The following is a 281,714-nucleotide window of genomic DNA, read 5'->3' as shown; positions in this document are numbered from 1 at the left end:
GTCTTAGGTAACTTAGACACATGGGAGCTTTCATCACAAGCCTCTGCCTATGGATCCAGACTGTGTGCCTTTAAAATAGGGCCGTCATTCCTGACTTTGTCTTAGAGAAGTCATGTTTTGTGTTGTTCTTTGCTAGATTTTCTGCACATTGTATTAGTAGGACAGGAGAAAAAAAAAATCTACTTTGCATATATGAATGAGAGGAAGAACAATGAAGGCCATGATTTTGTCACAGCTATTTCCATGACAAAACCAAAGACTTTTGAGAGGGTATTTTCTTAGTACAATGTCACCATGGTTTGTCATGGAAATCACTTCTTAGGCAAAATCAAAGCCCTGGCTTCACAAATTATCTGCGTTCCCTTCAATCTGTGATGCCTCTGACAACACCACAGCTTCACTCCTTGCACGTAAAATGCAAGTTGAATTTGTCATGTTGTACAGGCATTTAAAATGTTTTACAAATAGGAATGGATGCGTAGTCATAAAAAAATAAAAAATAAAAAAATAAATAAATAAAAGGTGTTTTTTATAAGGTGGTAGTATAATGAGGTAGCTGGGAAGAAAACATCAATAACAAGTCAGAAACAATAGAATTAACTCCTGGAAACCAGCATCTGACCCAGTATTTATCTTTATTGGTAAATAACAGGCCTGATGCTGCTTTCCCTGAGAACAGGCCTGGAAACATGCTTTGGAAGAAGCAAACCTTGAGTTATGCTGTGGTATGGGAGGCCTCACAAGGTTATAGACCTCATCTGCCTATGGCACTGATAGCGTCTCCCAGAATCAGCCCCTTTCACTGGCAGGAAAACCCAAAGCAGTTGGAGCTTGTTCTCTACTGCGTTTGTCAAACAAGCCCTCCAGTTGTCAGACTGACCCGCCAAGCAGTGACGTCCTGAAGAGCAGAGTGATGCCCAATGGAGGGGGGATGGTGGGACACCATTTCCCCAATTATATAACCTTTGGCACATCAAGAACAGAAGCAGAATTATTTCTTCAGCACCTGCAGCTTTATAGTATAACATGTCGACATTAATCATCTCCCCCTGTCCGTGGGTTACTTTTACTCAGCAAATAATTAGTGCATCCTCCCAGCACAGAGCTAAATAATTTAGTAGCAACATTGCCCTGCTTAGCAGAATCTGTCTGAGCTCCTGGTCGGAAGGGCTCTGGGATAAGTGATTAGCAGCCTCATAACTCACGTTAATCCTTCCTGGAGAACTGGGAAAACCTCCACCCACTGCAGACCCTCTGCTATAAGCCCTGCTCAGCCAATCCTGGCTGCCGGTGACAGAACTGGTTTGTGAAGCTGGCCTCACCACCAGGCTTTCTGGTTTCTCCCAGCTAAGTGAGTTAACCTGAAACCACCCCAAAGCCAGCGTGGAGGATCCCTCCGGTGCTGGTTCTTCAGGTTAGGCAGAGGCGACTCCGAAACCCAGATGGAGCCAGGATGAAGAGCAAAGTAAGGAACAAGCCCACTGTCACCTGAGGCCACTTTTGACCTGAATTAAATAAAAAAAAAAAAAATTAAAACCTACCCCAAAATTAAATTATCATTTGAGCTACTTAGCAAGTTAACTAAATTTACTGTGACCTACATACCAGAAAGCATTGGATATTTGGAAATACTTCTTACTGTGGGAGTCAGGTCACGCAGTAAAATCTAGTTTAAAAATTCGCACACACTCCTCTGAAGCCTGCATCAGTCTTGGAGCAGAGAACAACTAATCTGAAGAAACAGTGAGACACTTTTAACCTTGGCATCTATTGGGGCAGGCCTGCAATGATTTTAGTCTCTTGTCAGGGTAGTAGACAACACTGAGAGATGAACTGATTAGCCTTAGTGCATACTGCAGTGCAGACACAGAACTTACAGCCTGGAAACTATTGTTTAAACAGAAAATAATGCAATACATGCAGAAAGTTCATTGCCAGCTGCCTAGAGGCAGGACCTCCACAAGTATTACTGTAGAATACACCAGGCAACACACCGAGTATTTAATCTTACTAAAAGTACGTAGGCTAAAGAGCAACCACTTACAAACAGCTGATACAGTCACTGAAGATAACAGGATCAAATGTATATTTTGAAAACAGGCTCCTAAAGAAAGACAGATAAAGACGTATCTGACTATCTATCTGTTTACCTATAATCTGATTTTTTTGGGTGGTCCTTTCGGGACCCAGGCGTTGGACTCAGTGATCCCTGTGGATCCCTTCCACCTCCGGATATTCTGTGATTCTATGATATCTATCTTTAAAGGAGAAAGTCTGCTATATGCTTTTATACCTATTTTTAGGACTCTCTATTCTATGTATGTATATATACAGGGCTAAAAACCAGAGCCCTTGCATGGTGTCTAACATGGCCTTTCCCAAAACATGACAGAGGAGGTGTTCTTCAGACCAGTACTAAAGCAGACTGGCTGAACTTTTCCACACCTCTCAGCATCTCTTCCTATCCTGTATCAGCATCACTCAACTTTTAACCCCAGACTACTGCAAAGATGGTCTTTGGAAATTAAAGAGCTGAGTCACCACGTAGTGTTTGCTCCCCCTTTCTTAAACAGCCTTTGTGCATAAAAGCTCAACTCAGATTAAGAAGATAAATACAATACAGAGCTTTAAAGATAAGTTAAATGGACAGCAAAAATTGTCCTTTAATCTACTTAGCAGGTCTTTGTGATTAGGGTTGGGTTTTTTTTCTGTGCTAATGAAGAAACAGGCAAGATTGTGACTGAGGAAATGTCTAGGGAATATCGTGTAAGTCATGGCTGGTTTATATTTTGTTGTTGCTTTTCTTTCTAAATCATTCACACTGATAAATTTTGATTCCGTTTCCATATCAGCCCGATCAGATGAAACATACAGGCACTATCAAAAGATATGTACATTGGTTTTCAACCTTCCTCACGGTGAGTTTACTTCTTTTCACGGAGAATCTGAGTGTGCTGCTATGTATGTAAAACTACTTTTGATGCATGCTTTATGCAAATAAATCTTAGCTTTAGGGAGCAGCAGGCCACGAGCTGGCACGTACATCAAACAGCATGCAAATCCTTTCCCACTGAAGGATCAGTTTATAATGTGCCACTGGATTGTAAAAACATAAAACATCTGTCAAATACTGCAGAGCTACGGCACTATGGCTGTTAAAAACAGACACCCATGCCATGAAGAGAGCATATGTTCCTCAAAACCTTCTCTGCAAAACCTATACCCTTAGCAGTATATTCAAAAGCCATCAGAAATAGCAATTAGTCCTCCGGATGCTTCACACTGGATTAGCAATCAGAAAACAAGCACGGATCTCAACTTAAACCAAGGTAACTGGGGTTTAGGTCATTGATTGGATTTGCTGAGGACTGGTTTGTGCAGTAAGATTAAAAATATTATCAGACGAAAAGCTCTGCTGCTTTCTGGGAGACTTTGGGAAGCCCAGAGGCGATCTGTTTGGAGCAGGTGCTCTGGAAGGGCACATCACACTTGGGGCAGGGGTGCTCTCAGCTAACCCAGCATTTTTCAGATGAGGATTGGAAATGAAATCTTATGTTCCCAGATGAAATAAAGGTGGCCTTGTGTGCCCACCTACTCTGAAAATGTGTTTATAAGAGGCAGGCACCTCAAAATGGATTTCTCTCTTCTGCTCAGTCCTGCCACACTTCCCACACCAGTATGTGAAGGCGACCACCCCATGGGTTAATGAGCAGCATGACTAACATCTGTCCCGTAACTCGTGTGCTCACCCTCTCCCTCGGGAAAGGCCTGTGCACAGCAAAGGCTCTTGTTATTATGTATACACACAAAAATACCTAATTACACAAGCACACACACACAGGTACGAGTTTGCTGGAGAGGGCAAGATGAAAGGCAAGGTGCCTCAGAGTTAGAGGAGGGCGTGCTGAGGTCTGAGCTGGCTCGAGGTTCCTGTGGGAACGGGGCAGCGGGGCCAGAGGTGCCCCCAGAAGGGCTCTGTGCTGCACAGGCACCTCACATTTCCTCACATTTCCTCACATTTCCTCACATTTCCTGGGTAAAGGTGCTTGCTGTTGCCTCTGAGCTTCTGCAGCGTGTCTCCTTCAGCAGCACAAGCGACCTGACACTTCTGGCCACAGGTGTGCTGAGGTGGCCATGGAAATGTTGGAGCCTCTCCCATGGGTTTTAGCTGGAGCTGTTACAGGTGGTGCCTGCTGATGTAGTGCTGAAGGGTGAAGCCTGACCAGCAGTGACTTATCAGGATTTCTTCAGAGAGTTTTAAAGAGTTTTCTCAGTGTAACAGCACTGTTTCACTGGGATGTTGTCTTCACATCAGTGAGGGAACCTCCAGACAATGCTGTTCTGTTGGAGCCACCTACAGAAAAAGGAGTTGCTTCCTTGGCATGGGAAGAAGCCATAGCACTAATTAAATTTGGGCAAGTAGAGGCAGGAAAAAGGAATTTCTTTGTCTCTCCATTTCTGGAAGCGAGAGAAAGGAATTTACAAGGAGGTTTGGGGAACTTGGCCTCTTTGAAGAGGAAGACCTTAGCCTCTCAGGAAACACACCAGTGCAGTAACAGAACTGTGCAAGGAAAGGACAACTCACGGTCATTTTGTAATGCTGTCTGGATGACCTCTGGGTGGTTGTATCCTGTGACAGAGGCAGGAGCACTCTTGCCCATTTTCACAAAGGCGTGTGCTCTCTGTGAAGATGCCCTTGCATTGTTTTAACTTGGATGGGGAACTCAGCAGTGGGAAAGCTGCTCATCCCGAGGGCTGGAGTGGCCAGCAGCTAGGAGCAAAAGGGATTGGGCAGCATCACAGCAAGGATAAAGGACAGCTGCCATAAGAAACCACAACTGTTTGTCCCATTTCCAGGCCAAGCCTGGAGATGAGAAGGATGCAAGCCACCAGCACCCGGAAGGACTGCACTTGACGTTATGCCTCTTTTCTCAGTAACTGCTGGAATTATGAAACTGTTTTTCCTGTTCAGACCCTGCATAAGCCCAGACAAGGCTTACAAGGACATTTGCTGCTTGGGAACATACGGTGGTTCACTTCCTCTCCTGTGATGGCTGCTGTTTGGCCAGCTGGGAAACTGAGGGATGTAGAAATTAAATGATATATTTAATGAGGTGTGGCAAGGCTTGGAAAACACCCCCTTCCTGCTCCTGCCAGGGCTGTGTTGACTTTGCTAGGCTGCCTTTACACTTGGAGCAGATCGATAGCAAGGTTTAATAAAAAAAAAAAATACAGATCCTACATGTTTTTCCATGAAATGCAAAGGGGCCATTGGGCTTGAGAAGACTAGCTTGTGGGAGGAAAGCAGGTGTCTTGGTGTTGCAGAGCATTTTAGCTGGTAAGTACCTTAAGAAAAGTTGCTGAGACAGGTTTCATGTGGCCTGAAACGAGAACAGACATGGCTTTATGGCCACGGGTGTGACCTCCAGCCATTGCAAGAGGACAGCTGCCTGGTCAACGAGAAATCACCCAAGCAGAGGATGCAAAGAGAGCAGCTCCTGCTGCAAGGACTGAGGCCGTGGGATTCCCATCAGGATGCTGCACAGTGTGGTTGGCACAAAGGCAGAGCAGAGCAGGATGAGTAGGGCAGTGAGAGCAGGAGTATTCACAATCTGCCTGCATTTGTCCTTCCTGCTTCTTCCAAGAATGACGGCACAAAACAACAGCGTAATAAACACTTTGTTTCAGCCACTTCCAACCTGGGAGTGTGAAACGTGCCTGTTTAGCTGCTACCTTGGAAAACGCCTTTTGGCTCAAGCCAGCATCTTCGAGGATTTCCTGGGAGTTTCAGGTGGCACCCTGTCATATATAGGGATTTTAACACAAATGAAAACCGGTCTGAGTGGCGAATGAGGGGCATGGATCCTTACAGAAATGTGCTACTTGCAGGCATGTCACAGGCTGGCAGTGACACCAGTCTCAGAGGTGGTGCTGGCCTCCTGCCATCTCGCAGCACAGCCAACAGCCAGCAGGGCAAGCAGCAGGGGCATTGTATGGGATTGTTTGTACAGCAAGCGTGGTGCTGCAGGTTGGGAAAACAACATCCTGTACCGCCACCATCCTTGCCTTCTGCTTCCCGCACTGAGGGTGGAGACAGGCCAGGCTTTAAAATAAAAATAAGGAAGAAATGAAAAAAGATTGTCTCTACTGGATGTTGCACTTAGCTCTGTGGATGGCATGAAGTTTTGGTGTTTGCCTGCTTGCCTGAGCCCAGAAGCTGTGCCTACATCCTTCTGTGATGGGAACTAGCAGAGCAAAGCAGCTAGGTCTTATTGGGGTGCCCAGTGAGACCCCAACACCTACAGAGCTGCTTTCTCCTCAGTCCCCTCTTTACTCAGCTCATCTGGGCCTGGAGTTGGAAAGGAGGATTCCTGCGGTGCCCCTTGTCTGCTAAACACTGTGAAACCAGTGTCAGTTGTCTGGGCACTGCATTCCTCTTGGGAAATGTTGGCCAAACTGCTCCTGGGAATGTAGTGCTCTCCTAGGAAATGAGGAAGGTTGGCTGCAGCAATGTCTGAGGGTGACTTTCTCTTTAAAACGATTCCTTCGTGCATTTTTCATAAGATCAGTTTTCAAAATTTCAAGCTTTAATTTTAAAAGACAGAGCTCTCTAAATAATCCTGATATGGTTATGAATGAGCCGCTGTGCCACTGCAATCATATTCCTCATCAGCACCAACACCAGGAGCCTGCATTCTGCCCTGAAGAATGAGGAGGGTGGAAAGGTCACACTCGTAAAGCACTGTGCATTATCATATCTAATTTTGCACAGTTTATTAATAATTGATCTTCCCTATTTCTCTCAAATATCACCCTTGTGTTTCTTCATTACTCTTCATTGAAGTTTTAAAAAAATCGGATTAGGGATAGAAAAAGGCAGACACTGAGTATTACAGATTGCCCCTTCATCTCTTCATGTGATTCAGTAGCTTTAGCCAGTCACACTCTTTGGGCTCTAGAATTACTGCTAATTCAATCCTCTTCACGGAATTAGGTTTCCCTTTCTTCCGTGCTCTTGGACCCTGATTCTCCATTCCACTTGGTCTCCAAACACTCCAGGGATTTAGCCAGGAAGAGAATACAAGATCAAGCCCTTGGAGGCTGCAGGGAATAAAGAAACCCGCTTCCACTGGGCCAGCAGCCAGCATGTGCAGCCCCCCTGGCAGCAGATCAATTACCGTGACAGAGCCATGTGGAAGGATCCATCCCTACTCCAGAAGAGCAGCGGTGCGAGGCCAGGACACAATGCAACACTGCTTGGGCTTGAAGGACAGCACTTCAAGGGAGTACAGTGGTGGAGGATTAACTCTGCCTCTGGAGGATCTGAGGACAGCTGATGAAGCTAAGACCCTAGCTTTATCTTTATCTGCAGACTGTTCTTCCTCTCAGATGCAGTCCTCTTGTCCATCCGTGGGTGCAGGCATCTCACACACTGACAAAAGACTTTCCACAACTTTCATCCTAAGCATTTCCCTATGGCAATAAGGGACATGGCTGTGATGGGACTCAGCAGGTCAGGTTAATGGTTGGACTTGGTGATCCTGAAGATCATCAAGATTGGATCTGTAGGTAGGACCACTTAAGCTGGATCTTCTAAATGAACCCATGGTTCTGCGATTCTATCTCCAGCCCAAGTTTCAGCTGTCACTCTGTTTCTAGGACATCCTGCATCAGCTCCCTAAATCAGGGAATGGGGCACTGCCAGCCACCCCTGCAGGAACTGGATTGCAGACAGAGGGAAGGATTTGTCCAAGGGTCTGTTCCCTTCCACTCGATTTTGAAACAGCCAGAGGAAAAATTCTTCCCCCTGCTTTCATCATGCTTAAAAAGTTAGGTTTTGGTAAGAGGGATTTTAGGACCAGGGACAAACTGCATCTGATTTGTAAGGCTTTTTGTTCCAGGAACTGTCTCCTAGGCTGCTCACTGCCTAGCAGCCTTGCATTATTTCAGCTGTATTATGCTGAATATAACATGATAATACAGTGTGACAACTGCTGTTTTTCTATGGTTGGGCCATTAGCCCAATAAATATATGGTGCCTCGGGAATGGAAGGTATTCTGTCAGGGGTAGAATTTTCCTTTGTTTACAGAAAAAAAAAAAAAAAAAAAAAAAAAAAAAAAAAAAGAATTTTAACTTCCACTGGGGGAAAAAAAAATGGGAGGGGGGGTGATTCAAACTGATCCTTGTAGTCAAGGATAGTCAAGAAAATGCTTTGAAGACCAGCAGATGTTCCAAAGCTCTGAAACAGTGGTAGAGAGCAATCCTGTTTCTGCAATTAACTTTGCCAAGGAAGGGTTTTCATGGGCACCCACTCATACTGATCCTGTTACAGCACTCTGGTTTCAAGGAGGAATAAGGCAGAATTACAGGAGAAAATATCATTAAAAACAACTATGCTTTGATTTTCATTAACTCTTGATAAGAGTCAATACGCTATCAGTTTCCTGCTATATACAGAAAGGATTTCTTAAATAGAAAGATGTCACAGCAGCTCTATGCACCGAGAATATAAAAGCCATAGCATCATATTGAAAATACTACATCTAGCTATCACAGGAGCCACCCGTTGTGAAGAAGAGAGAGGGGAGTGCTTAGCCCCACTGAGGTTAACATCTGGGAAAGCACTCAGCTTACAGAATCCATGGATGACTGGCGGCCCACGTTGAGTTTGTTGTCTTGAATCAATTGAGAGTGGTGTGGGGGATCCCACAAGGGATATTATCCTGTTTGGCCTTAAGCCACTCACTGGAAAATATGTATATTGGAGGTGAAATTGTATTGCATAGATTTGTCTTCTAAATATTCACCATATGCTCTCATAAAAATAAGTGCCAGCACCACTATAAAATAAATTGTTTATCGTGTAGCTGTTTTCTTTAGGCTTTGTTTCAAACCCTTCATATATAACATAAGATCTATAAACATTTGTCATATACTAGATGTTAAAGGAGTTTATTCCAAATTTTTAGAAAGGAAGCCTTGACAGCCTGAGTGTTTGTTTACACGTTGATTGGGCTGATTTATGTAATTGCAGTCAAGCTCTAGTCCTTCAGCAGTTTCACTATATCTCTTTCTACCCTATGCTAATTTGCTGTGTCTCAGCTATTGTGAAAAAGGTAGGTAACATCCCAGAAGGGGACAGATCTCAGTTGGCATCAATAAACTTGTAACACAGAAAAGTAGTACAACCCATTCTCAAGTTAATAACTTCTTGTGTGGTCTACAGAAAGTTGGCAAAGCAAGCTGGGACTGTGAGCTGCGCAGAATATATGTACAATTGCTATCAACTAAAACAATATGAACATTTTAGTAGTTCCAGCTGGACTGAATCGCAACACAGTAAAACCCCCTTGATGACCTTGGCACCTTGGCTACACAAGGTTGAAGGATGTTGCAGGGTCTCTGGGTAACATATATCAAAGAAGGTAGGAAGAACTTCCACTGAGGATAGGCTTGGTTTGTTACTTGTAACCTGGTCTCTGGGTCTTGTTAAATGAAGTTTTTGTTTGTTTGCACAGGACGTCTGGAGTGAGGGGAGAGATGAATAAGAAAGAAACTCAATGGACTTCAAGAGCATCATCTTCCTGAGGAAGTCATATGAGTGCTGCAATATGTAGATTGTATATTCCTCCTCCTTCATCAATGTATATCTACATATATATCAAATCTACAATCTCTGTACAGTGAGAACAGACGAGGCTGGTGCTTTTTATAGCATGTAGTAGTAACTTCTTTAGGCACTCTTTTCAGCAGAAAGGCATCTAGAACTAAAGAAGATGATGCCATATTTCCAGATGAAATGAGTATGCAGTATATAATGTAGAGGATCATATATATAGAATATATTTGTGAGTCCTACTTCTGAAGAAGTCTAACATGCTCCCCCTACCAGGTTCTCTTCAGGCCCAAGGATCCTTAAGAGCAAACCTGCCACTGGCTGATTTTCTTGACATGAAAGAAAATTCTCCTCTTGTCTGCTTCTCTCCCCAAGATTCATCACAAAGATTAAACTGTAATGTTACCTATTATCAAAGGCAGTACGTACAGTAAATATCTACTGATCATCTGAGATCATTTTTATTTTCATTGTATGGCTGTGAGAATGAGTAGAAAAAACAATAAAAATACAAATGTTGCATGAATATCAGTGCCCTATTTTAAAAGAGGGGGAGAGAGAGAACAAATTCTCCAGAGTGAAGGCTCATTTAACAAAGAGAAGTATCAAAGTCCTGGGCAGAAAGCCAAGAAGCAGCAGTCAAGTAAATTCATGAAGCTGCAACATGGACTTCAAGGCATGATTTTTTTCAAACCTTAGCCTGTGTGTTAATCAGATATCTGTCTCCAGAAGGTGCTACGTAGGTGACTTGTTTTCCCAAGACAATCATCACTGCTCAGCCCCAAAATAATATTAAATCAGACAGATATTTGCAGAGCTGTTGAGACATAGTGACAGCCACGAAGGATGAATTGGTCTTTTGGAAATCATCTCAGCTTATCATGTCCACCATTAGCTGCTTATCAAAACTAGGCTGAATAGCCATCAATACTAAAAAACAAATGGGTCCTGTAAGTTGTCTCAAAGACTGTGTGAAAAAATAGTTGCAAAGATAAAATCCATCCTCGGATGGGTAAACCATTCATTTTTAGCACTAGAAACTTGTGAAGCTGCTTCTGTTCTGGATACACGTTAGGAAACTAATACTCTGAAGCTGCAAAGGAAATAAGAAATGGTTAATTCTTCAAAATAGAGTCAAGAGAGCTTATAGGCATCATGTCATATAGTGCTCACCTCCTGAGGAAAGCTTAGGTAACTGGATGATGCAGAAGCCCTGCGACTTTCAAGTCCCTGAGTTGTGAAGCTGCAGGAAAGAAATGAAGGAAGGACAAATCCAACCCTTAGAAGGAGGTATCTTGATGAAGAGCTGAAGAAATGTTTACATGATCTCATTTCCTGCAGAATAAGGACAGGTAGTCTTTATAAACTGACCAGGAACACAAGAATGATTGTGCCAAGAAGGTGTGCCAAATTTCTCTCATGCAAGTGTGAAGTGAAATCTCTTTGAAAACAGGGAGACAGAAAGATGAGGTAAGGATTGTAGGACAGTGCTCAAAGAGATCATCTCAAAAGACTAGCAAGTTTGTGTGCAGCAATGTTTATCTTCAGTTTGGCCTCGTTTTGGGTTCTATCCATTTTACTTCTTTGAGAGAGGAAGGAAAAACCACAGCTCAGTACCAGACTGAGTACCTGCTCCTTTCCGGAAATATCCCAGGAGGTAACATTATGTGGTGAAATGTTCTCGGCAACGGTGCTGCCTGTGCAACAGAAGGCGCACGGGGACTGCTCCAGCAAATTATTTATGGGCAATAAATAATGCATAATATGTCTCAAAGGCAAGGGTAGTGCACCTCTCTGCAATGCACACAAGATGTCTATTCCATAAGACATTTTTATTTTTTGTTTGGGTTATTTTTTTCTCAACACTAGTGATGTGGGTAAGTCTGCCTAGCATAAGCATGCTTTTCTTCACACGTCATGTCACCATTCCCCCACCTACTACATGAGTTAAAAGAAAATACCTTTTCTTCTTGAATCTGATTTTATTAAGATTTATTATCAAGTTCATATATAACCAGGCTAATTTGTTAGCTCTGTATGGAAAAGCATTTTCCTGGGGGTAATATTGTCTCCAAATCATATTCTTCTGTTGGGTTTAGCGGTAGTACTTGTGTTTTCACTGTCAGCTACAGAGCAGATTCTGCGGCAGTAAGTACTGCATCACTCTCATGTAAAATATGCTCTCCGTCCTTGGGAGCTCATAAACTAGGTTATGATAAGTTGCAGCTGGCTGATGAGGTAACAAGTGAGCAAGATATCATGTCCTAATTAAAGGAGTTGGCTTGCTTTCCACTTGGCTACCGTAGTAAAGGGAGTTACTTGGAAAGCTGCTTGTTTTCCTACCTCATGTTTGAATAATGTTTATTAATCATCACCAATTTCTCGGTGCACTTCTCCCCTGTGCGAAACAGGGGAAGGTGTTTCTCATTCCCTTTTACTATGTGCTTGGCCACCTGGATGACTCAGGGTGAGCTGGGCTTTTTCTTCTCCTTTCATTTCAGCTGATGTGTTTACCACACTCCGGACTGGTCTGCAGAACAGCCTAGCCCTACACAGTGACTGTTTAGAAAAAAAGCTAGACTAAACTAAAGGGTACTTTTGCCTACGATTCCCAAGAGCTATTTCACTCTCACAATCTCTACTGCAAAGGCAGTTGGGAAATGCAGAGATATTGTTTGTGTACTCTTTCGGAGGGACAAGAAAACTTACTCTGAAAACATAACGGTCCTGCAAAGATTTATTTCCAAGAGAAAGACTCTAATCCAATTTCCCATTTCTTCTTGGCTCTTCTCCAGTATGTCTTCTTCAATGTAAGGGTTTATTTTGCCTTTCTTTTTATTTAGTACACTAAGGTAAAGAAGTGAGAGGAAAAAAGTTATACAAATTATTTTTTTTAACTTTTTGAATGTTTTCTTTTGTACAATAATCTTGATATATTGTTTTAAATCTTGGCACAAGTACTTGAACAGTGTCTGACTACATCCTGGAATTAAATTGGTAACCATTAACAGAGCAGGTTTATAATTATGAATTCTAAACTATGCTTAATCCAAAATTCATAGATGCCAGTGATTCACCTAGTGAAGACATAGCAGTAATAATATATGAGCAATAGAACGGAACAGAGTACATATTTTCCATGTGAGAGTACATCATTTGAATGATCCCATTTAAGATTTAAGTGGGTAGAATTTACAGATCATCCAAGAATTTTTCAGTGAAGATACATTGAAAAGGAAAGGAAATTTTCTTTTTGAAAAAAAAAAAAAAAAAAAGTGTCTTGATTTGATTAAGCCATGAATTATTTGCTAATAGTGAGTTATCAGACCAGTTATATGCATCCGAGGCATTTTCAAGTTTTCAGATTTGTCTTTTTTGAGTGCTTTAAAAATCTTGTCTCTTGCTGAAGGGCATGCATGCAATTAAGGAGACTATCATCATCTCATGCTATTGTTACAAACTCTGTGTTCCAGACTACTTTCAAATTGACCTATTTTATTCTTCAACCCAAATCCTTAGGAAAGGGCAAAGTAATTGGCATTTCTGGTAATGTAAAGTATCAAACTTATCTGAATATAAGAGCATGAGAAACTCTGAAAGAAAAGTGCTCCTTGTGTTAGAACAATGAAGTACTGCAGGTAATTTCTACTTTGGTGCAACTACACTAGGAGAGAGTATTCCCTGGGACAGCTAGAAGCAAAAAGCAACTAATAGATTGTTAATAGATTGTTATACTTAGAAACTATCAACTGCAAGTCAGGTGCATAACCAGTAAAGACATGTTATGCCATGCTTCTCCTGGATTGAGATGTACTGCTCTCCATAGTTAGAAGTATGTAACCCCTCCTCCGTTAGTTATCTCTGATAAACTAGCAGAGGGCAAAACTACATTCAAAGTCTTCAGAAATAGTTCCATCTAAGGCAGCATTATAGCAATCTACCCTGAAGATGGCCAAAGCAAGAATTTTGGTGAGTATTCAGTATGGTCAACCATAGATATCACCAAGAACAACTTTATTTCCACCTTGTATCTAAGCATTCAATAAGGACAGACCTTGCAGCAAAACTTGTAAAGCACGAACACTGAGCAAGTTTATTTAGCAGAAAGAGATGAGAAAATTTGCTTACTTCCCTGCATCCTACCCTTAGCTTAGTCTCACTCTTATGTTAACCCTTTTCTCAGGTAGCCCCAAGTTCATTCCAGCTCTGCTGACTGGAAGAAAAGAAGGCATATAAGTAAATGCTGCCTCTGTAGCTCTTCAAAATATTGGAACATGGAATAGAAATAGTGAAAAGGCTAAAGGTGAGGACACTCCACACACAAATTTCACACTAGGCAATCCTTGGCCTCATTCTATCTTCCCACTCTCCACGTGGAAATAAAGGGCTTGTCACTGCAGAACAACTGAGAGGCCGTGGGGTCTCCTCATGGAGACCTTCAGAAGCTGCCTGGCCATGGTGCTGGGCACCCTGCTCTGGGTGGCCCTGCTGGGGCAGGGGACTGGGGCAGGGGGTCTCCAGAGGGCCCGGCCAGCCTCAGCCATGCTGGGATTCTGTGCTTTTGTGAAATGAAACCTCCCACCTCATATCCTCCCAATTAGATTTTTGTCTTCTTGGACTAATTGCTGTAGGTTTAATTCTTGCTGTACCTTCAGGCTCTAGCATCACACCTACTCATTAAAAAGAGCAGTCATCTTAAAAAGATATTCTGCAGATGTAAAGACTGTGACTCAGTGAACTCTCAATTAGCTCAGTATTCCTATCTTTCAAATGATTTGGCGGTGCTGTAAGGAACTGCTGCTTTAAGCCCTTGATCAAACACGTTAGAAATATTCAGATACCTCAGTATTGTTTATTTTGTCCTTCCTGGTTTATTCCATGAAGAGCTGTCATAACACCACCCCGTACTGTATTCACCTGAAAGATTTAACATACTGCATGATAAACCAGGAATGGAAAAAAAAAAAAAAAAAAAAAAAAAAAAAAAAAAAAGGAAAAGTCAAACTGGGAAGCCTTTTCTCATAATGGTGAGCAGCTGCAGTAACTGGGATGATTCATGTGAGTCAGCCACTGATCAGTTGTGCCAGTAAAAACCTCACAGTGTTGTTCAGGTCCCATGGAGACAGCTCTTGTAGAAGACTTCTAACCTCTGATGCATGAGGTACGGCATGATTTTAGAAAACTGACGTATGTGTTTCAGAGAGAATATCTGGTCATGAGTAGATGAACCTCCTTACCCAGTGTGACAAAATCCGTGTTCACAAGTACTCTTCAGCACTTGCCAGATGCTGTCAGTTCTCTCTTCAGAAAATGAAAGGGCCAAGAAGACATGTAAATCAGAGATGATAAGAGGATGTGACTATGACCCTTGGGCCTGACAGTTGATATTAGGCTGCTCCTGTGCCTTTGCTATCCTCAGTACATTGCTCTCCACAGGGCCTAATGACACATCCTCTTATTTTTCGCACTCACATACAAATTCAACTTGGCATGTAATTTACAGAGAAGTAACGTACTAGTACAAGAATGAGCTTGTACCTGAAGAAAATCAGGATTTTAAAACTAATATGTGGTGGTTTTTTTTCAGATGCTGCTGTTGAGTACTGAAGCACTTAGGAGTACAGAGCAATCTGCCAAACGTCAGTGTGTTTAAAACAGTAGCAGGACATGGACCCCCATCATATGTTTTATCATATGCTCAGACAGGTTAATGAAATTGAAACAAATCCTTATGACAAAGAAACGAATCTCCCTTACAGGAGAGAGGGAACATGCATGCAAAAACTCTGATTGAGTCTCAATTGACAGACTTTCCTCTGCTCTTACACTATTTGCATGTGTACAACCAACACTGTACATTTATTTTCTGTCCATGTATAGAATCATGCATGGTATACAGCAGCAGATAGACAAGCTGGGAGTTTCCTGGTGTTCTTCCTGTTGCAGTGGCAGTTTTTAAAGTTGAACTGTTAGGTTCATGAATCTAAACTACTTGAATGCTGACAGGCAAGACAGGTAGTTGGGAATATACAAGGATCTGTTTCCTCCTTAAATGTGATGGCTACAGAAAAGCTTCATTTCTCATTCTTAGAACTATGTTTGTCTTCATGTTGCAGTACCTGGGGTAAAATACATTACATCAAATGCACCTGAATTCTTGTTCTGTTTGGCAAGAAAAGATGGGGCCAACAGACTGATGTAAGGATGCTGCACCACCCTTGGGGATTCTCAGTAGAATAAGGGAAAATACCTTGTCTGCTTTCCCTTTGCTAAGCTTTACTTGGTTTTACAAAAGTAATCAACATTTCTGTCATATGGCCTACCTAAAAGTTTAGGACGTGCTACTAACAGCAGCTAATATTCTTATAACTCAAGAAATAATAACTGTTGGTTTATTAGAGATTAATATTCTAAATTCCTACTGAAGTCTCTTTTGTTCACTTCACACATTGGCCATGGCCAACAGTATCATCATGGAATATATAAATATATAGAAACATAGAGACTTATTCTGAGAAATGGAGTCCATTTGTCCTGCAAAGTCTAAGGCAACATTGGAAATCCTGGATTTCATTTTCAGCCCTGCAGCAAAGTGATCTGGAGGTTGTGTTCTTCCTGAACATCTCCTCACTTCTTTCCATCCCATTTAATATGTCCTTGTAATTCCTTAGAAAAAAAAAAAATGACCCTAAACCTAAAAGCACGTTGTTCCATTTTGAAATGCATCAACATAATGATACTACTGTGGTTCCACTGTCCTGTGCTCCTCATTGTCTGAGTGCTAGGAGATCTCATTTGTGGGCCAGTAAACCCACTTAGGCAGATATGATGCATGCAAATCCCTTTAGTATAGTACATTCTTTTTTTCCCTGATTTTTTTTTCTACTTTTTTAATCTGCTTTACAAAGAAAGTCAGTGTATGTTATGTATGACATTTTTTCTATATTCCACTGCTTTTATAGAAAGAGACAAAACTGGAACTTCAACAGAACTTGACTACATTTGCATTTTAAAACAAACTTTGGATTTAACTTCCTGAGTTTCCTTTTTTCCTTTTGTGCACCATACGTGTTAAGCATGCTGGCCTCCCATCATACAGTTACAATGCTGTGTCTCCGAACAAACCAGCTATGGTCTATGAATTTTAAACATATCTTTCCCGATTACTCAGAGGTACAGTTCTGCTTATATGTCTGCCAGCTGAAACAGAAAATTAAGTATTTAGCTCAGTAACTGTTATATCCTCAAATGAAATTTCTCTGCAAAACTAAACAGAGGTGTGAGGATCCACTTCACAGAACACCAGACCTGGAGCATCTCAGGGAAAGAGGAGCTGCTGTGCTTCATTTTCCAAGCACAGAGCTCAGGTGATGAGGACAGTACCAGACCCATCTCCCTAGGGCCAGGGCTGGAGGCTGAACTGTGCCCTTCACTGTGGCTCCTGTAACTTGGAGGCACTTGAGGTGTCTGTGGGCCTGGCTGACTGAGGTCCACCAGTGTGTTGAATGTGCTCGTGTTTGAAGAAGTGAGACTTGGTGGAAATATGCACTATTCAAAACCAATCTGAGGACAAGACTAGTCCCTCTGGGGCCCAAGGTGTCCAGAATGCCAAGGTGCTGTCTCTGAGACAACAGACTAGCCCCTCATCAAGTCTTTCTAATTCACTACATACCTCAATTATTTTTGTTCCGTAAAGCAGAGAGACATTTTGCAAGTGGTAAAAGAGAACAACTTCTCCTTGTGCTGCAAAATCTTTCATCTCTAGGAAAAAGTGAACAGACAATCTATTTTATGACAGGGAAACAGGAACCATCATGGCTCAGATGTGGACAAATCCACCGTGCTTCCCTGAAATATGAACCAAAGACAGGAAAGAAGTCAGTCAAAGGGATAAAAGCAGCACTTCAGGACTCTTTAGTCTGCACTTTGTGTGTTGTGCTGAGGTCAGAGAAGCAGTTTATGCTTACCCCTGAGACGACAAATGAAGATTAAGTGAGGGTGTTCACCTGGTAATTCCTCTGGCGTTCACTGCTCTGAAATATGCACTGAACATTTTGGAAGCTGGATTAGCATTCCTGGCCCAGGGAAAACAAAGTCTGCAACTTGTGGAGAACACACAGACTGCTGCAGCCTGGCTCCTGGCAGCCTTCCCATGGCAGCATCAAGGAGCAAAATAAAACCAAGCCTGAAACATCCTCGCTTGCAAACATGTGCTTCAGGCCCAGCTGTGGCCTTGCCTGGAGCCTGTCCTGTGCTGACTGTTGTGCTGGCCATGGGGAATGACACAGATGACTGCTTCTTATAAGACAAGTTCATGGAAAACCTGTAAGATTCCCTAGTCCATCAATAAGATCTTGACAATATTGAATCTCTTCTGAAAGAATTAATCCTTATAATTACACTCATGTTGATTTTCTCTGACTTCTGTATGACTTGTTCCAGTAACTCCATGTCCCTCTTGTACTGGGGAGTCCAAAACTGGACACAATACTCCAGGTGTGGCCTCACCAGGGCTGAGCAGAGGGGGAGGATCACTTCCCTTGACCTGCTTGCAACACTCTTCAAAATGCTGCCCAGGACACCTCTGGCCTTCTTGGCCACAATGGCACACTGATGACTCAAGGTCAGCCTGATGTCTACCAGGACTCCCAGGTCTCTCCGAGAGCTGAAAGTAGCTACATGATTTGTTTTGTCCTCATTGTTTGCAACAGAACATGCTGTAGTGGTGCATTGGGAAAACGTTTGTGGGGTAAGAGGGAAGTCAATAAGGGATAGGGATTTTTCTTCTGTCCCTCTCCTTCCACAACCTGATGTTATCACACGTCTAAGCCTCCTGGTGGAGGACTTCACACTGACAGTGCTGAACTACTTATCTGAGGCAGAGGCATGTCTGCTTCATCAGGTGAGCAATGTATAGAGTACCTGCTCCCTTCCCTTCCCTTCCCTTCCCTTCCCTTCCCTTCCCTTCCCTTCCCTTCCCTTCCCTTCCCTTCCCTTCCCTTCCCTTCCCTTCCCTTCCCTTCCCTTCCCTTCCCTTCCCTTCCCTTCCCTTCCCTTCCCTTCCCTTCCCTTCCCTTCCCTTCCCTTCCCTTCCCTTCCCTTCCCTTCCCTTCCCTTCCCTTCCCTTCCCTTCCCTTCCCTTCCCTTTTCTTTTTCTTTTCCTTTTTCTTTTTCTTTTTCTTTTTCTTTTTCTTTTTCTTTTTCTTTTTCTTTTTCTTTTTCTTTTTCTTTTTCTTTTTTTTCTTTTTTCTTTTTTCTTTTTTCTTTTTTCTTTTTTCTTTTTCTTTTTCTTTTTCTTTTTCTTTTTCTTTTTCTTTTTCTTTTTTCTCCTTATCTGAGCTGTACCAGTATGGGCTCACACTTCCCTTCCCCTCCAACTAGTCCATACAGCCCCAACCCATCCCTCCCTCCCCGCAATGTACAGGGGCTGGAACTGGGCTCCTTTGCTACCATCAGCCTCTTTAAACAGTTGCTTTTTCATTAATCCAGGCTATGTGTATGTGTGTGTGAGTGGTTGTGTATAAGTCTAGACAGCTGCAACTTGGCAATCTTGCTGTGAGATCTATACAGAGCAAAGTTGGTTAACTATTGGACTTTAGTATCCAACTCGGCTCCATTCGTGCTTACGGAAAGAGAAATTTGACCTCAGTAACTAAGACAAATGTAATGTTAATTCCTGAAGGTAAATACTCCCCGGCTTTTGTCTGGGTACTCTTTTCTAATAATTAGTTTTCCTGTGCCATGCGCACATATATGCCATTTTCGTTATCATTAATAATCTGATTTTGCCAGAAATTGATTTTTGCAAAGGGAATAGGGCCAAATAGGTCACCTTTTTATAGATGATGAGTCTTCTTTCTCTACTCCTATGCTATGCTGTCTGCCTACTTGTGTCCTTAATTCTTCAGAAGTTTCCTAGAATAACTCTCACTTCTCCCTTCTGGACAATAGATTTTGGTCACCGTTACTGTGACATAAATCCAGATCAGCTCTGCATTTAATGCAGTTAAATGTATGTATAGTGAAATTATTGTTTTTGCTATGCACATATATTATTATTTTGTGTAATATTATTATATTAACCAAAAATAAGATACCACAGAAATCATAAATGGCACACTGAGTCGAGCTATTTCTAGGACAAAGAGCGCACATTAATAATGGAAGTGATTTGTGCTGATTTGTGGAGCTGTGTTTTTCATTTTGCAAAGGAGAAGCAGCCAGGAAAATGTGTCACGTTTTCCAGCAATCCACATAAAGCCTCAGCGTACCATCTGAAATTTGGTATCCCTGGTTCTTCTTATCCATGAGCTTCAGCAATCAAAAAAGAGCCCCCATCGGGTGCCAGCAGCCCAAAAGAAAACAAGGACGGGGGAACAACACTTCTTTGCATACGGTAGCTGGCCATGCCTCACCACACACAAAATCCAATTCATCATCTTCCAGACGCTATTTCATACCAACAATTTTGCTGTCTCTTTAATGCATCTGTCTGTTTATCTATTCTCAAGTACCATCTGCTTGTCCTGCTCTCTCGCACCGCACATGTTCACAGCTACTACACCTCCAAGGTGACAAATGAGCAGTCGAGCTAATTTCATTGGGATAAACAAGAAAGCAAGAGGCAGATGGAAAGCCATGGAGAGAGCCAATGTCATTGGGAGGGGGGGGGAGTGTTGGGAGGAAGAATCACCATAACAACAGCAAGTGCAAAGAAGAGGTTTCTATTCTGTCTATACCACTAATTACTATGAATATTTCATTCTTGCCCTGTGGTTTATCCATGTCTAGATCAATGATTTACTGGCAGATGGCATAGTTCAGGGCTTTTCTTTTTATTTTTTTCCTCCCCCCACAAAATTTGATTGCCTTTATTTTCCTGATGGCTGTGGATTTTATTCTGTCTGCAGAATTTGAACTGTTTTTATCAGACGCTCATAAGGAAGCAGCACTGGGGGGAGTTTGATGACATCGTGAATCTTGAAGTTACACATGTTAATTACTCTGAAAACACAGGTTGCTGATCAATAATGTTCATCCAGATCCTGCTTCCAGTTTATAGGTAAGCTTTTGTGACTGTAACTTGTTTTCTCTATAAGCCACTTCGAGCACTGGCACAGCATATTCTCCAAGTAATACTGGCTACACTGGCAGAAGTCCAGTCAACTTCAAAGCACCAGAATTTCACTGCCTGTCAAAACACAAAGGTTGTAGCCTTTTAACTAAATTGGTTTAAAAACACTTCAGTTAAAGCACCGCAAAGCTTAATGCAAGTGTGTGTGTAGTTTTAAAGACACTTTATATTGCCTTAGCTGGCCTCAGCCAGAGACGTATCCTAAAGTGAGAGAAGACAGCTTAAACCGAACTGAATAAGCCTATATAGGCCTTAACATGAAATGGCTTTCTAAAACATCATTCTAGCTAAGTTCAGCGCAGCTTTGCTTGGTGCATGTTTGCGTAGCACAAGGCAGGGCAAGGCAGATATGCCTTAGCTGTTGTGTGGGAAGCTAACTGCGAGCTGGAAGCAAAATGCTTTGCCCAGGCTAATCAGCACCAGCCTTGCTCAAAAGCCTCTCACAGAGATATTTATGCAAGGTAGGCATTCCCACGCAGCAGAAGCCAGTGACCTTACTGCAGAGGAGAATCTGCTTTATAATTCCTGGTGGCAAACACACAGCTAAGCCACCAGACTGGGAAACTTCTCCAGTTCACTGTCATTTCATCCCATAACAGCTCATTAAATTCTGCAAATATTTTCTTTCACTAATATGAACAGACAAGGCACTCTTAAAATACCTCTCCTTTTTGTATGATATCAGTGTCATTCAGGGGGAATTGGTTCCTATTTCCCTACATGTAATATTGAGAGATAAATAAGACGTGAAAGTAACATGACTAACTAAAAAATCCCTCTACCTGGAGGGATTTTTTCTCTAAGTCCAATTTCACTGCTGTGTACAATCAGGGATAGCTTCAAAGACTAATCTATCTGCATCAGAATCTCTTAGTTCAGGCTTTTCAGTGAAATGCTTGTCAGAAAAAAAATTTGCTCCATTTCCCAGTGGAGTATAGAATTTCACTTTGAAGATACATTTTCAAACAATCTCCCCTACTCCAATAAGAAAAGAGTCATTCTTCGTGTAATACAAGTGTTTGTTATAAGCATTCCCTTTAAAAAGCAGTTTGAGACTCTGTGAAATGGGAGGTACTCTGTTTTCATCACACCAGAGATACGGTGCCAAATGGTATAGAATCACACCGTATCCTGGAAGCCTTTACTCTTTGTCTGCCTTCTCTTTCTGAGCACACGGTTGTCCATTAGCTTACTTGACCAGATAGCTTTTGTTATGTTAAACAGTCATGGAAAGACTAAGGCTCTGGTCTGTCCTATATCCCCGTGCCTTCCAACTGCACTCAATGCTATTTGCATGAGAAGCGACATTAAGACACAGTTTGATTAAATTTGGGGTGTGCTATGGTGTGATGCAGTTCCACATTAAAGTGGAGGCCTGGGCTTAATGAACAGAAGGGTCCTCCCTCTTCTCTAGCCTAAGTTCCTAAGAGAAAGGGCCACTCATGAGAAAAAATAAAAAATATAATAAATAAATAAATATGTCCTCAATAAAAAGCCCATAAGTGGGGATACTGCATCCTTAAAGTCTTATCTAAGACTTTATCTAAGGTATGCTGACCTCCATGGAAGGCAATGCCATGGTAAATCTTACTGTGTGTTCTTCTACTAGTAGATAAAACAAATGTGGTATGCCTGGAGAACATAGACAAACTCAGGACCTTAAAAATAACTCTGAAAGATAATTTCAGCCAGCACTTGCTGGATGGGGCCTCCTGTAGTCTACCAGGATGATAGTACAAGAGGAAGATATTTGGTCATGCCAAACACAGAGGACACAAACTATTTTCAGTACCACCCTTTTCATCCCGCTGCCTGCAGCACACATGTCCAGGTGTTTCTGAGGATCAGGTTTGGCCCACACAGCCTTGGGTACTTTCATAACCCTCTGACCTTTTCCTCTTCCTTTTTAATGCTCTGTTACTTCTGTTGCAAACACTGGATGGATGGATGGATGGATGGATGGATGGATGGATGGATGGATGGATGGATGGATCTGCTAGTGGTGACCTTCTGTTCATTGCCAAAATGGACTCAGTTAACAGGAGAAATTTGCCTACCAGCATTGCTTGCGATAATTAGCACATACCATGGATAAAACAGCCACAGCCCACATTTTCTCTCTGAATGCACAAGGCCTTTGAATGGGCAAGCAGCTCATGGGTGAGCAGGGAAGCAGCTGCATAACCTGCACCTTATGCAGCTGCTCTGGAGAGAATTGGCTCTTCCCAGCACTATCACAATTGCCTGATATTAAAAACCCCACTGAAAAAGCATTATGTAGCTTTTTAAAAAAAAGTCTCTCCATCTATCCCTGCATTGACTTTCTTGCCTTAACACTGATTGCACTTTGTTGAACATATCACCCCCACTGAACCTGAAATAGGAGGTGACGTCTTTTGGCAGGATCAAAGACTGACATTTATGGAGTTTTTCACAAGAACCTGTGGAAACTCTTGAAGAAAATCTATTTCCAATGCAAAAATTCAAGTTTTGTTTAATCTTCTCAGAAGGTTTATTTGACTAAAATTTACATGAACACACATTATTTCAAAACTGTACAACTCTCAATCCAAAGTACAGTCTTAATAACCAATAACCAGCTTTTGTTGCATCTCCAGCCACGGATACTAGAAAATCTGCTGTTGTATTTACCATGTGCTGAAAAAGGAACATATGTCAGGTAGGGTGAGGGAAGGAAAAAAATCATTGAAGCTGTGATCCAGAAAGTGGTACCTGCTGCTGCACTCACACCACCTCAAGCCACCTTTGTTAGAGCTCTCTGCACAAACGTTATCATCCTCCAGCCTGCAATGCTGTGTATCTGTGGAAGAAGTTCTGGACTGGGATTGCCAAACTAAAGAAGGTTACTTTGCTGGGGGGTTCAGTGGCAGAGCTAATGGCTTTAACCTCACTACTCCTACACTAAATCCTATGAGAATTTTGGACTTTTCAGCTTTGATGCTACTGCCCTTCCTCACAGCGGCTTTGTAAGGCGAACCAAGTTAACTCAGTCAGAGCATTTTTAGGATGCACATTATGCTCAGCATTAATAATAAAGTGCTGGATATTCACTTTTCCTAAGAAAAGGTACAAGATCTTCTAAATAAAATATGTCAATGTACATTATGGAAATAAAATATTAAAAATAGGACACTAAAGACCTGCTTTGGACTATCTTTTATCTCTGCGTGCTCACAACAGTTAGGCACAGCTTCATTTAATTCTGCGTTAGCCTAATTGCTGGGTACCTACCACATCCATCTGGGTGCATTATAGTGAATACGTGCACCAAGGGCTTAATGAGTCAGACACCTGCTCAGATGAACAAATGGCTTCGAATTATCATTGATAATATCATACATACGTTTAAGCTGCTCTTAATTTAAAAGGAGTGCCGGGACATGTTTATGCGCAATAAATAAATAAATAAATAAATATGATTTTTTTTAAGAAAAGGAGATGTGTACCAGAACTGATTAGATTACTCCAGTCATGTTACATCTGCAAAAAATAATGAAACGTCCCCAGGACCGTCCTCTGGCAACCCAAACTGAATGCCTGCACCCACATTATTAAACTGTGTGTGTGAGAGCCCTCAAAACAGGGTAATCCTGTTGGGAACTTTCCTGCTAAATGTGCCTGAAAAACTGGGGGTGGGGGGGGATGCTAGTTGACTTGGATCACAGCCGTGACAGGGACTGCTTCAAACGTATAATAGCATAAAAGATCAGATCTTACTGCCAAGAAATTTTCCCTGGCACTGTTTAATTTACCAGTCTAATGTGCTAGTGAGCCCAGATCAGCAAATGTGTCTGTCTGAAGAGATGCACAGTGCGGGGGAAGCCATTTCAATTCGGCTCCTGTTACACAGAAATACCATCTTCATGTTTCTATACCATTAATACAATTTTCATGCAATTTTCTGTTCTCAGAAAGATTTGACTATTAAGTAGCCTACTCCGAGTAACTGTAGGCACTCCCCAGTCAAACATCCCAAACAGCCTCCTACGGCCAAAAGAGTTGTTGTGCTTGTGTTTATGGTGACATTTCAGAAAAATAATGCAGCGGAATAATGAACAAAAGCAGTGATACAACAGGATCATAAAAGCCTACTTCAGAGTCAGTACATAAACTGGCATTCCCAGCCTCATTTTCATTTATGCTACTTGAAGCATTTAGTGACATTTCTCTCAAGGTTGTTTTTAAGGCTTGAAGGAACACAACTCCCAGTACAGGCCCTTTTCAAAGCCTAGAGCAGATGTAGTGGCACCTGGTTAATAGTGTCTTTTTTACTGGTGTGGTGCTCCTGTTGCTCTAAGCCAAGGCCGCCCGATGGCGTTATTTAATTCTGGCTCAGCTCTTGTACCACACAGTAAGTACACTGAGCTATCTTCTTCCTACCTAATACCTTCTTCCTTCATCTTTCTTTCTATGTTTGCACAGGTAGGAGGGTCCTGGCTGGAAGTGTCAGCTCACTTCTTGAATATTTCATCCTCTTCCTTCAATTAATTCCAACTTTGGGTGCTGCATCTGGGGGTTCTGCCACATCAGCACCCTCTTGTCCTACATCAAATTCAAGTCTTAATACCAGGGTACGGTAGGTTTTTGATACAAAAATGAGAGGGTGCGGCCAAATTATTGCTGGTACATGCTCACACAGAATGCATATGTGTGTATTTGTGTGCATGTATGTGTGTCCACCAGAACACACACTAACTAATATATGTCTCTTCCTTTTCCATCCTTTACTTATTGCACTCCATTTTTACATATTGCAATACTTCTTTCTTTTATAATCAGAAGCAGCATCTGTCTCAATGCTACTGAAGTCCCAGAGGGGCTCTTAGATGATATGTCATCACATACATTTTGTTTTAAAACAGTCTTTGGTAATGGCATACCATAAGATAACATGGGCAAATGGAACATGTCCAAGCAATGTGGTTGTTCTTTAATTTCTTCCAGTAAGAGCACTGAAAGTTTCTATCACCATTAGATAAGACACCGCTACCATGAAGATGTATTTCAAGAACGTTACTATTAGTAATATCTCATCCAAACATCAAAAGTTTAAAAACACACAAAATTCCCCACTGTATTTATTACAGGGCTTCCAAGACAAAATATTTTGAGACAGAACAAACACTTTGAAAAGCAAGCCAACTCTGAACACTGAAAATTAACAAGTAAAAAGTACTGACAGCTGGTCAAAGATGAGCTGTTTCCTAGGTTTCTATGAAGCAGTCACTGTCTTACTATACCACTATCTTACAGATACCACTGTCTTACTATATTTTAAATAATTTAGTCCTCCACTATAATGAGTGATGTGGTTTACAGAATGTATTTCCAACATTTTTTATATGCCTTTCATTGGCTTTTATACAGCTACAAAACCATGACATAAAGCAGAACACATCATGCAATATAACCTTCTGTAAATACTGTAAGAGACAGACTTTGGTTACCATCCTTCAAATATGAAACTAGTTTACAGGCACTGAAGTTGGAATAGCAATGCCATGCAGCTTTTTTGTTGTGGTTGAGGGAAAAATTGTCCTTTAACCAAAACTGAACGAGATGACTAGTTTGGCATAGTTGTTGCAGATGACTGTGTGCACTGCTGACAAGTCAGAAAAATAAGTAAATAAATAAAATTTAGACTCTTAACCATGAAGGATCATTCCAACAGACCTTTTTGATTCTTGGCAGTTTTCACATGCCTAGAAATCTGACTCTGCTTGACCATTGGAAAAGGTTTGACATTAGACACTGCAGAGGGCACTAGGTGAAGAGAAAGATCCATGTCAGGCCTAGGCCCAGTCCTACCTGAAGGATCACAGTGTCTGGCCACAGTGGTTACTGCAGGAGCTCATGCCATAATCAATCCCCATGCCATAACCACCTCTATATCATATCACAGACATCCAGGACTACTTCCAACCTTTGTAGTGTGTGCAGAACACACTACACAGTACATCATTTTGGTGGTGAGCTGATGCTTTTCAGCGTCCTTCTGGGGTCACCATTTTCTCTTCCTTCAGACGTTAACATTTGTTCAATGCCCCGGTGACTTCCACAGCGGGCAGGGAAATGTTTAGGCCCTGTAGCCTTCCTGTTTGTGTATATGCAGTGATGCAAGTGTGAGAATGACACGTTTAGGGCTGCAGTATGTCAAAGAATAAGGGGACACGATATTACGTCTCATCAATAGACTTCTGTTGTTAGCCTTCAGCAGTGGTCTGGTGCAGAAAGGACTGGCCTAAGAGTACAACCGGGTATAACAGAATTTGGTAAAGAAGACATTTCCTCTGCTCAATTTTCTATTTGCACATTTATTTGGGATTTTATAATGTTATTTACTGTTGCTCCCACTCCTGAAAAGAGTGAGGAAACCAACCATATTTCAAGTGTGAATGAAGGCAGTGACAATCAGCAGTCTTCTTCATCACTAGTGGCTCAGGGATTTCTCTCAGATGTGCATCTCTTCACAAAAGTCCATACTGCTGAGGGGCCCAAGGAACTTAATATGGAGCAGAGCAGAATATAGCTACTCTGTAATGCAGAAGCTCTTCTAAGTGTTACTCTAAGGGATAAGCTAAGTTTTAGCTCTAATATGCATGTTTTCTTTGTTGCATTAGCTTAATGACTAAACTCAGGAGGCAATTTCATCATGATGGTGACAGGCTTTGAAATGCTGCCTAATCTAAAAGGAGGTTAATTGGAATCAAAATCCTTTTTCCTTCTGCCCCAGTTGAAAACAGAAACATTTGGGCTTCAGATTCCAGAATTCAGTTTTCTGCTCTCCTAGAAAAAGAGCATTTTTAACTGGAGATTGCAAAAAGTGTTGCGAATAACAGTTTAGGAATTTTTATGTCTTATCTCAGGGACTGTAAATAAGTGGAGCTTAGCACAAATGTGATGCCAAACAAATCTGGGCTAATTAGAAACCTTAAAAATAGGCACCTTTATATGGAAAGTGAAACTTCTTACAGGACATAGACTTCTTTTTAGTCATTAAACATACACAGCTACACTGTTATAGATGGTATCTAGTAGAATATTTGCTACATGCTCAAGAAACTGCCAAATGTTTTCCATAACCCCTCTTTTTAATAAAATATTCCAATACATCTGTACTGCACTAAATCCTATGCTGCTATTTGGCATGAGTTGTATCTTCAGACCGCTCTGCAGAGCTAAACTGTGCCAAGACTGTAGTATTGATTGCTACTTATTGTACACTGCATACTAATAAATCCTATCCCTGTGTCCTGGCCAGCCACAAATATATAGCCCTGGAGAAATCACTTCTGCATTTTAATAGTCCTGCCCTAATGGGACAAAGCACTTACAAGTACCTTCTGCAATTTCATGAGATGAAGAAATTCATCCAGCTCAGTCAGACACATACACAGAGTAAGCAGAAGAACAGCCTGCCACGTGTTCAGCTCAGCTCACAGAGCTACAACAGGAGTATCTCCACTGGGTGGAGGCTACAACCACTTTACTCCCACAAGGAGAAAGAGAGGAGACTTCTCCATGGTCCTATACGAAGGATAGACTTCACATTGCAGCATTCACACCATGTTTATTACATTTAACTTTTTAACCTATACTTTAGCAGACGTTGTCTCTTTTTTCCATATTTTTTCCCCCTGTTAGTTATCATTCTAATTGAGCAAGCTGTAGGGGACCATTCAGAAGAACAGATATTGCATACTGAACTCTGTAACTACACACATGTGCTTCTGGGAAGACTGACTCGGGAATCTGGTAAGAAAGAGACCTTGCTGTTAGATCACTCCGTCCTTTTAAGCTTAAGACTGAGAGTAGTTATCTCAGTTTAATTTCACTCTGAACATTGCTGTTCCCCATCTAGTTGTCTAGAGACATACGCGCGCTTTGGAGAGACTATTAACATACCTGTGTTTTGCCAGACGTCTGAGGGAGAAAAGTTTTTAGTTTGGGGTGTGAATAAATGTGGAGTGATGGAGGGATCCTTTTCCAGTACATAACTGCAGATTGACTGAATGCTTGTAGCAGCTCACAGTGACTTGCAGAACCCATTACTTTTCTTCTCTAAGTAGTTATCAAGCAATGATACATTTAGGTGCCTCAAATTTTTACTTTCAGTGGCTACTCACTACCATTTTTAGTTCAATTTACTGAGGAAATGAGACCTATTCTGTAGCATTTGGACATCTGTCCCACTAGTAGTTGGCTGACTTCCATCACATCCGAGACCAGTAAGGGATTTTATAGATAATAGCAGACAATTTAATAGCTCAGTCATAAGCATCTAGTGCTATTTTAGATGTCTACATGCATCCTTCATCTGCTGCTCAGGAAATGCACAAGTATCCAAAATATTTATTGTAGCTCTGGTCCTACATGGAAATCCCTAGGGCAGCACACCAACTTCAGGTGATGACATAAATGTTTAGGCACCTGAAGCCTGCCCTGTATTCTTATAATATTTGTGAAAATCCATTGCCTGCTGAGTTAATGGCCACAGCACCAAGCTCAACATACCTCCATCATCCTGAGAGTGCCAGCTGGCAGCACACACGCAGTCCAGAGCAAGCCACAGCCAGGTACTGCCTCCTTCAGACTGGTAGAAGTGGGTGGGGAAGGGCCTGGAGATACCGTGAAGAGGTTGATATTAAACAGAGAAGGAACTGCAGGTATGCTGGGGGTGATAAGATGGGACAGGCTGGGGAGGCTGCAGTTACTGCAGTGGGATCAAAGCTGGAAGCCAGACATGGACTTATAATAAACTGGACTTTCCACTGTTCCCCCTGCTTATTGTGCAATAAACTGCTTGTGCTGCTGCTCACAGATCCATCAGAAATGACCCAAAAGGGGCTGAGGCATTAGCAGTTGTTGCTAATCTCCTTCCCATACCAGAGCTCTGGCTGAGCCAGGGCCAGGAGCAGCCCCTCAGGAGCACTCCTGCCCTTGGCACTGCACCAGGATGGTTCCCTGCTGCTCACAGGGCTGGTTTTGGGGAACGCAGCTCTCTCCCAGGTGTCTACTTGACTGCTCTTCAACCACCACATCTCAGCCGAATTAATACTCAAAGACAAATGTAACCCATTGTTCTAACTTACTTGTTCTAATAATGCCTAAATTAAACTCTAATGAGAAAAACAATGATGTGCATTCTTAAATCCCACCACAATCAATGGACCATATGAGGTACCCCAAGACAAACAGCCCCTACAACATTGTTGAGTATTTCTGGCACTGTGAGTGAGGCCAGATGCAGCCTTGGGTTCAGCCTCTGTTAAGCATCTCATTTACACCTATATGCCAGTCACACACATTGTGCTAATTTTGTCTACAGAATTTACTCTCCCAGAAGCTTTTGCTAAAAAAAAAAAAAAAAAAAAAAAAAAAAAAAAAAAAAAAAAAAAAAAAGAATAATAATTAAAAAAAATCTTTTATTTTAAAATTAGAAGCTTAATTAATTAATTTATTTATTTATTTATTTTGCTGCATGCTCTGGAGTACCTCAGGTCTCAGCGGAGAACCAGTGAGATGGAGCAACTCTGTTAGCAACCCTGGTAAAAGGGGTGAAAATGACGACAGGCAACATCAGAATGAGCACCCTGAGTGAAATGGGACCAAAGCGTCACTTTGTATGGACCTGTGGTCCTCTTCCACCCTGAAGTCTTGTATTGGCTCCCCTTAAATTAAGGACAACTTTCTAACTGAACTCGGAACATAACATAAGGCTGCATGAAACATAGCAAAGGAACATTGCAAGGAACATAACATGTGACTGCAATTTATGACGGGAATAATCACAAACTTAAACTAGATGAGACCTTTGCAGCTTCTGACCCTCTAGCTTCTCCACCACCCCTCAGGGCAGTAGGACCTGAGGTGCATTTACACACCACCGTTTTACCAGATGGGACCTTGGAGCCCCAGGCTGAGCTCCATGGGCAGGTATCACCCAGCAGTTTTTGCTGCCAGATGTCTGCCACCAGTGCAGGAAGCAGGGGCATGGCTGTGGGCCCCCATCTCCTCAGGCACAGCACAAAGGCACCAGGGCTCGTCTGTCACAGCAGAGGATGTTAAGTGCGTTCTGCATGCTCTGGCAGTGGGTGTAGAGGTGACACGTCACCCTCTTTATCTGGCACGTACACCGCTGGCAAGTGAAATCAAAACGCAGCGATATGTTATTGCCCTGTCTGCATTTGGAAAACTCTGAATGCTTTTCCACGTGTCGCTGTTTAAAATTGCAAATTCGCAGAATTGTTTGTCATGGTGTGTTTGACTAATAAGAAATAAATGCCTGGGAAGTTGTGCAACAGGAACACTTCCAATGATCCCTGCTATCTGCAGCCTGCAGTTCTCTCTGGCGTTACTGATGTTTAGCCCGTCTCTTTCAAAGCCCCCAGTGCATTAAATCATTTCGTAAATTAAAAGAAGTGTGCCTCCTCCAGCAGACAAAGAGTGGCTAGGAGATCTTCCAGGCTAACACCGAGCCTGCAAAAAGCTTTTGAAATCTCATTACTCATGTATGTAATGGACAGAGCAGCAGTCGCTGTATGGTCTTTTCTGACTATTGTGCATTGTGTGTGTAACCACTTGCTGTGTTGGTAAACGGGGTGGGTAATCTGCCAGCTTTGATTCCCCTCAATACAATTTTCCATAAATGTAGGAAATTGATGTTTACATATTATAAAAATACTAAACGTGGATTCAGAGGACTGCCCTATACACCACTTAATATCATAGTTTATTTAAAGCGTGTCCAGAAAACCTCATCACAACCACCTCACTTTATCCATTGCTTAACACACCAAATATTTGTAGCATTCATAATTTTTCCCTCATGTCTGTCTCAAAAATCCAAAGCCATTTAAGCATGACCAAGGCTTGGATTCATTAATGTCTAATAAAGAATGAGTGCCGGCTGTAGCCTTGGGCAAGTCAGGGAGCTGATAATCACTTTATCCCTCACTCCTCCTTCCTCCTTCCCATCCTGTCTCTGAAATGAGGAGAATTAGCTCACACTAACCTGTTCCTGACAGCAGACGCCAACAGAATCAAGAACTTGAGGCTGCCTTCTACAAGACTTGAGTGAAACTGCATAGTGGATTCAAATACTACAGCACATACATAATTACGACCTCCTGAATCACGTTTTCTTAGCAAGCTGGGTTAAAAATCACTTCACTTCATGCCCACTCCGGAATTAACACACAAAGATTTTCATTTTAGCAATATATATTTACAAAGATTAAGCTGTGTTTTCCATATGCATCCGGACATGGAGATTCTGGAAAGTGCAATCACAAAAACCATGCCACACAGTTCTCGGGGCTGCCTGCTATCCGTCAGGCCCCGGGAAAGGGAGCCATGCACCCACATGGGGAGGGGTGCTTCAGACCTGGAGAGCCCTTGTGCAGAGCAGATGGGATCAGCGTGGGATGAGGAAACATATTTAAAGCTGCTGCTGTGGGGAACTACCGAGAATTGCACATTTTGGCTCAGCCCCGCAGGCAGAACCAACGGGTCCACTCACTTCCTCTGCTCAGAAGGAAGGGCTCTCTCTGTGCAGACATACGGTGATTAAAACCATAGCTGGCTAGTAACTGTGGGTAAAAAATTCATCCCAAACCTCTGATTCATAAACCTCATCACACTTTGCTATCAGGAAGTTACTCGGTGAGCTGGTGTAGGCGCAGTAGAGCCCAGCTCTCTGCAGTGCACGGTACCCCAGGGCAGGCCTCAACACAAGCATGACCAGATTTTCTGTCCTGGAAGCAGCAGCCTGAGAGACAAAAAGAGCCTCTAGAGCCCCAGCTAAAGCTGAGATTAACTTCTGGGTCCAGGAAAGACTACTTAGGCAGACTGCTTCAAGCCTGGATCACCACAAGCTCTGTATTTCCCTGTTTAATGTCTTTCCGTGTCCACCACTTGAGGCAGCATATTCCCCCTTGTTGGTATTTGCTGTGTAATTTTACTTCTCCTAGAATTCCTCTCTTTTTAGAAATTTTGACAAAATGGATTTAATTTCAGACTGCAACAAAACCAAATGTCAAAATAATAACATTTTTTCTGTGAAGCACGCTTGCCTAAGTTTGGCCAGATCTGATTAAAGAGAACTAAGAACGAATGTCCTCGAACTCTGCCCATGATTTATCGTCCAACTAGGAATCAGCCTGCTTTAAATGTCCTAAAGACACATGCCAAGCAATCAAGTTGCCTGAGCAAAGCAATGAATTCAGAGCTGAACAACTTGTGTACAGGGCAGCAGGCACAGGATCATGACTTGTGAGCTGTATTAGCCCATAGCCCTGAGTGTGACAAGCAGGTCCTGTGGTCACATTTCACTTCACCTAGTGTGGGGAGTAGCCTGGGCATGCTGGTTTGCATCCCCCTTTGGGACTAACCAAAAGAATATGGAGAAGTGCCTTTGAAAGGCAAACACATTGACTTGCTGTGCCATTCAGGTGTCAGATTTCTAGTGCAATGGGGGATTTAATGTACTTTGAAAATCCAAACATTAATTCCCTTTACTTACTCCCTTCTTCACATCCACTTCTTGCGACATTTGCTTCTTCTCACATGTTTTTGAAATTCATATGTGCTCTCACTGGGAACAAGAATGACCTTAAATTCCTGAGTGACTGGGTGGCTCATCAAGATTTCTTTATGAGTAATGAATTCTCACTCCCGCAAAGCTTCATCATTTCAGCTATTGTTTCCCTAAGGATGTGTCCTTCTGTGTTCAAAAAACTGCATGAGATTCTTCCCATGTACGCTGAGGCAGATTCAGCTGAGCTCGAAATGCCCATGGAGGCTCAGCAGCTTTTCGTTCTGGTATCAGCATTTAGTTGGTCAGCTCTTACACAGCACTAAGGGTAACTTCTGTTCATGTAACTACACTGTTATTCCTCCTCCTTTTCTTTCTGTTCTCATTCAACAGAGCTAATAGCAAGGTTATTCATTAAAACAAAACAAAACACCATGGTTTGCTCTGCTCCTGAGAGCCATTAGGTACAGGGGAGATGTACCTGGGAAACTGCAGATGATGACAAAGTGAGATTTCTTCATCTTTTTCTCATTATTCTGATGTTCAGCTGTCTCTGACCTCTCTCTACACCTCAACATCCCCACATATTTTAAAGAAGAACACATTTTGGGAAGGAGTGACCATGTTAATAACACAGGTAAAAGCAATCTTTTCTTCTCATTTCTTCCCAGAAAGTCTGCTTGCTCTCAACACAAAAAGCTTTCTGTTTATAAATTTGCGAGGTTGAGGAGGTCAATAGATGTTCAGGTTTTGCAAGTCCTGAGTGATGACAAGTGAGAATAAATATTTTTCTTTTCTCCTGGACTTACTTGAAGTTCTGTGAAGCGAGAGAGAAGCCCTTTCTTCTGGAATAAATAAAAATTAAAATAAAAAAAGTTTGTTTGAAGTGGCTGTAAGTGACAAAATAAGATCTCTTTCACCTTTTTAATGGCATAAAATTAAGTAATAGTTTTAAAAGATTTTGAAAAGTGCCAGAAGAGGAGCTATTATCCACTTTCCGTGTATTTAGTTGTTATGCCAGCTCCTCACACTGTCTAGCATCTTGCAGCTGTTACTGGTGGTGGGTTTTAACAAGTGCGCTTTATGCCTCCTCTTTTCCCAGCACAGATTTTCCTCTTTCTCCAGACAACAAACCTTCGGGCTCATACAGCTTCACAACTTGACACGGATGGCCTGAAGAAATGCCTTTATTCTGTATGCAGCACACTGAGGGAGTCCCACAAGTGGCCAGGAGGACCTGCTCAGCTTCTTCCACCTCACGGACCTCCTGCCCACCAAGCCCTGCTCCCACCTTGCGGGCACAGCTCAGCCCGCTTGGTTTCTCCATCCTTTGCCCTCCAGATGAAGCGTTTGGCACAAACAGGCCTCAGAGCTGGGCCAAAATTCCCCCAGCACCTTTCATTTCTCAGCACGCGCTCCTGCAAGCACACCCTCTGCCAGCCAAGGACGAGCTGTAGCTGGCCCCAGGACATGACCTGTCTGGGCCCTGTCCAGACTGCTTCTGATCTCAGCCCACAGACTTTGGAGAGTGGGGGATGTTTTAATGTCTTTGCTCTGCTGTTAATTATTAGTGATAAGGGAGCAACGCCGTCCTTTCTTTGGGAATGGAAACACAAAGCCTGTCTTCTCCGAGCAGTTTGCAGAGTAAGATGCTGGCTGACAGCTCAAGGACTTCTTTCAAGACACAAAAGAGAGTGCAAAATGATTGGAGTTTGTGTGGGTTTGGGCACGGACAGGGAAGAAAGAGGCTTTGTCCGCCTTTATTCCTCATACTTTCTTCTTCTTACTGACCAAACTCTCTAAGTACACACAAACAGGCTCAGCATCTCACACACAGCTGCTGTTCATATTTTCAGTGCTAGGTACCAGCCTTCATCTTCACTTCCAGACACAGTAACTCATATCTATAGGCCACAAAGGATTTTGGGGGGAAGTCAAGGGCAAAATTAGCTGAGTCCCTTCAAGTCACTGGAAGGGTAACGAATGCCAGAATCCATCCCCAGCTGTTCACAAACCAGTGTCCTTAGCAGGAGAAAGTGCACACTAATCAACGAGTGTGCTCTGAAGCATCGGTGGGCTGGCTGTTTACCTCTGCTCACAGCACTGTACCCCCTCACAACAATTTACTGTCTTCTCTCCTGTTGAAATCCACTGATATAAACTGCCAGGCAGATAATTCTTCCTTGCAGCCTCATCAATGACTCTTACAAAGGTCTGTTTGGAAATTAATAAATCTTACACAAGGAACAGGTAAGGACAATTGGTTTTGTTTAATTAAGAGGTAACTGTTGTAAGGTAACATCATGATGTTTTCCCCATCAGATTTCCTTTGTGTTACTCTGCAGATCTCCTGCCGAGAGAGGGGCTCCATCTAGCTCAATTCCAAGAAGATGGACTTTGTGCAGCTGCTCTCCTGTAATGGAAAGTGCTCGGAGAAGGAGCATTTCTCAGAGCTTTCCCAGAAACTATTGCCATTTTTCACCTAGTTGCCAAGGAAACTAGCAATGGACCCTTGGCAATGCAGAGAGCAGTGAAGAGAAAGATTTGCACACACCTGAAGAGTGTGAATGCTCTTCCGCAAGAAAATTTCCATGATCATTGCCATGGGTTACTTACACAGAAAAACTCCCATGAAGATTCACAGAGTCCTTTACTGATCTGAGATAGTCTGAGGGACATGTCCGCTCACACTCCATTGCAATGTGGAAATGGAAGTATCATGATAGCATGCAAAAATGTAGTTTGGGGTGTCATACCTTCGCTTGCCCACCATTTATTTAAATGATAAAAACACCATTAAAAATAGTACTTTATTGTATTTTTATTCTCTTAAACTGATACCTATGATTTTGTCACAGAGCTAGGTTTATTCTTTTTTGACAGCATGTTCCCCAGTGAGCTTGGCTTGATCTGGCTTTTGGACAAAATGTGTTTATAGATAGCCCATCACAGGAGCAGATACAGTCTGTAGGACCAAATCACAATTTCTCTCGGGATTCTCCTTTATTGGGATATTAGAGCACTGCCTCGGCCACCTGATGTGGGAGAAGGAACTACAGACCAGATGAGCAGAAGTAAACAGCAGGCTGGTGAAGGCCCATGGCATACCATTGGTGGGACATAAGGCAGGAGAAATGTGTTGAATCTCACTCATCACGACTGAACTTCAAGAACTTTGAATGTGTATCCTTAATGAAAATAACTAATACCTAGCATAGAGAATGATCTTCAGGTCCACACACTAGTCCGGTGCTTAACAGACATGGTTGGCACCAAACAGCTCACTTCATCTCTCTGTTCCTAAGCACCATGTAGAGCAAGGACAGTCGCATTGCTCTCGGAGGGACTTTGTGAGGATAAATGTATGAAGATTTGTGGAGAGCTCAGAAACTATGCTGTTGAGAACAAATTGATTTATTTTTTAATGGGATTTATACAAGCAATACATGTGTCCTGCAGATTCACACTTTTACCTGTTTTATTCAGAGGTTCTCTTTCATCACAGAAGTAATGGCCAACTGAAGGAGCATAGAAAACACATCACAGGGGTATTGTGGCCAGTTTCTCAGCTGACCTAAACTCTTTGCACTGATTTCAAGGTGTTGCAACAAATCAAAGATGACTTGTAGGCACTCTGACATTTCAAATACTTGTAAATATCCCAGATCACAGGGAGTAGTGCAGAGGCTGCAGATAAAACAATTTCCCTTCTTTGGCCCACTGGAACAGTCATGGATGCCCAGAGGACATGATAGAAGTGATCAGTCCAGGGGTGTGAAAGCTCTGAAACCCTCCATTCACTTGAAATGCCTACAGGTGGGTACTGAGCAGCAACAGGCTCTTAACAGTGGCTCAAGGAAATCAGCAATCCAGAAAGCACACCTGGCTATTGGCCTGCTCTCATGCTCTGCTGCAGCAGTAGAGAGGAACTGAGCGCATCCCAGCCAGGCTGTGCTGGAGCCCTGCTCCACAAACCACTTATGAAAGCCCAAGACTTCTGTAAATACTAGGAATAAGAAAAGGGGAGAGAAGGAAAGAAAAAAAAAAAGGCAAGCTATTTGCACCAACAAACCACTATTCTACAGGTGAGGCTTCAGAAGAGCAATGTCTTTAGATACCTGACTTCCCTGCAAGCTCCCACTTTCTAGCTCTCTCTTTTCCATGGAAGCCAGGATGGAAAACTTTGCCTCACTAGGTAAGAGATACAGAGAGAGGGCGCAGTGTGGTGGAAGCTCAGGACATTCATACAGTTTGGCATCACCACCCCACACAGAAGCAGTGCTCAGGTCTGGGGGACTTTATACAGAAGAAGCCAAGCTGCATGCAATTAGCACCAGGGTGTGTTTGCACAAAAAACAGGTTCCACCCTGACTGCCTCCACAAAAGGACATTTGGTATGGCTGTGAGAATGTGGTCATCCTCAGAAACAGCTGGTTTTGTTCACTTTCTTGTCTCTCAATGTCATCTTTAGCAGAAGCAATATAAGAAATAAGGCACGTCACAAAGCTTGTTTACACCTACTGCAGGCTTTGACTATTTACATCTATTTGAGATAAAATCTGAATTGCTGTCATAGGCTTCAGCATCCTGCATTAGGGCATTTCCCTGGGCTATATTGCTTTCTCATCCATGCCTCATTTTTTTTAATTAAAGTTGGTCTTTTGACTATACAAAGCACTTATTATAAAATAAATTAATATATTAATCATTAACCAAATAAATAAATCTTGCCTAAAATATGACATTTGTTTGGGGCTGGTCAAATTATTTGTGGTCTTCAGGTTCTACTGGTCACTGTCTATCCAGACACGGTCCTGGGCAACCTACTCTGGGTGTCCCTGCCTGATCAGAGGGGTTGGAGCAGATGACCTCCAGAGGTGCCTTCCAACCTCAACCCTTCTGTCATTCCCAGGTTCTGTACGACAAAGTGAGGTGGTTGCTGGATGGCACAGTACAGTGTGCACCAAAAATCTGGCATAGCTCTAGCAGCTGTTCCCTATGAGGTTGGAGCAGTGGTTATGTTGCCTCCTGGGATGAAGTATTTGGTGACTTGAGCAACCTGCATGTGGGGGATGGGTAGAGTAAGTCACTGTGTCCTACAGAAACTACAATGAGAAAATGCTCAGTGCTGTCCATCATTTGTTTATTTTATTTCTGTGTGCTCAGATTCAGTATATTTGCTCACTAATATACACTGTTTGTCAACTGCATCCCAAGTGTATTCTCAGTGAATCAAGTAAGGTGCACCAGAGATACATTTAATGGTTTACATATTTACAGTTTAGATGAATTAGTTTCATTTTAGCAAGTTGACACTACTGCCTCATACTTCATCCTACTAACAGATTTATGTCTAGTTTGTTGTTTTGTTTTGTTTTGTTTTGTTTTGTTTTTTCATCCATTATTCCTTGCACTATTCGGTTTGCCTTTCTTGCCCTTATTCTCAGCAGACTGGAGATGCACACAGATCTCTCTCTCGGGCCAAAGACACTTTCAATTCTTCCTCCTGCATTAATAACACAGACAGACAACTTGTCTTCTGAGGGCTTTTTACTGTATTTTGGTGCCTCGTATTCTATGAAAAGATATACTGCTATGAAAAGAGTCATTGTAGTTGCTTTCTCCTACTTTATCCTCAGGGTACTGTCATTGTTATCTATTAGCTACAGAATAGCCTGAGTTTTTCATGTTTCTTAATAGTCTTGTTTATTATTTACTGCTCCTTTCACTAGAATACCAGCTCATCTCTGCCCTTTGCAATGTATCGGGCTTTAACCATTACGATTTTGCATTGTTGTTTCACCATCTTCTATAAAAGCACTCAGAGGGGGGAAGAACACATCGCTTCTATGGCTGTAGAAAATGTAACTGTGGGTTCTACTGAGAGTGACCTTTCAGCATCAGACACAGCATCTGCATCAGGATTTTTCATAAACAGGTTCATAGGGCTGGGTTTTTTAAGTGTTTTGCTTTTGCCTGAGAGTGCCCTCCTTTGACAAGGCATTGAAAGTCTTTCACAATGTCTTGAAAGAAAACACTACAAAGTTGTTCCCTGTTTTTAGCTATGTGTGAAACAGAAGCTCTTGAGAGGGATGAGAAGAGGGCTGCTTGGTGACAAGGCCTTATATGAAATCCTGATGCATCCATGATTTATAGTCTCATTGACCACATGGTTTTGCACCACGTAAGTAGATCCAGCTGCCGTTCACCAGATCATTAAAGATATGAGTCTCTACATATTCCTTTTCCAGCAAAGTAGAGCAGTAATACCTAATAAACAAATTACTGGTAGGCAAGTTCCAACATGTACAAGCAGCCTGTTAATGAAACTAACTTGCATGGCTTAAAAAAAAAAAAAAAAAAAAAAAAAAAAAAAAAAAAAAAAAAAAAACTCTTTGAGGACTCTCTTAAAGGGCTATTAAGTTTCTCCTGGGGTTTTCTCCACAATGGGAGCCTAGCAGTTACAAACAAGCAACCCTTCATCTAAGCCAGGGCAGAGCTTTTTGTTGTGGTGATGCTTTGTTCTGCTTTGTCAGTCCGACCGACATAACCGAGCTCTGGACTTCGCTCCACCCTTGCCAGAAGTCCCAGAGAACATCCCTGCAGCCACTACAGCTCCTCCAGGTTTGGCTTCAACTTGGAGATGTGCACAGCTGAGTGAGAGATTTTTGTAATCGCAGAAGGGCAGGGAGGAGGAGAATGTTATTATAAGAGCCAGGCTTGTCTTGGCCATAGCAATAAATTGCTCGTGGCCACTTTCAGCTAATGCTGGCCTTTCTGCATGAAATTATCACATTTCTTTGAATCTCCAGACTGGAAACGAAGTGTCCCTCTCTGAGCTGGCTGCCAAAGGGCCTTTAGGACAACAGCTTTGACCAGGCTGCTACCAGAGGCATGTACTCCCTTGGTGTCCTCTGTGAGTTTATGAATTCACCTGGTGCCAGGGCGGCTCAGCAGTGACTCAGCAGCAGGAAATCTGATGTAGATCCTCCTCATCGCACGCCCAGGGTGCAGCTGCTCCCTGCTTCCTAGCAGCAACAGGGGCACCACAAACGGCTTCTGTTAAAGATGTATATACATTGCCCTTCCTACTGCAACCCCTGTGCCCACAGTCTATCCCTGTCAATGTGGACCTTTGTACAGCTTCTCTTCGCTCCTTCCTTCTCTCGACAGATGTAATAGCGAGGTTTTGGAGAAGCAGAGACCCGCTTACAACCTGGTTTTGTACCTAAGAAAAGCAACCTCAGTGTAGGGGAGTGTGCAGATGTTTATTTGGGTGCTCCTTCTCTTTTATTTCCCTCGAAAGATGTTGTCAGGCCCCACCTCGCCTGTGCTGGAAGTCGCAAGGAGCTGAGGATCACTTTGGGGCTGGCTGGGGCTCAGTGCAGCTGCTATGAGGTAAAGCTGCTCATAATCCCCACCGCGTCAGCTTCCTCTGCCTGCAAGCCCTCGCTGCATGCTCACAGCACCGCAGTTACAGGCACGCTCTGGCATTATGCACTGATTACATAGCCGGCTGCTTGATTTACTCGCTTTCTTAATTTGCTGCTTCTCCTCTGTGTAAAGACCCTGCCTTCTGAGCATCATATTTTATTTTTTTCCCCTGCATTTAAATCCCACCAGTGTCCCTCTGTACGGGCTGGGTGTGTGTGTGTACGAGCCCCACAGCCGCAGGCCACGGGCCGGAGCAGGGCCGCGGCGCCATCTCGCGTCGCCCCGCGCGGGGCCGGGCCGGGCAGGGGCGGCGGGGGAGGACGCGGGTTCGAGACCCGAGAGGGGCCAAAGGGGTAGTGATGGGGGAGGAGAGCTGCTGCCCCAGCACGGCGTCTGGCTGGGGTCCGGCGCCCTCCGGTGAACTCTTTGCAGGAGCCTGGGTTCCCCGGGGCTCCATTTTGCAGCCAGCTCTCGTCAGGGTTTTTATAAATGAGCTGGACACGGGAGTCAAGTGCGCGCAGGGTTTGCAGATGACACTAAGTTGGGAGGAGCTGTTGACTCCCTCAAGGGCAGCGATAAAATAGAAGCTGGGCAATCACCAACAACATGAAGTTCAACAGGAGCAAGTGCTGGATTCTGCACCTGGGATGGGGCAACCCTGGCTGTGTGTACAGACTCTGGAGAGCAGCCTCTCAGAAAGGGATCTGGGGGCTCTGGTCCATGGCAAGTTCAACACAAGCCAGCAGTGTGCCCTGGCAGCCAGGAGGGCCAACCACATCCTGGGGTGCATCAAGCACAGCATTGCTAGGTGGTCGAGGGAAGGGATTGTCCTGCACTGCTCTGCACTGGTGCAGCCTCACCTCCAGTGCTGTGTGCAGTTTTGGGTGACACAATGTCAGAAGGACATAAAACTGTTAGAGAGTGTCCAAAGGAGGGCTATAACGATGGTGCAGGGTCTGGATGGGGAAAACGCATGAGGAGCAGCTGAGGTCCCTTGGTGTGCTCAGCCCCGAGCAGAGCAGGCTGAGGGGAGGCCTCATGGCGGCCTGCAGCTCCCTCACGAGGGGAGCGGAGGGGCAGGCGCTGAGCTCTGCTCTCTGGGGACAGCGACAGGACCTGAGGGGACGGCATGGAGCTGGGACAGGGGAGGGTCAGGCTGGGGGTTTGGGTGGTCCTGTGTGGAGCCAGGAATTGGACTCAGTGATCCTTGTGGGCTCCTTCCAACTCAGGAGATTCTGTGATTCTATAATTATAAATTGTTCAGGCTCTCTGAACCCCACCAGCTGTGCCTATTGCTCCGTAGCCACTCTTGTACTGAGATGTGCATGTACATAGATACCCTGTAAAAGAAAGCCACAGGCTGCAAAGCTCAGGTTCATTACCAGCAGTGGTCTCTCTGCTATTCTCCACACTCCCAGTGATCTTAAACTGGTGCATGGACACTTCTTCAGGAAGGCTCCGTGCCACTTTTGCGGTATCTCAGGCTACTGTCCAATAAACTTGTAAGTGCAACAATGACAGAAACCAGATACAAGGAAAGACATCTTCAGTGGAGAGTATTTCCACTGTTTGCACCTAGTAGTAGCAGTTCAAGTTTGCTATGAAGGAAACATTTTTTACAGAGCATGAGCAACTGCACAGTTCAAGTCAGTGACAAACTGAACTCATCAATGCCAGTTCAATGAAGAGAAGAATTCAAGAAGTGGCATAGCAGAGAGGAAGCAAAAACTATGCTCAGAAAAAAAAGGCAGCACTGAGAACAACACATACATTGTTAGTTGATACATATAGACTTCTGGTCATTAAAAAGGAAAAAAAATAGGAAAAACCCTCAGTAAATTCAGTAAAGTGGAGAAACATTGACAGCGGAAAAAATGAACTGAAGGAAACTGAAGAACACAGATATATCTGTTAAAAGAAAAAGTTAAAAAGGACAGGGTAAATGACAACTCTACAGAAAAGGTGAAGGGCTATTTTAACATCATGACTATTTTTATTTAGTTTCTTCCCTTCTTAATCAAAGGTCATATGGTTGACAATTGGAAATGCAGTTTTGTCATGATATCATTCTGCTTTAGAGGTTATCTCAAAATACACTTATCTATTTCCACTAACTTTTGCATATATCTGCCTCCTACATTCCTCCAAGAGAGAGCAAAAACAGGCTTGGGAAAAGATGAACCAAGTGTGAAGAAGGTGAAAGAGTGTAACCAAACCAATTCCAGGTGTCTAATTCCCATGTATTTAAATGGTCTTCAGGAGAGTTCATGACATATTGCTTTCTTTTGCTAGTCTGTATTTTTAAACATCTGTAACACTAAACGATTTTGTCATACTATTAAACATTGTCATACGCCAAGTAATAAAAGGTCTCTGAGAGGATTTGGGGAATTTATCACTTTAATAAATAATGCCCTGTGCTTATTTGTACAAAGGATATAACAAAAAATGTAAGCCCTTTTATAATGTCCCTGAATTCTCATTTGCAATCTAGAAAGTCAATACCTTCAGTTGAACTAGCACCTATTAAATATAAAAGCTGTTAGAATAGCTGCATGGTTTTGACCAAATTAGAGGGTTTCTGCTTTCATGGTGTTAATGATTGAGAATATGGAACAGTAATTCCACATTCCTCAGTAAGTGAAAGTGCATTTAACCTTGTACCAGTTTGAAATGACCACATATAATTTCCATTATTACATGATACCAGGTTATGATTATCAGGAGTTTCTGCTTTAAAAGGTATCAAATGCACTTCATTGATTCTCTGCTAGGAAGAAGCATAGAAGGCTGCTGGAACAAGATGAGAAGTCCCACTGGGTCTTTCACCACATGCTCCCTGCACAAGCCAACATCCCATTCCCCATGCCAGAATGGCACCAACCAACCACATCCTGAAAGCCTCAGTCATTCTCCCAAACCAAATATGCTGGCATTTTGATTTGTATGAAAAAATGCAGTGAAGGCAGTTTCATTTCAATAATGGCAAGAGGCTATAAGTGCTCAGCAAACACGGGTGCTGAGTTTATCAGTAAGTGGAAAAAACTTTCTGCAGTCATAAATCTGTACATGCTTGTTGGTGCAATCAGCACAGCCATTGTGAACTCTTACAGTTCACAAGTTACTTATATGGTGGGGTATAGACTTCTGTTTTGTTATAACCATTCAGGAGACTGTATTTTCTTCTTGGGCTCGTTGATGATAAAACTCCGTGGAGATGAACTGCATTGTGCTGCTACATGTAGGGAGGGATAGTAGGTCTGGCTTGGCTCCGCCATCATCTCTGCTTAATTGATTAATATTTTTATTGGCTCTTTTCAGTCCCTAATGTGGCAGTTCAGAGCGAGCAGGTATAGACATGTACTGTCAATGCAGGCATTAGGGAAAGAGGAGGCAGGTCAGTCATAACTCAAGGGAATGTCTGTCACCTATAAAATCAATCTCAGAAAATAGAAAGAATAATAAAAGAAATGGAATATGCGGTAATGGATATCGGCATTGCACAGACAAAACAATGAAGGCACTGCCTTACCGTAAATCTGTTGTGTGAAGCAAGGATCACAAAAGTTAGCCGTGGATTTTGGACAGCACTGTACTGGGCTTATGCAGCCATCACACACTCAAAGATGCATAAAGCAGGTGTAAGTTATCCCTGAAGTCAACAATAACTTAGTTATTCTCTAATTTTTTGAGCAGGTGAAGCGTCAGATGCTCATTTGTGGTGTTTGCCCAACCCTGAAGCCTTTTATAATGTTGTCATCAACTTTTTATTGGGAAATCCCAAGGTTACAGTCCTTACAAGAGTAAGGACTCAGCCTACAACATGCTCAAGGGTGAGCTGGCTTGCTGAACCCCTCCTGCCAGCTCAGTGTGTGAGAGCACAGGTAGACCTCTGTGTGCACATATATGTGTGCATGCATAAGCTGTGCTCAGAAATATGTTGTAACCGTCAGAGAAAACAAAACGATAGCAGCTGGTAGGAGACGGCATTTTTATAACCGCTTGCTAATTTTTCCGTAGCTCATTGCAGAGCATTTTAGAGCAGCGATCTTGCCAGTAAGTGCCAGTTCTTTTCGTTCGGTTCGGTTTAATAGCTTAATAACACGTAATTGGTGTTCTTGGGTACTGGTAGTAAAAGGACACTATGCTCCATTAAGCCCAGGATATTTATTTTGAGAAAATGAGTGAGTGCACAATTTTCTGGGAGCACTAATCGACTTAAATGGATTTCAAAAAACCTTTTACCATTAAAGAATAAGACTCAAATATGGGTCACATGCTCCCCTCCCAGGATGAGTCCAGGACACAGTCTGTCACTCACTCATTCTTCATTAAAGAAATTTTGCAGCTCTTGCCAGCAGCGCTCCCAGTTCATACGTCTGTGAGTGGGATCAGACTCGGGCCTCCTATGTTTAGAGTAGACAGTATTCTTTATACAAAGGGCATATCTTTTTGAAGCAAGTTAACTCAGTGTTGTGATTGCAAGGCTACCCATTAGAAGTACCCCCAGAAAATCTGCTGCTGTCCAAAGATTCATCCGTGCAGAGGGATGTTAGTCTCAGGGTGTTTTTAAAGTTCTGCTATTGACTGGAGGGTTCTGCATTTGGACATCCCACACCCTTTCCTCCAGGGCTCATGGGCAACAAACAGTAATGTAACACCCCTTCTGCTGCTTCCTCTGGACTCTGGCTCAGCACCACACTTAGGTGGCTGCTAAGTTACAGGGATACTTCCACGGACTATCACACTTGGAGGCTGTTCAGCATTTCCCATGTCCGTGGAGCACCACACCCTTCCCACACGTAAGATTTCTTAGTCCCGAGTCTTTAGCACAAAGGCGTATGTAGCAGTTCTTCTCCAGCTTCTCATTTCTGATTAATGGTTATTTTATGTGGCGTATCATCTCAGGCCTTTCAGACTAGCCTAAAATGTTGATGTTGTAAGCAAAGCGAACTTGCTAAGAGAAAAACAAACTTGGAAGAGAAAATCGAATCAAAAAGATGTGACGTACACAGTACAACCCATGTGGCACTGTGCAGGTCTCGCCTATGGTTCCTTCATGTCATGGGGGGGAAGCTGGGATTTTTTCTGTTACTCTAGCATGAGTACTTTGTTCCCTTCTGATCAGTATGGCTCATCACTCTTCTCTTCAACATCTCTCAGTTAATCTAGTTTAGACATCATGAACATCTCTTTTTCTCCTTCCCTCTTCCTTTAAATAACGCACTCTCTGTTGAGGAGATGGGCTCTTTTTCTTCAAAATATCTGGTGTAAATGCATACATCTGTTTCAGAGTATGTGTCTTGCTTCAGTTTAACAAACTTAATCCCCCATTGCTACTACAACTAGTAAAAGTACTTGGGATGATCTACCCATTTTATACGCACGTCACTCATCTCATGTCTAAATAAAACCAGATTAAATTAGTGAGCCAGCATGCTGTGTGTGCCGAGCTGGTGCTTGGCATGTAAACAATAAAACAACAAAACATACAAACAATGGTAGAAAGAAGACTTCACATTTCACTTTTTATCACATTTTATTTTCTCTCGTAGTATGCATTTGGAATCTTGTCCTGCAACAATATTCTCATTTTTGTTTTCATTTTTATAGACTGCTTTTCTTTTGTAAATCCCACTCCCAGAAGTATGGCAATGTGAGTTATCTACGGATGATTCATTTATCCTGCTGACAGCTAGTCTGTCCAATGAATTAGAAACAATCACAGCTCCATGACATCTAATTATACGTTCCCTCTCTTTCTTAGAGAGGAAAGCAAGGCCTTAATATGCAATTATGCATAAAGAAAAATGTTTTAAATATATTTGAGAGCTTTCATTTGAGTTAAAATATTTTTTTCTTTTAATTTACTAGCCAGATATGCTGAATATACAAGATCTTCTGCAGAGAGTTGTAATGTTGAACACTGGAGTTGTGACATAGTATAAATATTAAATACAAATTTTGATCATTTCTGCCTCTAGCTGCAGTTTCTCCATACGTAACGATGCTTGTATTTGAGCACACAGATTTCCTCACCAGTCCATGCCCCTGCATTCTCTTTCCTGAGTGTGGGGTGCATTGTTCCCTGCTCGGGAGGTTTGAGGTCCCTCAGCTCTTGGGACTGTTGACCTGGAGTCAACGTCTGGTGTCATTCAGAGAAGCATGCGATCACCACACCTCATACCCACCACCAAGGATTTTAAAGGTAGTGGTGCTAAAGAGAGTTCCTAAACATGGTTCAGAGGACAGATGGAAAGAGGAAATTGAATCTGTAGCCCATAACCCCTCCAACAGAGGGGAAAGCCCGAAATAGCTTCTTTCATCACCAGCCATACTGGGACCAGCAATGTGACTCCTTGTTCACGGGTATGCTTCTGCTGTGAGAAGCCATCCTACATATCCAAGGGCTACATCTGAGAAACAGGGCTTACAAGTTTGGATCTGCAAAATTGTCTTCATCTATATGAAGACAATCAGTAGAAATAAGGTGTCGCAGAAGTGGAGTGTGAAAGGGAGGATCTGCTTCTCGCAAGCTCCAGAGGGTGACACACAGAGCAACACTTCTCTCCAATCTGATGAGTGCTTGCTAAAGGGGGGGATTCAGACATCCCCATGAACACTTTTACCTTCTAGTACAACTTTTTGCACTGATCAAACTGATCATATTGGCCCTCATCTAGCTGAGAGCAGGGCCGGGTGTCATCTTGCTTTGTTTAGCTCCCCATTCATCCATATGGATCAAGTCCCACAAAAGCTTACATTTGCCAGCTGGCAAAAAGCCACAAAACTTATTGTTTCGCCATGCCTCCCATCTTCGGTGAACACAATCCCTGACACCAAGGTCATCGTGCCCTTGTATGCACCACTGTCATTTCTGCCAGCAGGGCTGAGGAGCTGCGGGGTGCCCGACAGCCAGCTGTAAAAGAGAGATGTGGTGGATCTGGCTCAGAATCATAAAGCAGAGACAAGCAGGAGGCAGGCAAAGGTGCTGAGTCCTGCTCTCTGTAAGTAAAAGGGGTTTGGCTCTGGAAGAGGTGTTGAAATGATCAGTAGGGCACGTAAATTCACCTGCTATTTTCTTGTGTGCACCTATGTTTCCTGATGTCAACTTCAGGCAAACTTCTCTGCACTGGGTTTTACTCAGGTGACGAACACAAAAAATGTCACCCACCAGTGGGCAAAGCAATGCAAACAATAGTCCAACTGCAGGAAATCGGGAAGAAAATCAGAAGGTCGTCTCAAATCTGTATATGCTTTAAACTTAATCAAATACCAGCTGCCAACTAAATGCCTTGGGGTTACTACCTGCTCAGAAACTGAAGGATAAGAGCCATGAAATTACCAAGATTCACAATTATGTTTAACGTAGCTGCTGAACCTCAGTATAATTAGTATTGACTATCTCTGCTAATCAATCTAAAGCAGATGTTGGAAATAAGAGGCTAAAACATGTAATCCTGGGTGCCGAAAGTTCATCCAAAGGTCCTATTTATGGTATGCCATTGCTTTCTTATGTGTTTTTTTTTCTTCAGCAAGAATTGAAAGATGTGGTTTAGAACCATAACTGACAAAGACCCAGTTTAATAACTATTCTGGGCTTATCTCAATGTGCATATGAGCATGCCTATTTGGAAGATTTCTGGCTCTTATGCATGCCTTTTATAACTGTTGCTGAGTTTGGCAAACAGCCACTTAAAGGCAAATATAAAAATTTACTGCAAGTGTCTCATAATTAGTAATATTACAACTTACAGTGTCACATGCTTTCAGAGCATGTTTGTTCGCAGGGTTATGGGATGCAGTCACAGAACTGTCCCTAAAAAGGATTTGATTAAAGAAGAACAGGCTCAGCTCTGGGAAAGCATTTGTTCACTTGCTTCAGCCTGCCTATAGTCACAATGGTCCTTACATATATTCTTGGAAGATCATTTTCAAAATATGGGCAGAATGAATTAAAGAATTTCAGTTGCTGTACTGGCTCTTGAAACTTAATATAGCTTTTAAAAGCAGCTGTAGCCCAAATAGAATTATTATTTCCTTGAGGTCTGAGTAAACTGTCATTGAAATTGAACTTGCAGGTAGTACCTGCACAAACACCATCTGGCAACTCTCATGATACTGAAGTGGTTAAGTTTTCAAGGAACTTGGAAGAAAAAGAAAAACTTTCCTACCCGAAAGCAAAGAACAGAAAATTATCTTTCTCTGCAAAGTTTAATGCAGGAGCAAACAGGCTTCACAGTAACAGTAGGGCAAGGAAGTTATATCAATATTAACTTAATGCATTCCCTCTTAAAAGAGGTCATTAGCAATAGTAAGTAAATCACAGACCCTTCTGTCTGTCTGTCTGTCTCACAAATCTGGAGTGCATTTGTGAGGGAGTGGCTTCAAATGTTGACTCAAATAATTCCGTTTGTGCTGAAACCTCTGAAGCCTGAAATATAGCTCCTGAATCGTCCCCAAAGCTGATCTCCAAGATTTTTTTCTACTGTGGCATAAATGGAAATGCATAAAGAAGGAAAAATCAAGTTGCCTTTGCATGTTTGTTTTCAATGGCCCAGTTAGAAAACTACAGTGAGTTTCCTGAAATTTTATAGAAAAATCACACAGAGAACCCCGTTTTTGCACCTCTCAGGCTTCCTGATGCCACCAGCTGCAGAGCAGACAGGAGTCATGCTGTCCTTTTGCATCACTTCTTCCATTTCCTCGTCCCTGGAGCCCCAGCCCAAGCCCTGTGCCTCCAGCTCTGCCCCAGCTCCACGCCTGCAGGCAGAAGTGGCAGTGTTTGTGCACAGGGAGCTGAGAAACACCAGAGGCAGGGGGAAATGGTGAGGATTTTGAAAGTCTTGAGAGAGTTTTAAGTGATCCCTGCACAGACACAGCAGGTTACACACACTATGGAATTTGGAAATCTTTTTGCAAAGTTGTATGCTCTAGCTATCCAGCTCCTGGATAGCTCTGCTGGCTTAGAAAATACCTTTTACAAAGTATTTTCCTTCATAAACTTTTTTGTTTAAGTTTTGAAAATGAATTGATTGAATGCGAAACCTTAAGGATTTGATTTTCCATCGATCATTTGACTTTGTATGCTAAATCAGCAAGGCAGCTGGAGGAACAGTTATGTAAGCAGTAACAAGACAGCTGCAGGTTATTGTTTCTTCATACTATTGCTATAAGCTCATTTGTTGTTCAGAAATCACTCCGAACCCCGACAGAAACTTTCCAAAATCTGTGTTAAAAACACGTTGAGCCGTATTCCGTCACGCAGTCATCTGCTCAACACCACAAGTAGTTCCAAATACCTCCTGTGAAATCCTTTTTAAAAATAGAGTTTCCCACAAACATATAGCTTGTGGGAGTGTCAGACCAGCTGCCAGAGACTGCATCTGCCTGTTGGGGACCCAAAACTGGAGAAATACGCAAAGGTAGTAGGAGCAGCTGCAGTGAGACGCCCTGCTGGACCAAGTCCTCCTGGCCACGGCTGAGGCTGAGCAGACTGAGTGACTTACTCCTTCCACTCGGAGAAGAAGTTAGGTTAGTAAGAGGCATCTTGCTGGGTTAGGTGGGCCTAGATACCCACATGGCACAGGTCTCGACTCCGAGTCCTTCCTGTGTGCTTGAGCAGTTCTAGGAGCAGCCACAGCTGATCGTGTGGCATTGAGGTTATGGCAGCAGAAGAGTTTAACCAATCCTTCCTCTACCAGGCTGTGTTTCTGCCAGCTGGACTGCTCTGAAAGCTAAAGTTCCTAATAACCAGAGAGTGTTCATGGGCCTTTACCCTTCAGCTGTGGTGGGCAAGTTCTTGGTACCTCGAGTGCCCTTCCCATCAGTGAGAGGTGGGTCCCTCCTGCAGCAGTAATAAAAGTCAGAAATAAAAGTTTCAGGAAGCACCACCTACAAACTTAAGCTGAAATAGATTCTCACCACCACGAGCTGCACATGGACAAGAGCAGCTGGAAGACTGTCCAACAGATCTCCAGGGAAGGAAACACAGCATGCCAGGTTGGGGATGTCCTTCTTGTCACATATGAATAATAATGTCAAGAACGTACCTTCAAAACACTTTCTAAAATACAGAAGAAACATATAAACAGCTCACGTCTCAACACAGTATTACACTGTGAGTTAGTTACATGAAGCTCTTCCTAATCGTTTGTTTCATAACCTGTGTGGGACAATACCAGGAAAAGGCTGCACTTTTTTAACCAAGAGAAATATTTCCTGAATTTCTTTGATTGCAACCAGCTTTGCATGAACCACATGCTCACAGACCTGGCCTCTCTTCCAAACTCTCTCTTCTACGTGCGTGCCTACATTAATCCATATATATGGATTAGACTCCATATATAGGATGTGATTCAGACACCATATTTAGGTGTACACAGTGTAGGTGTTTATGGCGAGGCAGCTCTCTGTGGCACTGCTGTCATAAAGGAGATCACAGAATCAATTCAGTGCCCTAAATCATAGTTTTCCTCTGTCATTTGGGACTCTCAGGGCAGCTATTACACAGAGTTCCTGGGTAATTTGTGACCTGCTGCAGGGCAAAAGCAATGTCAGAGACCAGGCATGGAGTCCCTGGGCTAGGGGCTTGATTTGGTTGCTCACCCATGGGCATCTATCACTGCTTGAGATGCCTTAGGATGTCCAAGGTGTGCACAAGGCTGGAAGACATGGCACAGAGCCTCTGAGAGCTGTGCCCTACTGAAATGGCAGTTAAATGTGTTGTGGCCACCTCAGCTGGCTCTAAGTCCATAACTGGGACTGAAAAATACTGCTTTGTGTCCACTTGCTGTTCCAGAGGGATTTTCCATGAGTGCCATGTCATACAAAGAGTCCTGCGGGGATGGACCATCTCAGGCTGTACCAGGGGTCCATGTCCAGGCAGCCGAATCCCATCGTGTATAATGACACCCTCACCAACAAACTCACACAAAGACGCTCACGTTGTAGACCCCTGGCAGTAGAGGCCTGAACTGAGACCTTCAACTCCATCTCTGGAGACTTCCATGCTGTAACAATTCAGACTATGGGCTGTTCCCTTATGTTGGGCCTACGTCAGGGCCTTGGTCTCAACCCATCCCCACTACTGAGAGAAGATCAAACCTACTGCCTTGGTGCTGAGCAAATCTACCTTCAGGGAAAGTGCCTGTCAGCACATTCACAGAAGGACTTTGCTATTTCAAGTCCCCCCCGGCTCCCAGGATCACAGAGCCATATGGAGAGGACCCAGTGGACGAAAGGTGCTGAACACCTGGTTCATCAGGTGGAGGTTTCAGAGTGCTGCTCTCTGGTGTGCAGAAAGCATCCTCAGATGGAGTCCTCCAAGTGTCATTTCTTCTGCATCTGCTTGATGTGCCCATGGTAGCTGACTTTTTATTTCTGTACGATACCTAACGTATCCCGTTTTTACCTTGGGGACTGTGATTTGCAGTGCAGGTTGTCTTCCAGGCCATGCTGAATTATATCAGAGTTCCAAGGCAAGTTTGGCAACTGCTAATAGTGGCTGGCTATTTTTAGGTGGTTTTTTTTTTTTTTTTTTTTTTTTTTCCTGTTCTTCTATCAGTTCAGATCTGTCCTATTTAAACTCTATTTTAAATATATAGCTTTTAGGCTAGCAGCAATTTTCACTCCATTCTGGGGTTATATTTTAGCTGCTTATAAAAAGAGCTTTTCAGTTACATTGCTTCCACTTTGTGTGTTTTGTTGTTGTTTTGTTTTGTTTTGTTTTTTCCTAAAACTGTGGTATAATTATTTGACCCTACACCTGTATCTCTTTTTCATGGTGTGAAATTCCCTCAGCAGGAGGACTGCATTCCCATTTAAACTCTTTGTTCAAAGGGGATTTTTTTTCCACATATCCAGTAATACCTATTTCTGAAATCTGCATATGAGCAGTTCAGCAGGTATCACTCTTCCTGGTGGCTCTGCCCCTCAGTCTCTGCTGTTTATCTGAGTGCTGCCAGATTTGCAGTGCTCTAATTCACAAAGCCAAATTCAGTGACCCCAATGCCTGAAAGTGGCTGAGCTAAGAGTAGTAGGGGGAGCAGAATTTGGCACTTTCAGCACCAGTAGCAGTAAGCAGAAAAAAAAAAAAAAAAAAAAAAAAAAAAGCATTACTTTCTCAGTGTTATCTCAGCTGAACCCACACAGGCTATTGCCCTATGTGGAGCTAATTTTGACTGAATCCCATTGTTTTAAAAAAACAATTGGGAGAAAAAAAAAAAAAAAGATAATCAAGGAAAAACGTACAGTAGATTTTCCAAAGCAGCTGCCAAAACTGTCACACATATATGCACACAGACGAAAAAATAGTGCAGTAGTGATGCTAGATCCTCTCACAAGCCATTTTTAGCCGCTTGCTAAGTGATGACATTCCCAAAGGAAGGAGGTGTACTCTGTAGTATACATTGTCTATCAGCAAAGTATGAAATATGTGAATATGTCACGCAAAATTGACTTGGCAAAACCAAAAGTGAAGGTCTTGCTTACTTTCCATTTCACAGGTATCTCTGATGTGAGCACAGTCATTCTAGCTTCGTTACAGCTACAGCTTTACAGTAACAAGGGGGCCACGTACACAGACACTTTTCAGTGTTATACTTAAGAAAGAAAACATCTGCAACCTATTGTGCTGTCATACATACTAGAGCAGTGTCTTCATAAAATATTTTCCCTAAAACATTTTAAAACTACTTGATTTTTGACTGCCAGAAATATGAGCTCCCATCTTTTGTTGCTAGAATTCTTTGGAAGGTTGCTGTGCGATGGAGCAGAACAGCTGATGGAAAATCTGGCCTGTTTTACAGTGGGGTTTGGTGGTTGAGCATTAGAAAAGGGAACTAGTTTTTCTTTTTCTTTTTCTTTTTCTTTTTCTTTTTCTTTTTCTTTTTCTTTTTCTTTTTCTTTTTCTTTTTCTTTTTCTTTTTCTTTTTCTTTTTCTTTTTCTTTTTCTTTTTCTTTTTCTTTTTCTTTTTCTTTTTCTTTTTTTTTCTTTTTTTTTTCTTTTTTTTTCTTTTTCTTTTTCTTTTTCTTTTTTCCTTTTCTCTTTCTCTTCTCTTCTCTTCTCTTCTCTTCTCTTCTCTTCTCTTCTCTTCTCTTCTCTTCTCTTCTCTTCTCTTCTCTTCTCTTCTCTTCTCTTCTCTTCTCTTCTCTTCTCTCCTCTTCTCTCCTCTTCTTTTTTCTTTTTTCTTTTCTTTTCATCCTTCCTATAAAGTGCATGAGTACATTAGCTTGAGTATAAGAATCCCAACAGGGCTGAGGCTGTCAGGGCCCTCTGGAGGCCCCCTGCCCCAGCCCCCTGCCCCAGCAGGGCCACCCAGAGCAGGGTGCCCAGCACCACGGCCAGGCGGCTTCTGAAGGTCTCCATGAGGAGACCCCACGGCCTCTCTGGGCAGCCTGTGCCAGTGCTCGGCCACCCGCACAGCACACAAGGGTGGCCTGGGGCTCAGAGCCTGTGCCCACTGCCTCCTGTCCTGGCACTGGGCAGTAGGGTTTCTGAGAAATTTCAGCCATCTAGCAGTGCTCGGAAATTTTGCCTCATGTACCATGAAATAGGATAAGTTTGTGTCCTGATGATGTTTCGCTAGCAAAAGAAAAGAAAAATTGGAAATTTATGTGGCTGACACTTCACAGATGATTGCAACTATTTTTTAGCTTTATGATTGAGTTACTTTTTCCAAAATCAGCACTAATCATAACACAGCCTAGTCAGAATTGCCTCTAGAGTACTGTAAGTATTACTATCTAATGGCCTGCAAGGAAAGAAAGAGCCCAAGAGCTGAAAACTCAACACAAAGTGCCACTCACAGCTATAACAGTCAGCTTCAAAGGGATAACAATTGTTAAAAAGCATATCTGGGCCACTGGAAAAAAGCACATAAGATGTTTGCCACCATTCCAAGGTTAATGCAAGAAGAAGATTTTTTTTTCTATTTATTTTTTTTTAGTCATACTGCACAGAGTATTTGTGGATTGATGCATAACGATGCTCCCCCTTTCGCTATTTCCTTTCTCAATAATCTCCATCATTTGATTTGCTATTCACTTTTCACTGATGTTTTCAAAGAGCTAAATGCAGAGACTGCAGGATCTCTTTCCCAGCGGTAATAGGTAATTAAGAACCTATCTCTGTGCATGTATAGGTAGGATTATTTTTCTCCAATGCATTAGTTTGCATTCCTTAATGTAATCCAATTTGAACTCATTACCGGCCTTCTTTTTCAGCTCATGGCTCCTGCTTCTTGTGTGCACATCTGTCTTTCTCTCCTTCTCCAGACACAACTGAATAATGTTGGCTTTGACACAACTTCCTAGCATGGATGTTTAAAATCTCGGTTTCTTTCCAGCAAAGCTGGGCCTTCAGCTGCTACAAATTCCACTGCCAGGTTTCTGCCCCATGCTACCACCAACAGCTTTAGGGACTGGAGTGGGGTCACCGTGAAGGGTGCCACCATGAATGGGGTCTTGTTCAGCTTCTGCTTGCACCAGGCGATCCTGCTGAGCTGTCTTGGTCATCTTCAGTTACTGAAGGGCTATCAAATTTGGGTATCAAATTGCTGATGAAAGATGGAAGTGCTTCGGAGGGGCATTGGGTTAGCACTGGAACAAGTACCACCAAGCTCCTGGGAGAGCTCAGTTCTTGAATCCTCTGGGTCTCCTCTGAGGAAATGATGCACATTTCTAGCTGCTGTACATTGTTTATTGGTCCAGGCAGCTGTGATCAACTTCTCATTCTCTCCTGAAAACTTTGTATAAAAAGGGAATTCTGGTCTCTTCTCAATATCTCCAGTCATTATCAGAAGTAATGAAAAGTGCTGTTTTCCTCTCTGAATGATCATAAACTGGTCATCTCAGGAGATAATCTAAGGTAGAAATTCATTGTAACGGTCATAGCAATCGAATTCTACATTCTTTCACTTAGCAGTAACTTAAATAATGTACCATCGACGAGAAAGACTGAATTTTCACCCTTTGTTCAGGGTTTGGTTCAACTAGCAAGATTTTCTGAGCTTGCACACAGGAAAAGGTGCAGGGTATTATTCTTATGAGCAAAACGTTTATTATAGCAGGCAATAGGGGGAATAAATTTAAATCTGTGTTTTACATTTGTAGGACCAGGCCTTTGGATTACAGATTTTGAAGTAATTTGCTAAATTCTCCCAACCTTAGACACAATGCTATTGTGAGGTTGTAAAAAGGCTTCTGAAAGCAGTGTGAAAAGACACTTGATAGCAAGCTCTCTCTGTCTGTGAGGGGGGCTTTCTTGGGAGTCTAAATCATGATGCTTGTGGGAATAACTAAATTTTTAATAGTTTAACTCTCAGGCAGAGTTCAGAGTGGGCTGAGGTCAGGATGTATAGAGGCAATGTAACTGCTTACATGGAAGTCAATCGAATTAGAGCTCAATACCTTTAAAATGGCTAAATTATGGGTATTATTGGGATATCTTGTGCTGACTGACAATCAGCAAGAGCTTTAATGGTGGAAAATAAGTATTACTCTACATAATTAATATATTCACCTTGCCACTACAGTGGGAGAGATGGTGTTTGCTACTTGTGAAACTGTATGGAAGGAGAGCAATGCAGGTTTTTTTTCTCCTTTTCTTTTTCTTTTTGACAAGTTTGTGCCATTCTGATTTAAATTCAGAAATAAGTCAGAGCAATTTTTTTCTGTATCCAAGTGAGAGCTTCTCTGCTGCTCCAGTAGCCAAGAAATGCAAGCAATTGTAAATTTCCATACAACGCTGAATCCAAAAGCGACAGCTCAGACTTTCCATAGCACCTGTCAGGAAAGCAGTCACATCCACTGACTTCAACAGACGGAAAGCTGTAAAACCAAGTGCTTTAGCTATTGACTTCAGTAAGAAAAGCAATAAGCCAAGTTTGAGAGTTTTTGACAGTCTCATCTAGAAAGGATGAAATACCAAGGAAAGAAGAGCTGTTTGGAATGACAGAAGTACTTCAAAACACTCTGGGGAACTGGATGTAAAAGCTGAAGAAAGATTAAAGCAGTATAAGAGGAAAAATATCCATTTTAATCACACAAGAATTATAAACCAACAATGTTAACATACTGTTAAAGTGATCAGAGTATGGTGAAAGTCCATTGCCTGGGATGCTCAAGGTGAAATTAGAGCACTTAGGGGTACAGCATAGGGAACCATCTCATGCTAGCAGAGACATGTCATCGTAGGCTTTCCTGTCTAGCCTATTCATCCCTGAGCGTAGACCCAAATACTGCATCTTGATTTTTAGGCATTGTCTCCAGTAAAAATGGGTTTTAATGTGGAAAATTTTCACTACCTTTTTTTTTATTTATTTTATTTTCCTGTTGGCTTAGATTACAGCCATAACCTTCCAGTGAAATAAGAGTAGAAAAAAAAGAAGACATAACAGGTCTCATTTTCTGCCCTCTCTAAACCTGATCTGTTTTTAATTCTCTCTATATTTCTCCCTTTTTCTAAATGATGAGGCTAACAAGCCTCGTGATTGTTTTCTAAAGGCATGATATGTTTTGATAGCCATATGTGTATAGCAAGCACCTGGCTTTATGCCCAGTTGGTCAAGATAATGCATGTTAAAATTGCTTCACTATTGCTTCATTTGACACGTTGGATTTTGACCAGTTTTCAGCTGTAGATCTTTTTAAAGACTGTGGAAATAAGATAGTAAAAATATCTGGAATAAAATCATCGCTGCTTTAGATTTTGTTATCTTCTTTTCTCTCTCATCACCATCTTTTTTTAGACATTTAAATGAGACAATATAGCACAGTTACCAAATAAGAAAAATAAAATGAGTGACCTTCACAGTTTTGAACAGCTCTTTGATTATCTTTCTCCATTTCTCTAACTTTCATTTTCTTGTATAATTCCATCATTTCCTTTTTGCCGTGATGCACCACAAATGGCAGATGATAAATTGCAGTAGAAATGTTGCAAACAACAGATACTATAGTTATATTACGATAATATATCCCAGACGAGATCCTTGTTATTTCAGTAAACAGACAAAGAATCCAAGGGGCATGGAAATGAACTGCTCTCTGATTTCTGAAGGTGGCCCATCCATCTCCAGGGAAAAAAAAGTAATTGACTGAGTGATTTTGGACAGTTTGACTTGCACTTAATTTGTCCCAATAGACAGAGGATTTCAAACTTCAGGAATGTGATCATTAATAAATGTGACTATTAATAGGCACCAAATTCTTTACTCAGAGCTGCTTTTAAAATGTGAAAAGTGACCTGAAGCATTTCTCTGAACATTTTGGTTCTCCCCAGCCCAAATTCTTTGGTGAAGAAAGGAATCAACATGCCAGTTGTTTCGACTGCAGGCTGAGATGTGATGGCAAGCTTGCATGTCATCAATTCTACATGTGGAACAGATGAGGATGAATGTAAAGATGTCTGCTACATTTCTACGACAAGTTGCAAAAGCCCAACAGGGCATCCAGAAGAGGCAAGGTTAATGCCAGGTATCTGAATTTTCATGAATACCTCCTAGAAAACTGAAAGCAGGACAATGCCCAGAGGTCTTTATGTTGAGATCAAACTCAAGTCAAAACAAGAACGGAAAACAAACTTGTTCTCTTGTCTGAATTCCTTGAAGGGCTCTGTGTATAAGGCACCAGAGTATGGTTAACATACCTATGTCATATCATGTCCCTTGAAGGAGGAGGTGTAGACTAGCTTAAAGAAAAACTCAACTTACTGACAGCAGTAGCCTGCCATCAGCACAGCAAGCTGCAGAGTGAACACCCATCCACTGCCCATCTCTCCAGGACTTCATTAACTTCCAATTGCCTTCAGCAAACCATCCTCTCCTTCCTCATGGCAAGATAAGTTATGGCTTAACTTGTACTTACGGTTTTTCAATTAAGCAAGTGATGTCACACAGATGAAACCGAGAGCAAGATTTGATCCCTTTACTTTGTACATGTTTTGACTTTCATGTATCTATAAGCAGGGAGGTTTCTTAATAACAGTGCATTCAAATCAAGCCTAGGATGGTAGATTTTTAATTAGGATTGGAGGGGCTCAGAAAGCGTACTGGTGGTGGTTTTACCCTTCTGGGCAGCTGAACCCCACCATAGCCACTCTCTCACTCCCCCTCCTCAAAGGAAAAGAGGGAGAAAATACAATGGAAAGGGCTCAGAGGCTGAGGTAAGGACAGGGAGATCGCTCAACAATTATTGTCATGGGCAAAACAGACTCAGCATAGGGAGATTAATATTTATTACCTGTTACTAACAGACTAGAGGAGTGAGAGACTAAAAGCAAACTACAGACACCTTCCCCCCTACTTCAACTCCTTCCCCCAAGCAGCACAGGGGAACAGGGAATGGGGGCTGCGGTCAGTCCCTGATGCTTCACCTCCACTGCTCCTTCACGGTCCCTCTCTGCCCCTGCTCCCCATGGGGTCCCTCCCACGGGATGCTGGCCTTCCCCAGCTGAGCCTGCAGGCACTGCCCACAGGCAGCAGCTCTTCAAGCACTGCTCCCACACGGCTCCGTACCACGGGGTCCATCCCCCAGGAGCAAACTGCTCCAGCACAGGTCCCCCATGGGTGGGCGGCAGCTCCCCCCAGATCCCTGCTCCTGCGGGGGCTCCTCTCCACGGGCTGCAGCTCCGGCCCGGGGCCTGCTCCTGCGGGGCCTCTCCATGGGCCGCAGCCTCCTCCAGGCCACCTCCACCTGCTCCACCGGGATCTCCTCCAGGGGCTGCAGCATGGAGATCTGCTCCATGTGGGACCCATGGGCTGCAGGGGGACAGCCTGCCCCCCCAGGGGCCTCTCCACAGGCTGCAGGGGAACTGCTGCTGCCTGCCTGCAGCACCTCCTGCCCTTCTGCTGCACTGCCCTTGATGCCTCAGGGCTGGTTCTCTCACATTTTCTCACTCCTCTCTTCCAGCTGCTGTTGCACTTCAGTTTTCTCCCTTTCCTAAATCTGCTCTCCCAGAGGCCCACCCAGCATCACTCCCTGGCTAGGCTCTGGCCAGCAGTGTGTCCCTTTGGAGCCGGTTGGAGCTGGCTCTGATCTCACATGGGGCAGCTGCTGGGCTCTGCTCACAGAGGCCACCCTTGCAGTTCCCCTGCTAGCAAAACCGTGCCATGTGAAGCCATACATCTTGATATCTCTAAGTCCTGGATTTCTGCTCAGAAAACTGGCATACTAATTTCGGAATAGAGCAGTAACAGAATTAAGAAAAGTCAGAGAGGATCTGGGGGCAGCACTGAGTTCTGAGGCACTCCTGTGAGATTTGTGCACCACGGGTCAAAAACAATTATTTTGAAATGCATTAAGAAAATCACTTGTGAGAACCAAGGAAGCAAATCATTCATTTAGCTCCTTGATCACAACTTTAACCATGTACCTATTTCCAAGGTGAGCCACAACACCTCCTTTCCATATTACAGGCTTACATCCTAATTTCTCCTCTCATATGTATGCACTTTACACCTGTATAAAATTTGGCAGAGCCTTTTACAATTACAGCAGAAGAAATAAGTGGCTAATCAGACCTCATATCTGAGATTACCATACCATGACCAAGGGATTAGCTGGGCATCTGCCCTGTGGGTTTATAATTCAAGGTGATGGAAGTAGTTCAGCTCCTAGCCTCACTTTAGGATGGCACTTCAGCTTTTGCCCTGCACATAAGTCTTAATTGTTCAGGCAGAAGGAAGAATCAATTCTTATGTTCCCTGCACACTGGCAGCCTGAATTGTAACCTGCAGCCCAAGGATAAAATCTCGTCTATGTCAATTTTATTCAAGATGAAAACCTGAGGACTTTTGCTTTAAAAAAAATGTAGGGGAATTAAGCTAATACGTAACAGGATGGAATGCTTAACAATTTTTGGCTAATTTCTCAGCACTAACAACTTCATCAGAAACATGTTCCACATGTAAAACCCTTGAAGGAGAAAGGCAGTGAAGGGGGCTGGGGGAGAATTAGAAACCCAAGGACAACACCCTGCCTTCTTCCTCCTCTGCCAGCTCTCTCATTCCCCATCCCGTCTCATGTTGCGATGATGGTTATTGAGGCTGCAGGCCCATAAACTCTGCACTGATGCAGCATGCTACAGTTAATCTGCTAGTCGCTTAGGGACCAGTTTTGTCCTTGTTTCAGGCTGTGCAGGAGGCAGACTTCCCACTTTATGGGTTGCAGGTGATAAATGAGTACGGCCACCTCTTCTCCAGAGAACTCAGTGTATTTCTCTTTGTCTTTGCACATGTTCTCACTCTGTGAGACGAATAAAACAACTATGGAGTGATCAGCTCCTGAATCCACTTTGAAAACACACTGATGACTCTCTGAACAACAAAAAAAAATGCAGACTTAACAGTTGTTATAATCAACAGTGTAAGGGTTTCACAATGTCAGTGACAGCCTAAGAAGTTACTAATAACAACAGATTGATGTTCCACATCAGATACCCCTAAATAATTTTGGTGACACATATGCTCTGCTTTACAAAGCAAAATAAGATTACTGTCCCTCCAGCGAGGAAGGACCAGGACCTTATGGTATTTAGGCATCCTATTCAGACTCACTACAGTATGCTGATACTTCATCAGGTTATGGTTGCACCCAAACACATGATGCCTGTTTCCGGGAGCAAGCTTTGCAATGTGAATGTGGACTTTTCTCTCTTTCTCTCTCCCCTGTACATGTGTACATCCCAACCATTAAGAAATTTAGTCTACCTCCCTAGACCAGACTGAGGAGAATGAAGGAGCACTGGTTCTGAGATACGACTTGGAAGAAGGCAGTAGGATGGACAAAATATCTAAGAATCAGGAGCAGCAGATGAGATTGGAAAAAATAAAAATAATATTATTTTTTTTTAATAATAAGAATAAGATGCAGATTCACTTTTAGTGAGGTATAGTAAGACAGGAAAGGGGTTGGAGATAAGGAGATAACAAATAAGGTCAAGAATAAATGTCTAAGATGAGAAAGAGGAAAACATGACTCTGTTGCAAGGGAAGAAAGCCAGGCAACCAAAAAGTAGGGGGAAAAGTAAGAAAGTCTGAGTACAGATAGAAAACAGGTATTTCATGGAACTATCTGTTTTTTACATATATATAAGAAAAATACCCTGTGATGAGATCATTCTAGTCCTAATGTACATACTACACATGATAAATGAATCCTACTCTAAGCCTTCTTTCACTTGCCAGAGCCAATTTGGTCATTAAGTCCATAACAAATCCATGGAGTTCCCTCAATTTTACCCCCAAAACAAGGGAAGTGCTCACTGTTTTTAAATGGTATATTTTCCCTTAAGAGGAAGCCAATACCTGCTGCTAACTCAGATGCCAGATGGTGCGTTCAGATTTATTTAGACATGACCCACTTCACAGGAGGGAGTGTTGCCCATATAAGATGATACCTGCTAAAGGATCAAACTTCATCAGACTGATAAGGCTGAATGCAAAGCGATGCGAGGCCCAGCATCATGTACTGCAGGTGATTCATCAAATTAGCAGCTCAACTGGATGCATCAGGAATCAAAATGACTTCAAATCAGCATTTTTTTTTCCAGATTAGGTATTAATAATTTTTCTAAGTGAATAAACTGCAAATGCATTTTTCTAGACTAGATTAGGGAAAAAAGGATTGCAGAACCAGAGTGGAAGAAAAAAGCCTCAGTTTGTTGTGTTTTTTTTTTTTTTTTTAATACATTTCTAGCCTTGGCCTTGCAGAGTGACATTTTACTCTCCAGAAGCATAAAAAACATTTGCTATGAATCTCTAAAAGGGGACTGTTGCTACTCCGCCTAAAAAAGACACTGTACAGACTGCCTTTGAAACTTCTTGGTCCCATTTCTTGGCCAAAAAAGTGGTAAATGAGCCAGCCTTCCCTTGGCAAAAAGTTTAGGCTGGCATGTAGTATTTCATGCACACAATGAATAACCCAGGAATCCACACCATGTCTCTCACATAGCTGTGTGAAAAGATGTCCGTGTGAAATTTTGCTCAGCAAGAGAGATATATTTGTTTATTCACAGAAATAAAACATAAATAACAACTTATCACCATTTTATGCCAGAAGGTTGTGTACAGAGACTTGGGTTTGCTCTTCCTGCATGCCGAGTTCCCTTGGGACCCTCTGAGCTTGGTTTTCCTTTGTTTTGTTAGGTGGCTCCAGATGTACAAAGTGCCATAGATGCTCAGGCTCATCTAGCCAAGGTTCCTGTTTGCCACTCCAGCCTGCAAAAATGATAGCTTATGTAGAGGGATCTTTCTTCTAGTGTATCCCCTTCACTTTGCAACTTGTGGGATTTAGGATGTAATGATTTAGTGTCTCCAGTACATGTTTCTAAATCCTTTTAGACATTTAAACTTTGGACTGCATGACATTCTAGAAAAAATTGAGTTAATGATTTAGTTATGCCCTCCATGAAAAGAGAACTTGCTTTTTTTTTTTTTTCTCTTAAACCCAATTCCCAGTAATTTCACTGAGCATTCTGTTGTTTTCATACTGTGGGAAATAATTAATTGCCACTCCTTAATCATCTTCTCTGCACCACTTATGATATTATACAATTCATCACATCTCCCTGTTCCCTCCCACAGTTTGTTTTCCAAGTTGAAGAGCTACTTGCTCTTCACTGGGAAGTCATTTCACTTTTCAGGTCAATCTTGCCTTTCTTCTCAGCATCCTTCCTAGCTCAAGTGCAACCTTTGTGAGGTGAATGACAAGAATTCCATGAAATGTGCATTTGTGAAAACAGAATGTTAATTCTTAACATTTGTTCCCTGCTTTTCAATATTAATCCCTGAGACATCTTCTGACTTAGATCATGACAGCTTTACATGCCTTTCATAAGGAATCTTTTTAAAAGATTTTTGAAAATCCGTATGTAAGTACAACTGTAATCATCTGCTCATTGACACTTTCAAAAGACTGTAATAAAATTGTGAATAAGAACAAATCAGTGCTGAGTTTTCCCCTATAGCTCATATTTACACTTCACTCACTGATTTTAGTCTCCATTATAGTTTCTACAAATTTGTTTGGCACCCAAGTCAGATTTACTGGCCTCAGAACAAACTCCGTAGTTCTTTTAAAGACTAGTGTAGCATCTGCTTTTATTTTTAATATATAGAAAGGCCTTCAGTATTCTGGATGCAAGTGGCTTTGTACTTGTTTAAATGTGTCCAGATTTGAGGATATAGATAATGAATTAACCAGTAAGATACTGTACTCTTCATGACTGGAAAAAAGTTTCAGATAGACCCTTACCAAGCAATGATTTTCCGTCAACCATCCATTCTTCTTCCACTCCTCCTCAGTTCCCTTTCTCTTGGGTCTCAGACTTCGTCCTCAATGGAAGAATAGTATCTGTAGGGTGACACCAGTGTGCATGGGGATTTATTTTCCCTTTAGCTGAGTAATTCTCGTCTTGGAGGGAGACTGCAAGCAGTTCTTTCCACCAGAACCTGAATGCAAGTGCCATTCTTCTCCAATGGAAACTGATGGGAATAATGTGGGGTACAGTCTTAATGTGAACACACTAAGATGCCATGTCATCATTGCTGCATTCACAAAAACCTCTCAGAACAAAAATCATTATACAAAAGAAAAAATATAAATGTATATTACAAAAGTCTGATTCTAAAAGCAAAGGACTGTGTGACCTATTGATTAATTAAGAGATGCCTCCAGGCTACTAGCAAGTAGGTACAAATTATGTATTCCTACTCCACAGTCCTTATTCAGAGAAAAACATACACAAGTGTCTAAGCTTGAGACATCTCACAGAATTTCCTACACATAATTTTGAAAGTCTCTTCATCCACATTGTGCAATGCTTTGCCTTCTGACCAAGCTCTCGTATCTCAGGCAAATCTAACAAAAATGATAAGTTTTCATACAGAAGCCTTCTGACTTTGTACAGAAGCTCTTCTGCCCCTCTATTTTATGTAGCTTAGACGTTTTTCATGCTCTCCTACTGATACTAGGTTTTACAGTGTGAAACATGAATCAGCACACGTTGCTGGAAGGATGTAGTCCCAGAGGTGTAGCATGAGGTCTCTCCTGGTCCAAGCTACCCCTGTAGGAAGAGGGAAGCTGCAGTGTGAAACCTGTGGATGGAGCATAGCCACTTGGGGTGGGCAGAGCCTAGAGCTCCCAGTGCTAACTCATTCAGCCCAGCAAGCAAAGCAATTCAACTGGCTACAGATGGCTGGCTGAAGTTACACTGAATTTGGCATGACAAGAAACTGATGTAGGCCTGCTGATTTCCCTATAAAATTTGACAACAGAGCAGCAGCACTCAGATGCACTTTTTGAACAGAGCAACCTGTTGTTATGGCACAGTGAGAGGATGAAAACGCTAAAGATGCTCTTCTAGTAGTAGGACTCATGTATGTATAGATAAAGCACAGTTAGTTTTTACAGAATATTCTCTCATCTGACTGAAATGCAAATATCATATAGTCCCTGAGACCATTAACTGCAGAGTTATGTAACAGTAGAAACTGTTTTTCAGGAAAAATGATAATTGCAGTCTATTATTAGCCACAAAAACATTTTTCAGTGTTATGATTCATGCTTCTCATCAAACTAAGTGCTGTGAAATGTATTTCCTGAAAGCAATACCCTTACCCCTGCCCAATGCAGTGGTTGCTCTAGTATCGATACATGATGGCTTTCCAAGGTCTTGTTATGAAATAAAATGGGCACGTGTGAAAGACCTGGAATGGTACCACATTTTGTTTGGACTTCAGTGGATGGCTGATGCTGCTATAGCAACAAAATCTCTGGAGTGTTTGAATTTGAAGCCACTGCAGTTGAACCCCCCCTGTTGTGATGGAAAACAGCTGTATTGCTAGCCTGCATTCACCATAATTTTTGCCACTGCAATTGCCCATGGCACAGCCCATGTTTATGTCATTAGAAGCTGCATTTCCCTTGGCTTTTATATGCAGACTCGTGCTGCTGCAATCCTTCCTCCCATCTGACCCCAAATTTTACTTATATAATAAGTCATATAATAATAATAAAATATTATTTATTTGTGAAGTATAATCATTGGGCACATAAATATACATATATATGTTATCGTATCTTGTTGTATATATTTATATGTATATATTGCATACCCAGTCACAAACTAGGGGCAGTAAAATGTACCTTTTGCCAGACGGGTAGTTCCTTTCTTCCAGGGCTTAGCAGAGATCTGGCATAGGAGATTGCCTCTCTGCTTAGAAGTTGTAATGCTTGGAAGTTTTATAGATGAGATATTTTAAATTTCTGCCCTTTCCAGCATTAAACTAGTTTTTGCAACATCATGCCTCAGATGCTCATTTTTTTCACACTTTTTTAAGTACTAATTATCCTTTTCACACGCTGATCTTTTGTGTACACTCATTCTTTACAGTAATTGCAGATTCCAATTTAGTGAGCAAATACTATTACAACAATATGAAGCAAGTGTGTTCATTTTGGATCCCTTTAATTTGCTGGGTACACTTCCTGAGTTACACTTTTCCTTTCCTTTCCTTTCCTTTCCTTTCCTTTCCTTTCCTTTCCTTTCCTTTCCTTTCCTTTCCTTTCCTTTCCTTTCCTTTCCTTTCCTTTCCTTTCCTTTCCTTTCCTTTCCTTTCCTTTCCTTTCCTTTCCTTTCCTTTCCTTTCCTTTCCTTTCCTTTCCTTTCCTTTCCTTTCCTTCCTTTCCTTTCCCAAGTAATATCATATTTGCTCTATTTATCCCCAGCCATTGCTGCTCTAAACTTGGCTCTTCCTGCTCTCAGGCTGCTTATGTCACTCTGGTGGAATAAAGGCTCTATCTAAAGGTAAGTTGTATTTGCATCTGTGTTTATGTCTTTTTTATATACAGTAATTGTGTTGGATATCTTCAGGATGAAAGAGAATCAGGTGTTCCAGTGTATTTTCCAGCACTTCTGCAATTTACAGTTGTTCAGTCAGAAATGGTGCATTATGGAGGCGCTGCTGCCTATTAACATATTTCCGGTGGGAATCCATTAGAGAAATTTTATGTTCCATTAGTGAAATTTCCATTAGTGAAATTAGTTATGTAGCCAACACAGCTATCTAGCATGTGTTGGATCAACACTCCGCTCCCTCCCCGCCTCATAGCAGGCACACAATTCATAGCACTGCTACCACAGGGAAATAAAATTGGAGTATTTTTGGATCTAGAGTCGCTGCTATAGAGCAAAGACTTGCCTGTGAAAGGGAAAGCATCCGTACAGCTATAGGAAATCGTTACACTGCTACTACTGAAGCAGTGTGACAACTTATGTAGGTAGCTTGTCTTAGGATTTAGAACGTCTCTTTTCAGTTTTGCATATGTCTCTTCAAAACCATTTTAAGCCAAAAATGAAATAGCATTTAAAATCACATAGAGCTTCACAAGGGGACTAAAATTAGCATACTCTCAGTGATATAATTAAACCAGGAGACATGATAAACTTCCCCAGAGAAAAACATCCTTAAATAAGCTCTTTAGTTCCGTAATAGAGGTTTTTCTCCCCCATTAACAACAAGAAAATATGTGTGTAAAACACAAAAGCGCTGTCATATAAACCATTGATAGTCATGGTGCAACATGTTATGACCAGCACTGTATCTGTGTGTGTTATCAAGCCAATCCTGAATATAAGCATCTCAGAGGAACAGTAAACCCTACCTAAACTTATTGGGGATTTTTATTCCTTGGCCTCAGTGTGATACTGTGGAAAATAGACTGTGAAGTGCAACCCACACTCAGGTTTTTAAAAATAAACACCTTCATGTCTTGTGACTGGAGGCTGGCACAGGATGCTCTATTGCTCTCAATAAACTTTCCATTGCCTCTAAAGATTAACCAGCTTGGGAGCTTTTAATATATTATCATCGTTACATTTGCCTTTGGTAAATTTACTTAAAATGTCTTTCCAGAGGAATAAATTGCAGCATAGCAAGGGAGATGAGAAATTGCTATTCACAAGCTACTGCCTTGCAAAGGTTAGCTTATAAAAATGTCTGCTGACTTAGGCAGGATTCTTCATTCTCATTTTGGAGAATGAAGATTTGGTTACATTAAGATTTCTTACTCATCCAGGAGTGTCCTCACATATATAGAAAAAAGAGGAACTGCTGAGCTCTGAAAATAAATCACTTAGCTTTGCCTGGAGAATTTTAGGAATCTCTTGGGGCTGTGAAGGTAGAGAAAGAGCTTAAAATACTTACATTTGTCTTAAGAAAAATTAGTTTTCAGTGGGTATTGGGATGCACAGGCAATACTTCATCAGAGGCATCTTCCAAGGATAGTCAGGACACAGCACTGAAGAAATGAGTCAAGATTACCAGTTCTTAGACAAACTCAAGTTATTTTGGCAAAAAGCAGATGTCCAACAACTATGCAGAGAGCTTGGCATGCTGATGAGTGTTCTTCCTTGGAGTAAGTGAGACAAAGGATTGTGATAGCAGGCAACCAGAGTTTCATGAGCTTGGCAAGTAAATGCAGTGCTGGAGCTCAGTACTCATTCTCCAGCTTTATGCAAGACATCCACTTGGTCACCTACAGAACAGAAGAAAGAAAAGACAGTAAGAGCTAACACTGAGGTACTTGCTCTTCCAGGTTTTATGGTTTCCTGACAAAACTTCACTTTCCAAAACTTAAAAAAAAATAAAAAAATAAAAATGTAGAAAAGAACATTTACAGATGATAAAGTGTTTGAAGTTTTGTGGATGCACTCAGATGTTATGGGAGTCACTGACACTGACATGTCAGAATGATAAAGAAAATGTCTATGGCTTCTCCTGGGGATACAGGACTTCAAAATGAAGGCAATATGTTCCTATTATTTAGTTAACTTCACATTTTTATTATGTGGAACTGCACATCCCTAGAATTTTACACACAAATTGGTGCCTCTTAATTCTTCCTCCCAGAAGAACCAAAGCATTTACTGGGCCATGTTTTCAATAAGTTGAGCTCCGTACACATACATCTGTGCTTACACGTGCAAATCCCAAAGCTGTGCTTGCAGCTGAATGTTTTGATATCTGTTATTTGCATGAAAAAATATTGTCACTGAGGGTAAAAACATAAGTATGTTTTGTATCAAATTATAGGCCTCGGTTTCCTGGAAAGATTTGAGCATATGAATTCATATTTATATGAATAATATATCTACTGACATGTTATCTCCTTTCGGGCTCGTTCAAGTGGGAGATGCAGGCTCTACTGTTGAGAAACTACTTATCATTTGCATGATAAGACACCCAAACATCATATGCTGGCCCAAAACATTGCAGTGTCATTGCACTCCCTGAATCACAAAAAGACACGCTGGATTGCTTCAGGCAGCATTTGTTGCAGGGACCCATCTGCATGCTCCTCTCAAAGACCAGCTATAGATTATCTTTCTGGTCACAAGGAGGCAATAGGAAAGGAATATGCTTTGCAAATAGGCACATATTTGAAGCACAACTCTTCCTTTTGTGGACAAGTTTATATACCAGTTTACACTTTACTCAGTTCTTCCTCAGTAAAACTTGCCAGGACTCTGCAGGGTGAGGAAAATATGCACACATTTTCTTCAAAATTACAAAGTCTGGTCGTAATAATCAGTGGTTTTCTTACCTCTTTCCCATGGCAAAGACTTCTGAGAGCTTTCTTCCTAGTTATTCAGGGCAGGCAGGTTCCTTTACACGATATTTCAGCTGTTATGGATTGTAGAAAAAGTTATCTCACCTCGTTGGCTAAAGAATAAGCAAAGAGAGGTTAATTTCCCTGGCTGAACTCAACCTGTGCAAACAGCTCTTTATTTTTCCAGAAGTTTCTCCTAACACTTCTCATGAAAGAAACAATTCAAACTATTCTGACAAAGAAGGATGTCACAGGATCGGGAAGAATATCTGGGGCCTTGTCCATTTCATCCTGCACATCGTCACGAGAGAATAATTTTATAAACAAAGAGTTTTCAGGATGTACTTCAGATTTACAGAGGACAGTATTGTCTCCACCCTCCTTCTATGACAGATGTTTTGAAGCTTGGAAACCCTGTTCAATGACCACTGCAGTTGCAGGTGTATCTTTTTCATTTCAAGACGTGATCTAATACTGAATTGGGACAGTTCCCACCTTTACCAGTCTTTCCTCAATGCAGAGGAACTCAGTCTTGACCAACTGACAGGAGGCCCTTCTCACAGCATCAGAGTAGGAGAGAGCACTGCCATCTATCCTTTGGGTTGTAACAAAAAAATAATAATAATAATAACAACTTATTCTGACATTCAACATGCTTTGGGAGTTTGGGAAATTACGCATCTTCTTCAGAACACCAGCATTGTTCACAGGCTACTGTTTTGGTCTGTCATACATCAGTGACACATTCTTGAGAGGGTAAAGACCTACCCCCCACAACTCAAGAGTGTGCTTCTTTTGGGTGTTAAGTATGGTGATCTTGAACACAGGGCAGTTAAGGAAAAAAGGCTTTTCAGTGCTTTCTTCCCAATATTTGACTTAAAACATGGGGCAGTGAAGAAAAACAGGCCTTTCAGTGCTTTCTTCCTAATATTTGACTTCAGTTCTTTCTAGTATTTGACCTAGTAGCTAACTAATGAAAAATTGAGATGCATGTAATAAAAGGCATACTGCACACCAGAATTACCTACTACGTCACAGAAATTTTATTTATTAAGCATAAGTAAATGATACCTCTTGCTATCTCTTGTATGTGTCTGGAGACATCAAGCTGTGGTGGTCTTGCCTTGCTGGGCAGCTGAACTCCACCACAACTGCTCTTTCAACCCCTCTCCTCAGAAGAAGAGGGGAAGAAGAAGGTATGCTGGAAAGAAAAAAAAAAAAAAAAAAAAAAAAAAAAAGAAAAAAAAATAGTCCTAAGTTGTTTAATTAGGACATTCACAGATCTATAGAAAATGAATTCTCTTCCTATAGCATGTATAGCACGTACCTTACAGAAAAGCTCAAAAGGTTTCCTGGCATTCATTTTAAGATGATAGGCATAAATCACACAACTACTCTGAGCAAAGTAGTCTGCTCATGCTCGTGTCGGTGTCCATTTGATTAGTACTTCATGCTACCATTTGTTTCCTAAAATTGTGCAAGCATGCTTACATTTAAAATAATTTTTAAAAAAAGAGTTGTGTCTGCCATGTGACTGCACATCTCGTCAAAAATGCAACTGTCCAAATATCACCCAAATCAGCTCTATCAAGCCAATATGCCTTGGTTCTGTAGGTATGTATCCAGGGCTACTTCTTTCTCTACACCTCTGAGGAATGAAGATTCGCATTTACTTAGAAAACACGCAAGACATAGTTGGATATGTTGCTGCCACAGAGTTTAAAAAAAATGAATAAAATAACTTGTGCTTGTCCCTTCACTTCAGTGCAAAGCTCAATCGCCAGGGTTAAATTAGTAATGAAGGTGGCTGTCAGCTAAGGCTCCAGTTTAGCTCTGGTCTGGTGTATTAAAATTTGGCATCCTGTGGAGATAACCACAGCCCCGAGCAATTGACATAAATGTCCACGGGGTGGCACTAAATAACAAGGCTGGGGAGCGATCCTTCCACGCACAAGATAAACCCTGTACCAGAAGCTAGCCAGCTCTGCTGCTTTAAAAGGTTTTAGGATGCTACTGGCATATTTGTGCATCCTCTGATGAATGTTCTGAATTTTAGTTGTGTGTCTTCTATCGATTTGGCCTTTAAAATTCACAGGTGCAGCACTACTACTTTTGTTGCTATGCCAAAAATCACAGGATGGAGAGCGAAGCTGTGACAAAGCAAGATATTGACTCTTAGAAACCCACAGTTCGCCCAGTGTGACCATTTATCTCACGTTAAAGCCTGCTATTTGCTTCATCCTTTCCTTTTATAATAACGAGGCAGGCTGAGTCAATCAGCCAGGTCTTCACCAAGAAGCTCTTAAGGTGGTTGTTGACTAAACCTTGTTTTAAATGCCGTGTTCTTCACCATGAAGAAACAAGAAAGGTAAGGAGCATCACCTCCAAGAAGAGGTAACACCTGTTACTAGCTAATAGTGCAGTCTTACAAATGTCAGCTTTCCAAACACATGCACTTTCCTCAGGTCCCAAGCCCAGTCTTTTAAGAAACAGCAACCTCAAGGCTTTTAAAAGTTTCCCTCTTGTTGTTTTTGAAGGGAACTGGACATCTTAATGAAAATCCTAAGTCAGATTCAGTAATGATGATTTTTCCTGTAAAAATACAGCATCAGCCTAGGCCTCTGCTTTGCACTTGTATGTTAAAGAAACATAACATACAACTATAGAAATGGCTACAGGAGTCAGTACTGACGATCCTCCTGGTCCTCCTGGCCAGTAGTAGAGCCTGGAACACATTGTACTTGGGCAAACCAATACTGGTGCCAAATCCTAACAGTTCCTAACAGCCTGAATCTCAGGCATTTGTGAGCCCAGGGGTGACATTTGGGCTTACCAGCCTACGCTGGATTTATTTTTTTTTTCATGGATTTGTCTCATTTGCCTTTTTCAACATGTATATTATTTTGGCATTGATGATTCTTCATGGCAGTAAATTCTGCATTTTTATATACATTGCTCAAAAAGGTTGCTCTTCCCATTTTGAACCAGCCCCTTGATCATTTCAGATGCTGCCTAACATCAGCACTATTACTATTGTTATAGCACTGCTGGTAACAGTACTGCCAGTTGGGAAGGCTGGTGCATCATGTACCTCATCAAGTAAAATAGTAGCAATCATCCTAATATCATTCAGCTCCTTGTTTAAAAAAAAAAAATATATATATATATATATATATATATATATATATATATATATAAAATAATATGCACCAGTTTCTAGAATTCCTCTGTAATGCGTGGCTGGTTAGCTGTGTGACCAGGACCATTCCAGACAGGTATCCCACATGCCTGGTGACAGGACGAGGGGGAATGGGCTTAAGTTGCGCCAGGGGAGTTTTAGGCTGGATGTTAGGAAGAACTTCTTTACCGAAAGGGTTGTGAGGCATTGGAACAGGCTGCCCAGGGAAGTGGTGGAGTCACCATCCCTGGAAGTCTTCAAAAGACGTTTAGATGTAGAGCTTAGTGATATGGTTTAGTGGGGACTGTTGGTGTTAGGTCAGAGGTTGGACTCGATGATCTTGAGGTCTCTTCCAACCTAGAAATTCTGTGATTCTGTGATTCTGTACCATCTGTACAGGGACTGTGCTGCCATTCAGGGGGACCTCGACAGGCTGAAGCATTGGGCAGTGAGGAACCTCATGAATTTCAACAAAGGCAAATGCAGGGTGCTGCACTTGGAAAAATATCCCCAAGCACCAGTACAGACTGGAATTCTGTGGTATATTTTCACATAGTTATAAAAGTCTTGCTGTATACAAGCATGATGCTGCAGTATTACTCACAGAGGAGAAGTTTTACGCTTGTATATCAGATAGGAGGGCTGCCTAACCAAACATGCTACTTGTACCAAATATGATAAAAGGAGCTGAGATTATTTTTTATATCTTCTCCTCTGAAGGCTCAGATATAAAGGCTCAGACCTTTAGAACCACACTAGCCTAACATTTATCCAACCATTAAAATGCTGTGAAGATAAAGCCCCGTATCTCAGGCCTTTCCAGACAGAGAAGAAAGCGTTATATTCAAAACGAGACATGAGAATTACAGTGATACGAAGAGCCAAGGTGAGATTTCATGCTGTGTTTTCAAGACCTTTCGATTTTAAGATAGTTTTACACCTGCCTAGTTCTGAAGGGGGTTTGGGACCGAGGAGATCTGCCTTTAACTTAAACCGTTTAAATTGCTCCAGGGCATTCAGAGAGTTACAACACTGTTGTATCATCCCCTTCTGCTAAAACATCTGTCACGTTCCATATTTAAAGACAGGAAAAGTTGGTGTCTTTAAACTGACTGTAGGTTGAATTTATTGAGAAGGTCTGTGGTTTTTCCTTTCAACAGTTTAGATACTGGTTTATTGCTTCCTCTGAAAGCCATACCACTGTGATCATGGGGAAACCTGCTTTCTTAAAAGGATGGGGAAGAGAACTCTTCCTTGGAAAACTTTGAAAGATTTTATATAGAGCCTACAACAAAAACCTCAAGATAAGGAGCTGGAAGTTTCCTACATTTATTCATAAAAGGCATTTTTCACAAGCGAAAAGTGGGCCTTGGTATTTTCTGATCGTAAGGTCAGCCAGTCAGAAAGCTAGGTGCAGGCCTGGCATTTAAAAGCATTTCCTAATTTTGGATAAATCCGTAAACAAAACTAATTGGACCAAATTCCTTCTAGCCAAACCTAAGTGAAGTCTGTTGAATTATGTCAACAGGAAAAAATTTGACCTATCTTGTTTGTAAAATGTTGCGCAAATATGACAAATAAGTTGAGTAAACAGTTCCAGAAAGTGTGCATCATCACTCAAAATATGTTCTGGGAGACATAAGGGTAGATAGTGGGCTGAAGAAAGACTTGCATCATGGAAAAAAAGCTAAATAAAGATTGAAATCTGCTCTAACACATTGAGCCTTGCTGCTCTTATTTCTTTTCTCTTATTTATTTATTTAAGACAGAAACAAAATCTATGTACCTATCAAATTCCCCTCTGGTACAATCTGGCAGGATTTAAGACCAAGACCAAATCAGCATTTTGAGTGTCCAAGGATGACAAATGCTGGGCACGGATGAAGGGCAGGATACAATTCTATCTATCTACCTTAAACATCCCAAACCACAGAGAATACTTCGTGTCCAGTGCATGAATCAAAAGCTCTTCATTACCTACCTGCACAGGATAAATGGTCGATTGGATCTGCAGATATCCTTTCCTGTCCTTGGCTTCTAGGCAGTTTTATTCCTCCTGGCAGGAGTTTCTTTTTAGCCTCTGCAAAGCTGTGTAAGCTGATGTCAATAGCAGCAGCTGCTTTTTGCCAGCTGTGGGAGCTGCTCTTATTAGGGACTTTGAAACCACCATGAAAGGAGAGTTTGGAGGGGCTGATAGAGTTAACATTATAAGCAGGTACCTATTTAAGCTCACCCTTTAGACAATCCATCTGTAAACAACCAAAAATCAAGCAGTAATTAAGCATACAAGTCAAGCCTTGGGTTTACAATACCACAAGACTGACGCTGCATCGAGGTGTCTGATGGCCAAATCCTTTGACAGTTCTTGGTCTCCAGCACTGAGGTGGATGACGTGGAGAGCTCTCCACAAAGGGAAGCCAGAACCAACGGGGGCATATTCTCAACCCCCAAGCCCCTTTGGTGTTTACATGGGTATTTACATAGGGTTTTCCCATGGATCAATACCAGTCTGGTGGAAAGCTTTACTTCCTCTTTCCACAGGTCAGGTCCCACCTCTTCTGGCTTGTCAGACAGGCTTCAGACTCTTCTGAGTGCCATTCCAGTCTTCAGATGGGTGCTGCACGTTTGCAAACCGCGTGCTGGCCGTCTGATTCCTTCAAATTTTTACAGGCTGGACACAGCTATCTTGGCTCTACTATTTTTGTGCAACTGTATGTTAAACAGATATTACACAATATTTCACTTCCTACCTAAATCAAACAGTCTCGTTGTATGTCTGGGTGCAAGGCAAATGGGATGCCTCATGTTCTTCATTTAAATCAAGCAGGCTTGTGGCATATTTCTTCATAAATTTCTTCTCAGAAAGAGTGCTTAGGCATTGGAATGGGTTTCCCAAAGAGGTGGTGGAGTCACCGTCCCTGGGGGTGTTCAAGGAAAGGTTGGACGTGGTGCCTGGGGACATGGTTTAGTGGGTGACACTGGTGGTTGGACTAGATGATCTTGGAGGTCTTTTCCCACCTTACTGATTCTGTGATTCTATATCTGGGTGCAATGCAAACAAAATATATTTCATGATTAGGTCTTCTTACTGCACAACCGTTCCTGCTGATTCTTCTTTTCTGCTTTTCTGGAGGCAAACCAGCTGATCCTTTCTTTCTTTTGTCAAATCACCTTTTCCACAACATGGGCATCAGAGCCACTGGTACACCTGAGGACAACCTTCGCTCATCCTCTACCTGAGCCACTAAAAGCTGCCTTTCTGACCATCAGGTGGAAGCAAAAGATAAAAGTTCATTTAACTGTGTTTGTTTTTGCTGTTGCTTGATTTTGCTTTGTTTTCAAGGGACTGCATCAATCACGTGCCTAAATGTAAGACTGTAATTGGACACTCGTCTGCCTTACAACTTGTTAGCAGGAGTGATTATTTGTTTAATGAGGGCTGGATATAAGTACTAGACAGAATTTATAAGCTCTTGTTCTTCAACTGTGAATCACAGCAGATGGTTCCAGTCTATGCAGATTAAGAACAAAGTAACACATTTTGTATTTCCAGAATAAATAGGAATATCTTAACACCAATTACAGTTACATCATGCAAAATAGAGCAGACAGCATTCAGAGTGCTGAACGTCTACTGATTTGAGCAGATTTTGAGATTATAAATATTACATTTGGCACTTCAGAATCATCCACACCACAAATGGATGCAAAACTGTGAGAGAGGAGAACGAATCTGCAATAGGACTGGGATTTGGTTCTCTTTTCCTCCCTTTCCTTTACACCACTCTTCCACCCAAGCCTTTTTGCAGTGATTTCCAATAGACCTAATTTCTGCAAGGACCTACGTATATGGTCAGGACTACTTCTGTCACTGGGGCAGTTTCTCTGAATAATGCCTCTCTTGACTCCTATCTTTGTTCCCAGGAGGTTAAATCTAAGTATGAAACAAGTGGGGACAGAAGTACATATGGGACAGATGGGAAGCACAAGGAAATGATACAACAGCATTCATCAGCATGGCTGGTATCAATTCCAGCAGTCTTAACTGTTACCCTTGGGTGTTTTTTTAAATATCAGTGCAAAGAAGAGCTGTAATGAGGACTGGAAATGGTATTTTAGATATTCATATATATAGGACCAGCCTGCAGCTGAGATGGTTGGAACTCACAGCAAACGTCAGATGGCAAGCCAAAGCCAAGCAGCCTCTTGTCACCCTGCATGAGGACAACGTCCAGGGTGGAGGGAGAGTTCTTCTGTATGACAACACCTGTGGTGGAGATGGGCATTTCTGTTGATGAGTTAGCATCAAGGTTTGGCCCTGCCTATCTTTGAGGAGTATCAGCTGGCAGCATAGTGCAGACCAGACCGTGGATTTTGTCAGGCAGGGTCTATGCTGCTAGATGGCACCTGGGGCATTTGTTGGTCCCATAGCTGCTGTTGTCATCCAGCTCCTGCCACAGAAATAGCTGTTGTACAGTTGAATCATAGTAATTATGGGGAGTGAATAGTAGAAATCAGAATGTTACTAATGCAGCTCCATAAGGCGAGAGAGACCCTGGAAGCGAAATGAAGTCATTGAAATATAAAGGAAAGTAATCACAGGTGTTTTGTGGCCAAGTTTGGAAAAACAGCATTTGCAGCAATATTCTGAAAGGGGAAAGATTGGAATCACTAAGGCATTTACTCAGGGCAGAGAAAAGAAAGTGATGGTTATTGAAATAAATAATAGGCTTAGGTGTCAGGGAAGTACAAGGGCAGAAGCTGCATTAAAGTGGGTTTTTGATGGAACACCAGATAGCAACTGTAAACTCTTTGTTAAGTGTGCTGAGAGATTAAACGAAAAAGGATGATGAGGCAGTAAACAGGGACAGCAGGTGAGTTCAAGGGCACTACTTTGATTAAGATGGGAGAGGTTAAATCATGCCTGGGTTTGTGAAGAGGACAAAGCAAAAAAACGTGAGGCAGTAAGGAGAAGACCGAAGACAAGTAAAGGTAGTGGTAGAGAGGGTAGAAGAAATGGAAAAAAAGGGTGAAATTAATTCATGAGGGACACAATCAGCAGTAGAAAACAAACATGAAACGTGAAACTTGAGTGTCTGCCATGGCAGGAAGAGTGAACTGCAGATGGGTAAGGGCACATATGGTTTTGGGTCTGGGGCACAGTTTCTGCCTCCCGTTACAGCGTGATGATGTTGAATCATCGACTTGGTTGGTGCTGAGTGACCCAGGCTCTGGTGCAGTGATGCTATCAGCGCCCAGGTTTGGTGCTGGGTCCTGGAAAGGTGCAGGGGACACAGCTGTGGGAAACTCCAGTGTTTTAAGCAGAATCGACGCGCCAGGATGCTCCTGTTGGTGGGGCAGCCATTTGTTCCTTCGTGGGTACCAAAGTGTGGAAACAGCTGGATCTAATAACCCACAGAGGTATCAGATTAGCCTGTCTGTTCCCAGCAAGTTTAATTACTCCGAAAGCTTTGGATACGAGACCAATGTCATTCCTGTGCTTGTAATTATTATTCATAGAGCTGTGGAAGTAGCTCTGACAAGGTCTGCATGTTTTGATTTGCATTAGGTAAAACAGACTCCTTCCCTGGGGACCCGCTTTGATGCCACAGAAAGGCTGATACAACCTGGAGATAGCAAGAGCTATGCCAACAGAAACATTAAATCCTGGAAGGACCATCCAAGGTGAACAGATCAGTGATTAAAGGACAAACAAAAAACAGCTTCTGGTCATCCAGGGTGGGCACTAACTATGTAAAAGCAAAGAAAAAGAAAAAGAAAAAAGAATAAAGAAAAAAAAAAAAAAAAAAAAGAAAAAAGAAAAAAAAATAAAACAATGTTATTGAAATACAGTATAACTGTCCTAATAAATAGGATAATAGACAAGGATAACAGAAACTTATTTGTGCCCTAGGATACCTGACAGGGTGAGAAGCATTTGTTTTTAGACAAGATTCCAACACATTAGAGAGTCAGTGCCCTAAAAGTCTAAGCAAAGTAAAAATATCCCTTTAAACTGCATAATAATAACTGCATAATAATAATTTGACTAGAAGTCAGACTCTTCCTGGTAGAATTTTGCTGCCTCTAGGGAAGAAATGAAGATGTTGTCTCCTTTCATGCACACATTCATTGTGTTACTTTTTCTGTTGTTGTTATTAAGTTTTTTTTTTTCGTAACCTCAACCCCAAGAGGTTTAATGCATTTTAATTTCTTTTTAAGTAGGTCACTGGTTTCCCATTTCTGCATTGCCCTCATTCTAAAACAACTTGTAGTCTAAATCTTTACTTATTCTCTTCAGAATAAAATAAAAAAGCACTCCAGAAATTTCCCATCCGCTTTAACAATTCTACTGTACCCCACTTTAACCTCACCCACTCAAAACCTACCAGGCTGTTCTCAAGTTCTTGCCTTTCCATCTGCTAGGCCTTCACAGAGAAGGATTCAAGGAGGAAGGAATTCCAGAAAGATGAAAGCCGTGTATTGCAGAAAAGAAGAAACTTGTTCTTGAAGAGTATGGCAAGGCAAAGCAGCTTGTTACTAAAGCTGTCACCATTTTGGTCATGCATAACCTTTGAGAAAAAAAAAAAAAAAACTTAATACCATACTTAAAAACCTTAATACTGACCATCAGGAACTTACAGGAAAACAGACAAAAATCCATCCCATGATGTCCTTCCTGCTTTTATCTCCATTAAAAATTATAGCTCCCTTCCTCCAATCCCCCAGAAGACCTGCAGAGGATGGTAATAAAGCAACACGCAAAATGTCAAAAAAAAAAAAAAGAAAAATTAGCCAGCATGAGGTAGGGAGAGACTGCAGTGAGGCAGTGACAAGAATTATAATACATTGAGGTGGTGACTGTGAAGGCAGGAGCTCATCTCTGCTTGCCTAAAAGGCAGAGAATGTATTCATATCTTTTTTGCTTGGGATGCCAGGGGCTGCAACATCACCTGCATTTGGTCAGCACCCTGCTCCCAGCTCGCGAATCAAGGGGCACGCCACAGTGACTGCTGCATTACCTGGAGCTTGGAAACAAGTGGAGCAACATTCGGGCTCCCATCTCTGCCAGCACGAGCTGTGAGGCTCCCAGGCACTGTGGGAGGAAGGCATACATAAATAATAAATGAGCTGAATAATGAAAACTAGCTGCACCTAATTATAGTTCTCGCTGCCCTTTCAAATAAAGGAAGTTCAAAGCTGCTGCTCAAAGATGTTCATCCCTTTTTTGAATGGTGTTTGAACCTCACAGATGATTAACATGAGAAAGTCATGAGATGCCAATGGAAGCCATGCCAGCTTTTCACAGCCTTCTTGAAGAGAAAAGCAGCGTCTCTTAAAGCAATGTATTTATTTACATATCAAAACATTTTTAAGCTTAAATTAATATTTAACCCGAATGCAGACACAATGTGAGATGTAAGATTAAATTGTGTAGCCTGTTTGGAGGGTGGACTTCCTTACAGCTTTTGGTACCTCACTCGGGAGGCTGACTTAGGAAAGAAGCCCTTCACGCTCTCTGTGCAGTCAGGAGACACTCAGCTAACTGCAGGAGTGCAGGTTCCTAGTCTGGGCATGGAAGTGTCTAACACGAGGTGTGAACACACTCACCACCTCATCCAAATTAAATTATTAATAGTTTAATTAAATATTAATATAATTTAATTAATTAAATTAAATTATTGAACTATTAAACTAAAATATTAATGCTATTTTAGTATATTTAATATTTCTATTTAGTTTATATTTATATTTGGTATACAAAATATTTTAATATAATTAAAAATGAACTATTAAATTAAATTAATAATTAAACTATTAATAGTTTAATTAAGAATAATGTGTTCCTAGTGCCCTTCCCATGCTTCAGCCCAGGAATTTCTCTCAGACTTATGGTAAAAGCATGGCCCATGGACACCAGCTTATAAGGCGGTGGACTTCTTGTGACTGACCACTGGCCCGTATACATGTACATTTGCCTCACATTTTCCTATCTGTTAGATAAAGATAGGAAATTCCTAATCACATTCTAGAAAAGGTCTTCATCTTTGGATAACAAAGTCTTAATTATATATCAGCTAGGTTTACTTCTCAGGACAAATACCTGTATGGGCACATTTACGTGATTGTTCCATATTTCTAAATAATGTGAGCAGTAGAAATAAAGAAACAAAGTTCAAATTAAGATTCTTGATTAACTTTAAGTACGTTTCCACTTTCACACAAAATATGAAATGTACTTCCACGTGAAGGTAATATTTAAACCGCTACAGCCTATCGAAACAACTGTGCTTGCAATCTGCAGAAAGCACAAAACTATCAAAGGGACATACAAGACTGCACAAAGACTTTGTGCAAATAGTAAACATCATTAAGATATCTTGAATCATTCCTTATTCTGTCAGTGGAAGAATGTTTCCAACTGCACTGCGGGCTTGCTCATGAGACCCCAGTAGCACTAAAACAACATCTGGGAACATCAGCAATGTGTAGGCATGTTGCACATAGTGCAGTGTCATAAAAAGAAGTCCACTGTAACGATAAAACATAACGTGTGGCTGCTAATCATACAAAATGCCATCTGTATACAGAACAGACTAAGAAAATAAGAAATGACAAGAAGCCCACTTTGAGATTAAGCACATATATTTATGACTTTTATGTTTAAATATATCCCAGATTTTATGATATCAGATAAAGTAACTGGTTAAACCATGTATCAATATTTCACTGAATTGATGTCTGCACATATAATGCAAAGCTTCCTCCTGTTCCTTCAGTGGGTTTTGTAAAAAGGATGCCCAGGTTACAAGCATTTTACTCACATTAGGTACACAATCCTGCTTGAGCTGTATTCATCAATCATCTTTCTCCATCATTTATTGGTACTGACACCATTTGCTCCATGGGAACTGTAGCAGAAAGATGCAAATTTAGCACTCAAGCCATGGAAGGAAAGTGATCATGAACAAAAGAATGGAAATATATTTGTTGTACATAATGGGCTGTGAAAGCTCATATCTTACAAACCAGTGAGCCAGGTCCTCAGATGAGGAAAATCACTTTAGTTCTTGCTCCTTCAGTGGAACTATGCCACTTTCCACCAGCACAGGTCAGCTGCATGTTGCAGCATTGTGCCCCTTCTTTAGAAGTGTCTTTTCAGATGCTGTAACACCTACTACACCTGCCAGCTTTCCCTGTTATAGTAAGAGTTATTAACATCCCAGACAGCCTCCCCCTACAGCAATATTTCCTACTGTTCACTTCCAGTTTGATTCTTAATTCTTATTCAGTGCTGTAGCTGAGCAATTCCTTTGCCATTTTTCTGGTGTTTTGTTGTTGTTGGTTGTTTATTTGGCATTTTTCTTTTTACGTTTCACATTCCTTCTCATTTTCTTTCCATTCTCAATCCTTTTGCAGCTGTTTCTGTGAAGAAATTTTTTTATGGAGTCAGTTCCATGTAAAACCTCCACGCTATCCATACAATCATCTTTTGTTGGAAGAGCTCCTTCTAGGATGCTAATAAATACTCATTCTAATATTTAAAGTTCTGATTTGAAGTGCATTTGATGTGAAGGCAGATCTGCTTTGCTTCAATTTTGCTTTCAGAAAAAGGTCTCAGATCGTATGTTACACTAATTCTGCCCTGTAGTACATGTAAATTATTGATGAATTAAATCTAACCTATCACAAGGATAGCTGAAACACTGCTGGACAAATGAACCAGGTTTTTGCACAGTGTTGCAACGTGAAGATTGCAGCTGGCGATGGTTTGTGTTCCAGTGTTTGCAGGTCTCCACTATGGAACGCTATCTCTTCTCTTTGCCCCCTGTGTTTTCACATGTCATAAAATAGATCACTGTAGTGGTCAAACACAAACATACTAGTGTGTAATGCCGAGCTTTTAGAAAAAGCTTAATAGCCTTTTTATTTATTTATTCATTTATTTATTTATTCTCTTACACAGTTGACAGCGGAGCTGATTTTTCAGCGTGATAGGAAGTCTGTGATACCATTTGACGGTATTTGTGTTCTCTCCAGATGACCTGCTTTCAGAAGAATCTCTTCAAATGACCTGCCAACATTAACAGTCCCCATACTGCAAATTGCTTATTATTAATATTACTTAATTTTAGAGCGTGTATCACAAAATCATTAAAATGTAACATTTTCAAAGACTGGTTAATACTACTTCTACTGCTATGTCTGGAAGTACTCCTTTTGAATGTCAGAAAATTTACAACGAAAGCCTGTACATGAATAATGGATGGAACCTTAATTAAAGCTGATTTGTTTATTTTTGTATTTCAGGATGCAGAGTAGCGTGACAGTCATTAAACATCCCTAGTATGTTTCCATTTAAAACAAAAGCCTGAAGGCAATTATTTGCCATAATGCATACTAATAAAGAAATTCAATGACACAGTAAATAATTATTTGATTGCAAGAAAAATTCTCTAGCTTATATTTGTAGCAAATGATAGCATTCTCCATCTCTTCTGTAACAGTCCATGCAATTAGAACTTGCACGGCTGCTAGGGACAGTGTGTGAGGTTACAGAAGGGGACAGTGTGGCCATTTCTGACCAGTCCATGCACACCTGCCCTACTGGAGACATGGGCAAGTGTACACCATCTGCTGAATTTCCAGACCCTTATCAAAAGTGTCAACACAGGGAATCTTGTTTCCCTTTATGCAGCTTCCCTTATTGGCAAGTCACACTACAAGAGGAATCGTCTAACTTAATTCTGGTCCATAAAAACCATTTTATGTATCACTTATGTCTGAGTAGTTATATGCATGTGCTCTGTGATGTAAGTTGTGGGGAGCTGGGGGTTGGCCTCTTCTCACAGGTAACTAGCAATAGGACTAGAGGGAATGGCCTCAAGTTGTGCCAGGGGAGGTTCAGGTTGGAAATGAAGAGACATTTCTGCTCAGAAAGAGCAGTCAGGCACTGGGACGGGTTGCCCAGGGAGGTGGTGGAGTCACCATCCCTGGGGTTGTTCAAGGAAAGGTTGGACGTGGTGCTTGGGGACATGGTTTAATGGGTGACATTGGTAGTTGGACCAGATGATCTTGAAGGTCTTTTCCAGCCTTAATGATTCTGTGATCCTATGATGCATCAGGTCCTGAGCAGACAGTGCGTTGGCACTTCACTTCAGTGCATGCAGCAGGCTGGAGGCACAAAGCCAATGGGCAAGTCTTCAGATCGCGGCAGATACCGGACTCCCATTCAAGGTCATGCCATTTCCAATTTATTTTTTTAGTATTGCCTTCTGATAAATAGCCTGAGTTTAAATTACAAATACTTCCAAATGCTTTTGTTTCTCATCTATTTGCACATTCATGAAGTCCTACTGAAAAATGCGCATTGGGTTAACTCATATAATTAACCAATTACTATGATTATATATTTTATATTGTACAAGTAAATGTTTATAAATTTATCTGCACAGGAACAGTCCCTGGGTCCAATTATCCAAGGCTTTTGCTATTCTTAGATTGTATGCCTAGGGCAGACTCTCAACAGGATATAAAAATTTGGCTTAGCAACACAATCTGTAGTCTGTTCCTTAACATCGCTGCACCGCTATAGTTGCTCTCTTTTAGGCTGTCTTTTAGGTGTTTGAATAATTACCTCAGGACAATAGATGGCTACAGAAATGGGGTTTATAAGTGACTAAGTAATTAGTGAAAGCAAATCAAGGAAAGGATCAAATACTAGTAGCAGCACTTAAATTACAAATGCTGATAGTAGCTCTCAACATTGAGGAAATGAAGAATAAGGAGCAGGAAGACAGCCAGACAGCCACTGACTATAGTAAACCCAAATGCAAAAGGCAATAATCTCACCAGAACGCTAGCACTGTATCCTATCTGATTTGTGGAAATGAAAATTATTCAGTTAAAAGAACATTAATTATATTGACAGTGGTCAAATATATACCTGCATATGTATATGTCTGTACGTATATACGCAATTAGCTGAAAGAGTAATGAATTAAGCATCTGAAATTGTTCTAATATGTACCATTTTGTTTAGTGTCTTTGGCTTTCTCTGGAACTACCTGTTGAGGTGCATTGAGGCCCTTGTCTCACTTTGCCTACAGGTTTCTTTGGAGGAGCTCTCCAGGTCCAGCAGCACAGGCAGAACCACTGCCTGTATGGTTCTGCCTGCCCTGGCCTTTTGTGCCAGCATCGTGACCCAGTGGGTCTTTTATCCATATAAATCCATAATGTAACCATTAAATATTTTTAGTAAAATTCAGTTTGCTCTAGTGTAGTTCATCCCTCCTTTTCAATGCTTATATGAAGGAAAAAAAGATCTTCCCACATCAATAAGGACATGAAAAACATTAATTAACATTTTGGATGAAGGAAAAAAAACTGTAAAGAATGAATTGAGAGTATTTTGTACTCATAATGTTAACTAGATATCACCACAATTTTTACAAAAAATCAATTTATGTAAAGTATACATGGATAAATTTTCACTGGGCTCTGTATAAGGGAATTCATTTAATAAGGCCGCATCACTGAGGGCCACAGTATGGGGGCGTGCAGGGGAGTTCCTTCCTCAGAGGGAAGGAGAATATGGTAAGAGATGCTTGGACATCGGCTGATGCTTGGCAAATCTGCAATGCTGAGTCCTCATCCTTTCTCCATAGTTATTATTTGAAAAACATGAATTTATTTTACAGTGAGAAAGATAAATTTGCATTGCTCAACCTGAACAATACAGGATCTTCACAACGATGAACTGTGACCAAAGTTTCTGTTGCACCCAAGGAAGAACCAATTGGTTATGTTTTTTTTTTTTTTTTTTTTTTTTTTTTTTTTTTCCAGTTCCAGCAATTTGTACTGAATTATACTGCAAAATGAAAATGTTTATTGAAGGCCAAGGTGGTGATTTTTTCTGAGCAAGAGATGTCAAAACATAAGTGCAAAACAGTCCTAACATCCTTGGCGATCCTGTTACGATCAACCAAGCTGGGTAGAAAGATGAGGAGGAAAATCTAAGACCAAACAATGTCACCGGTTCCTCCACATATTCCCAGTTTTATTTATTATTTTATCATTATTTTAATTATACTTGTTTTCGAAGGGAGTTTTTTTAGGCTTGTTTTCAAATGTGTTGTTTTGTGTTTTGTGTTTTTTTTTTTTTTATTAACAGTGGTGCATGCCACAAAAGGTTGCAAAAGCGTTCTCATATAGATGCTGTGGGTCGATAATTTGACACAAAATTTTCACACCCAACCAGCCAGGAATTCACAATTTAGAGGAGAGGCAGCCTGGAGCGAAAACACCGATATTTTTCTTTTTATTTTCCTATTTTTTCCTCCCAACCCCCGGCCTGCGAGGGCCGGCTCCCTCTCCTCAGGCGGCCGCGCATGCGCGGGGCGGTCCCGTCCCGCTGTGGCAGCGCCGAGGGCGAGCGCAGGCCTCAAGGAGAAGGCCGGGGGGAGGGGGCGCCGCCGCCATGTTCCTCTGCGCTCCCCTGCGGGCCGCGGCCGCCCGCTCGGTAAGGGGGCGGCGTGATGGGGGGCGGCTCTGCCCCACACGGGGCTTTGGGGCAGCGCTGGGCCGGCCTGGGCCGTCGGGGGGGCACTCGGGGAAGGGCATCGCCCCCTCACGGGGTCGTCCCCGCCGGCTGGTGGCGGCCGGCGGGTTGTTGTGGGGTCGTGGGGCGCTGCGCTGTGTGGGGCTGGGGGTGAGGGGCTGGTTTCTGGCGTTGTTTTTCCATGCCGAGGACCGGCTACGCTGGCTGAAATCCTCCAGGCCCTGTCTGAAAAGCAAGGGTTAGCCTGCCTCGGCCTGGAGCTTGGGGCTGGGCTCTGGGAAGCAGAGCGGTGTCCTTAAAGCACTGGGGTCAGAGCGCGTCCCCTGCAAGCAGGCTGCCCCTCACAGCGGGACACCCTAAAATTAGGCACCCGGGGCTTACCGTGCTGACCCTGCACGGCCACAACTGTATGGGAGTGCACTAAACTTGCTTAGGATTTAGTAGGGTTAAGTCCATTGTCTGCAGGATTTCTGCTGTACTCGTGTGCCCTGCTTGCACTTTGAGTCCTTTGCCTGAATTTTACTTCTTGTCACGTTCACTGAGAAGCTGGCACACTGCTTTTTTTTTTTTTTTTTTTTTTTTTTTCAGATAAGCAGGGCCTGTAGTTGCCTGGTAGTTCGGTTTCGATCCCAGCTCTGACCCCATGCCTCTATTTTTGCTTGTTGGATGCCGATCCATTTGAGATCCAACAAATTTTATACACAAAGAGTTACAGAGGGCTGGTTTTTTAATCCTTCTCCTAGTTTAAGAGCTCTCAAAATTAGTCTAGAATTCAGTATTAATCTAATATTGATTTAAGATGAAATTTGTGCAAAATGTTTGCTTGTGACAAGATAATATCATAAGGTGACTTTAGTATTACTGGCCAGAATCTAGCATTCTCAATCTATTTTGGCATGACTGATTTAATGATAGACTATAGAAAATAGCTGAAAACAGCCTGCATACAGGTCTGTGTTCTCTTGATATTTCAGGTGCTTAATTTTTTGTCATCTTTTGTCGTGCTGTTCAGTTAGTTGAAAGCTGAAGGAACGCCTAAATGAGACGAACCTCAGTAGAAATGGTACCCTCAGCAAACTTTGGGAAGCACATATATTTTGGGATAGGCTGCACCGATGGGCTGAGGTCAACTGCATGAAGTTCAACAAGGCCAAGTGCCGGGTCCTGCACCTGGGGCGCAATAACCCCAAGCAGAGCTACAGGCTGGGAGAGAAATGGTTGGAGAGCTGCCAGGCAGAGAAGGACCTGGGAGTGATGGTGGACAGTCAGCTGAATATGAGCCAGCAGTGTGCTCAGGTGGCCAAGAAGGCCAACAGCATCCTGGCTTGTATCAGGAACAGTGTGACCAGCAGGGCTAGGGAGGTGATCGTCCCCCTGTACTCAGCTCTGGTGAGGCCGCACCTCGAGTACTGTGTTCAGTTTTGGGCCCCTCGCTACAAGAAGGACATCGAGGTGCTTGAGCGGGTGCAGAGAAGGGCGACAAAGCTGGTGAGGGGCCTGGAGAACAAGTCCTACAAGGAGCGGCTGAGGGAGCTGGGCTTGTTCAGCCTGGAGAAGAGGAGGCTCAGGGGTGACCTTATCGCTCTTTTTAGGTATCTCAAGGGAGGCTGTAGCGAGGTGGGGGTTGGCCTGTTCTCCTACGTGCCTGGTGACAGGACGAGGGGGAATGGGCTTAAGTTGAGCCAGGGGAGTTTTAGGTTAGATGTTAGGAAGAAGAACTTCACTGAAAGGGTTGTGAGGCACTGGAACAGGCTGCCCAGGGAAGTGGTGGAGTCACCATCCCTGGAAGTCTTCAAAAGACGTTTAGATGTAGAGCTTAGGGATATGGTTTAGTGGGGACTGCTAGCGTTAGGTCAGAGGTTGGACTCGATGATCTTGAGGTCTCTTCCAACCTAGAAATTCTGTGATTCTGTGATATGCTATAAAGTAACACCCTGCAAAATTCTTCATGAAATATTTAATGAGGATTTGTACTCGAGGCAGATTTAAGCTGTGTTAGCACATCACCAGTCTGAAGTTAAATCTTTTAACTCCCCTTAACGTACCTTGACCATTTCAGACAGTGTAGCTGTGCTCTCCTAATGGTATCCTAGAGCTCTTTGTATTCTTCTCAACACGATTTAAATTTAGTGATGAAAAAAGAATTAATGGTTTACAATTAGAAAAGAAATCAAGCTCATTCTGAAAACGGTTATACAAATTATAGACTGTTGATATATAATTATTATGGACTACATTATTTTGTTTGTAGATAAGACAAATCCGCTACTTCCATGGAACACCAGCATGCAGCTCCAGCGGAGGAGCCTTATTTGTGGTAAGTAATTTACCCTTCTGGAAAAGGGGCGTGTAACAAGAGTTTGGCATGTGAATTTTTTTAAATCTGCCTAAAGTTTCTGATGTGCAGAACTTTGCTGTGGAAGGCGAGTGGAAATCTTTTTACTAGAGTTGTGATAAGAGTACCAAAAGGTTTTATTTTGGTATTATTTCTTTATGTAATGAAAACTCCTGTAGTGGTGATATTAGCATTTGTGTGTGATTGTGTGAGATTTTGTTTAAATGTATTTCATTGCAAAACAGTTCTTGTTTCCTTTTCTTACTGTAGTTAATTTAATTTGTAATTGAAGCTTGTGATGCTTTTTGTGTTCCCGGTTTTTTGGCTTCTACAATTTGCCACAGCATTAACCATAGCTCTGGGTCTGGGTCTAGCTGTTTGCTAGCAGTTGAAAAATGCAGTTCTGGTTCATGCGCCATGACGTACAATAAGTTGAGTAGCAATTCATGATTGAGTCCATCAGGCATTATTGCAATACATAAAAACAGCAATAGTGATTGCATAAGTAAAAAAGCACTCAAGATTTAAACACCTAAAGCAGCTGTGCTGTCTACCTACGAAGAGAACCTGAAGCATCTCTGAGAAGTGTCCCATTCTGCTCCATTCAGTGCTTTATCTAGACTTCAGCCCAACAGCTGAGTAATTTGGCATTTTTCCACCATTTGGTGGAAATCAGCGCTCTTCTAGAGAATTGACCATTTTGTTGGAAGCAGGTGCTCAGCGTTTTTGGACAGACTTTTTTTTTTTTTTTTTTTGACTTTTTGCAGCTGCTGCTGTCTCCGCAGCTTTCCCGTTGGATGAAGCTAATGGGATTACAGTACATGCTTCGTGTAGTTTTCCAGCAACCTGAACAGGCATTGGTGATTTATGGAGTGAGAGCTGATGCTCAAGGAATACAGGAAACATGAGTGTAGGCTGACGAGTTAGGAAACTCCAAGAGTAGTTTGAGATTGGTGAAGACAGGCAAAAGGTGGCTTTGACACGCTAATGGATGGCGGTGTCAGGTAGATGAAGCTAGACAGCTTCGTAAATTCTCCAGGCGTTTTGCAAGACTTACATTATTGTTTCAGTGGCTTGCTGGAGCGAGGAGAATGAAAATAGCAAAAGGGAGCTAGAAAAGAAAAGCTGTGAGCTTTAGTGAGCTTCTTGTGATTTTTAGCTGTTTTATTTAATAGCATTGTTAAGTCCTCTTATTTTTATTCCCCAACAGAACTTCTGCTAGAAGAGCATAGGAAATTGTTTGTGGGGTGTTTTTTGTTTTTTGTTTTTTTTGGCAATGGGCTATTTGTTCTTTTATTAAGTTTTTATTGTTCGTACTCGCATGTAGAATATTTAAGGATATCATTTTAGAGACGATATACTAGAAATAACAGCTGCTCTAGATGCAGGGAGGGGGTAATAATTCAGTAAAATAAAATTATTTTCAAAAGAAATTGAGATCAAGTAGAAACATAACTAGCAAGTAACAGTAGAAGGCAAAATAGTAGCCTGAAATAAAGCAGGCGTGCAGATTTGAGAAGGAAAAGTTAAGTTATGGAAATACCATGAATCATGGATTATCAGAGCAGCAATGACCTACAGCAGATCTGTAAGGGAAAGAAATTAAAACTTGCAGGGTATTTCCAGTCACTTCTTTTTTCCTTCAATAGCCTCTTTTTAAGAACTTTCATTGATTTTTGGTAGAAAACCCTCTCCAACAATACATACGATGAGTGAAATCCTTTCTTTGGGTCAGACTAAAATAGAGGCAACTCTGTTCCTGAGAGCTGTTTTATGTTCTAGACAGTACAAGCAACACATTCATACTTGCTAAAAGACCAGTGTGTTCAAAGCAAATCAGTTACCATTCTGTAATTCCTGTTATTACAGGGAAAGTCATCCCAAGTGGAGAAGTACGTATTGATTGTAGGGTTTTTTTAGGCTTGGAACTAGGAAAGGGATATTTGTGCCCTTGAACTGACAGTGGTAGTAGTACTGACTGCTCCAGCGTATCGATGGGATGAGCAAAGGGAATCTCTCACTAGGACACCAGCTGTGATTAGAAGTTGTGTTTGACCTTTTGGTGTTTCTCTATTAAAATTTCTAAATCCAGGAATGGCTGTGAATCATCCACATTTTAAGTTGTGCACTGACAACAGTCGCTCACAACGTTAGTGACTTGCCACGTTCGGTCTTTCATGAAATCCTTCCCTACTTTCTAAGAAGGTAGCACCGAATGGCTTGGGTAGGAAGGGAGCTTAAAGATCACCTGGTTCCAGCCCCCCTGCCACGGGCAGGGACACCTCCCACTAGAACAGGGTGCTCAAAGCCCCATCCAGCCTGGCCTTCAAAGGTAGTGTGGAAACTGTAAAATCATCCTAGGTTGTTTGAGAGGATGATGAAAGTCAGAGAAGTAGGGTTCTTCCTTTAATTATTGGTTGTGGATGACTTTTAGCTTCAGCCCTTGAGTATAACTTGAATTTTTGTGTGCTCTTCCACTTTAATTTGAAACGTTCTCAGTTTGAAAATAGCATAAAGCTTGGACTCAAACTCAGCTATGAGTATGTCATAATGAGCTACTTTGAGATAACTGGAAGTTTTGTGCAGCAAGCTTTTGTGGGGGTAAGGGCTTTTATCAGAACTGAGATTTTATTGCAGTAACAATCACTTTCTTCAAGATTGCTACTTTCTTCAAGATTGTATTTTCTGAAAATAAAGATTAGAACTAATTTCAATTTGATGTTTTCCAAGAAAAACTTAGAAATATTATGATAAAATACCTGATTTTGGAAATTGGAATTTGGAAATTCTGCTTGTTCTGTTCTGATTCAGAATTGTATGTGAAACGTTGATATCTCTTACAAATTTATGAAATGTAAAAATTGGTTAATAATGTATGTTTAAATGTGGACATATTTATATAGAAAGTTTCTTGATAAGCTTTAAAATGTTTTTTATAGTTAAGGTCTCATGGGAAAACAAAAAAAAAATGGGCTATTGTTTTAGTCTTTTGTTGTTTGTTAAGGTATTAACTAAATATTAACTAGAGGACTCTTCATCTAGTTGTGATGAGTTTGACCATAATTGCCAAATTGTATCAGCTGTTACAAATGTCTGTTTTGTAAATAATACCAAGTTCTTGAAGAAATAATTACTTGAATAGGAAATAACAGGAATAAGTTGTCTTTTTTTTTTTTTTTTTTTTTTTTAAGAGTGATGAAATAATTACCAACATGTTTTATTACTTTCTGAGAGATGGTTAGTCGTTTATGATAGAGTACTATGACGTTTTTATCTGGAATGTATCAAATCAGTTTTATTCAAGCAACTCAACTGTAACTGTCTAATAAAATGCTTTACAACAGTAAATCTGTCTTGAATAATTCCCTGACAACCCTATTATTTCTCTTACTTTTCTTGAAGCACAGAGATAGTCCCGAAAATAATCCAGATACTCCCTTTGAGTTCACACCTGAGAACAAAAAGGTACGCAGATAAAATAAAATCCACCATAAGCATGCAAGCTTTGTCTTTAGCTCAGTACTGATGTTTTTCTTCTTTTTCCTTTAAAAAGCGAATAGAAGCAATCATAAACAATTACCCAGGGGGACACAAGTCTGCAGCTGTGATGGCAGTACTAGATCTGGCTCAAAGACAGCATGGATGGTTGCCCATTTCAGCTATGAACAAGGTATTTAGTGCTAACTTATTTTGCAAGCATATTTTTTTTAAATCTAACTCTTAATAGTACAATATTAGCACTTTTACCAAAGTGGACTAATGCAGGAATTTACATGTAGCACAGAACTGTGAGTATTCACTATGAGACTACATTTTTTTTTTTTTAAAAAAAAAAAAAAAAAAAAAAAAAGGGAAAACTATTGCAGGAACCTTGCCTCTGTTTGTGTAATATTAGCCCACTGCTAGCAGCTACAGGCTGAACAAAACAAAGACAACGTGGGCCTTAGTTAGGCAGGCTCCTCCCAGAATCATCCTGGAAGTAGGAGTAAACTTGAAAGACTTTGTTCACTGCTTAATTTGGGGGAAAGAAAAAAGATGATGATGTTTTACTCTTCTCCTGTACCTCAGTAGCACTACACACATGGCCAGGATCGTACTTAATCTCTGGGCCTGTAACGATTTCCACAAAGCACGTGGCAACGTAGTGGGTACAGTGAGTATTTCGTAATGCCTCGTAGCAAGTGTCCTTAAGACTGGTTTCTTATCAAGTTACTGATTAAAATGTTTCAAAATAAGCAAACAGCTACGTTGCTCCAAAGTGATAGGTTGCACGACAGAAATCAAGTACCAAGAAATTTGCACCTCAGTTTTTCTATTCATACAACTTAATCTCGCATTTTGTGTTGCAAACTGGCATTATCGGTTTTAAAGTGAAGTGTTTCAAATTCAATCAAGATAAACTAAAAGCAGGATTGTGAGGATTATAGAAGTTACTGAGTAAGAGTAAAGTGCATGCTTAGAAACAGTGGTAGACATCGTATAAAACTGCAAATAATGTAGGATAAAGCCTCAAATCTCCATTAACGCCAAATGAGAAAAGTCTTTTTATGCTTACTTGGAAAGTGATATGTTTTAAATGACCTTAAGATTTTTAAGCAAGCAAATATTTTCTGTGGCTTGTTATTTGCCTGCTGCTATAGGTACTGGAATACAGAACAGCCACGCTTTTGCAAGCTGTCAGTTCTCAACCTGAGCAGTGTGCCAGGTTAGTGAGGTCAGGGGTACTTCCACCAGAACTGACTGTGTGGAGATTGTGCATCACTGTATTTATAAGCTGGGATGCCGATCTGCAGGTGTAGTAGTGGTGGTTTTAGGGCCAGCCCTGGTACGTCACGGGACCCAAGAAAGCCTGCTGTACCTGAATGAGGGGGGCGTAGCACCAGCCTGGATTGCTCCCTTTGCCAGAAGGCTGAAGTGGGTTAGCGTGGGCGGATTCGTACGAGTCTGTTCATTCATGCAGCAAGAGTGCAAGCAGAGTATGAGCTGGAGCTAATAATGAAAGCTGGGACCCAGCTGACTTCTTGAAACTAGCTTGTGTGTGATGCTGGAGGAGGATTGACTGCAGCTCCTCGCTGTGCTAATCCTTGGCTTAGTTGAGCTTGTGTTCAAACAAGGTCAACTCCAGTCAGAGTAACTCGAGTGGTTTTTCTTAGCACTTCAATAGCTACACTTTGAAATCCATCCCCTTCTTCCTGTGTATCTGGAGTACCTAAGCCTCATAGTGCAGATACAGGACAGGTGACTTGACTGAGATGATTTCTGAAATATATTTACTGGTGCCCTGTGAGAACTCAATACAGTGTCTTCTTTTCCGCTTATTATAGGTTGCTGAAGTTTTAGAAATGCCTCCCATGAGAGTGTACGAAGTAGCGACCTTCTATACCATGTATAACCGTAAGCCTGTTGGGAAATACCATATCCAGGTCTGCACTACCACGCCTTGCATGCTGCGGGACTCTGATAGCATTTTAGAAGCCATCAAGAAGAAGCTTGGTATGATACAAATTTTTAATATGTTTTTGTTTTTTCTTCTTCCTCCCTGGTTTAGTGATGAATTATTTTCTAACTGAAATAAAATCCTTTATATGATGGAGACAGTGCAGAAATACTTCTCATTTAGAGTTCTCATTTAGAGTGAGGTCACTGTAGGATTTTGAAAATAAGGACTACCAAGTCCAAATATTTCAGTACAGTAGAACAAAAGTCAGGAGTGTCATTTAGTGGTCTTAAAGTGATCTTAAAGGCAATTTGCTAGGAAATGAATTATTCTAATATAGCGCTTAATTTGAAATCCAAGAGTTATCCCATATACAGGAGAGGACTCTGAATGTCATGTCACTTCTTTATATGTAAAATAAGATTTTTAAGGTATACGCTATACAAAATTATTAGTGAGGCTTTTTCTCCTTAAATAAGGTGACTTGTAAATTTCTCATGGGAAAAGTCAGTTGAGAGTTCTGCATCGTGTGAGATGTAAGGAGAACTCACCGCTTTTGTGTACTTTTTCTCTGCTTTTCTCCTTGTTGTGTTATGAGGAGAAGAGGGTAAGGTCAACAACTAACTTTTCCCATCCTATGCAGTCACGTTATGCTGACCTTTCAGAAAAACGACAGTGATAAGGGCTAAGACCAGTTGTTTATAATCTTGCTTCCCTCATGCTCCATTGTCTGGAAAAGGCATTTTTAGATTCAGCTTGTCCTGGTTTTGTTGCTGCAAAGATGGCTTGATTTTAATTCAAACTTAGTTTGAGAAGTCAAAGGAAAAGCAACTGTTTCCTGGAATTAAGAGTGTTTGTGTAGATCGTACTGAGACACAGGCCTCGCTTAAACTTTTACTAATTTTTGCCCCTGTTAACTATGGGGGGAAATTGCATCTTAGCCTTTATCCTTCCACAGAATGTTCTGGCAAGCTAAGACTCTGAGATGTTATTTTGGCTAACCTGCCCTCTGGGGGAGGTCTGTATCTTTTTTGGTTATATCACTAGAGCAGTAACACGTCATGGAAGCTAAGCATGCGTATGATGGGGTTGTTCAGGAAATAAGCTCTTGTGGAGGAACTTGGAAGCTGTTTGCAATTTCGGACCAACACTCCTAATACTTGGCTCTTGGTTAATTTGGGGATTCAGTACTTAACACTGATTATTAACGCATTTAATATCAACATAGGAGAGCTGTATTTTCTAAATTTTTCTATTACGTTATACTGATTCCTAAAAATGTTCCTGAGTAGAGCTTTTCTGAGAAGTGTCATTTCATGGTTATTTTTCAACAAATCAAAACTAAATCAGGTCTTCAAAATGTATCCAAAGACTAACTTCACAGTCTTAGACTCGTTTAAGAGGATTTAACTGTACAAATGTTTTTACGGCCAAAATACATGTAATGAGGAAATTATGGAGTAATTACAGTATTGTTTATTAATCTTGATCCATAACCACTGCTGAACCTAATATTCTTTTATTTTTTTTAGGTATAAAAGTTGGGGAGACAACACCTGATAAACTCTTCACATTGATTGAAGTGGAATGTCTGGGTGCTTGTGTAAATGCACCGATGGTACAAATAAATGACAACTATTATGTAAGTATTTTTAAGAAACTAGATTTCTTTGAGCTATCTGAATCTTCATTCTTTCTGATTGTGAATTTTTGGTCAGTTACTCAAATCGCTGTTGGCAGGGATAGCTTAGAACATATTTTACTTTCTCGGCCTCTTCCTGAAACACTTCATCTGTACGATAATGTATTGATGTCCTGGTCTCTGTAAGAACACACATTGTAAATGCTCTCGTTTTCATTTGGAGGTGATGAGATCATGGATAGAGATTCTCATGGAAGTGGTGTTTTGGCATATCCATACGGTACAATGAGCAGTTTCACAGGTGGCTTTCAGATTGAGAAAGAATGCTTTTTTCCTTTAGATTTTTTTTTGAACTCTGCATCATTGCCTTTTTGAGGTTGCAGTAGTTCTCAGTCTCTCCTTTTCTCATTTAATGAGCAAGTTAAGATGATGCATTATCTGCTCAAAGTCAGCTTGCTTTAATTACCAGGTTTTGCCTTTCCATACAGTAGCACTGAACTACCTCCCCTAAATAAATACGTTCAGTAGGTGTTCTGCTTTGGGCTTTGTTTCAGAGGTGTGCTTTGTCATTTGAAGTAATGCAGACAGTTCGTAATCTGGAAGCACAAACAGCCTGGTTTTGTCATTTAGTAGTATATAATGGAAAAGAAGAAGAAAATGTACAGCATGGGGTTCTATAGACACTGTGGAGAAAGTCCAAAAAGCAGCAGACCGTGATGGTATAGAGTAAAATATTATTTCTATTGTGTTTTTTCCCCCCCAAATAAAAACTTAGGAAGTTTCAGTCCTCTTCACTACATCAATGTGTTATCTGTATAAAAAACTTTACAAGAAGCTGGTAATTTTTGACTTTCTGGCTTAAAAATAGAAATGACTGAAATGCTGCAACATTATTTAGGAAGTCTCTTCTTAATACTCATTAGCTGGAAGTGAGTGATTGTGCTGAAGAATTGCTGAGTCCTTGGCTCAGGGCTTAATTCTTGTGTAGTCCAGGTTTGATCTATGATGAAAAGAATGATGGAAAGCACGTTCAGAATTTTCCTTTCTCTGCATTTGTGAAGAATGCAGCAATGGCCACACCTTGTTCTGGGTGCCTGTTTGAACCCAGTGCTAGGCTCTTCAGTTCTTCATATGGAAGTCTTCCCTTACCAGCTACTTCTTCAAAGCCTTACGTAGTGGTTTTGGATGACGTGTCACTGATACTATAATAGTTATTCCTACTCTTCTACTAAAACCACTATTCCTAATGCAAAAAATAAAAAACAACAAAAAAGTGTGCTTTCTTCATCTGTTGCATGATCCCTTCTGAGCAGAGAGAAATACTGGGAGTATGTTATTGATGTAGTAGCAGTCTTTTGCTAAGCTATCACAGAATGTGGTAGGTAGGTTGAAACATTCTTTGCAGTGTATTAGTATCAGATTATTAATTTCAGCAGTATGGATTTTGGTCACAGCTTGTTCCTAGTTCACGTTTGCCTTCATTTATTTTGACTAACCTGAACAGCATCAACTTGTGTGTTGCAACCTTCCTAACCAGCTTCCTGAAACCATTTAATGTAGACTTGCAGTATAGAATTCTTCTAACAGCATTTCGTTATCTTCTACGTAGAAAAAGCACAATTTTTCTGCTTCAGTCTGTTTCTAACGCAGTTTTCACCCACAGTCATTTAATTTGCTTAACAGCCTTCTAAGTGTTGTTTTTTTACTGTCCTTTTAAAAATGGCTTTTTCACTTGCCTGAATTTCTTTCGATTTTCCTTTGCTAGAAATTGTACTGTAGTCAAAAAGGTACTAGCTGTAGCTTAAAGACTTTTTTTCTTTTTAAAATCATAATTGTCAAGGGGATTAGTGCCTTGTCTTTTGTGCTTCATATTTCATGTAAATACAGCATCTTAGTATGAGACTCTTTGTATGAGAGTCATAAGTGGTATCTGAAGTTGTAAAAGTTGGTGTTACCCACTGTCACATTCTCATTTATTCTTGAGTTTTGTCCATGGCCATGATTGTGACTGAGAACATGGAAATACTCTTGAAAAAGGAGAATGCTTTGAAAATCAAGTTCTTCTCAATGCAGTCATTTCCTTGTTTGGCTTCTCTTTTTTCTGTATAAAACTGGAATCAGAGGCACGACAGTGTATTTGGAAAGCCCATAACTATGAATTAGTTTAAAGTTAGTGCAGCTGTTAACTTAAAATATACAGTACTGCTAGTGTAATGCTGTCTTAACTTGCTTGATGAGCTCTGAAAGTTTCCTGAGGGAAATACTGCAGCCTGTGGAAGAGAAAGGGAACTTAAGAATGGTATCAAGAAGCAAAACCTGTGGCATAGTAAGGAGAAGGGAACAAGATAATACAGAATTCATATATTTTTCATTTCATTGTGCTGTTGCATTTTTTGATAGTGGCCTGCCTATAAATCTGGAATTTCAATCAAACGGGTACTCAGTAAGCTTTTAAAACCACATTAAAACAGTCAGTTGGAAAGTATGGTCTAGCTTAACACTATTTTTGAACTTTCAGACTTTTGAATTATGGCTCGCTTGGCTGCCATCAGCCCAAAGAATTCATGCATTGGAATAAATGCAGTCTTCAAATACCATCTAAAACTTATTTTAAAACTATCTTGTGATGCTATCACAATCTGATTTACTTATTCTTTTTTAAGAATTGTTCTCCTGTACTGCACCCACTAGCTTGCTAAGGAATTTGAAGCCACAAACCCAAGTGATTGATGACTAGGGTGAACATAGTTAGCTTTAACATCATTTCTGCAACTATATGTAAATTAGAGATTTTATTACTAAAATTACATTAGGCTTTTTAATTTTCCTTATTTAAAATGGTACATGTATGTCAATAACAGGATCAAAATTACCTGTGCTAGGATCCCCGTTTAGATGGCCACACATCTGATAATTGTAAATGCTGCAGTTAGCATAATTGCTGACTTTTTTTTTTTTTTTTTTTTTTTTTTTTTTTTTTTTTTTAGGAGGATTTGACACCCAAAGATATCGAAGAGATAATCGATGAGCTAAAGGCCGGCAAAGTTCCCAAACCTGGCCCAAGGTATGCTGTATTTGTATGATAATGTGCAGCTACTTGAAGGCTTCTCCTTTTGAGGAAGGAAATTGTAATTCCTATTACAACTCTAGGAGTTCACAACATGCAGCTAAACCGTGTTAATTAATTTACTGAACAGCATGGTATTTATCCAGTGCCTTTCTATTTATTCAAAGCCGGAAAGAACTGAGTAGAGAAATTTCATGTTCCTGATGACTACAGGACCGTGAAATGGGAAAATCACAGCTTCATTTGGCTCAGTATCTAACAGGTGAATGATGTCACCTGTTTTTTACATGTTGATTTCATGTAAATCAACAGTACCTGTTTGGGGGGAAGTTTGTGAAACGTTTATTTCTGAACTGTTATCACCTGTTACTTCCCATTGTTCTTTGTTAATTCAAATATACCAATGGGTGTGTGAATGGCGTAATTAATTACTATCATTTGATTGTAGTGTGTTATCTCTTCCTATTTTTTTCAGAATAAGAGAACGATGTTAAAAGCTAGTTTCTGAGTGCAGGGATACATCTCTAGCAGAAACATGACTAATACAATTGGAATGTTGCCTTTAGTATTGGTGGTATCAACATCACTTTTGTTTGGTCTGCCTTTAAATAGGTGAATAAAAAACCCTAACAGTTACATCTTGCATTTGAGTTATGAAGCTGTTTGTTGTTATTTGAATTTGAAAGCCTTTTAATTAACGGGTGGCATCCCACATTTCTGAAGGATGAATACATGAATGAAACAAGTGGCTTCAGCCTCGAGGCAGTTTTGTTAAGGTCTTCTATCCAGTGATTAAACATCGGTTATAACAGTACCAGCAACGAATAAATCTGCTGTCATTTTTCAGGAGTGGACGTTTTTCTTGTGAGCCAGCTGGTGGCCTTACATCTCTGACCGAACCACCGAAAGGACCGGGTTTTGGAGTTCGAGCTGACCTCTAAGGATGCCTCTAAAGATCTTTGTAATATATGCTAAACTGTCTGAAAATAATAAAGTAACTTTAATCTCAGTAAAATGATTTATGTTTTAATACTTTAAAATGAAGGGAAGCAATAGGAATTAGAGTGTTTAGCTTACTGTGGTCTAAACTACAGTAAAACCTAATCATGATTCAGATTATAAAAAAAGTGGACAAAAGTGATTCTGTAGATTGTAAAGTGTCTATTTGTGATCATTGGTAGATAAAAAGATGCAATTTTAATCTATCACTGAAAATTCTTTTAGCTATTTCTGACTAAAGGGTCTTTAAAGAGGCAACAAACCTAACTAAATTTCAAGTCTGGCTAATGCCCAAGGAACAAAGTGAAAGCAGATTCTGAAAACTTTACTGCACGTTACTTTTAACGGCAATTTAAACCAAACAAAAACAGGAAAGGTCCTCCTGTTCTTTTGAAATTGGTGATTCTTCTCATGTCTGACTCTGCCTATTATCATTCAGGAAGAGCGTGAAAACTGTCTTTTTGCCATGTTACAGAAAAAAAACAAGTAGTAGTAGTAATACTCTACTAAAAGAATGAGCAACAAGAAACCACTTCCTCTACAAATTTATTTAACACAGCCAAAGTATGCAGTTGGAGGGGGGAGGGGAGCTAGAGTATACCAGAACGGTTTAATACATGGCTAAGTGTAATATGTGGAACTGTGATTCACAGACCCTTCTTTGATATTACTCCTGTGTATTGGTTAATTCTAAGAAAATCTAAAAGTGTGAAATTGAAGTATTTCTCCTTTAAAAAAAAATAATAAAGTGACTGCTTATTGACAGTCGGCACATGTGCTTGTAAATCTGGAAGATGCATTTTTATAATATAAAAATATTACAAGTAATATTCAAAGTTGCTTTAAAATGTTAGGAAACGAATGTGTCCATCACTGGGACCATATAAAAATCATGGGAGTTGTCTGCCTCTTCTAAAATATCTCATGGTACTACATACTTATTACTAATGTGATTGATGGAGCTTATTTGCATTATTTATACTGCATTCTTTATTGAATTTGTTTTGTTTTGACATTCTGATTAACAGCACTTCCCGAAGCTGTTCTCCCTTTCCTGAGCTAAGTTTTATGTCTACAGCTGTCCCTGCATAATCCTAACCTCATGTAGCCTGTTCATGCCCTACCTTCCTTTCATAGGCTCTGTGATGTAGTTGCACCAGTAGTAGTGTGTATATTACTTGTGTGCAAGACTTGATATCCTCACTACATTACTAAGCTTATAAAATATTGAAATTGCATACGAATGGAAAAGTAAGTTTGATAAATACAGATAAAAGTCGTTAAGTGGTCACTCAGTAAGCATTAAAAATCCTGCGTGCAACTGATACAGGGCACTGTATCTGAGAAAGTAGTACGTGGATTGAAGATTGCTTAAGTGAAAGTTGCTGAATGCTCTTCTAAAAGGTTACTGGAGTGTTTGTAATGATTACACTCCTGTAGCAGGCCAGGCGTCCTTCCAGTACTTCCATAGTAACATAGAATGAGGAAATAGCATGCTACGTCTTGACGCAGAGACAATTTTTATGTACCAGTCTGTAGCTAAACTCCTTGCTCCACTGTAACGACGTGGTATTTCATTTCAAGCAAGGTTACCTTTTGAAGTACACACTGAAGAGAACTGCAATGTTTTTATGTGGTATGGAGCTATCCTGTGTTAACAATTACTATTCATGTGTTTGCTTGCAGCTGTGAAACTGATAAGCAGCACAATTGGTTTGAAGGGAAAGGGAGTTTTAGCCCTGCTTAGTTTCCTACCTACAACGTTTGGAACTTTTCTAAAGAAGTATCTAAAAACAAAGCTCTGCAATGCCTGACTCCTCCCATCCGTAAAGGTGGACAGGGTGATTTGTTTGCCTTGTTTCAGTTGTCTCCTCAGTTTGTTCTGTCTTAGAAGAAAATGTTTTGATGTCCATCTCATGGCCATCAACGCTGTCCAACCGGTGGTGGTTTTTTCCTTTGGTAAAGATGGAATAAAGTTAGGAGTAATGGGAAACTCCACTAGATGCCCAATGATGCATTTGTTGTCGGAAAGGATTTCCATGTCCTCCGTGAACTGCTAGAAAAATGTTACCTGGAACTGCTCTGTCAAGAAGGAAGCAGCCCTGACGTTCAGTTCTGTCCGTACGGTGCATGAAGTGGGCCCACTGACTGATCTGATGGTCAGTGCCATCCCTGCCTTCCCGAGGCTTGCACGTGTGCTTTCACCAGCGTCATATTTTGCAACTTCTTGGAATAAAGTCCCTATCTTTAGATACTTTTTTTCCTGCAGTTTGAGATTGTCAGTCACTCAGTTACTAGATGAAGTTCAGCAGTGACAGAGCTGAACCAGCTGCTGTGCGTGCTTATCTTGCTAAGACCAGTGTAGCTCACACAGCTGATGGCACGAGATGTTTCACTAGCGAAGGTGGCTCACAGCAAGTACTACAAAAGTGAGCACAAAACAGCTATGAGGGAGCTTTGCAGCAGTGCTGTGTAAAAAGGAGGGACTCCTGGAGACAAGGGGAAGATGTTAACGTAGGGTTAGCGGTCAACAAGTGTTGCTTTTTAAGAGTCCGAACTAGAGTTCTCCCAAGAGGCTTAAGGAACTGGATTTTCTTTAGTTACTGATGTTATTGTCAACTCTTAGCATCTGCTGCAGAAGATATAAATTGTTTCCGTGTTATCTCAGCTGCTGTTTGTGAACACCTACCAACAGAGACAGGGATCCTGGAACTGCCTGCGCTGATGTACAAGGATGGGAACGCAGCATTACAGCACCGCACTGCACCTGCAGCCCGTCATGGTTAGGGGGTGAATCATCAGCATCTGCCCTGTTAAGCACTGTGAGAAGAACAAATATTCTGCCTTGGGAAACACTTCTCTTTCCTCCTCTTCAACCTGCTCGCCACCTCAAGCGATGACCTCTGGGGTTGGCTGGATGTAAAAGGAGGTGAAGTAGATGCGGCTCCCTTCGTCATGCGGTCACTGGTGCCTGCGCACCTGCTCCTGGGCAGCCGACAGCATGCAAGGTATGCTGATGGAGTCAAAGGGGAATGGCAGCAGTTGCTTTGCAGAAGAAATGAGCTGTACCCTGATTTCTGCAAAAAACTTTGGGAAGCAAATTAGACATGTTTACCCAAACCACGCGATGCACAGCATGGGGGTATTCAAGATGTGTGATGTCCATCTCTACTTGTGGTGAACCTTGTCCACGGAATACCTACTCTTCATCAAAATAAGGTATTATGTGTAGCGTATGGAACAGAAAAGAGGTTAGCACCCATTTTTTATCCACCTTATTTATTCCAGCATCTCTGACCATTAAAGATGGTGGGTGTGAGGCACAGCACATGCCTTTGTTTCTATAAAGGGGAACACCACAGCACTTTCAATTCTTTTTTTTTTAAACATAGAAACACGTTTGTTTTGTTTTGTTTTGTTATGTTTTGCTAAACCCTGTGGACTGATTACTGAAACAAGGGTAATATTTTAAGTCATCCACCAAAGCAGTAAGTGTCAGAGTATTTCTAATTGAACGGAAGCAAATGCTTCGTTGTCCCAATATCCTTTAAATGGGAAGAATTGATGCTTCTGGCTTGGTAAACGCCGAGGGATTGTTGCTTTATTCGCAGTAACAGGTGAAAGCGGGGCAGCAGGAGCCCCACCGCCTGCAGGGCTTTGTTCCACCGCCCCCTCAGCGCTCTGACCCTCAGGAGCACCCTGGGGGGCGCCGCCTGAAGCCCCCCCCGGGCCCAAAACCCACGCAGACACGCCGTTAAAGCCACGCTGTGTATTTATTTTAACCACCAGGCGCCGACCCCTTTCTGAACAGCGCCAGCGCCGCTTTGCTCCCGCAGCCCCTCCCCCCCAACTCTCCCCTCAGGGCCGGCCCGCGTCCCGCCGCGCATGCGCAGCGCCGGCCGTTAAAACTCACTGCGCCATCACCGCCGGAACCCCCCCCCGGGGAGGGGGCGGGGGCGGCGGGAGGAGGGGGCTGCGCCCGCCGGGGGAACGGAGCATGGGGGGGGGGGGGCAACGGAGCCCGGAGGGGGTTAACGGGCATGGGGGTTAACGGGGATGGGGTCAGCCCGCTGCTGCTGCTTCCAGAAAGTTCGGGCGGCCGGCAGGGAGCGTGCGCGCCGCTCGCCCCTTCCCTCCCCTCCCCTCCCCTCCCCGCCTCCCTCCTCTAGGCGCGGCTATGAGGGGAGGGGAAGGGGGGGGGGAGCGGGGCGGGGCGGCAACGGCAGCGGGGGGAGGCGGCGGGGCGGCGGCGTTCAAACCCCGCCGGCCACCGGAGACGAGATACCGAGGGACGGACAGACAGACGGGACGGACAGGCAGACAGACAGACGGACCTGGGGGGGGACGCGGCAGGGAGGCGCCCCGAGCGGTGCTGCTGGGCGAGGGGGAGGTAAGGAGCCGGCCCGCGGGGGGAGCCATGGCCGCCGCTGTCACCGCCCGCCCGCACGGCGGCTCGGCGGGGAGGCGGCTGCTCGCCGGGATGGCCTCGCCTCCTTCCCTTCTCTTCCCTTCTTTTCCTTCCCTTCCCTTTCCTTCCCTTCCCTTCCCTCAGCACCCAGCGGCCGCCAGGTGCCGGGCGGCGCAGGTGGAGCTCGGCAACAAAGGAAGGGCGGCGGGGCGGGCACCGGCAGGGGGCTGACACGAAACATACGGATTTCAGCCCGTTTTATAACACAATATCCCCTTTTATTCCGCCCCACTCCGCCTTATCCCCTTTTATTCCACCCCTCTCCGCCTCATCCCATTTTATTCCACCCTCCTCCCCCTTATCCCCTTCCATTCCACCCCATTTTACTCCACCTCACCCCATTTCATCCCATTTCATCCCCCATTACCCCCATTTCATCCCATTTTATCCCCCTTCCTTCCTTCCTTCCTTCCCACCTCCCCGGTGCGACCCGGCTGTGTGGTGTGTGGCAGCTGTCACCTGCCCTCCCCGCACCTTTGTTTTGGGGGATGAGGCGGGGAACCTCTATTTGACCACCTCTGGACGGCCCCACAGTTTATGGGATAAAGCAGCGTGGAGGGCGAGCTGTGGTGCCTGCGGGAACACAAAGCTGTCGGGCAGATGCGGAGCGGGCCAAGGGTGCTCACGTTCCAGGAAAAAACTGTTTAATCCTGGAGCGGTGGGGAAGGCTGAGATCACCCCGGCTGAGAAATCGTTAGCTTTCATTAAAATAATTCCCTGTTATCAGCGTGTATGGTCTGAGGGGGAGACGCTTCTCGAGTGCGAGTGGTTTTCGGTGTGCACCTCGATGCTCCTCACGCCTGTCACTGAGGTAGGGACGTGCTTGGAGCCCCCACAGGTGCTGTGTGGCTGGGCAGAGGTAAGCACCCCGTGCTTTCCTCCCTCCCCCTGTAACCCTCTGCCCTGGTTCAGGGGTTAGGAGTCCCCGGTGTGACAGAGCTTTAAAAGGCATCAGGGTGTTTCACCTGTTGGCGTTTTCTTTCAGGCTCGTGCAGATGTTGGGTGTCACTTGCTTTTCGTCATTCTTTAGGTAAAAGCTCAGATCTTCAGCTGGTCTTGATGAGCTGGGGACCTGATTCTCACTCCATGTGAATTCAGGAGGTCTCTGTGCAACCTTGAGGAGCTGTCTGCTCAGATAAAATTGCAGGCTTTGAGCTACAGCACAGTGTTACGTTGGGAAGGTAGCAGTAAATCCCTTCACTCTCCTTTTTCTTTTTTTCCCCCATGTACTTTGACTTCCCTGTCAGGTGTCTTGGAACGCGAAAAGTCAAGGGGTGCCAATGCTTTCCTCAGCACTCAGAGGAACATGGCACTGTGCTTGTGGTGGTGTCAGTGTTTTCTGTCCAGTGTGCAAGTCCCTTCTCTGATTGCCTGGCTTTTCTCAGATATATTCTATGAAATACTCATTGGGGCTGGCTGGAGAGCGGACAGTGGAGGTCAGAGGGCCTGTGGTTGTCTCGACAAGATGACAGCTGAATCTGAGAGATGTGAGGGTTTCTGCCCTTCCGCTGCCATCTCCTCGTGCCTTCTTCTCCCACCAAGAGAACTATTCGCAGTTATTGGTGAGCTCTGAACGCTACAGGCAGCAAAACTTATGACAGATGTTGTGTAAGAGAGCAGGCTCTACGCAACGAGCTAAGTTCATTTATGGCTTCTTCTAGTGGGCTTGCACAATAGGTGGCTTCTTTGAGGAGAAGGTCTTTGAGTAAGCAGGCAGAGTGACTGCTCGCATGAAGCATTGAAGCTTATTTGACATTAGCTGGGGGGGGATACTACTGCGTTACCTTTTATGCTAGGGTCAAAAGGATAAACTTGAAATCGAACAGTAATTATTGTTATAGGATGGAGCAGCAGCTTATTTGTGTCACTGGTGTCAGTTCAAATTGCTACAAACCCCAGAAACTGTTGCAGCTCTAATTTAACTGGGTGGAAGAGTCTGAGATACAGCTGAAGGACTGCACCTACGAACGGCCGAGCTAGAACGTCCTCCTGCATGTTGAGCGTGCAGCTACGTGAAAGTAAATTCTGTTTGTTGACCCGACTCGCCACGTTTGGGCAATCTTAGTCTGGTGAAATTGCCTGGAAGACTGGCGCAGTTGATCCCCTGTAAAATTGGAACAAGCTATTGATCACAAAATGTGTAATGATTAACCCGCCGCCGCAATGTTAACGTGCACGTTCAGAACAACTTAGTTTTGACTTTTTTTTGTTGTTGATCTTATTCATGCCCAGCCCACCTCTGCGTGTTTGGCTTTTTTATTTTTCTTTTGCGTCTTCTATTGCAGATGGAGCAGTATAAATGTTGATTGGTCATTTAGTCTCCAGACTATGTTTTTTAACTGCATCATTAGGCTCCGGTGACAGATGGTATGAAATAAATAGTAGCACAAACTCTGTCTTGCATTTTGTGTTATGACACTGAATAGTTTTGTTAACAGAATAACAGAAGTCAGAGCCTTGCTAATGTACTCTTTTTCCTTACCAGCTCGTTATTGTTCCAGAACCCAGGGAAATCTTGGAAAGTTCCTCCGTAAGCTTGCTGAGCCAGACTTTGTAGCTTATCTGTGCAGTTGAGGACTTTTATTGCCACCTTCTGTAAAACCTAAACATTCATTTAAAGAGCCCTTGAGAGTTAGTGTGACTTTGCCTTGGCTTATTTTGGGTTATCTCCCAGGATCTGGCAAAGCTGAAGTCCTTTTATCTGCTGCAAGGGCTTTTTTATCTTTTGCAAGCAGCAAATGAAGAAACTCTCCACGGTTTCACGGGTGTTACTCAGCCTGCTTGAGGGTAGCTACAAGGTTGCAAGGTGATTGGTTTCACACGGGTTTACGCTGATGCCAATATTTGAGACACAAATACGATTTATATTAGAGGCAAAATCTCAAATTGGAGGCAAAGAGGAAGGCTTAAGGTATTTTCTCTGACCCCATCACATGCTTTCCACTTACCAGTAGCTTGATGGAGAATGTTGGAACTGCTTCTTGTGCTGTCTTGCGTTCATGAGACTGGAAAATAAGAGGTAGAAAGCTCTTTCACCCCCCTCTCTGAGCTTCAGAAGGTATTAAGTGCAACAGAAACCAAGTCATGTTTTGCAGTTGCAGGAGAGGTGTTGTGAGAGAAATCTTAGAAAGTTCCATCACCTGACGACAGCAGAAATGTGCTTACTTGCATTAAGACATTTCCTACAGTTTCTCTTCTCTTTCAGAGCCCTTTGTATCCTGGTTAATAGGCGTCTGCCTTTTCAAACTATTCAAGCTCTGGTCAGATAGCTTCCCTACCCAGTTTGCAGGAACATCTTTCTCTTGTTTTTGTTTGCTTTAAGATCAACTGCAACAAAGAGTGCTAGCACAGAAGTCGACTTTCTGCAGTGCTCTACGCTGTCGGCATGGTGGTAATCTGGGTTCTTACTGCGAGTTAATAGGTAAAGGAAAGGGAAAGTTTGTTCCTTGCTGTTCTCTCGTGAGAGACCTAATGCTAATCTGTTCTTTTCCTAATGTGGTCTTGACAACCATATTTTAAAAATTAAAAAAGAAAGAGCTTTATCTCGAAAATATCTGGAAATTGAAGGGGCTGAAAAGTAAAGAACAGGTTGACTCATTAAAACATTGCGTGCTAATCGCAGTACTTAGTGTAGTTTTACAGCTCTGAATAGTTACACTTGTATGCAAACGTGGTTCTTGCTATTCCCTGTTCCACTCCATCTGTTCCGCCGCGCTCTCTTCTCCCAAAGAAAAATCATTTCTGTAAAGGGACTGGTGTGTTACTTTGTTCTGCTCCTTTTGTGATACGTGGTGATGGCCATGGGATGGCCATGAAGACCGTTGGGTACTTGGCACACCTTCACAAAGCAGCCAGGACAAAATCCCTGTTGTCCATTTGGGGAGCTGTAAGTCTAGTCAGACGCTCGCTTTCCTTTCTGCATCTGCTGTTCTAGGTCTCAATAACTAACAGCAGCACTCAAGGAAACCACTTACCTGTGCTGAATCCTGCTGAAGTTGAAGGACTATGAATAGGCTTGGGCACTTCACCTGCTTTTAGCCCATGAAAGGCCTTTGTGTGTTTTCAGGTGGTGTTCCTTTTGGGGCTGCTGCTTCCGAGTTCATTGGTAGGCCCTGTACCAATGGAGTAGTGTTTCTTAGCCAACAAAGATTTCTTTTGTTGCATCTTCAGGGAATAAGCAGCAGATCAGAACTGAGGTTTCCAACTCCACTTCTCCGTGTGGCTTCAAGGGAGTATCATTATGTTAAATATCTGCGCAGGTGCTTCCTTTGAACCCGTAGCTCATCCTAAAAAAGACTCGAGAGGAAGCACCTGTGAACGTGCAAGTTCTGCAGACTTGTAGATTAAAAGGGAGGACTAATCATGGATTTTGCAATAAATGCCTTCAGCTCCTGACGGAGTACTGGGGCAAGCATGGCTTGCTCTTCTTTCCCAGAAGAGGCTTCTCCTTTATAGGATCAAGAATCTCCTTTATAGAGTGTATATATTTTATGTATGTCTTTTATTCTAGATTCTCTAGAATAAAGAGAGGTCCCTTCTGGCACTCTGGAAGCTTATGTATGTCTAATTCTGAGTAAGGAAATGATTTTTTTTTTTTTTTTTCCATGCAGATGTTTATTTTGACAGCAAGGTATGGGCCTCAGCAAGAATAGGATGCTTCCCAGCGTGTATTCTGCACAGCTGGCTTAATGACACGATTTAACTTGACTCTGACATCAGCACTCACAAGCTCTGCAGGTTTTTCTAGCCACCTGTGTTCTTTCCTGGAATAAATGCTGTCCTAACTACGCAGCGTAAGTTGCTGGAGAACGTGAAAGACTTAAAAAAAAAAACTTTTTGTATGCTGAATGTATCAGCAGGCAGAGAGGAGTGCTGGTGGACGTGCTGCCTGCGAGTTAAAGAACATCTGCATTTGTAATTCAGGGAACAGAGCCGTAGCCTGGCTGCGGTTGGAAGGCGCTTCTGGAGGTCATCTAGTCCGTCCCCCTGCTCGGAGCCCGGCTGGCTGGAGCAGATTGCTCGGAGCCATGACCAGCTCAACCTGGAATTCAGCCTAATAACATGAAAAAAATATTGCTGAGGCTAGTTAGCCTGACGGGATCCCTTGCTGAAAGCTGGGTAAATCCAAAAAATGTCAAGCGTTTTTTCTTTCAGTTGTGGGATACATTTTTATTATTTTTTTTTCAGCTATTGTAGGTAATGTATTTTCCCTGACTGACTTGATTTTTTTCAAAGTCAGAGGATGCATTCTTCTTGCACTACCTGTGTGTGGTAGTCTTGTAAAGCTGTGGTGTGTTCCCAGTTCGGCTACACGGATTCTCAATTTAAAAAAAAAAAAAAAAAAGTTACTTCGTAAATAAGATTTATTTGAAATTCATCTCACTTCTTAAAGGTGCAGTCTCTACTTTATTTAAAAAAAAAAAAAAAAAAAAGAAGACAGATGCATGTATTTATTCTATGCTGTTTGTGTTGGAACTAAACTGAAGAAAGTCCCTTCCAGCGCGTACAACTCGGGCTTCAGCTTGCGAGTTGGAAACTGAAAGTGAAACGAGCTTATTTTCTGCTGCGGAAGAAGCAGTAGGAAAAATAACTAGAGCACACACACTGATAAGAGCATTTCTTCAGATATGATCATCTGACTGTCGATAACGTCTGAAAAGAAGCTTGGGATATTTCTGGTCCGGCAGAATTCCTTTCCAGCAAAACGAGTATTTCTCCAACCAGTTGTGTCTGTCCTCTCGTCGTTACCTGCTTTGTTCCTCACCAGCGCTTCCTCGCAGAGCAGCAGCCGTACGTAGAAACACCAATCCTCATTTCTGCCGTGCAAAGGGTTAGCCTGGGAGCGGGGAGGCGCGCTGGAGAACAAGGCCACGCTGACAAACACCCCTCGGGTTCCTCGCCAGCTCTGGCAGCCGGCTGCAGCTCGGTGCTGGCCCACGCGGAGGAATGCGGGGCATGCCTTGGCGATGGTGTCAGCGGTGCGGCAGGAATGGTGTCCCCTCCTCGCTGCTGCCTGGGAGCTGCTCCAGCTCAGCCGAAAGGGGAGTCGGTAGCCGTGGCTTCTGGAAGGCAGGTTTATTGCTGTTTTGGGGAGAGGGAATGCTTTTCTGGGTTTGTTTCCATACCGTCATTAATGCCAGGAGCCAGCCCTGTTCTTTTCAATGCTGCTTCTTACATCTCGTCCCTCCCAGTTAGGGGGAGGACGTGTGCCTACCAATATGCATAAAAGGAAGCTTCAACAGAGATCCTTCAGGATATTCTGCTTCTGAATCACTCCAAGCTATTCTGTGATGTAAATGCCATCTGATCCATGTTACGCAGGTTCCATGTTTTCAGCCTTAGTATTTTAACCTGCCTCATTTAAAATCAGTCGTGTCAGAAAACATTACTTTAAATGCTTTGAATACAGCATTTTTCTTGGATATTAAAAGTAAATTGAGGGAATAAAGAGATACTGGTGATAGAACCTATTTATTTATTTTAATTAGTAAGATAGTACTGGCTTGTTGGTACTGATTCTGCCATTCTTGAACAATCTGGTATACCATTTTGAAACTAGTATTTTTCCACTTCTGTTGTGAAAATTTTATTTCTTAAGATTACAGTTTTGCAGGTTGATTTGTAGTGTGTGTAAATGTGCGTGTGTGTATCTATCTATATATAGTCCACATGCTTCATTATTCAGCAACACATATCCCTTCAAAGTGTTCTCTGAAGTAATGGATAGTGCTGTAACCTACTGTTGACTTGGTAGGACTCACCTTCTGAACTGTAGGTATAAATCAGAGTACCTATTTTACAGATGTTTCCTTGATGCTGTATATTTATTTCAGTAGATAACTAAGAAGAATTGTTGAGAGTGTCCAGTCCTCTGAAAAGGACGCCTTTTGGGATACTTGGGCTTCAGTATTTTATATTCTGTTGTGAGATGTTAAAGCACAAATGAACCAACCAGAGCCTAACATATTATTTTTCTTCCATATTCACTGATCTGTGCAAAAAAAGCATAAGGTCGTTTGTAGATCTCTTTTCCTCTGTCGCAGTCTGTTTATAATTTTTGGCTCTTGTATGCTGAGCAAGACTAGATTGTTTGGCATAGCACCTACGAGGACATTTTGTCAAAATGTTAGCTTTTCCGATTTTCAGTGCTTTGGCAAGATCTAAACAGTAATTAATTCCATGTGAGCTTGGACATCTGATATCAACAAATAGCTTTTAGCTTTTTCATAACTAAAATGATGTGCAGGGTGACACTTGCAGTGGGAGGATCTCACAGCCTTTCTGAGGCTTAGAATTTTTGAAGAGAGTAAAGGAAGGAAATGGGAGTGTTTTACAAAAGTGAAACGAGTGCTTCTCGTCCATATTTGCATATCCTCTTTCTGTGTACTTCAGTGTCACTTCATGTTATGCTGTGTCAGAAATGCTGTCTGTATACCCAGTATACTAGGGTAGCATTGATTGCCCTTCTGCTGGTGGAAGAATGGGATCAAGACCTGACTCTTCTTTGGTGGAGACTCCACGTTGAATAATGAGGAGGATCATGAGCTCTCTGGGGTAAAGTACAGTTGTGTGGTCAAGGAGGCTGCTCCAAGAGGAGTCCTGTTGCAGAGGCTGGATTAAGTCCTCTACTTCAGGAAGAGGTTGCCAGGAGAGGATCCCTTGTTGAAGAAAATTGAGTATTGCTTCTAAAAACTAATGCTTTTTCATCTGTTATGGAAATATTGTAAGATACAGGCTTTTTATAGGAGTATTTGATATGTGTTTTCCTCACTTGTGGCTAATTGCTTTGAGACTGTTTTATCTTTTCCCTTCTAGCAGTGGTGGGGTAGAGGAGCTGCTGATGGAAGCTGAAACTAGCCACTAGTAGCTATGGTCTAACCAAGTACAAAGTGCTAAGTAATGTGAAATGCTCTGAAAAATCAGGTCCTTGATGTATTATGGCTACAACAGATTAGTAAAACTCCTGGCTTTTACTTTTTCTCTTAACTTAAGTTGCCATCTGCAACATGAAGGAAGCAAAGCATTCTCATCTTCCATCAATGTTATGAAAATAATGTTTATGAAGGCAGGGGAGCCTAAACCTTCTTAATTCAAGCTTTAATTTATGGCTAGTAGGTTCTGGGGTGTTGTCCAAGATAAGTTGCCCTTCTGTTAAAGGTTTTGTTTGTTTACTTAAAAAAATGAAGTTGGTTCCTTCTCCCTAAGGGGGAAGTGAAGGCAAGCTGAAATAGGGAATACTCATGGTATGAGTGGCAAAAGGTTTAACTTTCTCTGGAAGCAAATGAAGCCCCTTCCTATGTGTTTCTGGTCAGTGGTTCTTCAGAACTTCATCAGGTTGTTAAAAACTTTGGTACAGCAAAAGAAGCAAGTTTCCTCAAGTGCTGCGGCATTTTGCCTGTGATTGCCAGGAGTAAGAGTGATTGCAGGGGCTTGAGGTCCACTTCTTGTATCGAGTGTAACTTAGCACTGCAGCAGGAGCTCTCAGGGCTCAAGCAGTGGCTCAGATTAAAAGGAGTGATTAGCAAGTGAAAATACTGCACAAGTCCGAAGAAGTATAAATAAAATCAGAGTTGTAAAACTGTTTTGCTTTTTTTACGTTGTTTTTACTTTCAGAAGCAAATCAGTGCCAGTGTGTTGGTTTCATTCTGACAGGTAGGTAATGGAGTTTTAGTTGGTATGAGGCAAGACAAGTCCAGCACTACTGTGCTATGAGTTTCAGTTCTTTTTTTGGTCGGTGTTTATTGTAAGTGTAGTCGTAAGAAAACATTACAGCTGTCCAAACCGAAGGAGTCATCTCTAGTGATGAGATGTGGTATGACAGAGGAGCAATCTCTTGCTCATATACAGCCATTATTGGAGGATGATCTATGCAGAGTACCTTTAAAATTCAAGTCAATCTATGCCACAAATCTCACAGGCATGCTGCTGTGTGGTATTTCAAATCGGTGAATAAGATTTTGTAAATTAAATTTGGGGCCAAAGCTTTCTCTTTTTTCACAATGTGCTGCTTATAACCCTGGTGCATAAATTATAGGTATCTACAGTTGGTCAAGAACAGGAAGGCTTGTATTTGCCAAGGTTTCTCTTACCATTTTTTTTCCTGTTCAGGTAATGAACTCAACCTGTTCTTTGCAAGGTAGGAGGGGAGTTGAAAATGTCTGAGTGACCAGGTAACGAAGGGACCTATGGGACCTTTGGATATCCCTTCCAACCATGGCTATTTTATAATTCTGGAAGTTTTTGTATTCTTTGGTAAGCTTATTCTTTGGTAAGTTTAGTTAAGTAAGTTCCTTACTTGCTAAAATTCAATCAGAAAACAAGGATACAGTTTCACCCTTCAAACGAGTGTATTTGTTAGAAAGAGGCTGACAAGTCTAGGTCCTGCTGTGAGCACTAAAAATAAATCGGAGAGTATTGTGAGATGTCTGAAATGTGAAACCAAGCACAGGTAAAATCAGGCTCTTAAAATGAGGCGTCCTGGGTCAGAATCTAGGCAAGTACAACAAAATCCCTGCAAAGATCCTAGTTTTCCTTTCTGAATAGGACAGAGTTGTATATCCTCCCATTTTTTGCTCTTCCTAGTAGAAATTCCTAGACTATTAGGTATGCTCTTTATTTTGGTAGGAAGTAGTGGTGAGTTCCAGCTGAAGTACTGGAAAATCTTTCTTGCTGCCTGAATGTCAGCTGTTTTTTAGGGACTTCATCCTATCCCTGTGTAGTGCAGTCTGGCATGCTATGAGTAGGTACTTTGGAGTGTATTAAAAGCTGTTCCGGAGGTTGAGTCGTCGCTGCGCCTTCCTATTTCACTCTGCAAGGGCACCTCTGGAAAATGAGGCTCAAATATTTTTTCAAAACCAAAAGGATTTCTTGTACAAATCTTCCTATAATGTATTTGGATCTCAAGTATCTCTGCATTTCAAAATAAATGTAGAAATACACTCCTGTAATCCATTCCATGTATTAGCTAGGACCTTGGGAGTCTCCAAAGCACACACATCCCAGTCTTCTCATGGCATTTCGAGAAGGCGTGCTTGTGTCTATGCTGTTTTTTTTATTTTTCTTTGATTTTAATGTATCATCTAAAACCTTGGAGGGAGAATTGCTGCGGAGGGCAGGCAGTTTTTATGAGGTTGCACAATAGCTGTAGCAGAGCAGTAAAACTGATCTTGGCGTTGCGTGTTGTAGCCACAGTCACCTCGAGCACCGTGCAAGGCTTAAAGGAAAATTCTACGAATGAAGAATTCCCCGTTTCGGGACCAGCAGTGTTTTTGTCATATTTTCTCGTCAAATGCCGCAGAATCTGCCAAACTTGTGACTCATGTCCACGCTGGCTACTGCGTTTGCACTTAATTCCACAACAGACTGTTGCCTTAGGCAGCGTTAGATTGAGAGTACGCGCTAGATCTCGCCATCGCTCTCACCCTGGAATCTGCATGGGCTGAGCTGTCGTGGTCATGTGTGAAAGAGCTTGTGGATATTTTCGAAACCATAACATTCTCGTCGTCTTTCATCTTTAAAAGCCACCGCGTGTAGCATTCAGACACCGTTCTTTCCAACATAACAAACCTGTGGGCTACCTAAAGGCGGCAGGGCTTGCTTGCTGGTGAGTGTGAGCATGGTGAGATGGCACGGAGTGAGGGGCAAAAAGTGCCTGGTAAATTGTTCTGCTTGTCGTAGCTGGTATTTTAGTGCACACTACGTACAGGAAGCGAATGATGGTAAAATGTGGTCTTAAATAGTGTAAGATGCAAATAGCTTCTTACTTCACCTCCTGTTACCCAAAATGTGTTTTCCTTTAAGCTTGTAAGGGACAGCGTGCTTCTGGCCTGTAGCAGGAGGTGGGCTTGCCAGCACGGATGTACTTAAGTGTATGATTAGGCCATTCTGGCTGGGTATATTTAATGTATTAACAGTTTTGGGGAAAAAAAATTATTACTATAGAGATCTTGTACCAAGCCAGCTTTGACTTCAGCAGTTTGGGAGGTTAGGTGTTGAGTAACACTGCTGAGCAGTAGCACTTGCACAGAACTTTGCACCAAAGACCTAGAGCTACTTTTGCTCAAATGAGGCCTTTAGTAGCCCTTTTATTGTTTTTTGTTGCGAATACCAAATAAACTGGTGCAGTGATGATAGGATAGCTGTATTTATGCAGTCCTCCAATGAAAACCTTGGTACAGAAACTAATGTTTCTGTGGTTACAGTCACCATTCACTTAGAAATTACAGAATATAATTTTGTCTAATATTCTAATGAGACTTGTAAGTAGGCTTTCTCTTCAAAGGGCCATTTTTAATGAATCTTACTCTGTTGAAGGAGGAAAAGGCTTTGACCATCTTTTGGAAGAATCTTTCATTTTGCTGCAGTGAGCTGTATTACAGAGCATAACTCAGGGCACCTGTCTGTTTCTTGACAGGTTGCTATTGATTTGCACCCTCCTTCTGCAAAACTTGCTAATTTTCAGGTGATCAGAGAATAAATATACACGTTGTGAGAATGTCACAGTATGCCTTTAAGTGAAATTATACCTCTCATCTGGAAGATGTTCTTCCATACACCTTATTTTGGGATCTGAACTTTCTCTACTATGGCAAAGAGATAAGAAGTGTGAGATAAGAGTGGGAGGTGTAACTCCCACTGAAGAAAATGGGCAGGGGAGTGGGATAGGAAGAGACAGAAAAGGACAAGTTGTGTGGAACCGGCAGAGCTCTGTCTATAATGCCCCTTCTGGCGCTTTCCTAAAGCAGGCCTGGCTTCCATCTTTTTCTGTATCTTTTCTCCCCGGCCTCCTTCCTGGCTCTGTTCCCAATGCTGTTACTGTCTCCTGACAATGCTGCCCACACGGTGTTTCTCACAGCATCTGCCTCCTGCTAGCTGTGTTTATTGGTGCTGATGAGAAGTCCACTTCCAATTACCCCGATGGAGCCTGCTGGGTGTGAAGCACTGAACCATGCAGGAGTTCCCTCGTGTAAGTAAGCTCTGAGCTGTGATGGATACCTGCTCCAGTTCTTCTGGTACTGGAAAATATGCAGCGTGCCCTGGGCAACATCCTGCCCTCTACTTTCATCTTGATGCTCTCCTGAGACGACAGCGAGTGTTTAAGTCTTTGTTTCTCCAAGCGTGTCTCTCCAAGCAGTTAGTGGGAAACTGACAACAGGAGTAAGTTTGTCATTCTCAGTTGAAACTAGAAACAGTTGCAGTGTTTGTGTTTTTATTTTTTACACAGCCAGAAGGATGCCAATGTTTAGGTATTTCTGGCTTGTACTCCACATCATGAGGAGGGAAAGAAGCCTTGAGTTGATCACGGAGTCTTGTGCGATCTCCTCCCCATGTTTGTCCTCTCAAGTTTGTCTCTGCTGTTTCCTCATCACAGTTGCATTCTCTCACAAATGAAGAAGCTCATCTGAGGCTGTACTCCTCATCCACAGGCATGCTGTGTGGGACATAGCAGATCAAAATACAGCGTTTCTTTTCACAGATGTGGCGCTTAACCTTCTGAGCCAGAAAAGCCCAGCTCTGTACTGTACTGCTGGACTTTCCTACCTCTTAGTCTGTGTTGAATCTTGCATGTTCAGACCTGAATGGTCCCTTTCCCCAAGGTCCCAGCCTCCTGGTCTTGTGCCTCTTACATGTCTCTAACCCCACACCAAAATATCCCAAGTAATTCTCTTGTTTCACCTCAAGCCATTCATTTTCTTACTGGATGCTGTAGGTGAAAAAGCAGATGCTGATCTCAGATAACACATGCATTGCAGTCTGACTGGGAGCTGGGTCATTGTATAGCCAAAGCTTATGTTTGAGTTTGACTATAGAGGTAATGACTCGTGTAAGAAGAGGGGGAAAAAAAGTCAGTGCTGCTACACAACCCATCATGAAGTTTCACGTATCATTGGCACTGCTAGCTTTTTTAACCTCTCTTTTGGAAAGAAATCGCTTCTCAAAGTTGTTTGCTTTAAGATGCTTTTCCTGTAAAATAAAGTACGAAGCCATCTGCATTTTCTTGGTAAGAAAGGTATGGGGAGAACCAAAAAATGCTACAGAATATTTAACTCAGTTAAATGAATATGTTTTGTTAATATCCATTTTCTTAAACTCTGCATTTTACCACCATCTTCTCTTTTAAATACCCAATTTTCTGTACATTTTGGTCCTTTGTACTATATCCATTCCTTTTTGACCAATGTGTTAGCCTCAGCTGCATCTGATGCTCCCACCAGAGTACAGATAACACTGGGCATGGTGAGGCTGGAGCTGCTGATGTGCACGTACGGGCTGGCTTTCTCTGAGCAGAATGTGGACCGCTGGCTTTTGCCTCCCTCGCCCTCAGTTCAGTTGCTCTCAGGTTTCTCTCTCGTACTCATCCACCAGCTTTCTTTCTTCCTTCCCATAACAGATGTTCAATATTGTTGAGATCTAGGTCAGACCAGTCATTTCTAAAAATATTTGAAAGAAAAGTTTGGGGTGTGGGAGGAAGGAGATGTCAAAGAGATATGTACATCAGTGTCTTAGTTTGAATCAGCAGTACACCTGTAGAGTGACTGTCCCCATCATCTCTCCTTGCCGTAGTTCAGTTTGCTCAATTCCCAAGCTTGATTGCTCTTGGCTAAAGCGAAACTGAGCTGTGTTCAGGAGTGTGCTGAATGTGCTCCAGCCTTTGAAGTGCCTTTAGCACATGGGGCTGCAATAGGAGTAGTTTGGAGCAAAACTGCTAAATGTGACTAGTGTCAATTCTGGATTTTTGTTACCAGCTGTTGTACTCCACAGATCTGCTCTTGATGAGCTGCACTTCTTGCTAATGTAGATGCAGCCTTAGCTGTCACTCACACAAGTTTAATTTTAGCAAAACATTCTGAAGTACTCCTGTCAAGTAATTTATAGCAGAAATGTGCAGTTGATTCACTGTTTCCCACTCTGGAGTAAATCCCTGTTGGAAGAGAGGGATATTTTTTTTCTTCTGCAGATAAAAAGATAAGGGAAATACTGAAGAATGAAGGTAATTAAAAAGGTTGCCTTATGCTAGCTCCCCTGCGTTTTTAATTGCAAATGCATTCTAGAGCCCAAGGATAAATTCAGTATCCTGGAAATGAACCCATCTGCTCTCAGTCTTACAGAAGTTCAATCTTGTGCTCCACTGCTTTGCTACAAGGGCAGTCAGCAAACCTTCAAGATCAGCTCTACACCAGGGCTACTAAAGAAAACCTTCCCTAAGCATCCTTTAACTTCTTGCTGTATGTGTTAGTGCAAAGACATCCTGGGATAATTAAGCGATGCTTAATTTCTCACAGATTTGCCGTACGGTTGGTTGACAGGGAGCATGCAAGTCTCAACTGAAACTTTCCCCTGCAAATGGGGGAAAGAAAGAAAAGTGGTCTATAAAGACCATTTTGTGTGGATTTTTCTTACATGCTGCGTGGTATGAAGCTCATACTGAAACTTTCCCTCAGGGAAAAGTGACAGATAATTATAATCATTCTCTGCCAACTGCCTTTTTCCACGAAACTTGCTTAATACCTTTTAAGTCTGACAGCAAAGAGAAGTTTTCAGCAAAACCATCTACAGGTTTGAAAGCCATCAGTGAATCATCCATATGCATCGACTTCATCACACGGGCCTCAGCTTCTCAGGAAACTGGGCTGAAAGCAAGGACTTGTACCAAGGGATTTACCAACAATGACAGCGACTTTGGAGTACTGTATAAATTCTTGGTTGTTTTTTTGTGTGTGAAGGCATGCCATTTCTTTACAGCTAGCTATGAGCAGGTACAAATCTAGTATAGTAACAAATCTAGTATAGTAACTTGTACATATTAGGGATTTAATGTAACCATCCTTCTCTGTAGCTAGTTACTTGAAATCTTATTTTTGTTGGTGTATTTAGATTACATTATCCTAGTTTTTTATATTACTCTTTGTAGAACTGTCAAAAATGCCTTTGTTACTTTAATGATAAAATAGGATTGATTTTAACTTGCTTTAAGTGAAAAATGACTGAGAAAAGTTTAACACACCATTTCAAATAATAGGTGTGTTATTTGAACACACCTATTGAATAATAGGTGTGTTATCAGGGTATTGACTGATAACAAATGTACAGGAAAGACATCCAAATATAAAGAGCAAGAAGTCAGAGTACTCACTCTTTGTTATACGTGGGGAAGTTTCTTTAGCAGGAAGCAGTTTTTACATTTCACTAAAAGCATGAAATGGATCCATTTGTTAGAAGAAAAGCACAGTTGTGCCTGTCTGTCAGACAAAGCGATGAAACTGCTTGTTTTGACAGTGTTGTGACAAAGGAAAATAATTTAAATGTAAAGAGTATAACTTTCAATTTAGGGTTCTGCTGATTTGAAACAGGCCATCGAGGCTTCCTGATAAACCAGTAACTGCCTTAAGGAGCACCCCTGAAGGAAACTCTAAGCAGAGAGATTGAGGTTTCCCTAGAAGAACCTGATAATGTTCTATGTTTCAACTGGGAATGCAAATGTCTGTGGCCTGTGTTCAGAACATGAATTAAAATGGCACTGACCTTGCAGGCAAATGTAAATAAAGTAAAAATATTAGTGAAGTCACTTCGTCAGTCTAGGATTTTACAGTAGTATCCACTACATGATCATAGGTTGAGTAGTTTGCTTACATTTCTAGACTGTAGTGCCACGTCATGAAAGATACAACTCTACCTTTTTACAAAATGTACTTTTATTTTTTCTGGAGTATTTGGGATATGTGTTTGAAAAGTATTTTACCCTTGGATTGTGAAATAGCAACCTGGTATATAAAACATGTAATGAAAATGCAGCTGTAGTCTGGATGATAGTTGGAATGGTTTAATAACCTGCTTTAGTATCACATACTGGATTACTAACTCTGTGATCTCCCAAAGCCTTTCTCTCTTCAAATCATGATTAGCCTGGGGTCAAGAACCAAATGAATTCACTTTGGATTTTGATCATGTGGTAAACAAAATAGGAACACCCTTGCTTTCTTCATTCACTTAGATTTCTGTGATTATACAACTTTAAAGTTGTATTTACAACTACATCATCTGATGTCTATTTAAAGAATACTTTTAGTTTGCATTTACTGTGAAAGCATTTCCGTCATCCTCATGCCATCGTATGATCACAGGATCATAGAATGGCCTGAGTTCGGAGGGACCTCAAAGATCATCTTGTTTTACCTTATTCCAACCCCCCATGCTGTAGGCAGGGATGCCACCCCCTAGATCAGGTTGCCCAGAGCCTCATCCAACCTGGCCTTGGACACCTCCAGGGATGGGACATCCACAGCTTCTCTGGACAACCTGTACCAGTGCCTCACCACCCTCTGAGTGAAGAATTTTTTCCTAACCTCTAATCTAAATCTCTCTTCTTTTACTTTAAAACCCTTCCCCCTTGTCCTATTGTTATCTACCCAAGTAAAGTGTCCTTCTCCAGTCTTTTTATAAGACCCCTTTAAGGTAGTGATAGGCTGCAATGATATCACCCTGGAGCCTTCTCTTCTTGATCAAAGGAGAAGCTGGCCTTCACCAAATGCAGGTGAATCCAGCGAGGCAGGAGCCAAGGCCTGGTGCTCGACCTCCTGGAGTTGGTGGAGGTGGGCTCCATGCTGCCAGAGCCAGGCACGTTCCCATGCAGTGCGGGAAGAGAAGCTCAGCAGCGGCAGAGGTGGTTTCAGGGAGTCAAGCATCAGAGAGAAAGGAGGGAAAGAAAATGGCTGAATGTGCCATGAGAAATACATTGATTGAAATAATGACAGTTTTTGATTCAAACATCGTTTTTACATGTTGTCGATCGGTTTTAAAGTAGTTGTGATCATGATGATGTACCCAAATAGTAACAGGAAGAACGTACAGGCTGTTTTGCTGTATTTTCAAAATAAAGCAATGAATGACAATTTCAGTCTATGAGCATCATTGCTGCTGAAGTGTTGTTTTTTTTTTTTTTTTTTTTTTTTTTAATTTTTACAAAAGCCTTTACTGGGGCACAGTTCAACTTGGGAATTGTTGCAACTGAAATGTAGTATCGGGGAGGCTAACTGAGCAAAAGCGTATTTGTGGTGTGTGTGGCTTTGTTGTTTTGTTTTAGGGGAGTTGTTTTTTTTAAACCCACCAAAACAGAAATATTTGTTTTTAGTGGCAGGACTGCGTGTGTGGTGTAATTAGCGTGGTATTAGCTGTCTGTGACGGTACTAACTCGTTGCTTATTTTAGCATTAAAAAATGTTTCCTGCAAAATACAGGAAACTAATTCAAAAACACTCTTTGTTGACTTGATAACCCTTTTTTTCTTTCTGCAACAACAAAAAAAAAAAAAAAAAAAAAAAAACAACAAGGAAAACAAACAGGCATATAAACGTGTTTCAGTGTCAGTTAAAAATGAATGGTTGTTTCTATATCAGCACTGACACTGATAAAATCTTATTGACCCTACTCAAAGTGAGGGAATACGCTACTGTTTCTTGTGTCTTGGGCAAAAGTAGAATATTAGGAATTTCACAGTATTGTATTTTTTTTATATTGATGTAACAGTGGAAACAAGATTCAGGTTATTGTATGTGAGAGTTTCTAATTAAGCTCTTCCTGTTTTTTTATAAGCTTGTGGTTAATGTTAAAAGAAAAATACTTCAGCGTAGGGGAAGGGGGAGGGAAGGATCAGACTTTAGTTTGGCATTTCCTAATTTGCTGACTTTGGGACTGGGCATTTTGAACGTTTCTTCCTCTCTTGTTCTTCTCTTCCTCCTATGGAAGAATAAGGAAGTAAGATGTTACTCTGTAGAGTGCAACAGTATTCATCTCAACCAAGTATTCTGTAAGAGAATTTCACATAAGTTTAGGTCTTTTGGAGGGAGAAATTTGTTTGAATCTTAAAAGTTTTGGGTGTCAGGACTAGCATGCACTAAAGAGAAACCAGCAGTCTCTGCTGCTCTAGTCTGTTGGTTACCGGTGTCAAACCAAACCAGTGGCCCTGATCCTGTAACAGCAGCAAATTCTCTGCATGATGATCCCAAAATCTTAATTGTAAAGTAGCAATAGAAACTTCACACCTGAAACAAAACCTAGTTGAGATTTAAATAATAATAATAATAATAATAATAAAAATTACTGCAAGAGTCAGTAAGACTGTGATCCTGTAAATGTGCGTAGCATGACACATCAGCTCCAAGAGATAAATATGACATCACAAGCTTTAAACTGAAGTCAAATGCAGTTTTTATTTTCACATGACCTTTTCATCTCAGGCACTTTTACAGGTGCAAGACGGATGAGTTCAGCAAGTGACTTTGGGATTTTTGGTTATGACTGTTCTTCCTATAGACCATGTTTTTGGTCTAGATCTCTTGGTTTTCACCCGGAGCTGGGAATTGGCTTCTGAGTCTCAGCTAAGCCACAAATCTCTTACTGGATTTTGGGATTTATGAGGAACCTGAGCATACAGTGCCTTAGCAATGTGCTTGACTTCTAATGAGACAGAGCAGAGTAAATCAACAGTACGCCTTTGGAGACTTGAAGATGATTGCTCATGAGCTTCCCCGAGTCAAATGCGAGTTGTTGATACAGACTTCTTTAGGTTAACTTTCTAATGTCATCTGTCTGCCTTTCTTTTTCAGTCTCTTACTCATTCACTGTAGTGAGCTGAGTGTGCTCTGCTCATTCTCATCCTGTTTTGGCTCCTGCTCTGACAATTACCCTAAATGTAGAACATGAAGGGAAACTTTAGCTATTTTCGCTTGGTTGATACTCAGAATCAATAGCATTTGCAGATTTTCTGTCTAAACTTGCATGTTGTAGTACTTAACGGGTTGTGTAGTAAAAATTCTGGTGTGTTGACAGGGTATTTTGGATTTTTAATTGATCATAACTACTTTATTTGTTGTAAGAACTTTGTAGTTCTTAAAAGGATGATAAACGAATAATGCTAGAAATCACTAGACTGTGTACTGCTGGCAGTGAAGGGCAGTCTTCTTCTATGTTCCTGAAATAAGTTTTTGGGATGACCTTGACTTTCACTGTCAGGTATTAAAAATGTTTCACTTGTCTTGAAGTAGAAGAGTGCAACCAGAAGTAACATGGGAAAATCAAAGTCGTATTATGTGAAACTGTCATGATGCTTACTTGGTGTGCCCCAGAGATGAAATACCACAGACTTCTTTGAGTTTTGTGTACATACATCTCTAGTGATGGCTTATGTGGTTGATTCACTAGATAGCAGGAATTAAGGCTTCTACTTCCAGGCCTAACCTTTAAAAGATTTTTCTTCTTATGTATCTCTTTTGTTCTATCAGATGGATAGCACGTCACCAAGATTTGACTGCCTTTCTGAAATATTTTAGGTAGACAATATTTCAGTTTCCCTGGCTAGAAAAATAATTTTTGTTGATAGTGTTGCTGGAAATGGTTTTGTGCATCTTCCCAGTCTTATGACCTATAAAACAAAGTGACATGGTGAGCAGCAATGAGATGTCAAATACCTGAAAGCTTTAAGTCTGCCAAAGACGTAGGTTGGAAGGATGAGGCAGTTCAGCGGGTGACTTTGTGATTTTCCAATGATGCTGTCCCCAGCAGTAGCCATGTTTCTGTTTAGCATTTAGGTTTTCACCCCAGGGCGGAAGCTGTAAGTGAGAAGGATGCTTGAAGTCTGCTATTATTGTCAGTCTACTTTCTGGAGTACAATTCAGCTCTGCTACCATCTGCAGTAAGAACATTTGCCTTGATACGACACTTTAATTTGTATATTTATATAATGTTGCTTTTGCTGTTTTGTTTGTTTTTCAGACACACGATGAACCCACTGATACAAAATACAGCTAGCTAAACAGCTATAAAATGCCCAAATTTGCATCTACAAAAACAGTTCAAATAGAAAATTCGGACAGTGATAGCACCATGGTGGAAAAACCAACTGCAAGAAAGGTAATAAAATTATATTCATGTTCCTTTCATTTTGGTGAAATTAAAAGCATGTGTTGTATCACAGTTTTTGTTGCTGTAATGGGAAGAAATAAATAAAAAACTATAGTCTGAAATCTTACCTACAGAGGAAAAAAATCTAGTGCAATTTTTTACATGCTTTCATGCCTAAATTAAATTAGGGAACAGAATTTATGCCTTTTGTTATAGCTTACAAGTTAGATCAAAAGGAAGCTGGATATGCTGATATTTTTAATGCAAGTTAGTGCATAATTTCCGTATCTTAGATCATATGAAGTCTTTATACACTCACAAGAGCAAGGATTCATATTTAATTTAATTTTACAGTGTCTTAGTCTCCGTAACAAGCACGTGAAACATTTCTGAAGTCCTGTGACAGTGCAGACCAGTGAGCGAACACAAGTTTCTTAGGATCCTTTGTAACACAGGTACTTGTTCCCCTCTGGGAGGACTCGAAAGCCAAATGCTGCAGAGGGGTTGAGAGTAACTCAAGTGAAGCCATGTTAAAAACTGTACAATCCACATCTGAGTGCTGGAAAATAAAGGGATATGCAGGGTCCAGTGGTACTAAAAGCTGGTCTGTTCATAAATGTGAAGTATCCTTTCATTTTCTAACTTCTAGAGGAAAGTCATAAATAACCCAGTTCTCAGTTTTGTCTGCATGGTACACTTGTAAAATGGACAACTGTAATTAGCTGTAATGAATAGTAACAGTTATAACTTAGAATACAGAATATTATTCTAAGTTGTACGTTGCCCTGTGGAGACAGAATCCATTTAGCTCCCAAATGATGTTTAAATCTATCTCCTTTAGAAAAGGAGATGGTGTGTTGCTCATACTTAGTATTTTGTTGAAGTCTTTCCTGGAAGACCACTTGATGTATAAGACATGTGGAGATGAGAAAATAGGAGAATAGAAGATCCAGCATCTGCTTTAAACTGTATGTCTTCCAAAAAGATCTATACAAAACATTAGACTTTTTAGCTTCTTCTCAGTTTCTTTTATGGGTCCCAGTAAAGTGAGGTAAAAGTATTGGTATCTGCTAACAGTGATAAATTACATAGCTGAGAAAGAAGTTAAAGTGAAATGGGGAGAGGAAATTGACTTATAGTAAAGGGACAAAAAAATATGTGTATTTATTTTCCTTCTTGTTCTTCTTTAGCATATAGTCAAGTTAACTGAAATACTGGGAAATTCAACACTGGAAAGGAGGGGGGAATCAGTGGGACCTAAAAACAGGAGGAACAGAAAGGGTATTGCAGTGAAATCTAGCAGAATTCAGAACTGCCTTTTTATGTATTTACTTGTAAGTAAGTGAGAGTTTCTAAACTTGTAAGTAAGTGAGAGATTTATTTAACTAACACAAATATTTTCTGGCTTAATAAACTCGCATCTTGACACTACAGTATTTCTGGGCAAAAAAACTTCTGACACCTGAAAATCTTTGATAAGCAATGGCTGCTCATTCTAGGAAACCACCTGTGTCATTTTTATTTTTTTCAAGTTTTATATGTGTTTTTAATTTTAAAAAAAGATCTAGAACAGGTTAAAGTATGTTTTCATCTTTTCACTTGCATAAAAAAAGAAATAGTGGGTTTTCTGGAATATGTCAAGTTCTAAATTTTCCTGTTTCTATGCTAAAGATACAGCTTGAAATGCTTGGAATGCGTTTATTTATAGGTTTATGTGTATACAAATAGATGTTCATATTTTTATAGTTCAAATTACTTTCTTCATCCATAAGCTCTGAATTTTACATACAAAGAGCTCTGCAGTCTGAGTTAAAAATAAATCAACTTGTCAAAACAAGTGTTTAGTGTTGAGGCCTCCTTTCCTCTTCCATGCCCCACCTCTGACTCTCCTCTCCCTGTTGCATGCTACTATAGCAGAAAAATGATGCCAGTGGCTGGTGAATTTGCAGCCATTGCCAAAGGAGCTGCCTTAGCAGTGACCCTTATGCCCAGTTCAGTGTTTGCTGGTTGCCTTGAGATCTTTCTCTGCAGTAATCTCCTGTCTCTGATCGCTATAAACCGGTCTCTCTGCTGAGCCATTTAACACCCATATCCTGCTATCTCTGCAAAAGCTGGGTAAGCTTTTGAAATGCAGATACATTCTGGCAAAAGAGCTACACAAAGGTAGTAGTTATGAATGAAGTTAGTAATTTTTCCAGGAAAGAGAAAGCTGAACACGGTGTCCTTTATTTAAGCACCAGGTAGGGGAGGTGGAAATATGGCAAATTTTCATTCAATTTAGAAAGGACTAAATTAACTTCCTATTTTGAGTAGTCACATGAAACATTTCCATTGTCACTTTGGTTGTGGTGGTGGTTTGTCCGTAGCTGGTTGCTCTAACAAGGAAATGAATGTCGCTAAGACTGTACAGTGCACTAATTAGAAACATGGACAAACACGTTGTGTTGCTCAGTATTTGAGATTAGTTTTCCCAAGTAATCCAGCCTTCACTGGCATCTTAAAGCCCAGGAGGAAGTGGAAGTTTGACCAAGGACATGGCTATGTGGACTAATTACATGGATACCAAAAAATAAATTGACAAACTGCTCCCTTTGTTGCATTCAGTCTTGTTCACTATCTACCTTGGCATGTTGTTTGAGATGTAATTTGAGACTCATGTAGGATTTGGTTTAGGGTTGTACGGCAATAATAACAATAAATAGTGCTGAAAAACTGAGATCCTCAATAGCGTTACAGAATTTCATAAGCATTGCAGTTAACCTTCCTGTGTTCACGTTTTTAGCATAAGTGCAGTTTGGTTGCTTTTGTCCTTATTTCGAGGAAAAAATGAATATATGATTAAGATAGTAAATAGTCACATAAGTCACACACACACTGTTCTTCAACAGAAGAACAAGCAATAGGCAGTAGTGTTCAGCTGGCGCTTCAGTAATGTGCAGTTTCTCCTCCTGTATTAGGAAAAAAATAGACAAAATATTGCCAAAATGTAATCATTTGGATTCAGCCTGGAAAATGACTTGAAATTCAACAGACAACAGGGTAACACTAAAATTTGAGCTAGAAACAAAGTAAATCAAGGGGCAAAATTGTATCGCACAAACATGAAACTAAAGTGAAGATGGATTAGGCAAAATTGGATAGTGATTATTTAAAGTGAAGTATCCTTAGAAAGTGGTTGAAATTTCTGTAAAGCAGATAAAGATATGTATTCAGATATGTAATATGTACATATCTGCAACCATGGATTTAAAAGCAATAGTATTTTAAGCATTAGAACCTCTTATGAAAAAGTTAGATTAGTTAACCTAATGTAATACTGTAAGGAGGTGATGATGCTGCAGGTATAAAGAATACAGAAGTAAAAATTTTTAGTGGTCCTTAGTATAAAAAATGCATTCTATTTTTCATGTAGCTTTGGCTTTCTTTTCAAATCAAATTTTGGTAGGAGAGTGCAATCGGACCACTTCTGCAGTTCGACATGTAAACTTGTTCTTACTTCTGTGTCCACTAATACAAGTTTGTTGGTGCAGAAGTATTTTTGAACTACTTGTAGAGCTTAATTTCTCTGACTAAATAGATGGAAGATAGGTAGTTTAATTATAGGTGTTCCTGTATTCAACAGTCCTAAAGTTACTGTTGCTACAAGACTTAATCTTTCATACTTGTTGAGTGAAAGTTGATATTTACTATGCTGTTCTGATAACCAGTAAATAGCTATGTGAACTAGCTAATTTTTTTTAGTTCTTTTGAGAACTTAAGAACATGCATGGAGTAATATTCATGGAGTAATATTCATGTTAATAAAACGAGTTTCTAGCATATATGCTGTAGGGTACATGTTTCTATTTTGGTTGCTTGCCCTAGGAACATAAAAATTGATAAGACTGTGCAACAGGTAGATCCTTCAGTGTTTGCAAGAGGTATTTTATAAACATAAGGAAATTTTAATTTTTCTGAATGTATATCTTCAATGGCAGAAAGTCTGCGAGTAAAAGGTAGATCTGTGGTCCAAAGAAGAAATGCATTTTTGCTTTGTAAAAAGTAAATCTCATCTTAGAAGGCTCCAACAATAGTTATTCCCAAAGCCATTTTAGTACCATGCAGAACGTGCTTCAGTATGTAATTATTTTTGATAGGCAGAAAGAAATGCTCATTCTACTGAGGTTTCGTACATCTGCTAGATTATAAATTATATGGCACTGCGTTGTCTCCTTTTGTGTATTGTCATTGATTGCAGACATAGCAGAAAATAGAGCTGGAATGGGATATTAAGGGATTGTCCAGGCTGCTGTTTGTTAGCCTCCTGAGACTGTTTCTGTGGAACAGATTACAAATGGCCTCATGGTAGCACACCAGTATGGTTTTGCTGAGGTAGAAAATTCTTCTCATTACTACACCTCCCAGTGAGGCGTGCGTATGATTTACAGTGAGATGCGCAGCTCTGGTTCATCCATTTGCCCCAGAGCACACCAAGCTGTACGCGGTTCTTGACAAATCTTGGCCAGACCTTTGCTTTGAAGCCTTGACTGGTGGAAACTCCACAGTCTCCTTGGGCAGTTGGAAAGAGTGGAAAGGTAAATTACCTTTACTTGCCTCTTGTAGTCTAAAGCCATTAAACGTTCTCTAAGTCTAGTGGACAAGGAGAATATGCAATGCATTTTGTTTTGGAGCACTTTTTTAGTTTACAGATCTGAACATTACCATGTCTTTATTCAATGTTTTATTCAGTTGGTAGTTTAGATGAATGATCTGCCATAGAAAATCCACAGATGTTCTGAATTATAGGCCCCTGAAGGAAAGGTGTCAGCTTCATTTTAGTTTACATTTGTGGATCACAGGAAGCTAATCAATAGACTTATTCAGGCTGAATTTTGAACCCTGCATGGACCCTGAAAAAGATGTAGGTGGGACCAGGAGTAGGTGAAACAGGGAATGCTCGCTCTTTAAGCTGAAGTACCTGTTCTAACCCACAGGGCGTGCTGCCTCCTCTTGCCTTCCTTTACTTGAAGTTGAATCCAGGAGGCTGTTACGAGTTATCTGAATTTTAATGTGGGGTCTTTGAAGAGTCTGAAGAACCTTGTTTTTATCCCGTTCTTTTCCTTTTGTTTTGTATTTAAACTATTATCAAATGAAGACTGCTCTACAAATTCGCTAGTGATTATACTTTTAATTTGCTATTGATCTTTGCATCTCCCTCTTGCCCAGGCGTGATACTGTCTGCATACCTAATTGCATCTCTATCAGCGTTGTCACTGGACATACTAAATAGTATTGGGTTTGGCACTGACTTCTCAAACAGGCTGTTTGTTCATTGCATCCTTCGGATTGGAAAGGCAGCCCCTGGTTGTTCATGACACTCTAAGTAGCCCTTTAGCCTATTCGGTGTGCTTTATTGTTTGTATGTGGTCACTGCCAAATTCTTATTGGAAGCTTACTTGATTTAAAGCTTTATCGAGTACTCTGCTTTATACCATTTTAATATATTTTATTTCTAACAGAGTGGGAAACTTGCTTGCTTTCAAAGCAAGTAAATTTAATACAATGAACATCACGTAAAGAGGTGCAAATTTTAGGATACTTCTCATTTGAAAAGGATAAATGTTTATTTCCACAATAGCTAAGGAGCAAAATACTCATTCTAAGATGTGTCCTGTAATTTCTGTGTATTGTGTGCAGCCTGTTCTTTCACTTCATTGCATTTTTATTTGTCTGAAAGTATACATTTTGAGCACACTCTCCTTTTAAGTAGATAATCATACAAATGAATATTCAGTGATTAACAAAACAAAAACAAAAGTAGTGTGCCAATCAGGTTTCACATAATGCATGTACACAGGAATAAATGCGAAGTTATCAAATTATTTTAGCAGCTTGTGCTTCTTTGAACACCTGCTAATTAGTTTTAGAACTAACCAGTTCTAAAAAAATGTTGCTTTTTAAGGATTTCCAATTGGGAAAGGCTTGTCTTTTTTCTACAAAACAAAGTTAAACCAGTTATTTGAGTGTTTCTTGTTTACAAACCTTAACTGATGCTTTCTTTTGCCTTGTACCTAATGTAAGATAATATCCTAAAGACAGCAATAAAAATGTAATGCCATTCTATCATGCTGTGGGAGATTCTTATAGGTATGTATGAGAAATAACTGGATTGAGCTGTTTGTGACAAGGAAAGAATGCTCCTGGTGAGACTGGGCAGAAGTGGAAGACTTTAGTAGAAGAGCTCAGAGTGGACTTAATGTAGTTTGGGTCTGTCCTTGTCAATGGATATGTGTGCTTGCAGACATTAATGATCAGTTCTGTTAGATTGGTTAGCTTCATTTAAAGGTAATAACATTCACATTTTACCTACCAAGAGCTCAGGGGAATCTTAGGGTTTTCTAGATTTTCTTCTAGCATTTAAGGAAAAGGCCTGGGGAGGTGTTTGCTTTCTTTGGGGTTTTGGAGAGGGGTGGTTTTGGTATGTGGGTTCTATTTTCTGTTTTGGCTTGTTCTGGTCTGGGGGGAGAGATGGGTAAGGGGTGTATTTTTTGCTTTTTTTTTCCAGGTTTCCAAACTTGGACTGACTATAGGTTTCTCTGGGGGCATCAGCCCGCTACTTCAGGAATTCTCCTTAAATAGACTGATTCCTACCCTTCTTTGTGACTTCCCTGGTACGGACATCTGTTGTCTGAACCACGTAGGGGGGATGTTTGTGGGTTCTCTTTGTAATCATTGCTGCCTGTCCTTTAGGCCACAGTTTAAACTCGGAGCATCAGATGATATAATCAAGCTACTCTTCTTACCTGCCTATGTTTTAAAATAAAGGACAAGTGCTCTTGAGTGCCTTTGCTTGGCGTTGCTTGCTAGTTTCCTCTAATCAGAATAAATCTTTTAACTTCTTGCTTCAAAAGCACGAAGGAACAGCCTTTAGTTTTGCGCTGATTGGCAAGTAAGTGGATGTTCCTCTTCTACCTTTAGCAAATGAGTCTACTAGTGTTTTCACTCGATCAGCTGTTGAATAATACAGAGCTGTGGAGTTGGGGTAACTGAATAATGTACCTCTACAGCACATAATGAAGAGAAAATGTCATTTCTCTGCATTGGCTCTTGATTGGTATGCAAAAATGTTGGGCTTTGCAGAGGGATCTTTTAAGCATTCATCTTACTAACTTGCTGCCTTTTCCATACTTCAAGCTCCTAGATTATCGAACAATTGATCATAAGTTATTGAGTCCATCCCGTTTTTCTCTGTTTATTTTAAAATGTCTTATAAGCAAAAATACTAGATTTATGCACCTAAAAATTCCAAATTGTACCTATTTTTTCATGAATTTCATACCAGTTAAATAAAATTTCGGTATAGATTGTCTATGTTCTGGGGAAATTTTGCTTCAGAAGATGATGCACTAACTATCCCTGTTGAAATGGAAGGGAAGCTCTCTGTATGGATGGGTTTGGGGATGGGGAGGAGGCAGGGGAAGGTTCTTAGGGGGTTTTGTTATTGTGTTATTGTTCAGTCTGAACGGCAGTGTGGGCTTTTAATGTACTGTTAATGTGGTTATTGTGCTATAGTCAGGGAAACAAATTGGCATGCTCATTAAAGGTTCTGAGACTTAGCAAAGTCTTGTCCAGTTGGTGTTGTTCCTTTGACCATTAATGAAGGCTCAAGTAGCAAACAACAGTTCTACAGTGATGTACCTGGAAGTAGATATAACACAGAAGATTCTCACTTTAAAAGGAAAGAAATGCTATTGATTATTTTCAGTAAGGTTACCTTAAAAGGTTTTGAATGAGCTACTATGTAATGATACAAGTACTTGCACATACGCTCTCACATAGCAGTCTTTTCAGTCTGTATACGTTATGAGACTCTCCTGCTTTATGCAAAAATTACTTAGTATACTTTTTATTTATATTAGAGCAAGGACAAGATTGCATCCTACAGCAAAACTCCAAAAGTGGATAGGAGTGATGTGGGGAAGGAGATGAAAGAAAAGTCTTCCATGAAACGTAAACTTCCTTTTACTATTAGTCCATCCAGAAATGAAGATCGCAATTCAGACACAGGTAGAACCTTTTTATTTCCTTAACTAATTATTTGTTGGTAAAATACATCCTATTTTAATTAATTGTATATTATGTTTTTACATTGATTTTTCCCTCTAAAAAGGATACTAAGTATAAACGTTGCTTGCTTGCTTCTGATTGTTGCATCTCAGTCTGATAGGCTTTCATCCTATCAGATGTTACCAAAAGCTAGCATGCCATCGTAGTTTATCTACATTTTCCAGATCTTTCCTAACCTTGTTCTTTTGCTTCCATTTTAGTCATTAAGTCTTTATTTTCATGGTCATCTCTAGAGGTCCATTTGCTAAAGCAAGTAAACTGATGGAAAGATGTGTAAGTGCCTTGATTTGTGGCACAGATCTTAGCCTTTCTTAGCCTGTTGTTGGGGGTGGGGGGGGGGGGTGGGGGGGAAGATGTGGAGTACTCTGTCCTATATATAAAAGTTGCTAAGGTTGTGGAACTAACTGAACTAGCTATGGAGAACAAACTTCTTTCAGTTTGAGCTCCTCTGATCTGCTCAGGATGCCTTTTCTGCACAGGCTGGTAGTTTTTCCTGACTTAAGCATATTCTATTACAACTGATTTGAAGACTTCAAAATATCATTCTTAACATGGCTCTTTTCGAATCAAGATGGAGGAATCTAAATGTAATTCCAAGAGTATAATTAACCTAATTAAGTATATGCAGTAGTCCAGTAATAGTTATGTTGCCAGCAAGACAGTATCCAAGACTTCTGGATGGTCACCAGAAAGTCTGCTCCCCAGATTTCTCACCAGTTCAGTCTGACAGTTTCTCATATAGTACTTAACACATTTTTTTTCAGAAAAGTTAATTAATTAACATACTTGTATTTAATTCTAGTTATGTACCTAAGTACATACATACTTTTCGTCCAGGATTGATTTATTGCAGACAATTTGATTCTTGGATGTTACAAACATATTTTTGTTAATGTAAAGAGAATGTGGTATAAAATCCAAATTTGAAATAGTTGCATTGCAAACCAGAACTTTTGGATTTAAAGCCCAGTTTTCAGTGTGTTTACAGAATTCTACAGTCGTATTCTATTCATAATACCACTTGATTCTGAAAAGACCATGTGTAAGTTATATATGTACGCTCCCAGCATTTGCTTTGTTGATTTTATTGTTTGGTGTTATACCATAACTGTTTTTTTGTAGTGGAATTAAATGTATTTAGAAATAGTCTTTAGCACTTATTTAATGTGTTCTGTGTTGGAAATATTTTGTCATTTCTCACCATCTCCATCAGCTTTAATTCATTGTCACAACATCTTGTAAGGTAATGTAAAATTTTGTGTTTTCTCTTGCTCTAGCATCTATTGTCACAGTTGCTGCAAACAAGATGGATTAGTCTAGCTGTCTAGACAAGCACAGACAGTGCAGTGCATACACTACAAAACCTTTTTAAGTTGTAGCAGAGGGATGATGGAAACAGTTCAAGTAGGGGCAAGAAATACTTTACAGAACAATGGAAGGCACATAACTCTTAATTATTGTGTAGCAAACATCAGTGCTTATTGTCTGATTCATTGTTGACATGTTGCAAATTTCTGTGTGCGTTACTGCTGAGGAAGGAAGGCAAGATAACTATCCTGTTTCACAGGTGAGGAACTTGGTACCTAGGCTTTCCAAAGGCCATAGAGGCTGGGACCATTACTGGGACCAAAACCAAATAAACAACAACAAAGAACAATTCTTGTCTTGCTGATTCTGTACCTAACCAATTGGATTAGACCAGTGAGCATTAACCACTTACATATTGCTGCCAAGCTGCTGAACTCTTACCTCTGGCAGAAGTGTCTCCTTGCTAACTAAGTACAGAGAATGGCAAATATTATTTGGGAAGGAAGAAAGTTTTGGAGGTGACAGAGTAACCAGATATGGAATCAAGAAGAGGGGATTAAATGCTTCTTGTTAGCTAGTAGTACTGGTGGGTTGGGGGGATGAAAGGGGTGTTGTTTTCTTAAAAAATAATTTTAAAAAAGGGGGTCAGGATTCAGTTTTCTTCTGGTACGTGTTGAAAATCTGTAGAAGCAGTCTAGGGGAGATGATCAGAGGTTATGTACACAATTCATAATAAGAAAAGTTCAGAAAAATTGTGGAACTACTGCATTCTTCACCCTGTCCATTATAGTTCCAGGATGTATTTTATCCTTTCCTTGTTGTTTTACTTTTAATTGACTTCCAATATATTTTTTTCAGAGTTAAGTATAGTAAAAATGTTCTCACTAGTTTGCTAAATAGTTTATCTGTAATCAATAAAATACCATTGAGTTTGCTTTCCAAATGTTTTTAAAGACTTGGCGTCATCTAAAAACATCTCTGGGTGAACAAAAATCAAGGAGTGCCATGAAAAGTAAATTTAGGGTAAGAGTTCTAATTTAGTGAACAACTGTTCATAATAAATGGTTTATCTCCAAGACACATGATAGGGTTGCTAGCTGATGATAGAAACCCCATGATAATTGGGTTCCCTCCTATTTAGGAAGGTAAATGAGTTACTGGAAAAATGGGAATATCTTATTTTTAGAGCACTACATCACTGGACTTGTCTCAGTTCTATTTCCAGAATATGCATACATAAACTAAGATTTTGTCTTTTTTTTTTCTTTTTTTTTTTTAATCACCTTTATTTGACAAATACTAATTTTTATCCGGTTTCTCTCCTTTGGATTGAAATGCTGCCTCTTGTGACATGTTTCTCTCACCAGCTTCAGCCTCTCTCCCTACCCCTAAATTCCACCTATTGCTTCCTCTTCCTGGTATTTTTGGTTTCTCGTGGTATGGTTTTTGGTTTTGTGTTTGGTGTTTTGTTGTGTTTTGTTTTTTTTTTTTCATTCAGGTATTGTCAAGAAACTATATAAGTGATGATAAACATGGACATCCAAAAGGATGTTAACTTCACTTGGAAATGTATTTTAAAAAATTTATTCCTACTAAGCTGTGTATAAAGTAAATGTTACGTCCAGTCAGTTTTGGGAAGTCTGAAAACAAACTGCATTTGTAGTGTCCCGTAAGAGTCTAGAGCAATGCTTAGTCTTGCTGTTTATTTAGATTTGCATTTAGATTAGTTTTATTAGCTTTTACCTAAGAAACTGGTGCATTAAATTAATGAAAAATATTTTCATATCTAGCTTGTAGGTTCCTTTCTTAATAATTTCATACTGGCTAGGACCAAATCCTGTTGACTAAATGTAGGCATGCAATGCCAGCTGAGATGCCTGCGGTAGCTAAGTCTGCAGATTTAAGCTGACTTATAACATGAGCTGTGGGAGATCTGTTATGGGACAGCTCCAGCACCTGGAATGGCACTGTGTGCCAATTTTTAATCAACAGAGCCCTATTCTTACTTTCTTTTATTGTGCAGGTGTGTGTCTATTATACTGCTGTTATTTGTTTGAGCAGATCTGGCTTGCGTGTGCTGTCCTTGTTTGGATGCTTATCCTAAGCTGAAGTCTCTGTTACGACATCCCCATTCTGTGATCAAGAGCAACCACAAAAAGCTAATGCTATATATATTTGTCTGTGTGTGTCAAATTTAATTGCAGTGTAGCTTTAACCTTTATTGAAGTTAATTTCCCATAACCTTATGGAGGATTTTACATTTAAGATTTCCGTAAGACTGGTGGAATTGATGGTGGAGGAAGAATCATTTTTCGTAACTTTTTTTAATAAGTTCCCTGATTTGAAGTTTCCCAATCCAAAATCACCATTTGCATGAAAGACTACTTATTTAGAGTACTTAAATAGCATTCTTTAAATTTCAGTAATTTAATTGATTTGCTTATTCTTAAATAATCCATTTTTGTGATAGATTATCTGAGTGAGAACACAGCAGGCAAGTGCTACTATTTTAAAGGACAAGTTTGTTTGCTTGCACCACCTTATTAATCTGAAGAAACAAATTTGTGTTTCTCTATATAATTACATGTAACTGCAGATTGGAAAAATATTTTCATGGTGAAGGTAAGTATAGGAATTTTAAGCATAGGCATTTTTTAATCTTGTTACGTAGTTGATTATTCACAAAGAACAGTAAGAGTTACAGTTACACACCAATTTGTCACTTTCCTTGGAAATAACATCTTCCAGATTTCCTGTTTGTGGTAATACCTTGGTTTTGTTATCTGACCTCAGCAATTCCTGCCTTTAACGTAGTCCAAGCATAGCACAGTCATTTCTTCTAGCATGTAATAGATATCCAGAGAAGACTGTTCCATGTGTACCTCATCCTAACAGTGCATATATGTGTGCTTCCTATAGACAGGCTAGTGGGGCTGCTAAAAGGGCTGTTTGGACAACTGTGGTACTACTTGCTGGATTTCAGCTGTTAAAACCGTGACAAGTTTCTTTACCTAATGTATGAGCCAGAGACAGGAAAGAAGATGTGTCTTTGTGCATGTGTATATAAGTTTCAGTAAATATCTGCTATTAACTTAATTAAGCATCACAACAGTACCTTAAATTTCTCTGAAGTGTACAGTATACAACAAGTTCCCTGCATCACGTTCTAGTCTTTAACTGAGTGTAGGAAGTAGCAGTCAATCTTGATGTGTTTCTCTTAAAAATAATAACTTCATCTGCAGATTTGATCACCATGACCTGTCTTCTACTGTTGCCAGTAATAAGGATATTAGTGTCTTGGTCTACATCACTTAATGATTTAGCTTCTGTAGACGTGATTATTTTATGTCAAGCAGTTTATATTTTAGCTTCATGTGGTCCTATTTCTTGGTGCAGTTATTCCTTATAATTTGCACTGACAGGAGTTTGATGTAAAAGTAGAATTGGAACAAGCCCTGAAGTTGGAATTTGCTCTGTTTGCTTTTTCCTTTATCCACCAAAGTGATTATTTTACAAAATGATATACTCTGTCAGTTTGGCATGATTTGTTTTGAGGAATCCATATGTAATTTTATTTACCAACTTATTTTCCTAAACCACTTAGAAATAAGTTGATCCAGTGTTTGTAACTTATCCAAATCCAAAACAAACAGGTACATTATCAGTTGTTTTGGGACATTATCTGTGAAGCATACTTTCTCTTAAAGTAATTGCTGATGATGTTTTTGCTGCCGGTACATTTCAAAAGTGTGAGTGAATTTCATGAATTTATATAAAAATAAGTGCTTAAATGCAGTTATAGCACTGTTTCACATAACTATTTTTGAACTTTTTTTTTTTTTTTAAGTGTTATGTGGAAAACTTACACTGCAAAAGGAAAATATTACAAGGAACGTTGTCCAAATAGATTTAGTTGCATATTATGAAGGTTGTTTAATAAAGAAAATCAAACATGGATCCATTTGAAGAGTTTGGATTGTAGTTAATAACATGTAAGAAATTCCCTGATGTCCTAACTGCTGAAGAATATCAAAAAGTGACAAGAAAGTGAATTTGAAAGAAGATATTTGCACTTCATAGACATTGAAAACAAAATATTCAAAAATTAAAAAAAAAAAAAAAAAAACTTTTTAAAAATTGACTTCAACAGGTTTATAAGTGAAATTTTGTATGACCTTAATTTCTCAAACTGATATTATCTCTATATTAAGGAAGTTATTACCGTTCAAATTGTATGGACATCAAGAACATGGCTGTGAAAAGTTTTTGTTTAACACCAGATAAAGAATAATTAAATAGCCAAGGCTTTAGATTGTTAAGTTAGTCTTTTTCCTGCTAAATGAAGTGTAGTGTGATGATAATCTTGGGGCAGTGAAAACAAATAATCTGTTGTGCAATAAGCGCAATGGGAGTTCCCAATCATTTGTAAGATTTTTCTGTGGCTTTGTATAACGTCTTTATCAGCAGTTGTAGAGTTGTTTTTCTTGGATCAAAAAAGTAGTCTTTTTTTTTTTAGTTTATCTAAATTTCTCTTTTATATGCCCTACTATTTCCCCTTCGATTCCTTCCACACATTTGTTCTGTGTTTTGTTTTGTTTTGTTTTTATCCTCTAGTTTAAATCTAGGCCATATGCCTGAGAACTGGAGTTGGGGAAAAATTACTAGCTTCTTTGCGGATGTACTCCAGTAAATGGATTATTAGGTGTACCTGCTGTAGTCCCAAGACACTTTTTTTTTTTTTTTTTTTTGCTTTATTGTTGGTCGTACTCATTTTGTGTATTGAACTGTTCAGATTTTCTGAAAATCCATACGTAGTCCAGCATCTACTTGGTGAGAGCAATTGGTAAGACCTAGAAATGCTCTGTAAACACTATTGCACCAGTGAAAAGCTTTGGAATATTGGGTAGGACTTCGGTGTTGTTTCACAACACTAAACATGATACATGATTGAATTTCACTCATATGCTTAATAGGTATTTCTAGTAAAATTATTTAAAAAAAATAAAAGTATAAACAAACAAAACCCACGCTATCATTTGGATGTATTGTTTTCCCAAGCTGAATATAGTTATAAAATTGTTATGAATGATTCAGAATGCAAATGAATGTGTGTTGTGTTTTGTTTTGTTGTGAAAAAGAATCATAAGTGGTAAATAGCATAAACTAAGAAACACAAAATCGTGCCAGACAAACTGAAATATGCTGTTTTGTTGGAAATACTAAATAAGCCGATGAAGGTTACAGAGTATGCTCTCCTTGGAGAGAGAACAGCATAATCGCATTGAAAAGCTGAAAGTAAAATTTCATTGTAGGTTTTCTTTAAGTTTTCCTATATGCAGACTTTCTACAAACAGGGAAGCAGGCTTGATTTAGATATTGCATGTATTTTTAGATGTTCAGAAGTGTGAGATGCATGCAGTTCAGAAAAATCTCAACAATTACATATGTAAAAGGGATCTCCTTGTTTCCTTTTTAAACATGGATAAATTTGTAGGTTTTATATGTATGTCTGCTCCTTTCCATTCTTAAAATAATCTTATTATAATTGTTCAGTCTGTAAAAGCATATATTTCTTATTTGGTCAGTATGGAATTGAAAATGTACACTGGTTGCATGGCTTTCTGTGCCTTTAGAGCATTGCACTACTGGAGCCTTTGTATATAAGCAAACCTAGAAGGTGAGATTTAGAGAGGGCTAGGAAGGCAGAAAATGAGTTAAGAGGAAATGAATGAAATGAGGAGGGGCCCGGAGAGAGGGCTGGAAACAAGTAGAGAATATCAAAAGATAAAAAAGGTCAGTTTGGGGATTAATGAAATGTGGAATGGTACATGCTTAGGAACCTCAGTGGGACTTAAGCTTCTTACTTGTAATTTTTATTAATTTTTGCTCCTCTGCAGAAAGTTTGCAGTGAAGTTTGCCTCAGTGGACTCTTTTGAGATTTTCATCTTCTGCAGATAGCAGATTTTTAATGAAGCTTTTATCTTACAGGTGCTTTGAGGTTGAGATGTTGGAAAGGAAACTGGAAGATCAATATAATCACAGGGACAGTGATGAAATAAAATCCATCCCCTCCCCTCCAACTGTACCTTAACTGCACTTTCCATGTTTTTTTAATATGTCCCCAAATACTAAGGTTAACTAAAACTGGATGAGCAGTGCCTGATCAGATGATAATTGATTACAGTAAGGGTAAGATGTGAGAAGGTGCTGCACAAAGAACTAAAGTCATTAGTGTGGCAACCAAGCTTATTTTACTAACAGTAACAATCCCTGACCAAATTTTAGCATTTTCATAGAGTCAAACCCAGCTCATCAGTCCAACATTTTTTCCCCTTTCTCTTTACATATTCTTGATTGTAATTTTTAGATCTCAAGCAACAACATAAAGTTTATGGCTTAGCTAGTCACAGAGGAGAAAGCAGCCAACAGACAACCTTCCTCCTTCTTGAATCCTTCCCTTATCTGTGCTCAGTAGTCCAGTCTGGAGGGTGAATTGGGGTTCCCCGTGTCTGTAGGGTGCGGAGTAATGTCTGACTGTTTCAAGGTATGTCAGGAACGTGGAAGGCAGGGAATCTACCAAAAGGAGAGGGTGCGGCAGAATGAACAGGAGAAGCTCATGATGACCCTGGGCTTCTAGGGAAGGGAACCAAGGGAAGTATTTGCTCAGAATTTTGAGATGTTCTGTTAATTTAAGCCTATTTTAGAAAACAGGCTGTTCCTTTTTGGTAGTATCAATTAGATATTTTTTTTTTTGTACTGCTTTCAAAAATTTTAATTCGAAATAACCAAGGATGTTTACTTTCAAGCAGTAACCTTAGGGGCTGAAGAAAAAGGTAGATGTTACATATCTAACATGTAATATTAAGCTACTTACAAAATAGAAAATGCTAAATTTGACAAGAACTTTCTCAGACAAAAAAAGAACAATTTTCTGGAAAGCTGAGATAATAACAGGAAGTGAATGGTCTTCACTATGCATAAATGCAAGCTATTACATCTCCGGAAAATACAGTTACAAGGTAGGGAGGTGTATGGAAAATAGTTGTAGGAAAAGAAATATGATATATGGGAAGTTTGTACTTGTCTGATATTGAGATCATTAAAGATTGTTCCAGTTAAAAGCAATTTAGTCACTACATCGCAAATCGGTTGTTTTCTGTTATATTTCAAGGTGAATGCTTGTGTTTGGTTTAGGAAATATTGGTATAAAAAAATGAAGGAAGAATGCTTGAAAAGGATGGAAGATATAGATCAAACAAATTTTCCAAGTTATACAAATAAAATATTCGTTTTGAAATTTTGTAATATATTAAAAATTTATCTGATTTCAGAGTGCACTTAACTGATCTTGAGATCTGTGAGAATTCTTAGGTACTGAGATAGCTTTAGAAATTATCTGTGTATTCAGATGTGTAATTTTAGCTCCTGGCTCAAAAGTTGGACGTGGAGTATCAAATATCTTCAGTAAATATTGATAAAAGAAGTTATACATGTAAAATATATGAAATAGGTGTATGTTTTGGAAGGGTATGAATTTCGAAGAAGAAAGTGCTTTTAAGGTGAAGTAACAGAATGAGAGAAGAAATCCTGTATTCCATTATCTAACAAACATCTGTATTAAGAAGTCTTTTCCTAACTTTTAACATGAGGTCTTGAGAGAAGAGTCGCAAATTTGTATTAGAGGCTGAAGGGAACTGGCTGATCTTAAAGCACTTTTTAAGGATCTGACTTGTTTCTCCAAGGTTTGAAATTGTGAGTCTTACTGCAAGGTGAAACAGGTTTTCTGTCTTTCTTTTAGTACTCCTTCTTACAGCTCTGAGTACTTCAACTCGGGAGCTTTTAGCCTAATATAATTAAAAAGGTAACCAAAATTAATGCAAATGCAGCAAATTAGAGATGCGATTTCTGTTTATCTTCTGTCATCAATCACCAGTTCACGTACCTTGAAAAGATGGTTTTACTTCTAGAAAAAGTTTATAGCAGAATAGCAATTTGAGCCTTACAATGTTCATATTTCCAGAGAAGGAAGGTCCGGAGAAAAAGAAAGCGAAGAAGGATGCTGCAAACAAGAAATCAGCACCAGTTAGCATCCTTTTTGGTTATCCTCTGTCAGAGCGCAAGCAGATGGCACTTCTCATGCAGATGACAGCAAGAGACAACAGTCCAGGTGATCTTACATAGCTAACAGTTTTCTTCTTCCTGCCATTTTATTTTATTTTATTTTATTTTATTTTATTTTATTTTATTTTATTTTATTTTATTTTATTTTATTTTATTTTATTTTATTTTATTTTATTTTATTTTATTTTATTTTATTTTTATTTTTATTTTTTACCTCTCAGACACTGTTCCATGCACTTATTTAAACTGAAGTGCTACTTTTTTATGGAGTTTAAGTACAGTCTCATTGTCTCTATTTTGGAGTGGGATTTCCATTTAGTAGGAAAATGATTCAACTTCTTAGGATTTAAAGGGGGGGACCCTCTTTAATGAGAGATGCCTTGTTTTTAACTCAGAACTTCAAACTATCCTTGCTCCAGCTGTATTTAAAAAAAAAATCTTGTTTTTATAAATGTGTTTTTGTTTGTAAAAATGTGTTTTTACAAAATCTGCATTTTTTAAAAGTGAATGTCTGCATTTATTTAAGAATTTGGTATTGGTTAGCGGTATCCTGCTGTGTTTAAATCTGTGTAGAGAAAGGCAAGACAATTTCATGGAAGGAGGAAGTATCTTTTAAAAAGCTCTTGAGACTCTCAAATAATTTAGGAGGAAAAAGGGATATTGTTTATTCTCTCATACTAGGGAAGTCTGCCTCATATATGAGACAGAGACTCACTGGAGTCTCTGTCTCATAGGCGTGTGTGAAATGAAACCTAAGGAATCATGAAGGTGAAAATAACCAGACGGATAGTCCGTAGCTCCCTGTCATGTGTTATTAAAGCTTCTTTTTTCTTTTTTGAAAATTTTCTGAGGAAACTCTAGTTCACTACCCACCTCCCCACCCCCCAAAGTAATTGTGTTGGCACAGCTAAGGAAGTGCAGGGTGCAACACACAGCTAGTAATTCCTTAAACTGGCCTTGCACTAAAGATCTAGATGACATATACCAGAGGAAGAGAGAAGCAGGGTAGAGACTAATCTGCATGGTGATGCTTTGTCTTGTTTAAGAACAATTTATGCCAGAGTATGTCAACTTTGTAGTTTGGATAGAATTTGTCCACTCTTGAAAACTATTTTAAAAACAGTAAGACTTTGTAAAACACCATTTTTATATTGCAAATAGGTGTTGTGTTAATACATGTGAAGTGTCAAACACATCCTTTATTTAATTATTCACTGATAATTATCATCTTTTCATACAAGCATTATAATGAAGTAAAAATACTGTTACATAACTTGTAATGACCATTTAAAAATTTATTTTGTAGATTCCAACTTAAATCATTCCTTACAAACACCAGCACAGAAGAAAACTCCAACTTCCTCTTCAAGACAAAAAGACAAAGTTAACAAAAGAAATGAACGAGGGGAAACTCCTTTACATATGGCAGCAATTAGAGGGGATGTTAAACAAGTTAAAGAACTAATCAGTTTAGGTGCAAATGTGAACGTAAAAGATTTTGCAGGTAAGTTGATACATGCTTGCTTAGCTGTATGAATTCAAAATTAATACTGAAGTTGTTAACAGGTTTTAGTTCACTTCGTGCTGTATGTAAATGAAAAAATATAACTTAAATTTAATTGGAGGTTTTCAAATCTTTTTTTTCCTGTTAGCAATGGTTGGGCTTAGACACTAGTACATGGTATCGTATTTCATAGAATCATATCACAGAATGATTTGGGTTGGAAGGGACCTTAAAGACCATCCAGTTCCAACTCCCCTGCCATGGGCAGGGATACCTCCCACCAGCCCAGGTTGCCCAAAGCCCCATCCAGCCTGGCCTTGAGCACCTCCAGGGATGGGGCACCCACAGCTTCTCTGGGCAACCTGTGCCAGTGCCTCACCACGCTCTGAGTGAAAAACTTCCTCCTAATGCTAATCTAAATCTTCCCTCTTTGGTTTAAAGCTATTCCCCCTTGTCGCGTCATTTCTGCCTGAGCAAAAAGTTGCTCTCCATCTTTCTTATATGCCCATTTAAAGTATTGAAAGGCTGCAGTGAGGTCATCCCAGAGCCTTCTCCAGGCTGAACATCCCCAGCTCTCCCAGCCTTTCTTCATAGGAGAGGTGCTTCAGCTCTCTGATCATCCTTGTGGCCCTCCTCTGGACCTGCTCTTACTGCCCCACATCCTTCTTGTGCTGGGGGCCCCAGCCCTGGACACAGCACTCCAGGCGGGGCCTCACAAGGGCAGAGCAGAGGGGCACAATCACCTCCCTCCCCTGCTGGCCACCCCTCTGGTGATGCAGCCCAGGACGCTGTTGGCCTTCTGGGCTGCAAGCACGCACTGCTGGCTCTTGTTGAGCTTTTCATCCAGCCTGCTTTCTTGGGGGCAAAGGAGGGAGAGAGGGAGAAGACCTTGACACTGCAAGCGCTGCTCAGCAGTAGCCAAAATGCTGGTGTGTTATCAACACAGTTTACCCACAACTGGAAAACAGAGCACCATATGGGCTGCTATGAAAGAAGTTAACTTTTTAAGTTCTTCCCAGTTCTGCCCAGTACAGATACTTAACCAGTTTCAAAGGTAGATGGAAACATGAGGAGAACGGCTGAGAGCTGGTTTCAGGAGTTGATTGAGAGCAAGTCATTAAAGGCTTCATTCAGAACTCTTGACGAGGTGTTTGGGATCAAATGAGATAATTTCCATTGGTAATCCAAAGGGAGAAGCAGAGGTGGCTGAGCTTCAAAATACTGTGCAAAGGAAGAAGTCAAGAAAAGGGGGAGGATTTGAGAAGTGAGTCACGATTGGACAAAAAGTATGAATTTAGGATGAAGTGAAGTTTAGAGAATTAGAGTTTTTTAGCTAAGAAGCTGGCAGAACTAAAGGAGGAGAAAATGAATTAGTAATGGAGGAAGTAACCCTGCTCATGGGGTATCTGCCAGAACAATACTGCTGTGTGAGAACAGGAGTAAAGGAAACAGATGTTGAGAGCAAGCCAGGACTAGTGTTGGCCGGCTGGACATTTTGATAGGATAGAAAGGCAAAGCAGTAAAACACGGGGAAGAATGAATTATGGAGAAAATTAAGTATGTCATTGTTAGGGGGAAGAAGGCAGGGATCAAAGGGCTGGGAGCAGAACAGTGTTTTCACTGTGGGATAGTGGGAAAGGGGCAGATGACAAGAAAATGGAAAGAAGAAGGTGGTAGCCAGGCAGTGCTGGAAGTGAATGATCCACATGATGATGGGAGAAGAAAAATTAATTTACAAACAATAGGAAATGTTTTGCTACAGAGTAAGTTAGAAGTTGCTTTTTTGTTTGTTTGTTTTTTTGCTGCTACTGTCAGTTTTATTTTTTAAACAAGTGGAAGGTCAGAAGTTCAGTAAGAGATGAAGATGAGGGATTTCCTTGGTGAAGTATTGGATAAATCATGGGTTTCTGAACAGAGGTACAAGGCCATTACTTACGAAATGTGGAGTATAGTGAGTAAACTCTTCCAGACCTGCACCGGTTATTTAAGACAGAAGTTGAATCCTTTTCCAGAGCTAGTCTTTGGAAAGTCATCAAAAATAGCCTGGAAGTTCAGGATAGCTATGAAATGGGATGCATCCAGTTGGGAAGAGGAGATTGCGGTGTGGAATGTAGTATGTGTGGGTTTGGATTTCTCATCATCTTCACTTGAGACTCTGCTGCAAAAAAATGAGCAGTGAGCTTGAGATTATCAATGTGAAATCAAAATTGCTAAGAAGGACTAATATTCTAAGAAGTATCTGGAGGAAGTTCCCTGCCAGTATTTGTTAACAGCTTGCTATCTTGACTGATAGTTGCTGAATGTTATTAGTGATACTTGGTACATGTTCAATGGCTCTAAATGTACACTGGTTGTAGCAATTTCCATATTTCCCAATAGTATGATTGGTAATCTGTTTCTATATATAATGATGTTATTTATATATACCTAATAATGCAATCTAGTATGTACTAGTAAAAGAATTTCTAACATGTTTAGTCTGGGGATTTTATGCCAGGTTTTTCATTTATTTGATTATTGATTTCTCTGTTCAGTGTATTCATGGTAAAATTCATAACTTATTGCTGTGAGGGCCAGGATTGGTAAAGCACGTATTCATTAAACGGATGGCATTACTTTCCTCTGAACTGGTGTATGAATGTGTATTGAAATGTTTCAAGGCCACAGATTGATAGTACAGTGGAAAACCAAACCAAAAACAAACAAACAAACAAAACTTTGACCTTTCAAACTTACACTGACCACTCTTCCTTACAGGTTGGACACCACTGCATGAAGCTTGCAATGTTGGTTACTATGATGTTGCTAAAGTCCTGATAGCAGCAGGAGCTGACGTGAACACGCAGGGCTTGGATGATGATACTCCACTTCATGATTCTGCTAGCAGTGGGCATAGAAATGTGAGTGTGCTGTGAGAGCAGGGGAAGTATCTAAGTTGTTTGAAATACTCAGTCATTACAACAAATCCTAACTGTCTGGATCGGTCTCGCAGGGTTTTATAATGCTGCTTCTGCTGTTCTAGGGACATCTTAATTTTTTTTGTTTTGCTTTGTTACATCTTGCTCTTCACTGTAATGCTATTGCAAGATGCCTTGTGCTAGCATCTGCTTCTTAAATATTTAAAATTTCCCATTATTTTAAATAAATACACATTTTAATGAACTTTAAGACTTGTACTGTATAGAATTCTCAATAAGAAAATGTCTCCAAACTCTCTCTCATATAATACTTGTATTTTATGTTTATTACAGAATATATAATCAGTATTGTACAGTATAATAATTGATATTGACTATTGTGATGTTATTATATGAGTAATTGTGTTATTCATATACACAATAATCTGTGAAATTTCCGCTAAGTGTTTAGTAATGGTTTCTTATGGGTATCAAAACGGAAGTGGTCTTTAGGTGGAGTGCTCATAGAATTGTAGTAGAGGTTTGGAGAACAGAATGTCAATGCTTATCTGGTCTTGGTATATATATCTGTGACCATCTCAGTAACATGTATCAGAAAAGTTTGAAGTTTCTTGTGAACATGTCACTGTCTGCTGGATTTCCCCATTCTTAGCATGCAGGACAAAAAAAAAAAAAAAAAGTAACTGATACTGGATACTGTCATGAAAATGCAGTGGCTGTGTTATCGTTGCCTTTTAACACTTCTGGCCATGATGACAGACATTGGTGATTTCACAGTATGGTAACAGTTGGGTATGGGGAGTAGTTTGTTCCTCCAGTGACACTTAAATCTCCAACAGGGCTTTTCCAAAATGCTATGCAAACCAATAATACTGCTGCTTGAGAAACCTTTCCTGTTTGTTAAATAGTTAAATGCTATAAAACTTGGAGCAAGGAGGTGAACTGAGTGCACAGGATTAGAGAGCTTGGTAGGTGAGGAACCAGGTAAATGGTACAAATTGATGCCAGAACAGTGAGAAAAATGTCAGTGTTGCTGTTCTTTATGATGATATTGTATCTGTGTGATCACGGACAACTTTCCTTAGTCTTCTCCATAAGCTCTTTTAACAAGCATATTACATACTTGGATTTTACATTTTCGTTGTTGAAGTCTTGCTTTGTGGTATCAACTTCAGAGACAGGAATTATGTGTCACATTATCTGCCTTTTCTGTCCAAAGGAAGGATTTTATACTGGTAAATTAATGTTGTAGAAAACCTCAACGTTCTTCTATTTAATGCTATAGATTGTGAAGTTGTTGCTTCGACATGGCGGAAATCCATTTCAAGCCAATAAGCATGGGGAGAGACCTGTTGATGTCGCTGAAACTGAAGAGCTGGAAATGCTATTGAAAAGAGAAGTGCCTATCTCTGATGATGAGGACAGCTGCTCAGGTAAAAGTAGGCATTTCACTGCATAATTAAAGTGCATCAATTCATCTGAAATTAGGTGTTTTTAATCTTTTGCATAGTGTTAGCTAGGAAGAATTGCTGTAAGTAGCAAGTGCAATTTTTAAGGTTGTTTTCTACTTTAAGTTTTAGAAGTGATTTTCAAATTTTTCCGTTGAATTGATTTCTCCATTTTTTTTTTGTCTTTATCTCCATCTCTCTTCATTAATCCCTTTCCACCATCCAAATCAACCTTACCTCAGAGTGGTGGTTATATCAGAGAAAAAATACAGAGGAAAATACCGTATTTACTAGAATACAAGGAGGTTCCTGAGAGGTCTCCTTGGGGAAAAATATCCCCTGAAGTCACTTCATATCCTCAGTGAAGAATTGCAATCTAAGAGATATGTATAAGGAGAAGGAAGAAAGAAGCAGCAACTGCTTTATAGGAAAAGGGTAAAGGGAAGGCACAAACAATCTGCAAAGAGTGATCAGAGCTAAAGACAGGAGGAGGATGACACATACATATTAGAGATGGGGAGGGAGGAATAAAAAATTGATAGCGTGAACTAGCAATATATTCTGGATGCTGAAGATAATGCAGAAAATAATGGTGACTGCAAGGTTCTATTTTATTGGTACTGTGTAAAATACAAAGCAGCTGAGAAGCTTCCTAGCAAGATATTCTTCTTAACCATTGCTTACTGGCAGTTGGTTCACAGAGGATGCTATGGGAAAGGAGGGGGAATTTTGCAGCAGAATGGTTTTTTTACTTCTTTCAAAATTCTAATGCATTGAAACTGCTTCATTATTTCCTTATGCTATTATTTCAAACTCTTTTGTTGCTTCTTATTTGGTATGTGAATTCTCTAGACATAGTACTAAATGTTACTGAATTCAATTCTTTTAAAAAAACAAATGGATAGATTCAGCTGGAGAGGCTTGGCTTGGGACCTTATCTTTCTGGAAGCAATACAACCAGAAAGATTTCTAAAAGATTTTTGAGTTCTAAATTTTCACGTGATCAGTTAGTGATAACACTGCATATGTTGTGTAAAGTTTAACTTGAGGAACAGTTGAGAGATTTGTGCTCCTGACTTGCAAGTCAGGATGCCCAGGACATCATACTTGCTTCACACTGTGCACTCATATAGCAGAGATCAGTTGTAGAGAATTATAGCAGAGCCTACTTTAGGCTGTCTGCATCACGTGTTTAAAGATTCATAAGGTAATTTCTTTACACCAGCAGTTCTTTGTCTTTTAAGAATTAAACTCATCAACTGTTGAAACAAGGTACTTTGACTGAAATAGTTCATGTGGAGGAGAATGTGGTTTAGTTGTTAGAGAGCATGAGAGCTGATGAATTCCTCTGGGAATGAATCATTGCTGAAGGATGCCCTTGAGAAAAAGGTTTTGCAGGCACTGCACATAATAGATGAGGTTTGCTAAATTTAAAGAGTTGCTTGTATTAGATTGGGATATGAACGGTAATCAATGTCTTTATGTACCTGGGTGACACCTGTGAAGCGTGAGGAGCTAATGGGTTTCTTTCGATTTTGCTTGAAAAGCCTAATTCTAGTAAGAAAGTGTATTATGTATTTCGAGGGTGTTTTCTTCTTTCAGTTATTTAGCACTATGACTGATGTCTTGTTTCGTTACCCTTTTGTTCATATGGTAGACCTCTTAGGGATACAAATGGAGATTAAAATAAGATTAATGCTTTTACAAAATGTACTGAAACTCATGAATTAATGGTCTGACATGACTTCTGTTGCTAAAAATTCTGTATGTCTATCACTCTTTCTTCAGTCTTTATTTTCATATTTACTTGGAAAAATTCATAATCTTATAGAAAAAAACACTAAGAATCTTGCTTCATACAAAAAAGTTAATGGATTTAAGAGCATGTTTTAAGATATTTGAGCATATTGGTAGGAACTATGTGATTTAAAATCTCGGTATGTTTTGGTTTGGTTTCTGTGAGGATCAATTATTATGTGACAAGAACAGCAGCAATGGCAGTCACTTTTTTGAATAGACCATGTTCCTAATGATATTCTTTTTATATATTTTTCTATAAAATTTCCATTTTTGTCCTGAACTGAAGTAGAAAAATGTCCAATTAACATTTAACTAATTTCTGTTTTTCTCAATCTAGAATCTGAAGAAGCTCCATCTGTAAATCCTTCCAGTGTAGAGGGGAACGTTGATTCAGAAGTAGAGAAAGACTCTGTAGCCAACGAAAGCAAACAAACACAAACGGTCCCTAGTAAGGCACCAATTCCATCTGCTCATGATGAGTATGAGTTTAAAGATGATGATGAAGATGAAATGAAAAAAATGATTGATGACAGACATATTCTTAGAAAAGACGTAAGGAAAGAGGATGAGCCTGAAGTTGAAAAGAACAACTTATTTGTGAAACAGGAAAAAGTTGTCATTTCGAAATCACTTAAAAACAAGAAACAGAAACCATCTAGAGTTTTGTATTCAAGTTCTGAAAGTTCAGATGAAGAAATACTTCAGGACAAGAAGATAGTCTCTCCTTGCTCTATTTCAGAGACATCAAATTCTGATGTAAGAGTGAAGAAGGAATATATTGTTACAAATGAACACAAACAAAAAGGCAAAGTTAAAAGGAAAGTAAAAAATCAGAGTAAAAATAAAGAGAATCAAGAACTAAAGCAAGAAAAAGAAAATGCTAGAGTAACAAATATAGCTGCTTCTGTCTTAGATTCTTTAGATAAAACTAGAGAGGAAGAAACTTTTAAGAAGTCTTTCAGCCCAAAAGAAGATTCTTCTTTACACCTATTTCACATTACTGCTGGCAAATCTCCTAAGCATCCCTGTGGATTAAGTGAAAAGCAAGCAACAGCATTAAAGCAAGAAAACACCAAAACTTGCTTATCACCAGGAGGCTCTGAAATAACATTGCAATCCGAATTAGTTCGGTATGATCACAGCACGGATTCTGACTATCTGGTAGAAAGTTCTAGTGGCAAATCTTGCAAGCATAAAGAAAAAAGCAAGCATCATCAGAAGGATTTTCAGTTAGAGTTTGGTGAAAAATCTAGTCCTAAAATTAAAGATGAAGATAATAGCCCAACGTTTGAGAACTCAGAGTATACCCTGAGAAAGATTGACAAGGAAGGTAAAGCATTTAAAAAGCATAAATTAAAGCACAAAGAACGAGAAAAGGACAAGCACAAGAAGGAGCAGGATGGGGAAAAGGAAAAACATAAACACAAAGATAAAGAAGTCCAAAGAAGTATTGAGTTTGACAGAGAATTTTGGAAAGAGAACTTTTTCAAAAGTGATGAAACTGATGATGTGTTGTTAAATATAGAACATGAATCTCTTTCTTCAGACAGAAAATCAAAGTTGGAAAAAGCTGTGTCAAAAGAAGACAAGTTAGCTAAGGAGAGACAGTTCCACAAGGAGAGAAATGCTAGAGAAGAAAGAGAGAAAGAGAAGAGCAAAAAGGAAAACGAGAGGTTTCTTAAGGATGAAAAAATAAAAGATACAAAAGAAGAAAAGGAAATTACGCTTGCAGATAAAGAAATGGAATTGTTCTGCCTTAGTGTTAAAGATGAGGTGATCAGCATGCACTTAATAGAAAAGGAAACAGATACTGAAAAGCAAGAAAAGAATTTAAAGGAAAATAAAGAAAGGACTGAAAAGCGAACCTCAGCCAAAGAAAAAGATGCTGACAAGATGGAAAGAAAAAATGCAGAAAAAGAGAAAAAAGTAAAACATGAATACAAGACAGAGAAAGCAGAAGTAAATGAAACTGTAGAGAAAGGAAAGGAAAAGCCCAATTTCCAGCAAGCCGAAAGATGCCATAAGGAAAATGATAAAATTAAAAGCACAGCTACTCTTAAAAAAACTGATGACAAAGAAAAAAATAAAGAAAAGGCTGATAAGAAGCACGACAAAGAAAAAGTTGATAAAGAAAAACATTTGGCTGACAGCAAAGAAAAACACTGCATTGAAAGAAAAGTGAAACAGTCTGAAAAGGAATCTGAATATACTAAGTCAGAAAAAAATAGAACTAAAGACAAAGAAAAGGAATCTGAAAAAAAAGACAAATCCAAAGACAAAGAGAGCTCAGCAGTGGCAAACTCAAAACACGTGCAAGAAGAAAGAAGATGTAGTATTACAGAAGGTAACAAAACAACGCATGACAAATTGTCGTCTTTGAAAGAAAAACCAAAAGACGATTTGTTGAAAACTCCAGACGGTAGAGAGAAGGATAAAAAAGATAAAGACATAGACAGATACAAAGAGAGAGACAAACATAAAGATAAACTGCATCAAAGTGGTTTACATAAGCTAAAACTTGAACATGAGAAACTTAAGCCTAAACCATCTCCTGCACCAAAGGATGCTCGGCCTAAAGAGAAAAGATTGGTCAATGATGATTTAATGCAGACTAGTTTTGAAAGAATGCTTAGCCTTAAAGATCTGGAAATAGAGCAGTGGCATAGAAAACACAAAGAAAAAATAAAACAGAAAGAGAAGGAGCGCTTAAGAAACCGCACTTGTTTAGAACTCAACAAGATGAAAGAAAAACCCAAACAGTCATTAGCTGAAGTGAAAAGCAAAGAACTGATTCGTTCAAAAAGCTCAGAGCTGCCAGATGTTTGCACGAAGGAAAAACAGCAGAAAGACGCTACAAGTAGTAGGTCCCAGTCAGTAGATACAAGAAATGTAAATGTCATAAGGCCTTTGTTGGTTTTAGATAATTTGAATAAATCCCCCAAATCAGAAAGTGAGAAGATGGGCCTGAGCTCCAGATCGGTGTCCTTGGTTTCAGTTGCGAGCTCTGAGGATTCTTGCCATACCACAGTAACTACACCGAGGCCTGTAATTGAATATGATTCAGATGTCATGCTAGAAGGTTCTGAATCCCAAACGTCTTTTTCACAATCGCCGTTTTTGGCAAGTGCCAAATCACCAGCCCTTCTTGAAAGAGAGACCGATGGCGTTACCGAGTTGCCAGATCGGATTAAGCCGCCTTTCGCAAACAGGCTCCCACCAGCATACATTAGATCGGCATCTGTCGAAGATGTCAAACTGGTTTTAAATGAGTGTAGACCTGTCGTAGAGGTTCGAAGATGCAGCATGCCCGCTGCTGTGCCTGAACACAGCAGACAGCCTCGAATAGCAGAAGAAAATAACCAGAACCCTCAACTGTCGATTCAGACATACGCGAGCACTTCTCCTAAACCAGAACTACCATGTAGCGTGCCCGAGAGAGACTTTCAGTGCAGTATGTCTGGTTTGCAGTCATCCCCAGCTGGAACTGGTAGCAACAAGCAGGTAACAGTGGGCACGAGTACCATTAAAAATGTTGTTCAGATGAGCCCTTCAGAAGAACGCAATACGCATTTAGAGCCATGTAGTCAAAGTGGTGTGACTCAGCCAGCCAAACCGTGGGATGTGCCTTTTGACAGACTTAATTCATTAAACAGTGAGTATAACAGCTCAGGTTACAGTGTATCAGAGCAAGATACTAATAGTGTTATAGCAATGCACAGTTCTGAAAACAGGACTTTAAAAGAACAAAAAGTATCTGAATTTTTGCCTCAGCATGCTGAAAGCAAGGGAAATTCCGGTTCTCAAGAATCTGCATCATTTTTTCCTTCACAGTCGCCTTGTTCTTTACCTATTCAGCCACTCCCAGATATGTCTAAACACATTTCTTTACCAGGCAATAGCAGTCAAGATTCATTATTTGTACAACAACAAAGTGTAGTTCAAGCTGCATCTTCTGCTTTGAGAACAGATGATAGTAGTACCAGAGAGATGGAAAACAGTTTCTTCCCCTCAAACAGTAAGAAGCCCGATGCACCTATTGCTGTATATTCTGAGAGCTCTGTGAAAGCTACTTCACAGAGCTGTGAAAGGGTGAACGATTTACCTGTGGTATTGTTAGAAAAAGATAGTCCTGAATGTGATGGCAGTTCACAATTAAATGTAAATTTGTATGCATTCAATAAAGTTGTTTGCAAGAATGCTCAGATTGAAGCAGATGGTAACACAGCAGATATTGCAGACATTAGAAATGAAAAAGGACAGCAAGAAAATTTGGTGTCATTACATGTTGTTAATAATAAAGCTGACACTGATCTCTGTGAACTAAGTTCAGGAATGTCAGGAATTGGGAACGAATCAGCTAATAAAAAACCCTGCGCTGAAGACAGAGATGATGTGTTGACAGATGATCCACCACAGTACCCTTTATCCAACTTGGAAAATAGTTCACAACAGATTATACAGGAAGAGGTGCATAAATACAGCCAAATAGTTAAACTAGAAGAAGAAATTGCTGAGGATCAGAAGGTGGAACAGCAAGAAGTACCTCAAAGAATCACGAGAAACAGAGCAAATTTGCTTGCAAACCAGGGCAAGCAGAATCCTGTCAGCTGCATGCAGACATTAGAAAAAGAGACTGACTCATCAGCATCTCTGAAAGGAAGGATTAGGTTAACTGAAGATGAAGATGCTCAGGTACATCATCCACGTAAAAGAAAGGTGTCTCGTGTGCCTCAGCCTGTGCAAGTGAACCCTTCTTTACTGCAAGCTAAAGAGAAAACCCAGCAGTCGCTGGCAGCTATTGTTGATTCTTTGAAACTCGAAGAGATTCAGCCATACAGTTCCGAGAGAGCAAATCCGTATTTTGAGTACTTGCACATAAGGAAGAAGATAGAAGAGAAGCGTAAATTACTGTGCAGTGTTATTCCTCAGGCACCTCAATATTATGATGAATATGTGACCTTCAATGGATCGTATCTACTGGACGGCAATCCCTTGAGCAAGATATGCATTCCAACTGTAAGTAACGTGGTCTTTAATTATGCAGTACAAGGAAAGGCATGTTTTGGTTTTATTTTTGTAACTTGCATGTATTTCCTAACTCGCTTCTGAATACTTGTGCTGAAAATAAGGTTGAAATATGTCAAATTAACATTGACTAGTAATGTCGTATTTAAAAGCCCCATTTGGTGGAAATACAAACAGTAGAGTCAAAGTCATTACAATACAAACCATCATGAATGAAATCTGTGAGAGACAAACAAATATATTTCAAAGTGTTTATTACTGTAGAAACTACCATTTCAAAAGTAAGTTGTAAGGTCAGTTGTTTAGAGCTTCTCCAAATTTCTGCTGGAAATAATCTGGTTAAAAATTGTTCAGTTCTAAGCTCTCCGTGGCTCTGGCATGGGCATATTCCTTATGACAGCAGAGAAGATGCTTATAATTTGGGATTCCTGTGTGCAAGGCAGCACAGAATTGCCTGCGCAGAAGTGCAGTTAATATCTCCGTTTGCTGTGGAGGTGCCCCTCAAGGTATCTGACAATAACCTGGAACTGCTGGGCTCTACTTTGAAGTCAGCATAATTCTGGTAGCGTTTGACTCAAACTTCCTTTCCTTGCTCCTCAGCAGACCTGATACTGCGTGTAGGTGGGGGAAGAGGAAGGACCCAGCACATTGTGCATTGAGGGTTTTTTGCTAGCTGCCTTCGAGTATTGTTACTCCTGGGAGTAGAAGGAAGTTTTCTAGTTTTCCATCTGTTATCTGATGCTCTTTAACTGACTGTGACTACACTTAAACTTGTCTAGTTCTGAGGTAAAGCATACTAGCTTAAACCCATTTGAATGGTTTAAGCTGACACACTTAATAGCTGAAATAGGCTGAGACCGTGTGTTTGATTTCCCAGAATAGTTGTTTGGCTGACATACAGCAGCTTGATAATGTCAGAATTCAGTAGGATTTGGTTGTATGCCCATTACTGTGTCAAGTTAAGGAGAAATCTGAGTTTAGGAGCAATGAGGAGACTATCCTAATCCTCTAATGGCAAAAATGCCTGAGCTTCTTTGTAGGTCTGAAATCTCATGTGCACAGTCTAAGCATCCAGTCTTCAGTCTCTATTTCTGAATAGCATAGTGTTACTGTGTTGGTTCAGTGAAGATAACTTGCTCCAACTTGAGATACTGTATAGCTTTCTCCAACTGACTTGAAGATTATTTCTGATTAAGCAATGAACACAAATTTAATGCATAAAAGTACATTTTAAAGCTTGTTCTTGCTTCATTCCAGAGGTAGTCGTAATCTCCATGTAAGCTGTCTCCTCTCCTTTTGTCCCCTGTGCCCTCCATCTTCCTGGGAGAGGATGTATGTACATACTCTCACCTTGAGTTCTGTCTCATGGTGACCACAGTTCTTTGAAATTAGGAAGCTCATTATAATCTGAGGGAATATGTGGGTAAGATGACCATTTTACTTGGTCTGTAACAAACTAGAATGTATGATGAGTTTTGTTACAACATACCAGACTGTCCTTGGCCTAGAAAACTTTCTAAGTAGCTGTTGCAGCCACAGGAGTATATCTTTATCACCAGAGGCAAAGATTTATTTTTTATAGCATGTACTTGACTAGCAGCTGCTGTTTCCAAGCTACAACTGAGTGTTCTGGCACCAAACTTCAGTGCTTAATTTGGGATAATTGGAAAGTGAAGAAATGCAGCTTACATTTTTCCATGATCCATCTTCTACCTGGGCAACGGAGCTCATTTCCCTGTCATAAATGGCACTAGAAGAAAGGGAGGGTGATGACTTGGTATTTAGAACAACCTCGTTCTTCCCTTCCTGTCTCTTGATGTGTCTAATAGGGATTCTGTAGTTCATGAGGATAAATTTAGGCGGTTGTGTAGCCCAATTTCTCGGGTTATGTCCAGTAAATATCAGAGGTGAACACATGCTCCCCATTCTCATGGCTTTTAATTAATTTTAAAAGGTTTTTCTTTTTAACAGGTTGACAAAAATGTGATTTGTATACTTGAAGGATTGCAGTTAGTGATTTTTATCTGGTTTAGACTTCTGCGCTGTTTCTTCCCTTCAGGCATTAAGAACGGGTGAAGGTTTTTACTTCCTATTGTTAGGAACATGAGGAAAAAATGCTGAAGATATTTTAAGCATTTTCATTTTGTTTCATCATCTAAATGCTTCTTTTGTTTAATTACTGTCACTTGTAGGAATAGACATTTTGGATTAAAACGTCTTTTCATTTGGCCCCAGAACTGGACCCCACACCCCACTGTGGCCTAATGCAGCCCAGGACACCTCTGGCCTTCTTAGCAGCAAGGTGAGCTCATGCTCAACTTGGTGTCTACCAGGACTCCCAGGTCCTTTTTGGTCAGGCTGCTTCCCAGCTGGGTGCCCCAGCACGTGCTGGTGCCTGGGGTTGTTCCTCCCCAGGTGCAGGACTTGGCTCTTCCCCTTCTTGATCCTCATGAGGTTCCTGCCAGCCCATTTCTCCAGCCTGTCCAGGTCCCTCTGGATGGCAGCACAACCCTCTGGTGTATCAGCCACTCCTCCCAGTTTGGAGTCATCTGCACGTGTTATTATGCATTATTATATGCATAATGTAACGTGCAACAGTAAAATGACCCTTCTGTTGGGATTGTTTCTGTATTTTTCCTTAGGTGATTCTCTGTTAACCTCATTCCTGCCTCACTCATACATAGACTAGAGGAAGGCAGATATTTGTTCTTAAAGCATTCCTGTATTTTAGGTATCACTGTGTGAATGTCTGCATGAAGACAACAGATATAGCTCTGAGACTCGGAGCAGTTTGTGTAACGTACTGTTCTCTGCCTTGGAATTTTAATGACACACTGCTGTGTATCTTGATGAACTTCAAACATCCTGTAGGTGGGAAGCACGAGATGGTGTGTTCAAGTTTGATTTCCACTACCTTGTTTATATACCGCAATTTGTGATCCATATCACCTAAGGCTGTAATGATAGTCACATGTGAATTGTGGCTTCCCTCTTAGCAGTGCAAATGTGAAGTATAGGAGAGGTGATATCGGGTTAGTTCAAAACAGAAGGAAACAAATCTGAATCTTCTAAGACTAAATTTAAATCCTGTTTCACTATGATGTCCTACGTTGGTGTGTTCAGTGGGGTTCAGTCACCTTTATCTCTACTGCCTCCTGAGAAGAGGTGCCAAGGTTATTCATTTCCAGCTTTCCCTGGCTATCTAGCAGATATGTTTCTAATAAAAGGGATTCTGTCCAGTCTCCCTGGCATTGCTGTAGAAACTTAAGTGGTAAAGCTAATTTTAGTGATGTTACCAGAAGCTTGCTTCCTAAATAAATGAGATGGAACAGCAACAGAGCAGGCCAGTTGGCAAGGAGAGATAGAGATGGAGAGGGCTGTATGCAAATAATCTTGGAAATTTTGTGTTTGTGTTAATCTGCTAGCTGAAGTGCTGCTCTTTCTCGTAGCAGCCACAAATGAGAACTGAAGGTTTACAGAATTAATCCTGTGGCAGTCGTTAAGAAGGACGCAAAGCATGCAAGAAACTTTTGTAATTTATTGTCATGTGTTGAAGGTGTTGCAGGTATGTCTTGATCCCTAGCTGCTACCAAACAAAACCCTTCAGGTGTCTGCCTGCTAGTGCTGTGGAGCAAAGAGGTGAAGGGCTGGATGCTGCCCAGATTCCTTTGGTAGCTGCTCAGCCTAGGATTAGAGAGCGTGTGAGAATAAAGGGGTCATCTGTCTACCGGTGGTCCGTGTGGAGCCTGGGCCCCTTAAGAAACTGGTCTGATCACTTACTTGGGTTATACAAGAAACTGAGGTCACTTTTTCCTTGTGGCATCCTGTTTCATGCTTTCTTCTTGCAGTGCCAACATATGTGGTCATCTTTTCCCTGCACACTTCTGGTTGTCTTCTTACTGGCGGCCTCTCTGAGCAGAGGATCAGTGAGACTCCTCTGGCTGTCCTCAGGTTCCCTTGAAACCTTTTACTTCAGTTTCCTTTGAGGCCAGAAAGTTCATTTCCTCTGTCCAAATCCAGCGTCGGTTCACAATCTGGGATTTCCAGTAGGTGGTGTCAGACTACTGGAATTCAGATTGCAGAATCTGGGGATCTGAGGCTTTCTTCCAGTCTTTCCAAAAAGAGGGGGAGAAATTATTTGGAGGGATTACAGGAAACAAACTCAGTCCTGTACTGAGCTTTATGTTTTGGAAGACAAGGTAAGGCTTACTGGAGTCAAGTGTTTAGAAATTTATCCAGAGGCTGTAGTAATCTCTGGGATCGTAAACATCTCTCGTTGCTTTTCGTACTGCTCGTAGTGTTTACACAGAGTTGCTGAGAGTTTGCAGGGAGTGTTTGGGGTTCAACCTTCATTGGAAGGCCACAATTATTGCAATTCAGAAGCCCTCAGCCTGGTGGCATGGTTCTTCTAGCATGGTTGGATCTCTAGAATGCACATTTGTGTCCTACAAGGAAATGAAATTTCGATTTTGAAACAGAGTCAAGGCATAGTTAATCAACATCCTGAGTTGCAAAAGAAATCTGTCAGCAAGAGCTAAACTTCAGTGCCTTTTGATTTACGGTTTTAGGGTGCCACCTGCTGCTTGAAATGACTTTATTGTGCCATGGATCTTCGTGAGATTGGCTACTGAAAACTTGCTAGCTACTAGGTGGCATGAAACTTTCATTTTCTTTTTTAAATACTGGTTAGAAAATACAGATGTGGCCAATCAGTAATCTAATAAAACAGTTCTGGGATCTGAAAAACGCTTTTATTAAAAGCTGTTGTGCAATAGCAGCTTCACAGAGGTGAGAGTTTTCTTTTATATTTAAATAAAGTGCATACAAGTTCACTGTCTAAATAATCCAGTCCTTTCCAGTTATTTTCTACCATGTTGCAAAATTACATGGTATGTGAATTTAAAAGAAAAACATTTGTTAGTACAATTTTAAATTGTTCAGCTGATATGGATGCTTGTCAACTCTGACATGTTTGTTTCTGGATAAATTAGCTGCATAAAATCAACATTTATTGACAGATTGTTTATTTTGCTTGTGCTGTATGCTTTTCTATTAACAAAGGCACTGAGCTTTCTGAGAGATCTTTGCAAGATATGGTATAGTTAGGAGCATCTTGTCTTATTTTACTGAAAAAATAAGGCAGCAATGTTATAGCGTGCTATAAATACAAAGTTTCCAGGCAAATCTAGACTGCAAAATACTTCATGCTGAACTCAAACATAATGAAATCCACTATAACTAAGACAGATGAGTGCCATAGATGTGTTGTGTTTTTTTTTGTGTGTGTGTGTGCATGTGTTTTGTTTTGTTCTTGTGTTGTTTTTTTTTTAACACTGATGACTTGCATAATAAAATAGCACGTGCCATAAACTCAGTGTTTTGAGAGCTGGGGAGTTTTCATTAAGAGAGAAGTGAAGTGTGTGTCGTTCAGAGGTTTGAAACATGGAGTTGCATCTAATTTTATACTACATAATGATGTGAAGAATACACCACAGTTAGTTAACCAATGTGTTCTTTAATTCCAAAAACCTTGGTTAACTTCCAGCTGGGAGAAAAATTGTCCTGAAATAATCTTCCAAACAATAAATCACTTTGTTACTGGAGAGTATAGATGCGAGATTGACACTTATAGTACAACGTGTAAAGTAACTAGTAACATCTATGTTTTCATGATGCATTTCTTATTTTTTGACAGTTGAGGGATCTGTATTGTATTTGTATCTGTATTTGCATCTGTATTTTTTTCAAAATGAATAATGGTACTTTAAAATGTCTTTAAAATTGAAAGAAAGTTGTATGTTGCATATCTTCTAATGTACAAGTCTTTTAAAGAAAGGTTACATGCTTCCAATGGTAGGTTAAAAGCATTCAGTGGTTTGAAATGCGATTTCAGCTAGGTTCATTAACTTCATGGTAAAGAAACCTTAAAACCTTTTATTGCAAATGGATTGATGTCATATAATTAATGGCATGTACAAAACTCATTTTCCCTTTAAAAAAAATAACCTTGTGCTTTTTTAGTAAATGCTCAAGTTGCTCAAGGCAATGTTAAACATACATTAAATATATATTCACTCTACTATTTATGAAACTTTTTCCATAGATTACACCACCTCCCTCGCTATCGGACCCTCTTAAGGAACTGTTTAAACAACAGGAGGTTGTAAGGATGAAGCTACGCTTACAGCACAGTATTGAAAGGGTAAGAATAAAGCAGTTATTTTTTTATTTCCCAACCTCGTTTTTTTTTTTTTTTTCAATAGATACACGGTTTTGCTCAATTTAACAGTGTTTTAGAACTAAACTGCCTTCTAACCAAATCTGTGAATTGGAGCAACTTGTAAATACATAAATAAATAAAACTAGTTCAGTATTATGGGATAGTTTGGACAACTGTTACCAGAATACTCAAGTCAGTAAGACAGCAGCTTTTTCCTCTTTACTGCTCTAAGATGTGTCTCGGATTTTTCCCTAGGGGAAGAAGTAGAGTAGCCTCTAGTTGTGAAGGCTAATAGTCGTTGTAGACTTCAGAACCAAAGTCACTCGGTTAAAAGAATTTAAGCAACAGTAAATTCTGTATTGGTAGAAGACACATAGTTAGAATCACAGAATCACAGAATGGTTTGGGTTGGAAGGGACCTTAAAGATCAACCCCGCAGCCATGGGCAGGGACACTTCCCACCAGCCCAGGTTGCCCAAAGCCCCACCCAGCCTGGCCTTGAGCACCTCCAGGGATGGGGCATCCACAGCTTCACTGGGCAGCCTGTGCCAGTGCCTCACCGCCCTCTGGGTGCTGAACTTCTTCCAAATATGTAATCTAAAGCTGCCCTCTTTTAGTTTAAAGCCTTTCCCCCTTGGCCTTTCACTGCACTCCCTGACAGAGCCTCCCCAGCTCTTCTGTAGGCCTGAGAGGTACTGGACGGCCTATAGAAGGCCTCCAGGTACTTATAGACCTATGAGGTCTCCATGGAGCCATCTCTTCTCCAGGACAAACAACCCCAGCTCCCTCAGCCTCTCTTCGTAGGAGAGGTGCTCCAGGCCCCTGGAGGTGGAGCAATTCTCCTAAGTTCTGACTAAAACACCGTTTGCAATATTCTGCTTCCATAAACTGTCTAAAATTATTTTAGAACACCATGTGTAGGCTTCACTGAATTTGAACACAGAAATTGAGACAATATCCCTAGTTTAAGAATATTCTTCGTGTTGTCCAGGCAGCCTAGGTTTAGGTGTCTGGTCAGTATTGTGGGCCACACTGCTTGTGGACACAGGCAGGGCCCCTTTTTCATGCGGACTGTGTATTAAGGGTTTCCACACAGTTCACACAAGCAGCTGGCTCATTAAAACATAATGTAGGGTTTTTTGATTATGTTAATTTTAATGTGGATTACCAAACCAGTCAAGGGAGGACGTTCTACTTGAATTTGGTATTACAGTGTAAAGCTAGGTAAAAAATAACAAGCACAAAGAATGTAAATATGGTTCAAGATCTGACTTGACTTCTGAAAGGAAATACTTGTGACCAAATGAAGGAAAGGTGCTGTTTTCTGGGCTTATTTTTTTTTCATCCACTGTGTTTTATTTTGATAAAAAAATTAGAGCCATTATGTTGCAGAGCAGTAAATTCCTTTATGTCTTAAATACAAAATATTTTATTTTGCTCAAATAAACTGCTCTTCAGATAGAATCCACTTTTATACAACTGTATGTCAAGATAGGCTGAGGCACATTCTTTCCTGAACTGAGACAAGAAACTTTGTCTAGCTATGAACTTAGGGAGTTCTGCATGTTGTTTTATTAATTAAAAACAACAAAATAAAAAATAAAAAATCTGCAAAGGATATTGCTTGACCTTGGTACCTGACCTGACTATGTGTAAAATTCTTCATACAGTTGAGATTTGCAAACCTATAACCCAGTCCTGTGCCTCAACCTTTCATCCTTCACCTTCATCAACTACAACTTGCTTCATCAGCACTGAGTGGAAAATACGGGCATAGCATTCACCCAGCAGTGCGGGAGGAGGGAATGTTTCCAGTTCTGAGATGCAGAGAACATTCTTTGCATCAGTAAACTGGAATTTTGGAGTTGATTGGATAAACAGCTACCCCTTTCCCTGTCAGTCCATCTCTCACACCTCTCAGAATCGCAAGCCTTAAAAGAGAAATGTTTAAATGCATAGATGTTTTTATGAATCAAACTGAAATACTTAATTTATATCAAATATATCACCATGTATTTATATCCTTTTTATCCATGTATTTATATCCTTTTGCATTTTTCAATTAGGAAAAGCTTATTGTTTCTAATGAGCAAGAAGTTCTACGTGTTCATTATCGAGCAGCAAGAACTCTAGCTAATCAAACACTACCATTCAGTGCCTGCACTGTTCTGCTGGATGCCGAGGTGTATAATGTGCCTCTGGATGCTCAGGTAAAGAGATACATTTCAGATTTTCAAACAAAAAACCTTTCTAGTCTGACTCAAATTGAGCGTTCGGAGAGAATTCTGTTCCCATACTGAAGTTGTCATTGATTTCCTTGGGATCAAGACTTTGCATGTTGTAGGTTATTTCGATCAGGCCTCATATTGCACACCAAGTCAGGTGTGTAATAACAAGAGGGCACAGGTATGTACACTGGTTTTCTTGGTTTTCTGTTTTGTACTGTGTCTGTTTTTCTTTCACCTCCACAAATGATGTGAAAGATAAAATAGGAACATGACTGCTGTTTGTTTGTTGTTCTTTTTTATGAAGTCAAATTTAAATTGCAAGTAGAACCTGTTTTGGAAGCTCACAAATACATCTTAAGCAAAACAAAAAAATGTCAGAAAATAAGACTGCTGCATCCCAGTTCTCTGGACTAGTGACAAAAGCAATGTGTGAGACTTGCTTGAAAAATTTGGAAATAGTCTTTGGAGACACCCGTGTAAGGTTTTCTTCTTTTCTGTAAGGCAGGCGTTAGAACTGTTCTATATGAAAAAAAAAAAAGAACAAAAATAAAAGACCAGCAGTGAAATAGAGAACACTGCAAGATAAAAGTACGTTTTTTTCAAAATCATCTCAAGCTCTATATTACATGCTCCATGTTGTTTACACATTCAGTGTTAGTATTTAGTTTCTGGTTAAACGATAAGGTGAGCACTATGCTTAAAAGATATAAAAAAAAAAAAAAAAAAAAAAAGATATCTGCATATCTTGTGTGGGCTACCACTCAGAAGTTTACCACAGCCATGTTTCAAAGGGAATATGATTTCATGGTGTCAGTATTCTGTGAATGGTTCTACTAACAGCAGTGGAAACTGCATTCAGTACCTGTTTCGGTGACTGAGAAGCATGTAATGCAAGGAAGAAATTGGCTTTTATAGAGGTAATAAAAGTTTTGAGGTACTGAATAGTGGGCATTTTTAAATGAAACACCTACACTTCTGACATGTGGAATTTTACTTGAGACCTGGAACCCCTTACACATTTATTACAGGTTTCAACGTTTCCTCAATCTGTGTCATTACATTTTTTCCATCTTTAAAAAACGAGCTGCGGACAAGAAGGTGATTCAGCAGAAAATACCACTTTTATGGAAGCTGTATTTTTCTCCCATTTTAAGCCTTATACCGACAAATTTTTAAGTCATCATCTTCTAAAGAGAATTTTCTCTTTTCCTAACAGTCAAAATACAGTCATTGTTAGTTCTGAACTTCAGAATCATTTTTTTGCCCCAATTCAGAGGCTATTACTATTAGTGCTTAGAACTTGAGATGCGTTTGTGTTCCACATATACCTGCATTTTTTATTATTAACATTTTTCAATTGATTTTAAATGTGATTCAAATATAGGATCATTATATAAGACAAAAGGATCTTTATAGGGGGAGAAGTTTTTTTCACCATGCTGCTGCTGTTTTGACTATCCTCATACAGTAATGGTAGTAATAGTAGTAAAATGCCTTTCCTTACCTCTGTGCTAATTTTTCTCAGAAAATGAAAATACTGCACATAATGTTCACCAAAGTATTAAATCTATTTTTAATTATCAGTGAAGACAATGTGTGAAGCTGCCAGCTTGAAATCGATGTGTTAATTCAAATCTTCACTGGAAGAATATAAACAGATAAGAAATCATTCCCTTGTAATTCATTCTGATGCTTTCCTGCTATCCATCTAGCAACTCTTGTTCTACGATGAAGAAACATTTCTAACTCAACTTTTATTTGAGCAAATAGTTGGGAAAGATCTGTAAGCAAAGATCTGGTTTATTTTGTAGGAACATGACTGTCTGGGAGCTGTGTCTGTGAGATTTCTTGATGTTTCAGGGCTTGCCTTTGCAGCTTCTAATCTCATGCAGACCTTGAGAACTGTTCCTTGTACTCATATGCACCAGACCAAAGATGGGGGAGGAAAAAGGTGCAAGTTTGAGGAGATCAGACTGTTAGCTGGGTACAGCTCACCTGAACAGTGTGGGACCACAAGACCAGTGTTGCTGAGGGCTCTTTCTGTTCCAGTCAGGTTTCCCTTGAGGAACATCTGAAATCTCAGACAGCTGTTTTCTGGAGATCTCAGCGTCTGCATTTTTCCCCCTGTTCTTGCCCATTACTGCAGTCCATGTACTCTTGCAAAAGAGGTGGCTTTCTTTTCTAAAAATGTAACAGGAGCTTGTGCTGTTTAGTGATGGTTATTTAAATGTTAAATTGACGTAGTCTGGCTTTAGGACTAGCTATGCAATATCTAGTTTCTTACAATGGATGAATGTGATATTCCAGATTCTTATGAAATAGTTTTTTTGAAGTATTGAAAGATTTCATTGGGCAGGACAAATAAGACATTTTTTAAATCCCCTTTTGCAGATTTTTGTGGTAACTTTTTGTTTTAAATTGCTTTTGAATACTTGTGCAGCCAGTGAAGTCAGATTGCTCAAGTTTTCCTTGATTAATGTTTTGTTTTTCCCCTAGGGGACATTCATTTAATTTGTTACTGAATTTTCAAAGGAACGAGAAAAGAGATAGCAATTTTTGTGGAAGATCTGCCTTGTACTGATTAAGACTTTAAGGCATAAATCTTGAAGCCTCCTACTCTAATTTTAAAAATAGAGGAAAGCTTTAGCTGGGAGGAATCTGGGAATAACCTTTTTTAGTGAGTAGCTGGCTGACAGTGAGATTAGTGGTCAACGTATTTGCTCACATGTACATACAAACCTTGATTCACTGACTTGGAGTTTATTTTTCCATCTGAAGCACTGTTTATGGAGCTCCCACAAAGTATGCTTTTATGTTTTTAACGCATGTCTAAGATGAATTATCAAATAACTTACCCTTTGTTTTTGTTTGTTTTTGGCAGGCTGATGACAGCAAAACATCAGTGAGGGATCGATTCAACGCGAGACAGTTTATGTCGTGGTTACAGGACGTTGACGATAAGTTTGACAAATTAAAGGTATGCATCTTCATCTCTCCATATCTTTAGGGGAAAAAAGTGCCTCTAATGTCACTACAAACTATAAAGATGAGATTAATAACTATATTAAGAAACCATAGATTTGTATATAATTTGTATATATTTGCAAAATTGTAAGTTACTGTAAATGTGTTAAGGGCAACATGAATGAAGGTCTAGTAGTATTAAAAAAAGAAAACAACAAAACCCACCTTTGTAGCCATATAACTTCATAGAATAATCTGTGATTTATTAAATATGTAGTGGGGCAGTTATTACCACCAAAGAGGCTCATAGATCTCTTTTCTGTTCTTAAAATTTTGTTGCAATATGTTTGTTTTGTTTTGTTTTTTTTTTCAAATATTGAAATTTTTTTTTCTAACTTCAAAATAGACGTGCCTTTTGATGAGGCAGCAGCATGAAGCAGCAGCTTTAAACGCAGTACAAAGACTGGAGTGGCAGCTTAAACTGCAAGAACTTGATCCTGCTACTTACAAGTCTATCAGCATTTATGAAATTCAAGAGTTTTATGTTCCTCTTGTTGATGTTAATGACGACTTTGAACTGACACCAATATGACAACTCGTATCTTCTGGCTCTTCCCATGGAAAACTAGAGACTGAGGTGCAGTGATACACAAGGTTTTGTTTGTTTGTTTAAGACGGGGCACTTAATTCTGTGGAATACTGCCTTTCTTAATAATTTGGGTATTCCTTCAGAAAAACGTTGTGTGGGGTCTTGTTCGCAATACAGAAGACGGATGCTAATTTTGAAGTCAGTTTCCCAGTAAATACCATTATCTGTATTTTAAAAATGCTTACAGCTTTAGAGCTTATTGCTAAAAAAGATGACGAAACATGGTGAGTTAACAGCGCTGGAAGCTGTTAATAACAAAAACAGCCACCAAAAAAAAAAAAAAAAAGATACCTAAAATCTGCTATAAAGCTTTGTATAATGAAATTTCAGTAACAGTTGAACTCCCACAGAAAAATGATGAAAAAGCCTGTGGAAGACAATATATGACTTGGAGGAAAATAGTCTATTAATCTTATTATATTTTGTAAATTACTGTACAGTTTCCTTTTTGGGGAAAAAAAGATGTAATATTGTCTTCATTTTTAAATAATTTATTTTATACATATTGTGCAAATGTAAATAGTCTTGTAATTAATGTTCAAACCTGTATAATATAGATATTTTAACTGTAAAACTGTTTTTGTCTAATGTTTTATTGGACCAAAGTTGTTGTTTTTATTAAGTGTAGTGTGTTCCTGGTTGGCAGTTCTTTTTAATATGGCATGTGTTTGAGTTGAGCTGATTGTTTCATCACCATAACTGTAAAAGAATTGAAACTGAACTGTATTGCATGCTTCACAGAACCCGTAACTCCTTTACTTCAGTAACTGATACCTAAACAACTGTAGCATTTACAAAAAACATATTTCATATTAGTCTGCTGTTGTAATGCCATACCTATGACTTACTATGCTGAAAATATTTTTGTGTAAAACAAAAACAACAAAAACACGACAAAAAAAAATTCTCTTATATGGTGGTCTCGTAATAGAGCCTATTTTTTCCAACAAAATGCCTTTGAATGAAAATTCTTAAATTGTATATTGTCTATTTTAATAATCTATGGAAGGATATGTAAATATGTGTAAATACAATGTTTAATAAATTTTATTGGTCATGTTACTAGTTGGAATTTCTTCTTAATATTGTAACATTTGATTATTATGAAATGTCATCATTCCTGTGATAGCATGTATGTAGGGAGGCTCAACCAAAACCAAAATTTTATGCTTTTTTTTTTTTTTAATCCTTAGAACCGTGAGTAGTTAGTTAATTATTTACTATGAGAAGGTTATAGATATTCATGAAAAAGATTTGTTACCGTCTAGTCCATAAATTATTCAAGAATGCTTGGGATCTGGTATCTGTGAAATTCATTTTGAAAGAAATGGGGCTTTTGCAAGAGAGGCGGTTACCTGGAAAAGAGATTACAGCACTTGGTTTGAACTGATTTTTAAATACCAGGTGAAAGAACACTCACTCCTTACGTCTGTGTGAATGCCCAGATACCTTTGTGGTGATGGAGAGCAAACTGAGCATTGAATGAGAGACTACACGGACAGCGGACTCCTTCCTGTATGCACATCGGTGCAAGTTCAAGTCAAGAATAAAGTGACAGTAACTCAAGCACAGTAAAACTGGATTAAGCATACATTCATATGTAATTCCTGCCCTGTGCTTTTTTTTTTTTCCCTGACTTTTAATTTGCTAGGTATTGGAGGAAGAAGTTGTTTGTGCTTTTATATGGGACTGCCTACCTGATGTCACAGAGAATTGAAAGCAGAGTAAGGAAAATGCAAACAGCATTATTCTGAAAGTCAAATTTTCACAGCTGCTTTCAGATGAGTTTTTAAAATGACACAGAAATCTGGGTTGTCACCTGCTGAAAAAGACAGGAAAAACGGATAAAACTGCAACTAGTAAATGGGTGTGAGTTTATTTCCATCAGCTTATTCACAGAGTAATAAAAAGTAAACGTACAAATCTGGAAGTGGGAAAACCTATTATAGGTCTCTTGGAGTATGGGATGTGAATGCATCGTGAAGAACAGAGCAGCTGCATTGGGTTGTGGGAGTGTGTTAGGCAAGAAGTGAGTGACAAAAAGGTTGGAGGAGGGTTTGGAGGAGGTGATGGGGTGGATGTGGAGTTGGGATGGGGGAATTGAGCGGAGCCACAGCTTGCACAGGCAGTGAGCGGGTCCAGGAGGGCTGAGCAGGGGCAAGGCTTCAAGCTGTTCACAGTGCTCTGGGAGTTTCAGCACTTTCTTGGATGAATTAAAAATATTTTGACAGTACAACTTATATGGAGATCCGCAGATGGATGTTTCTCAGGCATAGCCTTAACACGGGGAGATGCCTTGCTGGTGTCGGTGTCACACAACAGGTTATGTTTTGATACCAATCAGTAAACGTTGCCTTGCCCACGGGGTAGCCTCAAGCGTCGCAGTCCCAGGGACAACGCTGCCACCTTCCCCGGTGTGAATCCGGATTGTGTTCCAGCCCCGTTTGTGCACGTTTACACTGCGTGAGGACACCCAGCGCGTGCCTCCAGCATTTCCACCACGCCATGCGAGCCGGGAGGGCTGAGGCGAATCACGGCTGGGGAGAAGGCCGTGATCCCCTCCAAAGAGCCAGGCTGCCTCCTGGAAGCCTTGAGGGGGGTTGTTGGGTTTCTCCTGTTGGTTTTTTTTGGTCCCTGGCTTCTAGGGACCGAGCTTGTTTTTTTGGGACAGGGCACCTGGGGGGGTGAAGCAGCGCCACGTGGCCGTTTTGGGGCTCAGATCCCCTCGTCTCCAGCTTTATTTCCGAGCAGCAGCCAGCGGGCGGGGCACGACTTGGCAGCTCCGTTCCTCCCCCCGAGGGCTGCCCGCAGATGCCACCTCACAGCCCCGCGGAGCCTTCATCCCCCTACCCCTCTCCTCCTCCTCCTCCTCCACCTGCTCCCCGCGCCGCCCCTAGCGGCTGCCGCCCGCCCGGCTCCCGACCCCTTTGTTCCTCCGAGCACCCCCCAAAAAAACCCTCCCCGGCTCCTCGTCGGCTCCCCTCAGCCCCAAACCCGCCCCGGTTGCGCTCGGAGGGCGGGTCCCGGCGGCTCCCCGAGGCGGGGCCGCCCGCGGCCGAGCGAGGGCCGGGCCGGGCCGGGCCGGGCCCATCCGCGCCGTCCCTGCCGGAGCCGCCGCCGCTGGAGCGCGGGGGCTGCCCCCGGCCCGCGGCGCCGCCGAGCGGTGAGGGGAGCCCCGGGGACCCCGGGGGAAGGCGGAGAGGGGCCGGGGGGGCTCGGGGAGAAGCCGGGGGAGCCGAGCGGGGCCTTGGTGCCCCGGCAGCCGGAGGGAGGCGGCCCGGCCCGGGGTTTTTTCTCCCCCCCCCCCTCTGTGAGAACAATGCGGCCTCGCCGAGAGCCCGGCGCGTCCCGGTCCCGGCTTTTTGGCTTTTTTTTTGTATGTGTATTTTTTTGTGGTTTTTTTTTTGAGTTTTGTTTTTTTTTTTTGTCCTTTTTCTTCGGGTTCGCTTCGCCGCTGCTCCGCTCCGGCCACCTGCAGCGCCCATGGGGAGCGCCGCGCCGCGAAGCCTCCGGGATCGGCACCGTCGGGGCTTGGGGCTTCTTGTTTTAGCCCCGTTTAACTCTTATTTATTTATTTATTTATCTATTTTATTTATTTATTTTTATTTTTCAACCCGAAAATAAAACTTAACAGCTTCCTGCGTGCCCCCGGCAGCGGCGGCTGAATTGGGGGTGACACCGGTTTGGCTCCGCTGTGGTCACCCGGGGCTATCTGCCAGCCCCATGGGTGTCCCCGTTGGGATTTCCCCTTTTTTTTATTTTTATTTTTTTTATTTTTTTTCCTTGTTGCTGCTCATGGGGTGCAGGGCGAGCTCGGGGCCGCTCACCCCAGCCTCGCCGCAGCAGAAAGCTCCGGATGAAGAAGTTTGATCCTTGGGGAGGAGGGCTCCGACCTCCCTTACGCTGCCAAAAATGCCATATTTAATCTCTTTTCTTTCCAGGAACGGCGAGGGGGAGAGGAATTGAGATTTGACCATCGTCTCCAGCAGCCCTTCGAGGTTGCCCTCTCGGCATCATGAGGCCCCGGCACGTGGCGGCGCCCACGGCCTCGGCGCTGCTGCTGCTGCTCCTGCTGTGGGCCCAGCCGGCCGCCGGCTGCAACAAGGCCCTGTGCGCCAGCGATGTCAGCAAATGCCTCATCCAGGTAGGGGCGGTAGGTTTTCGGTGCCTTGCCTCTTCGTTAGCGATGCTGGATTAGCAGGCAGGGCTACCTAAGAATGGGCCCGTGAGGTGAACGAGGGGGCAGTGGGTGTTAAACACGAGTCCAGCCTTCATATGGTCTGTTCCAGCTTCTTTAAAGCATTTCTTAGTACCCCTTGGTAGACTGGGAAAGGAAAAGCAGAGAGCACGGATACCATATGCTAGTAAATCATACTGTAAATATACAATTACTGTCTGAAAAACGATGCGGAGGTGGCATGAAGCATCTCCATGTGCACTTCTTCATTCTGTATAAATGTTATTTATCTGGTTTGTGCATAAAAATAGTTGCCAGATTCACAAGCGCACCCAGCAGAATGAAGACTGGCTGTTGGCCGAGCCACCTTCTTTGTGGCTTCTACACCGCCGTCGCTTTAAATTAAAAATAAATAAGGATAGTAAAAAAAAAAATGCTGCTTCTCCTAGCTCAGCCATTGTCTACAGAGTTGTTAAATGTGTGGGCGAGTGAGGAACTTTTGACTTTCTCCTTCTTGAAGACAGTGCTGCTGTTTGTGTAGATGTGCCAGCCATCCTTCCCTTGCGTTTTTTCGTGCCACCTCCAGGCGTGAAGCCTGCCCAAAGTAAGGGGGCTCGCTCGACTGTCGCATCGCGCGGTTCCCTGTCCTATTTTCACAACCCTCCCAGCTTGGCACGAGCCACGGCTTGCAGCCGAGAGGGGAGCAAGCAGGACGTGGCGTTTGCCAGCTGCAGGCAGGACGCGGGGCTGTGCCTGGCTGAGCGGAGCGGGGAGGCAGAAGAAAAAGCGCCCTGAAAAGCACACGGTTAACGTAAATATTTCTTGCCAGCGTTGCTAGAAGTCAGCACAGTCCTCACGGCCACTCCTCGCGAGCTGCTCTGCGTAAAGGGTGGTCCCTACATAAATATTTATTTTGTTAGGTCCAGGATGGAGCATGAGATCAACAGCTTGCACGCATTCGGCTTGCGGCTTGCGTCTGGAGGGCCCTGGCTTCGCTGGTGCTTTCGTGTTGTGCTTTTTTGTTTTCTGTAAGCAAAGATCTGCAAGAAAATAGCTGGAGGCACCTCTCCGCATCAGCTTAGCCTGCGCGGAAACTTTGCAGCTCCCTGCAGCTGGCGGAGGAGCTGCGGGTGGGACCTAGGAGAGCATAGGCAGGGAGGGACCACAAAGTTGGTTCCCTCCAAGGCTTTGGATGCAGCTCCTTCCTGGGCCCCAGCGACTGGGGCTTGGGGTTGGGATTAGGGTTGGGGTTGGGGCTAGGATTAGGATTAGGGTGGCTGTTGCCTCGTTTCCCAGGTAGGCAGCCGACCCTGGCTGTGCCCCGTGCCTGCATTCCAGGATCTTGCAGATCCCTCCGGTTAATGAAGTGGAGCGTGAGGCTCTGCCCCTCATTCTCCTTAAAATCTCCTTTCCTCTGGGTCTTCACCTCCTGGGAATCTCAGGCCCAAACTCCTCAGCGTTTCCAAGACTTTTTTTTTTTCTTTTTCTGCCCCATGGTATGAAATAAACACCCCCTTTCCGCTTCGGGGCTGACGTATCTAAAGCTTGCTGCGGGCTCGCGTTCTGTAGCCGTAGTACGTAACACAGTTGGGATAACAGCATTATTCCGGCTGGTTTGCTTCCAGGAGATTTGCTGTTATTAACTGTTCTAGGAAAAAAAAAAAAAAGAAAAAAAAAAAAGAAAAAACACGTTAGCTCTTTTTCTTTTGCTCCCCCCTCCAGTTTGCAAAGAGGCTGCCAATGCCTTCAGGTCCTATTTCTCACCGCGCCGAGAAAATAGTTTCTGTCGCTTCAAGAAAGCTTTGAAAAAATGCAGATGTTAAAAAATAATAATAATAATAATCTTTTATTTGCTCTGCGGAACAGAAATATCTCGATTGTACAAACATGTCTGCTTCCTAGGCAGTGCCGTATTTTTAGGCTGGGAGGCTTATTTCTTGCCCAGCAAAATAGGTTCTCTGGTGCACCTTGGGCTGTTGGGGCTGGGCGGCTGCCAGCCCCGCTCATGAGTAATGCTTTCTTCCACTGACGCCTCGCCACCCCCGGCTATCGACAGGGAGCGTTCCTCCTCGGCTCCGCTTCGCCCCCGGCCCGTGCAAGCATTTTTTTGCCAGAGATGTGTCCTGTGCGGGTGTCCAGGGGGTGAGTCAGTCGGAGGAGCCCAGGAGGGGTGCAAGGAAATCATCTCTGTGCGAGGAAGGCGCCTATGGAAAAACACACGGAGACCGCCTGCGGAAGACCAGCACGGCTGCCATTTCTTCCACCTTCCTCCTCCGAACTAACACAAAGAAGCAAACCAGAGTTAAATTTTTAAAAATCACAATGTTCGTGAGCCCTCACTGTAAAAATAATGTCGGTAAGATAGGTGGTCCGGACACATGGACACCAAGATGATTTTTTTTCCTATTGCAAGTACAGAATTTAAGGTTAGACTTGGTTCTGTAACAATACGCTTCTCTTAGGCTCTCACGGTGCTAGTCTTTAGAGCTGAAACAGCTTGAATTCGGTGATTTCTCTGGCTTTGATTCATAATGTTGCATTTAATGGTTTATGGAGAATTACCTCCTCCCACACGCTGGCTCGCTGGTGTTGCAACGTCTTTAATGAGTGTGAGGTTGTTTGCCTGGTTGTATTGTTGAAGCACAAATACATAGTTTTATTTCAACATTAATACATATTAATATTCCTCTCTGGCCCATCTAACCGTACTCTACTCGGGGCTGGTTTTAAAAGTTGCTCTATGCAGGCTTTTTTATTCCGGAGGCTGACACAATCTGTTTGTTGAGCTGTAAGATAAATATTTTAGAAATGCGTCATTCATTCACATAAGTCATCTTTCGGAGGCTGTGGCGGCTCCTCTTGTGGAAAACTTTGGATATCTCCTTAATGAGCCTGTTTTCCATCCTTCGCTTGGAAACAGCGTAGTAATAGGTGACATGAGTAAACTTGGAGAGTGAAGAAGTCAGAAGCCTTGGTACTTTTCCACTCTGTAAATAAAAGAAGGCTTAAGGCTGCGCATCGCAGGAACGCATGTGGACAGAGAGCTCACGCTCGATCCCCCCAAAGTGCAAACACTTCTGATTAAACTACCCAGGCAATAGCTTCTCAGCATTGGGCAGAACACAGTAGTTTGGGCATTTGGTCTTTTTGCTGTCTTTAAGATTTGTAATTCTTAAGCTGCAGTGAAGCAAAGAGAATGATACCGGAATGAGGGATTTTTGTTTAAAAAGTGAGGTTTTGCCCAGGGTAATCCAAGCCCGTGGATTGTCGCCCGCTAGCCGCGGTCTTTTGGCCGAACTGGAACTGCTGCTACGTGCTTGTGAGCCAGAGGAAGCACACCGCCTGGTTTTTAGATTTCCTCTGGACGTGGAGGATGTTTCCACGCTTCCAGTGCACGCCTTCAGCGGGGCTGCTAAACCTCTGCCGTCAGGTTTGGGTAATACGAAAACGGGGGTTGTCTTCTTGCTTCCAGGCCTTTGTGATTACAGAAAAACACACGTGCACACTGCTCGACTTTCTGGAGACCGCTGAAGGCTTTGAAGTGCCCAGGGTGTCATTTTGCAGGAGGAGGGAGAAGGTTGTTTCCTTCAGAGCAAAAAGCGAATCAGCTGGACCCGGGATAACAAATTCCCATACAGTTACTGGCCCTGCAGATGGAGAGCAAGGCGTAGCAAGCATCCAGGGATGCACAAAATGGTTTTGTCCAGCTGACTTAACCAATTAAGTTCCTCTTAGCATCCAGGGATAGGTGTGATGGCAGGCTTGCACGTCCTCCAAGTATGTGCACTGCTTATGGTAACTTCCTTTTTTAGCTAAATTATAACTCCTGCACGCTATTTATATATAAAGAAACATCCTTCTTTGAATTTCCTCTGGAAGAGGGAAAAGCGTTCAAAGAACTTGTAGGTTCAGGCACAAAAAAGCAAACACAGCTTCCCATGAATAGGAGTTTTTCTCTTTTAAATGCTTGCTAGCTTACTTCAGGTCTCTGTTTAGAATTTAATCTTTAAAAAAAAAAACTCACAAAAGATCCTTTTGTAAACTCAGATTGCTGCTTTGGCTACAGATGTTTCACCATTTACTCACTCTGTGAGTGTCCTGAGCTCTTTTAGTTTGAGCTGGAGGAGGAATTGTTGTGCCCTGCTGGCATTTCATGTCTGGGTTTGCTGTGGTGTAACACGCTGATGTGTTTTTCAGGAGCTGTGTCAGTGCCGCCCAGGGGAAGGGAACTGTTCCTGCTGCAAGGAGTGCATGCTCTGCCTTGGCACGCTTTGGGACGAGTGCTGTGACTGCGTTGGTAAGTTTGCATTTGTTTTGCCTCTAAAACACAGACTTTTTGTCAATTTGTCATCTCGCTGCCACCACACTGCACCTGCTTTGTGGGGTTGGACACTGCAGGGAGGTTTCTGACTGTGAGGTGGACCGACAGGTACCACGCAGGGACAATTTTAGCTCTGAGTTCCCCTGTGAATCCTTGGGATTAGTCGTAAATATGCATGGCCCAACTCTTTGATCGCTCTTCTGTTTGCCAAAAGAGCTCTTTCTGGAAGGTGAGAGAGAGGCGTTGTGCTGTGGTAGATGACAGCCCTGACAAGAACAGCATTATTAGTAGCAGATTGTGTTCAGAGCCCCAAGGTTTCTGCAAGTGAAAGCTGCCCCTGCTGAAGGAGGGCATGTTCTTGTTCTGCCTTGGGTTTTCAATGTGCTGAGAGCTTCATCCTTCTGTGGTTGCTGCAAGTCTCCTGCTGCTCACAATCCATCTGGCTCCCACGAGGGGGATGCATCCTGACTGCTGTACCTGAGCTCAGCTTCTCTGCCTGCTGGCTCTTCTCAGAGTCCATGAGGATGATGAGCTTCAAAGTGCTCTTTTTTTACTGTTCTCTGCTTCTCCCATTCCATCACGATGTGAATATGACAAAATTGCTTCTTGCTTGGTTCTCACTCGCTTACTTGTGCTTTTCTGTCCTGCAATAAGCAGCGGTGTGGCACACTCCCATCCTTAACCTCATTCTCCCCAATGGCACAAAGTATTTTCAGCCCCTGCAACTGTGCTGGCTATAAATTTAGGAGGTCTTGAATTTGTTTGTTTTTTTTTTTATTTGAGCTGAAATCTTTTAATGGGCTCACTAAAAAGTGATATATATTCTTTTTTTTTTTTTCCCCATCCCTTTTGCCCTTCCAACGTCTTCTTGCTTTTTGTAATGAAATACCAAAGAGCAGTGTGGTCATGTTCAGTCGTGAGGGTGGGGAGGAGAGGAGGTGGCTTCCCTCCTCCAGAACAATGCATCATCTGCTGTAGGAAGCAAGGCTCGGCATGCAGAGGTACTGCAGGAGTAGGAAGAACCTAGCTATTGGGATTGTGAAGAAGAAAAAAAAGTCTACACATGGGGATTTTTGTTTCCAAATCCACAGGTTACTCCCTGTTCCGCTGCTGTTTCCTGTAGTGTTATCCAGGAGAGAAGCTAGGAAGGCTTTAGTTTCCGTTTCCCATTACTGGGTAGCCAAAAACATCTCCTGATGGTTCTGCTGCTGCTTCCAAACTCATTGGCTGCGTGGCGTGGTCCTGCTCAGCAGGAATTATGCTTCCCTTTAATGTAGGGTGGGGGTGAGAGGTTTCCCTGGCATTCTTGCTTCCCTTGTTTCTGCAGTCCATTTCTGCATCTTTGCATCCGTGCCCAAGCAGGGAACGCAGGGTACAGCTCTGTGGCTGGCTGAAATCCCCGGGGGAGCTGTGATGCTCGTCGGGAACTTGGATTTTCAGTAACAGTCTGTACTGAGAGAGTTGGGTAAGAGGAAGGCAGGAAAGAAAGGAAAGTACCTAAATTGGCACGAATATTTTATTTATTTTATTTTTACAGTGGAACACATCTGCATTTCCTTCCATGACAAGAGACCTAGCTCTAGCATAGTGTCTCAGTTATGTTTTAAAATCCAGTTACTGTATTTTGTCATAAATCATTGCCTTCCAAAGCAGTAATGTGGACATGTTTGTTCCTTCCCAGTTGCTCGTAAGTTCAGCTCTTTATTTTCATTTTAACCAAAGCTACTGTACTGTAATTACACGTTAAAACACCGTAACAAATGGTAAGAGGAAGGATCTTTGTGGAATGAGCAATTACCTGTGGCATGAGCAGTGGTTTCTTGGTTCATTATAAGATTGTATCTTCTTATTGGATTGATTCGCACACAAACTGCAATCATTTGATAAACATTCTTCCTGCTTTTTTGCTTTTTTCCCACCCCATGTGTCCTTCTTATCAGTGAAACCCACCTTCAAGTCTAACTTGACAGAGGTGGCTTCTGGAAAAGCTCGTTGGCTTCCATTTCACAGCAGTGTCTCTTGACGGGTCTGTGCCACGTCGATTCCTTCCTCATTAAATTTTGGGTGGGCTTTCCTTAGTACAAGTTTATTGTGAATATTCCAAGGGTTCCCTAAAAGGTGATAATGCAGTGGTGTAAATGCTTAGTTCAAGCACGGAGTCCAGGAACATCTGCGAATAACAAGTTGTTTGATGAGGGGTAGCAAAATAAAGCCTTCACAGTGGGAAGCTGGCGTAAGTGGAATTGTTTTTAGTGTGACCTGATGTTCTTTGGAAGAGGCTTTTCCTTTTTTCCAGTGCTTGGCTCACCTTTCTACAGAAGTTGCCTGTCAGGTGCTGTTCCTGTTCCTAGATGTTGCTGGTAATGCTGACAGCATGCTTGAGTCTTGTCAGACCTCACGCTGAAATTGTGACAGGCAAACTTTGCTCCTTGTCCATGAGGGAAATACGCCGACTGAAATTGAAAAGATTGTGGTTTTGTGTAAGGTTCTGGTTAAACATGAGTTCTGAAGCTGGACTCCTGATGGGTCTACGGGGCAAGAGATGCTTTTCTGAGCGTGTGGGGCAGGTAGACTTCAAACATGTACATCCCACATGGCTTTGAAAGAAGAGTAGTGAAGGACTGGTTTGCTCTGCAGCTGTAGCTGGCTAAAACTGTATCTGTGAAACTACCCAAAATGATATCCAGATGTACGTGAGGAAAATAGATTTCTCTGTCTCTTGCCAGGTGACTTCTGATAGTATTTTATGGCTTCTGGGTTTAAATACCTCTGCAGATACAACTTTTATTTTCAGTTTTGGAGGTTTCAAGGTTTTGATGAGACAAAGGTACCCCGCAGTTTCCTTGCTGGTAGTAAACAGGGCGTAAATGGTTAATGAAAAACTGGCCCCTGCATTGCACATCACAAAACCTTTCTGTAGGAACTGTCAAAGAGGATTGCAGAGATGGACAGTAGGTTTCAAAAAAGATTCCCCAAGAGATGGAGAAAAAATGTGGAAGAGGTAGGCTGGAAATAAACTTTTTTGCCTGTAGCGATCCCTCCAACTAAGTAGAAAAGCCAGGAACACCTCAGCCGTGGCTAAGCAGGTGAAGTAATTCAGACTCCTGCTCGCTCCTGATACTGATCTTTGCACCCCTGGCAGGTGACTAGTAAGATCTAGTACGCTGCTGAAGCAAAGGAGATCGAATACTTGAATCATGATCAAAAGTTTCGTGTACCTCCGGCCTTGTCGAGATGCTATCTGGGTTCAGCTGGGAGCTTCCAGTCCAGATTCGTGCCGCTATCGATTACGCCGCGCTTTGTCTCCTTTCCCAGGGGGAGCAAACCTTCCGCTGAACTCCTCGTGGTCTGATGTGTAATGCTAGAGCACGGAAAGAGAAGTGAAAAAGAGTTTTTTTTCTTTTCTCTTGGATCTCACAGGTCGCAGGTGTGTTTTTTTGTGTAACTCGCTCTCTCGTTCCTCTGCAGGCATGTGCAACCCTCGCAATTACAGCGACACGCCGCCAACGTCCAAGAGCACTGTAGAGGAGCTGCACGAACCGATCCCTTCGCTGTTCCGGGCGCTGACGGAAGGGGATACCCAGCTGAACTGGAATATTGTTTCCTTCCCCGTTGCAGAAGAACTGTCGCACCACGAGAACCTCGTTTCCTTTTTAGAAACAGTCAACCAGCCGCAGCATCAGAACGTCTCTGTGCCGAGCAACAACGTCCACGCACCTTACTCTAGCGACAAAGGTAAATGAGCAGAGGGTCTGAAACTCCTGGCGCTTCCAGGAGCTTTCTCAGGGCATCTTCTGTGCTGCTCTGTGCTAGCTGCTTCTTTTCCCATATAACATACCTAAAAAGTTGAGGCTAATTCTGAACATGACATAAGAAAGAGTGAAGCAAAAGCGTTGAGGAACCTGGAGGATGGTGTTAAAGTGACCGAGGGTCTTAGGAGACACTGAACGATGCGAGTTTGTCATCCCTGTAGCTCCTCCTGTGGCATGAGGCAGTTTGTTCAGATAATTTCACGGGCACCAGCAGGTTATGTCCTTTGAAGCAGACACCTGGAGCTTAGGAGACAGGACAGACCAAAATTGAACCCTCCTCACCATGTCAGTGCAGCGCTAGGCGACTGAAATGCGTGGCTTCAGAGCCTGAGGAAGCAACGTGCCACAAACCACGGCACCTGGGCTGGGTGTTTACTCCTTTAGGTCTGAGCTGGCATAACTTGAACTCAGGTTTGTGGAAAATCCAGCATTTATAGTAAACCTGAGTAAGATTGGCAAGGTGAGGAGGGATTTGACAGAGAATTTTAAAAATAAGTACTTTGGGGGTAGGGGGTTTTCAACTTATGTAAGGACTTCCTGCCCTTATTTTATATATATGTATATGTCATTATATTTATTTATATATACATTTAATATATATTTCCACCTTCAGTTCGGAGGACGCACTCTAGAGTATTGTGCGCTGGGTGAGAGGGTAAAAGATGAGAAGTTTGAGGCATGACAGCAGCAGGATAAGAAAACTTCTCAGTGCCTCTTGGTTTCTATACTAAACCTGAAATACTCTTTCGTGCAAATCATGATATCAGACTTAAAAGACTCTCATAAACAGTTCTCAGTAAGATTGCTGCTTAACAGGGGAAAAGAGCATCTGATTTGTTTTATTGTAGTGTAATTAATGCTTCGCTTCCTTCCCAACACACGCTTTTAAGTACTAGTAACCCCACGTGTCGCTGTTGTGATGGCTCTTTTATCTTATCAAGGCAAGATACTGATGGACGCGCTGCTTTTCCATGCCATCGTGAACCTTTGACCTAGTTATGTCTCCAAGCAGGCCTGCTATTGATTAAACGGAACCGTAATGGCAACTTTTCTAACTTCCTTTGGTTAAGGCACGGTAGAAAAAGAAATTAATTCCAGAACCGGGAAGCCAGATGGTCAGCAAACATCTCATTTGTGAGCCTTTGACGTTATTAAAACGCTTGGTCACCATTCTGAGAGCAGTGCAGAAAGCCACGTTAAATGGCAAGCCACAAAAAGCCATGTGTGCAAACACGACAGTATTTCAGGAGGTAAATTATACTTGGGAAAAAAAAAACAAACTGTGCTTGGAACAACCTTGAATGTAGCCCGCTGTACTTAGGTAGAGCAGCCGGATGGCCGTTCCCCGACAGTCCTTTCCTCCCGCACCAGCAGGACGGGGTAATGATAGCTTTGGATTAAACTTGGAATTGGGATTGCATCTCGAGGGTGTGGAGGAGTTCTGAGTTTAACAGCACAGAAAATACATAACTGCAATTTTTTTTCTCAGTCAAAAGTCTCCTTCGTCTCATTTGCTAAGGACCTGGTAGAGATGAGGCTGAGAGAGCTTCCACTGGAAGGATGGCGTTCCGAAACCAGCAGTTATATTTGGAAATAGCTACCAAATAACTCTGGTTTTGGGGCTTCAGGAGACACTTAGAAGAGAAATAAATGTCAGAGCCATTTCTGTAACCTCTGGCTCTGCCTCCTCCATCTTCGGGATCAGTGAAGAATAGGAAAAGGTAGAAAATGGCTTTCAATTTCTTACGCTTTTAAATACGTCACCCTGTTCCTAAAACGTTTTGGCTGAGTTGCCGGGGGAAGCAATGACTGAAAGGTGGAGGGGTAGGAGGTGAAGTGCCCGAGAGCCTGGTTAGAAGGAGGGAGGGAGCCCAGGAAGTTGCAGGAGCCTGGCGGCTGCTTCCCATGCGGAGCCAAGTCCCACAATCACGTCGCTGTGGTTTAACAAGCCAGCAGGTGGGAGAAGAAGAAGCGCTGTGGGAGAGGACGGGGCTGTGTGCACGTGGGGCCGCCTGCTCAGTCGCAGTAAACACAAATTTCGCCTGCAGCAGAAGAAACTGCAGACGGCCCCCGTGCCCTTCCCTGCTTGCCAGACGCGCTGCTAGTCCTGGCGGCAGATCCTGCAGATGGAGATGCCTTCCGGATGGCGGTCGTCTTTAAGGCCGTGGCATTCGGGGCTTTGAAAAAAAAATCCCCCCTGTGAGCGGGAACACAGATGCTTTCTGTTTTCTCCCTCGCTATTTTGGGCTGCTTCTGCGGAGCCGTGCGTGCTTTGCTCCAGCATGGTGGGCTGCCAGCAGCCCCTCTTCTTTTGTTGCCTGTCAAGGGAGAGATGAAGGTTTTGGGAAGGGGACAGCAGGCTGCGCGTTGCCCTCTGGAAAAACATCCCCAAATTTGGAGAGGCTCGGCCTATAAATACCCCCCTCGCCTCTGATTTTAATTTCAGCCCGCCCTCAGCGCGGGGATGCGGCGCGAAGCTGCTGTGGGCCGCCAGACTTGCTCTCTGCAGCCCTGGGCGGCTGCCAGGAAAAGCAGCGCCGGCTTTTGGGGAACCAAAGGCCTTTGTGCCTGGCGGTGGGGAGCCGCCGGGCCTGGGAGGAGGAGGAGGAGGAGGAAAGAAGGAGGAAGGCTGCGGATCAGCGCCAAGGGGGGATGCAGCGGGACGTAAAGCATCCCTGCCCTGCCCCAGCCTACCACAGCCGCCACCTCGAGCTTCCCCTATTATTATATTACCCTAACGAGTGCCTTCCCTCTCCTCCGGTGAAGGTGGAGCTCTTTGTATCGGTGGCTTCAGGCGTTGGAGCCACTGCTCGCCGTGGTTATGAATCTGGGGTTGCATTTGAGCTTTCTTCTTCTTCCTTTTGGCTTTGCTTTTAGCTGATGCCCTCGGAGCTCTGAGCAGCGGGTTCGGATGGTTGAACGAGCCGAAGCGCCGCAGATGATGACAGGATGTTGGCAGGAGGGAGAGGGGGAAGTCAGATAATCTTTTGGCAGCTGATGAAACAAAATCTGCTTTGTAGTTTGAGGGTTTCCGACTCAAACTGCTCGGTGACACGGCGCAGGGCGGCAGCTCTGGGCCCGGGCTTCCCGCGAGTGCCAGCCAGGTAAAGAAAGTCTGGCAGGGCCGTAAAGGGCATCGGCCTCTGTCGCTGTGCCAAGAAGATACTAAAAAAAATGCTGCTTTTGTTGTTTTTTTGACTTCTAACAGGTGATATGGCAAAAAAAGAGCTAGGGAGCTGGCAGCCTCCTGCCGCTCCCTTTCCCCTTCCCCGTCCATCCCTTTTATCTACGCCCAGGGAGGCAGCAGTGCCTGCCTAATGAGGTTTGTTCAACAATTTAAATACTTCCCCAGATCCCCACTGAGCCAGCACTTTTGGTTGGTCGAAGTTATTTTTTTACGACCCTGTTTCTGCAGCCTGTAAAGAGGGATTTCATGCTTGGCGTGAGGAGCTCTTTCCGAAATTCGGCATCTGTGCGGAAACACCGGCTCTGCTGAGGAGGAGCAGGGAGATGCAGCTGCGTGTAGCTCCGTGTGCTCTTTTCTTTGGGTTACAGCCTGCTTTTTCCACAGGCTGTGCCTGTGCCCTGAGCCACCGACGCAGAGCACGCGTGGGCTGCGTTGCACGGAGCAGGAGACGGCAACTTCAGCCAGGGGTAGTTGGGTGTCGTTGATTTTTGCAGCCTAAAAATTACGTATTCCAGCTTTTTTTTCCAAGGTTGTTCCGCTGCTGTTCAGCCACGAGAGGCTGTGCCTTCTGCAGCCAGTCCGGAGATTAGGGGCAGTCAGGTGGAGGTGGCGCCTCCAAAGCTGATTTCGCAGCGAGAGATTTGGATAATGCCCTCGGTAATATGCCCTAAGTTTTGGTTAGCCCTGACGTGGGCAGGCGGTCGGGCTCGGAGATCTTTGAAGGTCCTTGCCTACTGAACTCTTCTAATCCCAGCTAATCCAGGAAGATTTAGGAGCGCCTGTGGCCGAAGCTCTGTGCCTCCATTTGATGCCTGAGCACCTCCCGTGAGCAGTGAGGGGGACAGAAATGGGGCTGCCCCGGTGTCCTGGGACTGTTTGGTGTACAAGGGTGCCTGCTGGGCTTTATTTTCAAGGGCTGTAGAAAGAGAAGTGCCAAGAACGGGACGGGACTTAGGCAGCCACTGCGTTTTTTGTTGACATTCCCAGCAGTACTTCAAGTTCTCCGAGATTTCTTGAATAACTGCAGCTTTACTCACAGCACAGCTTTCCTGGGAGCCGAGAACTGCTTCAGCTGTGGCTCTGTGATTCCTCCTCAAGGCTCCTAGGCCTCTCGCTTTGCGCATGGTGCCTGCGAGAAGGTTGTCAGCTCAGAGCCTGAACAAAGCAGCCAACACTCCTTTGCTTTCAGTGGGCTGGCAGCATGAAAGCTGTGGTTAACAGCTGCTTCACGCCTGGCATCCTTTGGTTGCTTCCCCTTCTCCATAATCACTATAAAAAAAGAAAAACAACAACGAAACCAACACGGTCTGATTTATTATGTCCGTTTGGATCACATTTTCCTAATCCACCTGGGGTGTAGGGCAGTATGTTTCTTCTGGATCCACACACTTTAAGCAGAAAGAGGCTAGAAAGCCTCCTGGTGCTCCCAGCTCACAAGTCCTGGGGGTAAATGTGGTGCAGTCGAGATCCTTTGGAGGATGAAGAGCTATCTGTGGGGTAATCACACGCTCAGCAGAGAGAAAAGTTGGAGGGAGCCATCAGCTCGGGGACTTGGAAGCCGGCCGTGGAGGGCTGCTTTTTGTTTTGGAGCTGTGGTAAAAGCCTCAGCTCCGGTTTTGGGTTACACCGCCAAACTTCAGGGCCTTACAAGCAACTGAACAACAAAGGGAGCGCTTAGACAACAAGGCAGAGAGGATTTCCTAATCGTCGTAGTAAAACTGGTGCTGTTGAAGATAATAATGAAAAAAGTGTGCTGTTTCAGCTGTGGAAAATGAGACTCCGTGGCTCTAGACGCACTGATTTAATGTGGCGTGAGAATGGTGTTGAACCAGGGGGGCGAGGAGAAAATGTTTATACTTAAATGAGTGGGGTTTGATGTTTTTAAAATATCTTCCCTGAAATGTAAGTATTTTGTGATAACATATTTCGGCATAGCTCATCCTAGCAGACAACGGGCTGAGTTGCAGACACTGAGAACTTAAAATTGACAGATCTCACTCCCCTAGGGTCTCTGCCTCCTCTCTCTGCTTTCCCTATCACCTTTTTTTTTTTTCCTTTATGCTTCATAGTCGTGATGATTGCACTCCTACCTTGAAATCTATATGTGTAATTAATTTTTAACTGACCTTTTAAAGTACTTTAAGACCTTTAAAACCATTTTTTCCCCCTCTCGGTTTAGAGCACATGTGTACTGTGGTGTATTTTGATGACTGCATGTCAATACATCAGTGCAAGATCTCCTGCGAGTCCATGGGAGCGTCCAAGTACCGATGGTTTCACAACGCCTGCTGTGAGTGTATCGGGCCGGAATGCATCGACTACGGCAGCAAAACTGTAAAATGCATGAACTGTATGTTTTGAAGCAGGAAAAGTGAAATGCAGTACTATGGAGGCCAAAGGAATCCCTCGCAGTTCTGAGCTGGGGGTTGGAAAACACTGCCTTGTGGTGGAGTGCCTACTGGTTGCAACTAAATGTAGCTGGTTTGAAAAAAAGATGTATAAAATTTGAAACTTTTTTCCTTTTTTTGTTTTTTAATTCAAGCAAGGCTAACTTGTAGATGTTTCGACATTACGTTTTAAGTTTATTTTTCTTTGTTTCTGTTCGAATGGTACAGCCATGCTCATCCTTGCTGTTCTGATTTTGTTTTCCTCTGATTTGAAACTATTGACTGTATTGGTTTTCAGGATGTAATACTAGAGCTAGTAGGTAGAGTAGGGAAACCTTAAGCACGTGGTAATGAGATTCCCATCGTCTGAGTTCAACAAGTAATTAAATGGATACTGAGTTGAAGAGGGAGAGTTCTTTAGGTTTTTATTTTCAAACCTTATTACCCTCCAGTTTCTGAGCGTAGCCTTCTATTGTGAAAACGGTATTTGAAGAATAAGTAATGCTTTCCCTTCAAATTCAAAATGTGGGCTGTCGTGGATAAAATCCTAGCTTCTTAGAAGGGCTGCCCAACACAACACTGTATGGGACACTTCTACAAGTTTCGTTTGCCCTGCACTTTTCAGTACGTTGGGAACTGAAAAAAAATCTTTTCAGTCTTTTCTTGAATACGTTAGGTGCAGTTGCATCTCCCTCTTTTTGCACTGTTCTCTAGGGTCGCTTAATTTCTGAACATTCAGTGCAGCAAAGGGAACATGAAAGTTCATTATGAATTTAATGACTAAATGAATAAAGAAGAACGAAACAGCGTGAACTAGCAGGTGCTACGGTTGAGCAGTTGGCAGCAGACGCGTTCACATTTAGTTTGCTCTGAATATTTATTCCAAAACTTAATTCTTTTTTTTTTCCATGACATGTTGTCATTGAAGATGTGTCCTCAAAGGCAAAGTGAGGGTGTTCTGGTACAGAACCTTGTCCGTGTCTGTAAAAAAGAATTGTAACGTGTTACATGGCGATTGTTAGGACCCAATGAAGTCTCCACTGATAATGGTACTGAGTACAGGAATAAAGTGCGTGAGTAGTTAAGGATCAGCTTCTGGTATTTATAATGGTGTATTTTTTAACTCCTTGTTTGTTTTTTTTTAATGCATATATGCATATATCTATATGCACACACGAAGAATTTGACTAGTCCTGTTTCTCTCACTGACCTCAGTCCAGAGGGGTTCCACTGTTTTCTAGTCACTCCTGTGTATCTGTACCGTGTACAAATGAAAGCAGTCATTTTACATTTATTTTACTGAAAGGTTGCCTGGGTGGTTTTTTCATAGAGCTCTTTCAACAAGCCAATATATAAATAACTCTTGTGAAATAACGTTACTTTCTTCAGTCTCTTTTCCAGCTGTAAAGAAGTACTTGAAAGATGACAGTTTGTTTTGAACTAGTAGATAACGGAGTACCGGCATACTTTAAACTTGCAATTAAGTGATAAAAAGTCGTAGATATGAATAGAAGAACCTAGCTTGTAATGAAGGAGTTGATCTCTGCATATCTGACGATTCATGTTATCTTTTCTTTTTCCCGATTTCCTTAAAATGAATGAGAGAAAGAATATGTTAGGAGCAGCTGTGCCTGTTTCTGGCTGGAGGATGATGCGTTGTTCTTCACCCATTCAGAAGGCACGTAGTGAGCATTCCTGCAGGGTGCTAGCGTGTTTAAGACTTCAAAATGTTAAATTATTTGAAACACGATCATAGTTCAGAATCTTCCATGAGAGAAAAAACAAAACAGGGCTGATGTTTCTGGGTAGGCACCTGCTGTCGTGGATCTGGGACACCGACTCCACTCACATCACCAGGATTTCACTGAGGTCAAGTCAAAGGAACAGCGAGGGCAGAGGGGACTTGCCTAACACGTGTCTGGGAAACCCTGGGGGAACAGCATAAAATTGTAAATAGATCGGTCTGTGTAATGGCCTGAGAGTAGGTAGTGAGGATGCACACTTTCTGGGGCTTGCCTTATTTTTGTAATTCTTAATGCTGTCTAGAGTTTGCTGTAAGCGTTGCGTGTATGCTAATGTCATACAGCAATAGCAAATGTATTTTATTACGATGAGTGTTTTAAGAGGTATTTTAATAAAAAGACATTACTGTTTCATGTGTTTTCATTCTCGTGATCTCGTCAAGGTGAATGTTACCAGGAAGCATAGTGTAAAAGTTACTAATCTGAATGAGTGCAAAGACTTTAAAATAGTGTACCTCCATAACTCTCAAGAGAGTTATACAGGCACCCACCCTCTTCGAGGGTTTTGAGAGAACATTTTTCATTTCTCCCTCTCCCCATTGAAACTAAGTCGTGGTGCAGTCAGGACTGGGAGAAATGGAGGCCATGGGGAGCGCAGGCCCTTTTTTCAAGTTCTGCCAGTTTTTCTTCACCTCTGAAGGACCGGGTGTCTCATGACAATACCAAGTTCAGCTCTCAATTCAATTATGTGGCTAGTCAAGGAAGGAAGATGGATGGTTTCTGCACTAAAATGAGTGTACTTGCTTTGGCCTTTGGTCATGACATGGAATTGATTTCTGGAAGTTATCTGGTACTTTCCATTGTGTGCACAGCTCTTTTAGTTGTGTAAGCAAAAAATGACTTCACAGCGCTTTGTTTCCTGGGGAGTTCATCCATGGTACCAGCAGATCCAACCACATAGACCGAGTGCCAGTGAACCACTGAACATGCTTTAACTATTGAGCTGATCATATTTGGCAGGAGCCATCTTGTTCAAAGGAGCGTTATTTTCTAATTTTGGACAAACTTAGAAGCTGAGATATTAAAATGGCTTCTGAGGGGCTACTTTAGACTGACGATCAGAAGAAGTTATTAGCTTTCACTAATAAACAGACAACCTCAACCATTGAGCTGGCTTTCTTGAAGAGGTATTTCAACTGAGAGAAAATGGCAGGGAATTACTCATTTACACAACTGTGCTTTTTTTCTCCCATTTTTTTTTCCTGACAAAAATGCTTTCTGTATCTCCATTATTATTTCATTACATGTAAGAGGCTCACATGCAACAGCAAGACAAATTTCAAAGCAGAGAGCTTGCCATCTCTGCTTGACTTTGTCCTTAAAACAGTACGAGTGTAGGAGGAGTAAATGCAGGGCGTGTAGGGTAAGAACGTGCCTCTGTCTGTGTAAGCAGGCTTCAGACCACAACGAGTTTTGTAAAGTCAGGAGTCAGCCAAATGTATTTCACATGGCAGGAAATTGGTCTTCTAAGCTCTGCTCACAATCTCTTGTTTGTCTTCATCAAAAAATGGGAGAGGGCTCGTTCCGTGTTCATTAGCTTGATGGGCCCATTGTGTGCAAACTTGTGCTGGCAACAGCCGCTGATAATGCTTATTCTTCAGAGCTGAGAGCCTCTGGCGACTGTGGCTTCAAGCGGAGCTCCTCACAGGCGATCATCCCGGATGCCTTCGGATGTCACCCAAGTAACCTCCCTCTCTTCTGCTGCCAGGAGCAGTCCAGCCTTTCCCCGACGGAAATCCCCCAGAGCATTAGCTGCGACGTGAAGTTAAATAAACCAGAAGGTAATTTGGTGGTAAAGCGTTTCTCGGGGAAGAGAGGAGGAGAACTGGAAGCCGCGTGGTTATGTAATAATAATATGTAATATTGCGGGGACAACATCCCTGTGCTCTCCAGCGCTAATCGGAGCGTTTACAGCCCTCCCCTTTGTGCTGCCCACTGAATAGCACCAATTCCTGCGGGGGACCTCTTCCACTACCCCAGGAGGCCGCACAAAGAGCCCCTTTGACGGGGACTGAGCGGCACTGAGCCTCGAGCGGCTGAAGGGTCTTGGCACGGGGCGCCTCTCCGTCACCTCACGTCCTGCCAAACGGCAATTTATGCCCCAATTTAACCCGATTTATAATGTTATACCCAGGTTATATCATTATGAACTGTGTTTTAGGAGGTGGAGCGCAGGGAGGCGGCTCCCCCTGACACACAGGAGGAGGAGCAGGGGGCAGCGCCCCCGGGGCTGTGGCGGGCTGTGCCCCGTGTGCTCGGTGCTTGTGTCGTTACAGACGTTAAGGGGCGTTAAATCACAGCGGGTTCAGTCGTAACCGTCACTAACGGACACGTTTATTTGTAAAAATAAAAAAAATTTCCCCTCCACAGAAGAGCGGTGGGCATGAGGCGACCGCAAAGCCCGCTGGGAGTTGTAGTCCGGCGGCCGGAAGCCGCGCTCCACCTCCCCTTCCGGCACCCCTACCCGTGGAACTACAACACCCATCGCGCACCGCGCGCGGGACCCCACCGCCCCTCAGCCCCCTCCCCTACGCAGCGCATGCGCAGCTCCCCGCAACCCGTCGAGAGGGGGGCTCCCCGCGCATGCGCGCGGCGGGCGAGCTCGCGCCGCTCCTCAGGCGTCCTTGCGGGCCGGGGCCGGGGCCGGGGCCGGGATGGGCACCGCAGGCGGAGCCGCAGCGCCGGCGAGCGGGACCCCGACGGTCAGTGCCCGCGGGGCGAGCCCCGCTACCGCCGGTAACCCCGCTGAGGAAGCCGCTTTTGGGGCTGGGAGGGGGGTAACGGGCGGCGCGAGCTTCCCCCCGGCCGTTAACGGCTGCTGAGGGGGAGGGGGGGGGGGGCAGCGCCTCATGAGGCGACCCCGGGAAGGGGGGGGGGGCGGCGGCCTGGGGCTGTGGGGGGGGTGGGGAGGGTGAGGGGGGTGCTGGTGGGGTCGGGGGTGCCCCTGGTGCTGCTCAGTGCCCGGGTTTGGGGTGGGGGAGACCTGAGGGGGTGTGGGGGGCTGGGGGGGCGGCTGGCGGGGTGCTTGTGTGAGGGGAAGCCAGGCTGTAGGGGATCTGTCCCTGAATATGTTGTGCGTGGCCCTCCCCTGGGTGTCCAGGGGTTGATGGTTTTCTTGTTAAACAGAGTAATGATAGGCAGAGGGGTTTTGGGAAGTCGCGTAAAAGAGGTGGGTTTGTGTGGATCTTTGCCTTCCAGCGCAGCGAGGCAGCTGTGGCAGCATCCCCTATGACTGTTTCTCACCTGGAAAGCGAGGTTGGAGCCAACCGGTCGTTAAGCGCCCCTCCAACCCAAGCCTTTCTGTGAGCAGCTCACTGGGACTCTCCACCTGTCATACACCCTTCTAAGGGCGATAGTAAGGCCCTGGGGGATATGATCCAGGATTGTAACGATTCACATTCATCAGCGAGCTTAAAAAAATTGGGGAGAGGTCCCTTCGAATAGATTTTTTTATGCTGTTACACACGGTTGCTGATGAAACATGGTGTAGGCTTCCTTCAGATCGCTTCTCATCGTCTTGTACAGTCAGTGCAGCACGTGCTCTTGAGGGGCTCTCCCCTACAGAGAAGTGAAATGGGGAAAAAAAAGCTTGCAAGCTGTCATGGGGTTTGAGTGTTTGCTACTCGGGGTGCTTGAAATTTAGCAAACAGCCCTGCTGCAGTGTTCAGGTAACTAGGTTGGAAGGAGGCTATTTGTTAAGGAGAAGCAGGGAGCTTGGAGCTGTCTGTGCTAGGGTTCTCAGTTCTGATTTGGGAAAATCAGCTGTGTTCCCTAATATTCTCATATATGAAACAGAAGGTAGGAGTAGCTGCCTCAGAGGTCTAATTTACTGTCATTCTGGCATTATTCCATCATGAATGAAAGTGCTTTGGGGGGATAGAGGAGATGCTATTTTTCTCCAAAAGTAACAATTTCGCTGTAGAAGCCGTTATGCAGTTATGGCTGTACAGGGGAAAGGTTTCTTCTATAGGGTGCCTTGTTTCCATTTCTGTGTGCTGCATAGGGGCAGGTGAAGCTCAACTGGTGCACGTGTGCACCTAGCACTTCGGGGTTCTGATCTCACGTGTGTCTTTTAGGCACGTCCCTAAAATGTTTCGGCTGTATTTTCTTACAGCAAGGCTTAGAATGTTTTTTCAGCACACGCTGCTATTTCTGACAAGCTATTTGGGAGAAAAAAGGGAAGATGCTGTTGTCTAGCAATAAATACCAACAAATGCAAATTTAGGTTCTTTCTGTAAAGCTTGGTGTCATGTAGCTGGCCTCAAAATGTCAAAATAAAGTGTAGTATGACATTTATCTCCATTTAATTGTATGTTTGGTATAATCTGCTAAGCTTTTCTCTGAACTAGCGCATCTGATTATTTTGAATCAGTGAATGACTCACAACCCTTAAAAATAGTCCTGGTTTGCCATATGTCGGCTTCAGATTTTCACCTAAAGAATTCGTCAGCTTTCTTCAACTCACCAGCGTCTCGCGGACTGTAATTTGCAAGTTGTTGCTTTAAAAAACCAAGCCAACGACAACGGGATCAGCCGAGCATGTCGTTGGGCTGGGAGTGACCTGCAAGAGGCTGGGGCTTAGCTGGATCCCCAGGCGTGTGGCGGTGAGAGGGGCGACCCTGGGGCGGTGTCTGGAGGGATGTACAACCACCTCGGGACCTGAGGGGAGCCAGAGCCAGCACAGAGGCGTGTGCAGAGCTCAGCTGGAAGGTATCCAGAGAAACGAGAGACTCCTCTCTTTTGTTACAAGGAGATAGTGCACCAGGAAGCATCGTTGGGTTAGGTTTTGTAAAGTATCGTGACAGTTTTGAACTAGCATGGAAGCATTTGTGAAAAAGATAAAGAAAAAGTAGAGTGGCTTCGGGGGGTGGTGTAATTTATTGGGGAGATACAACCCGAAGTTAACAGCTAAACAAAACGTGTCCTACAAAAAGCTTTGGGAGACGTAATAGGAGTTCTAGGTGTCGTTTATTATTCCGTGTGAATCAAAAAAGCAGCAGCTTTGGTTTTTCTTATCTATATATTCAAAGTATGTGTGCGAGACTGAGATCTGCCAATTCAAAGACACGAGATCGCAATGTTCAGGAGCAATCAGCTCACGGCCAGTAGTGTTTCCTTTGGTACGTAAGTAAGGTGTATTTAAATAGAGAACGTGGTTGTTGTTTTTTTTTTCTTGCATAGCTTCTGTAATACCAAGCAGAGAAAAATACAGATGATAAGCACTTATCATCTTGAGCGAGTTGCAGTTTCTTCCAGAAGCAGCTTGACATAAGATTGTGAATAAAAAATAGCACTAATTGCTTACTGAATTTTAAAATAATAAAGAGATAAATAGTGAAGAAAGAAACTGGTTCTTACCAGTTGCTAAAGCAATAATAATATCAGTCTGAATAATTAGAATAGTTCAGATGATTGTGGTAGGTAACGTAGTTAGCGTTGGTAGAGAAAATGTTTAGTTTTAAATAATCAAGCGAAGTAGTCTTCTAAGTATGGAATTAATTGTGTCATTATTCTGTTCGTATTATATTATTATAATAATTTAAGGAAGTCACTTCTTCCTCATTGGTGCACCCTTAATAGTTTGTCATCTGTGCGTTTCCTTTAAGTGCTAGGAAAGCATGTGGACCTTAAGTGATTGATTCAGCTCTGAAATTTCTTCAAAAGAAGGATTACAGCTCTTGGTATCACCTCGTGGGCAGTCCCCAGCTCGCTACCAAAGCTGGGGAAGCCCTCCCCTCAGTGTGTCAAGATTCACAATTTTAACTTGTGGGGAAAGGTGTTCTTGTACAAGTGTCTGCTGCCCTCTGCTTCAGTGCAACGGAAGGGGCAGCTTTGGAAGTAGCAGCAGCAGCTTTCTCATTTCCACATTGCTGCCTTTATTCACCTTGCTCGCAAGGAGCTGAGCTTTTTGGACTGGCTGGTTTGGTCTCTGGAGGCGTACAAGGGAAGAAAGGGATGAGCGCTGGCTGCTTGTGTGAGGAGGGGCAGGGCCAGGCAGCTGCTGCAGAGGAGGAGTGCAGAGCGGGCACAACTTTGGAGCAAACTGAAAATGATTTTAAGCCAAGTAAATCTGGTCTCATGTTGCTCTTTTGTACATTTGATAGCAGTCAGTGAAAAAACACTACTCGCTTAATTCATGTAGCTATGAAACAAAAATGCATTTTATCTGTATATTTTTGTCCTGCATTGTCTGAAAAATGTCACATTTCTGTGTATATGATCTAGATGAAGTCGATAACAAAATTCAGTTCCTGTTTTACAGCTTTGACTGCTTCCCTTGGCTTTTGTATTAAGAATAACTGAGCTTCTCGCTAGAAAAAAGACATCTGGCAGGAAGGAGCTCTTAGGACTGAACATCGAGCTGTGATGCAACCATAGCTTGAGCTGGAAAAAGGGTTTTTAAAACCACCATATATGATAGCAGTACTGTTAACTTGGCACCTTGGGAAAAAGCTATCAGACTGACAGAAATTGCAGCTTGTCTTTCTCTCAAAAATTGTAGTAAGATTTCTGCAAGAGCATCACTTCTCTTTAAAACCATACCTAACTTTTTAAAATGGGAGTTGCACCTCACGTTAGAAGCCATAATTTTAATATATATATATATATTTTTTTAATAATAACTTGTGAAATGTAATATTTAACTTACCCTGGTAATTAGGCTTATTGCTCTCTTTGTGCTTCTAGCCTGTCCAGGTGCGTTTTAAACATAAATTCACATCACCAGTCAGGGAGCAACATTTTTTCGGATGTTGCAATGGAAACAAATTTTCACTGTTTTTTATTAGCAAGAAGTGCATCGAATGCAAAATGCAAATTCCAAAGGTAAACATGGCAGCAACGAAACTCCCTTACTTCATGGTATTAGTAGTGTTTTTCTACCCTGTCACTATGGAACTGCATGACTATTTTTTCCTCTTTCCAATACGCAGCTTTCACTTACGTTAGTGTATTCGGTAATGTTGCCTGATCTAACATGGTAAACTTGCAGATATTTTACTGTGTTTGTAGTTTTAATATTGTGAACAAACTTATATAAAAGCACAATACCAGTCTGTATAAAGGCTAAAATATCTTCTTTTTTTTTTTTTAATTGAATGTGGAAAAGTATTTTCTCATACCCTCCTCTTTAATTTTCACTTGAGGCTTCTTCAGAAATGATGCTTTTTCAGACAGTATAAAGAGCTTTTCATATTTGACAGGATATCTTAATTGATTGAATGGACTAGAAATGTAAGACAGTTAATCTTAAACGAAAAGATTTTTCACAGGTCATGCTTCTGAAGTTTTAATCCTGAAATTTTGGTTTGCACTTCTCCAAAACGTATTTAGCTCATGTGATCAAGTGGTTTTTTATGTCTTGTTCTGAAAATGACTTTAAAAGAACCGAAACTCAGCTTTCCAGGTGAAGGAGGAACTGCTGCATATATGCAGTTGGGATTTTTGTTGTCAAGATGGCTCCGTGCGTTAATGTGACTGTCACATGTAGGCGTAGATTGAAATCAAGTTCTACAACAAAGATAATTAAAAAGAACTAATTTTCTGGCAACGACTGGTGCAAGCTTATCTTTGAATGTGCCAAAATCCTCTATCAAAAAAAAAAAAAGTTGCATCTGTTGTTCCCTTCAGTAGTCTTTTTGTGCTGACAGTTTTATGGCGGCCTGGCTTACCTTTCTCTGTCATGGTTCAGCTTTAGCTTGGTCACCGGTTCTCTCTAAGTTCTTCTTTCACAAGTAAGTTTTTAATACGCTATTTCAGCCAGACTTTGAAAGCATCCAACATATCCACAACTGTACATCGATGAAGCTTAAAGCTAGTGTCTGTCACTGAAGCAGTCAGTTTCAGATCTGTGTTTTTCACGGGTAGTTTACGTTAGGTATTTTTTAGCCCTAAACAGCAAGGATTTTACCACTCTTAAAAATGCCTTATGCCAGCTGAGGCAGTTTTATTTTCTTTTAGAGGTGGGGGGAGGATGACACTATTTTAGCCTGTGTACACCAGGGCTTCCATTAGAGTACCTACACTAATTTTATTTAAAGTAACCCGACTCTTGTTGTGTAGGCAGGGCTACGCAGCAGGTGTGGGAGGGCACTCAGACCTTGTTCTATGCTGTGCGATGATGAACTTCTTGGCCAGAGGTGACACGTGCCCTGTTTTAGCATCTGCTTGTGTTGTTACTCCGTTCATTTCTATTATATTTAGTAATAAAGTTGAAAACTGCAGTTGTTGTGCATTTTGTGGGGTAATGTGTTTTGGTTTTTTGTTTTTAATGATACTCTGAAGCTGGTTTTAGCAAATGCATGTGAATTTAACCTGAAATTCTAAAGATGCCTCTATGTTTTTGTAGAAAGATGGTGTTTCGTATGCCTTTTCTTGTAAGGCTGCCTGGCTATGAAGACTTGTGGGTATTGCAGGCTACGGCAGCTGTTTGAGCAGTGGGAAACGAGCCCAAGGCACCTTCCCAGTTTCCCTCCGTGGAGTTTGGTCCCTGCCACTGGCTGTTGGCCCTACAGGTAGTGCAGAGCCCCGGTGCTGCCCCACACCGCGGGTGCCACACCTTGCCCAGCACTTTGCAACATCTCTGCCCTGGAGGTGGTGATGTTAATCGGAAGGAACAATCTGCTGAGCTTATACGTATTTAAATCGACTCTCCTCTTGGGTGGTGGGTAGATCTGGGGCAGAGGTGCAAAACAGAATTCATCAGGCCCAACTCTAGCTAGGATACTGAACAAAATGACAAAACTTAAGTTTACGTAAAGGCTAAATGCTTCACGTGGTCGTGATGAAGAGCTGACGCTGGCATTAATGGGAATATGCTTGAAAAGAGGAGATTGTGTGGTCCTGTTTTTTTGTGGAGAAACTCCTAAACCAAACTAATTAAAAAAGATCATTTCCTTTTACATATAGGATCTGTGTGAAAGGCATCGGCCTCTACTTCAGCAGCTTGCGCTCCTGTGGATGTAACATGGATCGATGAAACAATTGCTTTGTTGGCGTGACTCAGTGCAGATCTCCAAATGCAATGAGCTATACCAGCGAAAAAAAAAAAATGTTGGTGGATAAAACTGCTTTAGAAAATAAGGTTTTGCTAAAACTGCTCTGCTGGGAGTGCAGAAAAATCCCACTCTATCCATTCCAGTTAGGTTGGGAAAACATTTGAATGCAACCCAATCTGTAGTGGATATGGGGGTAATGCAATGCCTGGTGAAGGCAGGATGGGAGATTTTTTGTTAACTTTGGTGTCTGGGTCAGGAGCCACTGGTGTTACCTTGCTACTACGCAGGACTCTTTCTCTGCAACATCTTTGGTTTTGGCTGAGACACAAAATTAGTAAATAGTTTAAAAAAATGATCAGAGAAGCTGTTACACAACCAGTGTCGCTGCATCGAAATCTTTCTTTGCTTTTCCTTTCTGCTGCTACAGAATGAGCAACCACCACAGTTCTTTTTTAATGTTCACCAGAAGTTGGATATGATTTGCTTGAATTATATTGGATCAAGGCGAAAAAAATCATCTATAGGAACTGATCATCTGTGTCATGTGTCACATTTTGAAGGCATCCAAGTAAAGCTGTTTTTAATTTCTCGTTAGGTTATGGAGTTGTCAGTTCAAGTGACAGCTTGTAATTTATAGAACTCTTCTTGTGTTCAATACATGGTGGCAAAAATGGAATGTAAGGCTCAGGAAACTTACTTTTTACAGTTTTAACACAAAAGGTTGGTATGGTGTTACTTTTATTTTTAGGAAATGCTTGTTTCTGGGAGTGATAGGCCTCAGAGCTGAATATTCATTCAACGCTAAGACAAACATTAACGCTGGCCTGCCAGTTAAAGGATTATTATTTAACATCTCTGTCAGTGACAGGGGACAGCGGGAGCGAGTGCACCCTCAGCGAGTTTGCCGATGACACCAGGCTGAGTGGTGTGGCTGACATGCAGGAGGGCAAGGATGCCGTCCAGAGGGAGCTGGACAGGCTGGAGAGGGGCATGTGCGAGCCTCATGGAGTTCAACAAGGCCAAGTGCAAGGTCCTGCACCTGGACCGGGGCAATCCCAAGCACAGATAGAGGCTGGGTGGAGAATGGATTGAGAGCAGCCCTGAGGAGAAGGACCTGGGGGTGGTGGTGGATGAGAAGCTCAACGTGAGCTGGCAGCGTGTGCCAGCAGCCCGAGAAGCCAACCCTACCCTGGGCTGCCAGCACCTAAAAGGAGCCTACAGGAAAGCTGGGGAGGGACTCTGTCAGGGAGTGATTGGCATGGGTAAGAAAGGTGGTGGTGCACGTGCACTGGTGGTGGGGTCTGCCTGTGTGTGAGCTGAGGGGGTTCCCAGGGCTCCACACAGCTGCTGGCAGGGGCCTCGGGGTGCTATCGCGCTGCTGCTGCTGTTTTTGCCAGGCAAATCGCTGTTGTTGCAGCCGTACCAGAGTGCTATTGCGTATTTCTGGTGAATAGGCATGTCCCAGGCTTGTTACCAGGGTTAAAGCCAGAGCAAAGTGTCTGTCATACTTGCTGTTAACGCTTGTCATCTGCAGTGTTTAAGAAAGGGGGGCGGGAGGGTTGGATTTAGACTCTGGGCCGTACATAGCCTTAGGTTTTTGAGTTGTGTGACAGAACTGAGGGTGCGGAGTTCTGGCCTGTTGGGAAACTGGGTTCTGGTTTTCCATTGCGTGATCCACCCTGCTCAGTCTGTAGGTGCTCTAGAAATGATATCAGAAATGCTTGAAACTGAAATCACAGAGTATCCTGAGCTGCAAGGGACCCACAAGGACCATCGAGTCCAACTCCTGGCTCCACAAAGGACCATCCGAAAACCAGACCCAATGTCTGAGAGCGTTGTCCAAACACTTCTTGAACTCTGGCAGCTCAGTGCTGTGACCACGTCCCTGGGGAGCCTGTCCCAGTGCCCGACCCCCGTCTGGGTGCAGACCCTTTCCCTACCCCCCAGCCTGACCCTCCCCTGTCCCAGCTCCATGCTGTCCTCTCGGGTCCTGTCGCTGTCCCCAGAGAGCAGAGCTCAGCGCCTGCCCCTCCGCTCCCCTCGTGAGGGAGCTGCAGGCCGCCATGAGGCCTCCCCTCAGCCTGCTCTGCTCGGGGCTGAGCAAACCAAGGGACCTCAGCTGCTCCTCATACATTTTCCCCTCCAGGTGCAGAATCCGGCACTTTTTCTTGTTGAACTCCATATTGTTGGTGACTGCCCAGGCTCTGATTTGTCCAGATCTCTCTGCAAGGCCTCTCTACCCTCAATGGAGTCAATTGCTCCTCACAATTTAATGTTGTTCTCAAACATATTCAGTGTATCTTATAGTTCTGCATCCACGTGATTTATGAAAATGCTGAAGGGAACTGACCCTGAAATGGAGCCCTGTGGAACCCCATTAGTGTCTGGCTGCCAGCCTGATGTAACCCCATTTCCTGTAACCCCTTGAGCTGGAGCTGTCAGCCCGTTGTTCACCCACCACGTTATGTTTCTGTCTGTCTGTATGCTGGTCATTCTGTCCTGAAGGGTACTATGAGAAACAGCATTGAAAGCTTTGCTGAAATCCCAACAGATATCAGCTGCCTTCCCTTAGTCAGCTAGGTGGGTGACCTTGTCATTAGAGCAAATTAAGTTCGTTAGACAGGACTTTCCCCTCATGAACCCACGTTGGCTGTGACCAATGACCACATTGCCTTTCAGGTGTTTTTCAGTAACTCCCAGAATAATCTTCTTCGTAATTTTACCAGGCACTGAAGTGAGACTGACAGGCCTGTAATTAACAGGGTCTTCTTTCTTGCCCTTCTTGCAAATTGGAACAGCGTTTGCCAGCTTCCACTCAACCAGGACCTCTCCGCATTCCCCAGACCATTGAAAAATAATTGAGAGAGGTCTTGCAGTGACACCAGCCAGCTCTCTGAGGACCCTGGGATGAATCCCATCGGGCCCCATGGACTTAAATGCATGCAGCTGGAGCAGCACGTCCATAAAGTATTCGATGCCAATTCTGTCAGCTTCTAATCTGCTTCATTTTTTTCTTCGCTCAGTTGATTAGAATTCGCTTTTTTGAGTAGCATTTTTAGTACATTCAGTCCAGCCGGTCGGGGGGTTATTTTTGGTTTTGCTTTTGTTTTTTTCAGACTGGCTCCACCGCACGAACTGCTGTCTTCAAGCTGGCTGAGTGGAGGGAGTGGAGTGTGAGTGAGTGATACCAGTAGTTGGTGTTCAAAAATCTAAAAAGCACTAACCAAATCCTTCAAGCTACTTCTGAGAATTAAGCTAGCAGGGAAGAAAATCCCTTTTCTGTAATGAAAAAGTGTTTCAGTAATCAGGCTAACCTTGTTAATGCTATTTGTGTTGTAGAGGGGAAACCGAAGTCTGGCAGGACATGAACTCCCAAAATTTCCTTGCTTGTGGCTGGAGTGTACTTCTGTGTACTTCTGAGAAGCCCTAAGCAGGACTGAACGTGGAAGAAACAGGAGGTGGGAAGGGAAAAGCTAGGAAGGAGCGAGCAGCCAAGAAGTGAGATTAGATGAAGCACTGGGTGTGGAGAGGAATGGTGAAACCGAAGTTGTGCGGGTCTTGGTGGTGAGAAGGAGGTTGTGAGAGAGGAGAGGGACAGGGCTGGTGGTGGAGGAACGGGGCTGCGGGAGAGGGAATGGAGAAACTAAAGGAGAAGGGTTGAGCCTGGAAGCTGTGGGGCTACACCATGGAACGAGAAATCAGTACACTGAAGCTTTAATTAGTGCCAGTTCTGGAAAGTGAATGGCTCACGAGGGTTACTTCATGCTGTTTGTGTGACTGCTCTGACTGGTGAAGTTGTAAACTTGCTTTGCTCGTCTGCTTGATGCGCTTGGCTTTCTCTTCCCGTGCTCACATTGCCCTGTTCAGCCGAGAAAGGGGCGCTGTTGGTGCACCTGGGGACTGGCGGGTGACTAAAAGAGCGAGTAAAAACCTTGCTCTTTGCCCAAGCTGTCGCTATAGCTGACAGCCATCAGGAGGTACAAGATGACTCATTTGGGGCCTCCTAAGCTGTGCCATCCTGGAAGGCCCACGGCTTTGCAGCAGCCTGAGCTAGGTGCAGAACTTAGCCACGTCTCAGGTGTTGTGTAGTCTCAGTAAGTAACTCGCTTCAGACTCTGTCTTCTCACCTCCAAGTCATCTTTTTTCACCAGCTGTCGTATCAGGGAGCACCACTCACAGTTTCTGAAGCGCTCTGACGTGCGTAGGCCACAGCTGGTAGTTTTTCTCCTTTCCTCTTCCGTCTCACTGCTTTCCAAAGTGGAGCTGTGCTTATTACTGGGGTGATGTCACCCCAGAGCAGCGTGCCTCATGTCTTTGAGTAACATCACTTCTTCACGTGTGGCCAGGTGTTTTGGGCTGAACACCAATGATGAGAAACATGGCTGTGGTCTGGACCCTGCTCTCGCGGAGTGAAGACAGCGGGTTCCCACTCTGCCTCGGTCCTCTGCTGGGGCTATTTTCAGTGGGACATCTGAATTTTCAGTGTGTGGCCAAGTGGGGTGACCTGGGGACGTCCTCCACACTTCAGCTGTGGTCTTGTGTAATTCCTGCAGCAGAATTCCCAGTGTCCCTTACTCTGCTCAGCGGTTTTACGAAGCAGCATCTGTGCGTGCCGTCACCTGCTTCAATTCACTTCAGCTGCTGCAATTTGTTACAAGGCCCAAAGTCCTAATACAGGCTCAGTGCGAAACAGAAATAAAGGAGCCTTTTGTACCGAATGAAAGAGGGCTGTGAGTTTGGTCCTTCAAACAGGGCCTCTTTAATGTGTTGCTGCCAATTTTTGTGACACAGTTATTCTGCATGCTCAGCTCCACGTTGGGCAGGAGGACTTTCCCTGAACCTTGTTTTTGGGAGAACTGAAGAGGGTAGGTAGGTCTGAGCAGGCGCGTCTGGAAGCAAGCAGCGTGCAGCTGGACGGGAGGAACCGACGGAATAAAGAACAAGGGAGGAGCAAACGTGAGCCTGAGCAAGGAGCGGGTCACAGAGGCCGAAGCATGTTGTGTGTGACCTGCTGAGGATGAAACAGAAATCAGGCTGGAGCTGTGGCAGCACTAGCAGCGGGCGGTAAAGAAAACAAAGCTGGAAAGGACAGGGAAAATGCAGAGAACGAAGTGCGGTGCGGGTGATGGAGCTGTACCACAGCCCTGAGCTGCTCAGAGAGGGGTCGGGTGGCTTCAGAGCACTGACGCAGTAACAGGCCGGGAAGAAAGTGTCACGGCGGAGAGAGGATCCTCCCAGCAGGACCCTTCTTCTTTCTCTTAGTGTCTCTAGAATAAAGAATGAGCAGTGTAAAAGATCTCATGAATATTTCGTTTCCCTTCCCAGTCCCGTGTCTCGCTGTGCCCTATTCAAATCCGCAGCTGAGGAGCTGCTCCTTCCATAAGCACTCCCTGAGCGCTCTCCTGCAGCGAGCTACTTTGTTTCACGTCATTAGTTTCTCGCTCTGGTCTGCCTGCAGAGAAGAAAGGATGAGGGTTTAAAAATAATGGAAGAAAAAAAAAAAACAACCACCACCACCACTTAGCTGGACATGTTTAAGATTATTAACCCGGCAAAACACAATTCAGTGTTGTTTTCAGTATTCTCCCAGTCTGTAAATAAGACCCCAGGAGCTGAGCAGCTGAGTAAAACGCTGCTGTAGGGTGTTGTGTAATGTGCTGGAGGCTAGAAGCGAGGCACCACTTTTCCAGGTTGCTCTTTCCATCCTTCACAGCGACCTTATCCTTTCCCTCTTCACACTTACCTGTCTTGCCCACTCTAGACCTAGACCAGAGGCTAAGGGGCATCCTGTTCACTAGAAGAAATGATGTGTAGTCTTTCTAATTTCATTCCATCAGTTACTGTTGATATGGTGTCTGCTGCTCAGCAGCTTTTGAGGTTGTGTTTTTTTGGTGAATGCAATGAGAGAGGTGACGCGTAGGACGTGTTCTGCTCGTTCCCATACTCAGGTGAGGTATGACCGTGCTGCCGGTGGTAGTGAATGTGCTTCTGTAATTGCAAATATTGACCTTTTTTTGGATATCTCCTTAGCCTAAAGCTTTAGGGACCTGGACGTTGAGTTCCTGCTTAGCCAGTGGGTATCTTTTGTTTCCCTGAATGAGGATTTCATAAAATCCTGAGTATCCGTGATCATTTGTCTAGCTTAGCAAAGTGTTGGCTACTTTGTCCTTCCTTGTGATCTCCCTATCTGCATTAAACAGCACGAGTGCTTTAGAGGCTGATGGCTAGGGCAGAAGCCAGAGCTATTACGTCTGGATGTGCTGTTGTTGTACCTCAAATACTCGTGGAGGTAGGTCTGATGTGCCCTGGTGCGCAATCGTAACGTGCTTTAATTCTGTTTTCTGGGGCAGCGGCCCCACAGCCGCCTCGATGACTTTGTCAGTTGCCGTGACGTTTGCATGGCTGCAGAGACAGCCAGGTAATGGAGCTGATGGAGCTTTAAAAATCATCATTCTCCCTTCTGTTTGTCTTCCAGTAGATTTAAGCACTCCTTTAAACAGCAGCACAGATGTGAGCTAGATGAGAGTTAGTGTCTGACCGTGACTTGAGCTGTCATCCAGCTGCATGGATGGAAATATTTTTTGCTTTTTGGTTTTTATTTTGCTACAGCTCCCAAGCAAACGACATACCAGCATCTGGGTGCTGATGACCCAATATAAAACTTCTTCAAACTTGAAGTTGTGATTGCTGTAGATGATTAAAAAACTTGATTGTTCTTGTTTTACCTTCTTTACTTTGCATTAGCATGATCTGAAGATGGATTTGACTTCAAGACTCTTTTTTTCTGTCTTACTGCAACAGGCCAAGCAAGTTCTTATTTGCATCTATAAAATATGCCTGGGAAAGATGAAAATGATCTTCGTGCAGCTGCGGTGCTCGCAAACACCCCGAGCTTCCAGACAACCCTATTTTATGTAACAAATTTAAAGTTAGCTGACTAGTTCATAATAAACGTTAACAATCAGCATGCAAACTGCCTCTGCGTTCTGTAAGAGTTGCTTCAAATGTAAAAATACAGACTTTATACTGTGTAAAACATTACATATTAAGCAGAGGTGGCCGAAATAGCAGTTCTCTTACTCTGTTAACATGGCTTAGGAGTTAATGGGCAGGTTCTGCAAACACTGAGCTTAGGACCTGCTGTTATATTCCTGCCTCGTGACGTCCCTTTCAGTGTTCATTGCAAATGCTGTCTGTAATATTTTCTGGACGGAGTTCTAAACAAGGTGTTTGAAAAGCATTGCTTCAAATTGTGATGTTTTTTCTTTTTCTTTTCCCTGCTCCAGGTGTGATGGACAGGTAGCAGAAGCTTTCACTTGGATATCAGGGAATCAGAATGACCGAGTGCTTCCTGCCTCCCACTAGCAGCCCCAGTGAACACCGTAGGGTAGAACACAGCGGGGGTCTTGCTCGTACTCCCAGCTCTGAAGAAATCAGTCCTACAAAATTCCCGGGGTTGTACCGCACCGGTGAGCCCTCGCCACCTCATGACAGCTTGCATGAGCCTCCAGATATAGTATCTGATGATGAAAAGGAGCATGGGAAGAAGAAAGGAAAATTTAAGAAGAAAGAAAAAAGAAGTGAGTAGGCAACTTGGCTTATTTCATGTTCCCATTTCTCTTTCTCTCTTTCTTTCTTTCTCAAAATTGCTCAGTGTTCCCACTGGTTTGCTGTTGTTTCTTTTTCCTTAAACCTGTTTAACTGTGAAGGAAGTGAGCTTACTCAAACAGACTTTGTATGCAATACCTGTTTCTCTTACAAAAAATCCCCTAACCACATAAAGGATTATATGGGCACAGGTGCCAAGCACATGCCAGAATTACCAATAAACATGTTTATCCAACATCTTTAACAAAGTGTTAGTAATTGCCTGGCACGGGGTTCTTACCTCATTATCTGCTCTGATCCTAAGTAGAGATTTTGAAGTGGATTTCGAAATACGTGCCGTTTGACATTTTAGCTGAAACACTAGCTGAAATAGAGCTGTAAGTTTGACCTGGATTTTACATCTTATGACAAGAGTCATAAAATGGGTCCTTTTTTCTTTAGCTTCTTAGTTTAGCCTAACCATGTGGTGTCCTCCAGCATTACCTAGGTATTATGGAAGAATTCAAAAACGTGCAAGCCAGCATCGGATTAGGAACTGGCAGAGTAAGGGTTGAAAGAAAGTATAAGACTGTAAGAGTTGGTCTTTGTCAGTGTACCTGTATCCAAACTGGAAACTTTCCTTTAAGGGAAATACCCCCACCCAACCACCCAGAATAACAGAAGAGAAATCTTGATTGCCGACTTTGGAGTGGTGTAGAAAATTTTGGAAACGTGAAATTGCTTTTTTTTTTTTTTTCCTATAATTTTCCTACATAATCTGAAAGAACAAAGCACTTAGAAATACTGAGCTGACGATGAGCACTCTGTGTCCGAAAGATCCCTACTGTCCAACCCTCTAAAACCCAAGTATCACGGCCTGAATTTCAGTGATTTATTTGTTTAAACAGAGTTTCAAAATAATACTCGTGTTCTCCATTGCCCGTGTCTCAGAAGGCAGGAAGCTCTGGATGCTGTTGCACCTTGCTGCTTCCTAAAAGTGCAATTTGGAAGATCAAAACCAGTGAGACAGCAGGCAGTATTCTGGCGTGTTAGAATGAAGATAGTGACTATTTGTAACAAGCACGCACATATTTAAATAATAACTCTTGAAGAATTTGCTGCCACAGCACTATAAATCAAACCAATTTCCAGGAATGCAGGAATTGTTGCTTCTGCCACAGTTTCGAAGGGCTATTGTTACTAACTAATGGCTGTGTGCCCAAAGGATACTGTAACTCAAAAATATGTTATTCTTTAGTTAAAACTAGCAGTTTAAGTTGGTACTTGAGAAAACTGATACCTTTGTGTTTTTTTTTCCTCTTGTAAATGACATTAACCTAATGCTAATACTGAATTGGTGGTAGAAAAAAAAACTGTATTGGATGGGTCTAAAATAAAGCCATTAGCTGTTTTTTTGTCTTCTTCGCACATCAGCTTTCTTTTATAATTCTCAATGAGATGCCTCTAAATTTAGAATTGTTAGAGGTCAGCATTACACAGAGTGGGTTTCCTTGTGGTGTAATTCGGCATGTCTCATGCCTATAGGCAAACTGAAGAATGAGGAGGAAAAATGCTTCTTTAGCAAGTAAATGCGGGTCTGTGCACATTAGCAAAGTAACCGCTTTCTTCCACAAGAGATTATAACGCATTGTGTAGCTGATGTAAAGCATTTTTGAAGCTTGAAAGATGGGAAAAATCATCAAAACCACAAAAATGCAAACTGCAGGAAGAATCAAATTATCTCTTGCAGCTGTAATATGAAACACATTCAGCACATCTTAGCCCTATTGTACGCAAGTCCTATAATTGCCAGTCAGATACAAGAGTAAGTTAACTAGAAAGCTTTCGGTATCTCTCATGCAATCCAAACATGGACGTTTCTGTAAATGTACTCTGAGGAGGCATTCCACTTATGTAAGGGAACAAGGGTTCTTTACGGTTGCTTAACGTGGCTGATTTCATGAATTCCCCTTCCAGCTTAGGCTCTTGTTATTCCTTCTGTACTTTCGATTCCACCTTATTCTGTTGCATGCACTCAGATTGTTTCTTTCCTCTGGTAGCTTTTCTCGCCCCATGCTTTGACATTTAGGCAATACACAGCCTGCTGTAGTCAAGTAATTTGGGATTTAAACAAACACAATCAAACATTTCATTGAGAAAAAAAAAGACAAGTGTTTATACTAAGTGATGACAGAGTGAATGTGTATTGAAATTAAAATATTACTGAATCAATGACGTTGTCATCCAAACTCCTGAAACTGTATGCAAGTTTAATCCTACAAAGATGTGGAGGTATTTTTTTAAATAGTCTTAAGAATAAATTTCAGTAATGCTTTAAGAACAGGAGGGTATATGGAGAGAGAAGGACAGATACCCCATGGTTATTTGGGTGAGTTTTTCAGATAAATCTTACCTGCAGGAGGAGCAAGGTACTCCTTACTTCAGTAGTGTTATGTATTGAAAAAAAAAAAATGGTGTGCTTGCAAGGGATCACTTACTCCATATGGATAATATAGTGATTTGATATTTTTAATGTTAGTGGCAATAACCTAATAATACACAGCAATTACTCTAAGAAAAAATGCTAAAGATGTTTTGGAAATGGTAAAAAAAATAAATAAAATAAAAATAAAAATAAAAATGAAATGGCACATTGGTTTTCATGTGCCTGCGGTTTCTATTCCCCACTCCTCTGTGGTAGCCGGAGTGGAGGTCAGCTGTAGAGTTATTTTAGGTGACTTAAGGGGTTAAAATGTATTTTCTTTTTATGGGGATAGTTTTAATTTGAATCTGTTTCCTGGCTCAAAACAACCCTTGTGCATCATGCAAGAACTTGTGCAGCATGAGAGCAAAACCAGATTGTTATTGAAGCAGGAATGGCTTTTATGAGACAGTGACCAGAAGAACTGATGTTACAAAATAAATATTTAACCTCCTTTCAGTAATCATGTGTTGATTTAAAAAAAAAAATAAAAATGCATAAAAGATGCAATTCCTTACAAAAGATTGTAAGAAATACTTATGAAGAAAGAGCTGTAGCTTACCACTGGGCAGGGTGGGTTCAATATGGAGCTAGGATTTTTTTCATTTGTAACCATTTTCTTTAAATATGTCTTTAGAAAATAGAGAACTGTTATCCCTTCACGAGACAGTTTAGTTTACAGTTCAACCAATCTTCTGAATTTTTCAGGCAGTCTTCTTGAAGTCCGAATCCCTAATGTCCTGGGGAAGGTTCCCCATGTTTTGGGGGATGTAGATGAGAATGTAAATACTCCTGCTACTGGCTTGGGGACCTGCTCTGAACACTGCTTGGTCCCCAGCTGTGTGCTAACCTTTATCTTCTTCTCCGGAGTTTCTATCTTGTGTGAGGTCCTAGCAATCTGCAGCTCTTTCTGACGGGCACCAACAGCTAGAAGACAGGAGCCTGTCATCATCCTGTGGGATTTTTCTCCTAACTGATTTCTGCTCGGGAATGTATCAGCAGTGTGGCTGTCTGGCAGCCACACAAAAGCGCTCATGGTATTCCCAGCTGTTCCAGATAAAGCCCTGAGATGATGAGTTGTCTCTGTGCTTATGATCCTTCCGTTCTGTGCAAAATGCTGATGGAAATGAGTCCTAGCAGCGGAGACCAACCCTTCAGAGAGAGGGCTGTTAGAAATTGTGAGGAGGCCATTGTCGACTTGCACAATAACCGAGCGGCTGCCATTGGAAAGAAAACATTATTTTTATTGATTTCATGTGTTGAGCAGCTCTGAAGGCAGTTCCCAGGTCTACAGAATAAGACATCACTGGAATTTTCTGCCTGTGATGCACATGAGGGCAAACTTCGTTTGCTCTCCTTGCAAGGGGAAGCGAAGCAATGTGAGTGCAGAACTTGTTTGGGAGTGATCGGATTTTATTGCTGAGCTGAATGTGAATTAAAAGCAACGCGATATAATTGAAAGTCATTATGCTTGTGTGTCCTTCTTATTTTATTTAGAAAGGGTGTACAAGTTGGTGGCAAAGCCTCTGACAAACAGAACAAATAACCGATACTAACATTGCTCGTTGGCCTTTGTAGTCACGTTTCACCCACTGATCTTCTGTGTGTAAAAACAGTCCGTGTTTTCTTCTAGTGAGCTAACTGCAGAGGCATGCAGATCCCCAGGGAACCAAAATAAGATAGAGAAGTACAAATGATGTGAAACTCATCCGAAACCTGATGCACAAAATCTGTCTTACAGTAGATTTGCAGTGTTGCACTTCTACGGTGGCCTTACTGCATGACAAAGCTTTTAGTTCTGTAAATCAGATTCTACCAGAGTAACACTGAGTCTTTTAATGTATTTTGAAGAAATTTTCATTATTTTCAGTAAGCCAAAAGCTATACTTGCAACATCATGCACAGTATAAGCACTCAGTAACACATCTGTGGCAGTTCTAACGATGCTGGAGCACGGAGCTGCAGGTAGCCCAGCCGTTACATTTGTGGTAGTGGAGTATTTATTAAATTGATACTTATCCCCTGTAAGTGCAGGAAAATATCTCTGGCACATATTACAGGGTGGTGGGAGACGCAGGCTGTTAGTACCGAGGGTCTTGAGGAAACAGTGAGCAGAAATCATTCACTAGTGATAGGTAATTGTTCTTATTTACCGAGTGCTTTTGGTAAACAACCTAAATTTATACAGATGAAAATGCATCTCTGATGAAGCAGCTAGAGTGATTTTATTACCAGAACTGTGGTTATTTCTAAGCGGAGTCAGCCTGCTCTGAAGGATGTAGAAGCCCCCTGATGGTATGGGTGAGAGATTCCTGGTGAATCAGTACGTATTTCCAAACTTATGTTGCTGGGACAGATTGGGGTAGACTGGTTATGTCTGTGACTTGCTGCTTCTTGTCTTCTCGCAAAGTCAAGAAATACCAGTTTCAGGAACGGCCGTTGCTGGTGTTACATTACCAAAGATCTGGCAGAGCCCTAGAAGGCCTGCGTTGCGACACCAAGCGTGGAAAGAGGTGACAGGGGCACTTTGCCTGCTGCTGAAATCAGCCTCTGAGCGTGATTCCCTCTGCTGGTGCTGAGAATGTGCCAGTAGTGGTCACGGTGATCTGCTGGGGGAGCCACTGGGAAGTCTGGGGCTCTGTCTGGTGACAATTTAGCTTTCTGCTGGGGAATGACATCTGTGAACTTTGTCTTACTCTCAGTGCCAGCCCCATCTCAATCTCACAAAACCTAGCGGTGATGTTCTCAGCAGTTCTCTCCTTATCACAGTGGGACTGGAGTCCTTACTCCTTTCCCATTCCTGTTTTTAGTTTACAAAAAGAGTCAGCGATGGTACAGCCAGTAAAGTAGGAAGATGAGACCTGGTTGCTGGTCATTCTCCAGTTAACATTTGCATTTTTTTATATTAAAAATTCACTTGGACAGGAAATTTCTTCCCTGGAAGCACGTGTGTTCGGTAGGCCTAGGGAAGAGTCCAGGATGAGAAAGTTGGTCAAACAGCTGTAATTCTTTGATGGTAGTCCCGTGTTAGAGACAGGTAAAATGTCTCTTCCTTGAACAGGTTTCAGGCTTGCCTTCCCCACACGGGGCTCTGTGTATGTAAAATCACAAGTCATTGATTGGAAGTGGCTCCGGTTTGTACGTTGGTTTAGGTCGTGCTTGTTGTTGGGGTGGGTTGGTTGTTTTTTTTGTTGTCATAATCTACCTTGAAAGATTTCCTCGTTCTTGCCTGGAGGCTAGGCAGGGCCAGCTGCAGAGGCGGAATTAGTAAAAGCCCCGGTGCCCGTGCTTTAAATGACGCTTGGTGTTTTGCTGCTGAGACAGTGCCTTCTGCCCAAGGACTCGTTTGAAGCTCTCCCCCACGCTTGTTAAGGCAAACACACGGCTTCACCGGCAGGTATTGTGCTAGTGGTACTGCAGTTGTTTTATCCTCCCTGCGGAAAAGTAAGTTTGCTTGGACTTTTTCCTTTTTTTTTTTTTACTTTTTTTTTTTTTGAGGCTGAAATTTCATGAGCTTCGTGCTCATCTGCAAATGCGTAACGCTTTGGAGCGGGGTTGGGGCTGACGTGTAGTTTGGTCTGAAGTCTGTTGTTAGCCTTCCGTGCGTGTGGTGGCCGATCCTTAACAGCGACTCTTATACCGTTGCTTACAGGACCGTAGAGAAGTTGCCAGACAGTTGTTTTTATTTTGCATTTCCTTGACTATTAGATGGGAAGCTAGCCCTTAGGATGGACATTGCCATTATGAGTAAGTACACGAAGCATTAATTGTTTAGATTGTTCAGGAGCCCTGAGGCTCCTTTGATGCAACTGCGACCTTCATTTAGTCTTTGTCCACTTAATTGTGTAACAGCTGTAGAAATCCTTCTTGAAAAGTCAGGCAGGCACTGCTTTAACACATAACTGCTCTCTCCTTCTTATATATTACCTTTCTCTCCTATTTGTATGTCTGGAAAGTGAACAAACTCACAGCTGTCCTCTTGCTTTTCCTCTTGCCCCCCTTTCCTACCAGCCGAAGGTTACGCTGCCTTTCAGGAGGACAGCTCCGGTGACGAGGCTGAAAGCCCTTCCAAGTTGAAGCGGTCCAAGGGAATACACGTCTTCAAGAAGCCCAGCTTTTCCAAAAAGAAGGAAAAGGATTTTAAAATAAAAGAGAAACCCAAAGATGAAAAACACAAGGAAGACAAGCATAAGGAAGACAAGCATAAAGAGAAGAAGTCAAAAGACTTAACCGCAGCGGACGTCGTAAAACAGTGGAAAGAGAAGAAGAAAAAGAAGAAGCCAATTCAGGAGCCAGAGATACCTCAAGTGGATGTGCCCAGTCACAGGCCTGTGTTTGGCATTCCTTTGTCTGACGCGGTGGACAGGACCATGATGTACGATGGCATCCGCCTGCCAGCCGTGTTCCGTGAATGTATAGACTACGTCGAGAAGTACGGCATGAAGTGCGAAGGCATCTACCGAGTGTCAGGTACTGCGGGCGCGCGGCCGTGCAGGTGGTTAAGGTCTTGCACGTTTCGCGTTGTTTTTACCACTTCCAGCACCTCGAGACACTGCTTATAGTGTCTCGGTACAGATTTCAGCTATCTCAAAGATAATCAGGTAGCTCCGGCTCAGCACACCCCTCGGGCTGCAATAGCAGGGTACTGCTAATTGCCATAAAAATACGCGGCTTTGGGCCTTTCCTGAGAGGATGGTGATTATGAATAAAGCTCACTGGGTTGGCAAGCTTGTACATAATTTTTATTTTTTACTTCTGCATTAAGAATTACTCTGCTAATTGATGGGAAGGGCAGAGAAGAGAAGTAGCCTTTTCATTACTTAAGCTTCCCACTGTTGTTTTTTCCGCTGTATTTTTTTTTTCATAAAAACTCCTTTTGTTCGAGCAGAGCCACTAATAGGCAGAAAATGCGAGTTTCGGCATTTAGCCTTAGCCACAGCCAGGGTAATTAACCACGGCAGTTGTGTAACAGCAGCTTACATAAATCGCAGTCGGTTTTAGCCACGTTAAACAAAACAGGCCCTTTGTGAACTCCTCGTGCCCTCAATCTCATGTAAGTACTTCCGTGTGAACGTTTAGGGGAAAGTTTAGTGAGAAAAGGAACTCGAGGAGAAGCTTTGGAAACAAGTTACGATCCAGCACTGCAAAGCAGCAATCAAACAATTTTTCAAGGCTTCATTAAGCTGCCTGTATGCTGCTGATTTGTGTGGTATTTGGTAGGGGTGCATAAATGCCATGGCAGTTTTAGCAGTTTCTTGGTGTTGCCTGTTGGAACAGCCTGTCTGTGTGTTTTTTTCAAGGCATGATGTGTTGGAAATTCTCACGGAAGGTTTGTTTGCTGTAAGGCATTTTTGACATTTGCGCTTCCTATGTGTTCTCCAGTGCAATAGCACCCTCTGGTGTGGGTAAGTTTGTTTAGAGAGCTCAGAAAGACGATTGCAGTGGCTTAGCAGTTGTGACAACTTATTTGGGCGTGAAACAGAGCACAATTCACCTGGCATTAGCCGTGGGCTAGCTGCACCTAGCTTTGTTTCCTGATATGAGCCAAGCCGTGGCAATGCGTTAAGTCAGTGAAAGTCAGGTAAGCATTTGAGCTTTCAGAACGAAACTTGTCTGACTTTTGGAAGATGTGAGTATCACTGAGCTATAAAAACACCGATAGGTAGAACCCGTTACATGGTGTTGGAGTTGATAAGGCCGTATTTGCTAACTGGCTTAGGGCTGTGGAACTGAGCAGCCTGGAAGAAGTCAGATAAATGATTGTTTTTACATTCCCCTACCCTTCCTTGTGTATTTCATGTTCCTTGATGCAAGGGCATCTGCTGACTTCAGTTCTGAGTCAGAACATCAGAAATGCTCTGGGTTAGCCTCACAGGAGAGCTCAGTGCTCTCAGAGGCAGCGATCAGGTAATTTCAAGTCATGATTTTAACTGTGCCACATGTAGATAACTTCTGGAGGTATTCCTCAATTAATTTAATTTGTAAGGAGAGGTGCATCTCAAAAAAAAAGACCGTTCTAACTATTGCATGTTTACGGTTGAAGATTTCTCTTAATTCTTGATCTAAATATTTTAAGGAATAAAATCAAAAGTCGACGAGCTAAAAGCAGCCTACGATCGAGAAGAATCTCCCAACCTGGAAGAATATGAGCCCAATACTGTAGCCAGCTTGCTGAAACAATACCTACGAGAACTGCCTGAAAACTTGCTTACCAAAGAGCTAATGCCCCGCTTCGAGGATGCTTGTGGCAAGAGCACAGAAGCTGAGAAGGTTCAGGAGTGCCAGAGGCTGCTGAAAGAGCTGCCGGAGTGTAACCACCTCCTCATCTCGTGGCTGGTTGTGCATATGGACCACGTCATTGCAAAGGAGCTGGAAACAAAGATGAACATCCAGAATATTTCCATAGTGCTCAGCCCTACTGTCCAGGTATGTGCAGCAGCACACAGCGAGCGTTAGGGCAGAACGTCAGCCCCAAAAAAGCCTTCTCTGTAGGAATTCTCTTGCAGAGAATTAAACGCAGCTCAGAATCAGTCCTGTCCACAATGGGAACGTGGCACGGGGTGTGGGGCTTCTAGAAGAAAAACCACGCTTCAGAAAAGCTTTGCTTTTTTATTAAGAGTCGAGGTGGCGGCCCAGCAGCAAAAGGGCTGGGTGTTATTCTCTGCTGTTTTGCTGGGCCAGTCATTTCCTAGGTAACAAAAGCAGCAACAATTAATGTAAAATGGTGCAGGCCCAATCACGCTTTCTTGTGAAGTAGATTTTAGCAATTAAAATACAGGTAGTGACAATTCTAGTTCTTCTTTCAGGATAAATTTTTAAATTTTATTGGATGATGTCGTATCAGAATCCGTATTTGCTTCTGTCTCATGTTAAAGCAAGGAATACAGTACCAGCTCCTTTCAACTACTTTTTTATCTACTATTTTAAATCATCTGAGAGAAGTTGTAGAAAATACTCTTAAGTTTTGGGAGGGGAGAGAAGGTGGCCGGCCATAGCACAGTATGGTTGGTGTTCCCCTCTTACCTCTTGCTATCACTAACTCCCATTATGTGGTCAAGAAGAAGAAATTAATTAATTTCTGTATCACTTAAATTCTATATGAATATTAGTGATGGAAATAATTGTGGCAGGGTGAGACGTGAAAATGTCAAGCTTAGCATGAAAACACCTTGGCTGCACAGATAAGAGACAGCCTAGTGATTCCTTGAGGCCAATACTGGGCCATCTAAAGTAGAATTTTTAACCCAGCTTGTAATGTTTTTGTGCAAACCAAGACTACAGAAACAGATACTAAAGGCTGTTGCATTTCTGGAGAAAGATGTTACGCCTCACAGATAGAGGTGATGTGCAGAAATCACCTTAACCAGTGTTGTTAACCGCCCTGGCCTTTCTTTGCAGATCAGCAACCGTGTCCTCTATGTATTTTTTACACATGTCCAAGAGTTCTTTGGGAACGTGACCCTAAAACAGGTGACAAAACCTCTCCGTTGGTCAAATATGGCAACCATGCCGGCACTGCCAGAAACACAAGAAAGCATCAAAGAAGAAATCAGACGCCAGGTTGGTGATTACTTCAGTGTTCTTGTTTCTACTGAATGTGGCAAGTCCAGGACAAAGATAAATTCTTATAAGCATATAATAATGCACTTTGTGGTTATATTACAGTTGTCCTGTGCGGGTTACCACATGTAATGCTTTGAAAAGCAGAACTCCAAGCCTTTTGTCATGAAGCCAAAACTATTTTTTTCCCATTCTGCCCTGCTGTGATACACTTACAGACACGTAATTGCTTTGACGATATTTCTAGGAGTTCCTACTGAACTGTTTACACCGAGACTTGCAAGCAGGGATAAAAGACTTATCCAAAGAAGAGAGACTCTGGGAGGTGCAAAGAATTTTAACAGCTCTTAAGAGGAAACTGAGAGAAGCTAAGAGGCAGGTGGGTAACCTATTTATTGGCCAAATGTAAATCACAGATGAAAATTATGTCAGGGTATTTTTAACAACATCCATTCCTCCCAAGTTCCATGGCTATAGGTTTTTCACTGTTTACCCCTGTTTATTGGGTAGCATCATTCGGCATTACTGTTTCATCTTACAGTTGAAAATGCTGTGAGATGGTTCCGGTACAGGTCAGGATGCTGGGGGCAGTAATGTGGATTTAGAAAGCACGGGTGCCACCGAGGTGTTTCAGTATGATTTCCTGCTGTGCATTCACATTTTCTTAGTTGAAACTCTTACAATTCATATGACTCAGAACAAAATGTCTGAGCATTCCCTAAATTTTGATAACGTGCAAAGGCAACCCAGTCAGATCAAACCGCCTTTCAGTCTTTTCCATGCAGGCTTTTTCATCTTAGTTCTAAAAAGGCTGAGGAGCAGTACCGTGACCCTCCAGCCGTTTGTAAAACAGTGAATGACTAAAACCAACGTGTGACAGAGCATGGAGTCATTACATGCTTAAAACAGTAAATAGTGACTTTTGAAAACTGTGTTTTTCTCTGGCAGGAGTGTGAAACAAAGATTGCACAAGAAATCGCTAGCCTTTCGAAGGAGGATGTCTCCAAAGAAGAAATGAATGAGAATGAAGAAGTGATAAATATTCTACTTGCACAGGTAGATGGCAAGCACGGATCTGTCTGCTGGTATTTTCTTGTTCTGTGTCTTTCAGGTACTAAGTCTAAAGTAGGGGAAGAATGCTACCTGCCGGAGTGAGCCTGGAGCTGGGCTCTGTTGTTAAGGGCAGAAAGGAGCTGCTGCAGCAACAAAAGCAGGCTGTGTTGGTTAGAAAGCACTCCAAATTTCAAAAGTGTTTAGAAAGCACTCCAAATCTAACCAGCTGTAGTACTGTTAATGATTTTACTGCTGATCAAAGGAAATAAGGCAGCTCTTCTGGCTTTTTTTGCCTGCCTCTGCCTGCAGTTGCTTTGATCTTCTGTCTTCTGCACTTTCCTCTTTATATCCATCTTCAAAGCCATGTTAGAATTTAGTTTTTCTAGTTATCCAGAGCTTTCCCCTGCGATTTAAGGGAACAGCCAAACATGCCAGGACTTGGTGCATCGTTGCCACAACTATTCAGTGCAGCGATCACCTTGAGGAATCAGAGCAGGCAGTGATGGTTTGGAACTTGGATTTGGCTTGAGGTCCAGGTGACTCAGTTCAAAGCAGGCAGGCTGAGCACCTCTCCTGGAGGTGGTTCCAGAACTGCCTATCTCAGCGCTTCCCAGGGCACAGCAGTGGAGCAGCCCCTGCCTGTGCTCCCACAGAGCATAAAGGCAAGGCTCTGAGTGAACTAACTGATCGTTGCAGGAGAACGAGATCTTAACGGAGCAAGAAGAACTGCTGGCCATGGAGCAGTTTCTGCGGAGACAAATTGCCTCGGAGAAGGAAGAGATCGATCGCCTCCGCGCAGAAATAGCAGAAATACAAAGGTAAAAGGCAGACTGCTCGGGTCAGATCCCCAGCCAGGCACGCACGCTGATGTGCACGTGTGCTCTCCTGAAACAATACTGTAAGCCACACTGAAAAGATCACCCTGTGCACACCAGTGCGTTTGAAAGCCTCTTCCTTTTATTGAAACCTCCCATCTTTGCACCTTTCCAGATATTTTCTGTTAATATAACAACGCAGTGACAATACAAAGAGAACGAGGCATTTGCACCAAGAAAACCACCTCCACAGGAAATCACTGATTTGTTAAATTAGGATTTTAAACCAGATTCTGATTTTGTTTTTAAAACCATTGTAGATTATTTGCTAGCCATAAATTAACCTTTTTAATTTGCTACCATTCTGGCAAACTTGAGGAAGCGTTTCAATCTGGGCGTGTCCTTGCTCTTCCAGTCGCCAGCAGCACGGCCGAAGCGAAACAGAGGAATATTCTTCTGAGAGCGAGAGTGAGAGCGAAGATGAGGAGGAGCTGCAGGTCATCCTGGAAGATTTGCAGCGGCAGAACGAGGAGTTGGAGGTAAGACTTGAAGCTTAGTATTGACGGGTGCTCTCCTCATTGGTGACTTGCTGTGGAGAGGTGCCTGCACTGCTAACAGATTGTGTTGTGTCGGTCATGCCTAGGCATGAAACCCACATGCGCTGTTTTTAACTCACTGCTGCGTGCGAGGCCACGCTGCTGTCTGGGTTAGCAGCAAAGCTTCATTGTGCAACGCTTACTGGCCTCCCCAGGCTGCAGCAGTTCTGTTTAAGGAGCGCTGACGTTTGTTTTCCTTCCCCAAAAGATAAAGAACAATCACCTGAACCAAGCAATTCACGAGGAGCGAGAGGCCATCATCGAACTGCGCGTGCAGCTGCGGCTGCTGCAGCGAGCGAAATCAGAGCAGCAGGTGCAGGAAGAAGAAGAGGCGGAAAAACGCGGGGGTGTTTCTCAGCAGCCCAGAGACAGTGTCCTGGAGACAAAAGCAGCCAAAGAGCAGCCAAAAGCAAGCAAGGAGCAGCAAGTCAAGCCATCACCCAGTAAAGACAGGAAAGAAACTCCCATTTGATCGGGCTCCTTGGAGGTTCTTAAAATCAACTGAACTGTGCAAATTACTGTAACTTGAGTCAAACTGCACAATTATTGCTGGCTGTGTACATTATGTAAAGAAACTTCTTTTAAGCCCTGGAGACTTTTGTCTCCAGCACTTGTGGCTTCTACTCATCAGACTCAGGTGAGTTGAGAAAGGCCAGAAGAGTTTTCCAGTTAGTATCAGATTATTTCAAGACTGGTTTCCTTCAGGTGATTTAAAATAATTCAGTAACAGTTTTATTTTAAACCAAAACCATTATTTACATTCATCAGAGCAGAACAGAAGATCTCGTTTTCAGTAACTGAACAAAAACCCACCCACACTTATTATTTGCCTTGTGAATCTGCTCATTCTCATTCACCATCATTTCTGCTTATTAACCTAGTCACTTCTTGCTTGTGCCTTTGATACCTTTCTGATGCAGATTATATACACGGGAGCTTTAAATTTATTCTGGGTTGGCTGAAAAGTTGGGAGACTGGGGGGGTATCATGTTTACCTAACATGCCCTTAAATTTCTCTTTTGTTTTAAGATGTACTGAATAAATGTAAAACTTTACAGGTGTTATTTATGTCTCTGTATGATGAACCGTTCAGTGAGAGCCGCTCACCTCTTTTAGCAGCGTAGTTACCCCCATTTGCTCATTTATAAACCAGCCCTCATCGTACCTGTGTAGGATAGGCCGTGCTCCTGCTGCTGCCCTTTAGCCAACAGCTTTCTTTTAACCCATTTCGTGTCCCGGTCCCTCGGAGTGAGCCACTGACGGATGCTTTAGGCAGTAACAGGGAAACCTGCCCGACCAAGCAATACCTACTTCCAGCTGCACTTGTGCTTGCTGGAGGCAGCGAGGGTTCAGCGAGAGCCTCTTTTTGTTGTTTAACCCCCACCACCCTGGGACTTGCTTTCGGTTTGGCTGTTTCACTGCCTCCGCCCCCCTAAAGCCTCCGGCCAGGCGGCGCTTCAGGGCCATTCGATGTTGCAGATGCTCATGAGACGCGTCCGTCACGGCGAGGACAGACAGCAAGCTCCACAGCGTGCAGAGAGCCTGGCGTGTTTTTTAAATCTGGGTATTTATTTTCGGCACCTGTCGGATGTGGTTATATTCTGTATCTATTGCACTGTTGTGAATCATTGGCCATGATTTGATTTTGTACAAATAATGCTTTGATATGTTAGAGAAAACGGCATAGTATTTTTTTAAAATTTGGGGAAAAAAGTTTATAAACACAGAAAAATGTGGTCAGATGACAAATGTAAACTAAAGCATTCTCCCTTGCCTTCGTTACATACATTTTATATTTGCTGGCAATATTTAAACTTTTTTTTTGTTGTTTATTTCACACTAATTCCTATTGAATTGTCATGGATTTTTCTAATGTTCTTCAGAAAAATCTCTTAATATTGGTTAACTTTTATTTTGTTAGGATTGTATTTATCAAGCAAATAAATTCAACAGCCATTTGAAAGAAGTTTCTAGTTTATCTGCTTCGTAAGGTGTAATACATTTTTCTAAAGCAAACAAGTCACCCTTCCTGGATAGCTCCCTGACCTGATACGAACATGAGAACATTGTCCACAATCAAATTTCATAGACAATTTCCACAATTAAGCTGAAAATCAAGTTCAATTTGATCAAATTAAAGATTATTAGAGATTCATTCCATTTTACTCATGTCATTACTTCCAGCACAAGACCAGCTGTGCTTGTTCCTGCTGCCTTCACCAGTCAGATCTGACACAGGTGGAATTGCTGCTTCTGCAGGCACACAGCAGCTGTGAGCAGAAGTTTAGTTTCCAAACAGCTGAAACGTTTCTTCAAAATTTTCTTTCAAATTATCTCCAGGTACTTGTCTAATGAACAGCAGGTGAGGAGCTGAGGGTGCTCAGGTGATGTTTTTGAGGCTGCCTTACCCCTCCAAGGTGCCTTCTTACCAAGAGACCCGGGCTGCCGTGCTCTGAAGAGCACCTCCCGCAGCACTGCTGGACTTGGGAGAGGAGAGAAACCTGGAATGATGGAAGACAACTGGAGTTTCTCTTGATGTTCAAACACTGCATCTCTTCTGCTCTTGGTAAAACACTTAAAAACACACTCGGTACCTCCACTTTTAACAACTGGGATTCAGAAGCACCTGCAGGCTTTTGAAGTCCCTCACATGCAGCCACATGGCTCTATCTCAGCAGAAATAGGTCACAGCACTCAAAGCAGGCTGGTTACGATGGCAGAGCTGTAAGACATTTCCAAATCTGTTTGCTTACCTTTGCTACCTCACAGTGGAGTTTAATCAGCACCAGGAGAGGAAAGGGAAGGGAGGAGTTGACATCACGCCCGTTAAATGAGCTGTCCTGTCACAGTCTTATGTATTTACGGTGGTCTATTGGTAGGCTAGCCCAACTCTGCATCCAAACAAGAGGTTAATGACTTTAAAGGTATTTTGTGTGTTGCCTGAATGCCAGCGTAGGCAGGAAGAAAAGCCTTTGCCATCAGTGTCAGAGAGAACCCATGTGAGAAAACATGTGGAGAACAGCCTCAGTTTTTAGCCACCTTCCAGTCTCAGACTCCTCATCCTAACACAAGGGAGGTTCCCAGGCTGAAATTAGTCTGGAGAACACGAGCATTAAACCAAGTTTTCCCTAACAAAGTCCAAGGGAACAAAAGGAAGCCTCGCTGGCAGGAAGAGCCCCGACCAAAACATCCATCCTGAGCCACAGCCTGGACTTCCCTCCAGCCCTGCCCCTTTGGGATCAGCCACCCCTGCGCCCGACCTCTGAGGACTGCAGACAGAAGGGGCCAGCAACAACACACAGGTAACAAACAACCAAGGGAGCTCGATCAGATTAACCTGATGCAAAAACCATCACCACCAGACCTACGCCTGCCCAGGGGGGTTCCCGGGTCTCTCACCGAGGCTGCTGAACCCACACAAACATTTATTTCAGCGGGGCTGGAATCAAACCGGCTGCTCTGCAGTCCTCATGAAAGCAGGATCATACCCAGGGGGCCAGGAATTTGTGCAAAAGCCACTGGGGACATTGAAAATAGGAAAAAAGAAATTATTTGCAGGCATCAGTTGTGACTAGGTTAAAAACAAACCCCCCTCTGGATGGTTCCACGCATTTACTGGTTTTATTGGCATGAAATCTGCAAAGAAGCGCGGTGACGAAACCCCCTCCAAATCCTTACGGGTCTCTGGGGAGGGCACAACAGAGGACAGGGACCCCGCTGTGAAACACGGCGTGTGGGAGAAACGCAGACACTGCTGCAACCAGGACATAGGGGAAAAAAAATATTTCCCAGCAAAAATACTCCAAGATGAGCGAGCCAAGACTTTGACGAACAATTCTCATTGTTTCCCAGTTAAAGACTGACTTGGCATGGGCAGAACTGCGGCACTGCTTTGGGCAACCCTGGAGCAGCAGATGACAACGTGGGAGCTCCCCCAGTGTCTGCTCAGACACACCGAGCAGCAAAGGATCGCACGCAGACACGCAGCTCCAGGCTTTCTCGAGGAGAAGCACGCACAAGAGGGAGTGTCACAGCATCTCCGGCAGCCTTCCCAGACGCTGCCCCACACAGAAAAAGAGGCAGCTCCTTTTTCACCGCTCCAAAGTGAGATCTCCATTTCCCCAAGCCCCCACACCCTCAGGGACGTCTGACATTTCTGGCATTGCTCGCCTGAGGAAAGTCCCTGTCGGAGTTAAGCAAAGAGTTAAGCCCCCCAGCTGCAGATTGAATGCTCTGGGGCAGCTCGCAGAATAAGGCAAGTCCTTCCTTCCCCTTCACTTCCAGGGAATCACCAAACGAAGCAGAAAAGCAGAGAGATAAATGACATGTTGGGTGCCGGGAAGAAAAGGAGGACAGCTTTTTCCTCTTTCTCCCTGCAGATGATCTTTGTTTGCTACAAGTCAGGGGAGTTAAGGCAGGCTGCAGCTGAAAACACAGGGCTTTGCCTTAGGAAAACCCTCAGGATTCCCCTCAGAAAGCATCTGCAAGACCAATCTTACTGTTTCAAACTGAAGGCATCTTAATTCTAAATAATAGAAACTATCTAAAAGCATCAGATTCATTTTACTGGGTTAGTGGAACGCTGCGTTAGTACAGCAGCAGAACAAGGCTGGGACACACTTCCTAACTCCAAACACCAGGATTTCACCTGAAGTCCCAAAAAACTCCTCCCATGAATGCTAGGCTCTGCTCACAACTACAGGATTACGTGAAGGATGCTCTGCTCTGACCAAACAGCCGATCCCATTCACCTCAAAAAATACCCAAGACCCAGCACCAACTCAATTGCCTTTACACTGAGGAAAGACAGGGAGGGATTTATGTTCCCCCCAAAAAAACGGGGAAGTTGATGGGACTTCAGCGCATATTTCTGAAATGGGAATCGTGTGGCCTGGGAGAGGAATAGTTACTTACTCCCAGTTGCTCTCTGTATGGCAGCAGGGAGAGCTCAGGACTCCTCCTGCCTGAAGGTCACAGCTTTCCGACAACCCGCTGCCACTCGCAGGTTCCACAGGCCGGAGGGAAGGCGACACAGGCACGTTGCCCCTGGAAGACACAGAAGCAGGCACTGCATCAGTCATTTCAAACGAGGGAAAAGAAAAGCAGCCACAGGACTGAACACAGGTTAAAGGCAGCTGGGGCTTACGGCTTCCCATCAGTCCGGGCTGAGGTGGATGTTTGGATTCGCTTCAGCAACCCAGAGGTGCCACTTCACACTGGAGGGGCAGGTTCCCAAGAGAAACGGGGACTCTGGAAAGAGAACCTAGCAAAAACTCAATGACACACCAAAGCACACCCATGCCATCTCCAAATACAGATCCCTTCACAATCCTAACGCAATCCCTTTTCCCCACCACGTTCATCAAAGCGTAGAGAACCAGAAGAAAAAAAGGACACGAATTTCAAACTTATTCTTTTAATGTCTTAAAAAGGTCACAAGATTGCTTTCAATCTTATTAATAAATTTTATTTGGACAAGTAGAGAACAACTTGTATCACAACAGCTTTAAACAACATGATTAAAGACTGCAGCACTCCAAGGAGGCTCACAGATATGTACAGTAAATGAAGAAAAACGTTGCACCTCAGAGCTGATCATGATCAAGTTAAAAATACCTGACTTAAAGTATATGTGCTAATAAATTTCCTTTAGGTCATGACCAGCATGAAAATAATTAGGACACAGGTACTCAGCAAAGTTTTCTGCTAATGGATACAGCAATATGCTGCATTTAAGGATTAAAATCAAATTCTAGTTTAGTGTTAGCACTGAGCCCTTAAGAGAAATCCAAATTTCTACCTTCCCCATTTACACACATCAAAGCTATTCCCACTTAAGGGTGTGCCCAGCTGCACACAGATCAAGTCCTTGAACGATAAAAACTCTGAGCGCTAATACTGGAGGTCTTACATCCTGGCATAAATTTGCCTTTCCAGCCATTTCAGCTATCAGTTGCTATAGAAAATACTTGCTAAGTTAACTCCTCAGGAGAAACAATGCAGGTGTCTGGAAATCCCATCCTTTCTACAATGAAAATGATCTGCCAATTCAAGTTTCATTTGTTCAGGAAGACAGAAGATTTAAGGCTTCGGTGGCAAAAATAATCCTCTGAGCAGTGTTTTTCTACAGTCAAGCTGACATAATTATGTTTACTTTTTCTTGACTTAAAATCCCTGGTATCAGGTTTAGATAACATCCACCTGTTAAGTCTGGCAAGAAAACTCTCCTTCCAAAGAGGTTGTCCTATATCAACCATTTTAGAAGCATGAGGATAGTTTGCTTCAATTATTTTTTTTTTTTTTAATTATAGCAACATTCAGGAAGTTTTTAATACGTTGATGAAGCAGTGCTCATAGCATCATCTGCGATTTTGGTACTGGCAGGGTGTATGCTTGCGAAATACTTGACGTCACTGTCGTCGTCCATCTGAAGCGCCATAATTGTTTGCTCCACAGCCTCTTGATGCGAGTTGGCAGAATTTAGAAAATACTCTGGAAGAGAAAACGCGCAAGACTTATAGGAGGAAGAGACAGATACAGAACGGAGTTGTATGATCCAGGAGGGGAACACAAAAATAATGAGGACAACCACCAAAACTACACGATAACAGCAAGAACGGTGACAGCCTTGGCACGGTTAACAGAGGATAACAAATCACTGCGCATCAGCTGATCCACGGTAGCTGTCTACATATGATTACTCAGAGCCTCCAGCACACACGTGACAGCTAGCAACAGCCCAGTTCGGAGTATGCATCCTTTGCATAGATGTAGGATATGCATCCTTTGTCCAGTATCTTAAACATTTTGCATTTTATTTCATACCACTGCCATATTTCCAAAAGTTTTCCGTGCTAGCAATGGCAGTCCTCGAGCTGGTGTATGTTTTGAGGAAGAAAGTGACCCGAAACAAAGCATTTCAAGTGTAAACGTAGCTGCTCTACAAAATGGCACAACATTTCTAATGCTATTTTCCATTGCGGTGCTTTGGAATCTGAGCACTGCTGACTCCTCTGGCATCTGCTATGCACTGAGGAGCCTCTCCTAAGCAAAGCCTGCAAATGAAGGCACTCCAGGGAAACTTTCTTCTCACTGCTACCATAAAATGTAAAGCAAACAGCAGCCATCTCTTCTACCCCAGTGAAAAAACAGATGCCAGGTTTGTATGGAAGGATTTTTCTTCTTTATCCTTATACGCTTCACAGTTCACACATACTCACTGTACCCTGATCACCCCCTACAAACTAGCTCATTCAGGGAAAATAGTGCAAGAAAAAAAAAAAGCTGGCATATGAGCATGAACTCTTTACTTTCCAGATTTATGGAACAGTGGCTCTGATAACACAACAAGGTTTATGATTTTATCTCAGCCAAGGCAGCACCCCACACCAAACAGGCTGTAAAAGCTCGTCTGACCCACATCTCACGCTGCTGCTTCGTTCCCAGCTGAGCATAGGGAAGGGAAGCGACAAAAAGCTAAGCAGTCAGCCCACTGCAACTGTTTCTGACCACTAACCTTTCTCTAAAAGCGTTTGCTTTAATGTTTTTGCAAGCAGGACTCGAACATTTGGAACCCTGTCAGATGCCAAGTGTAGCAAGTGTGGCAACAGATGCACAGCAAACTGGTCCATGGGCAGGCAGTCATCTTCGCTGATAGTCTGGCAAGAAGACAGAGGCAATTTCATTAGATTTCAGCACCGTGAAGATAAAATCCCAACACATAACCAGAGCTGACAGATCTTATTACTTTCCTAGCATGAATACAGTATGGAGTATTCGCTAGGTTTTAAAATGTGGTACAGCACCAAGTCATAAACAATGCAGCATATTAGGGCTGAGGAAATTCAGGCTTTGTTAGAGGCTCATTTTATTTTGTATCAAGTCTAGTAACTCATTTTCAATCACTAACATTTGAAAGCAGGAGAAAAAAAGTCAAAGGCTTCCTGCCTTATCTTTTAACACGAATTTTGTCTTCGTTGTAACTAGGTGTCATATTAAGGCAAGAGCAGTTTGTCTCAATGAACATCCACTGTACACAAACATGCTTCTCTAAATAAGCTCAACGCTCACATTTCTCCAAACGCTTCAAAGCGCTGCCCTACTTAAGCACCAGTCACGCTGGCTCACGGACAGCACCTCTGCTACAGCCTCTACATTTCACCATTTCTTTCTGCTTATTTTGCAGAGAATACTTTGGTTTTGACCAACCTACACTAGCCGGCTACAGAGGTACAAGCAGCTCCAAGCACTTGATTTCTGAATGATAATGCAAAAGGGTGTCCAGCTGCTGAAGCACATTATAAAATCTCACTTCACGCTGAGTAACAAAGCAGCTTCCCAACTCAGGCATTATTTTAATGACTTGGTTTTACATCCAATATCAGATCTGACAACCTGAGGCCGATAGCTAAGCTGAAGATGCATGCTTGCTCATCTATGGGGCAATGCTTAAGGATGCAGCCATCAAATCCATTTCCTTGGCAACAAATTCTCAAACATTCATGAAAAAATTGTCAACAGACAGCTTAAAGAGTTCCAGGTGCTCATCCCCCCATAATTCTTCCCATCAAAATAATAATCGTATTATTATTAATGCATTAAAAATAATCCCTCCTCCAATAAAAAAAAGCAATGACGTTTCACCTGGCAGATGAAGACAAAAGTCTGCCGACCAGACCATTTGCGGCATCTACAGAACTTTTCAACAAGTTCGTTCATGAGGTCTACCACAAAGGTTGATGTTGAAGCCATGTACAGCTTTTTTACCATTTCACTAACCTAGGAGAAATGGGAAGGAAGGAAAAAATAAAGTTTATTTCTGACCACCAGCTCTCAGAAGTCTGAAATCCCGAATTTCCTCAGGTTACTTTACCAGCTTGTACGAAATCCAGCGGACAGAAGACACTTTATCTGCACAGAGGCTGAACGCGATAGGTCGCAAGTAGTCATAGATGTCTCTGGCACTGTACAGGTCTAGAAGCAAGATCAGCTGCCTGCAGGATGGAAGAACAACCAGGCAGGGAATATTAGAATAATGACAACTTTATCTTTAACTGCAAAAAGAGTCATTTATATGTTCAGGATTGAATTCAAAAGACCCTGTGATGAGTCATTACAGTGTGCTCATTTCATCATTCCTACTCAAGAACGCTACTGTAATAAACGCTGTCAACACACTCCTGTTTCATCAAGCAAACTGTGGGATCCTAAGAAACTTCAGGCTGGACAGAACCTCAAGGAGTTCCTGGTGACCTGCCCTAAACTCTACCATCTTTCCACGATGATGGCAAACAGCCCTGCTGGGACATGGGCCAGCTCCGTCAGCACACTCAGTTGCAGCCCCTCTAGACATGGATGTATCATGAACCACCACTGCATCCTACTCTAAGCACAGAGGCCTGGGAAACCTGAGTGAAGACTGAGGTGCAGAACACAGTACCTCAGCCTTCTCTGCATCTCCCATCACGAAACCACCCACATTCTTCAGCCAGAGCTCTATTTTCCTTTCCTTTATTCTTTCATTGCTGACATAGCTGTAGAAACTCTCATTGCCCCTGACAGCCCTTGCAAGCCTCAGCTCTAGCTGAGCTGTGGCTTTCCTAATATCATGCCACATGCCTGGGCAACGTTTCTAAATGCCTCCTTTGCACCCTGTTGCTGCCTTCACCTCCCGGATAATCTCTTTTTGCTTTCAAGTTGAGTTATGCATTCCCTTCTTAGCCAAGCTGGGCTCCTGATAAATCTCTTTATTTCTGAGCACCGAGATGGACCATCCTTTCATTTGCAGGACACTGTTCTTAAAAATCTGTCAGCTTTCCTGAGCAACCTCACCCTTCAGAGGTGCCTCCCATAAGATTCCACCTACCAGTTCCATGAAAAACCGAAGTCAGCTTACATGAAGTAAAAATAAGTGTCTTAGTGTCATTTTTACACATTTTACAACGATAAAACTAATGAAAATACTCCCAACAATAAAAACAAGCAGCCAGAAAACCCACGTACTCAGCCAGCTCTGCACGGAAACGCCAGTTCCTGCTGTTATCAGTCACTAGGAATTCCTGGAGCTGATAAAGATACTCTCGTCTTTTGTCAAGATGAAGGAGCTGTAACAGGAAATGTAAGTTTGTATTGAGAAATGGAGCTTACGAACCACCAGGCACAAGAGCTTTAAAATACAAGTCATGAACCACTTGTTTTGATTCAAAATAATTAATCTTCAGCAATAGTGTTGCTTTCTGGGCTGAGCTCTATCACGCTTAAGTCAGTAAAATCGCATGGGGCATTATGAAAGCAAAATCTGATCTCGTCTCTACTTGTACTCTAGGAACCAAGAAGGGTAAGTGGTAAAGTAGTGATTTTTAAAGGTTTTATGATTCATGTATTTCAATTCCAAAAATGAGGCAGTTACAGAAAAGTTTGAGAATTCAGTTGCTGCAGAGAGGTTAGAGGTAGCAAAAAGAAATTTAACAGAGTCCCCTAGCACCTGTGCATTGAATAAACAGAAAAGAATGCAGAATATTTGTGATGCAGATGCTAAATACACCCCAGCATTCAACAGATACCTGACTGGGTTCCCATCGAGAGTTATACTGGTGTTATGTTAAACAGCAGGCACACACAAAAATTATTTCATTGGACCAAAGATGGACACAGACGTACCTTCAGGAAGTCATGCAAGTGTTTAAGCACACCTATCCTGACTTCATCTAGGTCTTTTAAAAAGCCATTGAACACAGGAACTAAATCTCCAGCTGTAAGCTGGTCTCCAAGGATGACGGCAAGTTCATGGATGGAAAATGCTAGTGTCCGCCGAACTTTCCACTGAAATAAAGAAATGAATAAATTGATAAATAATTTTCATCTATGGATCATCTGGTATGTTCTATTTCAAACTGACAGTCAGCATCTTTGCTGGACTTAAGAGAGAGTATTTACAAATCCAAGACAAATGATAGTCTTGTTTCCTGCACCTGAATTATCTCGAAATTCTTCGTCTCAAATCTTTTTGCTTAAATCAGTCCCACGCTACCATTCTTTTACTTGTGTAACTTATAAAACAGAGCAAAAAATATAGCCCACACTACTTCAGCTGGCATCTTTTAGCTTCCCTAATAGGTAAAGATTCACCCACAGAGAGCGCCCAGGAGTCCAAGGACTGGTAAGTTGATTTTCACTCAATTTGTTGAGTGAAAGCTCCATGTTATAATTTTTAAAAGCATCTAGCTGTGCCATTAAGTAACATCTCTTCTTTAGCACCTTCCAATTATTATGGGTACTATCCTTTTACCTGGATTTGGTGATTCAGTCTTAACCCAGATGAGAGTGGCGATGAAACCGAACAGTTTTGAAAAGAGAGTAATTTATTTTTATGTATGTTTTTAATTTATTAGCTGGTTGCTTTTAAAGGCTGCAGAACAGTTAGGAAAATATGAGCAATAGCCATGTATAAAATTACTCACTACGTATCACCGAGAATTGCTGCTCTGACATCGCAAGCAGCAAGTTCAAAAGAGGTGAAGTAGTCTGAGAATGCCTCAAAGAAAGAGACAATCTCCAAAAAAGGAAGGAACGGAGGACTGGGAAACAACTGCGAAACAGTAAAATGCACAAAGCCACCTCCTCACCACCTGACAAGGAAAATGCTGCTATTTCCAGCCTTTGTTTTTAAACCAGCGACGCTGCGTTGTGATAGTGATGCTATCCCCCTTATGACTAACTGGATGCAGCATCAAAAGGCCACCAGATCCTGGCGTGAGGCTGACTCACCGAGCTCCAGACATGCCCGCACGGGCACATGGCTGCTCACACACAGCCCCACAGCCCGGATTCTCAGACCGAGGAGAATCACAAGCACTGCCGTGAGATCTCAAGCAAGCAGAAGAGATCCAAGGCCTTTCCTCACGTTTCCAACAGAGATCCAGCTCCACCAATGCACTCCAACTGCCCCATTTCCTTGTTGCCCGAGCACCACACACCCCCAGTTATACTTTAGCTCATTATATGAACACCTAACATTAGCAACAGGGAGCTCCACATAAAAAGCAAAGCAACCAACGCCCACTAAACAAGAGAAATGATCCTAAAAGTTCCTGTTATTCTTTTTTCGGATTTTCTTGAGCTTACCTGCATGTCAGACGCCAGAGTCTCATAGGTGTCTTTCAAGCAGTGCCAGTTCTGCCTGCCCAATGTCAGCGCCACGCCTGGCAGGCTGTAGGCACAGTGTTTGGCGATCTCAGTATCAACTGTTTGTGCGCGAGATGGATCGGTCATGGATAAATACTGATCCAGCAAGGCCTGAGGTACAACATCCTACAGCAAGAGAAGGGTAGAGAGTTGGTATCATTTTCAACACAACCTCCAAAGTTGATTAAGATTCCAGGAACACCATCAGCAGAACATTTTTTCCACAACTGTAGAGAATTATTTCACTGAAGGCTCTTAATAAGAACGCAGAAGTTTTTATATTTCGTACAATGTTCCACCAAAAAAGTTCCCAAGAAATGATGACATGCCTGGGGGCTATCAGAAAATATACAGACCGACAGAACAGATGAGTGGTGGGTGGATCACTGTCTACTTCGGCAAAGCAGGAGGTTGAAGAGACTACATTTTTACCTTTCCACAAACACTCAGTCTCACAGGCTGTACAAATTGCCTATTTTAACTCATCCATAAAATGAGCAGAAAAGCAAACGTTTCAAAAATTGTTTTGCTGTTCCTCTCAAAAGCTTGTCTTTTGGGGGAAGAGGAGAAACACGAATTAAAATCCTATGGTTGGGAGGAACTGGGAGACAGAGTATAGTCACCATGAAGGAAAAGGTTTCTCCAGAGGCAGAGAACCCTGATGAAGACCCATCTTTCTCTCCACCAAGGAAATTAAAGCATCTGAAACGAACTTTTTTGAAAGCCTCTGTGTTGTTTTCACCCCCGCCTTTGCTTCAGCTGTTGTCACTTCATCTCAGGCACTGACTCTGCCCAGGAGCATTTCCCTAGCAGGCAGCTGCTGAGCAGCTCAGCTCCCAGCAGCAGCCGGAGCGACTGAGGCTCCCACTCAAAGAGTCGCGGTGTGCGGGGTGTCGCACGTTATACTGAACTCCAGAACAACAAAAATTCCCTCAGAGAAAAATGACAGAGACAGCTTGAGCTTAATGAAACGCTTTCACACCTTCTCTTCAAAAAGCTTGTCACGGGGTGAGGGTGGTTCCACTCAAAACATTTAACAAAAAACCTCGTTTCCTCAATAACCTAATTTCCGTGACAGAACGGCTCCCACAGAAAATGAAACCCAACAAAACCAGAACCTGGAAGCCTACGATAGTTGTTCTTGCATCAAAAAAAACACTGTCATCTCTTATACTTAATTAAAACAGAAACAACTGCCAAATTAAGCCATTATCTCTGGAAACACTGAGTATTTTTAAATTACTTACTTGAGAGGTTTGCCATATTTTAGAGAAATTACATACAAAATGACTTAATGAGACTGACTGCCTCAGACTGACAGCATAAAAGAAGTCTCCACATTTATTTAAAAATCCTACTACTCTGACATATGCAGGAAAAACAGAAATCCCAGTCATTTACCTGTACTTTGGATTTTCGTTCTTCATCAGGACTGAAACTACTATTGGTGCTCAAATCCGAGTCATTATGGATATAGTGAAGTGTGGAATCCATGTTCTATTAAAAACAGACAAAAACACAGAAATACATTTAAGGATTAAAACAAAACCGTCAACATCAGGCACTGCTACCCTCAGCTCAGGGTCTTTGTCTTAGATTAAAGAAATGCATGTTTTACTATCAAGTCCAATTCTGATGCAGCCTGAAATCAAAAGTCTTATTAGATAAATCTTTCTGCTTTAAATTTCAAACAAGGACTCCTCCTAATCTGCTCCATTTTGGTTCTGAAGGAAGGCAAAATCACAGGAGAGGAGTACTTTTGAAACTGCATTAAGGAAAATGTAAATAACATGTGGGTCACATCGCTTCTTCCCCGAAGGGAAAACGAGAAAGCATCTGTAGTGGATTTTGTTGGATTTGGTGCTTTGCATTTGTGCTAGGAAAAGGTCAAAATAAAGCCACTCTTACACACAGGAGTGGAAACTGATGACGCTGTTGCTCCTTTCCTGGAGGTGATTACTCTATAATCATCTCCACAGATGAGCTTCACCTTATAAAGCAGTGCCCGAGTGGACAATGGCTGTTGGCACCAGTCTTCAAACCTCTCAGCAGTTGTTTTTTTTTAAGCAAATTGTTTTTTTTTGGCAATCACTCGAGCATCCTGGGTGCATATCTGTGCCTCAAAGATAAAGACGAAGGCTCCAAGTCTGTTTCAGAACTGGAATATGATGCAAAAGTTTGATGTGCTATGATCACCTGTGTCACTTTCTGGATCAGTGGAGTCCTCCAAATGCAGTGAGCTTTGCATCAACAGCTTGTGAATTTCAAGAAGTATGAGAAGAATATTTGAAACGCAGCTCAGGCTGCTGTCTGGTAGAACAGGGCGAAGACCTTTGTGCCTGGTATGATCCAGATTATCTATAAACACCGCAGGGTGAGCTCTCAGATCAGCATAAGCTCCAAAAGCATGCCAGCTCTGCGAGCTGTTCAGATCTGTTTGATAACAAGACCTTTCAAAGAACTATAAGCATCTTCAAAAAAGCACCCAGGATACCACCTGCCTTCCTTGCTTTGACTTCACACACTTGCTTTTCCCTCATCCATGACCTGCTTTCATCCAAGCACTGATTTTCAGCATCACCTCTGTTCCTGCAGGTGCAATTTAGCCTCTATTTCCTCCGTGTTACCTGCACACACTGAATTGAAGAGTGCAGAGCCAGGACATAAGAATTTAGCAGGATTTAGTCTTAAACTTTCTGCATCCCAAACTGGTGAGCAACCACCTCCGAGATGCCAACAGTCAGGGCAGAAAGCCAACACACAGAGAGCAGGGGCCAGTCCCAGGGGTCCAGATTGGAGCCCCCAGCCTCCTTGTGGCACCCACCCTCTTCTTAGAGGGAGGTACGTGAGCCCGACAGAGATGGGCTGATTGTATTCGAGTTTCCTATCTCTTTATTCGCCTCCTCTTGCTCCCTCTGCCTTCAACCAGAAAGAGGGGATGCCCACGCTCATCCTCTGAAATCTTACAGAGAGCAGACAACCTAAAGAAAACTAAAATGGCTGTTCTTAAGAAAAAAATGAAAGGAGGAACCTCACACTCAACCAACACGTTACATTTATGTTCCAAAGCCTTATATGCTATCTTCATTATATCTTTTTTTTTCATTTAAATAGAGAATCTCTAACATTTAGCTCTAACTCACTCAGGAGCCTATACAGCTGGAGGAGGACAAGCAGTTTGATTTTGCTTTGTGTGCAGAACTGTGAAGGCTGCTTTCAAATATAGAATACTCTAGCCTGATTTTTCTAAAGCTCCCAGTTCAGTTCCCCTACCGATTCTTCGCTGCACCGAGACATAAAACAAAATAAAAATCAAAACGAAGCAACAACAAAAAGACCTCAGCCACCTGCGAAAATCAGAGCTCTCTTCACTGCCAGAGGCAACAGGCCACTCGCCCAACAGATCACAGCTTGATGCCCAAATTCTAGGTCACCTCTGTGACATCCCTTCACTTGTAAAATGAGCGTTTGGTTCAGGGCCAGAAACAAACAAGGAACTGGCAGATCACGAGCGTCCTTTCAAAGAGCAAAATTGAAGCATGTGAAAATAATGTATACCAAAAACGTGACACGTTCTTACGCTTTCTGTCAGCACCCTGCTCTGTAAAGCACTAAAATGCAAGCACAGGTCCCTCTGAACAAAGACTACCCTCATTATTCCCCAAAACTGGAAGGACAGAAGATTCATTCACGCTATCCTTTTCCAGGTTAATATTAAAAAATTGACTACAAAGGATGCTGTGATAAAGAAACACATCAAGCAGGGTATCAGGATTTGGGACGTGTGCTTTTGGTTTAAAAAAAGGACACAACAGGTTTGTAGCATTACATTATGACTGTGTATACAGAGCAGTACCCAAACAAACACAACGTTCCTCCACTCACCAAATGTTTTTGGGTTCTACGGTCCAACAGCTTAGATGAAACGTTAATTATCATCTAGAAACACTGCTCTAATTAAACAGGGCAGAAAAAGTCTGCACTGGGCTGACGTCAGCTCCTGGACTTCTCACAGACACTTATCAAAATGTCATCTGCACATGCCATTTACGCAACACGGTTCAACAAATCACTTGTTGTAGATAATGGAAATTGTATTTGGGAACCATTGCTTTCTATTTAATTACAAGTTGCAGAACTACGTGCAGTGACCAGTTGTTTTTGACGTAGTGTTTTTGACACTGTAGGTAACAGAAAATTAAGAGTAGTAGTATCAAATACCACAGACTTCAGGCAGGCAGGGGACAGTGGCAGAATGGTGAAGAAAGAGGTGCAAGAACAACCAAAAAAAAACTTCAAAAGTTTTCCAATTGCTAGAATAGTTTCTCTTTCCACCATCCACACAACATCCTACATTTCAGGTCCTGAACTTCTCTAAACTACCATAAAACCCTTCTCCAAGGAGCATGGAAACAACCTACCTCTTTCTGCACACCACAAAAAAAAAAAAAGAGGGAGCAAGGGAGGGCAATGCAGTGGGTACAGTCACTTACTGTCAAGCAGGACTCTGTTTTAAGCAAGGCACTTGCACAGTAATAAGCTGCAGTAGTATTAAAACATCTTAAATTATGATAGTCACAACAAAGATGTTAATGGAAACAATTTCAAGAATTTATCTGGATAAACACAAACCCAGGAAAAATAAAAATCCCCCAAGCGACTCATTTTTATTTTAGTAGCTGGCGTTTCGATACCAGCCAACAAAACCAAACATCACGCCAGCCAAAGGAGGAAGCTTTTGACTGCAATTCCTGCACAAATAGAGAATCCAGCTCCATTACTGCAGCCCTGGAAATCTGAGTGGGGAAAAAAACAGAAGCACAAAGCACGCATCTTACCTCAACAGCGTCACCGATTAAAGGCACGATATCACCCAGGATAGGTTTAAAGTTCTGTTGGTCACTGATGGTTAGCTCAGCCTGGGACTCTGTTCCCTTGCCCACGCTGCCCGTCGTCTCTTCCTGAGGATCCAGACTGGATGCTCTGAGTGCAGCAGACAACACCTCCACTTGTGCTGCAGCATAGGAAAAAAAAGAAAACATGAGGGGCTGAGCTGCAATAAACTTTTAGCGAAGCCACAAAGCAACTTTTAGACATTGACTAATAACTTGAAAAATGGCTGAAGAGCTACACAGACAACGAATTCAAGATCCTTGACCGATAGTAAGTCCTGCTCTGGGGACACGTAACGTTAAAGACAAGGTAGATAAATGCTCCATTCTTTTCCTCAGGAAAAACAACGGTACAGTTCTGTAAAATTGTGTCTTTAAAGCAAAAAGAAAAAAAAATGAAAACAAAACCCAACCAACCAAAAACCCCAGGAGCAGGAAACTGCTGTTGTGGCAGGAGCAGTAAGAACCTCAGTCCATATTAAAGGTGAAGTCTTTGGGACAGAACAGCACATGAATACCAACATAGGTGTAGGGTACTTTGTGGGAACTGGGGATAAGAGAGGGAAAAGTAATTGAGACAAAGGTTGAGAACAGGTTTATTCATACTGAAAGGGGCTGCAGATTTCAGTTCTAAGAGACTGTCTTTTTCTCTCTCTCTGACCACTAAATTCTCAAGTTCCCATAGCAATGCCAGCTGGATCTATGTAGGGAGGCCCTAGACCCCAGAAACTGTGCAGGACAGTTTTTTTATACTCCTTGCGCCCTCCACACCACTAAGGCAGGCTGCACTGCTTGATGTCCTCTCATCAGAAGGTGCGATAGCACTTCTTCCTCTGCCATCCACTCTTTTGAAAGAGATCCAGCAGTTCTGAGACTCTGCTGCTTTCCAACCCTCTGCTTCCTGCTAATTAAAAAAGAATAAGATAAAAAACCCCACAACTTCTGTTGAGCAATGTTCCTTGGGTATAGTCTGACTGAAGCTGATCAGTATCACGAGCAACCTTCCCTGCAAGCAGCATAATGTTCAGTGCAGATCGATTTATGTTGTCTTCTTTTCCTCCACCTCCCGAGCCATTACATTTACCCAGCCGTCCAGCAGCTCTGCTCAGCAGACAAATGGCTTTCCTAAGGTTTCTTAAAGGCTACACTCATTAAATGACAAACAACACGCCTGTGGTCCAATCTCACTTTGCCAGACCAAGTTACAGAATCTCTTCCTCCAGTTTTTTTGATAGTTACCAACAAGAATTAGTCAAAAAGTTGGGCTCATCTGTAGATAGAAGGCATTTCTTGAGTTGTAACTCGACACAATCTCAGCTAGGAAAAATTGTAAAAGACTCAGCTGGTTGACTGGTGAGTCTAGGTGAGGTCTGACAAGCAGAAGCAAAGATGATTCCTTTCGATATGCAATGCCTGCCCCAGAGCTGGGTCAAGTTTCTAAAATATCTGGAAGATTTTCTTTCCCTAAAATTACTGTAATTCACCTCAACAGGAAAAACCTACGGCAAACCAGATGCTTAGAAAACGAAGCCAACACCATAGCAATAATTCCACCAAAAAAAAAAATTCCTAACATAGTAATGCACCTTTCATGTATAATCACAGCATAGCATTAGGAATTTCACAGTAGAAGTCTTAAGATTAACAAAAGCTTGCTCCAACTTCTCTATTCGAGTGTTACTTCACTGACAATAATCCTCAGAACCTCAGGGTCCACGAGAGTGAACGGGATCGAGGTCGGTAAATTTCTTCAAAACAAATCAAATGAGGAAAAAAAAACCACACTCACATACAGAAAAAAGCAAAACCCCAAAATCCGCCAACCAAAACAGGTGGACATTTCAGAGCCTTTGCTAAGGCCAGCCAGATTGCTAGTTTATTCTCATTTAGAGAAACCAAACAAGAAAATTAAATGGAATTCTATCCTGCCACACATCGAGGAGACATTTTTCATGAAGGCTTCTTTCACAAAGGACAAGTTCAAGAAAAAAAGAAAAGAAGTACCCTCCTCTCCTTTTCAGTTAAAAGTCAAGACAGCCTTCCGCCTTGACTGGACACCACAAACTGCTTAAACCCTGAGTATGTGTGGAAGGCACCAAATGCCTCCCTGTTTTTTTTGAATGCTCCTCCGTAGGTCCTGTCACACCCAGGGCAACTCCAAGGCTGCCAATTCACTGGAAAGTGAATTACCTGAAATCCATAAATATCTTAAGGTCCTAGCCAAAAGAAAAGCCAAATCCACGTAAGACTAGGAAGTGATGGAGTAAAGCAGGACAAGAAACAGAGACTGCTTGTGTGAGTATGTGCTCATGTTTGCAAGGCTCCAGGCCTTGAAGATCCTGAAACTCAAGAGCATCCTGATGAGCTGTCTTCTCTTCTGGGGCACATCCCCTCATCGTGGCATCACACCCCCTTCTCACTGCAGGGGCTGCTTCTCCTCCCCTTCTTTCACAAAGAGTTTGCACTGCTAAGACAGTCAGTGTTCACTGGAACTTAAACCATCCTCTAATTAATTATTTTTTCCTTTGACTTCAGGTTCAGGCACTTTTTAGCAAGGAACTTTTTACTCTTGGTTACTGCACCCACATCCTAAAACAACTGGCACAACCTTTGGATTCAAAAATCCTTTTTTACCTGGCCTTATTACACTCTCTGGTTATGGTCCTCAGGAGTTTCTGCCCCTTCAATATACTGCACTGCTGTTGTATGTTTCTCCTGATGTTTCACGAGAAGACACGAGTATTTCTAAGTGGCACTTCTTCTTTCTTGTGCCTTCCCCCATGAAAGCAGCACCTCTACACAACGTACAGGGGCGAGGTGTGAAGTAGAGGGGGACGTGGAATATAGGAAGAAAGGGAAATGGGAAAAAAAAAAAAAAAAAGGGAAGCAGGAGGGGAAACGTGTATGGAGGAAGGGATTCAAGTGCAAATGTCCAGTGGTTCCTGTGGCTGGGTATGCAGGGAGAAAAGAGACAGACAGACTGAAGTCAGGGGGAAGGGAAGAGGAAATTCACTGCATGCTCAGTCTTTGCTGTCAAGAACCAGCCGCCTCACTGCACAAAGCTCATAAAAAAGCAGTGGCTGGTCTCAGAGGAAAAACATACAAACCCTAAGCGACACTTGGGACCGGGACTGTTTGGCAAACACTTGGAGGACAAGTGATGCTGAAGATGACAGTAACCTGTGAAATTAAGAAATTTTGTAATATTGCCACGAGGATAACAAATTGAGATAAACTTCAGACTGAATATTTAAAGCACTGCTTTGCAAAAACAGCCTCAGATGATTACGATAGAAGTATTCCTCCTTGTACTGCCAGAAGCAAGGAGGCAGGGGCAGGGCTCCAAACTTCTTGTCCACCCCCCCGTTACCACAGTATGCAGAGTGTAAGTCCCAAATCATGGGCATTAAGTCAGCTACTAACAGATTCAGGTCTGGACACCCATCGCTTTATGTATGCTTCAGTGTTTCAGTGCTCATTCTATCAGTTTTGGTCTCATTTTTTATGCCTCAACGCACTGCTAAATTAAAACTGCAGTGTAAAATTAAAAGCAACGCTACCCAGTCAAAACAGGCGTGTTGTGAAGTTCTGGCTTCTGAAGTATTTGGATGAAATTATGAGAGCACATGCGAGGGAAAGAAGTGAACCAAGCAGTTCTGCACTGAGCGCAAGGTGTTCAAGTTGTGTTTCATGGGGCTTCAGTACACAGCCTCGACCAAGTCAGCGGTTCTGAAGGGTCACTGAGTAATTCAGGCCAAAACAAAGAAACAAACCAGAATAAATGGCCCTGGTAACCCCAGTTCAAAGCCTTCCTAAACTCGTGGGCACTTGGCACTCATGGTGTTGACAATCTAGTTTCCTTCTCCTGAAATGCACCAGCACAGGTCAGCAACGGGACAGAACACCTCTCGGCAGAGGGGCAAAAAAAGAGCTACAAAACAAGGCTCTGGGACAAGACGTGAGAACACTCGACAGAAACAACCCCGTAACACAAGTCTGGATACACAACACATTGCCTACATCAACCTTAATGAAAACTGTTTAAGGTGTGCTCTGTAACTGGACAGAACTGTGTGAGAGTTTTAACAGTGGCCTTCAGAGACGGGTTATTTAAAGACTGAGATCATCAGTAAGGCTGATTTTTTTTCCTCCTTCCTTTGAAAGACAGACTGCCCACAGCGTTCTTAAAGTTTTAAAAAGAAATTTTTTTTAAAATCTGCTGATTTTACAATAGATCAGCCAGAAGTAACCCAAAGTGGATCTGAATCATATTCTTAGCGTATCACCCAACTAACAGAATAAAAAGCAGTTCAAAGCAGTAACAGCTTGTTCTAAAACATCTGGTTTTCCCCACTCCAAACTTTCCCCCTTTTTTCCTTCCTACTTTTTCTTGTATAGATGCATGCTTTCCTCTAGGGATTCTTCAGCTTCAGAATCATTTGCTTTCTTCCTCAGTCCTCTGGATTTTTCTAGCTGTAACCCTCAAAGTTGACGTGCCTTAAGATTTATTCAGCATATGAGTTCCAAGGACACCTATCTCCAGGAGGTAGGCGTGAAACAGCCACATCGTTTTAGCCCAGGAGGCATCTCTGAGGTGATACCGTACCAGCCAGTCAAGCTTTTAAAATGCAAGATGTGTGTTCACTTCAAAAAACTCATCTTGGATCAATTTTCCACTTGGCACGCTGAAGTAGACAACATGAGACTGCAATAATCAAGATCTTATAGAAAAATGGATGAGACTGATTCATTAAGAACAAAATAGGCAACTCATAAAATGAAAGTCAAGTTTCTCGTATTTTGGTATTGCAAATAACCTTTATCTGCTTTGTTTTTGCATGTGTGCTAATTACAAAATCATATCGCAACCTACAGCTTATACCGCTGAGCCATCTATTTGATTGCACTGTCAAAACAGGCAGTTAAAATTTTATAGTGCTAGGTGTATTCAGTTTATGGAAGGGATTATGCTACCTTGAGATATTTTTACACAAATGCAAGTTCCCTTTTGGTACATCATCGCTTCTCCCACTTAAATCAAAATAGAAATGAGTTCTTCAGGGACAAGGAGAAAGTAGCTCTGCTGACTCTGAGACAAGGTTCAAGCCCAAACTGCTAACACAACACACACACACATCTCAAAACACTAAAAAATGCTTCAGTATCTTTACAATACCTTTTACGTCTGGATCGTCTATGTGGGGTTCCAAATTTTCTATCATTTCTTCCAGCTCTTTCCTTGTTGCCATAGGAATGTTTGGAGACACTGGCATTGTGAGTTCCTGAATTTCTCTATCGAGTATTATCTCGGAGGTCTGCTGAAGCTCAAAGTCAATATCTATCTCGGGAAGTGGAGTCCTCCAGAAATGAAAGGAGTTGTACAGTTCCTGCTCTGAAAGAGAGGTTTCCTGTGAGCTTCGCCCGGCCTCCCGCAGTCCTGCTGTACAGCGATGAGAACTTCGCTCGTTCTCGTCAGCCGTTTCCCCGCACGGTTCTGAGGATGAAGTGCAATGAAAGGGTGACTCCGCCTGGAAATCGCTTTCCCGCTGGGAGTGATTCGCCACTGCGTTTTGATCTCCCACGGCATTTTCAAGTTTTCTTGCAAAATCATCACTATCGACGCGTGAAGACAGATCCCCTGCTCTGTTGTGCTCATCCTCTGCTGTGACATCTTCTGGGGTTCTGATTTGTTCACTGCTGAGTGACAAAGCAAACAGACTATTTAAAAAATAGTCTTAAAGTTGCAAACTTTTTGAAAATTCATAAAAATACTATCAGCCTGTTATTTATCACATGAGATTTACTTACAGCATAGCAAAATTCATCACAGAACCAAAGGATAATGGTTGAGATTAGAAGGGACTTCAGGAGGTCATCTGGTCCAAGCCCCTTGCTCAAGCAGGGACACCTTGGCCACATTCAGAAAGGTTTTGAAGAAATCCAAGGAGGAAAGCTCCTCAGCCTCTCTCAACAGCCTGTCCCAGTGCTCAGTCACGCTCACAGCACAGAAATGCTTCCTGATGTTCAGAGGGAAGCTGGGCTCCAGTCTGTGCCCACTGTCTCTTGTCCTGGCACTGGGCACCACAGAAAAGAGTCTGGCTTCACCATCTTTATACCTTCCCTTCAGGTATTATACATGAATAACATCCCCTCCCGAGCCTTCTCATCTGTAAGCTGAACAGTCCCAGCTCTGTTTATCCTGTCCTGACAGGATAGATGCTCCAGTCCATCATCCTCCAGCCCTTCGCTGGACTTCCTCCAGTTGCTCAGTCTTTGTCAGGTTTGCGAGAACTGAGCACAGCACTTCAGATACATCCTTACCATTGATGAGTAGATGGCAAGGATGATCCTTCCTTGACCTGCCAGAAGCATTCCTAAATGCAGCCCAGGATACCATTAGACTTCTTTACCATAAGGGCACGTTGATTCACGTTCAATTTGGTGGCCACCAGGACCCCCAGGACCTTTTCTGCTTTCCAGAGCTGCCTTCCAGCCAGGCAGCTCACACCACGTGCTGGTGCCTGGGGTTGTTCTTCTCCAAGTGCTAGACTGTGCACTTCCTTTGCTCAACTTCACAAAATTCCTGCCAGCCCGTTTCTCCAGCCTTTCAAGATCCCTCTGGATGGCAGCACAACCCTCTGGTGTCTCAGCTGCTCCTCCCAGTTTTATGTCACCTGCAAACTCACTGAGGGTGCACCTTGCCCGGTCATCCAGATCATTACTGAAGATGTTGAACAGAACTGGACCCAGTATTGATCCCCTGGGGCACACTGCTAGTTACCTCTAACTAAACTTCATGCCACTCATCACCAGCCCCTGATCCTGGCTCTCCAGCCAATTTTAAATCCACCTCACTGTCCACCCATCCAGCCCCATAAGTCAACAACAGCTTCTCTGTGAGGATCTTATGGAAGATGGTGTCAAAAAACCTCACTGAATTCTACGTAGACGATATCCACTGCTCTCCCCTCATCTACCAGGTCAGTTACTTCATCATAGTGTACTGTAAGGTATTTGCAGGCATCCTAAATTAATGAATAATTCCGTATTTTTTGTAAATAACTGAAAATTCTGCTCAGTAAGATGAGAAGTTCCCAATTTTTCCAAGATTTATGCAGGAAAGTTAACTTTCTGAACTTGCAGTTCACATAGAAGAAAAACAAGGAGAAAAAAAAATAATCTGTAGATTTAGGAAATTCTTTACCTGTTTTCCTGTGAAGAACCATGGTCCTCTGGGTTTTTACCATCTTCTTCTTTAAAATACTGACCACTGCTGGATGGATTGGCAAAAGTTGATATGAAAGGCCCCAGAGATTGAAAAGCAGCTTGACGGACCTAGTGGAAAGGGTCCAAGAAAAAAAAAAAAAAAAAAGTTTTATAAATAGTGCTGTCCTACAAAACCTAAGAGATCACTGTTAGGAGGACCTAAGGGTTGTAGGTCTTTGAAGGAAAGCAACAGCAGAGGCTCTTTTCTAGAAAAGCAAGCCAGCTGTATATCTAGACTGATAGGTGAAAAATGTTAAGAAAAAACAGCATAAAAACATTTAAATCACAAATAACTGTATGTTGACAGGCCCATTCCCCACAACCAAAGAAATTATTTAAATATCAGAAGTATAAATTTGAAAGCTCAGTTAAGAATTTTAATGACCTGGAAGGAAAGAGTTGTGGTGTGGCAAACACACATTTCAGTATCATGAATTTGACTGATGACAAGCTTAGTATTTTTTTCCCTTTCTAGTTCATTACATCCTTCATTTGCTCCTCTCCTTTCTCCTGCTATTTATTCTTCCCCTCCCACCACTGATCCTATCTATGTTCATATCTATTATTAGATTAATTCTGCTGGGCCACACCTTGCATGACTTTTTTTTTTTTTTTTCAACACAGCTTGTAAAAGTTCACTTTTGGCTCTTTAGAAGTAGTCTGCTCAACAACCTGAATGTTTGAAGAGTAGACCTTGAGGACAAAAAGGAGATGGTGATAGGGACCTGAGAAATATCGATAAATAGCATCTAGTTTTTTAGATCTGTTGATGATTTTTAGCAACGTGAAGTCACAGGTAGTTCTGTGGCTAAGAAAAGCTGTCCTAGTGACATAATTTTTCTTACATACAGTGGAAATGTGAGGAAATCTTTATGCCTATTGACAAACTAAGCATTCCAACAAGAATTGCTCAAGATGTGCGAAACCTGTGGTATCCATACCTACGGGGAGAAGTTACACACGGAATACCACAGTAAAAACCTTAAACCGTAACAGTTATTCAAGAAATAAAAAGCAGTTCTTACCCATCGTGAAGGGTCACTAATCAAATTAATAAAAAGGGTTGACAACTTCGTCCGTCGGACTTCTTGTGATGTTGCACAAGAAACAGCCATGAAGCATTCAGCGCAGGCTTTTCGAACTCCCCACACGTTGTCAGAGCAGAGCTGGAAAAACCTCGGCAACTGTTCAGGACATAGCAAGTTTGCAAGTCTTAGCAGACAATATTTCTTTCAAAGTGGGTTCTTTTTTCCTATCCACTTCCTTCATCACGTTCTCTGCCCTCATACTCAACAGATGCATTAGTTTAACTAACCTCACATGACAAAGAACACGCAAAACAGCATTTTTCGTTATGGAGAGAGATTCCCAACATTTTTAAGAACAGTCTAGCTACGTGATATTGCTTTGACATACTAATACCCACTTTTTTTTTTTTTAATACTCCAATTGTTCCTTCTACAAGGTTTTAATCCAAGTTCTTGACATGTATCACTAAGATGGCATCTGTGTAAAAGAAATCAATTTACGTCCCTACTTAAGAAGCATGTAGGATGTAAATCTGAGCAAAGATACTCCATTATCAAATGGCTTGAATCACACAGTACCTAAGGAAAATGCAGCAAATACTATAAGAAAATAAGAAACCTTCTGAGGATCAGACTAGGTCTCGTTTTCTCAATCTCTCATTGCATTACGGACATTAGCAGACACACTCCTGCCTACTTCTTGCCTTTTTGAATTTGCTGGCACTCTGTCTTTACAACCTGAAGTATTTTCTTTGGTCAGTTTTAAACCCTTCTCTTAGGTCTAGTACCTCTCAGCTCTAGATTGTGTGATTTGGCCGGTAAGAGGTCTGTATTCATGGTAACAGTCTTCAAAGATTTTGCAAACCTCAGTCAAAACATCCTATCAGTTAAACTAAGAGTTTAACAGCATTTTAGTCTCTCCTTACCATGGAAACATAGCAGTTTCCTAATAATTTCAGTTGTCCTTCTGTATACCTTGTCTAACTCCACTACGGACTCTTATTAAAAAGAAAAAACCTTTAAGAGATGGTGGCTTACCAGCATTTCTTCAGTGGCTTGCTGCCCAACCACACTGCAGATATCTCCAAAGTTGGCTGCACATACCTTGCAGACAAAATGAAAGACATAACTACTAAAACAATTGTTTTAATACAGCATGAAAAGTCTAAACAGCTTTTAAAACCATAAAAGCAGTTTTGGTGCTAACTCAAAATCAGCCACTTCCCCAGTCCATCAATTTCTACAGTTTAAAAATAATAATGATAATAAATAAAAATGATAAAATAATAAAAAATCTTCAACTTTCATCAGCCTTTTAAAAATCATTAAAGGAGCACCCCAAAACTTAAGTGAAAGCGAAGGAAGATTAAATATGTTCAAAGTGCTGTCAGATGAAACACCCCAAGCAATTATAAAGAAAAAGAAGTTATACAATGGCAGGGTGAAACCGAAACACAGCCTCAGCACCTAAGTTCCATGATAAAATACTGGTTTGCTTCATCTTAATGAGTATCTTTAATTCTAAGTACAAAGCTATGAGCTCAGGTAGCTGATGCTTTATCAGGTACAGCTGGGTCACATTTTCATGGCTACCTGCACAATCATAAGGACATACGGCTTCTTTCTTTGTTTCTGATAATAAAAGTAGGTACTCTGGAAAAAAACCTCAAGTGTCAAATACACAATCTGTGGAAAGACAAGCTACAAAAAAAAACCCATAGCTTTCACTTACAAATGTCACAAATGAAATCTAGCAGGACAATGTCATTTAGACAAAGGCAAGTCCCAAGTTGATGACACTCCTTTCACAGATAAACCAGACTAGATGCTGATAATTCGTACCTTACGAACATGAAACATTCTGCAGTCACAGCACATCTCACAAAACCTGGGAAGAACAAGTCGTTCCGTGATGTCTTTTCCCACCATGGAGGCCATTTTGCACATTATCTAGTGGCAAGACAGACAATAATTAGGAATGACTGCACAAGACAATTCCGTGTCAGTTAAGCAGAGCCTTTTTACATTTACTTTTTATTCTGATACAGAAAACTGAGAATTGTGAAAAATATTGGAAGAAATCTAGCTCTTGAATTGAAAAGGTTTGGCCACTCCTACAAAAAAGCTTTTTTTTTTCCCCCCTTCCTTTTATCTTTTTCTTTTTTAACCTTCTCCCTGCTATAATGCAATGCAGTTGTAGGAGACATTGGCCTTTCAATGAGTTAAATCAGAATGAAAACCAATTAAAATAAGTGAGCTCTCAGAAATTACATGTGTTTTTTTCCAAACTGAATTATAAAGTCAAAAACAAATAAATCAATAACTACAACACTTTCACTATTCCAGTACCTGAGGAATTTTGACAGTTAACATAAAAGTATTGACAATTAATATGGTTAAATGACTTCTACATCTCCTGTATGATTTTAAAATTAATTACAGTAGTTGATATTGGTTACCTCTAATTCCTTAACATAAAATTACTGAGAAAAATTGTATCATACCAAAGAAATGTATCATACCATACCAAATATATCATACAAAGAATCATATCATACCAGCTTTACCTTGTTCTTTCATTCTGATTTTTACAATTTTTTTTAAAAGAAGGTAGTCTAGAAGAATTTTAACTTCCCTAGTCATATCAGCATACCTACTTAAATTCATTTTTTATACTAATAAATACTTAGTTTAGTACAGAAACCTTTCTCAAGTTTCAGTATCTTCAAAACAACAAAGATGGGTAAAGCAATCTCTGCTTTGAATTCTATTCCCTTACAGATTTGCAAGCTTCATCACGAAAGTATTGTAAATTTGGTGTCAAATACCCAGCCAGTTTAGTAGTCCAGCCACATTATGACAGTAAAATATTAATGAGGTTTCTCTTATCCACTCAGAACAAAAAATTCATCCAGCAAAAAACATCAACACAAACTAAAATAATTAAACAGAAGCATTTGCACACACAGCCTCTGCCCTTTCTCCTTTATGAATTATTAATTTGCTTTCTATTTTAATTTGGCACACAGGAATTCTTAATTATCAAGGTTGTATCCAATGCAAAAACAAACAAAAAAGAAGTCAATTCAAATGCTTTTTATTTTGTCTGATCAAAAAAAAAAAAAAAAAAAAAAAAAAATCAATAAAAAGAGCAAATATAAAGACCAAAAGAATTCAAGCATTAAACATTTTCCACTGGTGGAAATTTTCCACATATGCAATTTAAATCTCCATAAAAGAAACCTGCAAAAAAAAACAGAAACCATCAATAGCAGATGCTTTAGGAGTCAATAAAATTACTCCTCAGCTTGTCCAGTTGGGTTTTTCTTCATAGCATATACAAGCTGTCAAGTTTAAGCTTGACTTGTGTAAGACAGCATGGAAAAAAAGTTACGGATTAGTTACGGATAGAAATGTAAATTTTTCTCTCTCCCACCACATTGACGTGCATCTTTGGAAACATGGCAGCATCACTGCAACACCAACCATTCAAGCAAATGCTATGCTGTATAGTTCAACGCTGCTGTTACTTACAGCCACGGCTTCTGTCTTCACATCATCATTGCTGTCTGGAGCTGTCAGATCTATCAGAACAGGGCATACTTTGGTCTCCACATCATATCTCTCTATGAGTTCTTGTTCCAGCAGAACTAACAATGCTGCCTGGCTTGTTTTTCTTACCTGACAGAAGACGACAAAAATCAAACCAAGGAGTTTAAAGAGGTTTGGCTTTTTTTTTTTTTAAAACGTGTTCTAGTATTTTGGGAGCTGTACATACCCACTGCTACACACCTACTCTTTGTGGGACTCAGAGAGAGGAGCCAAGTGTTCCAAAAAAGCTTTTGCAAACACTTTGTGTTTGAAACAAAACATCAGATCCAAGAATGCCGGCTTATTATATACTAATGCAATGCTATTATAAGAGTGTCCGCCTACGTATTTCCCAAAAGTCATGACTGCCATGCCAAAAAAAAAAAAAAAAAAAAAAAGCCCTAGAGGAGAAGCAGCATAGCTAATTGGGAGTAACAGAGTTCTACGGCATGAGGTTCATTAAACAAATCCTTTTTTTTCTGAGATTACTGAGTTTGATAGACAATAAATAACTGCATTTATTTTGACCATGCTTTAAATTCCTAGAGTCAATTCTGTTTTGTTCCATCTAGCAAAAAAAAAAAAAAGTACAAAAATAGGATGACCACTACTAATTGGACTTCATACGTAGTTAACTACTGACACTCAAAAAGTAATTTGATGGAGATAATAATTACTCAATATAACTGTTTCTAGGGGAATTAGTCGTCAGTGCTCTTCAGTATCTGTCTACCTAGCACTGACAAACGTAACATCATGCATTTGCTATCATTTGGGGAAAAAAAAAAATCCAAAGTTACTGATAAAAAGTTTGGAGATGATTCAGAAATTGCTGGAGTCAACTGGAACAATCCAGATAAATTGAAAGCTCATTTATACTACATGAACTTAATACTTGCAAACACAAGGTCACGTGTATCAGTAGAAAAGCATTATGCCTGGTTTTGATACCTACTTTTAATTATGGAAAACCTGGCAAAAGTTAAAAAAAAAAAGTGACTAAAGCTCAGAGTTCTAAATTACTTGAGATAAAACTCCAGCTAGGATTGACTCTAGAATGACTTGGAGAATCCTACAGAAAAGTTTAGATGAGATAATTCATACATGAAGACATAAAAACCACACAAAGTTCTGTGCAAATTCAGCTTATAAAACAGCAATTACTGGATTATTATACAAAGAACTGGATATGAAAGTACGTAACAGTGCTTAAAAAATTGAATTACAACAAGAAGTCAGCTTTTTTGTAACTATTAAATTCCCTTTTTGCCAGAATTTAATTATGTTAGCTTAGAAAAATGACTGTTTGATTTTGTCCGTAAGAACATAATACCATATGAAAGCCCCAAGATCAGAAGAGATCACATTAAGTGAAAAATATTCAAAGTTTTCTTAATGATTTCAGAGTACCATGTACTTCAAGTCATTCAAAACCTTTTTCACTTAAAAATATGACCCATTTATATGATCCTAAATAAGCTAAGTTGAAAAACCTCACAACAGAATTACGTAAAGGAGCTTATAAACTGTTTTTACAAGACACTTACCTGGTTGTTCTGGTCTGCAAGGTACCGTACCACAATAGGTAGCAAGTATTTGGAAAAAGCATATGGGATTGAAGGTCTATTTTCCTGACAAAACATAGCAATATGAGGCACCTGTTCCATCAGTTCTGCCCGCACTGTAGGCTCTGTCAGGGTCAAAATAAAACCAAAAAAGGCATTGTAAATGTTAACATACTGCCAGATATTGCCAGGATAAGCCTTTTCACAGTTCTGTACATACAAACTGCATTCTCAAGTGCTCATTTCAGTGTCTTTACAGTGAGTGTCATTTCAATAAGCACCATCTTCTTGCACAACCAGGCACAAATACACTCTGTACTCCTAACTTCTACAAAATATTTAGCCTTGGCCCATATTATCAATTACAATAAATAAATAAGACACCACCAACAACACAGACACAAAAGAGGAAGTTATCAAAGACTGAGTATCAGAATCCATCCAAATTCCCTACAAGCATCACCTGCTTCCAAGAAAACTGCTATGCAGATGCTAAGTTATCCCAACACTGCTACCACTATGGGAAGAAACGAACTGGTTTCGAACTGTCCTGGCTGCAGCCTTTCATGTGGGAAAGATTCACTAAGCAGGATAACCAGCCACAACCACAGATGCTTTTTTCATTCTATGCTTTTTAAGTCTAGCGATATTCGTGTTACATAGAAATGGTCCTGAGTCCTTCCATTTGTTTCTTAAACCTTTTAGGTAAGTTTTCCATCAGAGTTGGTGACTGGTTCAAGAATACTTAATTTACTTTTTCAATTAAGAAAACGCTGCACTGCTTGAATGAATCCTAATCCCTGCAGAACGGGCTCGTCTATTTGGGGAATGAGAGGAGAAACAAGAAGAAAAATTAAATATGGATTAAATTCCAACTGAGCATTAAAAGAACATATTCAATTGAAGTAGGGCATTACCACATGCCTAATAGTCCACTTATCCACACAAATAAAATAAAATCATTTCAGACCTAAGTACTAAGTATTTCTCTCCTTTCAAAATTTGTTTACATCTGTGGTTACTGCTAGAGAACTGATTACCTACAAGAACACATACTGAAAACCCATCAATTACTCTCAAGTGAAAATAAACTGATTTATAATATTTTAAGAATACTGAAAATTATACTGTTCATGGGATACATGTGCCTTACTATATTTTTACTAAGCAATTGTCCAGGTAAAACTCAATGGCGTGACAGAACCATATTTCCTAGAACACCTGGAATTAACATGAAACATTAAAACCATAACCTTTTGCTAAATGGGAACATGTGATTTGTATTTAACATGGATAATGCATGCAGCTCTTAGCTTTCTTGAGCATTAGTTAGAAGTGACAGCTTAAGACTGAATAAAACAGAACAAAGACAAAGCAAGTACCATGCTTTGTGTAGTCTCTTCACTGAGGACGAGAACAGAATCATACCACACAAAGTTACCAAATGTCTGTTTGCTCCATTTCTTTGACTATAGACTTAAATTATTTTTCCTATAGAAAAAAAATACAAAAAAAAAAAGCTCTGTAAAGTTTATGACCTCCTGACAAAGTTCAAAATACAAAATGAAATCCCAGACAAATCAATACTGAATAGGTTTGCTGTTCATGATAATAAAGAAAAAGTCTCCCAGTCTGCTTTGTTTCTCTTCTTAAAACAATAAAATAAGAACATATATGACAAATGCTTTCTTATTTAATTTCAGTTGTTCTGAAACACGTGTAGGTTGAACTCCATAAGCAATACACGTATGTATACACACATAAGTTGGTACTGAAGAAGCCAGATCTTGAAAAATACTACTCAAACTACATGCAAGTTTTAGTAAACCTGAAATAATGAAAATGAACGGATACCAGAAGATTTGGATTTCAGTTTGAACAGTGTTTGTTAACATTAAACATAACAGTTAACCAAACTAAGCACCTGCATATAATCTTTAATGAGATCATTAATTTTTGAAAGAAAAAAAAAAAAAACCCTATGTATCACATTAACATAAGGGAAGGAAATACTAATTCTTGCTAAAAGGATTATTATTATTTTTCTAAAAAGCTTTGAAAATAAAAAGTTACCATCTTCAGTCTGTTTTTTTCCTCATTTCTGTTTAGTTTTATTTTGGAAGCTTGCAGCACCTCCTAGCTTTAAAGTTGCCTAATACATAGTACCTCATCTTTCACTTCCTTATAAAAATTCACCAAAGATTTATTAGCACACAGGACACCATAAGCTGCCGATCTTCACTGGATGAGGTTTTCCCAGGAAAAACCAAAAGCAGATCAGCTGTTTTCAAGACTGAACTCGGCAAGACCATCTGATTTCTTCCTACGTTGAATTCTGTTCCCTTCGTCAGATAAGGCCTAGCTTTACTTTGGACAAGAAACTGGAAGCAGGGCCCAGCGCCAGGGCTGGAGGGATTTCCTCCCACCTTTCTCATAAGGCTGCTACTTCAAAACACGTCCAGGACATGATCTAAGGGTACACCAGGCTTGTGCCACAACACTTATCACTAGGATCTCCTTCTCACTTCATCGGACCCCTGCCTTGCTCCCTGTGGCAAAAGGAAGATGACTGATACTTACCAGGGGGATAGGGGTGGTTGGGAAGAGGAGTGGGAAAGAGGAGGAGAAATTCAGCTGAGGCTTCGTGTTTGGCAGCAGCGCTTCTTAAACTCTTCCTGAATTTCCTTCAGGCGGTTCCCACCCTCCCAAACCCCAACCTTTCAGCTGGCCCTTCCATTATGCCAATGCAGCCAGCCAACAAGCCCTATCAAGGGGCTGATCTGGCTGACACAGCTCTTGCCCCACCACACGAGGATGATTAAACAGAAAGAACTGGCACTTGGATTGGTTTCCCTCTGCAATCACATCTCTGTCAAGCAGCAGAACTTTCTGATGACAGAAGCAAGAAGAGAGTAAAAGAGGGCACAGGGACTACTTACTGTGACACTATTATCTGAATAGAGCAGGAGCAGCAAAATACCTCAGAGGAGCTTGATTTGCTCCTTTGTCCAGCACGAAGCTGTGTGAAATGCTTAAGCCAAACCCTTCACGCAGTAATTGCACGCTACTTCATTCAATTAGAGCCTTAAACTCTGGCTTCACTGCTGGATAAAGGCTACCGCTGCAATCAAACCCAACAAGAGCTCCACATGAAGCATACCCAGAGCCACGTCTGAAGCTCCAGACACCAGGCACTCACAATGGGCAGGCTGCTTTGACTTTGATACCTCTGCAGTTTACGTGCCCACTGACAGCATCACAACAACGCTTCCTTTTCCCTAAACCGACTGGTTTTGCTGTGGAAAGGACTTCACAAATTTCTTTATGAAGCACTCTTGTAAAACAGCTGGGATGGTACAATTAAAGACGTGAAAAATTCATGCCCAGGAATGAATTAGGACTGTAAAGGCACCTTGGTTCGTACATCTCCTAATTTTTACGTACGTGGCTCTGACATCTTAGTAAGCTTGATTAAAACCAGCAAACAAACCTGCACTGTGCGTCGCTGGCTCTGTAAAGCAACGCTGTCATCCACTACCAAAAAGGCTCTGTGCTGCTCCAGAGAGTTACTGCTGCTGTGCAAGAACCTGAACTGTAAGCTTCCCAATTTAGATAAGACCTCAATTCTTCCAAACACTGCAGCATATGTTCCACTGTGTACTGAATAGCGTCTAATCTTGCAGTCTGACAAGGTTACAGCTGAGCAATTTTTTTTCTTGCTGTTGCTTGGGTCTTTAGGAAACATAACTCAATGCCAAAGACTTCTACTAAAGATCCTGCACTTTGTCATTCCTGTAATTCATTCCTCAGCTTTGCTGGGCTGCAGCTTCTAAGGCCCGTCAGCAGGCTTCAACACAGTGCCTGCCATTTTAGTTTTAACTTCTCAGTAGTTTATGCCTCGGTCATCAACACAGCAAATGAACTGTGGAAGTATCAAACAGAATTATTACATGACGCTTCTTAAATTAGAAGCTTATCCAGCTGGGGAACACATCTGTATTTCATATATTATTATATATACATAATTTTTATTTGTTTTTATTTTTTTACACTGCACAGAGTCAGGACCAGGCTTTCACAAAATCCAAACCAAATCTGGATGCAGAATTTCACTTCATGTCAAGATTAAAAGTTTCTATTCTAAGCACTCTGGAAAATTACCATGTACGATTAGGTTCTCCACACCATTTGCTCAGAACATAACTATTTCCATTTGGAAGAGTAAGTTTGAAAAGCACATTTAAAAATCCTATCTCCTGAAGGTACAAGCCTATGCCTTAAAGTAGCAGGCTACTGAAAAAACCCTGCAACTTGTCAAAACAAAGAAAAATTGGAAAGAAACATTAACACCAGATTAGATTTCAGGAGCAAACTCAATCGTTTTTCTCATTCATTAGCACTTTATTTCATTCTGTCAGCTCCCTTGTATTCTCTAGACACAGAATTACTGAACTGAGTTTTAGAAATCAATCCAAAAGAATGACAGAAGAAGTGAAAATAAACTTCTATTTCTTCTGTTTGTGGAATAACTTCATAAAGAAGTTGCCATAATAAAATGATACAGTTCTACCTCCCTCAAATTTCCGATATAAATGTGCAATGCTTACTGTATTCTTCAGCTATGAGGAAGTGAAGCACCATGGTTAGAGCTGCATACTGGAAATGAAAGGGGGATTACTGCAGACTTAATTGCTCCAGAACAGTTATTTTAAAGTGAAGTCATTATTCGAGAGCCAACTCACAATTAGACTTATTTCACAATCGGTTATTCTGCAACACATACAGCATTTGGAAGAAATTCTGCAAAGCTTTGGTTATCCCAAAATGACCAATTTCCCCTGCATCTGTGAGGAGCTGTGATGTTTTTGTGTTGCTACCAACACAAAACGACTTGGTGATGTTAAGGCTGCCTCAACTGACAGCTATGATTCGTGTTTTAAGTATACCTCAGTATTAATATTTATTTTCATAGATAGAGGGTTGTGAGTAAGAAAGAAACGTGTGAATTCATAGCTTTCCATTTACACATTCATTCTTTAAAAAAATCTTTTGGTGAAAGACCAAATGAAAATATTGATTTGCATGTACTAGAGAGAAACAAGACATGTGGAAAACACCTTCATACCCATCTCCCTGTACAGATGCTCACTTATGTATTCAGCCAGAGTATGAAGTCCACAACATACTGGAGATGAAAATCTATCAACATCATTTTACATAGTAATGGAAAGAGTCATTTGCATGGTCAAAAATAAGCTTTAAATTAAATAAATTCTGCAGTTTACCAATTCAAACTTCACCCTCTTTGTTCCCAAATACAAGTTTCCTTCCCCCTCTTTTCTTCTTCTAGCACTAACTACATTGCTCTTTTCGATTTCTCTCATTTCCTATTTCATATATCCCTCCACCTTTCTTACCATTTTTTTTTTTTTTGAAGACAAAAGAAAACCTAGACAAGTGAAAATCCACTGCGTGCCCAGAGCCCATCCTTTTAGCTTCAGGGTCCATCAGACAGACTGATGTGTCTGATTTGCACGCTGCTTCACTAGTCAGGTTATTTTCTTTTACTAACTAGAAATCAATTTCATTACTGACTGACAGACCAGGAGTGAAGCACAGTAACTAACGAGCGAGAGGAAAGTCCCCATTAGTCATCGATTAGAAGCACGGGGAGATGAAAAAGGATTGCAGCAGCAGAAGGGAAAAACTCATGTAGCAGGAGGTGGGGGAAGAGGTATGAGGGTAGCTGCTGACAGCAGGGAAAGGGAACTCCCTGCTCCCACTGATATTTCATAAATGTTAAGATCTCGTTGAACGCAGTGCCGTACTATGTGCTGTCAGACAGACTCTGTTGGCACCTCTCACTGTAACAACTGCAATTTGATTTGAATGGTGTTGCTAACACAGGTTAAACACGCTATTAAGTAATTAAGGTTGCAAGGCCATCCACATTAAGGCTGATTACACAGCTTCGAAGCTTAATGACCAATTAGGCTAATAATTGTTTCTAAAACTCAGGGTGCTCTGCAAACTGCATCCACAACTGATTCTATGCAGGAAAAAAGAAAAAAAAGACTATTTTTATTCAGGAGAAAAGTTTCTAGTTGGTTACATTCAAGCAAATAAGTACAACTCCTCCAGAAAGTCACTTTCTTTTTGCAGCATTTCTTTAGAATACCTGTGTGTATTTATTTCCCAGGACACTCAAATACCACATCCATTTTTAAAAATGAAGACCCAGGCTTTCCCTCTAAAAGAACCCTTGCAAAAGACGGGAAGCTTTTGGTGCACAGAACTGCAGTCACACGAAGCAAAATGCCAAGAATGTTTCAATTCTGGCCGAGGCTAACTTTCAAAGCAAGCTAATGGTACTTGTGCACGCAGCAATGAAGCCCTGCATTATACAATCCATTCACAGGCTGGTATAAAAAGAAATGAATACAAATTCATACAAGTGAAAAAGACATAAGGGCCTTGTTCAAACTCATGTTAAGTCTGTGACTAGTCTACACTTGAGAATGAAGACAGCCCAGCTGTTTCTAACACTAACAAGGGTTTCTTGAGGAATAAAATCACATTTGCCAATCACCAAGCCTGCATGGGTTCAAAGACACCATAAGAACACTTAAGTGAGAAGCAATACCTAGCAACCCTAAAGAAAGAGAGGAATTACAATGTGATTAAACAGTAGATTTCAAAGAAATATAAGGTATCACCTTCCCAGCACAGCTGGAACTATGCTAGGTAACTCACTACCAAAGATCATAGGGAAGAAAAAGGTTATTTGGCAAGTAGAGGGGTTGGAAGCAGCAGATTATTCCTAAACTGTCACTGATGCTTTTCCTCCAGTGAAATAAGTATTTTTTGATGCCACTTACAGCAGGGTATGATGCTAGGGCACAGCAATTCCTGCGTTCCCTCAGCACACCAAAGCTGGCAGCGCCTCATTTTCAGCATTGTCTCAAGTGGATACTAGTGATCTAACACGAAGCTGCAAAGCCACAAACAGTGTGGAATCCCTCCGTTAGAAAACACCCAAAATACCCTGCCAGGAAGAGACCCACTTCATACAATTTGTACGTGTAACTACACAACGGTAGACACAAACACTATTCAATAGGCAATACTTACTTCTCTTCCTCCACACCCAATTAAGAAACTTCCATAAATTAGTGATGCTAACAAGACCACTTGAAAACGACTTCCTACCAAAAGATACCTGACAATTTTTTATCACCATGTTTTCTTATAAGTAGCTTTAGCTGATATTTGCCTTTGTCACGATCCCTCAAAAATTTACATCACGGCTCGCCCATTGGTATATCAAGATGGGCTTGTATAGGGATTGGTGTATCAAGATGTGTCAGCATGATATTAATATCATACTGACACATACATCTCATGGATTTTTGTTCTTTCCCTCCTGCAATCACATATTTGAATGCAGATCTTCTACTAAAGATTTTTATTTCACATGAATGCAGTGTTTAGCACAACAACGATGCCATTTAGATTCATACAGCGTTATCACAGTACAACAATAACAATAATTAGTTTTGAAATTCTCTTGCCCTCAAACACAACACGGAACAGCTGTCTTATTGTAGTCCCAACTCATCCAGAAAAAAGGAGGAAACATTTTTCAGGCAGAGGAGCAAAGAACGTGTCTGAAAAAAATCAGCCCAGCAACAGGACTTCAGAAGTTAAAAGGTATTAATAGGGCAAAGGATTGCTTAGATATCTTTACAGTGTTTTAGATAATACCAGCAGTACAAAGACAGCATGGATATTGTATATCCCAGCTGCATTCTTCAATTCAAACCTTAATATATCAACTACTGTCAAAAACCAAGAAGTGTCATACCTTCTCTGACCTGATTTGACAAGAAAACACTCCCCAAAGTTCGAGAACAGGCTAGCAAGTATCAGCTATCAGAAATGAGAAGACCTGCGCACAGTTTAGGCTGACTTCCCAGCAGTTTTTTATTTATGAATTTAAACATGATTTGACTCCAGTATGGCCCTGACCATATTACATATGGCTCAAACCAAGCAAGTCAAAATGCATGGCTGATATTATGTTTTCTTCTTCCAAATTCAGCTATTTTCTATGTTTTACAAAGCAAGTAGGAAAAATTATGGAAAAAAAAGCGTCAGATATGAGAAAAATGAAAAACAATTCTATTAATAGCAACCTTAACAAAACAAAACCACCCCACTACGCTGCCATTTAAATAGTATGAAAGAACACACATTGTAAGGCTACAAAGCAGATCTAGTTTCCTAATGAATTTTGGTATGGTTAAAGACGTCAGGTTATTCTAATCACCCCTGGTACAGAAATATACCAAGTCCAACACTGCAACTGCTCGAGGCGTGAAACTCACAGCTAAGTTTGCAGAAATTTAATTTGTGGAGCAGCTGCAGAATCCAGCGCTACTAGTTTAGCAGAGCTAAGACAACCTCTACAACGCAGGAAAAGCCTGAAATGCTGCTTTTACTGACGCTGGGAAAATATCAACCCTGACTAAAAATGTACTCCACCCCTGTTAAAGGCAACAAATTGATTCAAGCTCAATTCTTGGCAATCATTACGTTTCTACCTAAACAAGCCTGACTTTGACACACTTGGTTGATCACCTAGGAAAAGCCTAAGGCTATGAAGTTGCTGCATGAAGTCATTTTCTCCTCCATACATCTGTCTTATTTCCAAGGCCGAAATGAAACTTCAGCAAGTTCCTGGTGCTCAAAGCTGTTAAGAACACCACACAAAATGTGTAGAGAAGCAGAGCTTAGCTAGCTAAGCGCTCTGGAACAGTTGCATGCCCCTGTTCATGATTAAAACCATTTCATTCGAAATGAATAGTGACTTTTTCTTCCTCTTAAAGAACTGTTGGAGAAGTAGTCAATACAATTAGGTAATGCTTATGACAGGCTGTTTTTCCTGGCTAAACAAGGACATTAGCTCACAAAAGCAAAAACGTGCATTTCAACTGAGAACAGTAGGATCTTGCAGAGTACTTCTTTTACCTTTGGAAAGCATTGCGCTATGCAATTCTGGAAGGGAGAAGAACTAACACACCTTAAACAAAAGGAACAAATTTTAATCTTTTACTAAATTTAACAAAAAGTTTTTTCTATTTCTTCATAGCATTCACCAATGACAAATGCATTTCTCTGATGCTTTGTTGCTAAAGCCTTTTGTTTCTTTCTTCTGGTGCTTCAACCATATCAGCACTGTTCCAGTCAAATCCTTTAACTCTTTCCAGAGAATCTTCAGCCTTGGATTTCATTGCAGCTCTGTCCCCACCATTCTTCCCCTCAACCCTTTCCCTAGGACAGCCCTCTTTAAAGAGCTCCTCCTTCCTCTCACATTTGTTTTTCATTATTCTCCTACTTCTACATTTTATTCCAAACACCCAGCAGTCTCAAGAAATTCATGAGTAGAAGCACATCTCCTTCTTACTCACTACTTTTATCTGCATCTTGCCTACCAGTTCCTGCTGCCTCTCATCTTCACCACTGGTTGCCCGAAAGGGACCGAAAGAACAACTTCAGCATTCAAATTCTATCAAAAGTAATGGGAGTTTTGCACAGATGCTTTGCAAGATCCTTTTCAAAGCAAGGAAATTTTCTTTATCTACAAATCTAAAATAACCATGTAGATCTGCTGAGTAGCCAAAATACATAAAAATTCTTTTAAATTATACTGATGGAAAGTGGTAGTCACACACCTTGAAGGGACTTAATTTTGTCAAGGAAAATAGTAAGGAAAAATGTTGTCTTGGGGGAAGGGGAGGGGAGAGGTGGTTGAGGAAAATACAATTTTATGGCATTATTACACTCTGTAGAAACCTAATTTGAATATTGATGAAGAGATTTTGGTCCAACTTGAGCAAATCTGATATTCCCTCATTAACCCAGTAAAATATGTAATGCTACTTACCTGAATCATCAGCTAATCTGCTGATTCTCTCCAACACAGCAATGCAATCTCTCTCATCATCACTGACTTCCTTCAAAGTGTCCAGCAAACTTCGAGCCACCATTTGCCTAGTTTACAAGAAAAAAATAAAAAAAAATATAGAATTATTTGTGCCCAGAAACACAGCCAAATCAAAAAGTTGTGCACGTTTCTTAAACAATAAAATTCTGCGTAAGTTCACTTTTAATTCAGTAAGTTTAGTTAGCCCTGCTTTGGGAATTATCAATTCCGATATTCAGCATAACCCTGAAGAACTGTTTACTTTAAATGTAACATTAAAAAAAATCTCTCTTCAGCTTACAAGAGTAAGAGAAACCAGCCACAACTTTAAGCAATGGGAAACCATCTGCCAAGTGAGCAAAGAGGAGCGTGGGAAGTTAGGAGCCAGTGTCAGCCTTCCATCCTCACCTCCGAATTCCCTCACTTGATTCATACAAAGCATGACAACACCACCATTGTCAGAACAGTTTCAGTCGTAATTACGAACTTATTTTTATAACTAAAGTGTGAAAACTTTAAGCTGAAGATTTCCATACCAGTGATGACATTTAAAGGCTGAGCTTCATTCAAATGATAGAGCGAGCAGTGGGCACATCCTGTGCTAATAAAAAGAACACACATGCAAGCCCACGTGCACCTGGGACACAGGTTAAGCAAAGCAGCAAATGAAATATTAGGGAAACAGGAAAAGAGTCAGAATCACCTCAGTTACTATTACTTCATGAGGATTTTTTCTAAGGGTTAACTTCTCAGTGACAAGATGCAGTCAAATGTTTTTTTTTTTCCTCCCCTACCAGTCCGTTGTAGCCTATGTTACAAAGTCCTAGGCATCAGTCAGAGAGCTCCAAACCCTAAGTTTTTAACCAAAGCAGCTGACAGTGTAGTGAGCAACCCTTCCCAATAACAGCCTGTCATGACATATGACCATCTTGACTCTGTTCTTCCCCCTTTGGGGCAACGTGGCTGGAGAACATCAGCTCAGAGAGCTAGCAGGATGATCCCAACAGCAGAATGAGCCAAGGAGCCCTGCCCAACGTGCTGCTACCTCCTGCACTGCCCCTGAGCAGTTTATCAAAACGCTAAAGCAGCAGCAGGGGTCAAGTGCCAGATATTTCCAGGACTGACTGACAGAACCACTGTTAGGGTGTAGCCTGGATATAAGGACTGTTGACAAACAGCAGTGCTGTAAACAAGGACGGAAACATAAATAAACGTGGTCGTGTTCACAACAAGTGGTGGCTGTGAGCGGTTGCCACAAGCTGGTAACAAACAGATGGTTGGATTCTTAGCTTACAAGGGGAGCCTGAGAACTTCACAGTCCTATGCCATCGGAGAAACGCAGTAGGCTTTCATGAATTCCCCACGTCAAGTAAATATTTAAGTTTTCTCAAGCTGAAAAATCAGTAATTTAAAGTGTTTGACACTGGCCACTTGCAGAACTCTTTTAAATTAAACTGTTTTGACACACAGATGAACAAAATCCTCTAAACCAAACAAGCTCAAAAAACGCTCTTTGCCTTTAACAGATTTCCTTTTCCTCGCTCTTCAACATGGTAAAAGCGCAATGTCTCTAGGCAGGGATCTTGATTTTCAGTAACAAGCTCAGCTATCAAAATCCTAATGGAGGGAAACAGACTAACCTAGAAGCAGGGTTGGCTTGGTCTTTTAAAGGGCTGGACAGCTCTGAAAAGAGAAGAGGAACATATGAAGCGTATTTCATGCACCAGCCTGCCTGGATGCCTGTCTCTCCTACACATTAAGCATAACCTTGAAAAGCAAAAGAGACGTGACAGCCGATCCACCGGGTTGGGATTTTCAGCCTACTGATGTAGACACATGAACAGTGACTGGAGGGCGGACAGATGCCACATGTAGCTGTAAGAGATGGTGGTCAGCAACTCCTGGCACAATCGAACAAAAACACACACCCCAGACACTGTTCCCAGCTGGGCATGGAGACAGAACTGAGTTTTAGAGCAACATGCTTCCAAATCAAGCATCCTGTTAATAACCTTTTACCCTGGTGACACAGAAGAGGTATAAATTGTGTTGAATAAACCACCCTGTACACTGAAGGCCACAAACCTTCTGCTAAAGAAGAGATGAAAACACAAAACTTAACCTGAAATAGAAATGACTTCTTGTTAAATCCACTCAAAGAGACAATCAACTTTTCTCATGTACTGAAGGTAGAAGATATTGTGATACTTCTCTCCTTTGCTCGTACAGGAATCATTTACTTTTGCTTTTAGTAGATTCTGCTAAAAAGCATTACAAGAGAAGGCAACAGGGCAAGTTAGGCTTATTTGTAGAAAACACAACTGGGTAAGCAGCCTCTAATGACAGGGTAATCTCTACCTCCATCTGCCCAGTGCTCTGGGAGACGATGTTCACTCAGGTCCCCTAAAACATCAGGGGCTCTTAGTTCTGCCACTACCCCCAACAACCTGTCGTAAGTCTCCAGGTGCTTCCAAAGCACAAACAGGGCTAAATCTACCTCACATTTGCCACAAGCTGGACAGTAGAGAGTAAGGAAAGGTCCCCAGTGCCCGAGCAACCTAATCCTTCTCATGCAAACACTGGGCTAGCTACGAAAAGCTTACAGCAGAATGAACTATTCATGGATAGTAGCATAGCACATGCCTGCCCCAGCAGCTGCCAGGTGAGCGTTGGTGAAATTGTAACAGAGCTCTGAAGGATGACTTGTCTGAGCTAGACATGGATATGAAAACAAAAGTAAGTGAACAGGCTCAATGCTCAAGAGAAGCAAGATAATTTGTGAAGTTCAACTTTACCTGTTCAAGGTTTTTTTGTTGTTGTTGTTCGTTGTTGTTGTTTTTAAATCAGCATGCACAAGGAGAGCTCAAAAAACACTAGAAAAACTGATGGACTTGCACTTAGGATATTCATAGGCTCTACTTCACCGTGACTAGCAGAAGAAAATGTGGATAGATTACAAACTCCCTGCCTTTATTTACGACCACTTGCATGGCACAGACATTTCAAAAACTGCGCACAGGGACATAATTGGGATATACAGTGATACAGTCCAAGAAGAGCTATAAATACCTTTGCATGGCTCATTCAAACCCCTTTTATACACTGCCCTTATTTGGAATCAGTACTGGGACTGATGTAATTGCTGTGTACCAATCATTATTAGCCCCTTACTAAATTTACACCATGAAAATTTAAGTTACAGAGTTCATCTGCATGAAGGGGTGCATTTAGCCAGCAAGAATTCCTTACCAACCTTACCAAAAAAATAAAAGACAGAAAGAGTGAGAGAAGAAGAAAAATATTTCTTTGCCTGTTTTCAGACAAGTTCTAAGCTAAGAATTGAGGACCTCTTATATTTACATGAGTATCTGTGGTAGTAGCTTAGCATGGCACTTTTTTCCCAGAACTATCTCAGAAGTTATTCTGAATCAAATGCCAATTTCAAAATGAACATCTTTGCACCTTTCTTAAGGAGAAAGGCTAAATGCACAGAGGTACGTGCTCCCTTTGTTATTATAAATATCAGGAGTAATGGAGACTACTTTTAGTGTTTAGGGAAGTGTTAAATTTGAAGTTAAGTTAAATTTGAATCATTTTAATTTGGTATGTATGTATCTGCAAGTCTGTATTTTGGGGGTTGTTTCATTTTTACTAAATTTTATTTTTTGACATACTATGGGATCAGAAGGACTGAAACATCATTACACAGGAAAGAGAAGCTATAAATTAGAAAAAATAACCTGATTTATCCTAAATGACAAGTTCCTTGAGAAACATCCTAGTCAGAAGGAATGGCACTTGCATGGTTTTTGCATGAGTTTTCATTTCCTTATTGTCAGTACTCACCAAATAAACAGAAAACAGAAAGGTTACACCGGGCTAGGCTGCACAGACAGAGGGAAAGGGAGTGTGGTGAGGAAAAAAAGATGGGGTAGCTTTGGATAATCAAACTCTGAATCAGTTTGTTGGCTATAATCTGATCTAAACAAAAATAAAGCAAGGTAATTTCTTAAACTCATGGAAGGTCTTGATAATGTTTCTCAACAATCAACATTTCTTAAGGCCCTGAGACACTGATTTCTAAAAATTCATCCTTACCCTTAATTCTTTGGGAAGAAATGGACTTCTCAGTTTCCGAAAAGTCTCACTCCACAGTAGAGCATATATTCCACAAATTTCGAGACTGGCTCCAGAATCACAGAAATGTCAAAGCAAACTGGATACTGTGCTGCTGGAGTCAGGAATCAAAAAGCCTCATTAAAGTCCATCTGGAGTCCAGAAAGTAGGAAGACTACTTTCCACAGGCTATATCAAAAATAATATACCTGTGCCATGAAGGCAAAAAGAGACAAATCACCCAGACTGCTTTAGGGCAGATCCTCACCTATACTGTAGACAGCAGAAGTGCTACTGATAAACTGTACATGAGCAAGCACACCTACGCATAATCCCTCTTTGAGATCTAATATATCTTCAGTTACCACTGAGTGCTGCTCTACCACTATTTTGAAATTAAACTATTTTTTGAAATTAAACTACTAATAAAAGGAGGAAAAAAAAAAAGACCTAGTATTTCAAAAAATATCAGGTATTAATAGAATTGGTAAAAAAAGCAGACAACCAGAAATCATCCTAAAACATCCTGAAGTCACTATCACCAGTTCTGGGACCTAAATGAGCCTCATCCAAAGAAGAGGATGTCTACAGAGAAGAGACAGGTAGAGCATTTCCAGACCTCCCTATTCAGTCACAAGGTGGATTCTTCTAATGGATGGATGGATGAGGTTTTCTCACAGCTGAGAAAGTCTGGCCAGTAGGTAGGCTCTGCTGGAACTCCTACACTGGTACACAAGAGGACTCTTCTGCAACTTCTGAAGTACTATTTTCTAAGGGAAAAGTGAAGAAGTACTTCAGAAAACAGAGCATTGTGGCAAGAAGGTAACTTTAAATATCCTCACTGATAGCCTGGGCTGGTCGTACTGATGAATGGAAGTCTGCCACCAAGATCCACTTTGGTTTGAAGAATGTACCGGGTCTGGCTGGGATGTTAACTTCCACTGCAGCAGCCCATACGCCACAGAGAGAAAGGGCAACAGCAATTCCTCAGGAAGTAAGCTGATCAAAAGGAATGGGTCTGTTGTTCAGGTACTATCTTGCCATTCAGATAGACCTGCTAATGACTGTTGTGCACTTTGAGCCTTCTTAATGATGAGCAGAAACAAGTTAATGACGATAAAGCTTCAGAAAACCCGTACAAAGAGTGAGGATGCAGACCACAATATGCTAAAAATTATTACAGCAACCTCTCCTGCCATTTGGAAAGCTGGTAAAGGATTCCCTAACCTAGCTTATATTCCTTTTCCAGTTCATCCCATCAGGGGTTAAATATATTTAAATAAAGAGGCAATTCCTCTTTACAAATTCAAGTCTTATCTGCTAATAATTCTTAGGATCCAGACAGATCAACTTCCATTTCAGAGGAACTACCTTTGACCTTCAGAAACCAACTAAGAAATTGCAAGTGCTCCAGGAATCCACCCAAAGACTAGGCTTCTGTAGTAATCAGTAAAACTAATTTCAATTTATTCAATATAATCATCACCGTAAATGTGATACGTAAGCAGATGACGAACCAGATAGAAAATGGAAATAAAAACAATGCAAAAAGAAAAAAATACTTTAAAATGACATGTAAAGATATATTTTTCTATATATAAACTCAGCTATTTAATTAAAGAAAAAACCTTATTCAAATTTACTTAGGCTCAATGATTGAGTTTCAAGGGTTTGGGAATCTACTATTTGAAGCCTGAACACAAATGTAGGTTCAAGGTCACAGGAACTTAGTTTTATTAACTTAATCATAGTATAAGTGAATCTGAACATAAAGTAATTGGATGTGATTACACCATTTCAATAAGACAGAAACTAATTTATAATTAAGCTGTTTATTCCAATCTTCTGCCTATGAAATGCTCCAATTCACCTCAGTGAGCAAAAATCTCTCCCATATTTCCTGACTGATGCTAAGTCATCATAACCTGTCTGTAATACTTCACTCATTCAAGTTGAACTGCTACTTAGTCTTATCACTAATGACTACCATATGCTATTTCCTATATTTTCTTATGCTACATAACACACCTAGGCCTAACAAAGACAGCTAGGATTAAGCAAGACACTTATAACAAAACAAAAAACAGAGAAAATTACAGTTTCTCCACCCACTTTCCCCTGCAGAAAGACAGAGGTAAGCACAGGATGCATAAAGGTGGGCAGCAGCATCGAAAGACTTCAAGTTTTTGCATGCCCCACATCCCAGTAAAACATTAGGACTCCTATTCTTGATGAAAACTCAAGTTTCACATAACTTGAATTTCCAAGTTCATTCTCCACTCTACAGGCTTTTATTAGGTGATTGTCACAATGAAATACCTATAAATCTAAAAGCTGTCTCCTCATCCCTCCCTCCCCACAAAATTTGAACAAACAACACCCACCCTGCTGGGTGGCAAGTTACTGACTTCACCTCAAATTCTAAAATGCTACAAACTTTGAATTTCAGGAAAACAAACAAAAACTTTAAAATTGGTCATTTCAGAACTAATTTATACAGACAGATTTCTGCAGACTATAAGAGAAACCGTAATACACTTCTTAGCTTCAGTTAAATAAGAAGGAAAATAAACCAACCTTCCAAACTGGGATATGTTCATGTATGCAGTACGGAATTTTAAGCATATTTCACATGACTGAAGCATGTGGCTAAATCATACAGAAGGGACCACGAACAACAAAAATTGAGAGGCTAGTCCACAGGGTGGTTGATCACAGATTTATCTTCCATATGCTACTAAATCAGAGAATTCAACGTAAAAGCAAGCAGGTTTTATTAAAAGATGTATTTGGAGACCAAACAAAACTATATTAAAATAAAACACCACAAAAAGTAGTTTTACACATTTCTGTGATCTGTTTACAGTTACAATTAAATGTTGGGTTTGAATTTCTTCCTCCAGTGGAACTGTGTGTGGGCGCAGGCCTGTGAAGTATTCTACAATACCTGTGCTTTTAAGTGAAGCGATTAGCTCAGTGGCATTACCGAAATAAAAGTGGGTAAATGCAGACTACAACATTAACGGGTAAGTTAACTACAATATTAATGGGTAAGTTTCTGTTATGAAGAACATTTTGCTAGCTGTAAGTAGAGGAAGCATCAGCAAACAAAAGGAGGAGTGGAAAGTGAAGAATTCTTAAATATATATATATTTTTTTAATAATTATTTTTATTTCATGCAAAATAACTTGTCAGATTTGAATCAGATTAATAGTTTGCACACTGTTAGGCAGACATTTAAAAAGCATACCTGTTGAATATGTTCTCACTTGCAGCGTACTTGTCCAGTCTTCCCAAAGGCGTCAACATTTCATCTTGTGAGACAAAGTCCAGGGCTGAAGGTATAATAATCACATCAGACTCTGAGCTGTAGTCATCCACACCAACTATCAGAGACATCAGAAATACTCCTTATAATCACAGTAGTTTAACACTAAAATGATGTCTGTTGTTGGGCTGAAATACACAAGTCTAGGCAAGGCTCTGATGACAACATATTTACTAGCTGCACTAAATCATTTCCCCCGCCTTTCCCCGGCCCCCAGGAAGCCTTTCCTATACAAAAGTCATTTACTCAAAATTCATTTAATCCAGTTTTTAGGTATTGTCTCTAAATTCCCAACCATGACATTTCACTAAACACATGAGGCTCATGCTATTTTAATCTGACATTTATACTATATACATATATATATATATATGTATATAGAATCAGGCAAGTGACTTTTAGCTAATTCTAAAATCAGCTTTTTGAACATACACTGACTAAAATCATAGGTGCAATTAGTCCAGAGGTAACACAACATCTAGCACAACAAAAAAAAAATTTATTTATTTTTTTTAAATTAAGCATGTTAAAAAGTTCAGGCGCATTGCTGTTATCTGACTACCAAATAAAAACCAGGTACAGTTCACCTACTGCACAATTACTAACCAGCTTGTCAAAAGACAACTTCACATGAACAGAAACCACAACGAACTGGAAAAGGGGTCCAGCCCTGCTCTGCGAAGCTGCTTGAAGTCTTAGGACTTGAACTACCACCTTTTTTTAGTTTCCGTATGCCCTCTAAGCTACGCGACTCCGCAGACTGATAACAAACCCAGCCTGCAAACGCAACAACTTATTTGCAAGAACGGCAAATGCAATTGCTTATGTGCAAGGGCTATCCCAGGTCACCAGCTTCACCCCTGAAAATGAGACACTGCAGTATGCTACAACTTATTCTTTGGGCTTTTATCTGAAAAGCCTTTTGAAAACTGGCAAACATAGATAGGTCGACTGATCTTGAAGTCTAATGATGATTTTTTTTTTAAAAAAGTAAAATCTGTGGAGAAAAAAGATTACTCACATCTTCCCTTCCATACAGCTATAGTATATTGATTATCAGACATGGCATCATTAACCTCAATATTCGACATCCCAAATACCTAAGCAGCTACTGATTTCTGAATGTCTTCCTCATCATATTTCAAATGCTAAAAGAATTAACAACCAAAGGTCTCTACAGGAGTAATATTTTCACACCTACACTGAATTAATAGCATCCGTTTACCAGCAAATTAATTCTCCATCTTCTCGGTAGAGAAACAGTGATATCGTTTAAGTGGTCATAAATAAATCCTATGCCTGGGTGAAGGTCCAAATTCTGCAGTTGCTGGCAGCACGTGCAAATCCTTGAGAGCAAGCAAAGAAGCAATGGGAAAAAGAGCAGGGCACAAGAGGAATCAGAGAGTAGCAAGGAAAAAAACATGTAGAGAGAGCCCAAAGCAGCTGGAAGAGCAATTCTGGGAGACAAACTAGTGCTCTCGGATATGCCCATGGTAGAGGGGAACACACCGCGGGGGGAGGAGGAGGAGGAAGGCTTGAAGAAAGGTCAGTTGCATAAAGCTGTTGCAGCAGGAAGGGCAAGCACTTAGCAACCCGGGGTTTACACAACTGTTTGAACTTCTGTTTGCCCAGACCTTAGGGGACCGAGGCACAAGGGTTCGGGTTTGTGGGTTTATTTTGTTTTCTGGGTGTTGCTGGGTTTGTTTTGGTTGGTTGGTTTCTCTCCTCTCCTCCTCGAGACCCAGAGTTTCATTTTCTCAGGGAAAGGTGAGGGAAGGTAAAAGCATACAAAGCAAGTTCGGATTAGGTAAGTTAACAAGAAGCAGGTTACAGCCTTTCACAGAATCAAATTCAACCCACGAATTCAACCGAAACCAGAGGTTTTCCTGTGTTAGTACGTACGCCAAGACACCTCTGCACACACACCTTTCTCACACCGACTTGTCTTACTGCTGTAGGAGAGGTCCTGCTTTCACAGGGCTGATATAAGACATGCTTTTGAAGCTATGAACTCATTCTGCAGCACCCATACATGAATTAAGTTAGATGCACACTCCTCATCCCAAGAAATGAGCTGCACTATTTATTTTTAATCACTACAGTCATTACCTTCACTAGCTGGCTAATCCACTGCACTCACGTTGATTTCTGAACTCCAAAAATAATCAACTGGTGGGGACAATATCACTCAAATATTCAAGTGAAATTAATTTTATAACAGGATCTTACATTCCTAGATTAAAGTCTGTAGATCTGCCTCTGCTACTGATAGTGAGCAGCACTACTCAGCCCCAGCACCTCAGCTTTTAGCCGGAGAGCTCCTTCAAATGGCAGCATCCTGGTAAAAGCAACACGAACACCAACAGGGCAGAGAAGGGAACCCCTAGGAAATTAGGGGTTTCTATAAAAACATCCTCTCCCATTGACTCGAAGTCGCTAGTGGTGGTGGGGTGAGGAACACTCACCAGCCAACAGCATGAAAAGCAATCGCAGTGCCACTACTTTCTGTCCACACAAGCAAAGCAGTGCAAAATTAATAGATGCATTCATTTATCTAGATGGCCTGGGTTTGTACTTCGGAGTTTGCAAACTTCGCCATTCTGGAAATCCTCGATTCTTCAAAACTCTATGCTACCACCATGAAACACAAGGCAGTACAAAGTAACAAGAGAAGCACTGAATTTTGTTTTAGTATCTGGCTGTCACTGACATGTGTGACACAAGCCATGTAATTCCCCTCTCTGCCTTTGTTTTCCTGCCCCATCATTTGTTTGACTCTTTTGTGCAAGTTTTTCAGGTCTGTCTCTGTCTTGCATCTGGTCCACACCACACTAAGAATATATAAAGACACACACCTGCCTTAAGTTCTCCGTTTTATGGCAGAGATACAACAATTATTTGCCCCAGTTATTAACTAACACTACAAAGCCATCTTGCTGAGACAGATTGCGCTTAGTCAACCAGTGACAAGTTTGGCTGAGAAGTTATGTGCAACACAGCGAAGTCCATTTACAGCTCAGCCCCCTATAAAACTGTTGCCTGCAGGCCAATTTTCAAGGGAGCTCATTTTTCTACTCTAAGTCTCATCTTTATAAGATCATTCACAAAGGTCTTGTTCATGTCACGTCTTCACAGGCAGGCACAAAAGATCACGTTTGAAAAAATAATCACTGCTTTTTTTTTTTTTTTTTTTTTTATATTTAATAATACACGAATGACTTTCTACCACGGACTGTTCAGTAGCAAGGTCACGTGTTTTCTTCTGCATCTGCTACGGGCTCCATGGCACGAACACAGCCTCCTTCATTTGGGCACAGAAAGTCAGCAATGAGCAGAGAGGCACTCTGAATAGGAGCAGTTCTTTATTTCTCTGAGCTGAGCAACGAAATAGATATCATAAAAGGTGTGTGTAACGCCAAGTTCCACCGCCTCACCTGCCTGATACTACTCACTGCTGATCGCAGAACGCGGGAGCTGCCTTGTCCCTGAGATACTACAGCAGAAAAGCAGACGGGGGATTTTGGAGGCTGAAAATGCAAGTAAGGTGCCACAAGTTTACCCTGATTTTGTAAACGCTGTAAGAGAAAAAATTCAAGTTTGAATAGTGTGTGATTCTACTTGGCAAAATACAAGACAGGCGAGTGGAAGTATAGAAAGGATGTGCAGGTGGTAACTGGAGATTTCTGTCTGGCCACCTATCAGTAGAAATAAGAACCACACTTCCCCTTTTCTGTCTCTCACCCCAACTCTGCTGTGAAGCACGAAGTGCTATCCCCACTTCAGCTCCTGCTCCATGCGTGTTAAATCTCACCTGTACACACAGACCTCCCTGTCTGCACTCCAGGCTCGGTGGTGGGAGAGAAAGGGGAGAGAGGCAGAAGCAAGGAAGACGAGGGGGAAGCGCAAAGCAGCTCTCATCCCAAGTTGCCGTGCTACCAGCAAGGCTTCCCACATCAGTACTTTCATAGTAAAGGCTGCGAACAGCTTGACGCACAGATCAAACCCGTTAAAATCAGACCTGACTGCAGGCTTCAGGAGGGGAGCATTTAGCAGATGAAAGAAAGATGCAGGAATCCAAATCAGCAGCTGTTTGCACACAGAACCCGTGCACAGCAAATACAAAGGAGCCACTAAGACATAACAGACTAAGGGAATATTTTCGTCTAGCAAAAGCCTTCAAAAATAAAAAAAGACAGTTATCAGGTACGCCAAAGGAGTTGCCTTTCTCGTCAAACAGAAGAGAAAACGAGGGGTGATACAAAATCCTTTAAAAGCACCAAGGACAGGTGCAGCTACAAACAGGTTTGTCTCTTCAAGGCGCACACAGACAGCACTGCAAATCCTGATCTGCTCCAACTGAAGGAAAGACAGCTCCGTGTCTTCTTGCCCACTACTCCTTACGCAGCACAGTAGCAAAATGGACCTTCTACCGGTTAATGGCCAGACCTGCAACAAGAGCTGGTCCGCAGGAAACTGAAACAAAGAGGACATCCAAGCTACCAGCTAAAACAATCAGCAGTTTATATTTCGTCCACCAGTTTCCTGCAGGGAACACGTCACACCCATCCCCATGGTATCCGTGTCCCTTGCTGTTTGCACTGCCTGCAATTAAGGCTCCTGGAAGGAGGCTGGAGCGAAGTCAAAGACAGTGCAAGCAGGAAGTTACTCTAAGGCACTTTTTTTCCTCCGCTCCGAGTGCCTTACAGTCAAAGGTATCCGCCCTCTGAACGTGTCCCGCTGCTGCTTCTGGGGTTTTTGATCGTCTGCACGACTATTTGAGTCTTGTGGCGTTGTGGAAAGAAGCCCCCTTCCACCAAGATGCTCTGCCTGGTCCTATAGGATGCCCACATTGACTGTGCCTGGAGCCACACTCACGTTCTGCCCCTAGCTGGGCAGCTCTTACACACGAAACCATCAAGCTCGAACTGTGTTTTAAGCTTGGACAGGAGAGCATTACAAAGCAAGCAGCTGAAGCTCAAATGCTGAAGCTTAAAGGCTTGTGCTAGCTCTGCCATGACGTGACACTGCGTTATAGCACATCAGCTACAAACCCAAGTGCTCCACTTGGCTCAGGCACTGCTTCTCTGTGCAGTTACGTTGCTGGTTCGAGCACAGTATCTCAAACGTGCTTACTTGGGCCAAAAGCAGCAAAGTCCACATCCACAGTCCATAAAATGCAGCTCTGCAGTATCAACCACTTGGAACTTCCTAGCTGTCCTTCTCCTCTCTCCACTTAAATGCTCTGTAGACTTTTATTTTTTGACAGAATTCAAGACGGGCGCTGGGATAAGCCTGAGTGTTTCCTGAGCACTCACAGGAGGAAATTCTTTCTGCGACTCCTCACACTCTTCTTGTTTCTGCAGCTCCTCACACTTTTCCTGTTTGTGCCCAAAGTGTAAAGTTGGTCAAGGGGAAAAGATGAAGTAGCACTGAACGTGTTGGACTCACAGAAAAAGTAAGAACAACCATGGATGTTAAATTCAACGTTATCAGAAGCCGTTTCCTCTAATAACACACACACACAAGCAAACACACATGAAGTATCCCCACAGATACATCAAGCTTTTTGTCCTGCAGGCCGGAGAGGAAGGAAAAGGTGGTCTCGCTTACATTCAAAGATTTGGGAGCTATTTAGGCACCATGGCAACAAGGAAAAAAAAAATACCTAAGCAGGCTTGTTTATTAGAGAAACACATTCCAACAGGCTGCATTAGGGTTCCTACAGAACAACATTTTCTTTTCTTCATATTTCTAGCTATTATGAAAATTGTATCCTGGAACAGCACATTTTTTGTGCTATGTACCTTTCATTTTCCTTTGCCTTCAAGATAGTAGGAAAAACCAAACAAACCGTGCTTTCAACTCTTAGTGCAGTTGTCCTGAAAGCCATGCTGATTTTTCTCCTGCTATACCTTCCGAAGCAGGCAGAGATGCCCTGCTGTCCTCCCTGGTTCCTTCAGGAGAAGCTGTTCCTGGCTCAGCCTTCTGAAAACAGAATTGTTACTCCAGCTCTCGCAGCAGAGGCTGCCGTTTCAGCCAGTTCAGCTCCTGCCCAAGCCACCTCTTGCAGCAGCTGCTCTTCGAATGAAAACTTTCTGCCCACACAGCGGGAGAGTCTCAGCAGCAAAAGCCACACAGAGGAAAGAGGCATTTCATCTTCAACACGCTGCAGTCGGCCACCTCCACAACAGGTCAGCAGAACGAACTGCACGAACGCCGAGGTTTCACGTTATCTTAAGGTTTTGGTAACTTTCATCTCTGTCCTGACTCTCTCCCCTCCTTCCCCTTTTTCTCCAAGTGGGAGAGGAAGGGAAGAGGCGGAGAATACCTGTAGCCCTAGGAGAAAATCAAAAGGGGAAAAAAAAAACAGGAGCTGACAACCTTGACCGAGGATTTCTGCCAGAGCCAGGAACATAAAAGGTGGCTGGTGAAAAACGTATTTCCACATCAAAAGTGATGCTACTGACCTTGGGAAGCTGAAAGCCTGGAAAATTACCTCTCCTTCAATCTTCTGCTAGGGGTAATGGAGAAAACGTGCAGCTGCACGAGGAAGGTTCATTAGCCTGTATCAATTCAAGCACAACCCTTTCCTCAAATCATCAGCTCCTCTCTAGGATCCTAAGAGGTTTCTCAAGAAAGAGAGACTACCTATTACCCACCTGAGACCCCCACAACTCTAATTCCATGGGGACACAGCCAAGCACCTGAGTCTCCCAGTTTCTGTGAGGGTCAGTGAAAAGACAAAGAAATGAACCGAGGAGTCAGGAGAATTAAAGCATGACCTCCGGGGAAAAAGAGACTGAACAAGTACGCTTCATTAGCGTTGAAAACTGATTATTAGATTCCCAATTGACCAGAACCTCAGTCACGCCAGAGAATTGATCCCGAGCACTACAGCATGTCTGCCATTAATTGCTGTTAATTTTTGCAGTGCAGAGATTACGGGTGGCATGCTACTGAAACGCCAGCCCACTGACTCCAAATATCTTGGTGCTCCTTCACCACAGCCGTGTCTCTGACGAGACCAAGAGGCCAGTACGGCAGCACAGCATTTGACCATCACATTGGTACCGTGTACGGCTGCGAGAAAGCAAAGGTGAATTTTAACATAGCACGGTGTCTCAGTACACAATACTCAATTCACTGCAAGGGAACAAGAGCTAAAACACAGTGTCAAACTGTGATTTGACACCACAGGGAAAGGCAGACCTATTTAATTGGGAAAAAAAAAAAAATCTTTTGACTTTAAGTATTGCTGAAAAAAATCAAAAATGCAATTGAAATTAAATACTTCAAATGGAAATAAGCTCCTGTTTGGGAAGATACTTCTGCACGACCCGAAGTCTAATAGAATAATTTAATTAAAAGCATTCAACCAACACAAACTCACTGCTAATGCCAGATGATTTGCTGATTACCTGGAACATGAAAACGTCAGTGATAAACCAGCTTTTGACATCTGCAGATGCACAAAGAGCATTTTCTTCAGCTCAGCTAAATAACTGGTTCATTCATTCACTGGGAGAAAAGGCTAAAAAGACCTGCCCTCCTTTTCCAATCACTGAAAAAAGAACTAGATACCAAAAGCAGAGATCTACTAGATTAAAGTTACTGGACCCTTTTTTAAAAAGAAATCTTTAGGACTGCTCTATCCACCAGTAAAAACCAATTAGTTTTTACAGTTAATGAAGCTAGTGTTAAAATTTAACAAAAAGATACCATCTTAATGCTAAAGTCTAATAGTAAGGAAAACAAGTTTATATATACGCACACATATATATATTTAGCTATAAAGCCTTGTTTAAAAGTTATAGCCTGTCTAAATTACATTTTAAAATATCAGTCCCTTTATTTTTAAATCACGTGGACACTATCTGTACAGATAACGCTAACTATCACTGTTTGCCAACATGACAAATGGTCAAGCTTCAGCATCTGGATGTTAGGCTCCTAAATCACCCAAGCACGCATGTAAGACTTGTGATTGTCAAAAGTCCAAAAGCTGTATGTAAACGTAGCTGTCAGTTATCAGTGAGAATGAACTTTTTCCAAAAAAAAAAAAAAAAAAAAAAAAGGCAAAATAGTAAAACCAGTTATTAAAGTTATTAAATCAGAATCTCTCCCCTCCCTCGATTTAAATCACAATTAAAATCCTGAATGAAATCGAGCTATCCTGTTTCACAACCTGAATCCTGGTTACAGATAGCTCTCTTTTTCAGAGCACGCAGCCTGCACACATCGATGAGCAGACTGAAAGGAGCAAGCATCACGGTACGTTTGATTGCATCTAGCTGGACTGATCAGTTCAATCTTCAGAAGCATCCATGGGGAAGGGAGGGAGGTAGAATACATCTGGGAGGAATCATAAAGGCTTTTTTTGTTTATCAGCAAAAATAAGTAATTCTACACTCCTCTTGTTTACTTTTCGATCATTGGTCGTGGTTATTTTCTTTCCTGATCTCCACTTAGCTTGCTGCACTTCCTATTTTGAAAGCCCAAAACAGGTATTTGAACAAAAGCCAAATTTCCAGACGTCTCTGCACATACGGTACAAGATTTCCAATGGAAAACCAAAACCAAAAGTTCAAGTAGTGTAACTGCCCAGCTGAAACTGAGCTGCTATCTCATTCTGCATAGTGGCCAGATGGGATGGGGAATCTTCTTGCAGGCTTCCACTCTGAGTTTTCACCCTCTTACCATTATGGATTTATTTTCCCTCCTTTTTTACCTTCATGGATATCACGCTAGGATTTCTGTTAGGCTCACCTCCACACAGACAAAATGCAACCAAATGTTACCAACCGGGCGGGGGCAGGACACGATGACGACTATAGTTAAGAGCAAAGCTGCTTTTCACAGTAAGAACTTACATTTAGGAAGTAAATTTCTTTTATAACCTTCTGTACATCCTGCTAGAATACATCCACTGAGGTTTTTTGTTTTAATCTTCAAACTCTCAAACAAGGAAAAGCCGCTGGCTGACCACGGGAGAAACAGAATCTCTTTAATTACTATCATAGCCTTTAACATCAGGAGCTACCTGGACAGACACAAAATATCAGCTGGAATTCAAGCACTGAAATACCATTTGTCAAGCTCTGCAACTACTTCAAGGAATCATCTGGGTAATGTCCTGTCAGGTGTGAAGCACGCATTCACCTGAAAAATAAAAATCTGAGCTTTCCCGTGGTTACCAAGCAACCGAGAGCAGAAAATACAAAGCTTTCAAAATAGAAAAGCAAACCACAGCCAAAATTAATTATTTAAAAGTCAATCCAGCTGGTTTATCAGCCGCTCTCTAAAAGCCTTTCTTATAAGAGCTCCTGTTTAATCTCTGACCTCTTAAACAAATAAACAAATGGCAATTTCTAAATAGATGCTTTCCGCATGCACCCTGAAGATCTTCCCCAACCCCAAAAGCAGATCACTACTCTCTACTGATATCTAGGAAAAAGTTACAGTGAACTTAAATATTTATCAAGTCCTCTTTAGGAAAAGGTAAACTTTCTTTTACGAGCAACCATTGAAACAGCACTGCAAAGATAAAGATAATTTATTGTTTGCTAGTCCAGGTCAATCAGCATGCCGTGAACAGGCACAAGAACCGAGGGGTGGCACAAAAGGTAGAGTGGTACAAGTTGTTCATTAAATGCCACTTTTCTGGTAAAATACTTTGTTTTACAGGCCTTAAACACCAAGACCATAAAATAGCTGTTGCCAGCTCTGAGAAGCTGTACAGATGCCTAGTTTATTACTTGTAGCACCAACTGCTTATTGTTGTTTGCTCAGCTCCGGGACTTTCTCCTACTGTTTTACAACCCGACCAATAAAAGCTATCTATTAGTTACCTTATTGATTCCACGTCCTTATTTCCTGTAATGCTCTTACTGCATTAGAAAACGGTGACTCACCTTAGGAATTATCACCATAAAATATACACTTTTGTGATTCAGCATCAAACCTGGACCTGCAGATGAGCTACAACTGAAGGCCCAACCTCCTGAAGCACACCAAGGCGTGTGCCTAAGTGGATCCCAGCTTCAGATGCCCAGTCCAGATCTTTACACACGTATCTAGTCTTACTTTTTGTATCACTCCTCCTGGCTTTTTCCAGTGAACGTCACGGACGTTTCGCTGTCGGTGGATACCAGATCAGTCAGAAGCACAAGGACTGAAATTACACAGTTGGCTTTTCTCAATAGTCTATCAGCTGGCCTCATCTCAGCCTTCTCACACAATTCACTTCTTTCTCCTTGTGCAGCACGTTTCGTAGCAGGAGCACAGCTGCCAGAATCACACACGCGTAAAAGCTGCCAGCACTCCCAATTTTCTCACAGTTGCATTCTAGCATGCAGGAATACACCTCTCCACCAGTTTCTAACTCCTCTGCTCAGAAGAGCTGTAACCATTTGAAATATTTACAGCAAGGTCCTGTAGGGTGGGGTTCAGGTCTGGTAATGCCAGGCAAAAATTGTGGCTTTTTGTGGTATTTCTGTGGTTTTTTTTTGTTTGTTTTGAAACTGTCTTTTTAATCCCTGCAACCATGAAATGTAATCCCAGATAATGCATCACTTGCAAAAACCTTCACAAATCGCTTGAGACCTGTTGTACACGGGTACAAGATCTGGTTATTTCAAACAAGTACAAAAACCGTCCCTAGGGATGTACGGTCTCCCTGCTCTGTATCATCACTTTTTGGTAGCTCACGCCCACCTCACAAGAGCAAAACCACACGAAATTAAGAGCCATAAAAGACATCGCGTGACTGACTTATGCCCAGACAGCGCACATTGATTCATACCGATTCCTCTCGCGTTTAAGTAAAACACTGAAATATCGAGCTATTGACTTTTATCTGCTTCCATCAAAACCTCAGTCATTTTTAATGAGGTTGCAAGTTTTTAGACTTCTCTGGCTCTTGCCTTCAGAATGCTCTCATCTGGACTGAGTCATATAGATCCCAGCATATATAATTTCTCCCTTTTTAAAGGCAAGATCATAACATTCAAACCACCACCAGGGAAACCATAGATTCAGAATCATCCCTCCGATGACTACAGTCATATCCTCCTCCAACTCCTGTCTTACAGTCACGAAAAATCATAACCTAAGTAGAGGTTTCAGAAGGCACTGGCTTTTCAAAGCGTACCACTTCTGAGGAAGTCCTCCTGTAATCACAGAAAGTTTCCAAAGAGCTCTGCTCTCAGTCCGAGCAAAAGCAAACAAAAAAAAACGAAGCCTGGCAAAAAAGGCTCTCTCTTTGTGTGAGGCAACACGCAACAAAAAGCCTTCACACATCTGATCCCAAAACTGAGAGAAGGAGATGTAAAACGTTCGGTTGGGCTCTGATAAGCTAAAATAACACCCCCAGAAATACAAATGAAGCCAAAAAAAAACAAAAGCAACAAAAAGAAGGGGGGGTTCTCCCGCAGCCTGGCCTCCTCGTGAGCACGCTGTGCAGCAGACACGCACCTCCAGACGGTGGCAAGGGTCTGCTCATCCGCTGTGGGCTGCCAGGCAGGATCCTACGTCAGGAGCCGCCTCAGAGAGGGCTGCTGCCTCCATTTTCGCTCCCTACCTGATGCTCGTCGTGCTGCCAACGCTGCCTGGGCGCTGGCCCCGCCGAGAGACGCCGCCTCACCTGGGTAACGTTACGCACAGCAGCACCTGGCACCCCTGAGCTCATATTTGGAGCCAGAATTGGGTCCTGTGCCTCACACAGCGCCTCACACCACCCCTCACACCGCCCCTTCTCCCACAGACATGGGGCGGGGTGGGGGGATCCCAACCCACCCCCCCACCGCCTTCCTCGCCTCGGGGCTGCCCAGGCGAGGCCATGGGCGTGCGGGGCGACCCCCACCACCACCCTGACCCCCTCTCTCCTTCCTCCTCCTCCTCCTTCATCCCTCCTCCTCCTCCTCAGCCCCTGCGGGCGCCCCCCGCCGCCCGTTACCCGCCGCCAACGGGCGCCCCACGCACCCCGGCGCTGCCGCGGGGGAGCCCTGCGGAGCCCCGCGCAGCCCCGGCCGTGCTTCATGGGCAGCGCCGAGCATGGCCTCTCCTCCTCCTCCTCCTCCTCCTCTTCCTCCTCCTCTTTTCTCTTCCTCCTCCTCCTCCTCCTCCTCCTCCCACAATGCACCCCGGGCATCCACATTTGAAGCGACTTCCTCGCCCGGCAGCAGCCCCGCGGCTTCCCCTCCCTTCCCCTCCATCCCATCCCCGTCCCCACTCACATCCGTCGATCTCCTCCTGCAGGTCCTCCTGGAGCAGCGACAGATCTGCGGGGACACGCACACCATCAGCCCATACACACGCACACTGTGCCTCCCTCCTTCCCTTCCCTTCCTTCCCTCCGTGCCGACCCCACCCCGCAGCCCCCCGCACCCGCACGGGAGAGAGGAGGAGGAGGAGGAGGAGGAAGAGGAGGAGGAAGGAGGAGGCGGCGGAAAGGGGGAGGGGGGCGCTCCCTACCCGCCATCTTGCTGCAGCCCCCGCGGGGCGCCGCGCTACATGGAAGGCAGCGGGGCTCGGCGGCGGCGGGAGGAGGAGGAGGAGGAAGAGGAGGAGGAGGAGGAAGGAGAAGAAGAAAAGGGGCGGCCCCGGCGCTCGGTCCGGGCCTCGGCGGCTTCTCCCCGCGTCCCCCGGAGAGCGTTGCGGGCGGGCGGGCGGAGGCAGGCGGCGGGGAGGAGGGGTCTGTGCCGGACACGCTGCCCCCGCCCGCCTCGCAGCCGGGCGGCCTCGCCGCGCTCCCCGCCCCTCGCCCTGCCTCACGCCCGGCCCTGCCCGCTCACCTGGGACGCCGCAGATCTCGCTCCCCGGTCCCTCTGAAGGGGGTTGGGGTGGCCAAATCCCGGCTTTGGGGCTTCAGGGGGTCGCCTGGAGGGAAGGGTCGGTGCCGCACCAGTCCCTGCTCCAGCCGCTGTGAGGTCACCCAGAGGGAATGTCCCCAGGAGGTGGCCGTGCTCGCAGGCACCCTCCCCGGGTGCGCTGCGCCTCGCTGAGCTGCCCCCCTCGCTTAAAATCACACCGGCTTCCCTACACTGCTGCTGCTTCACTTTATAAAAGTTTAGTTGCACGTACACGTAAAGGTATCCCTCATTTTTCCACATTTGCTGGCTGTGCCTCGCAGTCAGTGCTGGCGTCTGTTGCTACTCCCAACCATTTGGACGCTTTTTCCACTGTACACGGGAAGCTGAAAAATGTTGGATAAAACAAACCCTCTAATTACTTAATACCCACAACACTCGATAAAGAAAAAAAACAACATTATAGATACCAGTGTTACCAGGGAGTCTTATCCGTTCCCCAGTCTTATTTTTATCTCTGTAATAATCAGCGGTGTTGTTCCTGCGCGAAAGAGCAAAATAGGTTATTTTTGTCCAGTTTTTCCAAATAGGATGCGGTTTTGGTTGCTCAGTTTTTAACTTAATATTTGACAGCACGCCTCGCCTCGTAAGCTGTTTTTTAACATCATGCTGCTGCTTTTTTTTTTTCTTTTTAAGTCACATAAGGAATAAATCTCAAAGAGTTTTTCCTTTTTTTTATGCCTTTGTGGCTGAAAATGTGCAATATTTTAAAGTGCGAACATCTCTTTCCATGCACTCCTCTAGTACAAGCTCTGCCCTGTTTCATACACGTTCAATCTTTAGAGAAATCACTCGGGCCTACTAGGTACTGATCATGCAACACTTGCTTTTATTCAGATATATGACCTCAAAATCTGAGTAAATCAAAGAAATCCACGATGAGCATGTTACATGAACTGTGCTATTCTCTGCCAGAATAATCAAAGAGAAGATTCAGGGGAAATATTTGACAGTGCAAATAGTTAGTAATGCTGGATGCAATAGCAGTAGACCTAGAGCAAAAAAAAAACAGACCATGCTTGAAGACCAAATTTGTATTATCTCTTATTACTGCAAGTTATTTTCAAGGAGGTTTCTTTCCTCTCTGCTTCACATTCTTCACCACAGCCAAGGCTCAGTTTTGCGTCCTCTGAAGTCAACAGCAATAGCCTCAAAATGCTACGTGCTTAGTTTTACAGAAAGAATCAAGGGCTTTGGTTTCTCTTTCCAGCTCTATAAAAAGGTGCTAATGCACACTAGGTCGCAGTGGTCTGAGCGCAGCAAAACTGACTTGACTGTTATTACCAGAATGAGAAATCAAACTGAATGAGATACATATGCTGCAACTGGGTTTATAATTTGGAATACGTTGGAATTACTGCTCTTAAGAGTATATTAATAGTTTTAATCATCATCAGTGCACAATTTATGCAAGAAAGCAAGGTAAATGATTGCAAGAGATCATACTTAACATAAATTCCTATAAATTAATTTTGTTTCTTCCTATACGCATGTGATCTTCTCAAGCAGTGATTAGTGATTTTCTCCGTAGGCAGGAGTGTGTAGGATGTAAATAGCACAGATAACAAGGATCAGAGTGATTTAACCTTGCAAGACGAATTGCAACTGTTCAAGAATGGCAATTTTTTTTTGGTACAAGTTAGCCCTAGAATATTAGACAGCTCCTCAGATGCTCTTGGTCCTGGTACCACTGCTAGCAGTCATGGCGAAAGGTCTCTTGTCTGTGAACACAAACGCTGTGGCAAAGCCTTTGGCTCATACAGTGACATGGAGAAAAATCACTTTGACTTAGCTTCAAGCTACTATGCAATGTAAAATCCCACTTAATGAATAAGTAACCAGATGTTTCTAAACTTCTCGGCCTCAGGAGACCTGTGAATTCCCTGGCACTCTTTAGGGGCCTGATCAAAGTTCAAGGCCATCATAAGATTGCCTGCCACGGGTCACAAAGCAGGCAGGCAGAGACACTGGAAGTGTGTGACAAGCCCACTCTTTCCGACAGTGCTGAACTGCCATTCAAAAATAAGCTACCTAATTATACAAGAAATTTTTCGTAGCAGGCTTGTTTTATTAGACGAGACATGTTAAGGAACAAACTCTACAGTACCTGCCAAAATGTTCTAACAGATCTGTGCTGGAGTTCTCATAACCCAGCTGAGTACCTGTACAGGCGCTGGAAAATACAGAATTTAAGAAACGGATAAACTCACGTTCACACACTGCATCTCATGGAAAAACACACTTATAAGGGACAGACGCCAAAGCTATGGATGCAAAGACACAGACGGAAAACTGCTTGGCAAGATTATTTGCATGGGACAGAAGACACCTGTATTGCTATCTGTATGAAGTATCTCATAAAAGCCCACAGCAATCAACGAGGCTTAGTAGTATTTGCATAAAGTACTGCATAAATATTTACAAACCTACACAAATGACCAAGCAAGATGCAAGATACCTCGTATCCATCTAGACATATTCCCAAAATGGTATCCTGTGCTTGGTCACCAACATTTCTTCAGTCAAAACTGCACCGGGGATATGGAGCTCAGGCTCAAAACCACCGCAGGCCCAAGCGCTCTCACAGAAAATAATTTATCTCCTCTCATTTGTTGTGAAGGAGCAAGTCACCGTGTCTGACCAGGCGATAGTGCCAGCTTTTACTTTCCACATGTTAACCAGCTTTGCAATTCTCCCAGGCTACCCTTCCTGTGTGGGATGAGCTTCCCATAAATATCCGCAGAGCCATCTCGCGATCCTCCCCCAGACTCCTCTGCAAAGCTCTTTTCTTGTAAAGCCTACAAAAAATGTATTGGGGTTAGACTGCTGGTGCACTAAGACAAATGCTTATCCTCTTGAGTAATACTGACTCATAACTTTCTTGTCCACCCCCGAGATTCTGTCTGCGCACATATGGCTTTTTGGTTAAGTTACACATTTTATAGACCATCCTTCTCTTCTTCGCATAGTGCGTAACCAAAACTGGCCCACGACTATGTAGTCGGATTGAGATACATATACATGCATAAGCACATGGGTGCCTATAATATGAATGGGTCCACACCTGAAAACCCGATGGCTGAAGCCTCGGACACAGTTGATGTGCTCTTGAAAATGTGTCTCATTGAAGCATATCTGCTAAAAAGGGATGCTCGTCATAATGCCTTTCCGTTCTTCTCCTTCCCGTTCTCCTTCCTTTTCTCCTTCCCTTCTCCTCCCCATTCCTGTGGCTTTTTGTTGTTGCCTTTTTTTTTTTTTCTCCCTCCAATAAAAATCCTGAAGGTCTTTTGTGTTGTTGTTATTGCAGTGTTTGTGTCTTGTTTTTATTTATTTATTTTTTTAATACATCCTTTTTGGATATGAAGGTTTTTGACTCTGCACCACTCAGTTTTATTTAATTTCACTCATTTCCAGAGCAAGAGCTGTACCTATGCAGGACTCTGCTGAGATACAGGACTTGAAGGTCCTAGCAGGCTTTTTAGTTTGACAACCATGAATTGATTAACATCTAAATTTGCTGACAGAGAGCTCAACTAATACAAAGTTAAGTTTACATTCTGGGTACCTCATGTCCCTCCAGGACAGTGACAAGTTCAGTGGCAAGTTCAAGTGATGCTCTAGCCTCTCTAAACTGGGGAATCCAAACTGAGGTATGTACCAATGCAACATTAAGACTGCACCTGGACATGGCAGAGGTTACTGGCATGGATTTGCAAGCAAACCTGTTGCACCAAAGGCACAAAGGTGGCAGCTGTACTGTGTGTGGTCAAAAGAAAGAGAGGTATGCATGCAGGAGAGAGTCCAGATGCCTCATTTTACTGTTAAGACCACTACCAGTGGTGATATCCCCAAATCCTTCGGCAATAGGCACCGCATGAGGGTGGTCTGTGGGCTTTTTGTTGGGCAACTGAAAGTCCTTGTCTGTATCTGATCCTTTAGGTGCTCCCAGGGGCTGTGCCAGGGAGCTGGGGCCCTGAGAGCCACCTACATACAGGATTCCTTGTTCAGTATCACATACCTGGGCACAGGTTTTCCTTTAGCAGAGAGCTGTGCTGCTTCTCTGAGGAGCTCCGTTTCAGGAACCATGTGTCATGCATACAGTTGGTATGGAAGGCTGAATCACTGATCAAACAGGGCAGAGTTCAGTTTGCTCTGATGTATCTTAGCTCCGTATTTCCTGGTGCTCAGAGGTCTGCGACTCGCCGACATACTGGAAGGAAACAAGACTGGACAATCAGAAACTCTGAATCTTTTCCTCAGTTGCCTGTTGAGATTTCTTTCTATTTTATTTTATTTTATTTTATTTTATTTTATTTTATTTTATTTTATTTTATTTTATTTTATTTTATTTTATTTTATTTTTTAGCAGAGGGAAAGAAGTCTGAATTTTGGCTGGCTGTTGGAAGAAACTCCAGCACCCACGCATATGTGCAGCTGGGATGCTATCGTAGTTAGACGCTGATATTCTCCCCTTTCTTCCTAGATCTCCAAATCCTTTTGAAAGGAAATAAATTCTTCTTACGGGTAAAGAAACAGAGAACAAAGGAAGCAAAGTGATGTGCTTAGTGCTGCTTATCAGGAAATAAGCAGTTTTCCTGAAGCAAGACATTTCCTGAGGTGGAAAATAGGGAATAAAATAAACCACAAAAAGACCTTTGCTATTTTTCACTATCTGATGTCACTCAATTCATGACAAGCATGAACCTAATGCGTGTCCCCGCTCTGAGTCGTATGCCAGGACAGCCCCTACACCCCTATACATGTAAGACTTGCCCTTGATTCAGCCAGGCTTTCCAGCCTTTCCTCAGCCCACACAGTCTCCCTTCCCCACCCAACCAGTCCCTACCTGGCAGTACCCAACCTGATTTTCAGATGAATATATTTGCATTTGTTTACTCCTTCATTTCCTGGTCTACTGAGTTTAAATTTGCATCTCTCTGGGTCTGCCTGGATATTGGCACATATAACAGGCTCACACTCTTCTCCTGAATCAGAGGTGGGTTATTCAGATCCCAGAACACATCTCAGAGGGACAGATGGGACTGAACTATCGCTGTCACCAAACCTGCTTTTCCAACATTAGTTTCACACCCTTCCAGATAGTTTCTCCCTATGATCTTTTCTCTTCTCACTACAGCTCTGGCTCTGCCTGCCCTCTTGCTCCTCCATCCCGAACTCCTCTCAGCAAGCTTCTTTGTACAGCACTTTTCACTCTGTTTTCGTAAACAGTTTTTGAACCTTCTTACTGTTTTCTTGTCCTCACATTGCATTTCTCCAAAGTAGAATGGAAACAGCCCCCAAATCCTGGCAAAAGCGGAGTCTGGCAACCTGTCTGCAGCCTTTTTTTGGATTTCAACCGGCCTTAGGTCAGATTCAACAGTGACACTGTTTCACAACCCATGTGAGTACGAGCTGGCTGGAAGTCTTCTTGGCCACCTTGTTCAGCCAACAACAGTGTCATCCATTTAGTCAGGGAGAATTGGGTACATGCCTATGCAGGCAGCTAAGCACTTTTTTTTGCTGATCTGAAGGGTGGTAGGTGCCAGTGGGATGCATGTCAGGAGCATGACTGGTCTGGGATATGACTTGTTATCCTGGCCTGTGCAATTGCTAGTACCTGTCAACAAGAAAAAATGCCAGGGGTGGAGAAGTCGAGGGGTTGTACCCTAAGAAGTCTTTGTTTAGATAACCTCGGCACTTGTAGGAAGCTTACTGAATTTCAGGGTCAGTTACACACATTTTTTGTAGACCCTTGGAGGAGTCAGTCTTTGGATGTGTTTATTTGCACAGTCTTTGACATTGTACCTGTGCTCCAACTCAATCATCAACCATGTAATTACCCTTCATGCAGTACTGACACAGACATTTGTGTGGGTAGACAGTGGCCTGA

General features: G+C 41.8%; 5 protein-coding genes and 4 long non-coding RNA genes across 29 annotated transcripts; 7 read left to right on the top strand and 2 right to left on the bottom strand.

The window, feature by feature from the left end:
• Window positions 1–12,283: 12,283 nt before the first annotated feature.
• Window positions 12,284–16,126, top strand: LOC311431422. 2 transcript variants are annotated; one of them, XR_014689416.1, is made up of 3 exons: window positions 12,316–12,427; window positions 13,801–13,920; window positions 15,205–16,126. It is a non-coding gene; the product is annotated as an uncharacterized lncRNA (long non-coding RNA). The 2 variants fall into 2 exon arrangements; XR_014689415.1 differs by lacking the exon at window positions 13,801–13,920 and having other exon boundaries at window positions 12,284–12,427.
• A 31,523-nt stretch (window positions 16,127–47,649) lies between these two features.
• On the top strand, window positions 47,650–82,929 carry LOC311431083. Its single transcript, XR_014689229.1, has 4 exons — window positions 47,650–47,748; window positions 66,473–66,551; window positions 78,103–78,218; window positions 82,501–82,929. It is a non-coding gene; the product is annotated as an uncharacterized lncRNA (long non-coding RNA).
• Window positions 78,108–79,616, bottom strand: LOC311431085. The gene is made up of 3 exons (XR_014689230.1): window positions 79,556–79,616; window positions 78,923–79,105; window positions 78,108–78,283 (listed from the first exon to the last, which is right to left on the bottom strand). It is a non-coding gene; the product is annotated as an uncharacterized lncRNA (long non-coding RNA).
• A 2,974-nt stretch (window positions 82,930–85,903) lies between the features above and the next one.
• NDUFV2 (NADH:ubiquinone oxidoreductase core subunit V2) lies at window positions 85,904–99,584 on the top strand. Its single transcript, XM_084508289.1, has 8 exons — window positions 85,904–86,055; window positions 88,346–88,411; window positions 91,832–91,894; window positions 91,983–92,099; window positions 93,754–93,922; window positions 95,399–95,508; window positions 98,496–98,572; window positions 99,423–99,584. Exons 1-8 carry the CDS (start codon window positions 86,014–86,016, stop codon window positions 99,514–99,516), a joined length of 738 nt encoding a protein of 245 aa, XP_084364415.1. The 5' UTR covers window positions 85,904–86,013; the 3' UTR covers window positions 99,517–99,584.
• Window positions 99,585–102,623: 3,039 nt separating this feature from the next.
• ANKRD12 (ankyrin repeat domain 12) lies at window positions 102,624–168,468 on the top strand. 11 transcript variants are annotated; one of them, XM_084508275.1, is made up of 14 exons: window positions 103,330–103,964; window positions 123,809–123,946; window positions 124,292–124,392; window positions 130,482–130,587; window positions 131,836–131,983; window positions 141,372–141,518; window positions 142,779–142,976; window positions 145,734–145,876; window positions 147,180–147,327; window positions 149,480–154,158; window positions 160,271–160,369; window positions 162,454–162,597; window positions 165,497–165,592; window positions 165,986–167,290. In XM_084508275.1, the coding sequence occupies exons 5-14, from the start codon at window positions 131,902–131,904 to the stop codon at window positions 166,169–166,171; spliced, it is 5,922 nt and encodes a 1,973-aa protein (XP_084364401.1). In that variant the 5' UTR covers window positions 103,330–103,964; window positions 123,809–123,946; window positions 124,292–124,392; window positions 130,482–130,587; window positions 131,836–131,901; the 3' UTR covers window positions 166,172–167,290. The 11 variants fall into 11 exon arrangements, with proteins under 11 accessions (XP_084364397.1, XP_084364401.1, XP_084364399.1 ...); XM_084508276.1 differs by lacking the exon at window positions 103,330–103,964 and adding an exon at window positions 109,498–109,832; XM_084508273.1 differs by lacking the exons at window positions 124,292–124,392; window positions 130,482–130,587 and adding an exon at window positions 167,674–168,468 and having other exon boundaries at window positions 165,986–166,216.
• A 770-nt stretch (window positions 168,469–169,238) lies between these two features.
• On the top strand, window positions 169,239–186,265 carry TWSG1 (twisted gastrulation BMP signaling modulator 1). Its single transcript, XM_084508288.1, has 5 exons — window positions 169,239–169,391; window positions 170,170–170,372; window positions 174,603–174,702; window positions 178,195–178,461; window positions 183,905–186,265. The coding sequence occupies exons 2-5, from the start codon at window positions 170,244–170,246 to the stop codon at window positions 184,084–184,086; spliced, it is 678 nt and encodes a 225-aa protein (XP_084364414.1). The 5' UTR covers window positions 169,239–169,391; window positions 170,170–170,243; the 3' UTR covers window positions 184,087–186,265.
• A 2,219-nt stretch (window positions 186,266–188,484) lies between these two features.
• On the top strand, window positions 188,485–216,969 carry RALBP1 (ralA binding protein 1). Of its 2 annotated transcripts, none has more exons than XM_084507493.1 (10): window positions 188,485–188,616; window positions 202,197–202,490; window positions 208,991–209,449; window positions 211,056–211,405; window positions 212,378–212,539; window positions 212,787–212,918; window positions 213,488–213,595; window positions 214,289–214,410; window positions 214,823–214,946; window positions 215,212–216,969. In XM_084507493.1, the coding sequence occupies exons 2-10, from the start codon at window positions 202,247–202,249 to the stop codon at window positions 215,473–215,475; spliced, it is 1,965 nt and encodes a 654-aa protein (XP_084363619.1). In that variant the 5' UTR covers window positions 188,485–188,616; window positions 202,197–202,246; the 3' UTR covers window positions 215,476–216,969. The 2 variants fall into 2 exon arrangements, with proteins under 2 accessions (XP_084363619.1, XP_084363620.1); XM_084507494.1 differs by having other exon boundaries at window positions 188,519–188,650.
• A 3,434-nt stretch (window positions 216,970–220,403) lies between these two features.
• On the bottom strand, window positions 220,404–275,875 carry PPP4R1 (protein phosphatase 4 regulatory subunit 1). 9 transcript variants are annotated; one of them, XM_084508286.1, is made up of 20 exons: window positions 275,750–275,875; window positions 275,192–275,236; window positions 262,881–262,965; window positions 255,475–255,581; window positions 245,511–245,653; window positions 243,907–244,053; window positions 242,215–242,322; window positions 241,411–241,476; window positions 240,370–240,528; window positions 239,283–239,413; window positions 237,255–237,775; window positions 232,025–232,200; window positions 228,588–228,683; window positions 227,127–227,312; window positions 225,663–225,824; window positions 225,006–225,106; window positions 223,876–223,996; window positions 223,647–223,781; window positions 222,520–222,661; window positions 220,404–221,495 (listed from the first exon to the last, which is right to left on the bottom strand). In XM_084508286.1, exons 3-20 carry the CDS (start codon window positions 262,937–262,939, stop codon window positions 221,332–221,334), a joined length of 2,724 nt encoding a protein of 907 aa, XP_084364412.1. In that variant the 5' UTR covers window positions 262,940–262,965; window positions 275,192–275,236; window positions 275,750–275,875; the 3' UTR covers window positions 220,404–221,331. The 9 variants fall into 9 exon arrangements, with proteins under 9 accessions (XP_084364412.1, XP_084364411.1, XP_084364406.1 ...); XM_084508285.1 differs by having other exon boundaries at window positions 262,881–263,016; window positions 275,750–275,773; XM_084508280.1 differs by lacking the exon at window positions 275,750–275,875 and adding an exon at window positions 275,430–275,638 and having other exon boundaries at window positions 262,881–263,016.
• LOC311431086 lies at window positions 221,796–223,610 on the top strand. The gene is made up of 2 exons (XR_014689231.1): window positions 221,796–222,162; window positions 223,189–223,610. It is a non-coding gene; the product is annotated as an uncharacterized lncRNA (long non-coding RNA).
• Window positions 275,876–281,714: the final 5,839 nt, after the last annotated feature.

Source organism: Aythya ferina (assembly GCF_964211825.1).
Source record: "Aythya ferina genome assembly, chromosome: 2".
NCBI lineage: Eukaryota > Metazoa > Chordata > Aves > Anseriformes > Anatidae > Aythya > Aythya ferina.
This window is presented reverse-complemented; position numbering and strand designations above follow the sequence as displayed.

Bases quoted from the DNA above. Each gene is read 5' to 3' on its own strand.
- NDUFV2 (XM_084508289.1), top strand. From the start codon at position 86,014: ATGTTCCTCTGCGCTCCCCTGCGGGCCGCGGCCGCCCGCTCG. The intron at 95,509-98,495 runs GTAAGTATTTTT...TTTTTTTTTTAG, and splicing joins AAATAAATGACAACTATTAT to GAGGATTTGACACCCAAAGA. The intron at 98,573-99,422 runs GTATGCTGTATT...GTCATTTTTCAG, and splicing joins GTTCCCAAACCTGGCCCAAG to GAGTGGACGTTTTTCTTGTG.
- PPP4R1 (XM_084508278.1), bottom strand. From the start codon at position 274,995: ATGAAGCACGGCCGGGGCTGCGCGGGGCTCCGCAGGGCTCCCCCGCGG. The intron at 263,017-274,937 runs GTGCGTGGGGCG...TGTCTCTGATAG, and splicing joins TCCCCCGCGGCAGCGCCGGG to TTGGTGTGGATGACTACAGC. The intron at 228,684-232,024 runs GTAAGATGCGTG...TGTTTTTAATAG, and splicing joins TAATCGGTGACGCTGTTGAG to AACATGGATTCCACACTTCA.
- RALBP1 (XM_084507493.1), top strand. From the start codon at position 202,247: ATGACCGAGTGCTTCCTGCCTCCCACTAGCAGCCCCAGTGAACACCGT. The intron at 202,491-208,990 runs GTGAGTAGGCAA...CTTTCCTACCAG, and splicing joins TAAGAAGAAAGAAAAAAGAA to CCGAAGGTTACGCTGCCTTT. The intron at 209,450-211,055 runs GTACTGCGGGCG...AAATATTTTAAG, and splicing joins AGGCATCTACCGAGTGTCAG to GAATAAAATCAAAAGTCGAC.
- TWSG1 (XM_084508288.1), top strand. From the start codon at position 170,244: ATGAGGCCCCGGCACGTGGCGGCGCCCACGGCCTCGGCGCTGCTGCTG. The intron at 170,373-174,602 runs GTAGGGGCGGTA...TGTGTTTTTCAG, and splicing joins TCAGCAAATGCCTCATCCAG to GAGCTGTGTCAGTGCCGCCC. The intron at 178,462-183,904 runs GTAAATGAGCAG...CTCTCGGTTTAG, and splicing joins ACCTTACTCTAGCGACAAAG to AGCACATGTGTACTGTGGTG.
- ANKRD12 (XM_084508273.1), top strand. From the start codon at position 123,860: ATGCCCAAATTTGCATCTACAAAAACAGTTCAAATAGAAAATTCGGAC. The intron at 131,984-141,371 runs GTAGAACCTTTT...TCATATTTCCAG, and splicing joins AGATCGCAATTCAGACACAG to AGAAGGAAGGTCCGGAGAAA. The intron at 142,977-145,733 runs GTAAGTTGATAC...TCTTCCTTACAG, and splicing joins GAACGTAAAAGATTTTGCAG to GTTGGACACCACTGCATGAA.